This window comes from Aulostomus chinensis, chromosome 3 (assembly GCF_037954235.1).
Source record: "Aulostomus chinensis isolate RoL2024-O1b breed Wild chromosome 3, RoL_Achi_v1.0, whole genome shotgun sequence".
In the NCBI taxonomy this organism is placed as follows: domain Eukaryota; kingdom Metazoa; phylum Chordata; class Actinopteri; order Syngnathiformes; family Aulostomidae; genus Aulostomus; species Aulostomus chinensis.
The window spans coordinates 17,120,550-17,332,150 of record NC_141322.1 but is presented as its reverse complement, the minus strand read 5'-3'; the positions used below and the strand labels follow the sequence as shown (position 1 = coordinate 17,332,150).

Sequence of the window (211,601 nt, the reverse complement as noted above, 5' to 3'; positions counted from 1 at the left end):
CCAGTTTAGAGCTTCCTGCTTATTACGCTTAGAATTATAGGGCTAGAAGCATCTCAGTGAAATAGCTACCTTTTGCTCGCTTGTTACGGCAGTGTTTATATTGATAGTGGATTCCATTTGTGGTTAAGTCATTACAGGCTGTAGTCTGGTCTCAATTCATTACAATAAACAAAATAATATTCACCCCAATAGCAATCACAGATACAGGGAACACTGTGAGGAGATGTCATGAGAGTGAGTTGGGATACGGTAGTTTGAGCAGCACCTTTAGTTTGGCATGTTGAGTGGATAAACCCCAGATTTCAGTCTCGAACAACCAAGCCTCTCATTTGCTATTTCTCTTTCTATTGCTCTTCCGCATAACAAATACCAAATATCCAAAACAGAGCAGAGCCTAAGCACCACCAAAACAGAGCTTTCGCACTGTGCAGTGATGTCACTTCCTGTTTATGAAGAACTCCATCATGCGTTCTCAATTTCTGTGGTCCAGTTGCTGCATGAGATCTCCAAAAATCAGTGTGCGTGTTACCTTGAACCAAATAAAAACTCTGAATGATAAGCATAAAAGCTACTGCCGTCCATTTCCTCCGAGCTCAACGTGGATATAGAGATATGTGTCACAGAGAGAAAAGAAAACACACATACATCCATTCGAGAAAAAAAACAGTTCAGGCTATGTTCTCTTTGGCACAAAATGCAAAAGCTAAGAATGAACTTTTTAAGAACCTATAAATAATGTAATATATTGTTTTACTGTAACGGCATGTGTAGTTTTTTGTAAATAAAGGATTACCTTAAAAAACTACAGCTATTAACCTAACACTAAATATTAATAACCATAACTAGAATGGCTTCCAGCGGACACCACCCCCCCCCCCCCCCCCAACACCACCACCACTACTTTGTCACACTTGTTAGGCTGTGACATATTTGTTGGACTAAATTTTTTTTTTTTTTTTTTGGTCACTTCATACACACACACAACAAAAAGAGGGGAGTAAGCTAAAAGTATCTGTATAAGTATCGGTAAAAGCTGAAATTTTATTAAAAATTGTACAAATCAATACCTACATCTACAGAGCTTATATTAACATATATATATTATATATATATATATTCCTACACACACACACACACACACACACACACACACACACATATATATATGTATATATATATATATATTTTACAAAAATGTCTGTAACACGACTTTCCTGTCCACTCCTTGCACTGAAGTGAAACCAGAACCACAGAGTGTCACTCATCCTGCTTTTTTTCTTTTACGTGGTACGTTCAGAGCATAACCAAAACTCTGGCCTGCCCAGGACTCCTGCATACTGGGTACCAGCGTACAATGCATGGTGTTGTACTGGCTGCTTGCTGAGAATTGTGAAGCCTGCCTTGGTGAGAGGATTGCACTACCAGCATACCCTTTTGTACATGTGTGAAGATGTCTTGCCCCTAGTTTCCTATAATGTACACATGAAGATATACACTTACACACACTAACACAAACACACACCTTCACAGCCTTTTGCAGGCGACAGCTGGTTAACCAGTGTGCCCGACACTTCGTGTGACAATTTTTTTCTGCTCAAACCCTCCTTCATGCCCCCCCCCCCCCCCAGCACACACGTACACACACACACGTAACACACTGCTGCAGATTGGAGTTGATCTTTAAGTTCGCTGTCACCTTCAATATGATGTATCTAATGATTTAAGGGTTAGTTGTCCTAGTTGTCTGTGTGTTTGTTTATGGTGCAATATCTCTTAACGGCACGTGCCTTTTTAGCTTCCTATTTAGTCTGTCAATAAAGTCAGCAATGAGGATCTCAAAAACCCATAGGAGTGAATCAAAATGGAGCACGATAGAAACAATGTATTGAGTCAAATTTAACTTGTTAAACTCACCACCTAGACTAGACTGTCTGGACTAACATCATGTAGAGTCATGTAGTACAAGTGCTCTCTCTGTGTATTCTCTTTACCAGCTTCAGGGCTTGTAAGAGAACAGCTTGCCTTCTGTTTCACACTTCTGTTCATTTCCAAACGTTGGTTTACCTGTATATGAGGCCATTCTTTTGTAGCATGACTGAGAAACTTTTTTTTCTTTTTTTGTTATTTTGCTGAAAATAGGCTGAGTGAAAAAGCCCTTTTGACTGTCATTATCTCTTGCCACTAATACAGTCAGAGAGAGGACATGTGTTGCACAACCACATGAGACAATTCAATGAGAATCAGTGAAAGAATGTCTTCATTTGAGCACGAATCTATTTCCAAACAATAAAGCAGCCTTCCAGTTATACCTCTGGCTGGTGTCGTTTTTGGGGGACCTCTGGAGTATATTCTGCGTGGACAATATGCTGAGAACATTTGAATGAACATTTTTTTGTAGACCTCATCTTCAGAGAGGATTTGAAATTGCTGGTATAAGTTGCAAACGTTAATGCTTGACAAGTTACATCTGACAGCAGGATTAAAACAATTTTATTTACTTTTGGGGAAAAAAAACAACATACATGAGTTCTTGTTAAATAGTTGTTTTGGCTCATGTTTCAATAGTGTAATACTGTGCTTGCAGTGGAAAAAAAGCGAAACGGTATGGTACTATGTATCATGTATGTGTGTTTGTACTGCTGCCTGCCTTTTTAAGCATGTCTGCAGCTACATACGAAATGCAATGCTAAATAGCATTGATGCTAATAGTGTTGCTTGGCTCCAAAAGTCTACAAAGTGAATACGTAAATGGTCAAATGTCTGCACCCATAAAACACTTCCCTAGTTTACCGACCACTCCAAGTACTCTTCCATCACACTCCCAGTCAACTGTTCACGCACACATTTATAAAGTGTTGGCTCAGGGAGCCATACAAGATGGCTGACCAAGGACACTTTGACATGGGAGTTTAATATTTAGTGCAAACTAGGAGCAGCAAGCTAAACGTTAGCTACTTTTTAGCAGCAAGGAGCTAGTTGATGTAGCATCAGCAAACTGCTGTTTTTAATGCCAGTAAAGATGTGTGCCCTGAATTTGTTAACTTATGCTGCTATCACATGGTTTTATTGATGCTTGCCCCACCCCCGTGTATGGTATTCATAGTCTCATGAATAGAAATTTGCTGAAGGCTCTGAATTAAGAAGGGGTGAACATGACCCCCCATGTTGTAAGCACCAGTTCCATTTTGTGGCAGTAGCCTAAAGTCACATACCAGCCCGGGTTGAATCGTTCTTTTCAGCTCACGTCATCATCAGTGCCCCTGAATTATGCAGTTTAAAGATTACTGGCCGCCTGTGAGAAGTGCCTGTATGGTCCAGGTACAACTCATAATCAAATATAGAAGTGCCAGCTTTAGCACTGCTGGAACAGAGTGTATATGTGTGTGTGTGTGTGTGTGTGTGTGTGTGTGTGTGTGTGTGTGTGTGGGTTGGGGGTGGGGTGGGGGGGTAGATATAAAGCAAGAGGGAAATGTCAAAGAGTCCCCACTCATTATGTAAAATGTAAAACAAGGTGGTGTTCCAGTTCCTCTGGATGTTGTGAGGACAGAAGCTATGTCTGTTTTGAAAGGACATTGTTGGTTAAGCATGTGAAACTTGATAAAGTAGCAATGACTGAAATCTACAATACATTACATTGATTTTGTAAATCAAAGTAATGTCTTATAATGTGTGTGTGTGTGCGCGCGTGTGTGCGTGTGCGTGTGCGTGTGTAATAGGGTGGTGCACTCAATGAAGAAGTGGGAGGGAGGGGGTAAGCAGAGAGACAGCACTGCAGTGCAGATAGATGAATGCAGTGGCCTGGGCTGAGTCAGCAGCATGTTCCCAACAGGCTCAGACTGTACAGTGCACTGTGTAGCACCTCCTCTCCCACTGCAAGCCGAGGAGGGCGAGCTACAGCAAGATGATGGAAAGTAAATGTGACAAATGCACAGAAGCATGCAAAATAAAATTAAAACAAACAAACAAACAAACAGTGTCCTTCAGCTCCTTCCTGCAGGGCTGCGTGTGTTTACAATGCAGCACTAGCTTGACGCTGTACAGTAGTCATGCACAAAATGGTTGTACTACTCGGATTTGAAGATTTGTAGTTATCTAACTGTTGGACGGCACGAGTGGAAACTTCTTTTAGTTTTCTGTCCTCCTTGTGTCCATCTGACAAGTACAGTCTAGTTGCAGAAGTAGGATGTGGATTAAGTAGGACATTGCTGCGATCTGTTAGGGTGGGAGAAGCTTGTGTGAAGGCAGTGAGGGAGGCTGAGGGGAGGAAGTGTGGAAGGGGGAGATTGGATGTCTCTGAAACATCAATACTATGTCATCAACAATGTTGCCCTGCTCAAGAATCTGGTTGAGGTCATATGTTTTTTGTCCTGTTTTTGGAAAATGTTTGTTTCGCCATGCCGAATAAGGAGGGAGGTATATTTTATAGAGAAGCTAGACTGAACCATGCAGTGACAATAAGACATCAGACTACCAAATCCATAGTTTTCAGAAGACACTATCTCTATGTTTTCTGTTTCTGTAAAAAAAAAAAAAATTAAAAAAAATCATTGATTAATCATTGTAGACAAAATAAAAATAATCCCAATCTATCAAAGACAATAAGGCTCCAATTCTTGTCTCTCAGTGTGTGTCTGTAGAGATATGAGCTGTCAACTACTCTATTTACTAACCTCTTTAAAATATCCAAGGGTTACTCCTCAAATGAGGATAGGGCTCTAGCTCCCTCTAGTGGGACTTTGAAGTAAATAGAGGCAGCGGGGTTTTCACAGGTTGAACTGTTTTTGTTCTTTTTTTCCTGCACCACAAATATGTGGCTTGTTCTCACTGAGATATTTGCATAACATTGTTGAGTCAGTCACGTACCTTTAACATAAAGCTAATGATTGCCAGCTATTTACAACAGCAAAAATGCACAAAAATTTCCTTTACTATCACTCAAGCACACCATCCGGTAATATACACACCTTCTTTCTCCAGCTGTATGCACAATGATCTGCAAACATTTTGATGTAAACTAAAAGTAAACTAACCATAATCCTTCGATGAACAAGCAAGTTTTGCAAACTGCAGTCACATCTGGCCATACAGATATTCAACCGTTTTCCAGAAGTAACAATATTTGCTAATGCCAGATGAAATCAAATACTATTATTTGTAACAACAACAGTTTTCAAAGGAATATGAAAAGTACAGTGCTGAAGTAGCATGTAAGTGTCAGTGTTTGACTGGCAGCAGCTGGCAGTCTGAGCCCCAGCAGGGGAATAACCCTGCGTTCTGGATCCTATCCCAGCAGCCTTTGGGCAAGAGGCGGGGTTCACCCTGGACGGGTCACCAGTCCATCACAGGACCAACACATAGAGACAGACAACCATTCACACTCACAGTCACACCTACGGTCAATTTAGAGTATCAATCAGCCTCGTCCTCTCTTGATGTCTTTGGACTGTGGGAGGAAGCCGGAGTACCAGAGAGAACCCACACAGGAACAGGGAGAACATGCAGACTCCACACAGAAAGATCCTGTGCTGGAGCCGGGGCTTGAACCCAGAACCTTCTTGCTGTGAGGCGACAGTGCTGACCACTGCACCACTGTGCCGCCCTAGTCTGTTACTCATACATTTAATTTAAAATGAAGCACTTTGGCTGAATATATAAATTTTGTTTCATCATGAAACTCTAACATACAAATGTATCTCAATTTAAGGTACACTTTGGGTTCTTACAGAAAACGTTCTTAAGGGTTCAGTTCAATAGACATCAATTCAAGGAAGTGCTTTAAAGTCTGAGCAGCCTTCTGATCCCTTTAGACCTTATTTATGGGTTTTTTTTTTTCTAAAAGCACAATTCAATATAACTTAATGTATAATGCTGAATAATTGCCTGTAGAGGGCACTGTTATGTAAGAAATGCAATACGAATGCTGCTGCTGCTGCTGCTGCTGCGTGTGTGTATGTGTGTGTTGTTAATTGTTGGAGGGAAAATAAACACGATTTAGGTTATTATGATCAATTACTTTTTGATATGTTGCTGTTTCATATCCGTTATTCACCATTAGAGTTTAACCGTCTGGGTTTTATCAAATTTAAATGGAATTAAATCAACTGGCTGATGAGTCAGAGAACAGAACCTGGTTGTGAGCGGTTGCCGGTATGCAGGATGCTTGTTTATAGGGCTGAAACTGTTTGGTAACGTGTTTCTGCTATGAAGACTTGACTTTTCATAAATATCTGAATCACTGTGAATGACAGAACGACAAACAGTTTGGAGATCTGCTGTTTGCCCTCTCCCTAGACAATAGAGCTGTGGACAGGAGGACCACTTTCCTTATGAGTCTTCCTTGTCATCTTTACCTCACGTAAACTGTCCTGTGGTTCATCAATCACCATAGGGTAAGAAGACAACAGTAATAAATCATCTTTACAAGAAATGATTGCATGTACTAGCACATTGTTCTCTTATAATCTATAAAAGATTGCTTGTAATTTGAGGCAGACTTTTTAAAAACTTAAAATGTGCTCTGTCATCATCCAGTAATCAAGCCCTTACCAGTTACTAATGTAGGCCAGAGTGGCTCGGAAGGTGCAATCGCTGACTCGTAACAGAATGGTCGCAGCTTTGATTCCCACATCAACCTGGGGACCATGTCCAAGGGTCCTTGAGCAAGACGCTGAACCCCTAAACACTCCCGATGTCCTTGTGTGGCAGCCTCCGCCATCAGCACGGGTGAATGAGGCAACATTGAAAGCACTTCGAGTGCCATAGAAGTAGAAAAGTTATATATATTTAAATTTAATTTCCACACAACTCTTCTTATATCTAGGAATTGTTTGCATGCCTGTAAGCAAAACACGACTTGTAAAAAGACTTGCGATAAATAATCAAATTTAAATGTGCCATTGGAGCACACAAAGTGCCAAAATCACATGGTTCTTCTCAGGAAACTAAATCGATTTTTGGCATTTATGGTGTTCAGCACCATTAGATCAGTAGACTAGAAACAAAAATACATCCCCGTGGGTTGAATATTCAGAGTGTGCATGCAGAGAGTTTAGTCAGTGTCATATTGCTTGAGGAGAGAAAATGCCAGTAATGCATGTTAGATTCTCATCATTGTACATTTTAGTGAAAGATACGACACTCAAACGTCAAACAGTTTTGAATTCCATAGACAAAAAGACAAAGTTGTTTTTGGGTTTTTTTTTTGATTTTTTTTTTGGTATGATATCTTCATTTCAATTACACAACAGTCTTTCATGAGGTAGACTATAACAGGTCAAGAACTGGAAACGTTGCTCCTTAACTTTCATATGAAATGACATGAATTAAATATTTCCATGTTCAACATCTTTAAAATGAGGTAGAAATGGTTTCAGAAAATGCACAAGATACAACAAAAGTACAACTGAATGACAAAGATAACACTGAAATCCAATTTTCCATTTGCTGGGAAAATTCAGATCCAATTACTTCAAAGAATCAGAGCAAATACTGTTTGTGTGTTGCTAATTGGAGCACATTCTTTGTGTGACACTGAAGAGCATTCAATTATTATTATTTTTTTTTAGCTAAGCGCTTAAATACTTTTAGAATCTGGGGTTACAAATACATTATAATCATTTGATTTACAGTTGTTTTTGTTTAGGGCAAATCTCTATCCCATAGCAGAATTTGAAGCCAATTTTTTGTGTGAAACTGTTGTTATTTTAACAGTGCGAAGGTGTGTACTTTTTCATCACATTGAAACAGGGCTGTCACTTCTCATTCGAGTTTTCGTTCAAAGCCTGATTGAACAGTTCGCCTCGAACCACCGCCGTCTTGAAGGAGTTCCCTCCTAACTCAGTAGAGGGCGCTAAAACGTTCATTGGCTTGAGCTGTTCCATGTCCTTTGACCTGTTCGCAAACTACGCTAATATTTTGTTGTTGTCGTTGTTTTTTTTATTTTTATTTGTTATGGAACACATGTTTAGAAAAATAGGAAGCAGAGCCGGTACCAAAAACATCCAAGAACCTGCGTGTGGAGGTGAGTTGGGTTCTACACATCTGTGTCGAAGGAAGCGGGACTTCCCCTGTGGGTCCACTTGCTAACGTTTGCTCACACAGACGAGCGTCGCTGAGCAGAAGCTACGTCCTAGTTTGGCTGCACGCTATTCGAACCACCCCGCCGCCGTGAGCTCCAGAGGTGAGAGCGCGAGATTCGGCGACGGAGTCGCTGACGCACAACGACGACCACAGCGACCACAACACCCGGAACTCGGTGACGTCATCCTGCATTCTAATATATCCGAGTGCTTTATCGGTCAGTAGATTGTTTTTGTTTTTCTTCTTCTTCTTCTTCTTCTTCTTCTTCTTTTTTTTTTTTTATAAAAGTGACAGCCCCATACTGGCTAAATCTGAAACCCATTTCAATCCATTTGCTGGGAGTTTGTTGTTTTTACTCAATTGAAAAACTAATAAAATGGCACAAATCATTTTGTAGCGTCATAGTGGAGAACATCACTAAATCACAATGACAAATAAGGATCGATTTGTAACTGTACACACTTTCTGGCAGTACTTAATACTTCTTCTGGTGCCAATGAATGTTTGTAAAACCTTGGTGATTGACTGACAAGACTCTGTCAAACGTTCTTTAAAATACTGGTGCAGGAAATGGAAGTTGAACACTTAATTAAGACATTTAACACACATACTTATTTAAAAGAATATACTGCAGTATGTGTCTGTCTTGATATGTCACAAGTTGCTCATCAGGAGTGCTTGGTTTTGACAGTTGTTTCATAAAACGTTTTCCCCACTGCTAACTACATACACTAACACTTAACATGTCGTTCATTTCTCCACCAAAAACCTATAAGAGAATTACATCTATACATGAAGAAAATATGTTTCATATATCTAAAAACATCATTGATGTACATTATGGCATGTATTGTCCTTTTTAAAAAAAATATCTGAATTACATTCAACATTTCAGGCCTTGGTACAAAAACCTCAAGTTTAATTTCCCAGAGCTAAGAAGCAGTGTGTGTGTGTGTGTGTGTGTGTGTGTGTGTGTGTGTGTGTGTGTGTGTGTGTGTGCGTGCGTGCGTGCGTGCGTGCGTGCGTGTGTGCGCACGCGCCTGTGTGTTTGCATGCATGTGTCTTCACTGTTTGTATCAAAGGCCTTCTAAGTTCATTGTTTCCCTGAAGTGTTCAGAGTGTGTTTTGCTCTTCAAGAAAGCCAAAGCTCCGTTTTCATCTTGCTCCAAAAAAGCTCCCTATAAACACCCAAAGGTTATAACATACATTCTTATTTCATCAATCTGAGGTAACGATATTCTTCCTGAGTATTCAATAACACGACTATACGTCTTCCTTTTTAGAGGCAAAAGTAAAGAGGATGCATATCAGAAAAGTCAATCTCAGCAGAAAAGCAGGTACATCTTTGCAATGAATGTAATGTTGAGCAGAAATGTTTTGAGGCACTCACTCAGATGCATTTTGACCTGGATGCTCTTAAATCTTGCAACAAACAGGCTTACATTCCTTTGTTTGCTCAGAATTCATTGTATCAGTATACAGTATTGGTGTTTTTTGTCATTTTTTTTAGTAGGTTTGCATTTCCTTTAAGATATTAAACAGTTAATACAAGGCAGAAATTTAGACAAAATAGAATGTCATGATCAGAGTGTATTAACTGAATGATAATGGAGAAGCATCTTAATTTTGCGATTAGCCATTGGAAATCTGCACGTCAACAAATGATCTGCATATACTGTTAATGTGGATGCCAGATATATTTTGAAATGTACATAAAAATCTTTCCCCATTCAGATTCAAAGGGCGGCTTCATTTATACCGTGTAATAATTTGATAAGCAGCTAGCTGTATATAAACTTGAAACGCTTGAGAAGAGGAGACGAGGATCCGGGATAGAAATTAGATGAAGAGGGGAAAAATGATCTCATGGAAAAACAAAGTCAAGGATAAGCGAATCGAGGGGGAAGAGTGAGGGATGAAGAGGAAACATTCATTCTCAAAGCTGAGGGAATTACCGAGCCTCGGAATCAGCTGTGTTTAGTGATTGTGCTGAAGAATTATGGTAACCTTACCATTTTAATTATTGCTCTACTTATTTTTTTGGTCAGAAAGGATTTTTGTGGTGTGGTAGAAATATATTGCAGTCTAAGGCCTTCCACATATGTAATGGCCACATATAATTACACCACCTCCTAAAGCGGCAATATTGCAGTGCTGCTGCCACAGTAGCAGAAAGGAAATAAATAGAATCCTGAGAGAAACAGACACTCATACATTTCTGCCGTCTTAATGCTGTCCATGTAGAAAATGCCTTAACCTTACCCCTAAGACTTATTTCAACCTTACAGGACAAAATGCCACTGTGAATCTTTGGAAAAGCATGAACAATTAAAACATTGAAGGGGCGTAGGGAATTCCACTCTTGCCCTTGTGTGTTTGCTTGTGATATTAAACTTTTCACTGATAAATTCAATCTTATTCTCCAATGAAGAACAACAACTGGTGTCAAAGAGTAAACCAGGGCTATCAGCGCCCCCCAGCAGGTTCCTCAGGTCGTGTGTGCGATGCAGGTATCTTCATAGACATTCTCTGCTGCTGAGGAAAGTTGTGCTCCCCTGATAAACTTTCCACTGCTAGGCCTGATGGTGGGCTGTAGTCCTCTGCTCCACCATAAGGGGGTGACATCAGGGGCTTTCCAGGTTTGTAGGCCTGTGGATCTGGGCCTGAGCTGCTCATATCGTAACCATTGCCATGCCCGTTGCCTTTGCTATGACTGTTTCCATGGCCGTTGCCGTATTTTCTGTAGCGAGATCCCTCCACCTCAGCTGCCTCCTGTCCTTCCTCTGCCATCTCAAAGGCCTTGCGTTTCAGTGGTATTCCTGCCTCAGAGCTTCCTCCAAGGCTGTGAGATGGGTAGCTGTAACTGCCCCCCACCATAGTGGGCCTAGGGGCTAGAGGAGTAGGGGCACTAATCCCAGATGGTAGGTAGGAGGCACTGGGGTGGCTGTATCCAGATGACAGGCTGGTTTGTGGATAGCACCCTGGAGGGTAGTTGTAGACAGGGGTGCTGGCACTATAGCTGGGCATTAGGGTAGGTGTGGCTTGCAGAGAGTGAAGGGGGGTGGGGGGAAGTGCTGTGCCTGGCTGAGGGCAGTATCCTGAGGACAGGTAGGTGCTGTTGTAAGCAGGAGGATATTCCTGTGATGACGGAGCACTACAGGAGCCAGCACCACTGTAGCCGGGGTCAGAGGTTAAGTTACTGCTAACTACTGTCACACTTCCTGTGGCTGGGATGCCCACAGATGGAGCACCCACCTTGGTGCCAGTTAGTGCTTCCAGTCCAGGGTAGCACTCTATGCCCTGACTCAGAGCCCAGGGCTCAGATTCAGTTTTTAGGAAAGTTCCAGGCTCTGAGTAGGCCCCTGCAGCAGGGCGCTCATAGGACAGCTCTAGGCCGGAGTACTTCTCTGCATAACGTTTAAGCAGAGAAGAAGCAGTGAGGGCTGATATGTCATCACTGGCCCAAGGATATCCAGGGGTGTAATTACGGCGTGCAGCTGTAGCATAGGGTTCGTGTTTGTGGACAGTCGGGGGAGAGGTGGTAGAGGTGACATCTAGGTGCTGCTCAGGCCACTGAGATAGGGGGGCGGTGTGCTCCGAAGACCAGTGCATCTTCAACAAACCTGTCAGAAACAATCAAAACTGTTAGCTCAAATTGTCCAGATAAGATGAAAATACTTTGTCCTCTCTGCCTTCCCAAACTCAGTTGGAAGCTACTATCTGTCCTCATAATCTCCTTGGACAGCAAAACCTTCTGCAGAAGCATGTTAATGCTTAGCCTGTGCTCTTCTACAACGTCTCATCCAGGCAGGGGACAACTGTTCTAATCTTTATGTGAAGCCGCTAACATAGCCCCCAGCCTGGTCTCCACGGCGATAAGCCTCTATCAGCCTGCACTCTGTCCACTGCTTTTGCCTCTCTCACATTGGGGCTATTGTTGTCCCTCTGTGAGTCTCTTAGTGCACAAAGCCACCCCCACCAAGCGTGTGATCTAATTCGGCCCAAAACCTCAGGGGTGTGCTGGACAGGGGGAAAAGAGGGTGGGGCCACTCGGTATAGGGGATCTGAGTCGTTTCTCGTACTACATGATGACTGGACAGAGTTCAACCACAATTACAAATGTACAGATTGAGTCAGCAGTCAAAAAACCCCTCATTTTCATGTGCTGTGTGTGATTGCTCACACACATCTACCCGAACAGACTGATCCACTGGTTTAGTGGTAGTAGGCTTTGATTGGCTTTTGCAGGCCTTGTCTTTTGAACTGGTATTAGGCTGACATTCCAGGCATTGCAGAGTATTATTAAACTGTCCCAACCCCAGGCCTGGGCTGCAGGGTATTTCATACAACAGCACAGAAAGAAGCCAACACATAGGTTTCCCCCATAGCTCAGGACAAGTATTTGTATTGAAAAGGCAAACAACAGTTTTTTTAGGTCAAGTGTTGCATGACTTGATCAACATCAGTTTTTGATGAAATTGGGAAATAATAGTACCAGTTGTAAGTGTTAGAGTGTCTTCATTATTACACACACACACACACACACACACACACACACACACACATACACTCACGCATTAACACAGGGTCGCTCATTCACATGTCTGGTCTGACACTGCCTACTTTTGGATTATAGCAGGTTGTATCACATGCTCACGAGGACCACCAGATGGGTCTTTAAACGGTCCACATGTTGATCCCTAAATTAAATGATCCTTCAACCCAATAATCCCACTCATCCAATCCAGGGATCGCAACGCTCTCAACCAGCACAAGTTCCACTCTGGATCCTGAGAAATCCCTGTGCTCCTGGGAATTCTGTTTGATAATGGTGCCAACCCAAACACCAGCACAATATACGTGACAGGCACAGGGGTAGACATGTAGTCCCACTAACACATCCAGATCTGGTTACTCTTTCAAAGCTCCACACAAACTGAGAAATATTTATATTCCCGATAGAAACCGGGAGCTTAGGGGGGCCTTCAAGATGAAGCCACTGCTGTAAAACAACAGCGGAAGCCACCAAGATGTTGTTTGTCCGCTAACATCGTCATTAACATGTCAATCTGTATATTGACTAGTTCACTGTGGACGGTTGACTTTACTAGAAGACATTCGTCCACTGAGTGTCCATTCTCATGTGAGGGTTCGCAGATACAGTAGGGATACAAATGGGTATGCCCTTGTTTTGTTCTTTTGATTATTGAATACTGTAAAACTAATATTAATGATACGACAATGACCGCTAGCATCAAAGTAGTGAACATGTGAAGAATGGAGTGTACAGTATTGTAGTGGTCACAGGGGGAAGTAATTATGAACAGAACACGACTGGCCGCACTGATATAATTCCAATGACATGTATCATAGTTATAACACCTATTCTCATCATGTCTGTTTGGAAAAAAGTAGAGAGTGAAAAAGAAAATGTGTTTGCAGCAGTGTTCTATGTTCAAGCGACAAGCTGGACATCACCACTTACAAATGGAAGCATCCTGTCAGATCCCAGACAGTAGTAAAATACTTGAATTGATAAATTAGAATGTAATCATTTACTGTAACGAGGGGTGGGTGCTTTGGCTTTAAATCTGAATTATGAGGATTCATGGTTGTTTTTTTTTTTTGTGGTATTGCTATAAATGGTGATAAGAAAATAGAATCAATACCAACACTTTTTGACAATCTTGATAGTAGAGAACACCTGTCGTTCTCATCATAGATTAATTTATCAATTATTTACACGATGGACAAAATTTTTACTCTACAAAATGTTAAGAACCTTTGAGAAATGTTCCTTACAATTTCCCAGAGCCATAATGACCTGTTTCAATCCATAACACACATTCTTCATTTTCTGTCATGAAAGACAAAAAAAACAATGCTGAGTAAATTATTATGTTGAATTCAGGTTCTTAAACTGGCAAATGTTTGACATTATAGTTTGAAAAAAGACAATTGATCCTGAAAACCGTGGGCATTTTTTTTTTCCATTGACCTATCAATTCATTTTTTTTTGCAGCTGTTCCTAATACCTTACCCCAGGAAAAATACATTAAACTGATGTAAAAATAAATTTTGTCAATATACAAATACACGTAAAAGCACAAGGTTGACAGAATGTGAAATCAAGATAGAGGAATTTGAACATTTATCAATAAAAATACCATCAATTTTCACAGAAAAAAGTTAATTTCGCTGCTGCAGTGTTATGTAATTATTATAAATGCAAAGACACATAAACAATCAACCTTCTGATACTCACTGGTCATGCTGATTGCAGACGTGGGCCAAGTGTTTGCTTTCAGTCTACTCCTATCATCCCGTCTTCACCAGATGGTCTATAATCTATCCAAGTCATATTCAACCACAATAATCCACTGTGTCTGGAATCCTCATCAAAATTCAAGAGAAGAATTTTAAAACTGACCGAGTGGATCACTCTTGGTCTTCAGAAGACGGAAGTGTGAACCGGAGGGTCTGCATGGGTTAAGGACCAGACTAAGAAAACCAGACTAATGAAGGATTAAAGGACGCGGGGCTTATCGGAGTGTCAGTGCTGACGGACGCGCTCCGACAGTTTATTGAAAGTCGTTTCCAGTATTCCGTACCCTCGCGTGTACAGACCAAAATATTTAACACCACCATTGAAATATCACTAATGAACATGTAGTTGAATTAATATTCTCTGACGGTGTTGATTGAAACTGATCTTTTTAAGGACAGCCTTCAGGGCTGAGCTGTTGTTTTGAATGAGGGTGATTGAGTAGATTGGAGAAGTGGACCTAATGAAGCAGCAGATGAGTCTAATGCTGTTTATGTGCTGTAGCATCAGACATCTGTGTTGAAGTGAGGATATTTGGGGGGGGGGGGGGGGGGTTGTGGCATTAAGTAGGGATGAGTGAGGGAGGCCCAAACTCTAATCTAGCATCTAATGCTGGCTTGGAACTTGGAAACACCCCTCCATTCTTGGCCACGCTTGGCTTACCATGAGACAAAGATGAGAGCTAAGCTGGCTTGGTACTGTGACAGCTTTCCTTAATCATTGCGATGATCATACTGTCTTACAGCACCAGTGTTTCCGCCGGCTGAGTCCTGTAGCTGCTTGACTAGAGACAGCATGAACCTATCAGTTCTTTACCTGAATACAGAATGGCAGCTACACCTGTTGTTTAGGTCATTCCGAGACGTATCGATTTTAATGTTTGGTGCACCATAACTTTGAAGACTCTTGTTTTTTTCTCTAATTGTTATATAGCTTAATCTCAGATCTTACAAATACACAAGTAACAATCCTCACATCCTCCAATCATGAATGAACCCAGCTTGTGCCTTGGGTCCAGCATCACACCCCCAATTTCTTCTGCCTTGTCAGTCCGCTGCTGATTATTCACACTTCATGTAGGAACTTGAGTCATTTTCATGGTGTTGAACAATGACGAGTATGAGCGGATTGCTTCAAAAGTAGCCAGTTTAAAACATCTACAAAGGCTCTGTTAAATCACCGGACTGCAGACACTTTTTAGACCTTGCACAACAGCCAGTGTGTTCTGTCTTTGCACTCCACACAGACAGTTCACTTGGACGCAACCTAGGCACTCTCAAACGTGATTGGTCAGAGCTTCTCAAAACAAAAAACGGCTTCCCTGTCCTCACATTTTCTCCCTTGCCCACAGATTCTGTATTTATATGCTAAACCTGTTCATAAAGATTACATTTAACCAGTCTGCTGTTATTACTGACAGCCAATTTTGATATTTCACCACAGAAACACAAAACTGTTGTAACAACACTACATGGTTGAACTCAACAACTGAGTGTCCCAGCCTGAAGACATAAGCTAAATGTAATTCATCATCATAGCGCCACCTTGTGGTTGTAGAAAGCACACCTCACGTAACAAACACAATTAATTCACATCAGAATTACACTCTTGTCTTCACATGCCATTCAGAGACTTAATATTTAGTGTATTTTCTCCAGTGCCACCGTGAGGATGCAGGAAGTGATATTGGCACCAAAGTGCACGAAGTAGTCACAGGTATGTTTTATCTAAGTGTCCTCTAGTTTGTCGATGTTTTCAGACTTAAGGGCCATTAGTGAAATGAAATACATTTCTCAGAGATCCTACTTTTTTCTTGGATTTGAAATCAGAGCAACCCAAGGAGGGTCAGTCTCACTGACGTAGCTGTAGTGGGAGCATGTGATGATGAAGATGTGTGTAACTGTGTCTACAGTGTCGAGGTTCCTGCATATCTTTACTGACCGGTATGTGTTTGCACACCTTTGGAGGCAAACCTCCATGACCATGCATTACCTGAATAATCTGTTTATGGAAAATATTGAGTATAAAAGTCCATGTCAAAATGTACCACGTATTTAACATATATCCTTACATATACCACAACGTGCTAGTATTTGTGAAGCACATTTACATGACTTTTGTAGGGTTTTGACCAGGCCTGGAAATTGCTTGGTTCATTCGTGACCAGAAACCCTGCTAGGCTTGAGCTTTTGAACCTGTTCAAACTACTAAAGTATACTACCTGTTTTTTGCTGCTCTCAAATCAGACATAAAGTGATAGTCTAATCAAACACTTGAGTACAAAACAAGGGTCCCCTGATGGTTAAGAAAAACCTGTTCTTAAGAAGTTTGAAATGTCATCACTGAGCTTGATTCCTGACATTTAAAAATGGATGGAAAAAGCATAAAACCTCCATGGACGGTTCCCGACCATGATGCCTAACGCCTGTGTTTACCTCCATGATCCTAATCATCAGCATCATTTCCTTGAAATACAGTGTCCCTACGTTTTATTAGCTCAATATTCCAGTGGCAGGGCTGTTGTAATCATGCAGTAGGATACTACGGTACTAAAAAACTCTACAGATAACCTGAAAGAGCTAATCTGGAGGAGATTAGAGATGTTGTAGGGAATTATTCAGTCATTAGACACCACATGTGGTTAAAGACATTGAGGTGCATGTAAGTAACATCATCTGGGAAAACAAGAAACACCACATTACCGTATGGTGAACGATCACTTCTATGCATGGGTCAGACTCGTATGTGAGAATACAATTACAGCGCCTCCTGTCCTCATATATCCGTGTATCAACACATGGATGTTATGTGGCCTCATCATCCACAAACCTGAAAAATAATCCCCTATGTATGTGCGTGTGTGTGTGTTTGTGTGTGTGTGCACCCATGTGTAAAGCAAGGAGCTGCTTGTAAACAGCAGCTTGATCAATAAACAATAGACTGACCCTCTGAGCTCACTGCTCAGCCATCAACAATCTCCTCTAAAAGCAGCGGCAGTGTTTCTTTTCTTGATGAAAGTTCTCATCAGTTAGCTCGTTCTACATTTTGCAACCCACAAGATTTTTTTCCTTCATGAAAACCCAAATTTTGCAAGTGATGGATGTCTGCTGCCCGTCAGTGGGGGCTAGTTTGACTTGTGGTCCACTGAATGGTCAGTATGAGTAATTAGGGGTTAATTAGATGAAAGTAGATGTGGGGGAAGGGGCTAACTGGAATGGGATTTGGGGGTTGTGAAGCATCAGAAGTGGCTGGTCGGCCGGCTGGGTGGGTGAGGAGTGGAAGAAATCACTCTTCTGGAGTTGAAAGACCCTCTGTTAGTGCTTTTACTCCACTCACAATAAACAACGTCTTACATTTCCTGAGGACACAAAGATGCGTGAACACTAGCCGGAGTGCTTCTAGATTGTGGTTTGTAGTTTAGTTTCAGCTGGCCAACAGACAGAGAGACTCCTGGTCGTCTTTGAGATGAGTCAGGCAGTTGGAATGCCAGGAATTTAACCTGAGATCTATTTACAAAGCCCATATTCTCTCCATATACTCAACACATACTGTCCATGTTAAAGGAAAGCAGAGAGGCTATGCTTGCCAGCAGAACTGAGAAATGACCCCAGCAGCTTTTTGTTTCAGTTAAGAGTTCATTCAACTGACTGGTGAGATCAATACACAATACATCAGGAGTGGGATGTAAATGAATACATATCTAGCATGTCCAGATTTTTGTGGCCAACACAAAATGAACGCACACGCTATTGCCGTCATCCTTGCTCAAAGAGTAAATGAGGGTTAAATTGTTATGTAAGCAGCTGCCATAGTTGAAAATGAAGAGCATAAAGCTTGTGGGAAGGGGGGTCTTCTACTTTCCCCTTCCCCCTTTGCTCCAGGCCGGCACCGTGCACCAAGCCAGTCTACTGTTAGAAAATCAAACACTGTATCGTATCTGCTTTGAGATTGAAACATTCCTAATCTACATTTCACCTCTGCAATTACTCAAACCCGTTCACAAGCAGGGAGCAACTTTTAACTCTTTCTTTCTGGTGCCTGCCTCCTTCCTTCTCTCTGCTATAGCAAAGACCGGACTGTGTCCAAGCTTGTGTGGTCAGTTCTCCCCTCCCCCTCTCAGTTCAGCGCACACACACACACACACACACACATACACACACACACACACACACACACACACACACATGTGGCAGAGGCTGGCCTGGCCCCTCTCTGCTTATTGTGTCCACTCATATATCAGGCTGCAGCTGACCAGTGGCTTCTCATGTCCTCTCCATCTGCCCTTCACTTTGCTCGCGCTCTCTCTCTCTCTCGCTCTCTCTGTTAGGGCTTCACTACAACTCCTAATGAGGATCTAAGGTGTGATACAATTGGTGCTTAACAAGCTTTAATGATTACAATAAGAGGCCGTGTGCGTGTGTGTGTGTGCGCGTGTGTGTGTGTGTGTGGAGGCGGAGGGCGTTGTTTGTGCCTTCTATACACAACTAATGAGAAGCTATTGACACCAGGTTACTAACAATCAGGCTTCCATTCACAGATACAGTTAACCCTGGTAACTGACAGCTAAAAACAGCTGATCATTCTCTTCATGTCATAAAATGCAGCCCATAATGAGGAGGTAATGACTGTGATAGCACGCATGCACGATTGTCTGCATGCTTTCGTACCTCACCTGACAGGAAGCATGTGAGATTCAATTAAAATAGCTCTGGTGGTTGAAGACTCTGCGAGCTGAAATCTGACAAGATGCTGTGAGTGGTTTTGAGGGAGGAATGTGACAAATGTATGTTAGTAAAAGTTCATTCTGCTTGAAAATCTCCCCCCTACTCCCTGAGATACTCGAGGAAAACATTCAACATCCACTGTTGCTCTACGAAATTTAAAATGCATGAAGAGATAAATCCCTGTTGCATTATTCCAATCAGGTTAGCAGCATAATCCTGTTAAAGCTTGGCCTAATCAATAGCCCAGTGAATCAATATAAGCATATTCATCATCCTGGATAGCAACCTCCCATGATTAGTACAAATACAAGCCGGCAATAAGATGTGTCAATGAGATATATGTTATTTCATCTGTTTACATTCTTGCTGTTGCAAAAAATACATCCGTCAACTATGATAACAGTGCACAATCTTGTTCTCTTGATTGCAGCATTTATTTCTTTGGACTGATTGAAAAATTCAATAATGTTTTTCAGTAATTCTGTCAGTATAGATGCTGAAATTCAGGACTTCTCTTCATAGTTTGTGTAGAATTAGCTTTTGCATCAAAATGTCCACTCCAGTTCAGCTTAATAATTTTTGTCCGGGGTCTAAGATTTTTGGCTGTGACCCCAAAATAGAGGCAAATAAGTTAAAGTTGGGCCTAAAGTGAGCATTCTTCAAAACAAACTGTTACTATACCATATTGGGCCGGTTGGGTTGGGGGGGGGGGGGGGGAGAGAAGATGAACAGTTTCTGTGAAATTCCTCAATGCAAAGCCTGGAGACTCAGCTGTTAAAGCCATTAACATATCTGCCGTCTCAACATGACTTCCCAGAGACCCCTAGAGCCCCTCGCTTCCCTCTACAACCACAGGAGATACAGTCCTGGACAAAAGGGGACCCAAACACAGAACACAGTGGCTGGGCCACATTGTTGACTACAACTGAAGCGGTACAGACTTACTGTATGGGGTGACAGGACTGAGCATTCTGCAGCCCTGGCCCTGTGTGAGGAGGAGGGGACCAGCTCCACTTGGCGCTAGTAAGGGCCCAGATGCATGCTGTGGGGACTCCCCGGGCTTCGGCTTCCCCCTCTGCTGGTTTTGTTTCTGCTAGCTGGGCTAGTGATCGGTCTCCTGCAGCGGTCCATGGTTCATCTCACACCTCAACGCTGCTACGACACACTGCCACCTGAAGAGCACACATGCCAGTGTCAGAGCCTTCACACACCAGTGTCAGAGCCCTCACACACACACACACACACTCACACACACACACACACACACACACACACACACACACACACCACGAGTATGGCTGGGTTTTGTTTTCATTGATACTGTTACTAAAAGCTGGAGAAAAAAAAACATTTCTGCAAATTTTATCAATGTTTGATGCTCAGTTATTTTAAGATCTGATGATTTTATGAATTTCTTTATTTTTATTTTTGCTTTCATCAAATTGGTAGTTCAGCATTTTAAATGCTTACACTAACTTTTCGGAAATACATGTATTAACAAGTGTTACTATGAATTTGGCAAGCGCTCGCAATGCACTTCCTTTTGCATCTCTCAGTATTTCTGTCTTTATGTATGTGTGCACACAAATGTTCACGTGTGAGATCAAAAGTGCTCCAGTGCTAAATGTGCTAACACATAGGCAGCTTTTACCCCCTGACCATGAAGCTGCACAACCAGCAGATACAAGTTTCTAATTCTTTGAAGTAACAATACTTCAACATAAACTGTTTAGATGAGAGAACTTGCCACTTTCTCTAGTTTGAGTAGAACAATGCTGTTTACAAATAAATCTGCATTTTTTTTCCCCTCATGCATTTATTAATTTTAAAATAAGGCAGCGCATTGACTTGCAACAGCTCCCTGCCTCATGGTATAAGTGCAAACTAGTAGGAAATTCATACTTACAAGGGGTATAAACTGAAAATGAACTATGGCATGCAAACAGGAATAGAGAGATGGAAACACATGGAGAGGAGCATATCAGCCCAGACAGAGCACTGGAAAAAAGAGGAATGTGCAAGAGATAGCTACCAGAAACACTGTCACAAGTGCTGAAATAAAATAAAACACAATGTTTCCTACTGACCTGATCATGCCTGTGTCTGCTTGATGAGAAGCTCAGTTTGGTGAATAACCCGCTATCCTCAAAAGTACACCGATGTACGCGTGTGTGAATGTGTGTTTGAGGTTCACTGCTCTCTTCTGGGACCATATCTTTCTCTCCTACACTCCCTCGCTTGCCCTCCAGCCCCCCCCCCCCCCCCTCGCCTAGTGACAACAGAGCAGCACATACATCCCCTCCCCCAACTGCTCCACCCCTCCCCCTCCTTCTCCCTCTCTTTTGTTAAAACTATTTCAGCAGGAAGGGAGAGAGAGGGAAAAAGTGACCAATCATGCAGTATCAGAGAAGAGCCTGTTTCCCCCTGCCGTGGACATATGTGTGTGTGTGTTTGTATGTGTGTGTATTTGCTTGTTATCTGCATGTGTGTATGCTAGCGTTTCATATGATCCCCTCAGCGTGATGGATTGGCTTATGGGATACAAGCTACTGAAAAATAGTGAATTTTCTCCTTCACTGATCACATGAGAAGTTCAGTTATTGTCAATGACTTCTATTGATCTGGTGCATTGATCTTAGTATTGTTGTGAGGGTAGGGTTGAAACAGCCATGTCAATATTACCTAATTCCTAAGGTTGTACCCCCCACACACACACACACACACACACACACACCCCACCCCACATACACACATGGACACACACACTAGCCATGCTTGGGCTGGAGTAAATGACCTCCACTTTGGCCTCAAACCTTTGACTAAAACATGGGTTAACTTCTTCACCTGTAATTTATCAGGATCTGGATACATGCTCTCAGTTGTGTTTCCCAGGCTCATTCACATCTTTCTCCCTCAGTGTCTATTTTGTTTTAACCTCTTATACATGGAAACACAGCTGTGCTCCTGCTTTTAGAGTTATGGCGTAGGCGGGACAAACCAGTCCACTCCTCATGTTACTCTGCTGTAAACACTCAAGGCTCAGCAGGACACACTCCTACTGTGGTTATGCATTTGGGCCTCACAATGCACCTCATACTCCTAGTATACACACACACGCACACACACACATGCACACACACATGCACACACAGGAACATGTGTGACATGAAGGCAGTAATTTGTAGCACTTTTCCTTTCATCTCATTAGAATCCAGCTCCTGTGATTACGACCCTTTTCTTTTGGTTGTTTTTAGGGCCTGAGCCTGAAGGTACTTCAGGCGAAGACCCTTAATGTTTGTTTGTTTTTTTGTTTTTTTTTTGAAAAGACAGTGTTACACCAACCGAACCCTGTGCCATTGCACTCTGACTGATTTATGGTGTTAAAGCTGGTGTGAGCCAACAGTGAGCTATTATCTAAAAGCACCGTGACTTTAATTGTTGCCAACAGCAGTAGAGGTGAAGGCTTGTTACAAGACCTTTCATCAGGTGACTCAGAGGAGTAATGGCGAGTGCAACGCTCAGCTCTTTCTCCTTTACCTGCTTTGCTGACAGAAACTGAAAAAAAGGCCACTGTTGTTTTGCAGGAAAGGAAACAATACATCTAAACAATCACAAATGTGCTGCAGGGGCTGTTCTTTTCATCATAGATGAGGTAGGCTGTTTAAGGCGAGTCACTACAGGTGAATAAGCTTTAAAAAATTACTAATTCTGAATTTTTAATGTGTTGGTATGCAAATTAGATTTTCTATCTAATGAAATATGTGCACATTTGCCTATTTCCAGAGCACATTTCTTATCATTGGATAAAAAAGTTTCAAAATGGGTTTATACAGACGGAATTCATGTCCTAACTCAGCAAATTAGTAACAGATTGAAAAAAAATCCCAGTCATTATCAAACACAATATTAAAATGAATATGATAAAAAAGTTCATATTACAATATGAAGAGATATGCATTGCCATATTTAGACCAATTATGATATTAATCAGAAGAATAGACAACAGCAGTAAACTTATTCAATCATGACAAACGTCTGAAATAAAACACTTATTTGTTGCATAACTGAATTTGTATGATTAAATCCAAACATTAGGCATTGCTACCTTAACCAAACATTTTACACACATTCTTATGCATATAAATAGACCGATGTGTACAGTATACAGTATGTAAATAGCGTTAATAGTCATTTTTAATGTTTACTGGTCCAGCCTTGTTTCAGTTGTATGTCATTCTAATGGGTTGTAGAAGACATGTCTTGCATGGGTGCAAGTACTTTGCCAGCAAAGCAGATTCTGATTCAAATACGCACTAATTTGCATGTATGTCCTTTACAGAAACTTGAATCTGAATGAAAATGAACTTCTAACTTTGTGTTATAAGCATGTCCTGTCCACCAGTCTGAACAAGATATGTTATGGAGGTGAAAACAGACCAAAGGTTCAAAACTGACCAGTGCACGAAACAAACCTGTTTTTGCTTGTAGTGTCTTGCCTTAATACATTGTCAGGGTTGAGTTGAAGCTCCCAGATGTGGTGTCTTGTTACATCAGGAACACCTCCGCATGTAGCCATGCGGCCTAAAGGAGGTCACTGGGACAACCAGAAGGACAAAGGCCAGAGTGTGTGCTAATGACAGTGGAACAAAGGTGCAGCCGTCAGCAGGTTGGAGAACAAGCTTACAGGCATATAGGAGAGAAATTTCCTCGACAGATCAACTTGTAGTACAAATAAAACATGAATGCATAGAGGAAAAGAGTTTTACACACACACACACACACACACACACACACACACACACACACACACACACACACACACACACACACAGCAGATATGTTGGAAATTACACATGTAACTCTAACCTCAGGTCCTTGTGGCCCTGTGGGTGGGATAGGTCACATGATAGCACCCCAGAGAAGCTCAGCTGTTTGCCACTCTAATTCTGTCTCGAGCAGCTGAGCACTGGCCCACTGCTCCACTGAACTGTCCCAGTAATTAGAATAGAGAGAGAGAGAGAGTGTGTGTGTGTGTGTGTGTGTGTGTGTGTGTGTGTGTGTGTTTGTGTGAAATAGAGAGAGAGAGAGGGATATGAGAGAATGGGGTGAATAATGAAATTGAAACAGTGGCCCCACCTCTTAAAATTGTTATTGCAGCTACAAATGTAAATATGTACAATACAAATATTAAGCACACATTTAAATGTTGTGTAACATAAACTGATGTGAATGCTGAAATGTGTAACAGCAAGACAAATGTTGGGAGACTGGGCAAAACAGGAACAGGATACCCTTGGTAACAGAACAGGAAATGTGCGGGTATTGTCTCCCACAGGCAGTACAGTGTCACTGCTGGACTGTGCTCATATTCAAATCAAATCTAGGAATAATATTAGTTTTGTCTAATGTGAGATCCCATTAAACCATCCATCGAGCATACTGTTTGTGTCCAAAGTCTGACCTGAACTACTAAAGCAGTTAAGGAGCTTTGGAACAGCTGAAAACACCTCTGAATTCTCCTGTCTGAGGGGTATTTGCTAAAAAGGGCATTAAAGTATAAGGGAAAAGAAGGGAACATATGAGGAATACCTGAACACCTCTCCACCCCCACAGACTCCTTATATGTCCTTTTCCTCATCAAGTGCCAAATGTCAATTAGCCTGCCTGACTTTCACGAGTCTTTAACGTCACCACAAGGTTTAACAGCACCACTCCGTCCCAAAGGTTTCCAATTATAGACTCCAGCAGCTACTTCAGGTCTACTTTAGCGTCAGTGGAATAAAAAAGAATAATACTTAAAATAATGGGTCTGAGTAAAAGAAGGTTTAGATTCTCATTGAATAATCAACAAAACACTTAAATCACCGCGAGCAAGCCTGCTGCAAACGTGCACACATGCTTGCCTTTAACATGTAAACGCACACATAAATGCACCCACACACACGAACACACACTTGCAGTGTGGTGCTCCATGTAAGAGTGGCTTATTGTTCTCGGATATAGAGGACACAATATCCACGTCTGGTAATAGAGGTTAGATTAATTGCTGACAAATCTGTATTCAGCAGTTCCCTTTTCCCTGCTTGACAGATTTATGACAGAGATTGATGGAGGGGCGGGACCAGCGGAGGGCCGTCTCTGTTCACTGAAGGAAAAAAAAAAAGAGGACAACAGCTCAGTGAGTCACAGAAAAAAGACATTAAAAAAAGGGGGGGCAAACTGGATTGTAAGGGTTGGATTTTACACGTAACCTCGAATTTTGTCTTTGAGCTTGAGGTTTTTAACTTCGATTTTTGGCTGAGAATGAGAACTTTACAGAAAAAAATATTACACACCACATAAGTATACAAATATATATTTATTTGGTATAATATTACACAAATTATGAATAATGTATCTTGGGATGATAGCATTTGGACATGGTCTCAGCATGACAGGTGTTACTAATAACATTAATGGTGTGTTTCTTAAGTCTCCCAGCATGAGCATTTACAGAGTCTTTAGCCAGCTAGTTGTAACACAGTCATAATTCACTGTCTTATTCAAATGTATGTCTCCTGTGTTAAAATGCCCCTGACGAAAAATAGGAAAGGCCAGGCCATTTTGACAGCAGCCATTTTTACCTTTCATAGAAGGGTAAACACGGGTGTAATTAATCATATTAATTATGCTCCTGTTCCGTTTAGGTGGGCCATAGCTCTAGTATTTCATAAGCTTACACAATGGAATACCAGTGACCCTGAACAGTTAAGGATCATGATTAAGTTTATCAGTTACTCCTGTGTTGATGCTCCAGCACGTTAAAATTACTGCTGTGAAAAACGAGGATAGCATTTAGTTGTAGTTGAGATGTCCGACTAAAGGAAACTATAGGCAGAATGAAGTAGCGACTTTCTAGTGGCAGAAAGGTTTTTAACTTCAGCTGTAGATTAAAAAACAAACAAACATTCAAAACAACCACATTCCATTCAGGCGTGTCCCTTTCAACCACTGTTATTGTTCATAAGGCTCAACCTCAGGCTAGTGGTACCTCAAAATGAAACGTTTTGTTTTGTTTTGTTTTGAAAAATGAATCAAACATTATACAGAGGTTTCTTTTAATGACCCAACAGATAATTATCACCTGAATCTCAGCTCAACTTTAATAAGCTGGAAAATGTTTGTTGTGAGTGATTAACCTTGGGCAGTCCCAGCTTCGTGTTTCATCATTTTGTTCATAAGACCTACAGATTTACAGTTTTGATTCACTCTGGCCTCTGTCATCAATGTGACTTAAGGATACAGACAGTGCCTTAGAATGTCCTGATACACAAGCAGAGAAAGTTAGCAACTAGCTATAGAGTGGATGAGATTTCTTAGGTAATTAGCGTCGCCATGGGTTCCCTCAATGAAAAGCCTGTGGGGTTTTTTTTTCATTGCACTTGCCGAAAATAAGCTCTGTGTCATGCAAAAGTTTACGAGACTTAGAGGTTTTGTTCGGCAAATGAACGGAACGTTTATTATTTTTGAAGCGTAAATGCAACTGTTAGAGATACAAAGTTAATGTTAGGATGTGAGCCAAGTATCACCGACACATGACTTCAACATCACCGCGAATAGCTTCGCCCTTATTCTGTTTGTAGCGTGATGATGTTTAATATTACCCGAAAATCTCTGTGGTTTTGTTGAGCAATTTGCTAGCGATCGCCCTTTCAAGAACATCAAACACTTGACAAGTAACAGACGTATTTCATGGTCTAGAGCAAAAAAAAAAACTGAAACAGTTAGAATGAACAACAGACCTTTGAATTAAAGAACCCAGTGACTTGGAGACCACTGAATGAAAGCTAATGCTTCTCTGTAAATAGATAAATGGTAGCTAACAAGCTAACTTAAAAGTTGTTCATTTATGCTTACGTGAGCTCGCCCTGCTGTCTCTGCGCTGTCCTGCAGTGAAACAGTCCAACTATAATGGCTTATTCACACAACGCACCAATTGCATGCTTCTCAACAAATACAGGACATCAGACTATGAAAACATCATTAATGGCACCAATCTTTGCTCAACATTTAGCACATTTTGTGGCAGTCTCACTGCAAAACAAATGTGCATTCCAGGCTGCATTCCAGCTCCAGTTGGCTCATCGTCTCCTTTAGAAACTTCAACATGTGCACAAAGGGTTTCTTTGACTGGTGAAGTTAGAACGGAGACATTATGGCCAGCCCCCCCCTCAGCTGAGTGGTTGTATCTTAGCCTTGAGCCTCAATGACGCCAGAACAATCAATGCAAACAGTTAAGCCTAAATTACATCATGTCAATAATGGTGTTAAGTATTCAAAGCTCATATGGCGATCCAACACAATGTAATATAATTGTAATCCATGGGTAAAAACCCATGTATTATGTCCCTCTTTAAGGTTTACTAGCTTAAATTGACATTCGCTAATAATTATATATTGACAGTCCAGATCTCTCGTTATCTGTGACGACATTTCCACTGGTAAAATTGGAGCTCTGCTTTTGTCGTTCATGTGTTCAGGCCTTCGTGTCAGATAGGTCGTACCCATGATTCAGTTGTAGGTGTTAGCAAAGTGAACAGTGTATATCTGCAACCTATGACTCGTCCTAATTCTAGTTAAAACAAGTCAAAATGAAATTGTAGAGAAGTCCAGTTCAGTTTATGTCTGATTCCCCTTAAATCGTCTCCTTTTTAGATATCTAAAACACCTGAGGGAAGGAGTTTCGTTGCTCGCTTGACTTTCTTATTGTTGTTGTCGTTGTCTCCGTCTCAATTTTATTATTTTCTCATTTTGCTTGCTTGGTTAGGCGAACCCAAGACGCTCAGCTACCTCAGCGGCAGCTTTTCTGCAGATGGCTCGTTAGTGCCTGTTTATCAAGTGGCTACTGTGGGCAAAGACTCATTTACATGGATGAGAGCTGGCCTGGCAGGGATGTGAGTCCATTCACTGGAGAGTTGAGTGACACAGCTGGAGGTTTCTGTCAGAGTGAGTGTCATCGACTATTCTCTTGTCAAACGCTAGTTTCGAAGACATCGCCCAACCTTCTCTTCAATCAGTTTGTGACTAACGAATCAGTGTGTGAGGGCCGAAAGAATCAGACTTTGAACGTCACTGGAGGGGTAATTCCCTGAATCAGACTTTGGCCGATAGCTCTGCTGGCTACACTGAATGAGATTGCGTGATGAATTAACCCTTCGTCTGTACTAGGACATATACAGGAATGACATTTCTATACATCTGTCATACTGAGGTTACGTCGTGTATCTAAATACAAGTAGGTCGCTGTCATTGTTTGAGAATCATCTTCTTTTTTCACCATGTGAGAAACTGGCACTTTATTTTAGAAAAAGAATCAAAACTTCAGCTGAAAGGAATCGATTCTGTGAAGAGCTGGTCCACCTCCCTCCTTCCACCTGATGTCATAGCCCACAGCTTGTCTGATTGGTTGAGGCAACAACACGCCAGCTGTTTGTAATCAGCAGTATTGGGAGTCACATGATGCCCTCCAGGTCCACATGCACCTTTAGATATATACATGCAGAATGCTGCATCTTTAACCTCATAGCCCTTCCCACAGGCTATTCCTTTGCAGTCGGGATCACCTCCAGATGTGCACACAGTGTTCTCACCTCAGGATAAAACACGGGGGAGGGGTGTACGTGGAATGTGAACTGCTGCAGTCAGTTGGGACGGACACAAATGTGAGACGGAGATTTTGATACTTCATCAGAATCCTTCCTGGAGTCTAGTTAAGTCTTAAAATAATGTGTTTTGGATATAAACAGATAGGAAGGGGTTGAAGTCATTGCTCCTAGAAACCGCTTGAATGGATTGACTGTGCTGCCACCTTGTGGACCAAAATATTACTTACACCCAGAATCCAGAAAAGTTTTATTTTTATTTTGAAATTATTCATGTCACGAAAAAAAGACTCAAACCACATGACTTTCATTGCTTTGTTTATTTTTCATTTTTCCATAGTTAAAAATTAAGCTTACATATACATATAAAACATGTAGAACTTTAGTATTTAAGACTAATCATTCAGTGATTGAAGAGACAAGGCAGCATTTCTTCTATGGCTCCAAAACTATAGGTTTAGTTGCTCTTCTCCCTGAAATCCTCTCTCAAACATCTCTCTCTCTCTCTCTCTCTCTCCTCCCTCTCTCCTGTCACTTTGACCTTGCCCTTGAATGAGACACACCTCTTATATTCATTAGGAGGACGTCGCCGCACACACCGCACAGTTGCACTTCTATCTACACATTAAAAAATAAAAGACAAGAGGGGTCTTTTACTGTATTTTTAGACGTAAAAGAAACAACAGTACAATAGCTGGATAGGTGTTTGGACACCACTGGAATCATTGAACACGTCTGTTTTTGTCGTTTATGAGGTGGTCGTATGGTTAGAAATAAGACAGCACAGCGGGAGGTGGTTATGTATTCTATGACAGGCACTCATGTACAACATGTAATTTACAATTAAATCCATCGAAAGATGCGACCTCACGGGTATGTCATTCTACTGCATGTCAGCCATACATTCACATATAGTACATTAATGTGTTGAAATCAACTTTAAGACACGTGATGCTCATTAAAGATACTGTAGCTAAATAATTCAATTCATTATAGAGCACATCTACAGTCATCGAACGCTGTATGTTTCACATCGTTTTCACAATTTCATCTAGTCATTTATGGAAGGTTTTTTTTTTCTTTTTTTCCACATTTGTTTGCGCTCACCCGTGTGATTTTGACAATATTTATATACACAATGAATAATATTAAGTCATGCCATTCATTAGTTATGGGTCCTCAGACACACACGGAATATTCACATTCAAAAGTCTGACCGATTCCAAGTACGTGACAGTGAACACACCGGAGAAAACATTGCTTGGAGGAGGTATTACTGCATGTGACATTACACTGTTCGAGTACTGGACTTTACTTTGAAGTCACTGGTATCCAAGAGATAGGAACTATGGAGGAATTAACCTTGCAAATGGATATAAAAATCATAATTCAATCATTATTTAATTGGAGCAAAAAGCAGATTTTAAACACTAATATTGAACAGATAAACACAAAGATGAATTTTTGAGTCATTTATTTACAACATTATAAATTCTCCAATTAAATATTGATAAATTAATTGTTTTAGGGCCATTTTTTCATGAGTCCTCCATCAAAGTCCAAAGGATGTGACAACTGAGTTTATTTATCAAAGTATTGGCTTCGTGCATCCTTCAGCCTTTCTCTCTGCTTGTCACACATTATATACAGAAAGTAACGAAAAAGATCTGAACATTATATCTAAAATAAATTATTGTAAAATCATTTTTGTTAAGTAGACTTCTTGAAAATAAAAATATATCAGAAATTCTTTATCTACAGAAAGTGCTACTTCAAAGAAAGCATTATTGTAGATCACTCTTTCAGCTCTACAAGCTTTGAGGTGTTGTGTGGAAGTCAAAAAAAGGAGAATATTATTGTTCAATGACAAAGGACGATCACTGATAATGAAGGGGAGCATATCACAGTACAACCCTCTTTATCCAGTTAACCACAATGAATGGTATCCTGTCAAAATATCATCGTTTTTGAATTTGCGCATTTGGAACTGATGAATACAGCTGTACTGGCTCTGAAGATCCCTGATAAATGAAGGGTTGTGGTCAGATTCTTCCATTTGGGTTGGACTTTTGGTAAATTATTGCTGAAATGAACCCCCCCCCCCCCCCCCCCTACACAAAACTAACAATCACATCATCCTGTGGAACAACCTCCATCTTGGTTAAAAGACAAACCGTCCATGAAAAGAAATGAAATCACCTTTAAAAAAAAAAAAAAACAAGTTATGGTTGTCACGGCACTATCACCACATAAAACTGACTAAAAAAAAAAAAGTTTTCTGCCCCAAAACAAGATATCTATTTATTATTACGGAACCTGCAATGTGTTTCTATAATCTACCAAATAACTGACCATATTATCACCATTAGAAAAAGGACACACACTGGGCACGTCAAGTAAAAGAGACACGACTGGATTTCAGGAATGACGACTGATTAATGTGAATTAGAGGAACCTGGTTTGTGTAAAAGGAGTGTTAACACTCCGTTATGTGGCCCAGCTCGGTGAACAGTAGAGGCATTAAAGTTCTGGTTGGATGTGTGTGTTTATGTGCTTCTGTCTTTGTGAGGACTAGATCAAAAAGTTCATCACACTCCCTCCAGGAAAACTGCATTTTATTCAAAATCCTTTTCAATTATACCGTGCGGAATTTGCAAAAACTCAGAGGTTGTGCTGCCAACGTTGTTGATGCGGGAGCTGCCATTTTCGAGATGTGACGTGATTTAGCGATGCTACCAGACATGACATCACCTTGCATTCAAGTGAAAACAACCAACAAGAATGAAAGCTTGCTTTTTTTTTTTTCTCTAACATTCACATTTTTCCACACCAAATCAAAAATTTTGCCATTCGCCCAAATTTTTCAAATATTTGTGACTTGTGTTAAAAAGTCCTACATGGTGTATGCATTGTTCTCTTTTAGACCATTTTATGCTTAGGTTCCAATTTTTAAGACACGCTGGAGAAGTATGAACTACTTCAGTTTATGTAAATGAAATGAGTAGATTAAACACCTTTTGGTAAACTTAATATTCATTCGCAAGTTGAATCAACATGAAACTGACTTGAGGCTTGATGAGGCTGTGATTGCCTTCGTTGGTCAGACTTGCTTGTGTGCCTAATAAACGGCTCCTCCTGGCTCACATCCGTGGCAGTGTTCCTTTTCTTTGCTACGCGGAAACTACAAGAACATTCACAGAAGCCATTTCATCAGTGTTGGAGAGCTGATTTGTATTTAAGACAAACCCCAGGGGCCTCTCCATGTCGTTTTAGGAATGGTCCGGTGAGTTATCAACCGACTGACGGGGCTCTTTAAGATGTTACATTTAATTGAGTTTTTAATTCAAATGTGTGGCTGCTAGCTGTAACTCAGTAAATGTCCTCCTATCTCGGGTAAATCGCCACGGCTGCCGGCAGCTGTCACGATGTCCTCCCAGCTGCAGGATTGATCTTTAGATTACACTGTCAGAACCACTTCTCTCTGTAATTGAATTTAAATTGAACTGTGTAGAAATATCAAATTATAGCAAGTGATTATTGGTAAATTTAAAAAAAAAAAAAAAGGTCTGGAAGTTTCGAGTGAGAAATCTTAAACATCACAGTGAAGACGGAGAGAGAAGGCAGGGATCTTCCTTGTGTCTGGGTGACATGATTAAGGTTGTTGAGCCAAGTTGATGAGGATAGTTAAACTGAACAAGGTCTGGGTTAGTTTCATCGGGACCAAGTTTGGATTAGATTAGCATTTTTCTCACACAGTCCTCACAAAGAGAGAGGGAGTTGTCTGCGTGCACCTATTTGTGTCTTTCCTCTGTGTGTTGGCGGATCATAATATGTGTTACGGGTAGCTGGTAGTAGTGATTGAGACATGTTTCTCTGAACAGTGAAATGACTGTCGGTCCAGAGAGCCAAATCCTGACATCCTGTGGTCCAGAATGACAATCAAATGACACAGTGGAGTCTGCAAGGACCGGGGAAATCCTCTACTCATCGATGAAGGCGATTCCTTCAATCCTGCAAAGTAAAGCATACAAAGTTAAACCAGCACAAAGCCCAAGTTAGCTGCCGTCAGTGGATGGAACACCAAATTGGACAGCAGTATTTCCAGATGGCAAGGGTAGAGAGAGACAGAGAGAGAGAGGGTGTGGCCTTGCCTTCTTAGCAGCCACAGGACGAGAGTCTTTTTGATTGGAGTTGAGGGATTTCCACACGGTGGTTTTAGACATTTCATCAGAAATATTAATATCAGAGGGGTCACACCTGAGGAGCAGCGGGAGGAAAAGGAGGGTAAGCGCAGGGAAGGTGGTGAGTTGGAGCTTAGAGTGAGTGTAAGTACATAGAGGGTGCACCTGAAAACCACCAGCACCACATACCAAACAGGACAAACGTGCACATAAACCGACAGAAAGGTGAAACATTTTAAGAACTTGCCGTCTCTCTGAGTGTGCGTATTTGGGCTGACTCACTTTGGGTCATGTGCTTTTGATGTCTGAAGTGGCTTGCTGCTCTCCATGGGAATCTGAACCTCTGCCATATCTTCACTTTTTGCACCGAGCATAACCTGTGATTCCTACGATAAAGACATCCCACCGTAATTAATACTACAGTCAAGTCTTGCATTTTTTCTGCTCCTGAACTTTTAAAGGTTGCGTTTAGACTACCTCATCCAGCTTTTTGGAAGCATCATCAAGATTTTTCTTCTTCCATTCTGGCATTAAATCGTCCAGGTAACTTAATTCTCGCTTGGAGAAACACAAGTCAAGGAGTTTACGGACAAATACCAGAGCCAGCACCTGCAGGAACAAGAGAAATTATATTTAAGAGTAGAGATATAAGAGGGGGGAAAGATGGAGCTGTGGTCAACTGACCATCATGGGGAAGACGATCGCAGCCGGGGAGGTCTTGATGACCCAGAGAAGGACCAGACAGGTGAGCTGGGTGAGGGTGAACAAGTGCACCTTCCTCAGGGGGACGTGGCGAAGGTAGATGAAGTCTGGCTGGTGCTTCGCTGGCATCCCAAACAACTTCAGACGATCAAAGAACTGAGACAAGATATATGCACAGATGCCGTGGATGTTAGTGATTACAAGAGACCGCGGGAAGGCAAAGAGTCATTAAGATTATTATAAATGGCAAATTTAATTAGATCATTCTTAGAATTAACTGTCAGGCCTCATTGAATTATAACAGAGTTAATTAGATCAGCAGAGGGCTTAGAAGACAGGAAAGAATAAAGAGGCTGGGATGGAGAGGGCAGAGAACAACTTGGAACTCTTTGTACTGAAATTACTCTCAGCTGATGTGCAGCAGCATTGAACATAATATGGTTTGGCACAGGAAATGTGTGCATTGAATATTCAAACACTGGTATTATTAGCAGTAACTTGATGCTACTTACTAGGTGGAGCAGCAGATAAAGTTTTAACCTCTACATAATACTGATATAAGCCATCTTCAACTGGAAGAATATCTTGTGTCTGGTGTATACTGTGTGTATGTGAAAGTGAACAGTACCTGGATGCCCTTTAATGAAGAGGCTCCCATGTAAAGGAAAACACCATACAGCACTGGCATTGGAATGAACTGGAGAAAAGTAGACCAGTGAGCATCAATGCACATGATCATATTTCATGTTCTTGTTCCATTGTCTGAATGCGTCCGCCACAGGGAGGCAGCATTGCTCTGCTTGCTCAGCTCACCTGAAGTGCTCCTGTCATAAATACAGAGCAGCCCATGAGCAAGAAGATGACCAGGCCCGTCAGTCTTTGTTCTCTTATGCCCAAAAAGCGAGGCTGCTCTCCTGGAGCTGAGCTTTCGGACTCCAGCTTCAAGCTGTTGACGTGAGAGATAGATAAGACCGTGGCGGCCACAAACCAGGGCAATCCCATGATGGAGCACACCGCCAGCATCACGCCGACCATCAGCAGGTCAAGGTGGTACCCGCAGCCTTTCTGCAAGATGAAGACACGTATCACTGAGAGTGCAGAGAGAAAGGCTCATACGGGCACAAGAACTAAAAACCTACCAGCAGTTTGTGCTCTTTTCGATTGATGATGACAGCAGTTATCTGTTGGTCCATGAAGATCAGGATGGTGCAGAGAAGAGCAGGTATAGAGGCTGCTAGGACTGTCCACCAGGGGTTGGGTCCTATTGGATTAATCAGCCACCCTCGGTCATCTCTGGTGGGCTGGTGGAACACATTCAGGAGGTGTGGAGCTGTGATGCCTATGACATCTTATGGAGTTTTACACAAAGGTTTGCGAATAGCATATTTTCTCAGTACCTGGAATTTATTTGGCACCTTCAACTTCTGTGAGGGCACTCCGATGATGTAGTCAAGGAGAACCATGAGAACAATGGTCAGGAACACAGCAAAATCACTTATCATGGACCGCACCTGCACAAAGGAGATTTCTATGTCAAGTTTGCAAAAGTCAGACAATTGCAATTTTATATCTTTTTGTTCTTTACCTTGGTGGGGAAATAACGACTAGTTTTGAATTGTTTGAGGAATGCTGACATGAAGAAAGTGGAAAAGAACAAGATGGTGGACCAGAAGAGGACGTCTGGAGTGTAGGGGCCATGGTGACCACATGCCGTCCCGACAAATTGTCCCTGTAGACTGATGCACTCCTGCAGAGAGAAAGAGAGAACAAATGTGTCTCAGTTGACATTTCACTCATGAGTCAATTTTTTTTTTTTTTAAAGGAGAGAGAGTTGTGGCTCTGGCTCCTCTTATCCAAGGGGGTCCTTGTGCAAGACCCTGATGAACCCTGAGTTACTCTCCCATGGCACCTCTCCAGGTGAAAATTTGCAGATTTATGGTGCGACCTCTGTGTGCTCAGTAACACACATCAGTGAAAGGTTAATGAAGTCATTGTCCTTGTCAGTGTTTGCAATGGTCCTTCAGAGAGGTAAGCAGCTCAAGTGAAGGTGAAGGAGAAAATTGTACATCAACAAAAGCAAACACTCTTGTGCAAATGTATCCTGACATAGTTCTGTTACCTTGACTGTCAGGTTGGCCCAAGGTACGGCAGCAGCTGTGATGTTGCGCTCACCCCATATTTCAAAGGTTTTATTACTGGGATTATCAGGCTCCGCACATTTGCAGCTACAGAGAGAGGCAACACGACAAAGAACAAATCAGTGTGTGCTGGTTCAGAAATGATGGGTATCAGTTAAAGCCAGGTCTAAAGGGATGCAAGGAGGTGATTTAAAAACAAAAACAGACTCTAATCTCCAGAATCATCTCTTTATCTACATATCTGGGGTTGTGTCATGAGAGCACACAGGTCAAATCTACAGGAGACCCATGAACTCAAGTATGTGTTCCTTACTATGCCAGTGTGAGTTTGTCAAGATTGCTGTGTGTGTTGAAAGGGTACAGTTCTCCCAGATGAAACAGCTTCTCCAAAGCCTCGTAGATGAAGATGAGGCAGATGAGGGCGGCGAAGGCCTCCTCCGTGAACCGAGTGATGTAGCACACCAGAGAGCTGGCATCTGTGGCCACCAAGACCAAACACAGCAGGGCTGTCCACAGACCGATGCAAGTCCTCAGAGACAGATAAGACAGGCCGTAGTCTCTGAGAGAGGCACGAGAGGAATGATAACATCAGAAAATCTCACGGCAGTGATGATAAAAACTTAGCAAAACGGTTGTTGTGATACATACTTGCAAAATTTGAAGAGGATCTTCTCAAAAACCAGCACAGGACCCGTGCTACCCAGGATGGTTAGAGGTTGGCCAGCAAACACAGAGTAGGCCACTCCAGTCATAGATGCGCCAAGTAAGGACTCGATGGCACTCTGAAATACAGACATGTCATTTTTGCTGTGTAAATCTCTTGAGCTCCATCGCTACACACTACAGACACTGTGTGGCACTGTATTAGCCAGACGCATGGAGATGTGTGTGCTCTTACGATGCGTCCCTCTGTCGCCTCTCCCAGCAGTCCTCCGAATGTAATGACAGGAGACATGCAGGCGCAGTAGAGGAAGAGGAAGGAGGCAACGCATTGGAGGCTCAAACCATCCTTAAAGTCACTCAGATAGAATGGAGCCTTTCGTTTAATGTCCAGTATCAGACCACCAAACAACCTGAGCACAAAACGGAGACAGAGAGAGAAGGCGAGAACAGAGAGGGCAGTTATAGGTTTGATTTATTTCTCAACCATTTGATTTGACGTACCCTTATTTGCTTAGTTTTGTTGCATGTAGATAAAAACAACACAGCTTATTAATTTATTACGACTATTCTCTTAACAGATGATTGAAAAACAAAAGCATAATTGAGTGATAACCCCATGACTGAATATTAAAGGAAGATCATAGTTCCACTCAGCCCCGGTACAGCTGAGGAAACACCCGCGTACCTTCCGGTTCTCTGCAGCTCCGGCCCATGGTGCTCAGCGTGCTTCTCTTCATCTACCTGGCAGGCTGTGCCATTAGGGACTCCAGGCATTTTCCTCTTCACCTAGAGTAACCCAGCCAATCCCGGATCAGCCAAAATCAAACAAAACTATTAATAATATATTACTTTAATTTGCACAAAATCAAAGTAGAAAAAAAAATCATTGAAATCTGAAAAGCAAGTGTCATCAGTGTTGCATACCTGAGATGGTACATTCTTAGGAGGCTCGATACGAATGGAAGGGTCCCACTCCCCTGGAGGCAGGACCGTCACCTGGTCCAGGAACTCGTCTATCCCAGCCAACAGGTCTCCTCTGTCTTTCGCCTTGTAAGCTACATCATGGAAGATCTGGTCCAGACAGGACAGAGGAAGTTTAACTCTCTGCCTTGACAAGACAGATGTTGCTATTTGATTGGTTCTCTGATGAGTTCTGAAGCTGTAAATGAGTTTAAAAATGCACCTCATCAGTCATGATGGTTGCCATGGAACGTCCAATTTCATGGTATTGTTGAGCCTTTCCATCTGGACCGAGGAGAATGAAGAGGAACCTGATATTTTTTGGGGGAAGGTGATTTAGAGTGTGTAAATGAATATGTTTCAATAAATCCTTGCTCATGTGAGTGTGGACAGTTGTGAGTTTTCTACCTGGTGGGTATCGGGACTTCAGTGAGTCCAGAGAGCAGCACAGCAGGGGACAGACGGACGAAGGCCACAATGGGCCTTTCCAGGAAGTCTAGCTCCCCTACTAGAACATTAGAGGCCTCTGCACCCTCTGGGATCTTCTTCATGAAGTGAAGGTCCACCTGGCAAGATAGAACAGTACTTAAACCTGTCAAGGATACATGTGCACGAATGAGAAACTTGGAAATAACACACGTATCTGACAGCAAATAGGAATGTTGATCTATCGATGCTGTCAATCAAGGCACTGTACATATTGTGTCACTGCAGGTGCAGCTTGAATCCAGACCTCAATTTTATTACAATAGTGCCCCTTGGAAAGAGTCCAAACTCTCTGGCAAGGTAAAAGTCTAAATGGAAGCTTTTAGTAATGCTTTATGAGCCCACGCTCTATGGTCCAGGGATGGGCTGCTGCTGCTGCTGCTGCTGCTGCTGCTGCTGCTGCAGGATGGACTTTAGAAAAATGCAGTTCTCCTGTTATTCCTTCATGAGCACCTAGTTGATATTTACATTCTCAGCTCACCCAAGACCTGAACTGTGAGCCTGCTTGTTTACCTTGCTGAGGTCGACCTGAGGGCCCTCCTGTCCGGCACCGTTCTTAGCCGGCTCTGTAGCAAGAGGCTGGGGAGATGTGGCTGACCCTCCTAGATAGGAATTTGGGAGAAAGAGAGAATTATTGAAAATAAATCCATAAAGTCAGTGAAAGCAGTTCACTGGTGCCTGTCTCGTACTCCTGGCTGGTTGCTGTCAGTTCCTCCGTCCTGTATTTGCGCTGAATGATACATCTAGTTGTACTAAATGTTAGATTTCTATTCATGATACTGAAGAATTCCTCCATGACAGTTATTATAAAGTAACTCAGTGTTGACTACATGTGATTGTGAGTGTATGGTTGGAGTGTTTTTTTTCCGGTCACCTGCCAGATGAGGCTCTGACTGTTTGCGGGTTCCCTCTGCGATGGAGCGTACGATGGGCATCAGGTTCTTCTTCTTCTCGTTCTGGTGGTGGTGTCTCTTCAGCAGAGCCTCGCGCACCTTCACTCTCACACTGTCATCCAGCTCCTTAGATGCCTCCTGATGGTCCAGCACCATGTCTGCAGCACATGGACGCTTGTGTTACTTCAATCAAGCTGTCATGAGCAGTATAATATGTATGTGTACTACTTCAGTGCTCTAAAAATAGAGCCTTACTTCATTTGTCATAGTGGAATCATCTGTCTTGACACCTGTCAGTAGATAAAGGAACACTGAAGGTCTGGGGTCAATGTGTGCCCCAACAAATCTGGTCATGTGGGACTGCAGAGGATGATCAGCATCTCTCCGTCCTCCAGTCCCGTCTTTATTGCACAGACTTGCTGAGTCAGCGCTGGCTTTATCCTTCCCTCCCTCCTCTACAGTCACTGCCTGAATTTATTCTGAGCACACTTCAAGGCCAGTGCTAATGTGTTGAGCTCAGAGCCTGTCTTAACTGCCATGTTAATTGGGACACTGACAAGAGATCAGTAGTAGAGTGCCTGAAATGACACTAGAACTCACAAGTGGCGCATCTAATGCGACCTCCCCTCATCTCCACAGGATTGAGATGATCAAGTTCATTCAAGCATGAGATTCGAGTAAAAATGCGTGCTCCTCCAGAGTGTCCGTTGATAATCTGCAATTCATACATTCATTTGTGTGAGATATTGTTAATGTGAATTGCAGTTAGCGTCACTTAAGTTTGGTTATCATTTGAAATGTATCAGACCAACCTATCTATTCAGATTCTCATCGACTCATCGTTTTGATTCCAAAATGTTCAAAGGGGGGGGGGGGGGGGAGCACCCTCACTCTCATCGTAAAATCTTGGCTAGGACTGGGCATCATAAGAAATTGATTCCAATTATGGGATTCAGCTCATTGGTTCCCACTTGGAATTGAGTTTCTAGTAGCAAACATAGTAGTTTAATGTGGTTTTATTATCCAACCACTGACAGACGAGCATCCGGGCTTCAGGAATATCTGTTAAATCAGAATGGTGGAGCATTGAGTCTGGAGAACTGGCCTGTGTTTGTTTTCATGTTCTGTTTCTTTTCTTTAATTAATGAATTTCTTTTTGCAAATGTGTGTGATGTACAGATTTAATCATGAACTGAACATGAACTATACCATCACTCAGTTGTGCTACTGAGGTTCATTCTTCAGTCTGCTAGTTGGTCCCTAAGTGGATCCATACCTCATTTTACACATGTAAGAAAAGTTACAGTAATATTGTTTACTGACATTGCCATAAAGAATTAAATGTAAAAATGATATCATTTACATCGTAAACAAATCAAATAAATGAAATGAAGTCATTTTTATGTTGAATTACATAATATAATCAATTTTTCACTACTTCTTACATAAACAAGTGTAAATGTTTGGCTGTGTGATCTTAGCTGGGGTGTGGAGTCCAGGTGCTGCTGACAGGGGGAACATGGAGAAGATAGAGAGCTGCAGAAGAAGACCGATTACAGCCATCAAGGCTGTTCATGCTCTAGACTGACTTGAGCCACTCTTTGGGACACAAACCACTTGACAGTTATTTAGAGTGGACATATTTTATTCTGGACAAACCCCTCATCGATAAAAAGCTGATATTTTGGGTCAGTGATAAAGAATAGGAGTTAGGCAGGTAGTAGTGAGGTAAAGTATGTTTCCAGGTAATTAATGAAGATTATGTGAATATTTTTGTGTGTGTGTGTGTGTGTGTGCGCGCGTGCGTGCGTGTGTTTGTTTGTTTGTTTTTGTCTGTCACTGTACAGAAAGAAGTGTGAAATATCACTCCTCTCAATAGACACAGACGAGCAGGGCCTGGTGCACACCCCTTTCTTGAATCCAACCATCCATCCATTCATTTTCTATACCGCTTATCCATTAAGGGTTGCAGGGGGGTGGAGCCTATCCCAGCTGACATTGGGTGAGAGGCGGGGTTCATGTTGGATGGGTCACCAGTCCGTCACAGGGCCATCAGGAGCAATTAGGGGTTCAGTATCTTGCTCAAGAATACTTCAACATGGTCACCGGAGGAAGTGGGGATTGAACCAGTGACCCTTGATTGCTAGATGGCCACTCTACCTCCGAACCATGCCAGCCCTTTGGTGAGTTTGCATGCAAATTATAGGCACACAGCTAGTTGCATATCTCTATGCAAATGAGTCTGGCCTGTGGATGCAGCTTGTATTTCAGATTTTATGCAAACAAGGTTCAGCAGAAGTTGAACAAATTTTGGTTACATATATGATTTCTCCGTTCACTGACTGCGACTTCAAGACACAGAACTGGACGATTTACTCAGACTGATTGAGCCTGGACAGCCATCAGTGTTGGGTTTGCTTAAATCCACCACCAATATCCAGTTATTTCACACTTTCCTGTGACTGACAACTTCAGCCTGTGTGTGCATGTTTGTGTGTGTGTGTTGCTGCATTGTGTAAAGAACACGTTTCCCTCGGGCCTGTGTGTGTGTGTGTGTGTGTGTGTGTGTGTGTGTGTGTGTGTGTGTGTGTCCTCTTTGAGAGGACAAATTGAATTATACTGCACAGTGAGCATCTGGGAAGAGATATAAAGCCTTTTTAATATAAGTGAATGTAATACAGGGACCCTGGAAATAAGTGACTTTAGAGAAACAGGAGGCATAAATAAAAATCTCAATTTAAAAAAAACACCAATGGCACTTACACAAATGACAGTGTCTTTTGTGTGTTGCTTGGTCAAATTCTTTGTTGATCAAATGTTGCAGCACTCACCTGCGATCTCTTCGATGCTGTCAGCGTGCATGTCAAGAAGCACACTGCCATTTATGATGCAACTGCGGAGCTCAAACAGACTGTGAAGGGAGAGCGTAGCGACGTAGGGCTTACTCCACCTCTCCCCGCCATCCTCTACATCTTCCTCAAACTTCAGCCACCTGAAGGCAAGAAAGACCTCTCCTTTACTTCCCACCTTCTCTGATTTTTACAACGTTTCCTCCCGGGAAGGATCTATTGACGTAAATGTCAGCCACACAAAATGAGACGGGGGAGTTTGACATATGAAACATGGATGTGGCATTTGATCAGTGTAACAGCAGAGCTGCCAGCCTGCCAGAGGCTTTATTGCAGTGTATTGCTGCCAAAAGCTCCCAGAGGAAATACCAACCTGGCTGTTTCCTTCCACTCAGCATCCTTGCCATCCTTCACACAGATCTCATCCAGCTCAGTGAACAACTCGTGGGCCACGTGTTCAGCATCCTCCTCGGTGCCCAGAATGAACTGGACCCTCTGGGACGGGGTGTCTGATAAAGGGACAGAGGACATGCTTCTTTACATTATCAGTGAGTCCAGATCAAGACAACAACAAAATCTACAGTAACACATGGACACACACACACATGCTGAATAGCTCCTGCTCTTTGGTAACTAATTAGCGGGCTTGTCAATTCTGGCCTGGAGGGTTGTTTGTGAGTGTGTGTGTGTGTGTGTGTGTGTGTGTGTGTGTGTGTGTGTGTGTGTGTGTGTGTGTGTGTGTGTGCGTGCGTGCGTGCGTGTGTACCATGACTGGATGTTGTCTCATTTTCTGTTTCACTTTGTTGTGTCGCCACGCTTCCTGCCCGCCTGTCTCTCTTGCGGTGTCGAGAGCCATGAGCTTTGTGGTGTCGGTGGCTCTGCCGGGGCATCCGGACTCCCACAAATAGAGTCCTGTGACCTGAAGAAGACGTGACAGAAGTCTAACTTTAAGGCCGAGTAATACTTCACAAAAAAGTAGTGGTGCGCTCAGGGACTGAGCTTCTTAGGCACAAAAGTCAAGGAAACAAATGTAGAAAGCCAAAGCTTTACAGTGCAACAAAACACTAGGAAACCCATCTTACACCATCACTGTAGGGTAAATTATTCAGGGGAGTTCAGAAACAGCTTACTGAAGAGATACAGGGGAGGGCCAATTAAGAAGTAGTTCTTTTATTCTTTAATTGGATCCCCATTAGCGCTCAAAAGCAGTTAAATATTGAATACCAGTTGTCCTCAGAGGAGCTTAAAGTATTCAGAAGTTCATTTTAATTTGGGGAGAAAAGCACAGTTTTTACGATGGTCACTTCAGTGCTAAGAATATGTTTCTTGGCAACTGAAACCACAAAAATGTAATCCATCAATCAGTCCTTCCATTCTGAGGGTAATATGCTGTATTTAGGAAGGACTGCATAATTAAATATTGATAATGTAGCTCCCACTCCATGTTAAGAGTTTATTACACTGACAGTGGGTTCAACTCCTGCCTGCAGCCATTAGATGCGTGTCACTCCCTCCAATCTTTCCTGTCTCTGTCTCTCTCTCACTGCTAAAATCCAATAAAGGCACTGAATATACAGAGGGGGAAATATACTGCACCATCATGACAATGAGATGAACATACAACGGCTACTTTAGTCTTGGTTTCATATTTCATGAGGGACATTTTTCTGATACCTCGCTCTACAGTTGTTTCTATCATGAAATCTTTGCTAGAGACCTTTCCCGTCAGCCAATCACTGCATGCGTGGGTATGACTGTTGGTGAAACATGACATCATCCATAGCAACAGGGTCAACCCCGCCCCTTTCTATTGGCTCTAGACTTCTCAGCAGCTTTGCGGATGAATTTGAAGAGGAACCCCTCATGCTTGATGTTTTTGAAGAATTCTTAGTGGTACTATCAGATGCTGATTATGGATCCAGAGAAACTCCACCGTGACAAAAGGTTGTACAACAAACAACACAATTGCAGGGACATGTGAGGACTAAAGGGTGTGACGGTGTTTCACATACGTGCACATTGCTCACCTTCTAGTTCTTCCTTTTCATAGTGGATGTTGAGTATCGAGCTGGTCCCACCCTGGTCAACCACTACCTCCTCGTCAGGCCGCTGATGACACACAGACATACAAAAGTCGTGTGTGACTATAATGTTAATCGTCTTATCGTGGTGGATATCGTGTGTTTCTGCAGCGTCCTCTGTATGAACAGCCATACTGTGCAAGTGTGACAGTTCAACTTTGTAATTCAACCCTTCAAGGATGAGTCCCTGAAAGGAAACCTGAACAGTCACCACATCCGGAGACACCACAGAGCCACTAATTGGCCAAACTGGCAAAATCTTTTCGGATTAACATCACATTCAGACAGTCTATTTTCAGACGCACACACACACGCAGACACACACACACACACACACACACACACATGCAGACACACACACACACACACACACACACGCACAGTTGGAGAATGTGCGAGGTTTAAATCAAATTAAATTAACTTGATTGGCATATCCATCAGTGGGCCAGAACTGGTAGACTGCTGCAAGATATTAAGCCATTTCAAAAACAAGTCATTGATTCCTTTACTAACATAAAACCTTGGCTTTTTAAAAAAAAAATTTTTTATCTCTAGTCGCCTCCAATATGTTATTACAGAAAAAGTGTGCCAGTGCACCAGGATATAAATAGAAGTATGCATTCATATAGAAGAGTTGCCGTTGCTTCGGTTCTGTCAGGCATGCAACTCAATTAAAGTAGATGCTTCCTGTAGGTGAACATACAGTGACAATGTTGGCTGCAAAAAATCAATCAAATCTATAAATAAGTGCAGATGATGCACAGTTCCACAAATGCTTGCCAGCAGCACTGTATGGGTGTGTTTGACTGAGATCCAAACACTGGTGTATACTTGCAGCTCTCTACATAAAGATGCATCCACCCACTCTGAAAGCACATAGGATCTGCATGTACTGAATGTTTGGTGAATAGTGTGTGTGTGTGTGTGTGTGTGTGTGTGTGTGTGTGTGTGTGTGTGTGTGTGTGTGTGTGTGTGCGTGTGTGTGCGTGCGTGCGTGCGTGCGTGCGTGCGTGTGTGTGTGTGACGGCGGTGGATGCAGAATTGGCAGCAAATGAAGAGAAATTTAAAAATATTAACCATTCTCACACCCACATTTTAAAAAATGATTCATAGAGAGTTAAACTTCTGGGAAAATAAAGCCATCTTGAGATAGGACTGTTAAGTAAATGAATAAATCATAACTCTGACATTTAAACACAACAGAAGTGAAGAGGGAAAAAAGCACGAATGAGGATAAAGTGGATGATATTTATCTTGATTATTTTCTTTAGACTTGTATATTACAAAATAGGTACGTTCCTGAAACATGACATCTTCCACAGCGACAGGGTCCAATCCTGCACCGACTTCCTTAGCTTTAAGTTTTCCTCCAGTCCCACAAAAGAGCAAAAAAAGGGAACGCTGAAGATCTGCAGACTCTGTCATACTGTGTTTTACTGTAATTGTTCATTCCAATATTGGCTTAGCAACAAATGCAATATGCACTTTATTGTGACAATTGCTATTTGTCTTCCTGAAGCCAGGAGGAGAGAAGAGTGGAGGGTTTGTTTCTTATCGAGGACAAAATGTCCTGGTCTGCAACTTTTAAGAAAATGTCTCAACTATATTTTTTTATTAACGAGGGTGGTTGGCTCCTTCATTAAAGGTACAGTGTGTGTGTGTGTGTGTGTGTGTGTGTGTGTGTGTGTGTGTGTGTGTGTGTGCGTGTGTGTGCGTGTGTGTGTGTGTGTGCGTGTGTGTATTTTCTATCACTACTGAAATTTGGGCTGTAAAATAGCGAGTAGAGCTTACAGGCTAAAAACCCACTTTGGAATCCTCCTGGGTTCTACCTGCATTTATGAATTATAATAAATTGGTATCGTGTGTGTGTGTGTGTGTGGTGTGTGTATGTGTGTGTGTGTGACTATTTGAATGCACACTAAAGTCTCTAAGCCCTTCCCTTTATCCTCGCCACGCTTTCCTCTACCCACAACAACACATGAGCACAAAGGTGTAAATGTCTTACCTGATCATAAGGGAGAATTTAAATCCAAACTCTTTCTATTTTACATTTGAAGAGAAACACTGTGATATGGATGCAAACATCCACGTCATTGACAGGTGGGAGGGTCCTCCCCTGCTGCCCTCCTGCCTCTCTCCACACCCGCCGCTCTCCACCTTATCAGCGCTATGGGATTTCTTTCTCTTTCCATGACTGGGCAAATCTTTATCCCCCGACGATTCTCTGCTTTTAAAGAATATAAGACCACTTAATTAGAGAAGTCATGCTGAGGCCAACCGCTGACTCTGACTCATACTTTTATAATTATGCTTATGCAGGGGTGGAAGTATGCTGACAGAAATAAAAGGTTATAAAATCAGTTTGTGACCCAGAATGTATTTTTCCAAGTTTCACTGATCTAACAATCAGTTATGGTTGAGCTGCTCTACATGTTGCCATGAAATGGGATGATGTTTTTAAAACCACTCTTTTATACCTTCATGACTAATTATTGACCCCCCCCCCCCCCCCAAAAAAAAACCCCTGAACATTTATTTATTAAATGTAAAAGCTTCTTTTTTTGGCCCCTGCTATTCTAAGGTGTGTGGAAATCGTTCTGGATCCCATCCTCTTGCTGTGTGGTTCAAATATTCTACCTTGTACCATCATTTCTACTTTGATGACATTCCAAACCTGTAACATGTCAGCTGAGAAAATCACAGTACTTCCTCAGTACTCTCAAACACTCCTAGCATGCAATGCCTGGAGTTTTCAGCAGGGGAAAAACACACTGGTAGACACGATCATATCCCGTAGTATAGGTCAAAAAGTATTTTATTCCTCTACAAAGGAGGTAATGTCTCATTAGTTGTGAATTTAGGTGAAATTTGGTAGTACAATACAATAGCAACAGGTTTTTTAAATACATAAAAATATATTTTAAATTTGGACGTGTGTTTTCACTAAATCTCAAATAATGCAGACTGTATGAGCCCTACAGACACATTCGTGACATCATGATATGATAACGCAACATCTGCTTACTGTAACTGCACATTCTATCAGTGTAGACTTGTGTACCAGCATGGGTTTTTTTCAGCTGGAAAGTCCAGGCTGGCAGCACTCGAACACTTTGGAGACCATCACTTATATTTTTTTCAGCCTTTGGCAAGGTCGTGTTTTCTTAACTGTCCGAGAACACTTTGTAGATATAATTTTTTTTTTCCCAGCCTTGGTTGCTGTGATACAGAATATACACCAGAGTAAAAAAATGTTGGCCCAAGAAAGAGAACTTCCTCTGGTCCTTGCTCTGGATGAGATAAAGGTCACGTGATGTGCAGTTTGAGCTAGAACAAGGGAAGCAGTCGCTGGTCCTCTCTTTACTGCAGTGCTGGGAGCAGAGCTCGGATCATGCAGTGGTTCTGTACTCCTGCTGCAGACCTGAATATGGACCTGCGACGAGCTGGAGGGATGACATATCTTAGACTCCGGAGGGTGAAGCTTATAGAACATGTACTGTAGATACTCATGGAAGTGATCACAGCACGGTTTTCAAGACATTACTGCAGACTCGTCTTTCAGTAAGACAATGTGTGTACTCACGAAATAAATTTACTTTTTAATGCAGATTAAGACAACGCTGTGATGCATTCATGAATCTCTCCTTCCACTCGTGTAAAACCTTCTGACTGTTATCAGTCCGTGCAGCTGTGAGTTCGGGCTCGAGCTGGAGGCAGTCGGCTCCATTAGACCTGGAGCTTCACCAAACACAAAACAACAGAGCAGGGATAACAGAGAGAGCGACGGAGGGAGACTATAAAAGCTATTTGTCCCAGAAAGGACAATAGACCATAAGATCAATTAGTTTGGATCCATTTAGTGCTAACACACACACTCACACACACACACACACACACACACACACACACACACACACACACACACATGCACGCATGCACAGAAAGACCTCCTGGGGATCGTTGGATAACTAGTGAGTCAAAGTGTCATGTAAGACAGCTGGCATGAGAGGAACGCTTCTTTAGCATGACATGACGTGTTCTCCTACCAGCGATAACCACCAGTGAAGTGTGTGTGTTCCACGTGGAACCACCAGTGAAGTGTGTGTGTTCCATGTGGTCACACTTCACTGGTGGTCTCACGGACAACTGCCCTTAAAACACGAAATCATGCAGGTTAATGGTTCCTTGTCATTCGCGACTCACCTCTCGTATCACATTAAGAGCTTCAGCTAATCACATGACACTCCAGCTTTTGCTTGCTTTCTGTCCAGGTTAATGCAAACACACCCGTGAGCCTCAAAGCACACATGTACACATGTTGGTGCTTTTCCACTGACGTGTTGTGGGTTGATTTTTTTTTTTGTTTTTGTACCTACTTCTGTCTCCTGGCAACCCTCGTGTCCTCCAGCTTTGTATCCGTTACAGTGCTGGGGAGGGTTTATGACTCCTAAATAATTTTCCACACACATTACTGCCACACCACCATAGACACTAGCCACAGCTAGTTCCAAAATGGCTGCCTGTCCTTGAGCTTCTGTCCTTTACATGCATGTCAGCGCCGAGGGAATCTATAAGCTGCCTTGTGGCTTTAAAATGTAAACAATAGTTGCAGTGGTTAACATCTGCTTCAAGAAATGCACCTAGAATGAAGAACTAACCCTAACATATCAAATAAATATTTTTCTACGTTGTTTCACCCATTAATACACATTGAAATGACAAGCTCATTCTTGAGTCTCCTTGCATATACCAGCGTTTCTAAGCCTCACCACATCTGATAACTAAGCAAACACAAAATGTGTCCCTGAGATGTTAGATTGAAAGAAAAGACTAGAGTCCATCCTTCATGTCCTGCAGTCACTGTGACACACAGCGTTTTATTGCGGTAGATTTTATAATTACATACATTCATTTCCATGAGCCCGAGCCAAGTTTCCACTCCAAAAATGAATCTGACTGCAGATTTATAGCCTGTCCCCACTGACGTACACACATGCAGGATTTTAATGGCAATAAACATACATCCATCCATCCATTTTCTTCCACTTATTCTGTCAAGGGTTGCGGGGGGGGTGGAGTCTATCCCAACGGCCTTCGGGCAAGAGGCGGGGTTCACCCTGGACAGGTCACCAGTCCATCACAGGGCCAACACATAGAGACAGACAACCATTCACACTCACAGTCACACCTACAGTCAATTTAGAGTATCAATCAGCCTCGTCCTCTCTTGATGTCTTTGGACTGTGGGAGGAAGCTGGAGTACCAGAGAGAACCCACACAGGAACAGGGAGAACATGGAGACTCACACAGAAAGATCCTGTGATGGAGCTGGGACTCGAACCCAGACCCTTCTTGCTGTGAGGCGACAGTGCTGACCACTGCACCACCGTGCTGCCATAATGATTGTACTATTCTGTTTCATCTCAGATCATAGAACCTCACTCAGACCCCTCAGACGACCCAGATTTTAGACCCTCAGACCCCCCCGACGACAGATTTCCTCAGGTCACCAGCAATGAACACAGCAAGTTAAACATCAGTTCAAGATTTGACTAAAAGAGAAACTTGGAGAGATTGCTCACATTTGTATTCCGACGCATTAAAAGCTTTTTAACCATAATGACTTTACTGCCCTGGAAACCCACAAATTGTCTGTAAAGTTGGAGCAGCTAATTGGAGTGCTTTTTTAATTCAATTCACTTCTGCTGGATACATCATGTTTTATTTTGAAGGGTTTCAGGCGATATCAGAAGGTATTTTCAAAGTGCATTAAAGTGAAACCCGTTGAACTGGTCGTCGCTCCTGAACAAATAGAGCAGCAGTGATTTGCATCGCGGCCTCCTGACTGAGTAGGACGATCAATGTGCTACATCAGAATGCTGCTTTCACTCCACCAGGACCTTGAGGGTACACAGACCAGAACTAGAGGCTTGTTGGTTCCTGTGAGGAAGCTTCAGCTCCAGGAAGTCATAGATACGGACCACACAGCCAGCAAGCAGTCATTGTTCACGTCAGCTTTGGAACAGTCCTGCGAGACAGTGGTGTGGGCTCCTTCTCGGCAGATATCTGTCCGGCGTCTCTTTCCTCCTAATCAACCATCTTTTGAGACTACTCCCACTCTTTCCGGCCCCCTCACCAGCTCTTCCCTGCTGTTGCTAAGATGACCCCTCTCTCCCACCATCCCAGGAGCCCCCCTCAGTTGACAGCAGCAACGCAGATCCTGACTCAGACAACTGGGCCTGTCACTTCCAGACTGAGCTTTGTGTCTTGAGAGCCAGAGAGGACACAGCCGCAGGCCATGACACCCCTAACCTTGCTTCTTCCCAGCGCTGGCTGCACCGCTGCTACGCTGCCACACAGACACGCGTGACAGAGCTTCACTCAGAGGGGGGGCAAACATGAAGAGATGACAAAGTTTTTTTTATTTTTAAAAAAAGATGAGACTGGAAAGTAGAGAGCAGCAGGACACGGGAAGTGAGGGGTGGCTGTTTTGACTGCTTCAGCCCACCAGAAGCATGAGTCATACACACCTTCTTCAATACCACACACATAATTCTGCCTCTTCACCGCTCTAGCTTTCTAATTGCTTCCCTCCAGAAAGACTACCACAGCCTTGGCTGCTTTTGTGGGTGAACCAAAGAATACAGTGAATATGAACTGCAGGGGTGTACCGCAACCTTTCCCTCGCAAATGCTTTATCAACTTTAGACAATAAAAATGTGTTGCTTACTATCTGTTTGAGTGACAGGTACAATAAACCTTAGTAACTTCATTCAAGCGTGTGTGTGTGTGTGTGTGTGTGTGTGTGTGTGTGTATGTGTGTGTGCGCGCGCACAAGTGCTTGCATGTGCTTGCATGTGCTTGCATGTGCTTGCATGTGCTCACACTGTAACGAAGTGTTTAATATACAAGAAAGGGAAAAATGTTTTGAGACATCTTAAACCCATATTTCACCTATAAAGTTTTTTGTTTAGTAGCGAATGCTTGGGAGTTTTAGAAATGCTATGAAACAACTTCAGCTAGCAGGACACTTTGTACAGACGCACCAAGTTCCAGTGACAATCAACCTGGTAGTATGGGGGGGGGGGGGGGGGGTGATAGATGGTAGAACTACAGTGTTCTTTAAATACTCCGTTCTTCTCGAAGTTCTTCTATGAACTATAAGAACTCTTTGCCACCAAACAGATTAAAATGAAAGCTTTTTAGGAGGGAAGCCAACTACAGCGAGGAAGGAACAGAGTGAGCTGTGAGCCGTGTTGGACTGACTGATCTATCACATGAGAACCGGCAGCGCTCCTATTTTGCAGTCTAAGGCCTGACACTGATCAAAAGCTGCAATATCTTCAGTTTGTTTTTAAACGAAATAAATACGAAGAAAATCCAAACTTCTGGGTCACAATTTGGAAAATACAGCGTCTAAAGTACAACTCCTATACTGTAGAGTACGATATGATGCAGCTGTTTTTGTTTGTGTGCTCGTGTTACCAGGACACCTCAGAATTGGTTATTCTATCAATACACGTCTTCATCTCCTCATGTACGTGTGTGTAAGTACGCGCGAGACATCTGCATACAGGGAATGACATGCAGCAATTTCAAATAATAATCTATCAATGGCACAAAGAAACAAAACAAACATGGCTGGTTTTTAAGAGGATCTCATCGTTTACTTGTTCATGGACTGGCGAGTGATTGATGTGTTTTCTTTCATCCGCGTTCAGCTACACACACACACACACACACACACTCTCTCACTCCGTTTCACACAACTCAAGAATACACGTGCATCTCTACAGTGGCTCTCTACCCAGTGAGGGTCACACAGAGATAAAGTCTCATTAAATCATTTCCAGAACAACTTCAGTGTGGTTTTGAACCATGAACTCACTTGAATTTAGTTTTAAATTCTTGATTTTGATGAATCATTTACAAATGCACTATAAACAGATTTCTGTGTGATGGTGGCGAAATAAAACAAAGAAAACAACAGTGACAGTTCCCACAATTGATCATTTAGTCAAACGCGACTATTTTTACCTTGTTTCAAGCAAAAATATGGAGAGTTTTGCGACACGCGTGTGAGAATGTGTGTGTTTTTCTTTTCCATGTTTGAAGGTAAATTAAAAACCTTTAGTTTCAGACTGTTGGCCTGATAAAGAACTGACTTTCTTCTATTTCCTTATAAATCCAGACATATATGGAGTGAAGGTGCAGATATATTTTGTGCATATAAAGATTATCAACTATAGATGTCAAACACTTCTCATGGAATTAAAGGCGACTACACCAACCACATAAACATGACTACAGATTTGATGTGCTGTAACAGGCAGTTGATTATATGATTGATTGATCTTTTTTCGCCACAAAATAAAGCTTCTCAATTGTCAGGACTTAATTTTGCATTTCAATGTTTCATAAGCTGAATTATTGATGATTGATCAGGAAATACAACCTACTTGAGAACTTCATAAAGAGATTTGGGTTTTTTTTGTTTTTCAAGACATTTTATTGGTCGGATAAACACATGGTCAGTCCTGATAAAACACTTCAACAATAAAAACTATCATTAGTGTTGTATTAAATCAGCTGTAAATTAACAGCCCACATATTTTGCTTATATTAATTGAGGATTTTTTCATTTCTTTCTTTCCTGAATGTTCCTTTTGCGAATGTTGCAACAAGCTTCTCACGCAGAGAAGAACTCTTTTCGGGCAGGAAACAAAGCAACAGCTATTCCAGCCAAAGTAAAGTGTCCTGACCCTGCTGGAGGAGCGAGCGGGATGTCTGAGGGCGGTCTAATCATGTCACAGACTCCCCTGGTCCCCTCTGGTCTTTCTCCAGCGGTCTCCTGCTCTCAGACCGGATGTTGATTTTAATCATAAAGATAACACGACACTGCTCAGATACAGTAAAGCAATACCCCCCCCCCCCCCACACACACACACACACCTAGTCCTGATGTGCTCGATGATCCATTCGTCCTTACTGATTCTCCATTTACGTCTGTAATGGGTCACACATTAACTAAGGAGCATGAGGTTTCCCTTGAAACCCCTCCTCACCATGACATGCCCTCCCCCCCCCCGCTGCTGGACCGGCTAATAACCTCAGGCTCGGTAGGAGGATGGCGTCAAGGTCATTTGAGGGTAACTGAGAGAATAACACCCCGTTTTAGAGAGACATGATCCGACCAACTGTCCCGTTCCTGCTAGAGCCTATGATCAGAGTCTTGCATTTTAATACAGCGCCTTGTTACGGATCTATCGGAATCTATCAATAATCAATACTCTCCCACAATATTGTGGCTACCACTTTTCCAGCACACATTGATTTGAACTAGAAAAACCTTCATACATGCTCTAACAAAGATGTCTCGGTGCGCTGCACTGAGATGAGCTCCCCTCCAGTTCGACTGCACGTGCTGGCCCCTCAGAAAACAATATCAACAACATCCCCCGCATACAGCAGCATCCTGCAGGCAGGCGCGCGCACACACACACACACACACACACACACACACACACACACACACACACGCACACACACAATCTCGCACACACGCGCAACTCAACAGCCTGACATAATTGAGTACACTTTAACATGCAGCCCTTGTTTGGATGGGAATCGTTGTGGTGTCTGATTGTGAAAATGTGAATAGAGCGATGTTTTGTGTCATTAAATGGACAATCATCCCTTCAGGAGACAAGTTAGAGAAGACAAACTGAGGGTTGTAGTTGGTGGAGCTTGTGCAAGCTGCTCTGTGCCGCCCCGGAGTGTCAAAGCAACCCCCGCATGCATGCATGCATGCATCAGACATTTAAAGGGCTCTGTACCTGGTAGCTCAGTATGCTGTCGGGGTCGTTGACGGGCATGCTGGTGGCCTAGGTTCACCTGCTCGGTGCCAACGCAGGAGCGCAAAGATGAGACTTTGACCGGGGCTGATGAGGCTCCGAGGGCAGGCTGCTGAGGACGTTTGGAGGAAACAGTCACCAGTCAGAACCAGCAGCTACTTCTGTTTCCGCACACATGCTGGATCCAAACATTTCCTCCGGATGAAAACAATGGTAATTTGGGAAATTTGATGCCCCTGGTGTTGTGATGATGTTCTCCCGGTCGCGCTCGCAGATCCCCTCCCTCCTGTCCTGGCTGTGGAAGCAGGATACAGGGAATCAGTCCGCGCTCAGCCAATCACAGCGCGCAGGCGCAGCACGGGATGCGACGCACTGCTGCTACCCGACAGAGCTGAGGCTAGTAGATAAACTGCACAGCCACTTCACTTCTGTCTACGTCCAGTTTAGCAGCTGCGTGTTTGCTACAGCTTGATGGACTGCACTGGAACTTCGTCCAGTCCCGGAAACCGTCCTCCGAGGTGAACATGTCTTTGAGGAACCGATGTTGGGACTTGCCTTTTGTGTTGAAAAGTTAATGAGCTCCATTTGAAGTAAAATATTTGTTCACTCTTCATAATACCATGCAAGCGCAGCAGCACATACTCAAATATTCCAATGCGGGGTCACAAAACGGATCCATACACAATTCAGTGTACAACTTACATCTAGTGCATTTGTACGTATTTTTTGCTTTTAGTTTGAAGAGTGAGGTGGTTTGCTACAGTCTATGATGCAACCTTAAAAATGAAAAGCATAAAATAATGATGATTAAGTTCAAAGGAGGGTATTGGTATCATATTGAAAGCTGTATTTGGGGATCAAAAGTGAAGAAATACGGAGGGTGCATCTCTAGGACGAAGTAGCCTGCTTACAGGAATTGAAGAAGCAACAACGACGCATGAGTTTGAGAACAAGAGAAAGTATCGAAAGTAAAAGGTGGATATATTTAGATCTCTGACGGTGAATGATTTTAAAGTCGTATATTTATTATTTAGTTGATGATTTATTTGGGGAAAAATTTAATTGATCTCTGAAATTATTATGAGTTGAAGATATCAAACACCTACAGCATGACTGGATGAAGAAATATTGAGGGGAGATTTACATGCATTTGTAAGTGCAGGACATGAGTACTGATGATGATGATGATGATGATGATGATGATGATGATGATGATTTACTTTCCCTCCACTAAAGAAGAATTCTTGGGTCACGTTAGCTTTAGTTTAGCTTAGCCATTGTCTTCAGTTGGCTTTTCCTGTCCCCTCGTACCTGTGAAACAACACCTGCATCGTTTATTAGTAAAGCATGAAAACAAGAATGAGCTCATAAAAATTAAAGAGAGAAACACGAGACCTCCTGTGAGGTACAAGGAAAGCGTAGGCCGCCCCCTTGTGGGAAGCTGAGGTATTGAATTATTGAAGGCAAAGAATTATGTGATAACGATCGAATCCAAGGCGGCTCGTGCGTCCAGCTGTATATCTTTCCTCTGTTCACCTCGAGCTTCTTCCCTCAGAACAGACGCGGGTCCGTCCTCCGTCCTCCCCGCGCAGACGTGACTGGATCTACTCCGCAGGTCTGTCTACGTCACCTGCTTGCACGTGCGCCGCATCAGCTGATAGCGCCGCTTTCCTCAGGACGCAGTCAGAGGTGGCGGACTGTAGCTGGCGTCCTGTTTCTCCTGAGCGCGGTTGGTTGTTGTGGCAACGATAAACATGCTGCGAGAGCATGCACGGTTGTTATGGGAACGGTCTGCGGGAGCATGAAGGAATATGTGGACTGAGTGGTCGGGTCACTGGGGAAGTGAATGCACGAGGTTCGTAGGTGTTGATTTTAAAATGTGAATCCCCAGCAGTTCGTACTGTTTTAGCTTTCGCTTTAATAACCCTTGTCACAGGTTGAAGTCATCGCATGTGCACTCCTGGAGCGACCGTGCGCGCACTCGAGCGTCTTCTTGCGCATGGGTATGTCAGCAGGAGGCTATGACGAGCTCAGTCAGCTCTGTTCAGATTTAGATGCCTACTTGACCCAATTTACGTCTTCAGGAGACAAGGAGGGTTTGCACCTTGACGACAGAGGAGACAGTATCAGCGTGTGATATGTTTATTAAAAGTAAATAAGTCGGTTTGGGAAATGGGAAAAATAAAAATGACAAACCATTGAATGAAGCTCTAATCACACTACTTCTCTATTTTGTTATTTTTTTAGGAAGTCATAGGTCTTTTCCCATCCTGCTTTATATTTTTGATTATTGAAACAACTTTTTTCCCTTCCCTGACATCAGTATAATCATAACCACTGTACGGAAGAGGAGGACAAATGCCAGGTGAGAGTGAATGCGCTTCCTCATGAAATGAATTTACACACACCTGTAGATTTTTGAGAAACCTGACTGGGAGGTTTTGTTCCAGTCTTACACTCCTCAGTGGCTCCGGTGGAGGGGAGGTTACACCGCAGCGTGCCCAGCCTGCCAGCCATCAAGCCAGACAGGCTGAAGACTGCTAAAGCACTCGTGGAGAAGGCAGTCAAGGTGATCTAGTGCACGCACACGCACACACTCACACACACACACACACACACACACACGCACACACACACGCACACACACACCCATCCGACTTCACTTAATCATCTTGTTATCCTGGGAGAAAATGTGTGTATTCTCGGTGTTCCTTCCTTCCCAGATGAAGAGAGTGTTTTCGGTGCAGGGACCCTATCCCGTGATCCGCGCTGCCTTATGGGCCCGAGGATGGGTGGAACGCCGTTTGCCTCATCCTGCCCAGAGAGCATTTCGTTGCCATGGTGATGAGGAGCAGGATGGTGGTGATGTCACTGCTGATGTCACTGGTGAGACAGGGAGGGATTCAAGTAGTAGAGGAAAGCTTTAGTTCAGACAGGTCACAAAGTCAAGTTCTGCCCTGCTGTCCAGGTGGGGGGCGGCGGGGGGGGCGGGGGGGTTCAGTCCACCGTCTCCTCTTCCTTCATCCTCCTTTACATTCTGTATCTGGCTTCATCTGTGTCACACTTATTATTATTGCTGACTCTGTTCTGTACCCGCTGGGGGGTCTCGGCTGCTGCTGCTTGTTTTTCATGCTCATGGAAGGAATCAGAGGTGTGTCGTGACCCAACCAGTCTTCATGTCATTAACACAATCATAGTGTCTGAAATATACTAATTCCCATGTAAAGCACTTAAGATAATCTTAATACCATTTTCCAATCCGTGTTTCTAACCATGTGTCGGAAGTTTTAGTCCATCCGGTGTTTGTGTCTTTGAGAGCAGTAATTTTCTGTGGTCACAAATGTGCAGGAAGGTGAGAATATGTCACTGGACCATTTCGACCACATTGATTATCTGGAGGTTTATCCCAACCTCTGACACAAAATTCAGCTTTTTTAGAATCAGGGATACTTGGAATTGCTTAGCTTTGTTTCTCTAAAAGGTGTTTTAAGTTTCCCCCAACAACACACACATCTGGTCACTTCTCTCCTGTCAGAGCGAGCGGATGAAGGTGAGACACAGGAGAACCTTGATGACATCTATGACCTCATGGTGAGATCATGTTCAGGTGGACCAATCAGTCCACTTCACCGCCTCCCTTGTCCTGATTAACAGTCCCTCCACTCCAAATTTCTCATTTATTTTCGAAATACATTTTTTTCTTGCTCACTGTTTATTAGTATCATGTCGGTGTTTGCTTAATTCCTTTAAATCATTCTGTAAATCCCTTTTAATTGCAGTTAAATTGTTTAAGAGTTGCTATGTAGATCAAATCTGACTGATTCACACTTTCCCGTAGTCCCGTCTGGTTCGGAATGAAAGATCCCATTTCTACTGGACAACACGTCGGGACGACGTCGACTACCGCTCTCTACGGAACGACCAAATGACCAATCACTTTGCCAGTACTGGATCGTTTACCACCAAGGTCTCATTTCTATAGAGTTGTTAATGATTGACTTGACAACATCATTTGCTCCTCCGTTGTGGGCTGGGTGCGTATGCATTCATCTGTTCTTCTTTCAGGTGGGTCTTTGCGTGAACCTGCGTAACCTTCACTGGTTTGATACAGCAGATCCTGACTCCTTCTTCCCCCGATGTTACAGGCTCGGAGCTGAGGACGAGAGGCACGCCTTCATAGGTCTGCTCCACACCTGTGACAGCACAGCCACACTCGGTTCTAGGTGAAGATATCTTGTCTGATGGATTCTACATGGCGTGTTATATTAATATCTGACCTCTGTGAAAAACAAAGGGGACTTCAGGAGGACCGCCTGCTCCAGCCTGCTGCAGCATGTGGTCGAGACCAGCAGAGGGAAGACGGAGGGCGCAGAAACTGAGAGGCGAAGAGCTTCAAATAGCACCTCTGGAGGTAAAATACAAGATTGAGATCTAATTTTAAATCTATGTCACACTATGACAGCTGTACTGTACTATTTTTTTGTCCGTTTACAGAGGTAGAAAAGATGGAGCCCTTCTTTATCAGTCCAGGAGTGATCAACACAGCTTTACATGTGTGCCAGGAGTTTCTGAACGTATTAGCTCACAGTGACATTGATGTGAGTGTGGAAACTCCACCTGCTGTTCCGGAGCAGAGGTGGACAGAGTTTCTCCAAGACTACTACAAGGTTGTGCAGTGAGTATGTTTTGTGGAGGCCCTCCGGGGTTTGCCAATATGATCCAAACTTCCTACTTCCTTTAACCTGGGGATCATGTTTCTTACTACATGTAGTTTGAACTGTAAGTTTGGAGGTTTTAAATGAATAACAGGAAAACAGAGGCTTTGTTTAAATGAAAATTAATAATAATGATCCCAGCAAGAGCATTTTTGTTTCCCAGCTATTAAGAGGAAAATAAAAAAGTTACACCATGAAAACAGATCTCACAAGACCTGAAAACCAGGTACAAGTCCCAGCTATTAGTGTTTCCTCAGGGAGGGCCTTGTGCTTGTGAGTACCCAAGCAGCTGAAACCCTGGAATTAGACTACAATTTGATATATGAAAATAATTAATCACAAAATAAGTTTACCCCTTATTGTGCCATAGCAAGGCATTAAATGCACCATTAAATGGTAATAATGATATTAATTCCCTATCTTGAAATCCATACGTGCATTTTTGTCTACGACCACTAGGGGGGGGTTCAGTGAGGCTCCTGAACACCTGACAACTGTGTCTGGACTTAGCAGTCAGGTCAGGCTGGTACCAGAGAAAAGGTCCAGGATTGATCACATAGAATATGATATTATTTTGTCAGCTAACATACTATACAGCATACGTTTCTATCATGTATTGTATTTTGCCTTCAGAAGACTACTTAGTGTGTGTGTGTGTGTGTGTGTGTGTGTGTGTGTGTGTGTGTGTGTGTGTGTGTGTAGTGAAGGTGCAGTGATCAGGGGCAGCAGCGTGTTTGTGGAACGCTGCCAGTCCATGTTGGTCCGACTGCAGGAGGTTTGCCCTCAGCTGGACACAGACGGAGTTAACAACATCTGGATTATCAAACCAGGTGCCATGTCAAGAGGAAGAGGTGAGGATTTTTCACATCAGTGATGAAATATCTTAATTTATGTTCTCTGGATTAATGTGAGAAATATTGAGGAACCTAATTTTGAACCGTTTCAAAAATTGCACCTTTCCTCTGCTTTGAACATTATTGTAGCATGGTGTTGTGTACAGTTTGATATTGCTTCTCTTTTTTAATCTGTTTTGGAACAAATCAAATGCCAGCGAAGGGAGGAATAACCCCAGAGCTCTATGTGTATTTTACTTGCATCTCCTCAACGTCGCCCCCTAGGGATCATGTGTATGAACCGTCTGGATGAGATCTTAGCCCTGGTGGACACTGACAGATCCTTGTCAAAGGAGAGTAAATGGGTGGTGCAGAAATACCTAGAGCGTCCTCTGCTGGTTAACGGTACCAAGTTTGACCTCCGTCAGTGGTTCCTGGTCACCGACTGGAACCCTCTGACTGTTTGGTTTTACAGAGAGTGCTACCTGCGGTTCTCCACGCAGCCCTACTCGACAAAAACCCTTGACAGGTCAGACAAAACCAGTAAAATGCACAAGATCTTTCCTGGAGAATGAGGATCCGAGTATCGCATATTTCACTCTTACCTTCCATTATTGTGTTCAGCTCCGTCCACCTGTGCAACAACTCAATACAGAAGCACTTCCAGCCGTCCTGCCTTCGCCATCCAGGAGTACCTAATGACAACATGTGGTCCTGCTCTCAGTTTAGGGCTTTTCTGCAGCTGCAGGGCCGTGGGGCAGAGTGGGAGTCCGTGGTGGTTCCAGGCATGCAGCAGGCTATAATCCGTGCCCTGAAGACAGCCCAGGACTTGGTGGAGTCTCGCAGGGCCAGCTTTGAGCTCTACGGAGCTGATTTTATACTTGGCAGCGACCTCAGACCTTGGCTTCTCGAGGTCAACGTCAGTCCAACCATGGCCTGCTCCACGCCTGTGACTGCTCGCCTTTGTCCTGCGGTGCAGCTGGACACACTGAGGGTTGTTCTGGACAGACAGGCTGATCCCTACGTGTCCACTGGGGGCTTCCAACTCATCTACAAACAGGTTGGGTGCTTAAACATGTGACAGCGAAAGGTAAGCCAGAGTCTGCCGTATAACAAATGATATGTCATTTATTCGTGTTTCTATATCATCTGTCAGCCTGCAGTTGAGGTTCCGCAGTATGTCGGAGTGAACCTGTTAGTGGAAGGAGCACCCATACGGCGACCCAGACTCGTACTTCCTCGGCCAACACTTACTTCCACCGCACCTCTCACCATGCACCTCCCTTCAGACCTCTCATCTTCAGAGGAGCTTGAAACCACACATAAAAGACAAAAGTTCCCTCCAGTCAAGGCTTCTTGCCATTCAGCCAAGGAGAACCGAGCTCTTGGAGAGAAAAAGAGGCAACTGACATCAGCGTCTCCAAACAGGGAACAAGACGGGAGAACCGTAGTTCTTAACAACTCCAATGTCCGCAGGTCATGCCGCAGTCTGGTGTCTGACCAGCCAGTAGTGGCAGCAGTACACACAGAACCTCAAAGGAAAGCACGATGTTTGGGTCTGACTTTCGGTGGCAACCGAGCAGCTCTCATACCACGGAGCCTCTCCTTTTCCTTTCCTAAAACTCAAGACAAGCCAAGTAACAGGTCACACATCTCCAGATCTTTCCTTCCCCAGATGGCGTCTGAGCCACAGCACAGAACTTCAACCCGGGGTTTTTCTGTGCTCCCGGCTCAGCTCCCTACACTGGAGGTCTGCGGCTTGAGACCAAAGATCATGGGGGGAAACATGGGCCGTCATCATCCAACCTTTTCTACTCATTCCAGCCTCCACAGACACAAGTTACTCCACTGCCCATACAGGCAAACAGGGGCAGCATATAAGTAAGAAGAACCAGTGTCTGTGCACGTCCAGGAGGAGCCAAGCCAAAACATTTGGTCTTGGTCACATTTAATTTAATGTAAAGAACAAACTTAAACACATTAGAAGTTCCTATGCACAGAATTGATTATATAGCCTAACTGAGTATTTTCAAAATTATGGTGGTGGGAAAAAAATATTTTATGATGTTTGAATACAATTCCAATGTCCAATAACTGAATTTACATTAATGGCTATTTTAATCCTCTTTTGTGAAGTGTTACACATAGATTTGTTTGTTGGAAGTTTAAAAATGTCCTATTTTGATACATATGGAGATATATTTTATGATTATGATTTGAATAAAACTACATTTGCGGTTGTGCTGAACTTAATTTATATCAAAGCAAAGTAAAATTCAAATGTCCCTGATGTGGCAGATACACGAAGGTCTCGAGTCAGATGTAGGTATATTCGGCCTCCAGCAGGTGGCGGTATTGGTCAAGTCACCAGAGAGCAGGTTGATGCCGCAGCTGTTTTTGAGCATATTGGCCTTTATTTTTATTTTTGATGATGTTGTATCTTGAACAACATCTCGTCAGGTGTTTAGACCAAATAATAAACAAAAGACGATGTGAAAATAATGTGTTTAGGCTAAAAATGTAACATTTTGGAATTGAAATTTGCTCCCTGTTAAACATCCTAAACAGATGTTGAAGGGCCTTTTGTGAAGCGTTTGGACGTTGGTACATTTGTAATTTACGATGTAAAGGAAAGGTAGGGATGCATGGTAATGACATGCAAAGTACAATCCATCACACACACCTCAGTTACTTAAACAAGTCTTAAAAGCATGATTGAATTGCAAAATATCCAACCAGCCAAAATTTTATTTTTACAATCAGTGTTAAAATTGTGTCTCATGACAGCAGGTCATGACACGAATGCACTTCAAGAGAATGTGTTTGAAGGGAAATGATGAGCTCTAGATTAACAGTCAGTGTTTATAAATAAAATGTGGTTAAAGAGCCTCTGAAGTGGAGCATTGACGGCGTCTGCGTGTGTGCAAATGCAAACTTGATTTCTTGTGCATGAGATGAACAAACCATTGTACTATCACAAAGCTGGAAATGCTCTGAGGACATGGTTCTGAGTAGACTCATGATTTGAGTTTGCATGTTTTAATGGTATTAAGAGCGTAAATGAAAGATAATGTGGTGGCTTGTACTGCAGTGGAAATCTCTCTCTGTGGTGTCTGGGATGAGCTGCACATGGACCCTGATGATTGCATGAGATGAACCGATACTTGTTGTTCTAGTAGCGTGCACAGACGGTGTATCTGCAGGAGAGCCGGGCTCTCAATCCGTCATTACATAAGTGTTCCCGGCGACATGAATGTGCTAGCGCTGCAAAATCGAAACAGACTGCATTGCTACATGTGTTCAAACACACACACTGAGGCATTCACTGAAAGCAAGTTTCCACTGGAAAAAATACTTTATTAATACACTTATATAATGTATATCAACATTTATAGACAAAATATGTACATCAAACATCTTTCATGTAGGTCCCAAAATATAAAATCTCAAGTACCTCTTTCTATAGAAAACTAGTCTTCTGGTAAAACGTTTACATTCACTTCTCTTCCCCTCGCTTCTTTGACTCCAGTATTCATATGTAGTACAGAGAATAAACATCTGAGATTTATCAGCTTTTCACAAGTAAAAGGCAACAGCAAGAACAAACACCAGGTTTGACTTGAGCAGAAACAGATGCTGAGTATGCAGACCAGGTCCAGCACAGTGCTACAGTATGTACACAGTTTCTGAGTATACGACGTACAGTTGTCCACGCCTCCTTCTATCTCTCCGGACAGAGCAAGAACAGGTATCAAAAATAGAAATGTACAAGAGGTCTATGAACAATAATTACATTAAATCCATCTCAGCTGTCTGTGTTCGTCAATAAATGACAAGACTTCTCATTCAGTGTGGTCATGTGAAGGCCCAGTCTTTCATCCACTCTTGGGTGTACCTGTACTGGTTTCTGTACACGCTTGAGGAAACCCTTTCTGTTACGATGCCAGTCATCATCATGGTGCCTGGCTCAAGGGTTTTTCTTGCGGTGATGACATGACACAGGCGACAAACTTTGGGTGAATATTTACTGCTAACATTTGGTGCAACAATTTTCTAGAGGCATGTCTCTATCACAACAGCTACAGGTGAGATGCATCAGTGTCATCAGCGTTTAACAGCAGCATCTTAAACAGTTCTTTCTTTACATTCAACCGTGTGTGTGTGTGTGTGTGTGTGTGTGTGTGTGTGTGTGTGTGTGTGTGTGTGCAGGGCAGGTCCATTTCATTTGATATATTTGCATTTTTAACATTCAACCAGAGCTTTTGCATTCCTCCCAGTGTGGATGGATGCTACCCCTCCCCGTCTCTCTCTTTGATCATTTCTTCTTTCTCTCATTTGACATCTAGGATGAGGAACAGAGGAGGAAACGAGGATGGATTGCGGGGACGGCTCAGTCATTTTTCTCTCTTTTACCAGCTCATTTTAGCTCAATTTAATCAAACTCTGTTCTCTCAGTCTTTGGTTTCCAGGTTGAGGGGTGGTACCTGCTTTAGTGCCTGAAGGAGGGCAGGGGAGTCCATGGGCGTCTGAGATATGGCTGGCGCTGGAGAGCCTCCCCTGGGAGACAACACCAGCTGAGGTGGGGGTGGTCTTTCGCTGGTCATGGCAGGTGCAGAGCCTCCCATGCCAGGGTAGAGCATGGGCACGGCTCCTGGGTACCAGCATTTCTCCAGCATTGGCAGGTAGGCTGCAGCAGAGGGTGGAATGAGGTAGAAAGGCATGCAGAGGGGGTGTGGAGGAGCTGGGTGGTTGGGGGAAACGCTTATGTAACTACCGTAACCACTGGAGGACGATGATGTAGAGGACTCTCCACCTGAGAGCAGCTCGTCCTCAGATGACTCCACCCTGGGCCGTTTGTGACGCGGCTCATCCTCCTCCTGCTTGATACTGGAGCTCTGCCTCTCGCTCAACGCTCGCTTCATTTGGCTCTCCTGACCGTAGTAGTCTGGACGACCCTGTGACACGCCGGGTTCGTTCTTCTCCAGCTCACCCCCGTAGCCGCTGTCTGTATCCGTATCACTGCCACTCTGCTCCCCGCTCGCTGGAGCATACGCCCGCTGGATGACAGGCACGCAGTTCCTCCCGTAGCCCTCATTGGTTTTAGGCAGTAAGCTGGTGGGCATCTCCTTGTGTGTTTGGTGCTGGTGGTGGATGGGGATTTCATCAGGTTGAGGGCTGAGAGGGGTGTGGGGTCGGTTTGGACTTTGGAGCACCTCTGTAGCTAACTTGTGAAGGTGGTTGATCACATGTGATGGCGTGAAGTCCCCGTCAGTCTCGTGACTGGCTAAATACTGAAGAATCTCCTTGGCGCACATGTGAAAGCCAGAGCGGAACATCTCCTCTGACTTCTCCTGGCTGACAGGAGGCTGCTCTGTTAACACAAGCAGACACACAACAATGTCAGACACGACAACTTGAAATAAATTTGACACGTGGCTGATTTGTAATTTAATTATCAACAGCTTCACTTCTTTGCTTCCAAATTGGCTTTAGTGATGTGCAGTCTGTGCAACATTGTGTTTCTCTGTGCATGTGTGTGTGTGTGTGTGTGTGTATAGGCGTGTGTGTGTGTGTATAGGCGTGTGTGTGTGTGTATAGGCGTGTGTGAGTACACACTGAGCGATCTGCAGCTCACCAATTTGCAAGCCGCTCTGCAGAGAGAGAATCTTCTGTTGCTGCTGCTCCAGAAGAGACGTCAGGGCTTTCACATGTTTGAGCGTGAGCTCCAGGACCACAGCCTTCTCCAGATGGCCCAAAGTCTGCAGGAGACACACGGTCGTCAGCACGTGCTCACCTCTTAGGGACCGTTTCAATGTCATCAAGATGTGTTTCACATTATGTAAGTCAACTAATTATATTCACATTATATAAGGCGCAGCTTAAACACAGACACATGACACGGGGCACATCCTCTTAAGTCAACTACGTGCTTGTCCCCGCTGACGCACTCAGCACAGGAGATGTAATGCCATGGAACGACCACTTGATGTCGCTAAATCGCATTATTCCTCCCAGAGACTCACCGTGTGTTTCAGGTGTTCCGGTAGCAAATCTTTCAACTGGGCGATGCATTCGTTTATCCGGTCACGTCTTTTCTTCTCAATGAGTCTGTGAGGCAGCTTGTAGGTTTCCTGCGACAGTATAAGTCATTGTTAGTGCGAGTTCAGCTGATCTGGGAGCGCACAGTGAGCTCTTTATGATCAGAGGCGGCAGCGCCGAGGAGGACTCGGGGAGTTATGTCATAGCAGAAATTAGGTCAACCATTTATGGGAGTGCAGCGCTACTGCTATTTGCCTTGACGCACTTTAACACAATAAGAAGTTGGCAAAAACGAAGAGAAAAGAAAGACATTTATAACATACCCTGCTTTCCTCTCCTCTCTTCATGCCTCGTCTGGGCTTATAAACATACATGGGGAAATCCATCCTACAGGAACAGAGGAAGAAACGCGAGGTTGAGATACAGAGCAGATATAGACAGCCAGAGTAAAAGCTTACAGGTCGGTGGAGACATCTGTCCAACTTACCCCTGCGAGTCTGACAGGTCCGCCTGGTGTTTGGACAGAGGAGGTGGTTGCGCGCTTGGAATTCGCTCCATTTTCTCTTCACTTGAGTCTTTTTTTTTCTTTCCCCGATGCAGTCACAAATAAATACGCATTTATCTGCGCGTGTTTCTTTTAAGTGTAGTAAAGTAGTGGTTGAAGAAAATGAACACACAAAAAAAAATCAATGTGTCATTATTTTCTTTAGTGCCAAGTTAGTCCCGACTATTTCCACGCCGCAGAAGGAAGTGGGGGAGGACGGATCGACGAGTGAAATAAACCCTCTGACTGTCCGCTCAGCCTGACCTGCCTCTGTCACATGAGGCTCACGTGTTAAACGGCGCTGTGTTCTCGGCGGAGGGACCTCCCCCTCGCGCCACATAAGGAAGCCGAGTGGGCGGGCGGTATGCGGGCGTCAGAAGAGTGGGCGGGGCGTGTCGGATCCCGTGTACCCCCATGCTGAAGTGTATGGAAACAAGGCTGAGCGAGCCATGGCGGGAGGAACGTGCAGCCAGCACCGGGACAGATTAAATGAGCCTGGCTGGCGCACGAGTGGCTACGTGCAGCGTACGATAGGCACCCATGGGTGTTTCAGTGGCGCGGGAAACACGAGCTCAACATTTGTTCCGTTAAATAATGATCCAAACGCAGAAAAAAGCCTAATTCTTCTTCTTTGCTTGGATTTCTACAATAAACATATATTATTATTATTATCATTATTATTATTATTTTAAGATAAAACCACTACTACTACACACAGTAAGAATAATTAAACAATATGTAATGTTCATAATCTCAGTTTTAATATATTTTTCTCATGTACAAATAGTTCCTGCACTCAGGGCGGGAGAGCCACGTGCACCTGTGCGTGGAGGAGTCGTCCGTGTTTGTTGTCGTGAAGGTGCCGGCTGTCACGTTGACCTCCTCATGGTACCGGGAGGGAGCCTGCTGAGCGGAAGGCACATCCAGCACACAGCGGCTGCACCTGTCTGCTGGAGGACACACCACATAACAACTCCAGCACGTTTACGCGTCTCAGATGAACGACAAACACCACATAAATACAGCGACTGGTGGAATTTCTAGAAAACACGTGTTCTATTTCTTTGATAAGATTGACAAAACAAAATATGGGGTGATAAAAGGTGGGGTTTTAAAGAGAATAAAATACATTTCCCGTCTTAATAAACTATCAGTTTGATACAGGATATTCAGCCAAGTGAATCAGTAGATGCCACATGTAAACAGGATGTGTGGTTTACTTTCCGGTCCCGATGATTAACGTGCTGAAGATCAGATATTTGTCACGTGTCATGCTTAAAGCTACTTTGAATTGCCTCTTCTGTAGAGCCCCCCCCCCCCCCCCCCAAAAAAAAAGAACACCACAATTCTGTTCACAACTGCAGTTGGAAAAAAAAAGAAAGCTAACAAAAATTGATGAGATATTCAGTTGTGAACGGGATTAAAAATTTCAATCAAAAACACATTGTTAATAACAATCCAACATCCACAAGTACACCCATGATGGATGGGGGCAACATCATTTTGACAACATATTTGGTTAAAAATAAGTTCAAGGACATTAACTTTCACCACCTATCTGATAAAAATAATAGCCTGCCATGATAGATTTCATTAAGCCTTGGATGACTCCATCTTAAAATTTTGCATTTAAGAGTAAAATACTAAAATACGCCTGATTAAAGCCTAATCCTGAATAAATGTGTCCCCCTTCACAGTGTGAAAAACAGAGGGGCTGGAAACAGAGCTCAGCCTCACCTCACTTGAACTGGAAGGACTTTTAGATATTTACCTCACTGTGCTGAAGAAGTTGAGATGCAATCAAAACACAATCCCGATCAACGTGTTACAATCCAACACAGGATTCAGTTCTCAAACCTCCTGGCAATGCTTACCGTTGGTAAGGATCCATTTTGTCCTCTATACGTTTCAGCATAAAGCAAAAAAGGTTTATTCAAAATGTTTTTGATCAAATTTTGCACATTATGAGAAAAAAATATTGCATGAACTGATATTGGTATGTGATAATTAACCCAACAGACTGAGGGCAAAATGATTGAATGTTGTTCAAACAAGGCAATAAAATCCACATAAATGTCCGTTATTCAATTTCAAATTGATGAACCTGCGCAACCCTCGTACGAGTGCACACATTTCCTAATGCGATATCCTTCATAGATAAGCGCACTTCCTGAGAAGTTAAGGCTTCACAGTTCATTTGGTGGCTATGAGAGTTTTTCTCTTGTGTCTGCAGTGCTGTGGAGGAGAGGAACCACTCGTGTATTGAAATGAACTGCATGCTAATGGTCGACTTTGATAGGCTTACTTCTGTTTGTGTCTCAGCATTACATGCATAAATCCTCTAAACGCTCACCAGCACATTATTTTACACGCTTGTTTATTTAAATAGACTCCAAGAAAGGAATGTACAACTCAGACACAAACCATCTATTATCATAAAAAGTCGGATCGGTCAAGCAGCACTCTAAATGATGTTAGTTTTTTTTTTTTTGGAAGGGGGGGGGGGGTGTTTGGTCTCACATAGACTCACTCATTCTCTTCTGGATGTTTTACCAAGTAGCCAAACAAACAAAAACAAAAAAGTAACAAATAACTGTGTGCAAAAGGAAAAAAATCAGTGCTTAAACAAATTAAAGGAAGATTAAATAATTCAGTGCAGACATATCAAAATAGAATCAAAATGAACATTGCTCCACAATTAGTTTGGTTCTTCCTGGTATTCAGCACAGCCTTAAACATACTTAAGAGTGAAGCAATCACAGGATTTACTCTCTCTCCCAAGTTAGGTTCATCACTTGAAGGAATTGTTGCAACAAGCCCATGAAATTCAACCTTTTCTCATTTGTGTGATTCCAGTGTCCTGGAAGGAGTACAGTCCACATTTGAGATTACTCAGAATTCTGAAAATAATAAATGCTTATCTTCAAAATAAAAAAAAACAACCACTGTATTATTTATGACAGCATTCAGAAATCTAGAGAACTCTTCACAATAGTCATTTTCTCTGTATTTTAAATAACTAATTGAATAATTTCACATTTGAAAGCAAATACCAGTTCCCCAAAATAATTATCTCCTGTTCAGACATTGCATATGGTAAGGTATTCCTATATCTGTCAGACAAAAGCATTATATTAAATGTTAAAGAAAACCTTCAAATCCACATGTGACCTGAGTTAGCTGGTGCAACACTGAGGATTTAAACCTCAATGACAAGGCCACATGATAGGAATACTCCCTTAAGAACAATGGCTGAACTTTGGCAAGAAGGCAGAAGGCATTAAGGGTAGTACAGCTGAAGTCAGTGTTCTCCTCTCTTACACCCACAGGACTGGTTTCCCAGTCCCAGAGGCACTTGGTGCACACTCAACGCTCATACACACACACACACACACACACACACACACACACACACACACACACACACACACACGCTACAGACCATGAGTAACATACTCAGATAACTTTCACTTCACAAAGGCCCTCAAAAGCACTTATTGTAAGAGTGCCTGTAGTGGTGAAGTATACAATCATAGTAATTCTTCAACTGAAACAGGAGATGGACACATTTTGGAATTCTCCTCCTTTCTGACACATGGTCCGTCTTTAGGAGTGTTCAGGCACAAGTGATACTGGCCCCCGAGGTCCTCAGGCAGGCTGCTGGGGATTGATATTCATGTGAGGGGGATGACCGAGAAGACCAATTCGTTGCTTCTGCTTCCTCTGTTCTGTCATCTATGCACGGAAATAAGAAAAACAACAACACTTCAAACATAGCGTTTCACTCAGCATTACATCTGTATTCATTCTAGAGAAATAATCTGGCAGATAATTCTCAACCCAAGAAGAGAGAGAACAGAAACTAGATACGTTGCACTGATTGTGTATGCCTCATGTGTGCCTTGTTGCAATTAAAATGGACCACAATGTACAGTGTACATAGACTATAACCTTGTCAGTATGGTTTCTGATTTTAGGCGCACCAAACCCCAGGAATTCTTCCAGTGTTAACGCGGTCAGCTTGAGTATAGAGGACAATGAGTAGAGGCTGAATGCTAAAGGAAACCAAATCAAGGACAACACAAGGACCAAGTGCAGGATGATACATACCTGCTCCTTAAGCTCGGTCAGCTGTCCAGACAGGTTGGCCACCAGCCTCATGGTTGACTCCAACTTCTCCTGTAGATTCCTGATTTCATTCTGCTCGCCTTCCGCATCGCTGCTCACCAGTGACATAGCACGCATCCGTGGAAACCAGTCCAGATTGTGCTCCTAAGTACATTTAAAGAAATGGGAGATGTGTTTAGGATTTCACAAAGGTGGATTCATGTCAAAAAGTACTGGTGATATTTACTAGAAGATGATACTTTCTGGTACTGTGTAATTAAAATGACACTGATAAATAAGTATTCTTTATCATGCTGTCATTGCAGATGGGTTGGGTCACTGACTTCCTGTTTGACTGCATTTGTCTGTTTTTGTAATTAAATCCAGCATGTTTAACAGGTGAGTTTAGAAAAGAACAACACATTTTGTTTAGAGAGAGCAGCTACCCAAAAGTCATGCGACTTCCTACTGAGGAACAATCTGAGGATTTTCAGTAAGAATTAAGAGTGTATTGCAACACTGACAGCACTGATGAAAGTCACAGATTTCCTCCTTACTGCAACAGATACTTAGTTGTCCTGTTAGATCTAGAACTATTGACCATCTTACGGAGACCAGAACATTCAGTTGCTTCAAGCTGGTTCCTATTCATTGTCAGATTGATTTCTTCGTCTGTGCAAGTTAAAGTTAGTCCAGGAGTTCCACAAGGTTCTATGCTTGGACCTTTATTATTCCCCTCATAAATCCTTCCCCTAGACAATCTTATTCAGTTCTAACACTAATTCATAGCACAATAATGCAATAATGAAATGACATTAATTGCTGGCCTCCAGAACTGTTGAAAGGACTTAGCTTTGATCAGGTCAAGCCCTTACGACCAAGTCCATTATCTCACATAAAACACACCTCTAGGACTGACTGTTACCAACGACATGGCATCCAGATAGATGACAACCTCTTCATGTATATACTTAAAACTGTTCTTTTCAATAAATCCTATTGTCTGAACTGGCTCAGGTTTATTTTGAACCATCGCCTAGCTATACTTTTACAAGGGCCTGGGCTGCCAGGGATGGACCATGGCGCATTGATAAAAAGGGAAAATGTCACCACTGCGGGTCTCTGTGGTCTATATGACCTGTTATGAATGGGAACTGTATAAATAAAACTGAACTGGATTATTATCCTGAAGTTAGTTTGAGGGGTTAGGGCTAGTTCTATAAGTCTTCTATACAACACCCAAGTTACTGCTTCTTAATTCAGGATTGCTAAACCAGTATAATCCAGACAGAACTGGAATGGCTTACCACAGGAAGCAAACACCCCAGATTCAACCTTCAAGTCCCTTATACAGACAGGCCTTCCGTGTCCTCATCTATTTACTTGTAATTGGACATCAAGCAATTTTTAAAAGTTTTTTTGTTTTGTTTTTACCTTGTTTCTAATTGCACTTTTGAATTGTGCAATGCAAATAAAAGTTAATATCATTATCATGAAAGCAGCTGTGGAGCAGAGAAACTCTTGCCACATACAGTATATTATCAGCAGCTCTATGATGCGCGCTCATGGAGACTTGTTGGCTACAGATTCACTGAAGGAATGTGGTATAACACCTGCTGTACTTCTGAAGTGTCTTGACATAACTTTCGTTGTGATTTGGCACAATACAAATTAAACTGACTTGACTTGATGTGACTATGAGCTTATGACATGCAAGACTCATGTGGTTTACCACTGGCTCCCAGACAGGCTGAAATATGAAGTATTTGCATTCATGAACCTGAAATGGCACTGCTTGATCATTTCAGGAAGTATGTGCGTGGTTTATGGGAGTCAGGTGTTTGTGTTTACCTTGATCATCTCAGCCACATAGCTCTCAGGGCCTGTGTATTCAGTGGAATCTTTCACTTTTACCAGGACGATGAAGAACAGGTAATGCCACATGTTATGCTCCTCTTTGATGTGCTCCTCAAAAGTCACAGTCTTGTTGTCAAATTTGTCCCGCTCCAGGCCTGTTGAGGGGCAATAAAGTTAAGAGTGATTAATAGAAAAGAACAGGAAAAAAGAAGTCTCCTGGTGTAATCAGAAGGTGTAAGAGTTTCGAGTTAAAAATACACTGTAAGTGTGCAGGGGAAAAAAAATGAAACTGTGGTGGAAAATAAATAAGATCACAAATAAAAGAACAAAAAACTAAACACACTGTGAGGTATGTGTGTCACTCAGTTGGTTTTTAAGTTTTTCACAGTTTGCAACTTTGAAGGGAATAGTACAATCATTAGGGCAGCACGGCGGTGCAGTGGTCAGCACTGTTGCATCACAGCAAGAAGGTTCCAGGTTCAAGTCCCAGCTCCATCACAGGATCTTTCTGTGTGGAGTCTGCATGTTCTCCCTGTTCCTGTGTGGGTTCTCTCTGGTACTCCAGCTTCCTCCCACAGTCCAAAGACATCCAGAGGGGACGAGGCTGATTGATACTCTAAATTGACCGTAGGTGTGACTGTGAGTGTGAATGGTTGTCTGTCTCTATGTGTTGGCCCTGTGATGGACTGGTGACCTCTCCAGGGTGAACCCCGCCTCTTGAAGGCTGCTGGGATAGGCTCCACCCGCACCCGCACCCCCACAACCCTTTACAGCAGGGGTGGGCAATCATGTGCCATGGAGAGCCATGTGTATGCAGGCTTTCTTTCCAACCAAGCACTTTAACAGGTGATTCCACTGATTAACACTCTTCTGTGGCTGAAGGTGTGTTAATCAGTGGAATCACCTGTTAAAGTGTTTGGTTGGAAGGAAAGCCTGCATACACACGGCCCTCCATGGCACATGATTGCCCACCCCTGCTTTACAGGATAAGCAGTAGAAAATGGATGGATGGATCGAGTACAATCATGAAATCCAGATCTTTTTCTAAGGAGGCTGTTGCTCAAAATTTTTAAATCAATTTTATTCAACAACGGAATTGTCATCATATGACGCACCACACATTGCGCCTGGAAACTAACTCACATCTATGGTCCCTTTGCAGGTTGAATTGTCAACATCCACTAAAACCTGTATTTCTTTAACTCTTTAGCAGAAAGACACACAAGTTACAAACAAACAAAAAAGGCTTAGACCTTTGGCTTCTATTTAAAATGACTTTCTTTTTGCCCAACAGTTTATTTAACATTTAAAGAAATTATAACTCTTAAAATGACAAGAACATCTCATCAAGCATGTAATAGTCAACTCAGGTCTCAAAAAGTTAGAAGAATCCATTACATCAGGTCTTGTGGCGTTACACAGTGAACGCTCTACTTGGGTTTTTTGTTTTTTTTTTAACCAAAATGAGCTCAAAAGTCTGAGCACCTGTGAGAAAAACGGTTGGATATAAATAGTGCAAAAATGTCACTGATGTAAATGGAGGCAAAGCTGCATCACAAATAGAACACCAAGCTGGTTTGATTTAAACAAAGCTGGGCTGACACAGTATTAAGAACCATGTTTTAAAACACTAACAGCATGAAGTGACCCAACATAGCTTCATGTTTAATATGGGAAGGCTGGCATATTCAGTAATTCTTAAAGTGGTTTTTAAATATGTAGTGACACAACTGAGCATTTAGAATCAACCTACAGTATGATTGAGAGAACATTGATTAAAGTTCTTTTTTTCCCCCTGAGTATTAAGTTGAGTGACAGGTAAATATCAACGCCCCGCTCAGTTGGCTCATGCTGTGAATCAAACACTGTCCACTGACCCGACAACCTGAAAACTAATACCAGATTGAGAGAAAGATCGATGGTTTTATGAAACATAGCTAGAAGATTGAGAGCCGGTTGAGTTACTTCACTTGTAGTCCTGCTAGAAACCATGGAGACGGCAGCTCCCCCTGTGGCCTGGCCTTATTTAAAATGGGTGAGTCACACCTGAAGACCGGTTGGTGACATAATACTGTTCTCATTCCATATGCCTACCAGTTGCCCTGATCCAACATATGTGTACACACGCACATGCACAATCAACAGATACTCAAACATATCAGCTACATGGAAGAAAATACAGGGGGTGTGACACGGAGAGACAAATTATTGGTAGATGGAATAGAAATTTTAATAAGCATATGATATGAAAATGAAAATTGAGTGTGTGTGTGAGAGAGAGAGAGGGGGGGGGGGCAGAAAATGTGTGTGCATGTGAGACAGACATGAATTATGGAGGCGAGCAGAGCAGTGGCAGGAAGCCCTCATGAGTCAGCCTTCTCTGGAACCACAGCAGAGTGTAGAGGGGAGGAAGAGAGGAGGGGGGACTGCAACAAACTACAGACCTGAATCCACAAACACATACACAGAGGAACCAAACATTCTGAGAGTTTATGGTGGGGAGTGGGGAACTAACAATGTGAAGTCTTTGAAGCAGAGAGGCCTTCTACCTGATAGAATGTCAACAAAGGTTGTGATTCTAATGACCCCCCCACACACACAAAGTTTCGATGTGTTTCATCTTCCCATCACAAATCTAAACATGGGCTGTTGTTTTGTTTTGTTTTTTTACTTGTAATTAGTAAAATGATCTGTTAATGCAAAAAGGAAACGAACTGTTCATACTTCTCGAAGAGGACACGACAGTCTTCAAACTAGAAGTGTTACCTTCACAAGGTGCTACTCGTTCCATAGGAGTCCAATTAAATAATTTTGAATAGACATTCAACAAATATACTTGGCATGACTTTGTTTTTTACTTTTACACTGAATGTTACAACTTTATTAGCAGTTTTACATTGTCCTATAGTATTGGTTTTAACCGCGTTTAATTAGAAACAAGGGAACAATTCCTCAACCAATGGGAAGTGTGGTCTCACCGCAGATGAAGCAGGTGGTCTTCAGCACTTCTTCCTTCTTCTGCTTTTCACTCCTGAGATCAGCGAAGGTGTCGATGATGACACCAAAGATGAGGTTGAGGACGATGATAATGACCATGAAGAAGAAGAGCAGGTCATATATCACTCTGGCTGCGAACAGGGGCTCCTGTAGAGGGGACAGGCAAGCAGGGTTACATGTTGTTAAGTGACTTCAGTACAGTTCTGGCAGGTAGGGACAAGTAATTGTTGACTTTAATGTGAAAATAGAGAGCAAGAAGATTTTATATTGAAGAGGACTCATGCATGACCTCAAGGCTGAGTTATGAGTTGAAAACGTATTAACCTTGGTCATTATGAATGTTAATGGAAACACAAGAGCAAAGGTTGAGCCTGGCAGATGCCTCAGGCAGAGAGCCAGTCGACCGGATGCAGAGGACACAAGTACCCTCCAGTTTGAAACCCAGCGAACAATGTAAAACTGGATTTCACTGTCTGATAAGACTGTTTAGATATTTCTCTTAAAATGAAATGGGGTCAGCCTCAAGAGGAATCACGCAGTGGTCACCAGTCACTTGAATTTAGGACAAACTTACTTTAGAACTGTATGTGGTCAGTCATGTGAGTATTTCAAAGTTTGTCTTTACTACAGAAATTCACCCGATACTGTGGTGCAAACAAATGAAACACTTATTCACATCCTCCTTTCGCATCATCAGGGCTCGAGTCTGGATTCAGAGGAAATCTATTTCGAGGTTTAAGTCTGACACAAGGCGGAGGAATAACAGCTGTGAGGAAACATTACGAAACCTCCTTGCTTTTGAAATAAAAAACAAGTTCAGGGCGCGATGGGTTCAGGACCAGCTCACATGACCAAGCTGCAGCTGCGGGTGTCAGACACACACACAGACACACACACAGACACACAGGTTTGCACACCTAGCCTTATTAGGACATTCCACTGACTTCCATTCATGTGGAAAGCCTAACTCAAATCATAATCCTAATCCTAATCCTATCACTAACCAAAAGATGCCTAACCCTCACCTTATCCAAAATCTTAACTCTAACTTTAACCAGGAACTTGAATGTGCCGTATTAGGAATGTCTTTGGTGCCCATGAGGACAAGGGTTCATCATAAGGTTATTATTTATACCTGAAGAGGTCTCCAATAGGAAACTGAAATGAAACACAAACACGCACGCATGCAGGCACACACACAAACACACACGCAGGGGCTAATCAGAGTTCAGCACACCTCTTTGGAAGGCTTGCGCAGAACATCCCCAACTCCCCCTCCACTCCTCAAGCCGTGACTGAGTACAGTAACAATGCACATCAGCAGAGAGTCGCACGTCCGCTCCATGTCGCTGTCTTCCTCATCCTCACTCTCAACATCTGAGGAAGCAGAACAAAGCCACAAAATGAAGATTTATTTGGCATAAGAAGGCTGTTATCATATTGAAGCACGGAGTGGCCTGAATGCTGTATTTCAGGGTAAATTGGAGAAGAATTGTTCTGTGATTCAGTTTTAAAGGAACACTCCAACATTTTAAGAAATATGTTTATGAGCCATTCTCCCCACAGACACATAAGAATATAGATACTCTGTGTGTGTATGTGTGTGTGTGTGTGTGTGTGTGTGTGTGTGTGTGTGTGTGTGTGCATGCACGCAGTAGGGAGCTGAGTCCCACAAACAGCAACTGACTGCTTATTAGCTTAGCACAATGAATGGTGGTGAGGGGTAAGTGTTAGCATACCACTGTCAAAAACCATCCAATACACTTTTCTCTATAACTGGGGTTCTAGATCATATTTGAAATAAACCTCTGAGACAATTTTAGAATCAAATACATCATCAGAGCGACTGTTTGACAAATTTGCTGGACCTCCAAAGCCCTGTTACAACTTCAGCTAACAAAAGAAAACATGATGCCATGAAAACTTGTTGACTGAAAGAGCGTTTGCTACGAACTGTGGCTAAGAATAGGGATAATTACTTGTGGATAAACCAAGATTCTCAGCCTGATCCAGTTGATGACTTTTGACACAGGTATGCTAATACTTCCAACCCACTAACATTCAATGTGCTAAGCTCACTCATAGTCAGCTGGTCTACGTTGGCCTCTCATGCACACTCGGGGGAGAGAAGGGTATCTGTTTCCTCGTCTGACTCTGAGGAGGACAGCAAGTAAGCGAATTACCCAGAAAAAGCATTTCCTTAAAATCCACTTCTCTCTGTTTTGTTTTTCTAAAAAAAATTCTATGCAAAAAAAATACCACTTGTATGCTTCATTAAAACTTTATAAATCTATATTTTAAACACATTTAAGATGTAATAACCTTGTGCTTATAGAGTTCATATACTGTATTAAGACAACTGATGATAACAAGCAATACAAGTGAAAAATTCTCTTGTTTTTACATGCTGGCTTTGATTTTAAACTATCAGTCTCGGTAAGAGGAGGATATGATAGCATTGTAGCCACAGGACATGTATATATAAATAAGATAACAGGTTCAACATCCTCTTGACTCAGTTGCAGGCTTCTATTGAAAACCTGTTGATAGATTTAGGTTCATGGTGTGCAGGAAGTTAGTCAAAGCAAAAAAAAGGAACGTGACAGCAGCTATGGTTGAACATATTAAGAGTTGGAAAACAGTTTTAAAAGTTTTACCGTGTTTTTTTTTTTTTAAATATTGTTGAATATTGTAGAATACTTGCAATTTGAATTCGATGAATTCTCCCAGGTTTGTAGGATAGTGATAGAGGGCCAAAAAAAAGGGTTGTTGTTCTTGTCATGTTTTGTTTTTTTTGTTGTACAAAATTAAGGTCGCTTCTATTGCTGCCTTGTAACAAATAATGTTGAATTTTGTGTTAATATTGAGTTTTATCCTGTCACATGTGTAACAAATACACCAAAGACAGATTCTTCACGGTTCACTACCGAGTTCTTTTTTTCCATTTTTAAGGATGAACAGCAGATAAGAGCAGTAAAGTGAGTCAAAGGTAACGGTCTTGACATTTTAGCCTTGAGAAAGCGAAGCATCCAGCCAGACAGGAACTTGCATTAACGGTTTTGGGGACTTTCACGTTAATGTCGCATCAGGGTCAGTAAGGTCAATTGTGAGACGTTCAGGATAAACTGCAGTCATGTGGCTGTTAAAGACTCACATGAAAAGGGAATTAGCGTGAAACTAATTCACTCTGTTTTCGTATAACTCGTCTGACAAGGTCACAGGGTTCAAGAGAGTTCTGCAATGGTTGCTCTCAGTCAGCTAATGCGGCGGCTACTTTACACGCTTGAACATTTAGAAACGAGCCACCAAAAATTCAATTTAACAATAATAAGTACAGTCCCTCTGGTAATTTGGAGTATTGCAGGTACCAGACATGATTCTAGCCACAAAAAAAAAAAAAAAAAATCCAAAACATGACACATTCTTCTCAAGATTATATGACCTTTCAAATCCTCAAAATACAAAAAGAATCACATTTTTTTCCTCATTTGCCGCCATGTTTTACATGAAATGACCTCAATAAAACATTTAGTTTACAAATAAATTCAATCTACAGTCTTAACTCCTAGGTCAACCGGGGCAGAGCTTGATCCAAGGATGTGTGCTGGCCCTACTAGTGTACACAAAATGGCCTGCAATCTTGTTATTATTTTATTTTCAGACTTTTACTCACAACAAACCAACAAAACAACTGATGTCTAGTCCATAACAACATTCTGTGGTGCACAGGTCATGGTTACATGTGATTCATGTAAAAAATACAGGAAAATTACACAAACTATGATTCTATGCACATTCATTGGGAGAAAAAAAACAAATCAATGTATTTACGACTGTTTCTAAACTAAAATGAACCACATAATACACTGAGCAACAATGCAAAGTAGTTTTTCCTTCAAAGACCGGTGTCACAGTACCGTCATGCAGGATCCCGGTGGTGCAGTTCTCGTCGATCCCCGCCCGACACATTCCTGTAGACAGAAACTCATTGGCCAGACTGGCTCCATTTTCTGTCAAGCAAGAGGTAACAGTTAGCCAGCATTTGCAAAACCATCGTGTAATTTTTGAGATGATGCGTGTCCTCACTCAGGGTCGAGTTGGGGATACGGTCCACCTCAAGGATGAAGTCGTCTTTGAAAAAAATGTAGCCAACAATGGAGAACAAGTAGACCAGGATGAGAGCCAGGACAGCAGTCAGAACGATGGAACGTCCATTACGAGTCACGCTCTTGATCACGTTCAGCAATGTTTCTTCTCTGTACACCAGGTCGAACAGCTACAAAGGGAACGCACACATTGGAAAACACAATTTATGAAAACCAGATGAGTCCTTTACATCCGCATTCATATTTGTATTCATACTTGTACTCATGTTCATGTTCATATTCAAATGCTTCAAAGCGAAATGATGGAAGTCTTGCGTGATGTTCAGGAGAGAAATATCATCTATTATTGATGGATTTACTCAAAACTACGCTTGCAAAGATGCTGCATTCACGTGTCTTATCAATTTCACCCACTGTCTTTACCCTTCCTAAGGACGTGTCTATTTTTAAAGGTGTTAAAACAACAATTCCGTGTCTTACCAACAGGCTATAGAAGAAAACATGGACGAACACCCCCAGGCAGCAGATGATGAGGTAGATTAGGTGGTAGAGGAACTCAAAATCCATCACCATGGCTTTGTAGCCTCGCGTGAAGGTACCGCGGTTCCCCAAAAAACTTATCAGGAAGATGATTTTATTACACACCTGGAAGATGAAGAGTCAATTACTGATCATTTTAATATGGAACATTAATCGAGACCAGCGCATAACAAAGTTATTATTGTTGTTTTAAAAAATTTCTTTACCATAACATAGAAACACAATTTCCCTAATCAGGGTAAAAAGAAACAGATATCCAGTCAACATATCGTTAGATAGCAGCTGAAAAGACATCATTTCTTGATCAAAAACATACTTGACTAAGTTTTAAACATTGTGTTTACAAGAGTCCATGATAGTGACTTCAGACAGGGAAAATATCAGTATGACAGCTGTGGGAGGGATGAGACGGAAGGTCAGCTACAGTGTGCAATTATGACAAAATGACTAAGAATGAAACCAACACTCAAATGAACAAGTGAAAAGTCAGTCGCACACTTTACGGTCACTGCATTTGTCTAAAAACGTCTGCAGCTGCTTATAAATATAGGTTTTATTTTAATGATGTAACCTCGTGTCTGGACTGTAAACATAATGGTGGAGAAGAGAGATGAAAGAGGTGTGTTCAAGTTTTTTCATTTCTTGCGTGTGTGTGTGTGTGTGTGTGTGTGTGTGTGTGAGCGCGTGTGGTTAAGAACACAATTTGAAAATCTCTGGCAGGCGAAAGGGTGGTGTCACACTCTCTAGAGTCCAGTGACGCACTTCACACCCCATTACACAACCAAGTGATGCCAGGAAGAACTGTAGGACCAGGAGAGACACCACAGGCAGACGGGGCATCGCTCTGCCAAGAAGGCATGAGTGAGAGCTGAAAGAAGAACTGGAACTAATGTGGTGAGGGTTTCTCAGTATATGAAAATGCTCACAGAAGAACAGTGCAATAGAAGTGTTGGGGGTTGTTTTTGGTTTTTGTTTAGAACGAATTGAAGGAAAATTACAAACACGTATTGTCTCTCTGTGTCTGATTCATTTTTAATAAGCATTACAAACATCTAGTTCACCTGGATAAATAAAAACATGACTAAGCGCATGACAAATATCTGCATGGGAAAAAAATCTGTCTAAATATCTTTATTTATCTAGAGAAGGAGGTAAGAGACTCACATTGAAAGCACCCAGAAGGAAGAGGGTGGGCTCCAGCCCAACAGAGAAAATGAGACGGAGGATCGTGACAATGACGAGGGCGCGGATGCCCAGTGGTTGGGGCATGATGATTACAATGACCAGCGTTGCCAAGACTCCCATCCACAGTAGAGCAGACAAGTGTGGATCCAGCATACCTGCAGACACACACATGCACACACATGCACACGTGCCCACACACACAGGAACCAACTGTATTATTGCACAGGAAGTCGCCATGTGAATTAAATATGTGACTGCAAAAATGATGACAGTTTCCAGCTGTCAGCAGACCTCATCTGGATCAACAGAATTTTAGCTGGCCTCGGCTCGGTTCTGCCTCTCAGGAAAGCCTGGAGCCTTCATTAGTGAGACTTTGAACTCAAAGAGAGCTTGTTACATAACACCCCAAAGAGTATGACATACTTTTTGAATATGTCTGTGTGTGCAAACGAAGATTTAACCCAGGATGAGAGACCACCTGATGCCTCCCTTGCGTTAGTGTCAGGAGTTTCCTGTGGTTGCTGACTATAAGAAAGGCCACGCCCACCCTGTTCCCTCCGTGACAAATTCTTTTCTGTGTAAGGGACAAAATGTTAAGAATTCTGTCAGTGAGTAAGGAAATACTGAAGACTTGTGATGAAGTTAAAGCTACAGAATCATCTGATGAAAGGAGAAAAGAGGCAGAACTTCAAGAGACACAGTTCGACAGCAGAAGGGGGCCCCTTTCTTCTCTTATTTCCTTTCCTCCCACCTTACCTCTCGCTGTTGCCTTCTTCTCCTCTAGTTTTCCCTCCCTGTCTCCCTCCCTCCCAATCCCTGTGGAGATCATATGACAGGTGCCACTTACATAAGAGGCATCGCTAAAAATACCTCCGCTGAAAGATTCATGAGGAACGAACGAGGGAGCGACACACAAACGCAGCGATACGGCAGACGGAAAGAAGGCCACTTACATGCACTCAGTTTAACTTACATGCAGTTTAAGGTGCAAGCGGAGGAGTGGGTGCTAACTTTCAAAGAAAAAAAAAAACGTGTCCGAAAAATTGTCTATCGAGGCTGCAAGAGCGCGGTGTTTACGTGTAAGCATGTTACAAGAGCGTTGTGTCAACCAAGGCAATTCACCTAAATGCAGTCAGTCATGTATGCAGGCAGAACACACTGACCTAAATCTCCTGCTCTTATAACCCTCATTTAAAGCCCAAGTAAAAGAGGACATTTTGTGTGTGTGTGTGTGTGTGAGAGAGAGAGAGAGAGTGAGTAAGCATGTGTGCGTGTGTGTGAGGGCAGGGGCCCAAAGCCATAAAAGTGCCTGTTTAAGCAGGCCAAAGGTATGCTGGACTTTCACGTGATCCTGTCCTACACACAGGAAGTTACAGCGGGGAGGGGAGAGTAACTCGCGCGTTTAGCATTTGAACTGTGATCAATGTTCATTAAAAGATTTTACAAAAGAGTGAAAAAAAATGATAACACATATAGGTTTTAATTCAGTCTATAAAAGGTGCATTATTTTAAACGGTGCGCAGGATTTTAAAATAATTGAAAGAAGAGTTGTATTTGGCGGTAAATACATGGCCAGAAATCATTGAAAAAAACAAAAGTTACGTAACACAGCGTAACTTTCAATTCTTCCCGATAATTTCTCAAGCCGTTAAAAGAATGTATATATACTTTAAGTTGATATATGCGGTTGAATATGGATAAAAAAATGGTCAATGGTATTTAGAAAAAAAAGAGGTAAGCAAGCAGAATTTCCAGCTGAAACAGTGGTTGGGTTATTTCTTCGGTATAGGACATCATTTGTGGCTGTCATTTTTTGACCAGCTACTGTAACTAACACTGCTCCAGCTACTTTAAGCTTCGTTTTTAAAATGTTACACTAGCGCACACTCTACGGCGCTGCTGCTGCTGTGTGTGTGTGTTTTTTTTTTAATAGTTTCAATAAAACTGACAGTCAAATATGAGCTTGGAGGCCATGAGCTGAAGTTGTGTGAGGGTGTGTCTGTCACAAGGAGAGAGGTCGTCTCAGGTCCTGCCCCTAATCCTGCCCTGCTGATTGAAGTCAGCAGACCAGAACTTCACAGGAAAAGAAGATCAGTGGGTCAAGTGCTCTTCAGTCTCTCACTGAGGGTGGCTGCTGCAACATGTGACTCTTCTAAAACTTTTCTTGTTTCACGTATGAAAGTAAATGTAAAAGGCATTAAATTAAAAGGGTGACATCACAAGTCACTGGTTGTGATTTAAAAAAAAAAAAAAAAGTGCTACGCATTTAACATGGCTCATCGTTGCTACGTTGCCATCTTCTTTTAACCTGATGATAAACATTGCAAAATTGAAATTAAAAAAAAAAACCCTCGGCAGCAGGTCGCTGTCCTTCCTGTTTTGCATCGTTGAGTGAACAACCGTTGATTGACCTCGATTTTTGAAGAAGTGTGAATACTTAACAGAGCAGAAATAACCTTTCTGTAATGCTATATGATTATGCAGTGTTTAGATAAAGTATTTTATTTAGCTCTGTTTCTATTTGATACCTATCAATAGTGTAAGTGTGCACTTTTTGTCTGACAGGACCCAAAATTATATCCAAGATACTCTTCAAGGAGATTATTTGCGCCTCTGTCAGGAGGTTTGATTTATAGGTGCAGTACTATATTTTGCTACGTGGTAGCCTGGTCAAATGAATTATTTTGTCTCTTCTTTCTTTCTCTTTATCTTGTTGCTCTTGTTTTTTATGTATGTAGCGTCTTGTAAACCCATGCAGGCTGGGCACCTGTGGTACATAAATCCAATTAAAAAATAAGATAAATTTGCATATAAGAATCCACTGTAGAAACAATGCTGCAATCACCGATTATGCGAAAAAAAATGAAAATGTCTCAGTAACGTCAGTAGCAGGATGTGTGAGTAGCAGCAGCAGTGAGGGTGTGTAACAGAATTCCGTAGTAAAAGATCTACGCTGACACTCAGGTTCTCCTGGCATGTGACTGACCTCCATGTACCCCCTCCAGGGGGTAGAAGAAGCAGACTAGCAGGTTCATGAGCACAGCCAGATTGAAGGAAACGTTACTCCACACCGAGATGTTTCTGGAGCACCAGTACAAGACTGGCTGAGCTGGAGGTGAGACAAAGTGAGATGTCACACAAACTTGATCACTCACACTGTTTATTTATGTAATCCAGCAATAAAATGAAAGCTGATATATTCAGACTTCCTGTTCTGTCCAACCAACAGACCAACACTTCCAGATACTCAACTTCAGACACCATTAGAGAGAGAAACATCCAAGCCTCACTCTGGAGAAACAGGAAGTAGCTGTTAAAAAAATATTAAACCACTCATTGATAGTGTTTAACTACTTCTCTGCTTATCAATTAAATTCCTCTGCACTAATTGATTTAAAAGATAAGCCAACACAAACTGTAGGGTTCATTTAGGAATTAAATGTGTCATCTGCGAAATTATCATTAAGTCATAAGGAGAACAATTTAGCATGAAGTAACAGGAGCACCTGCTTTTAAAAAATGAATGAAAACCGCAGAAAGAATCTAAAATCTCCAATATTGTGACTAAAATCAATTAAAATGTTGATATGGAAGTTAAAAAAAGTTCAGCTTGCTACTTTGACCTTTACATCAGATGTTGAACGGACTACGTGTTGGTGATCTGACCTCTGCTGTTCGTGGAAAAGGATGAATAAATGCAGGGACTTTTCGCTGTCCATCCACTCGTCTGGGTGAGAGACTCACTGTGTGGGTATGCGGGCCAGAGCGTGGATCAGAAGTGTGACTTAGTGTGGGTCTGTGTTTGTATGTTTATTCGCTAGCAAGCTCTCAGTTGTGATTCATAAGGTTACTGTACAAATGTTTCATGGCTCAGAGAACCTGGAAAGTCCCTGCCTGCTTTTAGATGGTGGAAAGATGCGTGTGTGCATGCATGTGTGCGCACGCACACACACACACACACACACACACACACACACACACACAAACACACACGCGCGCGCGCACACACACACAAAGTATGACAGCATTAGCCCTCCTGTCAAGTTGGGAATCTATCAGTTTTCTGTATCCTGTTGTGTCCTGTTCAGGCTTGCTGAGACTGGAGGTGATACCAGCATGCACTGGGGCAAGAGGTGGGACAGGTCCGTCACAGTCAGGGCAACACCCACGGATACAAAACCACAATCAAATAGTGAGTGTGCCATTTGTTGTTTCTATTACACAATCAGTATCGTGTTGGAAAAAATACTTCTATAAAAAAGGATCAAAGATCATCTGTAGAGTCTCCTGGTTTTTATATATAATTTATTTAATATATTTATTTTATATGATCATTTATATAATAATTATAATATATGTCATTTAGAAAGGAAAATTCATTTGGTTCCACTTCAACAAAAGTGAGAATTTATTGTTTTATTTTATTCCTAACTGAACATGTTTGGTTTGTTACTTTCTAGCTGACATCGTATATTGACTTTGTAAGATTTTTGATTGATTCATAATTAAAATATCAGAATTTTGATTGTTTCTATCCCATGTTGGAGCAACTTTTATGTTGTGTTGATTAAAGGCTATCACAGCAAAATAGACACAGATGTGTGACACAATGACAACAGCGATGGAAAAAAAACAAACCCTTTTAATTAGCTTGAAGTCATTAGCTGCAATAGCTTCTGGAGCTCATGATGGATCACAAACTGGTTTTCAGGTTTCATCATGCACACTCACACTCTTACCATTAATAATTCATCCTGCTGCTTTTGGACAGGAATCTACATCAACCCAACTAAACCAACTATGTAGAATTAAGCACAGTGAAATCAAACAATAACTCAAGAGCTGCAAAACAATTCATCTCTGATTTGCACTATCAATTAAGGATGCATAGGAGAAGAAAAGCAAACATGGCTCCAACATCCCATTACCCAACTACACACCTGGGTAGGGTTTTCCCTCAGTAGCAGTGCAAATCAGCTGGGCGAGTCAATGCTCCCCTTACAAAACCAACAGGAAGTTGTAGTAAATTGAATCTTACCTCTAAGTTTCTTCTGCCAGTTCATCTCATTGAAGAGGTCCTCCGCTCGCAGGAAGAAGTCATTGATCTTGCTGCCCTGCTCATCTCTCTCTGTGGTGTAGTAGACTCGCAGCTTTGACTCAGAGGTCAGGAACTCACAGATGTTGGGCACGGGGAACACTATCTCCTCCATAGTGCGGTCCTGGCGTACAATCTGGTCAAAAAAGTCAAAAGTCAAAGTCACCTGAGAGGACCTCTACGGTCTAATACCTGAGCCTCTGCAAGTCCTCAGAATGCTACTTCCTTGCAAAATAAACATGAAGTTTAATCTTGTTTTTGCTGCTGTCTGTGAAATCCTGCTATTTTTATTTTGGTATTACATTCTGCGTTCCGATGGTTTTAGCTTTTATTAATGTTACTAATGTTCTCTTAATCATATCAGCATGAATTATTGATTTAGTCTTCTGGTTTTGCATTTTACTTCATCTCTCTGTGTGGTGAATTGGGGTTGTTTTTAACGTGCTGTGTTAATAAATGGGATTTGACCTGACATGAACTATTTCACATGCTGTGACAAGAGTTGTGTTTATGACCTCTATCTGAGCAGTGTGTTTGGCATAAAACTCCAAGGCCTCGTCTCCGTCTCCGCTGGCCCCTCCTGGCTTCAACATCATGCACAGCTCCTTATTATGGCGCGCCAACTGTATGAAGGACACACAGCCAAGAAGAGAGCTTGTAAAAAAGGAACTAAAAAAGAAAAAAAAAAAAGGACAACACCAGGATTTGTGTGTCTCCTCACATTCCTGCATGAACTGATATGGGATGCCAAAAGACAGGAAAGTTAACAAGACCTGGTGAGCTAAAATGTAGATGTTATGTCCAACATTCCTGGGGGAAGCAGCGTCGTGTTCCTCGTCCTCTCCGTTATCCTCTTCCTCCTTTGTGTCCTCAAATTCCACCTCTCCTTGCAGATATGCCTTTTTTATCACTTCCACCTAGACGGGGACACACACAAACACACACACGCACACTGTTGGTACTGACCAGAACCAAAGCTTTAGCTTATTGGCTGTTGTGTTAAAAGAACACACCAACTTTTTGGGAAATCATTTGCCATCCTCCCCAGAGCCTGACAAGCAGATAGACGGATAAACTTCTCTCCTCTATATGTGCAATAGGGATTTGTGACCCACAGAGACCACCTGAAGGCTAGTTAGCTTAGCTCAGTGAACGGTACCTCAGTAAAAAGTATCAAACTCATCATGTTCGGGATTTTGGTGTATCCAGAACTAATCCTGTCTTACTATATTGATTAGCAGTAGTCATCACTCTTCTCGCCGTCAACAAATATTTGAAGTACTGCATCAAATCCCTGCATCAACCAGTCTGATTATAAGATTACAATGTCCTGAGCACTGAAATTGTTATTCCATTGTCAATTTTATTCAAAATCCTAGTTACATTAATATAGGCAAAGACTGAAAGAACAGTGTATTTGATGACTTTTGATGGAGGTATGCCAACACTTCCTGGCCACTATTATTCAATGTGCTAAGCTAACCTAGGCTCTGTGGGTCTCAGGTCTCTAACACAGACACAGGAGAGAGAGGGGTATCTATCTTTATGTCTGTCTCTAACTGTAACTATATTTTCCAAAATGTTGTTATACTCTTTTACAGGAACTGAAATAAAGGTCAAGGCGCCGGTTCCTCACCAGCTCCTTCGGCCTCATGTTGTAAAGGATCCTCTCAGCATTCTCACTGTCGTGACGGCTCTCCATAATGGCGAGCAACAACTTGGATGCGTTGTTCTACAAGTGAGAAAAGAGATGACAGAACAAGATAAGAACTTAGCCGTGTTCACTTCTTCGTCCAAACACAGCCGACCAAATCCCTGGTGCTTTAGTAAAACACTCTCTGAGGCGGATTGTTTTGGCAGGCGTGCACTGAGGATAGCTAACTGGGATGAAGGTCCAGCTCTTACAGTTGGAGCCGGTTATCCTGCTAGGAAAAGAATCCGGTTTACAAACCAGAAGCTGCGATTTCAACTCAGTAAGTGGATCTTTCCTCCCATTTACATTCACCCACTCACCTTGAGCTCCAACACCAGGTCCATCCGCTTTTTCCCGAGAGGGTTGATGTCATTAAGGATCAGAGCGATGATGATATCAATACCGTTAGACTCATGTGTGGCGATGCAATTCTAGAGGACGCAGAACAGAAAAAATACTAAGAAAAGCTAACCTTAGCGTAATCCGAGACCTCAAACTCACATTTTCTCTTGTGTACCTGGTTTTCATGGCAGGGGCCTTGGCAGTACTCTGTTAGACTCTCTAGAGTCTGGTTGATGAGGGCCACGTTCTTCTCGTTGATGTACAGTCCTAGTAGACCCAGACCTCCTGTAGTGCTGCCACAGATGCAGTCCAAGAACTGCAGGGTCTCACATACAAGGTTGTAGTTGTTCTTGTGGTTTTGACAACGAAGAAAGTTCTGAGAAGATAAACACGGTAAAGACACCTTACTCGCACCTCGCCGCCATGCCAACACTCACCAGCCCGTAAACATCCTTCGAAAAGCAGCTGAATTGTTTATTTTCCACCCGGGCTAAGGAGGATTTGGGCTCTGCCAGGAACACAACTGATTTCTAAGAGAAGTAGAACTGTTTCTGCAAAACATAAATAACTCCATCTGTATATAAAGTTTGGATCCCAGTTACACAAAGGTAACTGTTAATAAATCTGAGTTATGTGAGAACTGCTTTCTAACGGAAAATACCTGAACAGAAGTCACCGAACAGTGTTTTTTCAGGACGGACTGGTACTAACAAAGCTAACTAACCCGAAATGCAGAGCGCATGAGATGACACATTAAAAAAAACCCATCTGAGATAAGATATTCTACGAATTTTAATTGCGATGCCTGCACAATGGTTTTAATCTTCAAGACAAATATCTACAAGCTACAAACACAACTGAAAGCTGATCTGTGAAGAATCTCTGTGCAAATAAAAGTAAGGTAACAGGACCTTTTCCTTTCATATCTCTATAAATAACAAGACTTCATCAACTATTTTTTAAGATGTCTAGTTTATAATAACCAACAATGATGCTTGGACTGCAGAGAAAAAAACGAACGCATGCACAGCCAGTGTACTGTAAGCTATTACAAGCCTTTAAAGACACGAGCCACTCAGTCTGTCCCACCTGCAGGTCGCGGTTGTGATTCTCACAAAGTAGCTGGAGGAAGCGAAGGATGGGCTGCATGATGATGATGACGAAACTCATCTCTCCGTCATCCTGATTCTTGTCCCCGCTGCTCGGCTGCCCATCTGCTGAGGTGAAGTGGTCCTCAGGGTCTGCCTCACGTCGGTAGGAGTTAAAGGCTTTCTTGGTGGCAGATGAGGCCTCAAGCAGCTGCTCTCGCACGTCTTCGGTCATGACGACTGCTGAGTCTCTTGCTAAATGAAGAAATACATGCGAATCCTACTTAACCATCATAGAATAAATTACTTTACGGTAAAAGGAAAAAGAAGGAATAGACATTTATGCAAACTCTGTATCACTTCTTCAGAATCTTTTGGCATTAATGACATGGCAGTGAATCCCAAAGAGCGACCTCTGACCTTTTTTGCGGACAGGTATGTCTTTGTCCTGGCTGTCATCATCTCTCTTTCGGTTTCCCAGGTCGCTGGTATTTACTGTCACTGTTGCTTTGATTTCCAGCTGGGCCAGCTTCATACGGTCGTAGAAGACCCGGAAGAACTTTTCCGATTTCTTATCTTCTGTAAGACGGCAAAAGAAGGAATGCTGGACACAAAACACAAGAAAAACATGAGTCACGATTTTGTCAGCAATGTAGTATAGAAGCACCTATAGTGAGGTGCTGTGTAGTGGCTATGGCTAGAATGTAAAGCTGAACTGAAATGATTTTATGAGTTGATAGGCAAGAAGCATCAACAGAAATGTTCATCGGGTCCATTCATAAATGATGATTCACAGATTATTCAGTGCTGCTCCTGTTTGAGCATCTCAAATGTTGCTTTCTTTATTACGTCACTGAAAATGGAATACCTCTGGGTTTGGGATTGTTCAGATGGTAAAAACAAGTCAAGCAAAAGTCCTTTCCCCAACATTATGGTAACCTGACTGTGTTTTATACTATTGCCTCATTCATACACTGATGGTGGAGGCTTCCATGCAAGGTGACAGTCTACTCAACAAGAGCAATTAGGGGTTCACTATCTTGCTCGAGGACACTGATACAAGTGGTTAAATACAGGTGCATCTGAAACTCCTAAATTGGGAATTGGCAGTGCCACACTTTTGTAGCACGATTGTACTGTAAGAGAAACCACTAACTGAGACAGGAAACAGAAACGTGTTTTCACGTGAAGTAAAAAGCCTCTGGTTCTACTGTGACCTATAAAGTTGAGTATGTGGTAATCCACAGTCGCTAACAGCTAACGTTGCACTGACTGAGTGACTAGCAACAGTTAAGGGTTCTGATCGTCTCTTTCTCTCGTCTTTACTTCGTCCATAAACATCCTGTAATGTTTCCAAGGAAGCGTCGGGCACCTGAAAATAGCACAAGCTAGCTCAAAAATTGGAAGAGACGAAGCTCTGAGGAGGAAGGAAAATGGAGCCTTATTCACAAATCAGCCTGCCATCAAATTGATCCAGAAGGGATAGTGGGAGTTCAATTTAAAATTACAACACAATATTGTTTATCATAAATTAACACACACAGAAAACACTTCATTTGTCTTACAAGATTGTATCATGTTTGGTCTTTTTTTTTTTTTTTTTTACTCAGACTTACGAAAAATAGATCGTCACTCAATGTGAACAAAATGTTTCTAACATGACATTCACAAACCATTATATAACTAAAGCGGATCAAGACCGGATTGACTTCGATATGAGGGTTTAAACGCAGCAGTTATTGGAGAAGAACAGGGTCATGTAGAATTGTGAGCGAGTGCAATGCATTCAACGTGCCCTGACCTACTGGGCTGTTGTTTTGCTTATGTAAGAGCTCTTTATCTGTTGCAGCTTATGGAAAGGCCTAACCACACTAAGGGAGTGAAAAACGACACGAGAGGGAGAAGCCTGGCCTACTTACACAGATCGAGAAACAAGGAAAATATCTAGAGGCAAAAGACAGACATGAAAATGGGAATAGGAGAGGAAAGACAGCAGATGATTGAAAGAGGGGAAACAAGAGCAGGTGACTGGAACGGAGAAATACTATAAGATTGTATCGAGCCCAGTTCTTAATGATTCTTACATAACCATTGGTCTTTAAGATGTAAAAGTGGGCTAAAGGAGGAAACCGATAAATGACAGTCACAAGGAAATTATTAGGGAAACTAGACAAAACGAGCCTTGTTTTACTTATGCCAACAACAATGTCTGAGGAACTTTGTTACATAACCATCAGTCTTTCCAGGTTAGATGCAAAACTGAACTACTGGCGAGAAACAAATAAGCCTCATCACTCTTCTGACATTGTGTGAATAAATGTTAAACATCTACACACATAGGAATTTCCTGTTAAAATAGTCCTATACTAAATTAAACTCAGTGACCGTCCCGGAGTGTGACTAAACCCAGTGACCGTCCTGGAGTATGAATCTTATTAAGGAAACACAGAGCAGAGCTAACACAGTTTTGCTGCCAAATCTCTTCTAAAGCCAGAGAAACAATGACATAACTGTGTGCTTGTGCCCCAAAGCAAATTCCAGAGCTTTGAGCCCCACCCCGGCCTGCCACCACTGAGCAGAAGCCCTCCTGCACGTACACACTCCCGACAGTCAGGGACGAGGAGATAGCAGAGTGGTGGGTGGGTGGGTGGGTGGGGCTACTGAGCGAGGTCATTACCTAATAAACAACTTGATGACAGAGTGGAGAAATGGACTGGCGGTACCACTGGCGACCCACTCACAGTTACGCTTGGTGGAGGGGGGGCAGTAATACATGCTCGTCTCTATTTGTGTAACTCTGGCCTGCGTCAGGCTGCACAGAGACCCCGAGGTGTGTAACACACATCGATTAGCCCAGTGCAAACAGAGAAAGAGGGGCGCGCTCACCATTACCTCCCCAACCCCACTCTTTACCGTTACACAACTCACACACTTGTACAGTACAAGCACACACAAGCTGGAGAGCACATACGCTTCTACGCCCACTGACTTTTACAAACAGACCCTCACAAAACTGGGTCAGCTGTCTCTCCGGCATAGGCACATGCCAATTCTGGAAAGACACACCCACAACTCACACACGCGCTGCGCTACAGAATTCCTTCCCAAAGTCTGCCACTTCATTCTTATGTAATCACGTTCATTTTTGGCTGTCTGTCAATGCACTGCTTTAATGTCTTCTCTAGGACAGTTTAAGGTACTGCAGTCAGGGTTGGCAGGACTAGTTTATTACCAGAAGGGGTATTATGTTCTATAGCTCAAGGTTAGCTGAGCTGTTAGCTTTCACTAGAATGTGCTAGCCGTGGAGGAGCTATAAATTATTTTGTCTAAGTTTTTACCTGCAGGCACAGACTGAAAATTATTTGTTTCACCTCGTTTCTGAGAAATGAGCTGAGTTAGTCGGTTTGGAGTCGAGTGAGTCACTAAAACAAAGGAATCCTTCGCAAAGAGAGAGGACGAAGACGAGGAGAAAAGCTCCAGGTTCACGTCGAACCATATTTCTGTGGGTACGGTTTCTACGCTGGCTCTTCCACACAAAAATCACGGCTGTCATATCAAGACAGCATCTGTGTTTTTCTATCGCTTGCAAGCAAGGACAAAAGTGGCATGATGGAGAGATGACGTTACGGATGAAGTAACACATGGTGGTCAAGGAGAGGATGGAGTAATGGCAACAGAGGAGAATGGAGGAGTGAGAGAGGTGATGGATGAGCATCTCAGGGCCCCCCTGTAGTGTTGGGTAAACACAGAGCCTGTCTGTATCCATGGAGACAAACCCTGAGTGGAATGAGACAGAGAGAGGAGTGAAGCGAGGAGGGGGTGGACAACACTGAAAAACAAGGTCATAGCGCTTTCCTTTCTCTCCTTCCGTTCCACGACTTGGCATCAACAAAGGGATGTTATGTAACAGCTATTTATACTCCCGCTCCCCTCCACTCCGTCTCTCTCTCATGTCGGCAGCACTGCATGCAAACCCAGTAAAACTGCAGCTCTACTCGCTTCAAAGTTCTTTTCCACTTCTCCTTGGCCTCCGTCTTCAAACCTGCCACCTCACCCAACATATTTCTACCTGAGCACAGGCACTCCCTCTTTGTCCGACACCATTAAAAACACGTCTGCGTGATGTTTTCCTGGAAGGAAACCAAACGGCATGCAGCTACAGACAGCCGACAAGTGTCACAAGCCACCATGTCATGACATAATTTACGGCCGGTTCTCATATAGCCATCGTGAGAGAGGGGGGAAAAAAAAACGCAGGAATGTGACTGAAATGCAGATGAGCAGTGAGGAGCCGAGCGGGTATTGAAAGCCATGAGAGTCGGGGACAGATGCATTAGCTGTGCATGACATCAGACTAGGAGTGTATGGATCTATACAGGAGACTGACTGTCCAAGTTATTTGGTGTGGTTTATTTCTGTGTGCTATGAAGGTCATGAGTAAATAGCTAAATGTGTTACAAGATATCCAAGAACTAACAGGTGCTCAGATGGACATGCTAAATTGGAGACAAGGGCTAAAGCTAACTTTTATTTTTACCTCTGCCAAGAAAGACAGTTATCAGTAGCACTTGTTAATTTGTTAGTCAGGAGAATTAAGAACAAACTAGGAAGATGATATCCACCAAAATTGGTAGAGCAGTGTAGAAGGCAAAGGAGGAGGCTATTGATTTTTGGGGCTGGTTTTTCATAGCGCCACCTGGTGTTAACAGCAAACGGCACGACCACAGTGACGCACTCCTTCGAGTGGGTTGATCAGATCCATTTCAAAATGAGGTACCCAAAATGTGTATTTTGCCTTTCATTTACTCACAAACAGGTGTCTTCACCTCGCAAGACATTTTTTTCACTGCTGAGTCACTACTTCGTCTTTGTCACTCCTTCTCTGACTCCAGAACGCAGAAAAAAGCCAGTTACATTTAGCTTGAAGCTAAGTACCAGTGGACAACCTGCTGTGGCACTCAGTTTAATCAACTCGCTCAGCCACATTAGCGCTGGACCGGAAGTGTTAAGAGTTTGTTCATTTTGAGCTCAAATCAAAGTTTTTGAGAATGGCTGAGCATATAGCTGGATTAAAAAAAAAAAAAAAGGCTTTACGGGACGATGTGTTTAAGAGTTTTTGGTCAGTTTAGCGGGTGTTGGTTGTAGGCTATGGGGCGCCGTCATCCTCAAACTAAATATATGTGGGTGGCTCTTTCTACAGTCATGAATCACAAAGAAGTGAAAACGACATCTGCATAAGGTTAACTAATAGTGAGTATTTGAAAGGAAAAATACACTTTTGGGGTTAAGTATCATTTTCAAGGAAAAAAAACTTACATTTTCTCTCATAGTGTTTGGGGCAAAAATACGTTGACTTAGTAAAACTACTTAACAATGTGTTCTGATATTCTATACACGTATAACAGGACAGAGTTCAGATGCGCTCAAATTACTGACATTTGTTCGGTGACAATCTCATGCCTCAAACAAAACAAATATTTGTACTGTTGGAAAGGCTTCAACTCTGCATACATGGTAGTCTTTTCCTGATACAAAAAAAAGAACTCCTTTTCAGGACCAACTTGAGAATGCCAGAGAGGAGCTCAAATTTCTCCTCAATCCCCTCTATGTTCCCCCATTCCTCCACCCTTTCTCCCCACTGCCCCAGTTCCGGAGGCCCAGCGTGACCCAGTTTGGGCCGGCAGGAAAACGCGAGGGAGCGGCAGAGAGGCTGGAATGTTTTGAAGGCAGAGACGTTTCTCATTGTTCATTCACTCAGGCTTTATGTAACAAGTCGATCACGTGACGGAGCTCTGCAGCAGCCGTGGGAAGCCAAAACATTATCTCCACCACAGTGGCTTCCTCGCTCTAATCTGATTATGTAAGCTCTGTGCTTACACAACAATACATGGACGGACAGACAGATGGAAAGACTGAGAGATCAACATTAAAAAGACAGAGACAGCTCAGAACAGAGGGGTTAGGGGTAGCTGAAGTTAAAAAGACTCAGGGATACGCTCATTAAAAATGTCCGACACACAAGCGAGAATTAGGAATATTTCAAATTGGCCCAGGCTTTGAGCCAGATGATAAAGCAGTAGAAAAGGGGGGAGAGCTGCCTTTGTAATGTACATGAGCAGCAGCTATGGTGGCACACTGACCCACATCCTGTAGAACAACTAGTAATATAACCCTCCAACCATGATGCAGCTTATTCTTTTCACACAGTGCGGTTTAGTACATTTGCAGCCTTTATGACAATTTTCAGGAATATTCCAGCTCAACAGGGCAAATGTAAGAATATCACATTCTGTTATCCATATTTTTTTATGATTGAAATGTGTTGACAACTGACCTGGATGGTGGTGTTTCCACCCTCCAGCAGGGCAATAGCCAGGAGGATGCTTTCTTGGAAGACTCGGTCACTTGTGGTGTTCATGATGAGGTCAATAACCAGGTCGGAAGCTCCTTCTTTGTCCAGGTGACACTGCACCTCGGCCAGGCTCATTTCCGCACGACTCAGGCCCCCGGGCCCCCCTAACGCTGCATGACAGGGGACGGGCCAGCAAATAAGACCACAACAACAGCAGGTATGTGAAACTCAGATTAGAAACAAATATGGTTTTTACCAGCCCTTCACTGTTGGATCAAAATGTACCAGAACATCTACATCAAACTATGGCAGTATAAAACATTCCTGTAATAAAGCCTCCCTTCACGAAGATTATCATGTCACATTTAGTTTGATGTCTCGTTTTCCTGATTTAAAGCGGTTTTGTTTTTGTTTTGTTTTTGCTGTGCTGTTGACCTGTGCTGGTTCATATTTATAATTTACAGTGAATGGGATAAACCAAATAAGAGGAACACCTCTCAGTACACCAACATGCAACCGAATGCAAAAATGCAGACTGTTAAAGTGAAAGGAAATTATTTGGGTGTAAATTGACATCATAATAATACAGAATAATACACACATTTCTTAAGCTGACGATGCAGAAAATATATTTGGACTTACTTTCATAAAATAATATCAGCTAGCACTTTGTTATTGTATTTATTGGTGCAGAAGCCTTTTGGAATGTATTGGATATTTTTGAGGAAAGTTACCTCTGGCCCACCCAATGAAGTTAGTACATTTATTTAGAATCTGATGTTGAATAGCAAGATAAATAATAATAGTAATAATGTTAAATTGTGAAAACAGAAATATCTCCAAATGATGTATTAGGTTCGGAAAAAACATTTACGTTGAGTTTTCCTACACCCAGCATGTGATATATTTCAAGCTTAATTTTGAGATTTTACTCAACATTTCAGACAACAACCTTCAATGCAAGATACATTGAAAGATGTGATTAACACAGACCTGAATGATTTAGTGAGGCAGGCGAAAATCTCCCTGAACTGACCAGCGACAGTGGTGCTTATCTCCTCTATCCAGTTGTGTAATTCATTGTATACGAGTTGACCTGCATTTTCAGGCTGAGGCCTTCAGGGCACGTACTGTATGCTAGGAATTCTCAGCCTGGCTCTTATATCTGCAACAGGTGGAAAGGCTGTTTTCTCACAGAGTGGCGATCTACCGCGCTCACACGGGGGGGGGGGGGGGGGGGGGGGGCAATGTAGTCCCTGTGGTTGAAGTTTACCAATATCATTGTTAAATGAGAAAGATGGTGGGATTTTTCTAGAAAAAAAAATGTTTAAAAACAATTTACAAATCAATTTATTAGACCACCACCCAATGTGAAGTTTATGCCACAGCTGCCCTGCATTCAGTACGAAGGTGACATTGTGGCAGCAGTGGACAACTCTGGTTACTAGGCAACCTCGGCAGCACTATGTGAAAACCAGACCACATACCAATGGCACCAGTATGTCCTACAAAATCTATATGCTGATAAAATCTTACATCAACTTTCAGCACCAGCAAGTCAAACAGAGGGAAAACCAGTGAGCAGAGATGGATTGTTCTACGATTTTGACTTAAGACAGTAACACAATGACTGTGTTATCAGGCGGCGATAAGCGTGGTGCTCAGCGTGCTCAAAGGCCAGCTCATGGCACAACTGTGGAGCTGATTACCAGCTCAGGGTCAGACAGATAGAGTCACACACTTGCTCAACACATGCAGAGAAACCAGCTTCACCACAACTCCAGAGGGGACAGAAAATATTTTGGCTAAACAAAAGGAAAAGGCCTATTTGTCCGCTGATAGTGGTTTGCAGTCGTAACTGGCACTCAAGTCTACTTGGCAGAGGTGCTTGGTGAAGGCTACACAGAAACACATCAGCCTGGTAAGAAATGTTGAAATCAGTGTTTAGCCTCCTAACAGAACATCCATCACTACCTGTTGTAAACATTTCACAGCAAACAGTCTGGGGGATGAGCGTCAACAGTTCGTGTCCCACCTGATTGGTTTTTGCCGGGTCCTACCGGACTGAGCGGGCCGTTGCTAAATGACGTCAGGCTTTCCCTTCGCCCACCACTACGATGGAAGTTGCCATAGTAACGGTTCACCAGAATCTGCCTCAGTGCCTCGCCCTATCAGAGGAAAAGGAAGGGAAGAGTGTAATAACACATGATGTCAGCCGTGAGCGGGGAGAGGTTGTATAACAGGGATGTAACGCATCATCAGTGATGTTCTGTGCAGTTCAATCTGCAAAAAGACCCAGAATACCCCCCCGACCTCAGAGAATGATGATGATGATGATCATAAAAAGCACGCTCTGTAATACTCAGTCATGCTGAAATGACATATCATACAAATATTTACACATTTGAGATGGTTAAAATATCCACGATAGATGCATTTAGAGCCGTTACCTAAACTTTATAATTTACCGCCCACCTGACCAGAAGTGTTATGGTTACCATCAGCTACAGTGACCCTGTGTAATGACAATGTGAAGTCCTGGTTTTCACTTCCACAGACCTAGGGTCAACCCTCCCACACTGTGACTCATCCACCATTGAGCAGTAAGCGGCACGACTTTGCTGTTGTTATGGCAACCACAACCACCTGACAGAACTCTCCCAGGATAAAGGGAAGGTGTCTTGGTGCATTTGTGTCCATTATTCACAAATCAACTGTGGGTGGTCCTCGGTAGACGACAGAGGTGTTATGTAAGGACCGCCGCGAGGGTCAGCCTAACTGATACGTGACGATGTCTACAGGGAAGCATCACGGTGGACAATGACACCCAAGGTGGCAGCCGTCATCCATACGTAGAGAGAAGAAGGAAGAGTTTGAATTTATGTTTTACTTCTGGAGTACAAATACACACTTGGTGCCTGATTTACGAAGGCAGGTTCAAACCAGGATTTCAAAAAATTCTTAAAAGCCTTATGTTCAAACTAGAATAACTTAAAAGTGGTTTTATGGGTCAGACAACTAGTCCAGTTGTGGTTTACATCCATATTTGTCAAAACTCCTAATAGAACGTCTTCTACACACAGTGTAAGAGCAAAATGGAACTCACCATTCCTCCAAAAAGATTTTACTGGGATGGAGCTGATTTATAGATGGAATTTTCTTTTTTTCCGAACATTATGACATCCCATTAAAGTTGACCTCCTCATTTCAAGTTATTAGGCATTTTAATTGCATTTGTAATTAGTTACTAACAAAAACGTGTTTTGTACACTCACAGTGGCCTTTGACCACTGGAAGCGATTCAGTTCATCCTCGATTCGAGCCAAATGTAAAGAGATTCAGTTGAGCTGTTACTGACAAATTGAATTCACAAGAATCATAACAGAAGCTGAACTAAATTATTAGCCGGGGCTTGAGTCAGAGCCATACCCAAAATATAATGCTTCACCTTTCCACCTGTCTCACCCAGGTTACGCCCCCAGTGCATAACTCTCCTTATAAACCAAGGTAGTCTGAATAAACCTGATGTTTTTAAAATCTCTAAAATATGCGGGAAAAAATATACTGTTTGAAATGATTGATTTACACTATGTGCATCAGGGTACACCAATAGTCAGTGCACAAAAAAAGGGGGCATCATTAATCTAGTTCCGTTTTGGAGCCTCATATGTGTTGGAATGATAACATTAATTACTTTTTAGACTAATACATACACAAGGGGAATTCAAATTCTATTATTTATCACTTAAGTAGACGCATGGCAGAAATACTCTCCTGATCAAAATCTGAAGACCAGTTAAAAAAATTGCAAGAATTTACATTTTGGACTGTTGGATCTTAAGAAGGTTCTAAGTAGAGCTTCAAAATGCTCTAACTGAAACAGGCTGTTCATCAGCTGATCAAAAGTTGAAGACCACAGCTCCAAAAACAAAACAAAACCCCAAAACCACCTAAAACAGAAATTAAAGTGTCAAAAACTGACTCAGTAATGAGTAGCTCCACCATTATAGTTGATCACTTCAAAAATTCCTTTTGGCATGCTTGATGCAAGTGTTTCCAAAAGGCTGGTGGGAATGTTGCTCCAAGTGGTGAAGATGGCTTCATAAAGGGCATCCACTGTCTGGAACTGATGTCCATTTTTGTAAACTTCCCTTGCCATCCATCCCCAAATGTTCTCAATTGGATTTAGATCAGGGGAACACGCAGGATGGTCCAAAAGTGACGTTATTCACCTGGAAAAATTCTGGGTCAGACGGGCATTGTGAATTGTAGCGTTGTCCTGCTGCCATTACCACACAGACGAGGGCCCTCAGTCATGAGGGATGCCTGCTGCAACACCTCCACATAGCCAGATGCTGTTTGACGCCCCTGCACAACCTGGAGCTCCGTTGTTCCACTGAAGGAAAAAGCACCCCAGATCATGATGGCGCCCCCTCCACTGTGCCGCCTAGAAAACATCTCAGCTGGCACCTCCTTGTCATGCCAGTAACATTGGAAGCCATCAGGACCATCAAAGTTAATTTTTTTATCAGAGAATAAAACTTTCTTCCACCTTTGAATGTCCCAAGTTTGTTGTCCCCTTGCAAAGTCCAAACGGGTAATTTTGTGGCGTTGGAGGAGACATGGCCTTCGAAGACGCTTTTTGTTTTTGAGGCCCTTCCTTTGCAGATGTCGTCTGATGGTTACTGGGCTGCAGTCAGCACCAGTAATGGCCTTAATTTGGGAAAAGGATCGTCTCGTGTCTTTACGGACAGACATTGGGATCCTCCGGCTCAGCGCCGATGAGATTTGGGGGGGGGGGGGGGGGGTCTACCACTTGATTTTTTTGTTCCATAACCCTCAGGATCTTCTAAGAAATGCAAAATGACTGTCTTACTGCGTCCAACCTCAGCAGCGATGGCACGATGTGAGAGGCCTCGTTTATGCAGCTCAACAATCCTACCACGTTCAAAGACAGTGAGCTTTATTGCCTTTGCCATCAAGAGATGAGAGATTTTGGCTTTTAAAGGCTGTGGTCTTGAACTTTTGATCAGCTGATGAACAGCCTATTTCAGTTAAATTGTTGTTTTCTACAAATTGCCTGCTCAAAACTTTTGGTTTCTTGTTCCCAATTCTTCTTTTAGCATTTTGAAGCTCTACTTGGAACCTTCCTAAGATCCAACAGTGCAAACTGTAAATTCATGCAATTTTTTTAACTGGTCTTCAGATTTACATCAGGATGCATATGGTAAATAATACATCAATGATGATGATTATGCTGGGGGTATTTAATTAACATCTGAAATGGTGTTGAACTATACAATTCTTCTCTTAGAAACCATAATGATATTTTAAACATCTATATTATTCTGGAATATCAATACCAGAGAGAACCTTTATACTGGGAACAAGTTAATGGCATAAATAAGCAAACGTTATGAACGTGCTCTTCCTCCAGTTACAGAACAATTAGCTGTGACTGAGTTGTTACATGGACCAGTGAGAAGAAACGCAAGAGGAAGGAATTCTATGATTGCTGCTGTACGTGTAGATCTTGAAATTTGGTGCTGAGTCTCAGTGGTGTCAGACGTGGTAGTGAAGCAGCCAAGCTGTTGGAAGTACCTACCCTCTTCTGGTCCGCCAACAGCTTCTCAGGCTGGTTCTGATCCAGCTGCTGGGTGCAGTGAGGAGCGTGAGCCAAACAGATACAAATACAGGGTTAATATTCATGCACTGCAGAAAAAAAAAGCACCAGATAAATAACCTGTTGAAGTGATGCAAGAGGCCATGCAAAGGTCTGCTGAGTGAGCTGCCATGCATTTGATTCCAGGGTCGAATCCAAGGAAACAATATGTCTGTGGAGAGTTAGAGAGCCAAGACAGGAGGTGTACATGGTGCTGACTGTGTGAAGGTCCAGCGTGATTAGAGCTTTATTGTATTTACTCTTCATTTAAGTTGATTTTTGATTTGTTGTTTCAAAGGAATCATTGAAAAATGATTCATCGTTCTGAAGAAAGAAAATGTGATGACTGATATGACTAAAAATGGAGGTGTAGCTTACAGCTTTTTAGCTTAGCTTAGTTAGCATAAACACTAGAAAAGGGAGGAACTGCTAGCTTTGCTCCTCCCAAACCCTCGAACTAAATAACAGTTAGAGATGTTTGGATATCATGAACAGCTCTAATTACAACTCAAGTATTTACTGTATATGTACAGAAATTGAACCACTGTAATTTGACAGAGGGTTGTTGTACGGGCACACAAATTTCTAAATTTCAAAGTCTCTGATGATTGCCTAGCAACAAGACTCTGTGGGCCATATTACAAAAACCTCCTGACTTGCAGATGCTGCCTCACCTGTTTGTTAACAATTTTCATCAAAGTGTGACTGTCATTTAAAGTTGAGGATGATGCTGCCTTCAAGCGGAACTTGTTTATGGGACATGGGGAAGTCGTGTTCACGTCTCTTGAATTCAGCGTTTCAACAGTTTTCCACGTTACGAGGTCGTGAACACATTAGACTTGTTGAGAGCAGGGTAAACACAAGCCCATCTGAAGACAGCACTTTAAGCACAAGTTAAGAGGTTCACACTTGACGTCATATTGCATGCAAAACGAAACACAAATATCGAATGTAGAGAAATGCTACATGTTCTCTCCTGTCTTTGCTTTCCGCTTTCCTTCATGCTTCTTATAAATAATGGGATTTCAGGTTAGGCACCTTTTGACAGGATCACAATTACAGTTAGTACCTGGACAGTATGTACAGTATGTGCCCGCCTATAGGGAGAAAGCAATGCTCCACATAACTTGTTATGTAAAAAGACACATGAGGAAGGGAGGGCAAGGGGATAGGGGAGGAGAGGGGCAACAGGGTTAGAGTTACATAATCAATCCTAAAGGAACCAGGTCAGTAAACCAGTGACACAGAGCTGCTAACAGTTGCCATCTGTCACCAAAGACACAGAGGAGAGAGAGAGAAAGAGAGAGAGAGAGAAACAAGAGAGAGAGAGAGAAAACAAGAGAGAGAGAAAACGTACAACACACTCTTGACAGCTGAACTCGCCTCCATCGGCCAAGATCAAGAGATAATAAAGTACCAACATCCAGGGGTGTGTTTATTTTGGTGTGTAGCCTTGCTGCTGCCTGTATTAACACCCATGCCATGTTACTAGGTATTACCTGCAGCTCATGATGTAATAACATCAAATATGCTGGTTCCAGCCAAATATCAGTTGGACTCCAGTAACACATCTGATACAGGAATTCTTAGAGATACCCTCCAAGTACATGTCGAAGCATGAAAATCTACCCTGATAAATCCTTTAATAATTTACTGACATAGGTGTTAGGCTACTAAACTCTTGTCTGCTCCTGCCCCCCTGCATGAAACTGCAGTGTATTGTATTGCCACTGTTGTGTACTCTACTGTGTCTCCCCTGAAGTCAAGTCATGTCAAGTCCAGTCAATTTTATTTGTATCGCGCCAAATCACAACAAAAGTTCTCTCATGACACTTAACAAGAAGACCAGGTCCAGTACCTCAATCCTTCAATGAATCTACACCCAACAATTCTCCTTCAGCGAGCACATCAGGCAACAGCGGCGACAAAAACCTTCCTTTTAACAGGCAGGAACGTCGAGCAGATCCAGGCTCAATGGGGACGGCCTTCTGCTTTGAGCGGTTGGGGGGAAAGAGAGCAGGTGAGCGGGGAAGAGACAAAGACAGATAATGGAGAAAGACAGAAGGAAAGAGAGGGACTGAGATAAAGAGAAAGGGAAGAGACTGATGGACAGATGGGGATGTGAGCAGGTGGTGCTAAGGGTGGCTGCTTGAGCCTCTTCAGGTCTGTTGCCTCCTCCAGCAGCATTCGGGATCTGGGATGTGGGGAGCCCCAAGGCTCCGGTCATGCGTCCATTTTACTTTGCCTGCCTCAGATATTGCCCCTCGGGGACACATACATTTTTTTTTAATCAAAATTTTAGAGAAAAACAATAATACCATGTATAAATACTTGAAATGCCACCTCTTACATCTCACCAATGAAAAAGTCCAAAATATAAAAAAACAAGTATTTTTCCAAGTTTTACTGCTAACTGCAAGACCTCTTCATCCCTTCTCAGGCTCCATGTTTCCACAGCCAGGGGCATTCGTATATCTGCACATTTTTTTCAAATATATGACTACAGCTTGAGATAATTAATCATTTTGTTTGATTGTATACAATTCATTGAATAATATCAAAGAGGTTATATGTCTGAAAGCTGTGGCTGCAAACAAGCGGATATATGAGCCTAGAGAGGTCGTCACAGACATCAACCACCATCCCGCCATGAAACATGAGGTTAGCTGTCGAGACGCTGATGTCACGCGGTGTCAGCTTTGTACTTCAAATGACTGTTTTTACGCTTCAAAAATCATAAAAGTTGTGTTTACTGAATATTATCATGCCGAAGAAAACATTCAAGACTCACAGCACTTATATTCAGCAATAATAAAATATCCAGTGTAAAAGGAAGGGAGGGACACCATGGCGATGCTAACTTTGGTGTTGGATTAAAAGAACAAATCATCCCTACAAAAAAAGACTTCAAATCATAGCATCAAAGCAGAAAATAGTTTTTGGAGGTTTTTTTGGGGGGGGGGGGGCAAAAGCTGAGAAAGTCACAGACAGTAAATAAAACACAGTCTACAGAGATACATGACTTAATCAACAATTGATCTAAGTACATTTACCCAGATTCTTGTTCTTTCAGCTTAGCGGGATGGTTCTAAATGATTATGAGCACATTATTAAGATTCCTAATAACGATATTTAAGGAATCTTAAATATCAGTCTGTCGTTGACTTCCGACTAACTTTTAACAAAATAGTGTTTTGTGGTCAAAAGCAGCAGGTCAGAGGGTGACGTGCTCAGCTTTCACACCCTACAAGTGCACCATCTTCCAAAAGTTTGTGGTACCACAACAAAGCAGGACGCTGATCAGATGAACACGTATTCATCTCATCGCCCCCAGTCTGACCACAAACACCACAGCGCAACCCCTCGCAGCTGCCACATCCGCCCTGACTACAGCGCATTCCCCCAAACTGGAAACTCCCCGGGACAAACCCCTGATTACTCTCAGTTCAGCAGCAAAGGAAAAACACACACACACACACACACACACACACACACACACACACACACACACACACACAAACACACACACATTGAATTCTACAAAACTGTTTCAGTGTTTTTCTGAAAGTACGTAAGTAAATATGTCTTTGTATGCGGGCTGAGTCATGTTTAAACCTGCGGCGAATTACATGAACTCTGGGGTTTAATGCTCCTTGCGGCTCGCCAGAAAAGCTGATTAAATTAAAAAGAGCGTGCTCTGACGTTTTCACAGCAGCTGACCCACTTCTTCTACCAGAGCTGGAAAATCAATGTCTTTCCACCAAAGTATGCAGTAACACTGATGTGAGTTGCTGGAGAAAATCTTTGAACTTGAAAGTTTGTCCAGATTTATTCCAGGATACATTTGCCATGGAAAGAAAAAAGGATGAAACATGATTTACTCTGAAGTTAGACGGCTTGCATAACTACTCTGACAAGACCACACACACGAGGCCAGGTGAAGAGGGGGCCTGAGAGTAAAAGCCCAACGCAGTGTGCACGCTGAACCACTTACATAATCCTTACAGCAAGAGAGCAGTAAATTTAGCAGATAATCGCCTGCCTGACATTTAGCAATGAGCTGGTATGCGCACAATGGAGAAGACAAAAATAAACCTCATGCCATCTCTGAATTAAAATGATGCTTCTTAACTTGTTAGAGCAGTGTGAACCGACTTGTCTTGTTCTGTAACCCATTCAATTAATATTTCCTGTTATGCGTCATATCTTGTGCTATTTAGCTTCTTTTGGAGGGCAACAATTGCTTACTGCACACGTACATGTCACACCAACACACAAACACTCACAGACAGCTTCATTAAGTTTGCAGAGTGAGTTTGTTTGCATGCATGTGTTGAGTGTGTGTGTGTGTGTGTGTGTGTGTGTGTGTGTGTGTGTGTGTGTGTGTAGAAGGGGGGTGCTTCTGGCATCACTGAAGAAGAATGATTTAACAGGGGAAAACAAGGGAGGGAAGAGCGGAGAAATATGGAGAGTGGCACCCAAACTTTTATATCAGACAGGTGTGTGTGTTTGTGCGTGCGCACAGTGAAAGAGAGAATTTGTGTGTTCCATCATGCATAGCTAGCTCTTTGTCAACTGCCTGATACTATTCTCACAACATGTTAATCGATATGATAGATACAGGTGTACACACACACACACACACACACACACACACACACACACACACACACACACACACAAACACATGCACGCACGCATGCAAGCAGTATGGGTAAATAGCTCCTCCACAATTCCTACTGAAGGTCACACATCAGCAGAGGGGCTGAGTTCCAGGAAAAAAAACCCTGGTTCTTACGTAACCTCAGCCCAGAGTTGGATGGGGCCCAGGAATCGTGCAGTTTGCAGGCAAGGAAAACTAGGACACAGCCTCAATGACTGCCACAGCCCCACACACACACACACACACACACACGCACACACACACACACACACACACACACACACACACACACACACAAAGCCACAGTGCCCCCTATTGGCTTCTAGAGGAGCTGGAGGGGAAACACCCTACAAAGACTTACAGTTAAACACCTCAACAAATACAAAAGTAAAGGAAGGGAAGGAAGGACTTTCATGGCTTTTTCACCGTCACCCTCCTTTTACCAAAACCAAACCGCAGCAAATTTCCGTGGGGGTGGACGTCTGCTGAAACTCAGATTTTAAGGGCTTTTATTTATCTTTACACAATGTTTCACAAACTTCTATAAAAGAGTAAAAGTTTGATAGAAATATAATGTGACATCTGTATTTTCAGGAGTCATTTTAGGGACTCTATTAGTAGGGCATGTAAACGTCCAGTGTGAGGACAGTGAGCAGACACGAGTGCAGCTCTGGCAGCCATCCCAGCCTGCAAGTGACTCACCTTGGAAGTTGGACTAAAACAAGAGTGCTGCTGAGCAACGTACAGTCAGACTCAGCACACACCTCCCTATCTCTCTTTCTGTTCGTCTGCACACCATTTATGACAAACACAGAGCTGGAGAGTAAGATAGTCTACATTATTTGTTACCAGCTGTGCCCGGAGCCCCTACGAACTACAAACTAACAGCAAAAGGAGCAAGCACATTATATATGCATGAAAAATACCACTACTACTACGACTAACATGTAGGCATGACAGACAGGGCATGAATTGAAGAAAAGGAGAAACAACCTTAGGCAAATCCATCTCATCATCAAAGGCCCTGAGCTGAAAGAGAACAGAAGGTTTAAGTGGTTACATAGCAACACAGGAAGGAGGAAGCTAAAGCAGATGTCAATGATACAGCGTGTCTGTTAGTTCGGTGAGTGAAACTGTGGATGAACTGATCAGCTTAGAAACAAATAACCTGGATTTTACCCACAGTGAGCAGAACTGGTGCAGTCACATGGAGCGCTGTCTGAGAGCTACACTGAACAAAAATATAAATGCAGCACTTTTATCTTTGCTATTTTGTAGCCATTTTTTTACGTAACTCCTGGAAGATTTGCGGCGTGTTTTCAAAGTTTATTAACACTCGAAGTCGAGCCACAAATGTTTTTACATCACTGTCGTTTTTGCTAAGATGTTGAATTTCTTGCACAGGTGCTGACTATCAAGAGTGTTCGTCATGATGGGGTAGCTAAAAGGTCGCGAATCCCTCAGATTTGTCACATTGTAAAGCCACAGACGTTACATGACAACAGGGAGAGGACGGCTCGTCATGCTGCAGCTGTAGATGTTCATTTCTCAACAATAAGCCACGTCAGAAGTCAGTTCCAATAATCTTACTCAACAGACCATCGACCACAGAGGATGTGTCACAATAACGGTTCAGTGTCAGAGCAATCACCTGCTCTATCTGCATGAACCTCTCAGACCAGATCATCATACAGTTGATTGTAGTTAAAACAAAACTGCACAGGCAGTTCACACAGAGACCAAACCGCTGTCCAGCGGGCAAACAGACTCCATATTTGATGGGATCTTGCTTGGTGGGGGAGTGTTTTCCTGAGCGATGAATCCTGTTTTCACCTCCATCGTGCAGGAGGCAGACAGCACGTATGCGTTGGTGAGCGCTTTGCTGATGTGAACGTTGCGTGCAGAGTGGGTCACGATGCTGGTGGAGTGGTCTGAGGGGTTCATAGGTCCAAATGATTTTGAAGATTAAATTGAGATTATCTGACATGGCGATTGCAGCATTATTCTGATGTAATTTCTGAAGGGATCCGTGCAAAACAACAAAAAAAAGTCTTGTAAGCCTGCAGACTGGGATGTCTGCTGCACCTCCTGCTATTTGGATAATGCAACACCCTCGGATATCAGACACATCTGTAAATCATTAAGGGTCCAAGCTTCACGTCACTAGGTTGTACAAGCCCTTTCTGGAAGCTGAAAACATCTCTGTTCTCCGCTGGTTCCCTGCTCACCAAATATGACCCCCACTGAGCATCTGCAGGACATTCTGGAGTACGTCAGCGTGTTCCTGTCCCTGGGAACATCTGTGAACTCTGCACAGCTCTTGTGGAGGAATGAGAAGACATTCCAACAAAACGCTACTGAAATGGAAAATGTGAACACTGACGCGATTGTTTGTGGTATAATCATGTTTTTGGTGAAAGTGTGACAATACCTTAACCTTAAGCACATGAAGATGTTTATTCACATTAAATGCAGTTGAACTTTTCTTTTTTCTATACGTGACCTGATATATACAAATTCTTCTTTTTGGCAAAGTCCCTGTGCAAGAAAATGAAAAATAAAATCTGAAGTGCTCCGTTTCTATTTTTGTTCAGTGTTTACTGTATATTGTTGTGTCAGGAGATTGGAGTGAGGAGTTTGCAAATTTGCATTGACACTTTTTGTTGAATGGAACAAGGAATTCCTCTTAAAGCGTAAGAAATCCTTTCAGAAATGACAGAAGAGTGAAAAGTACACCAAGGCTGATTAAAACTGGAGTAATTTCTAATTTGTGTACCAGGAAAAAAAAAAACTACCTCAGCTTCCAAATACATATCAAAAATACAAGCTCCATATATTCTCAAAAATTGCATTTGTACACTAACATAAGTGCACACACGTATGACAGCGGTGCTTATTCTAAGCCTTCACCTACCTTCTCTCCATAACCACGGTCTTTGGTCATCATCTCTCGAAGTGTCTGCAGAACTTTGATGCACAGTCTTTCCTCATTTTCCTCCAGCAGCTGTTTGGTGTGTTTGATCAACCTGCACAAATACATTCATTAATACCTCTTATTTCGAATAACTCAAAATAATAATAAAGATTTTTTTTGCTTACTTGCATATGAAACCTCCGCTCTCACATTTCTTACGCGAGTCTGTGTTTTCTGGGAAAAGCAGCTCAGGCCGATGAAGGACGTCCACCAGGACGGACAACTCAGCCTGGACTAGGGGACGCAGACGGTCCTCCAGAGCTGAAACAATGTCCTACAGCCCACACAACGCAACAATGTTACCACTGAAAACACACACTTGAATAAGTACAAACACACACGTACCTGCAGCCTCTCAATAATGTTCCTATAGTCCCGGGACGCTGTCACCACAGAGTCTCTTCGGGCGGCGTTTCGAGCAGAAAGTCTCCAGCTCATTGCCGTCTTCTGGACAAGATTGTTGGATTTCACAAACAGGTTGTTCACCTGGTTATCCAGGTCCACAGGGATCGCTATCGCTCTGCCTTTGGCTGGCAGACACACACACACACACACACACACACACACACACACACACACGAGGATACAGCAACAGTCGGAATTGTTACACAAACTATTAAACCTGCTGAATTGTGCACATTTCAAGTTAATCATTGTCATGCAAAATAAAAATCCTCCCCTATTTTCTTTTCTTATTCCTTTTCTTGGTCTTCTGCTGGTTTAGTCATGTTAAGTAAAGTAAGGATTAAGAACAGTGAACGTTAAGATGGGTGAAGATCTTACCAACATCAGAGAGGACTTTGATACAATTCTCCACAGAGCCTTTCTGGATAGGAATCAACCAGTTACAGTGGTAGACCCTGAACACTGCCTGTAACAGCTGCACAAAGACAGGCTGCCTGGTCTGAGGAGAGGATAGAAAAGAATGAAAGAAAGTCCTCTTAAACTTGAACAATACCAATCTATCGCACCACCAATCTGTGTCCGGTTTTGTGTGACCCACTCACACACCTCTCCCCGAGCTCCTGTGGAGGCACCAGCATGTGGTAGGTTGCTCTTTTTCTAGGTGACCCATCAATCAATCTATCCCAGTGCAAGATTATGCTAATGCACAGAATTTATAAATCACAGCCCACATGAACCTGTACCACCCAAATGAGTGCTCTCCCTGCTGGATGAAATCATTAGGGCCTGAGCCTGGAGGTACTCCGGGGCGAAGACCCTATTATGTTTGTTAATACCTGAAATTGCAAATACCTGAAATATTTTCCCCAACAGAGAAGCCTGCAGCAGTGGATGCGAGCAGTGAGGGAACAAAACAAGAAATGAACAAGATGTCATCCATATTTCTTAAGACTGAATGTGGTGTGTGATGGTAATCTGTCAAACAATGTCGTCGCATTTGTAGTGTTAGATGATAAAAGTTGATTTTATTTGCAAATTGGACTGCAGATGTGTAGATAAATGAAACTTTGCTGGACCTGAAAAGACAGTAAAACAGCAAAAGTGGACGGCAACTACCACAACCTCTACAGAACCACACAGACGACGACTGCCGTACATGAGGATTGAAAGATAATCTAATGAGCCCTGATTTTACCAGCTAAAAGGGTACTTAATCCACTGTTCTAACACTGAGGGAGGAGGTTAATTCGGTCATATTCACAGTTAATACACATTCTATGTGTTCTTACATTCTTTCTGATGGCCACCTAAAGAACACATTAGCAGGCTTGAGGTTAGCCAGTTTTTACATAATAGGTATGAAGAAAGAGAACCCGTGATCTCACCCTTCTGTCTCATGATAACAGTCTTTCATAGGAAACACATCACTGCCTCCTTCATCTCAGGCTCTAAGACTAATGGAGGGGTTACGGCAGTTTGAAGGGTGATTCTGAGAGAGATGGTTAATTTTAAAAGTACCCGGTCAAAGGTGGTAACAAGTAAAGAGTTGGTAAGACTCGATTTCTTTTAGTCCAAATCGACACAGTTCAGTATTTCAAATTTGCTCCGCTGATGCTGAGAATCTTTAAGAATGTTTCTTTGAAAGTATTATTGATACCGTTTAAAAAAAAAAAGAAAGTTATAATTCATTTAATTCATAGATAGAATGGAATTCAAAGTGAATTTGAAGACCTCTTAGAAAAGATGTGAATACCCCAAAATTCTCAGAAGCATCTGTTTGTACTTGAAAAATAAACAGAGAAATCCATTTGCAGATTTACCAGAAATTGTTTAACATAAAATATGCAAAGCTACTGCACCGGTGTGTACATGGTTTTATACAACATAATTATGCAATAAAAAAGACGTTTCACTCAATTTTAACTGTATCCAATATGACCTCATGTAGATTTTCATGACTTTTCCACAATTTCATGTATCAATATTTAATATGAACTTTTCCAGGTCTGTAAATTTTTCAGATTTAATGGCTTTTTTCCAGGATTTCATGACCACACTTGTGTATCCTGGTTCCTACTGCACGTGGCCTAGGGCATATACCTGCAGGCTGGTGCTCTGGTCTGAGAAAGGAGAGCTGAAGAAAGTGGTTACGATGCTCATCACGGTCTCCGTCACGTAGCGCTCCAGAATGGTGTCTGCGTGCTTGCGATCGCTCGTATTGTTGCATACCTGAAAAGGTTAACGTAAGAAATAGCTCGCTGTTTTCATATCTAAATCTGATTTCCAGAGAACAAATTTTATTAGAGCTGCCAGATGTTTCTTACCCTGCAAATGTCAACCAGGAAGTTCTCAAAGAGTTTCCACATATGGTTGGAGGTGTAGATCTCCTTCATTTCAACCTCCGTGTCCACATAACAGTGGTTCAGGAAGTTGATGTAGGCGATCTTTACCTGGAAGATTGTGAAATTACAGAAACGTTCACAGGAAAATAAGACAAATATTAGTTTGGTAAAGGACAGGGAAAAGTGTACAAGAATAGTTGGAGACTAAGGGAACAAAAACTGCTGAACAAACGAAGAAGTGAACATCTATGTGAACTGCTAGGCTGATTTGGCTGATCTCACCTCAGGGATACAGTCCTCGTGGGTCACCACTCGCACTATGTCATCCAGCGGTAACAAGGAGTTGCATTTGATCTCTGTGTAGACGTTCTTGCCCTCGGTGCACACAGCCAAGAGCTCCACCAGGTGGATGTGGTACATCAGAGGACTGTTCTCATCCATACGATCCCGCTCTGATCGCATCATCTGAACCAGCGACTGGAAGGAGGCGCGATCATTATAGAAAACCAAAACATCTTCGCCCGCATTCACCAGCTGTGGAAGGACATAAACGCACAAGTTTATTTATGCAGATTAAGCAGGGGGCAATGAACAGAGAGGAAAAGTGGAAGCGACCTCAGCCATGACGATGTCCTGACATTTTTTGATGAACTTATTCTCTGCTTTGACAATAGTTTGGAGGAATTTGAGGTACTGGACATTGCGGCCGTGTGTTTCGATGCAGTGGACAAAGTGCTGAACGACACGCTCGTTGATCTCGCTACACAGCTGGAAGTTGTTCATGAAGATGTGCTGCATGGTGATAGCCTCTAATATCTGAAAAAGAAAAGCACCAGAGATGAATGTTGCAGGTGTGTGAGCTCTAGAGCTGTGATTTCATACAGGGCAGAATGATGGATGGATGACTCGCCCCTGGGTTGAGGAACAGATTGATGTGCTTGTGAAGCAGAGCTTGGTTCTGCTGGTTTCCTGCACAGAAGTTTTGTAGGAACTGATGAGCTAACTTCATGATGTCCTGCATACGCAAATCTTCACCCTTTGAGCGAAAACAGCAGATGTGAAAGTTTGTCCACATATAAATCAACGGTAGGGCGACTTCTCATTGAGAGACACTGATACCTTCTCGTAGGGGATCTGTAGGAGCTCCAGGACCACAGCATGAGCCCCCATGTTCCGTAGAAGCCTCTGCTGCTGCTTCTTACTCTTCCTACCCGACAGACCCTCCTGGACACAAAGCCTGCTGAGCCGCAGCAGGATCTGATAGAAAGTGAGGGAAGAGAGAGGGGTCATGTGTATGGAACACGTCTCATAGCCTGCAGCGTGGTCAGTTCAGAGTATCAACAACACGTAGAAAGAAGACAGCCACCTCTTTCACCACCCTGTAGTTGTAACTGCTGGTGCTCTCTGCTTTCTTTGGTTTCTCTGTGCCATCAGAGTCGCCCTACGGACGACACCACAGACAGCGTTAGAGAACAAAACCTTTCACATACTTAGTCTCAGCTGAATGTGTGCACCATACTGAACCTTTTTATGGTCTGGCTCAGTGGAGAGCCCCTCTCCTGCATCCATGGCCTCATCTGGACCCTGCCTCTTATAGACCCAGAGCTCTGACTTCTCTACAATGGAGCGCAGCTGGTCCAGGTCTGACTTTATCTGCTTGTAATTTTCCACATCTTGGCTAGTGACAAGCAACTGGACCTGTTAACACATTCAGGTGCGTGATTCAATATGGAGGAGGGGGCAGAAAAACTGGAATGGAAATGTCACTGTTGGACTGCATAGGATGACAGAAGTCAGTTTGAGGAACAGGCCATTACATTTTGGGCTCGATGACATCATATCATTTTGACGGTGGTATGATCTCACTGTGTGTGCTCTGGTTTGTTTTTCATTTAAAAATGATAAGTACTAATTTGAGAGGAAGCATAACGAGATGAGGGGAGCATGGCCGGGAGGTAGAGCAGCCATCTAGCAACCAAAGGGTCGCTGGTACGATCCTCACTTCCCCCGGTGACCATGTCAAAGTATCCTTGAGCAAGATACTGAACCCCTAATTGCTCCTGATGGCCCTGCAATGGATGAACCCTGCCTCTCACCAAATGGCAGATGGGCCCTTAACGGATAAGCGGTATAGAAAATGGATGGTTGGATAACGAGATTATCTTGACTTACATGAATACAGAGAATCAACTGCACCATACGTGATATGTCATTTTGTATGGGATGTGTGGTTACCTGCTTAAAAGCCTGCAGGACCTCCTGCCTTTGACTGAAGTGTCTGAACAGCAGGTGGAGGGCTCGGGACACCAGAGGAGGATAATCATGCATGGTTAAATGGAGAAGGACCCTCAAGAAGGTTCGGCCACCATGATCATCCAAGTCCAGCGGGGTGTTCTCTTCACTAGACACACACAGAACGCTTAGTAAAATTTAAAATGCATCCCACTTCTCCTGTATTCCAAACCTGATTACCTTCCACCGAATATTCCCTCTGCCTGCTCCTCTATGTGCTCAAAATCCAACGCTCCTGAAATCACAAAGTCTTGTCACGTCATCGGTTACACCATCGGCTCTACAAGATGTCTTACTGTACTTAATCTGACCTGGCATACTGTTTGGACCCTCGACAGCTCCAGTTATTGATAATTCACTCTGGGAGTTACTCTCATCAAACTCCCTCTTAAAGATGGAGAGCAGACAGGAGATCCTGTAGTCCAGCCGCACATTAAGGATGAACTGTAGCACAGAGCAGAAAATGGGGGAGACTCAAACATAAAAAATGTATTTGAGATTTTTTGTGACTGTTTATTGCTTGTGTTTACCTGAAGGATCTCAATGATCTTCAGTTTGGTGTCCATGACCAGGATGTCCTGTTTCTCTGGTTCAGTCTGAGTCTTGACTGTATCTCCACTGGAGCTGCTGATTGCAGTCGTGGGAAGGAAGCCCCCTCCCCTCAGGACTACCTGGGACATGAGCTCGCCGACGCCATGAATCGACCTCATCACATTACTGCCTGGAAGCACAAGCAAACACGCATTCACCCACAGAAAGGTAACTCCATGAGATATCTGGGGCGCTCCACCGAGCACCAAGAACATTCATACCTTTGCTCTCGTCTCCTTTGTCCAGCTTGTTGAAAGGGAAAACTGTGTTAACATGGACACAGTCTAGAATAGCCAACAGGATCTTGGTTAGTCTCAGAAGGTCGCTGAAGTTGTAGAAGCCAAAATAAATCAGGTTCCTGGACAGATTCACCACCTCAACAGTGAAGAAGACATGCATTTGTATTAAACAGGTCTTGTGATTTCCCCGTGATGTGATAAATCCTGAGGGCATCTGCCTCACCTCAAATGTGAGCTTGTTCTTCTCCTTATCTGCGAAAGGGAAGCTCTGACACACCACGTCTCTGAGGTAGTTCTCAACAAACTCCATCGTCTGTGAGAATCGCTCTTTAATTTCATCTTTAGATGTTCCATCATTGTCATAACTAGAGGAAAAAGAAAAAAGAAAAGCTCAACTCATACAATTTTGAAGCACTGCAGACGGACAAAACATAAGAACTGAACTACATGTTGAAAGGAACACACCATTTGTTGGGGGGATATATGCTTATTTTTCATTCTCAATAGGGCCAAAAAACAAGATAGAAGACAGCAGACTGCTAGTTAGCTTAGCTCAATGTATAGTGAAGCGTGGGAAGTGTTAGCATACCTCTGTCAAAAGTCATCACACTGATACGGTTCATCATAACTTTGGCTTGTTGAAAAGAAATCATCTTCATCCTCTCTTGCATAGCTGGCTATGATAGTAGCAGCCATTGCTTGTCTAGCTGTTCAAACAATTTTTGTTTTATTGTCTGAAGTTACAATGGGGCTTTAAAGTGCTGTGTACAATCAACGCACCCCATCAGGAAAGTTGTACCGACTGTGAATGGGATGTGACTCAAAAATTCTATTTTAAAATTGTCATTTCTTAATGAATGTCATCCTTGTATTTATGCAGATAAAGGATGTTTGGGAGAAAAATATAGTTGATGACCTTCAAAGGAGGTATGTTAACCCTCTCATTCACTCCCATTCGTTGTGCTGAGCTAAGCTAACTAGCAGTCAGCTGGTCTCCCTTTGGGAGCACAGAGGCCAGAAGGGTATCTTTTTTCTTGTCTGGCGCAGATGAAGATGGCAAATAACCACACCTCCCAAAAAGTTGGTGTGTTTCTTTCACATGACACTGTTTAATCAACTATTGTCCATGAACTCACTCGTCAATGGCGATTTGTGAGGGGATCTCAGACCAGAGTCGTGCGTATTTCACGGGTGTAACCTGCTCCTGAGGGTCACGATCCACATGCATGTGCAGCATCATTCTGCAGAAAGAGGCTCTCAGATCATAGGGCAGGTCTTCATCAGACATGCATCGCAGGATCAAGTCCACGTCCAGCTGTCCAGAGATCTTGTTGATTGCCAGGTACTGACGGTCCAAACACATCCGGGCAAATAGGTTCAGCTGGTACCTACATGAACACACACACACGCACACACACGCACACACGTGCAGTCAAACTTATGGTGTATCTAACTTAATAAACGTCTCTGTTTATGCACACTGCAAACAGCTTTCACTGGATTATTTCAGTTCTGACAGTGCTAAAGCTCAATTTAAAGAAACAAACACACAAAGTAAAGTCAAATAAGTACCTATAGTAACTGATCACCTCCTGGTCCTCCTTCTGACCCTCCTTGGCATCCTGGGCGAGCTCCCTGATGCTTTTACTACGGATCTCTTTATTGCTGTCCTTCCAGAACAACCACACCTCCTCTTCATCTTCCTCTGACTCCACGGAGTTATCTCCGAGGGGGGCTCCCTCAATCTCAAATCTCGACAGCACCAGTCTGCGGTAGGAAAAGGGTGATGGAGAAATACAAACACAATTGCGGTGTGACATGTTTTGACGTACAAATCAGCCATTGTGAATCATAAGAGAAAAAAGCTGTTCCAAATAGAATGAGAGGATCCTATTATACACATCTGCACCGATACAGCAACTTTATCAAAATTAAATCCCACCAGGCCTGCAAATAATAATCATTTTCGTAATTGCTTTACTGCTTTAATTTCTGCTTTTAATTAAATAGTTATTGTAAAAATGTTCCCAGAAGTGTTGTGCGCATCTTATTGTGACAATAGTTTCTGATTTAAAGTACACGTCATCAAACTCATAATGGATTCAGTTATGATAGAAAAAATGTGACAAGAATGGAACTAGCAGATGTTCAGTCGTACTACTCAATAATAGATTTGGTTGTATCATCATAAAGTACTAAACTAATCCTTTCAACCCTTCACACCTTAGAACAGTGGCTCTCAACCCGGGGGTCAGGAATACTACATAATAATACTACGATTTTTTTTTTTTTTTGGTTGGGGGGGAGGGGTTGTTTAATAATGTATACCGGACACAGTTCTTTTATATTCTACCTCCCTGTAACAGAGATATAATTTGTCTGGGCGTAGATTCTGTTGAGTGTGCGAGAGTCAAAGAGCTCCTGCACTGTAAAAATAAACTACATAAAATAAAAAAATGCAATAAAAAAAATTGAAAACAGCTCTTATAGTAAATATCTGTAAGATAACAGAGGGGAACTCTTTTATATGACCTGAGTTATGAAAGAGACGCCTGGTTAGTCTGAGGAATTGTAGGCCAGTGACAAAGAGAAAAATACATTTAAATAGTGGTTGTTTTTTTTTTAACATCCTGTTTTATTGTTGGTACGTTGTTCTAATTGTTCGAATGGTGACAGAAGGAAGTGCAGGTAGAGGAAGGAGACTCTTACTTGGTTTCTATTAGGATGTCTGCGTTGGCTGGATCCAGCACTGCGTTACAGATGAGCTCCTGTGTCACAGGGATGGACTTATTCATTGACACACACAAGTCTGACAGGTAGTCCAAGAACCTGGACATACACAGACATACACACACACACACACATACACATACACAAGATATGCAAAATTCAATCACCCATGATGCTTTGTAACAAGCAGCTGGCAGATATCATCCTTTCAGAAAACAAAGGTACTATTTAGAATGAAATGTGACCAAACATTCCTCATCTGTCGGTCACTCAGACTCTCTTTCGCTACAAATCATGCAGAAATGTTGAGTAACCAGAAGTAAAGTGACATTTATTGAATGTATGTAAATGTCATTTAGGTTGTTCTGCATGTCCTGATGATGTTACAACCGTGTTTGTTTACATTAACATTTACAGGGGCTTCCGTATCATCAGGACACGCATCAATATGTGAAGAAAGCCATTAACATATCATCTGACAAACAGCTTTATCTTTGACTCGTCCTGTTATCAACACCTAGTTGGTGGCGTTCACAAACCTGGGCTCGCGGTTCTTGCGGACCAGGCTGACAAAGGTGTCAATCTCAGCAGCAGTGATGTGTTTCTCTAGCAGCTTGCGGTTGTTATGGAGCAGAGCTGTGATGGTGTCCTCCGCCAGCACATCGTAACCAATCTGTTTCTGCATGAAGCGAAACTGTTTGGCGATGTACTCCTGTGGGGGAGACAGAGAGTCTGAATGTACACAAAGTAAAACATATCATTAACATGGCTCCATTATCGCGGCATGTTTTTTCCCCTCATGCAGAGAGCTTCATCGTGTTTAATCTATATGCATTACCTATGGAGGCGGATGTATTTTGTTTTGTTGGAAAAAATCCAAGCCTCCATTTGTCTGATGAAAAACAGACATCTCATGTCATCCAAAGGAATGATTCCATCAAACTCTATGGGAAAGCCACTGTTCTTAGGAAAAGGGGATGATTGTTTTCACATTTCAAGGATTTGTTCTAGCATGAGACCATGACTGCAGCGCTGCATATTTGTACGAGCAGAAAATCTGATAAAAGGAGCTCGGCAGCTGAATGTTGCATAATGATCAAGACAATTGATATCAGATCTCTGATTCAAGGCAGCTTTTGTTCAGATAATCACATCAGAGCTGCTTCAGAGAAAAAGCCAGTATCAGTAATTTATTAGATTAAATTAAGAAGCAGAATTACCGCCTCACAGTTGTGTCTACGCCAACCAGTCCAGTAGTTCACTTCCACGGTTGTTCAGACTCACAGACTTACAGTGTTTGTAACTCAGACTCCTAATTAATTTCGCATGTATGGAAACGGTGAGCAACAGGCCTTCTCTTATTTCAGGGGAGTACTGAGGACTGATAGAGACTTTCTCACATGGTTCAGTAGAAATCACTTAACATCAGTGAAACAATGCGCTTGTTATAGGGCAGTAGTCTCCTTCTGGCCTGGTTGTTACACTCTCATTCGACCAGGATCTCAATTGCGGTGTTAATTATATGAGGACAAAAGCAGGGTTAATTCTGGCGGGGTGGAGATGGGCTAACAGGGCTGTGTAATGGAGGCTGGTGACTGAATCACGCCACAACCACCGAGCATCAAAACCTGTTCAAATCTTCGGTGACAACTTTGGGTACGAAGGAATAATTTCCTCAGGTTGTGCCGCAGTTTCTCTGCCTCTGCTGTTTCTCTAGGGGCGGGGCAACGCCTCCATACACACACGGAGCAGAGTGGCCATGGTGAGTTGACAAAACTGCACTCATCGCTTCAGTTTTTATTAAATTTTTTTTACAAGTTTGGTCAAGCAAGCTTGTCTTCGGTTGTTTGTTGTTGACCACCTGAGGAACAGTGGGACTCCTGTCCTGGTTGGCGTTACAGGGGAGGATGTGAGAAGAGTCAGCTACTACTCTACTCAAAAAAACAAAAATAAGAACCAGGCAATTTTTCCTGAGAAAACTTGGATTCTTCAGCATGTGCGTGTACTCTTTCCGATCTTCTAGCAGTCTGCAGTAGAATACATTCTTACATTTTTTTTTTACTTTGCTGAACAAAATTAAAATCCTGTTATGAGACATGTTCTCTGAATGTCATACTTACCATGAGAATTTGGGCATTATAGAGTGACCTTGACCTTTGACCACCAATATCACATGATCATCTTAGAGTCCAAGAGAATATTTGTACCAAATTTTAATAAATCTACGAAGCAACTTGGGTGGAGTAAAAATCCATTTTCCTCCCAAAAATTCTCTTCCCATGTGCCTACAAATTATTCCAATTGTGGGAAAAAAGTATCTCATCATCCCTTGGCCTCTGATTTATATCTTGCATCTTCAAATTAATAAAACATAGGGAACAACTTCACGACTTCAAAATATCTATATTTCTGTCCATGGCCACCCCAGGGCAACATAGAGATCCGTTCAGGTTCCTAGTGAGACATCACGTTCACAAGAATAGGACAGGTAACACAAAAGTGTCTCTGGCCACAACTGTCCCTGGAACAGAGGCGTAAGACATGGCAAGCTGCAGGTACACAAGTTACACAAGGTAACTCATCCTAAAGCAGACTTGACACGCTGTACCTGGTTCTTGCGGTAGTCCTGCTGAGAGTGACGCAAAACCCGGTAGCAAAGACGGCAGATGTGCCTGAAGGGCGCATGACGCTGGTCTGCCAGTTCCTCCAGTCTCAGCATGGGCCCGTCCCCGCTGTCTGTGAAGGGGGCCTGTAGTAGCTTGAAGATCTGAGCACAGGGATAACATTACGACTATAACGTCATCATAAACATTGTGTTTGGACATAAATGAATCCTGGCAACTGTGCAACAGCCTCCCATTCACACGTTTCTACTGCGGTCACACCTGCTTGAGAATATTCTGCTCTCTCATGAGTTTCTGCCTCTCTCTGTTCGGTTTGTTGACCATGATCTCCAGAACATCCTGTCCATTGTTGGGGATGTCAACAACAAAGAACACTAGATCTTCCAGAAGCTTCGTAACCGCTCTGGTTGTCCATGCATGAAAAAAGACACCAAGAAATAAGACAAGGATGTAGTTTCAATTCTGTCCTGCAATGTATTTGCATATTATCATGGACTGTATACCTCCTCTCATTCTGAGTGATTGTGCCTTTTTCCAGCTTTCCAGCGATAGAAGCCAGAACTTTACTGGCATCGTTGGCAAAGTCAAGGTCTCTGACTTCAGCCGGGGAGACGGGCACAATCGCAAAAGCCTCTTTGTCCTCTTTCAGAGCAGAGGTGCCAATCTGTGACGTGAAAAGAAATTAGATTTGACAGATTTCTATACTCGCTTACAATGATGCACTAGTTCCATACTAAGAACTGTCACTTACGCGCAGCATGACAGGTTTCTCCTCCTCCTTGTCAATCGGTTGGTTGGTGCTGTGAACCCATGTGTTGGTACACAAGTGTCTGAGGCGCACGTACGAGTTCCTGAAAACACAATTTAATATTTGGATTTGTTATTGCATTTTACTTTAGCAAACACAAATAATGGACAGAAGCATCTGGAACCTTTTTATGTTGGGTGTACTGACACAAACTTCAAGTCGCAAACTTGGCGTCCTCTACCAAAGTCACACTGTCCCCCAATCTATGGATGTTACAAAGTGATGTAATAGGCACTTTTTCTGAGACAGGACAAAGAAACGAGGTCAGATCTTCAGGCACGCACGAAGCATGGCAGCCTTTACTTTATAAAGCTCTAGAAAGTTCTACATGCTCCTTTAAATCAGTCCCATCCACATGGATTTACAAAAACGCACGCTGGAGTGACATTGACTAGCTTCTAGTCAAACACACACGATGTTGTATTGAACATGTTTCACTAGAAATTCATTTCAAACACATCCAAGTCTCAAACAGGCATCAAGCAGTTTCCCTCTCATGTCATCAAGCTTTTAAGACGTTGACAGGAGTCACACCCAGAGATGCAGGGTGTCATCACATGACTTGAGTTGCAAATCTGAGCACTTAAGACTTCCTGGTTGGACGCAGTAAAGATTTGACTTTGAATTCATGACATGAGACGACACACATTTGTGAGAGATGACACAAAATGCCTTTACCTTTAAATAAATATTTGAATTTTCGACATACTGCGAAGGTACACTTCATTTCTGAAACAGAATTGGTTGATTACTATTAAACTCTAAACCTGGCAAATTACCCATGATGCAGTTGACGAGTAACGAGACCAGTACAGGAAGAAGCTGGCATGGAAGAGGCTGCTCAAAAACCCTCCCAAAAAATGAAAAGAAAACTGTATTCATGAATTGTGTTGTCAATGAAGGTAGTATGACACACCATGACCACCACATCATCCAACCTGATGTGAAACTAAAAAACACCACAAAAAAAGTTGAGTAAGCAACTGTATTTTTTGTTAATTTATTTGTTGGTCAAACATAACAAAGGAAGTTGACGTTTTATTATTTTAGCTACAGAAAGCTGGAATTGATTATGAATTTTACTAAAAAGTAAAGTTGTGAAACAATGTGACTGGATCTGTTTGACTCATGGCAGTGAGCTCAGTCTGACTTGTACACGTCCGGCTTCCTCCCACCTCTGGTCCTATCTGCCATGTCTGAGACACATTCAGGCTGCCTACCTTGGTACGAGTGAGTCCCCCCCTCTTAATGTGGTGGGGTCCAGCTCAAATATGGACGAGATGTCATTTCCATCAGGGACGGACACAAGAGTGTACATGACTTTATCCTGTACGTTTCTCAAACGGGCCCGCAACACTTCTTGCTCCGAGTCCAGCTGCAGGGAAAGGTCAAAACACAGTCACTAAAAACACACACACAGATATCAGCAAATGACATTATCAAACATTTATGTGTGTGTGTGTGTGTGTGTGTGTGTGTGTGTGTTGTTGTGTGTGTGCGTACTTGATTTTTGCTATCTTTTACGTTTTCTGATATAAACCCTAACCTTATCAGGACCCCTAGTCCTCATGGGGATCAAAGACCGGTCCTACTGCAGCAAAACGGAATTTATGAGATCCTGGTCAAAGTTAGAGTTAAGGTGTTGATTGAAGTAAAGTTGAGGTTGGGGTTATGCATCAATTGGTTAGGATTAGGATTAGGGTTTGGGTTCGGATTGCCACATGAATGTAAATCAATGGAATGTCCTAATAAGGATAGCTACGCAAACCTGTGTGTGTGTGTGTGTGTGTGTGTGTGTGTGTGTGTGTGTCTGTGTGTGTGAATGGACAAACAAGAACCAGATATGTCAATGTAGGAGTTAACCATCACTGTTGGAAGATTTCTGGGAACTGAGTGCAGGCAGTGAAAAAAGAAATACAGAAGATAAAGGGATCTCTGTTCAAAGACCACCTTCCATCACAAAAATCCAATTTACAAAAGTAAATTGAATTTTCCCAGCAGAATGTCAATTCATTTAACTGATGCTATGTACCAGAAAAGACTAAAGCTAATTAAACTAATCAGTCCAAGCTTTGAAAACAATTCTACACCAGAAAGAGTTAAGTATGAATACTTAAATCATGTTTTTATTGCAACTTTATCTGATCATTACAATCAAATGGGGGCTAGTCTCTCTTACTAGACTTCAACTCCTTCAGCTCCGTTTTACAGTTGTTTTGTCGTTATTTTTATATGGTAACAATGAGTTTGCGATCATGGGCAGACACCAGTTGGGAGCCGCTTCACTAAATTCACCCTGACAGCCTTGTCCGGTTCACTTGTAGTGAAGCGCCATGACACGACGATGCATTAGCGGTGGGAGACTGCCATCTGCTGGTCACTTGTCTTATTGGAAATACCTGCTCACCCAGCAAAGTTTGTTAAATGGCAAGTTTAACCCAAAGTTAGGACAGTTCAGTCAGCTAGTTGACAGGTTACAGAGCTAAAACATAAATATTGCCATTATTAGCAGTTAATACATCTTGGCTTTAGAACTGGAGTTAAAATGTTGTTTAAATTTTTTACTGAAGTACTCTACTGAAATACAGTGAGGACATATCTGTACTGAGTGTTTATATTTAAGGAAACATTTTTCTTTCATTCCTCTACATTTCAAAGGAAATATCATACTTTTCACTCCACTACATTTATCTGAACTCATTTTATACTGGGAACTTGTAAGAGAGAGATTTTGGATTTAAAACCGGTGCAACCTGAGAAGATGGTGTACTTCCCAAGACCTGCCAGACCTGTGAGACAAGTGAAGTGACAAGTGGAACACACACGCCACTTTAACATGACCTTCAGAGGTCAGTGGTCCCGAGCCAAGAATACACAAAAATCATGTATTGTGTACTTTTGACTGTGATACTTAAGTTTGAATTGAGACTTTTAGTGGAGTACTATTTTATCTAGGTATGTCTACTTTTAATCACGTACAGGAATTGTGTACTTCTTCCAGCATTGCAGCTGCTATCGTGGCAGTAACACAGCATGAATATGTTGTATCCTCATGATAAATTAATAATTTCAAGATACCAGGATACCGAGATCCATTTCCTAGAAATCACACAGCAGCTGGATATCAGTAAGTGACATTTTACGATAGCCTTAATTCCCATTCTTATGAAGGCATCACGGAGCTGCAGAGTCAGCAAACACCTCTTCTAATTGCACTAAATATGTCAACCGAAGTGTTTTGAAAAATTGCAGATGTCGTTATCTTGACAGAAGTTGCAAGTTTCATCTCATTTACTGTTAATGTTTGCGGATACACCCCATGAAAAAAAAAAAAACCCTCCCTTTCAAGAATAGTTTTTGCTGTAAGCCTAATGTTCTCTGAACACCCAAGAGGAGCCCCACCTCCACACCCACCCACCCACACACACACACACACACACACACACAACATAACAGAGCAGTGTGTTGATCAGGGTGCACTTACTGAGGACCGTGACTCCAGACACTCTTCTTCATACTCTGGATTCACCTGAAAAAAAAAAAAGAAAGTGGTTCACACATGGGATAAAAGCTTAAAGTCCCACTAAATTAACACTGTTCCCCATTGTTTAATCGGATTATTTTGTCCAAGTTGTTTATGTCTTGGTTAAATCCACTTTGTAGAAAATAAAGGGTGAATAACTTCGCCTCTTTGTGTGAACATCTCTAACAAAAGTTAAGCAGAAACAGTAACTCTCTAATATTCCAATGCATTCTACTGATATAGAAGTCTTTAGTTACATCTATCGGGATGTAATCCTGCTCAGTACTGACCTCTGCAGCCAGGTAATGTCCAGTGGCCAGGTGTTTGAACCTGAAGAGACTGTTCCAGTATCCCGCTCCCCCTCGACACGGATCATGCTGCACAACCTGATACCAGTACATGTGTTTCGTTACATTTTTTTTTGATGGCATTCAGAAACCAACTCCTTTTTTAATTAAAAAAAAACAACAACAAAAAAACATTCCCACCTCGATCTCCCATAAGGCTTTGCTGCTGGTTGCTGAGGTAGCTGACTGCCGTCCAGTAGTGCGCAGAAAGACGTATTGTTTTTTTCTGTGATCATCACATGTGAGAAATTTCTCCTGCTCTGCATGAAATAACCGTACCACATCCCCCTGGAGACAGAGGAGAGACAATATTCATTACTGTTTGATATATTAAGCGTGGATCTGATTACTAAGGAAGAAAAAAAAAAAAGAAACATGGATTCTTGAGGACCTAGAACATGATAACCACAGAGATGCAGATGAAGCTGTTCCAGTTTATATAGTCAGCACATTTGGTGTCCGGAGACCCTGACAGCACCTTCTAGTGGCATCCGACACTGGTTCAGTGAGGTATAGTGGCACTTACTAAGTTTCTAATGTAAAGTTCAGCTGTTAAATAACAAACACGACATAATCGGACTCTTGCATGTACAGAAGGCCGATAACACTGATCTGAAAACAAACAAAACAACCCGCCCACTCAATTGTGATGAGGAACATTATGCAACAGTCAGAAAATAGACATTTTCATTCAGAGTGTGTAAACTAGTTTTATAAATTGTAGAAACCTCTAAATAACTGAGATGGAGCTCAGTTGAACTGACTTAAATACACTGAAGGAACCTGGAGACGGTAATACTCCCAGTCTTCCCAGACTTTTCAGTCCTTGTACAATGTGCTCATAGTTGTTTTTTTATTCTTTATAAAAATATAAAGATCTGCTTTTTTTTCTCCTTTGGTTGTTGCCGTAAAACAAACCCCTTTTAGGATGATCTCCTGATTGTCGCTCCATTTCATAAACAAGACGATCTTCCAGCTGGTGTTACAGTTGACCGAGTTCACCTGAAACACAAATAAACAATCAGGGTCGGGATGCTAAATCTGCTAGGATGAGAAAACTGCAACACAGCAAAGGTTACAAGGACATTTCAACATTTATCAAAATATTTTCCTTGCTGCCTGCAGGGAGACAAAAATAAAGGATACCTACATTAACATTAGCAACATTCAGAGCACTCTCTGTTTACATGCGCCACTGCCGAGGACAAGAAATAAACACTTAATGATGTCATTGTTAGGAGTGGTGAGAGGGAGGAACTGAAACTAAAAGAATATATACAAGACACTGAATCCATTAAAATGTATATTTCATGTCCTTCCTGGTAGAAGCAGCTACTACATGAACTGTGCTAAACTACTGTTGCCATTTTATTATTTTTTTTCAACATTTATGCAGAGTCATTGAAAAGGGGAAAAAGAAAAAGCATGAGATTGTGCAAAAGATGAAAAAGATTGCGTTGACTTAGTACATCTGTTTAACTGCTGCTGCTGCTGCTGGGCGTCCCTCGTGAAGCCCCTTTGATACAGTAAAACGACAGTTACAGAACAAGAGTTTTGTGGTGTTTTACATCAGCCAGCTAATAACTGAGCAGCAGTTATGGGAAGAAGAAGAAGAAGAAGGAAAAAAAAAAAAAGGAAGTTAAAATTAGCTCCTACAAAGCAAACACGCCCACATATACAAACAAAGGATGCAGCCCAGCCAGACCTCATTGCATCCTGGATTATCCACAAGCTGGTGTGTGCTGGCGTGGAGAGGCTGACCAGCATTCACAGGGTTCAGGACGACTTTGTCACCAATCACCACCTGCAGTCACACACATATCACGGGTCGAGTCAATTTCTATGCATTTGACGAGATGTAAACAAACAGATGTCATGCATTTTACTCCAGAAAAGAGAAAGCAGTGAGAAGGGATGGGACGTCGCATCAGCACATTTCAAGTGCTCACTAGAGATCATAGATTAAAAAGGACCTGCTCTGAATTCTTTTTTAGATTTATTCCAGTTTATTTATTATATCCTTACAATTGTCGGTACTGCTGCGAATCGGAAACGACTGACTGCATTTGCGTTGCAGTGTGCACATCTGTGTCCTCATTTCTTTTCATTGTCTTTATATTTTCATGCTGCACACCTGCACTGCTGTATTTATGTACCTATTTTTAACCTTTTTTGTACCTCTTAATACCTGAAGCGGTGAGAAAAAAATTTTAAATGACAAAATGTGCGATACATATGGTGTTTTGACAAAAATGAAGCTGAATTTGACTTTAATGTAGGAGACACATGAACCCTATTTCTCAAAGAGCTCATCCGTGTCCTGCTGCTCAGGCCTCGTTCCATACCTCAGCTGAGAGGAGCTTAGCAGGGTGGCCTGATCCCTGCCTTGGTTTATTTTGTCCTTGGGTACCAGCCCACAACTTCATGCTGCAGGGAAGAGGACTCGGTGCCAGTAAGAGCTTTGTGATCAGGTAAAATCCAACTGGGTGCTGGCTCAGGTCCATGTAGAGATCAGGTAGATGTCTACCGGGCCCTCACAGTCTGCACCTATGTTCTACACCCTCTAATACCAACCAACCATGAGCCTCTTTTACTAAGTTAGAAGAGTCAAACAGGTTTTGAGTTCTTGGCAATTTGTGGTTTTAATTATTGGCAGTGACAGGGTTCAGGAAACATGGGTAGGAGAAAAGGGGGTATGCCAGGTCCTCAGCCAGAACCAAACCACAGATATTGCTGTTAAGAGTTATGTTACCCTACCACCTCCAAAAGTACAGGTTTTAGCCAAGTTTTAGAACTTTGACCACTTCTTTAACATTCTACTTAGATTAGGTAAGTTAATGACTCACGTAGAGGAGTATTTTTCATCCTCTCATGCCACCATGTGCCCCTTCATCAAGGAACTACATTTAATAGGATTCACATATTCGTCGTAACTAAATGGAGACACACAACTGATTTTCTCTGACTCTGTTTGGTCGTTGCCATGCTCGCCGAATACCATGACTCACACTGTCACCGATGGAGCGTAGTTTGTAGAAGGGCTGGATGTAGAACCAGGAACCTTCATTTCCAGCTGTGTCTAACATCACCCTCATGGCGTTCTTCTCCAACAGCGCGGGAAGACGTTTGTTCACCGTCAGGTATTTGTTGCTCTTCAGATGGAGTAGCTGAGTAAAAATCACATGCAAGCATAAGACACGCAAGAACTAGAGCCGAATGGACAAACAGGGATTATTTCAACAGGTGTTGCAATAGGACCTGAATGGGAATAATCATTTTTCCAAGTTTTGCAATTTTGTTCACACCACACAAACATCTGCTACACCTTGAGAAAATGATTTGTAGGTCGCGGCGTCTGCAGCACCACAACGCTTCATTTATAATACATAATAGTACATTGTGACACAAAATTTGAAGCATCTGTTATTTGGCTGTTGCAATTTGCCAAATAGAGACTGACTGATTATGTAAAATGTGCAGCCTTATGAAGGACGTCGATGAATGAGATGAGAAGGAAGTTTGTATTTATAAACGCTTCAATTTCAGGCGCTGCTAGAAATTAAGAATTATACCCATACAGGTACACGGGGAGGTAACAAATAGACTTTTTTAATGCAGTCACACTTTCGGAAAGTACAACAAATGGATTTAACTTTTGTCGTAGCTCATGTAATGAATGTGCATGTGTTTTAGAGTTTAAATCACAAGTTTTCATCAGGCTCAAATGTCCTTTTAGCAAATAATCTGAGGATTTTTTTTGCGATATAAATTGCCACAGTACTTTTTGGTTAGATCCAGGAATCTGCAACCAATATCTAATAATGCCTCATCGCACAATCTGTACTACTGATATTAAAATGCACTTTTATCAGTAAATATCAAATAACACATGCACAGTATTCACATCAATCTGTTGCCACAGATTCAAATGCCAGATTTACTTAGCGTGGGCCATTTATGAAAACAACAGCCTGTTCCGAGTACTTGTATTCATGCAAGTACTGTCCCCATAACAACCGTCATGTACTAAATTAATGATGTATTTTCCCATTATGACATGTAGGACACATTGACATTCACACTATAAAACAGATATGAGGTCAGATGGGTGCTGTGATGGGCAAAGTGATGTGGTGATGATGTGATTGGATTATAATCTCGGTGTCAAGTCTCGTTCACACGTGCATTCAGCACTGATCTCTAGTGATCTCATTGTAAACAGGCATCGGTTGCACAAGGATTATTTTTTGGCCAATAAATTCATACAGACTGATAGTTCTTTACATCCTACAGTGTGTTTGAATGTTGTGAATTATACAAAATAGACGTGTACTGTATAACTGTGGTTTGATTTTTTTTCTGAAAAAAATAAAAACAAAACATCAATGACAACATAATTCTCATTGCTGCGACTGACACGTTGGCGAAACTTTAAGTCGAGGGCAATCTCAGGTTAATCAAAACCTGCTGCTACATAAATTACTTGGATAAATCCAAAGTGGAAGAGGACAAGTTCAGAAAAACAAACCTGAATAACATTCCCGTACTGAATCACCGTCCCGAGCAGCTTTTTGTTTTCAGAGTCATTCTGCTTCTTCTCCAAGTCTGCTGCATGCTGGGAGGTCAGAGAGAGAGAGAGAGACGAGCAGTTAATCTCCCAGCTGTGCTAGCAGCAATATTGTTCATTATACAATCTATACCCGGGAGCCAGGTTAGAGGTGTTTTAGCTGATTACGCAGCAGCAACAAATTTCTTATCCAGAAATGTACGCTTCATTACAGGGGGTTTAAGCAAAAACTCAGGCTCGCATCTCCATGGAAACATAGGAAAGATTTCGATCTTCTGTTTTATGACTGTGTGGTCAGATAGCAGATTGCTTTAAATGGTATTATTGAAGCAGAATGAGAGAAAGGAGAGTGTAGGGGGGAAAGGTAGGGCCAGCGGGAGTGGAAGGCTTTACTAATGTCTATAAAAGGAATTTAAATTTCTACCTCAGCAAATATACATAATCCCTTTAAAAAACTGGGGTCTAGTGCGCATAACATCTTCAGTAGTGTAAAATTCTTGCGTAGCTTTGCAGCCACTTTCATTTCAAACTAGTAGCCAAAAAAATGAAAATTAAGACTGAAAACATTTCTGCACCCAGCACAACAAACAGTGTACAGGTACATTCAGTTGTCCAAAAAAACCCAAACAAGGACAGCGCCCCCTGGTGGGATTTGAAAGCTCAAGAGGTAGGCGGCAACAAGTCACCAACCACTAAAAAATGACAGTTTAAAAAAAAAAAAAAAAAAGGTTTTTGAATTCTGAATTTTGAAATTCCTCATGACTTTTGGCTGAATATTGTGATTTTCACATAGAAGTGATTTATCATCAATTGCCTGTCAGGATCCGGGCCTGGCTGGCTGCTCACTATGTCCCCGAATTTTCTTACATATGTCGCTTTGCACACGTTTAAGTATCGCTGCACGTCCACATCGCTGTTAATGAAATAAATAATATGGAAGGAAATACTTCGTGTTCTGGGTTTAATAAGAGGTGTGGTTAAAGGTTAACGTTGGACAATCGCTGAAAAGCCAGAGCATCAATGAACCCTACAAACCCTGCACAACTAGGTTATTGTGTTGGTGTTGGGTGGACGGGTTACGGTGTGGCACGTCCACGTCTGAGGTGGTGACTGCTGGGAGGAGAACACGTCGTCACTTCACTTACGTGGAGCTTGTTGAGCAGCACCGTGTCCGTGTTCCCTCCAGGCTTCGCTGCCTTCCAGAACTGCTTCTGAGCTGAGTAGCGGTTCATAGGACACAGTCTGAAGAGGCAGTCTTGAGAGAGAGAGAGAGACGTATGAGAGAGATGTAGAGATGACCACAGAGAGATGAAGGAGGACAGGAGAGGAGCCCCACACACACACACACACACACACACACACACATTTCGATCCAACCCAACAAACAAACAACTTCATCTACTGCAGCTTTTCCCTGTGAAGGTCTTGTTTTATTAATGCTGACAAAATGTGCTATTTTGAGTAACTTAACACAAAATTTGAGCGTGCTGAATGATGTCATGTGCACAGATGGGGGGGGGGGGGGGACATCGATCAAAATTCATCACTTCTAGGCATAAATCAGACGGTGGCAATTCAACTATTATTTTTGCCATCCTTTATCCTGCAGGTAATTTTCATTAGATTAAATAATGAAAATGTCAACAAATCCTGAAAAATGCTCATGACATATTCACACAGACCACAGCGACGTTCAAATAGATTCTTATGGCCTGCCGACAATACAGTGCCCTCTTCCTTTTATCATGATGGACAACAACAACAACAACAACAACAAAAAGCATCAGATCCTGATATTTAAGAGTCTGGAACCTTGAAAAAAAAAAAAAAGACCAAAGGAAAAAAATATCCATCATTAAAATATATGACTTGGATTTTTTTACATTTTTTTATTATCTTTCCCAGCTCTAATGGACACACACACACACACACACACACACACACAAACACACCTAACAAGGCTAGAGTTGATATAATAATAGAAAACAAAAATGGAGCAGAAACGTGATCATTACGTTTCCTTCCGGACGTTGGGTGGACATGAAATAGTACATAAAATAAAACAGCCGGCTCAAATTAACTGATCACATCTGATACATTTAGCGATGCTTCCAAAGTGATGTATTTGGATTTAAACCGACATAAAACCATCTCTTTTTTGCTGACACTTTAACAACAATGCGCGTGTGCGTGTGCGAGTGTGCGTGTGCACGCTTTCACTTCAAATGCATCACACCTCTGAGATCAAAGGGCTTTTGTCTGTTTCAGGGAAGAGAAGGGATAAGCTAGCCAGCATTGCCCCGATAGATGAACATGACAGTGTGTGAGTGTGTGTGTGTGTGTGTTGTTGTGACAAAGCTGAGATGATGCTGTCATCAATAAACTCTGTGTGATTGATTTCCATAGATACGGTAGATAGAAACTGGCCGGAGGCGGCAGAGGGAGAGGAACTTCAATTTGCATGTGGACACAGTTCCTCTTCAGTCCCAGTCGAGTTCCTCTGTAGCGAACGGCGCTCACTGGTTAGGAGTTTCAAATCTAACCAGTTGAGAATCATTTGAATAGCAGACTAAATCCCCTCCCTCTGAGTCCTGGCTTTCCTCTGACTTTACCTCATCAAAATCAAAGAAATGAAATGAGGAGAGAAAAAAAGGAATCCGTCCATCCTTCCTCATTCTCTCTCCCTCACTCCTTCTCCTCCAGCTATAGCCCCTGTAACATGACCAAATAAGGCCAGCCTACAGAAGGGGAGTGGGATCACAGAGGGAGAAGAAGAGGGTGGGGATTCCCTATCTATCCCCCCCCCCCCACCCCATCCTCCATATTCTTTCATCCCTCTTTCTGGATTCCTCGAACCATTAGACAGAGAGTTAATGGCCTCTATCTCCCAAATCGTCCTCTCCTCGACTCCCTCTGCTCCATCAGATAAGGTTTACTTTAGTTTGACCCAGAATACTGTTAAAGAAAAACAAAAGAAAAAGGAAGTGACAGAGAAATGAGGAAAGCAGGAAGGGGAGAGTGAAAGAATGTGAGAGAGCACAGAAAGAGGGGAACTGAAGCTCGATAGACAGAATGTGTATTTAAGTGTTTGATTGATTCGGTGACGCTGATAATAAAGTTCTCATGGAAGGTGGGTTCAAACTGGGAGGCACAAGAAGCCCTCAAACTGGGAGCTGCCATGAAATGTTCCACAGATTATTCTCCTCAGTATCACTCCAAACTCGAAGCTTTCAACGTGAGCAAATCTAGTCATGACGACACCTGGGTTTAGAGTTCCCTGCAGGGTCGCGGTGGGGCAGGGGAACTGGTGGGACCAGTCCAGGAGGGCAGAAACCTCCAGGATTCAGTAACATTCTTTCAGTTCAAAATAGTTTTTCACCACTGAAACTACCACCCCGTCATTTTATTTAGCACTCCAGTTTCTATTACAGCAAAGCCTTACCTCACGTGCACTTACAAAAGTAGCTTAAGTAGGATAAACCTACCAAAACCGTATTGAAATTTCCCAAAATTTCTACATTCGTTCGGAATGAGAGCAAAAGCTAAATCCTTGACAGCATGTACAAGTCAAGCAAATTTTAAGGCAAAAAAAAAAAAAAAGAGTAAACATTGCATTGACACGTTGCGTTTGAGCCTTTTGTCTGTGGTTGTAGTTTTTCTGCAGGGAAGCCATCCGGCTAAAAAGTAAGCAGGCGTTCACATGAAGATCCCTTGACTTGCGATGAGCAGAACGGCTCAGCCCGTCAAAACTTTGAGGATGATGTCTGACAGCTTACCGAGCTGCATTACGGGAACTTGCAGTATATCTACTTATTTTAAGTATGTCTCATATTGTCCAACTTTTTTTTTTTTTTTAGAAAAGCCTCATAAATATTCAGGCTGTGTAGCCGAGGAAGATGTTTTATACCCCTAATAATTCCCAGACTGATACCTCTCCACACATTGAATGGACTGCCGTGAAATTGTGACGGGGAGACTGGCGGCGCGTGGAGTGAACGATTCTTGCTCCCGCTCATCGAAAACTGCCACCACGAAGGTCACGCCGCTCAACAACTCATGTCCCTCCATGACTTTAGTTTCCCACCCGCGTAATGATTGGGAAGGTGGCCGCTGCGGCCGCAGTACGGAGACGTGGTGACTGTATTGAGGTGACAAATGCGTTCTTCTCAAAGTGAGTTATTATTTGTATACCTTGCTAATTTAAAGCAAGTGCTGACTAATCTTGCACTCCGGCAACAGTTGAAAGCTCGTTTGATCTGTAAAAAGAAGCTAATCAAGTTGAAGGTTCCCCGTTAACTATAAAAATAAACAGGCTACAACTTATCCTATTACTTTACAACTGATTCAACTGACAGCCGATAATTGCAGATGCCGGTGTTACAATACCTGTTTATAGTTTATATTACTATTTTGGCCATTATGAAAAACACACAGGGTTCCCTCCAGGTACTCCTGCTTCCTCCCACAGTCCCAAGACATCAAGAGGGGACGAGGCTGATTGATACTCTAAATTGACTGTAGGTGTGACTGTGAGTGTGAATGGTTGTCTGTCTCTATGTGTTGGTCCTGAGATGGACTGGCGACCTGTCCAGGGTGAACCCCGCCTCTCACCGCTGAGATAGGCTCCAGCCCCCCGTGACCCTTACAGGATAAGCAGAAGAAAATTGATGGAAAAGCACACATTAAATAGGAAGAGTGCCATTTTTCTTTTATTTCCTAGAAATTTGGAGAGGCCCATTGCTGATTGTGTGCAATGAGCAAAAAGTAAGCAACTAATCCTGATTTGCTTGGCCAAATAAAATAGTAGCTGTATTAAACTTTTTTTTTAAAAAAGTCATTGAGAACACATTCTTACATACAAAGATGGCCAATGGGAATGGACAATATCTGCCGATATTATCATGCATCCTTTCAAACTTGTGCATCAGAGAGCAGAACTGCCAAATTAGTTTGATAAGACAAGAAAAGCAACAGGGTCACGTTGAGTGTGTGAGCTGGATGATGTAGACGGCACAAAACTGTGCTGCTCAACTTGTTAGGTGTAGAACTCACAAAAACCTTTCAATTCTAATTTCTTCCTCAGCTTCTAATCCTTGTCTCCTGTTACACAAAGCTGAAAAACACAGTAACATAGAAGATATCTTCAGTTCTGGAGAGCTGCAGTGGAACAGTGTGTCCGAGGACTTACAGAGACACACGCTGAATATCAAAACTTTTACTTTGGGGAATTTCCTCCATAATCTGGGTGATATAAACTCGGATTAGCTCTTAAAAACATGTCCTATTAGAGATAACGGAAGCAACCGGTCATTTGTTGTTCACCCAAGACAAAACTAACTTCCCTTTACTGACCTTTTCCAGCCTCTCCAAATAGAAAGAAACCAACACACTGTATGCGGTTATTGGAAAAGGAAAGTACTGAAGACAGAACTATTTCTGGTGATTTACTCCCCAACTAGTCTGCAGTGTGTCTCTGACGACAGTAACAGTGATTTGAGCTGGCAAGCACGCAAGTACCGGTATATTTTATCACAGAGAAAATGGCGGTTAATACTTGTACAGCGTGACCGCTGAGGTTTAAACACGTGTAAAACGTATTTAAGGAAGTCAGACATCAAATGCACTGTCTTGACCGGGGGGGGTCACCATCCCACCCCCGATCAACAACCATCAAACTACCTAATCCTGTACTGCACCTTAATTTGTTCTCTGCACTTTAAAATCTCCTTTTGCACCTCTCACTTTTTTCACTTGCATCTTGCACATTTCTATTTTTTTTCTATATTCTTACTGTTCTTACGTTGTTTATTGTTTATTTTATTCATTGTATCTTTTATTTGTATCTGCATTCTGTGGTGCATGGTGGCTCTGGAAGAGCGCTCTTTTTAACTATTTTCACTGTACCCCCCCTGCACAGCAACAATAAAAGATTCTGATTCTGATTCAAATTAGATGACAGACATGTAGATATAGAGTCAAAACGAGGAGACGCTGCTGCGGTGTTCACATGCAAAATGGAGACATACAACCAATGAAAAACAAGCACACACACACAAAAAAAAGAATTTTACTTATGTTTCGGACTAAAAGATTATCTTCCACTTCTCATTGCTACCTTCTGCCTGGCCTTAATACTCAAACATTAACATGCAACAGCTAATATCAGGAATCAGAAATTCTCCAGGGGGAATCGTTCACATTGCAGGTGCTCCCATTCAAGTGCAGAAATGCAAATTACACAGCGTTGCTACAGCGCGTACACACTGAATACGCCTTGTGCTGACTGCTGTTGATCCATGCAGCGGGTGCACTTGCACTCCTGATGTCCTAGCATATCCCTGCAGGCTGCTGGAGTGAAAGTGTGACTGCATGAAGGTTGCTTTTGTTTACATTTGGAGGAAATGTTAAGCATACCTCAGCAGTGACAGTAAAAGACCCAGTGGACAGGGTTAATCTGGCCCTGTGCCCTTTGGTGTCCTCTGAGGAGGAATACTGCTGCACAACCGTGTTCCTTTCCAACAGCTGTGAAGCTTTCCAAATGAGGAGGGACAGAGGAGAGTTGGTTCTGCCAGAGGACATGCAGAGGACTCAAATTAGAAGTTCCCAAAGATGTTGGGGGGGGGGGGGGGTATGCAGATAAGTGCACATAGCCAGACTGTGTTTATAGATGCTTCAGCTGAGAGAAGCCATCTTGTTTGGTTTAAGTGTGTAAACTGGAAAAGTATGAATACCAAAAAAAAGCTTCTTTTATTTCCCCTGTGTGGTTCAATTCATCATAAGACATCTTAACAAAAGACATTAGACAACAAGGTTAGAAAATCGTACCTTGAGACTCATGTTTGCTGTGAAAAAAGGTCGATTGACTTGTCAAGGGTTCCAAAAGGTGTCTCGTTACACAAATTGGAAAAAAAAACTACAAATACTACACAGCGGTTGTACGCCGCTGCAATTTTTGCCTGTCCCAGTGACCTTGACCTTTGACCTCCAAAGACTTTTCAGTTTGTCCTCAAGTCCCAGAGGACATTTGTGGCAAATTTAGAGAAATCTCCTCAGTGCATACATTGACGTGATATGATAGGTTCTAATATTTGCCTTTACCCAATCAGCCATTTTGTCCACATTACTGTCAATAGTATACTGTATGTTAATAATTTCTCATTCCTTCACTAATGTCACAATGTTTTTATTGAAATATTTGGTCAAAAGTACTGCGATGCTTGATTTCGTCCATCTTTGACTCAGCTTTACCTCCATCAGGCGTTGTTTCCTTTACGATCTTACAGTATTTGGACGCTTGTCTCTACCTTCTGGTCAACATCAGTCGTCTCACAGTGACATGAAGGCCTCTTCTGATCGGGACCAGCTGACATGGAGGTTACCAGAGCCATTTAACCCCACCTCTAATATATGTGCAGGTCAGTGTGTTGCAGAGACACAGAACCAGCCTCAGACTTGACCAGGATTTGTTTGATGAATTGAAAAGCAGTTCAGTTAAAAATAAAAAAATAATAAAAAAAATTCAGACAAATATCTGTATATCTGCGGGGTAACGAACACCTACAGTAAAAGTACAAACTGGCTTTCTAGGTTCTACAACAGGCCAGAGCAGGGCTTTTTCTGTACCTTGTGATGAGTTAATAGCCAGACAACGGAAAAGGAAGTGTGGGAGGATGGAAGATTAAAGGAGGATAAGTGATTAGTGGAAGCTTTCTGTATAAGTGAGCCGATAGAACAGCTCCGATCACGTGTTTGCTGCCAAAAATAATGATGCTAACAACTTTAATGACTGCATCAGGCAAAACCACACCAGTGGCGGGTGCAGCTGAACAGCGATGCTACAAGATCCAGCAGACACAGAGCAATGTGATGACCGCCCATCCAATCTGCAAGTATAAATGCTACAATTATGATCCCCATGAAGGTCAATGAGAGGCTATGAGTGGTTAGAACACACATAGCAACAGAGATCAAGAGAGACTCATCTTCCATGTTGCTGCAGCAGTGGAGATGTCAGTCGGCAGACTGTGTTTATCATGCTGACAGCGATGGTGTCCAGAGGCAGATAACCTGTCCTGGGACACCGGAGACCCACTGAACCCCTAAACGGACGGCCCACTGCTCACATTAAAGCTTTCTGCACCCCAAACACGATCGGACCTTCTGTCTTCTCTAGAGCCAGCAGAGCGCATTCCAGATGAGAGCGACTAAACGTCAAACAGCTTTGAGATGAAAACGAAAAGATGAAACTAACGTAACAAGAGTAGACGTTTTGCAGTGGTCCATAGATCATTGAAAGATGATTGGATTTATACACAGACAACTCTCGTTTCCAAGTCCAAATTTCTCTTAAAATATAGGCTACACTGTGTCAGGTGTAATAAAATAAAGTCTTGAATACATCTGAGTAGGGAATCTGCTTAAGATCATGCTTCACAGTCACAAGCTCAGTATAACCTCACCTTACTCCTGGCAAGACAGAGCTCATAGAAAGAGAATAAAACTCAAACATATCCATATTTTTATGCTAATCAGCTGATCACAATCATGCGGTATGATTGAATGCTTTAAGACAGTTTTATTCATTTCTGTTTCCAAGGTCACGACAGGGCCGATACGAAAACTGCTCTGACTTTAGGAGTAATCTAACACATTTGCACAACTCTCCATCTATCAATCAGGATCTTCCTTAAAGCCCAGACGTCAATCAGTTATTTATATAAAATGTGGCCATGACAAAATGAAAGTTGTACTACACAAGACATAAATACACGAATACACTCCACACAATGTTGGCCAGGCAATTCCCCAGAGAGAGCCTGAGAACCAAGGGTCACGAGTTCTACTTCCTGTATGGAAGCTAATAATAGCACGTTCCCCCAAAGAGCCATTTCAAAGATTCTGTTTGGAAAGCAGCATTTTTAAGTGTTTTCTATCACATCATCAGTGCTGAGTTTCTACATCTGCCACTGCAGACACGGATGAGGCGCGCCAGTAACAATGCACAAATGTAGGCACATACACGAGTGGATAAGCATGCAAGTTCACACAGACACACACACAACTTTAACAATGTCAAAGGCATCCGTATTTGAAGTTCAGGAGGCAGAGATATTGTGGCTGTCACCAAAGAAACACAGCATAACACATTCAGCAGCGTCTCTCACAGTATAAACAGACAGAGGTTAGTGGGATGATGTCAGGCCTCAGGGAGGGAGTCGCCTCTTACCTCTGAACTTCTTTGGAGGGTTGTTTAGGTCGCCCGCATCAGGCTGGACGACACAGCGATCATCCACCAAGCTGTGGTTATGAAAGGATATGAATATTACTCATCTGGAATCCAGACAAATGTACTTTGTATATCTTCATTCTTGAATAAGAACAGTCGTTGATGTGGCACTCATGTTTTCACAAAGAAATAGGAGAGAAACATTGATCATCTTCATTGTTTATTCTAAAGCTGAGAACAGTAACGGCAGTAAATTAAATAACAATCATACTAAATCAATTTTGAAATCGTGTTTTTCCGAGCATCAGCAGCCTCCGCTGATGTAACTTTTAAATAACAGGACGCTGATGCATTCAAATTTGCTGATCGGAAATTAGCAGAGTGCCACACCGTTAGTAACATGATTTGAAGTGAATCAACTGATCTGACAAGACTGGGACAGAGAGAAACTGGAACATGATACACAATGAGCTGAAAAGAAAGGGGATCAAGGATGATACCCTTCATGTCCATCTTCATCAGCAGCTGTGTGCGGTTAACTGCTAGTTCTACGCTGATCGGGAGACAAGCAGTACATGAGCAGTTTTTCTTTACTTAGCTTCTATACGTCCCTCTTTTTTACTGAATTAATACTGCAGTAACATTCTGTGTGCCCCCTCCCCCATCCTCCAAAAACATCATGTCAGGGGCTCAGCTGCTTGGCATCTTTCAACACCTTCACTGAATCCCAACAGGGCAACAAATCCATTTCAAGGTCCACATCATCATCCCCAAAGCCCTCAATAATTTAGCTCCAACCCCCCATATCTGACAAACCATCTGCACCCCCCACACCACCACCACCACACACAACCCACCCTCCATTTGAATGAGCTGATGCCAAATTCTTGAGCCCCATCACTAGGATCAAGCTCCAAGCCCTGGGGGACAAAGCAATGACCATTACTGTCCCAACCCTGTGGAACTCCATTCCCTCACCCATCACAAACTCACTCCCTGAATTCAAAACAAACTGTGACTCGCTCTGGCTTCCCTAACCTGACATAAACACTCCTCTCCTTCCTTTTTATATTCGTTTTTTGTTGTTTTTTGTTGGGTTTTTTGCAGCTGTTAGACATTTTAAGTCAACTTCTAATTCAACTAGCAGCTGAATGTTGACCATCGCTGTAATTGTACGATTCTTTTGCGTTCGTAAATGTAATCAATTTATATCTCAAAGCGTCCTTCAGTAAAACTAACAAAACATATTCATCATCACAAATGATTGCTGTACTGAGAATTCCATCCTTGCTTCTAGTACCTGAATGCATCACTAACAGGGCTTTATAGTATTTGATCACAAGTCTACATTCCATCAAATCAATACATTTTTTTCACTTCTCTTAAGATGCTGCTTTAAGCAAAAGATAAAAAAAATAGGGACAACAATAAACAGCAAGCTAAGCTTACCAAATGTGAAAGTTAAGAGCTTCAAAATACCACCAGCGCCATTTAGATATTGCTTATGACTAATACATCTTTATATATAATAAATATCTGGACACAATGAATGTCACACCTATAGTATGTCTCTGTGTGTGATACATGACAGCTTTGGTCTGTTTTAATAAACACACAATAAAGATATCTGTTTAATCCTATTCTCACTGACAGTTTTCACATAGTTGCAGAGCATTTAGTCCACACAATAATGAAATAATTGCAGAGAGGTTGACCTGTGGGCAAACTGGAATTTCTGGGGACAAATTTAGCTTTTACTGGCTTAGAATAACACTTGTCTGGAAACAGGCCAAATCCCACATCCATTTGAACGCCATTTGAGGCTTTTTGCAGGGAATGTCTACAGTTGTCCAAACAGACTCGTCCAGTCTGTGCACTTCAAGGGACAAAGCTGCACGCTGAAGATTAAAAAGTGTGACTTATTCATAGAGTGTGAAGAAAAGAATTACGGTTTCAACCTTCTATGCACCGCCACTGAACAGGAGCTAAAGACAATGTTGAAAGAGTTGCATCTCCTTTCAGTATGGTTTCTTTCTCCCGGGGCAGATGATCTGAAGAATGCGTCCGAGTTGGTGGTTAAGCGTGGAGAGGATCGCTTCAGGCCAAAACTGGCATGACAATGCCTGTTTGCATGTGTGTGTGAGTGTGTTTTTGTGTGTGTTTGTGTTGACGTGGGTAGTGCTGGAACTCTGGAAAGGCCACAATATCTCCATAGTGACTCAGTCTTTGGTATAGGTCATTCTGCTTTTCGAGAAGGGGCAGTGGGTACAAGGGGTGGAGTTAGCTCTACTAATGCATATCCTTAATAGCCCTTATTATGATTAGCTTGTATTTTTCTGCCTCTTCTTCTTCCTCCTCTTAAAATGTGTGGTATGCCTTTCACATGCTCACAAATAGCGGTCTTGAGCTAACAAAAGAGTTCTTTCACCACTGCATTTCTACTATTGGACTTGAGAATGCAGAAGGAGCCAGCCACGTATAGTTAGCTCAAAGCTAGTGGCAAACACTAGAGAACGGTCCAAAAATACCTGTTTACAAATGGTTCAGCCACAATAATGCATGGTTTCTTCATTAGCTATACGAGCTATATTAGCTCTATGAAAACCAATCCATAAACACATGGATTTGAGCTATGAGCAAACAAAATATAACCCCTCTCGTCCGCTACTTCGTCAAAGCAGTGCTATCAGCTGACGCATTGGTTTGAATCAACTCGCAGTTTGATGTTTGTTTGTTTAGCTGGATAAAGAAGATGTGGATTACACCTAATGCTGTCCTAAAGAGCTTGTAAAACAATATTTGTGAACGGTTTTGTTGTTGTTAGCCATCAGTCACCATTAGCTTCAAGCTAAATAGAGATAGCTGGCTCCTTCTGCATTCTGGAGTCACAAAGAAGGGGTGCAGCAGTAAAGAAAACACCTTTGTGAGCTGAAGACACCCATCTGTGAGTATTTAAAAGGGAAAACCTACTTTTTGGGTGAAGTATTGATTTCATGGCAGAGCATCAAATCACATAAAAAAAAAAAAAAAGAATTTTACTTCCTGATCATCAGCTCTGTTTATCTGGCATATCGTTTAACTGAAGGCAGAAAACAATGGAAAATTGTTGTTATTGTGTGGGCCACGTGGGCGATTTAGTAGCTTATAAAGACAGCTTTGCTACTGGAATTAGCAAACACCTCGATGTTTCCATTTCTGTCACTGCTCCCCATCGCCACATTCACAACATAAACACTCAATCATTAAGTGTGCATTTGCCTCCCTTCTATTTTCTTTTCTCCCTGCACTGTCAGCTGTGGGGTCGGTTGCAGCCATTTCAAAGTACTCCTACGCCTTTTACAGCTTTGTTGTGTAGGATAAATTGCAGAACAGCATCTGTTTATCTCTCTCTAACAACTACGTTCCATTCTGTCACTGATAGCGGGTACTGATGCCTCTCACACAAGCGTACAAAAAGCCAGAATGCCTGTGCGTGTCTCAAACTTTCTACTGTCCTCACCATTCCTGGTGTGATTTCCCTCGGCTCCCAGAGGAACAGGAGTGTGAAGTGCTCCCACACAACTAATGTTCAGCCAGTGAACAGACTTACCCTAAGGTGCTGATGAAACCGTTGGTGGAACCCTCTGCATACAGGGAGCAGATGTCCCCAATGTGGAGGAAGCTGGACATCTTATCCGACATGTTTGACACACACACTAAGGAACACTTACACACACACAAAAAAAGAGAGGAGTAAAAAAAAATGAGTGTTCACTTGACGTAGAAAGCTCTCAGGTTGCGTTCCCAGTATTTAACGTGTTATCATCTTGCCTTTTCAGTACGTGCACGGAAGAAATGGGCTGAATTTTATTAAGTTTTTTTTTTTTAATGAGGCAAAACCGATCATCGGGACATAGCATCATTTCTGCCTCCTCAGAGCTATCAGATTATCAAATATTATTTCTCTCACTCCATTTTTTTTAAATTTCTCTAATCACATTATAAGTATGACTGAGAGTACTAATCTCAATATTCAGTCTTGCTCCTGGAATCATTTCTCCCTAGATGTCATTATTAAAGCTAGTTTCTGGTAAAATCCTCCAAAGTGTGAAGCGCTGCTGTGATTTTAACTGATGTACTTCAAATCTGTCAGAGCTGAAAAAAAACATGTCCAAGCTGCGTAATAGTGATTATTTTTTACTGATATTTGAACTGCAGCGTGATTATTATGGAGGCTGGTGTCTCATTTTATTTTTCACATTTTAATTGAAACACATTCTGAAATAATAACAATGTGTTTGAAAAGGAACAATAACAAAGAAAGACGCTCTCTTAAGTCTGCACAAACCACTGGCAGAACCACGAGACTGGTAGTTTGACCTAAATCTGACCTTTAGGGAATATGGCATCAACTGAGATTTTGAATTCGCACAGTAGGCTCGTTTTTAATTGTCCATATCAAGTCCCGCTACTCTCACTGGTGTATTTTATATGAAAAATCCAAATCAATGGCTCAGAATGGATTAGACAGGTCAAATCAAGGTTTGTGAAGTCATAACTGGGCGCAATTTCCCTTCATCATCATCTATCAAATGCTATCAGTGGATTCCCATCATTATTGAGCATTCATCCCTTCATTTCATTTCAGATAAGATAAATACTGAATATACTGCCATTAAAGCAGGTGGGGGCCTTTTTTTTCTTTTTTTTTTACCTTGGTAGGCCAAAAGTGAAACTTGCTGGTTGTCTACAGGCCAAAAGGAAACATAGCGTTATTAAAAATTCTCATAAAAAAAAAAGAAAACAGATTCCCAGTATCATTGTCTGGTAGTATTATTTGATAAGATAGTATGTTACTTTCACAGTTTTTATTAAATCAACATTTTATTGAAAGGCTCGTATTCTGTTTTGTTTTGTACGACTAAGACCAAGTTGAACCTTCCTGCAGGTCAAGTCGGTGTAGCTGATGCGAGTGGACGTACAGGAGGGGTTTCCCCACTAACAGACATTCTTTACCTACATGCATTTGCATTGATGTTGCAGGAAAATGCCGTTTAGTGTTACTGCGAAGCTGCGGCTTGTGTTGGTGGCTGCTGAGGCGTGAATTGTTAATGATTTGGGGGCAGAAGCTAACAGGAAGCGGAGTGCACCTGCAACAGGTCGTTATACTGTAGGTTTTGTAACACCGCCTCTCACAAAAACACCGTTCGGTAAACAGTTAACGGTGGATCTGACTGAGTATGTAACACAGTAAAAGTGCTCATCTTCCTCTCAGCTCCCAGACAAACTAACTTGTGGAACTTAAACGCGTCTTTAGGTGGGAAGCTTGTCATCTTGATCCGCAATCACGTCGTGTCACTGAAGCAGTTTTTGGTCAGTGAGTAAACCACAAACAACCCTGGTCCGGCAGGCAGGGAGAAATCTGTTAGCCATGTAAGGACAACGAGTCTTTTTCTCTCCGCAGCGAAAAGAAAAGATGAGGAGGAACTGTACAAGTTGTGCGCCCAACTTTACCTCGGTTGCGGTAAACGCTCGGATGTTCAACCCAACATGACCGCGGCTCTCCTGTCGTCTCCTCCAGGCCGATGTGGGGATCCAGCCGTCAGCGGCAGTTATAATCCAGTGTTTCTGACAGCTCCGGCCGCTGCTCCGCTCCACTCCAGCGCTGTGTCGTCTGTGGCGGCGGGCGGTTCACTGAGCTGCTGCTGCTGCTGGCTCGCTGCCACCTCTGCTGGAGCGGTGGTGCTGTTGATATCTGGGAAATGATGTCCCCGTGGTCCCGTCGACCTCCACTGGAAGCCTAGTTATAGTATCGCTTCCACTCTCCTGACTTTTTCATTTTTGTTTTGCCTAAAATTCTTATTTATATCTTTAGAAAAAAACAGCACTACGCGTTTTTTAAACTTTGAGTAACACCGTTTAACATGTCATTATGTTTAAAAGCCCTCAAGCCCAGTGATACTGTCGCATTTCCGTGTTAATTAATCGAAAAAAATATTTTTAAAAAATCCACTTCAGGCTGGAAAGAGTTACGACCAGCTGACTGGACACGTGACTTTTGCGGAAGTAAAAGTGTCAACAACATGACAGCCTGAGCTCCTGCTTCCCGCGACAATGCTGCGCCGCGTTGTTTTCTTATTCATCGTCAGCTGCGTGAACAAGGCGTGTTTGTGCGGGACTGGGTCGGAACCCACTACCCCGCAGGTAGCGGCGAGCTGCGGCTGTGAGAGCCTGAGAAGAGAGGTGGGTGCCCCGGTGGACCGGACAGCACCCGAGGAGCCGGCTGGTAAATACTCCAGAGGAGTGAACGAGAGTCCGGCCGAGGCTCGGGGAGATGAGACCAAGGTGTTGGGTCAGGTAGGACAGCCAACTACCACCTCTGGCCGTTACAGTTCTCAGGATACAGAAGGATGCTCGAGAAACTGGGCCCTGGGCCCCCTGACTGGGATGTTTCCTTTTAAACCTGCAGCTCAAACGTACAGACTGCAGAACTTAGATTCTATTCGCTGACGGTACTTGTGTGGCAGCTGCTGGTGTGTGGGGACAGTTGCAAGTCACATTTTCTCGGTTGTTTGAGTTTAAGGGAAACATTAAGATAAAAGACATGTGACACAAAAACTGTATGTGCTTTCTTTTTCAACACAAGGTCTTGGCAACTATATTTAATGTGATAGTAACATTTTAACCAAAGCTAAGATCCGTCTGGTAAACTGGAAAGGTCATTTTGAATGCAACGGTTTGGACAGTTTGTCCTTTGATTGATCAGCGTGATGACTGTGATGTACTTCTTTTTTAACCTCAAATATACGCAGCAAGTTCAGTTCAGTCGTATTTTGACATTTTCAGTGATTTATGCAAACCCTCACAATATTCGTCCCATCCCATCAGTTTTCCTGTATGTTGACATGTGTCGTTTTGTGAGGCGCCTTATCCTGCTTTTTTTAAATTGCCAAATAAATTCTCGGGTCAGTATTTTTTTTTTTTTGTAAATTGTGTTCGTAATGATAGAATTTTATTTTTTTTTAAAATAGAGACATCCTTATTTCTCAAGTTCATTCAGCTGTTATATTAACAGACTAGCCTTTTGTTTTCTCAGGGTAAATTGACCTGTTAACCCAAGAAAACAGTCTTAGTTAACTGGAGATAATGTAATTATTGACTTGTGATCTGAACATTATGACCTGCTCAATTTACGCTGGGAATTTAGTGATGCTGGTGACAATTTATGAATCTTGACTACACTACTTTTTGTATCAGAAAGTATAAAGGTTGGAAACTGCTGGTTTCAACCTGATACATACCTGATATTTGTTTTATTGTCGTTCATAAAATCATATTTTGTAGATAAAAAAAACTTCATCTGTCAAAGACGCCGTAGTCATGAAGTGAAGTAGAAAGTTTGATATTTGCCTGTCAGATGTGGAGGTATAAAATAGCATAACATGGAAATACTTCAAGTACCTCAGGACTGTGCAGTACAGCAGTGGAGTAAAGGAACTTAGCGCTGCAGTGATGACGCATAAAACCTCACTGTCTCGTTTAAGTAGATTTCAAGCCCATTCCTTCCTGGGCCTGTGATGGCTTTGTGCTGGAAATCAGTCTAATGACCTTTTCACTGTAATTTCTTCAAAAACATTTTAAACTCAGCTGGAGGCGACTGCATGTTGTGGTTAATATGAGCAGGCTTTAATTGGAGCTCCGTTATCCATTAATAGATCCCAGTCTTGTTTGTCTGAGGCATTCACTGATCCCTAGAAGGGACCGCGTGCTTTATTCTTTGATCCCTTATTAAGCTCCGTCAAGCAGATGTTTTGTTGTTGCTGTTTTTTAAGGAAAGTTAATGTCATGGAGAGTTTTCCCAATTGTGAAGAGTTGATGTTCTGTTTAAGTGTCAAACCTGGAAACATCCGTGGAAATTGAGTTGATTCTTCATGTTCAATGTAAAATATCTTTGGGGAGCGCCTCCAGCAGGGAGGGTACTGAAAGAAGGAAATATTGAATATTCAAATGAGATTTAATTGCAGAGGATTTTCTGATGTTCCGTTGCACCTATATAATTGTTTTCTTCAGCATTCTACCATTCATTGTAATATATAAGAATCCAAATATTAGTTAGTGATGGTATAATCAGTATCTTAATTATCTTCCTTCTTAAGGTGCCTCCTAGTCTGATTAGTTTACTGACTGTATTTATTTTCAAATGTGTGTGTGCAGCATGCAAGTCTGGTTCGATATCTATCTTTGCACTTGGAGATCGAGATTAAGTCTCCAGCCTTTTTACGGATTCTTAATCCTTTTTAATTCTGTAACCTTCTTCAAGCTTCAAGTTTAAAGGAACACACCAACTTTTTGGGGAAATGTGCTTATCGTCCATCCTCTCCAGAGTCAGAAGAGAAGATAGACACGCTTCTATCCTCTGTGTGTGCAACAGGGGGTGAGGGAAACACAGCCCGCTGCTAGTTAGCTTAGCCAAATGACAGATAGTGGAAAATGTCTGCTCAGCTCTGTAGAAAGTCATCAAATAGATCAAGATCAGGCTTCTAAAATACAATATCTCGAAGTTTTAAAAGGATTTTTGATAGCAAATGTTAAACACAATCCTAGTTGTATCAATACAGGCAAAGACTGTTTTGAAGAAAATTTTGTACGGAATGCTGACACTTCCATCAACTAGCTTTCATTATGCTAAGCTAACAAGCAGTCAGCCGGTCTCTGTGGGTCCCTGGGTATTCCTGTCCGGCTCTAGGGAGGAGGGCAAATAAGCATATTTTGCCAAAAATGTTATATGTTCCTTTAAGAGATTCATAGGACTGTTTGCTTGTTGGTAATTAAAAGATTTAGATGATTTAAGTTTATTCTCTGTTTCTAGATGGTGCTGATTCCTGGGGGAGAGTTCCTGATGGGAACAGATGACCCAGGCATACCTGCTGATGGCGAGGGTCCTCAGAGGCTGGTCCATGTAGATGCATTCTATATGGACATCCAGGAGGTCACTAACAGACAGTTCCAGAGCTTTGTCAATGCCACAGGTTACGCGACCGAGGTATGTAATCTGTGTTGTGAAAATGTATTTGTTTCTTTATTGTTATTGAAATTGCGATTTTAATTACCTTGTCCCTGTGCTTTTAGGCTGAGAAATTTGGCGACTCGTTTGTTTTCGAGGGAATTTTGAGCGAGAGTGTCAAAAGGCAAATCACCCAAGCTGTAAGAACAGAAACAGCCACAGCCACACACACACACACACACACACACACAAAACCATGTAGTGGCCCACAGATGGACACTTGTGGTATGCCATGGAAACTTGAAGCATTCGGGGCCAAGGGGAGAAGTTCACACGCTCTGTTTTGCAAGTTGGACAGACTCACTGCTTCCTGCAAATAAATGTTTCCTGTGGTAGGTTTTTTTTTGGGGGGGGGGGGGGGGGGGGGATTGGTAACCTGCTGCTAGGTTCACTTTAGCGTGACAGTCGTGCAGTAAGCAAACCTCAGTGGGAGAAAAGGAAAAAATAGACACAAGCAGAGTATTTTGAGGGAGTTTTTTTAGGAAGTGTAGATTTTCCTGTGTTAACAGTGACATATGTGCCCTGCAGACTGTGAGATGGTCCTCTTGAAATTATTAAATGATGGACAGACGTGCCCACATATATTCATACATTTTTTTTAAACCGATTTTTATTTTTTATACGATAAATTTTAATATCTTTAGAGTCAAATATTTGCACCGACTTTCAGCTTGAAAGCCTTCTAAGTACCAGCCTTGAATTGCACGCATTTCTGGCTGTAGATAGACACAAAGAGGTATAGGACTGTTATTTTAAAGGCCTTGACAATGTTTACCCATCGTTTGCTAGAGGCCTGAGCACAGCACGCCTTCCATGGACGAAAACCAGACAGCAGCAAATTTACTGCCTCAGCTCAGCTGTCATGTGCAGCCTGATCATGAGGCTGAGAAGGTGCTGCGGACTCATTAGTAGAGAAATACTGGAAACCATGAGTGCCAATGGAATTCTTTTACATCTGAGTCATGAAGTGAAAGTATGTGCGCGTGCAAGGGAAAGGTTTTGTTTTTTTGTTTTTTTTTTACAGTTAGGTGCACGCATTCCTATGTTTTTGTCTTTTTTTCAGCTCTTCACAATAAGTAACGCACAGATCTGCAAGATTTGATCTCATCCAAAATGCAACAATGCAGCAAAAACTTGATTGGAATGTTTGGCTGTTTACTGAGAACACATTAACAAAAATAACAAAGATTTAGTGGCAGTACACTGTGTATTTCTATTGTCTTTGAAGATGATTTTATACTTTATTACATTTTCTATGTATATGTCCAGAAACCAAGAATTCAATCTGCAGGTTTCATTAACTTATTAAAAACCTGGAAAAGTCATGGAAAATTCAACATTGGAAAGTAATCACTTCCAGGCCTGTAAAAATATTGAAGCCAGAAAGGTCATCGGTATATGCTTCACAAATACTACCATATCAGTGTATATGAGGTTCAGTTAACATCGACGGAGAAAAGTTAATATTGAATAGTGCATGTTTATGTTGTATCAAACCACTTCTTTGTTATTAATATTAGCTGAATGTATGCCGGTATACAGTTGGATGGACGTTTCAGAGAATGTATGGATGGAAATTTATCAGTAAAAATATTTAACAACAAAAAAACCAATCGTTTCGGCATATTCCATTGGACAAATTGTACCAAAAACTTTAGAAATTCTGTGTGCTGCTGGAGCTGCTCGACTCTAGACTGTATCACAGAGGCGCTAATAAGAAATGCTACCCTTCAGTGGGTTTTTATTCTTCTGAAAATTAAAATAACTCCTGCAATCCTCATAAATTTGACACGTTTTCATGTTTCAGACTCAAAATTAATTCTTACTTAATAATAACAAGACCAAAAAACGTTTTTGGAATGTTTTATTCAGATGATCTTCCTGGATGTAGAGATATGACTGTGCAGCCACACTGATCCAGGACAAAGAGCCTTCATCAGACAGGTGCCCTCTAAAAGAACAACCATCTGTGCAGCGCCCCACTGATCAGACCCTTCTGGTAGAGTGGCCAGACAGAAACCATTCCTTTCTAAAAGGCCTCTGGGGGTTTAAAAAAATAACCAAAAAAAAAAAACGCCTCAATGACTCTTGACTGGCCAAGTGTAACCTCAGGTGGTGGCAGCAGCAAGTTGTGGGCATGTTTTTCTGCTGCAAGCGCCAGCAAGCTAGTCAGGGGGAGGGAGGCACACAGTTCTTTGTGAAAATAATATCTCAGGAGGAGCTGCAGGGTGTTCTTGAGACCTGAAATAGCAGTTTACTGGCACGCCTCATCCAGTCCACACCGAGTTAAGAATATTTAGAAACGTGAACTATCAGTTAACCGTCATTGTTACTCTGAAGGTGGCTGCTGCCCCCTGGTGGCTCCCAGTCAAAGGGGCCAACTGGAGACACCCTGAGGGTCCAGACACCAACATCAAAGACAGGTGGGAGATGATCTGCAGCAAAAGACACCCTGATAGTGAAGGAATCCTCACAAACCTTAACCTGCTCACTTGTGTGTATGTGTGTGTGTGCATGCACGTGTGTGTGTAGGCTGGACCATCCTGTTCTGCATGTGTCCTGGGCAGACGCTGTTGCCTACTGTGCCTGGGCCAACAAGAGGCTTCCTACAGAGGCAGAGTGGGAGTACGCATGCAGGGGCGGCCTGAAAGACAGGTACTCACCTCAAATCAAAGGTGTCACTTTGAAACAAACACCTCTCATGTGCTCTTCATCTTGGTATTCCTGACACGCTCTGCACCCTGCACATACAGACTGTACCCCTGGGGAAACCGGTTGAATCCAAAAGGGCAACACTATACCAATATCTGGCAGGGGGACTTCCCCAACCATAACTCTGGAGAGGATGGATACATCAAAACATCCCCGGTAAGAGATGGAGAGGGTGCAGTGTGGGTGTGTTGAGCTGTCATGTTTCAGGTTGGGAGGAGGAGACGGAAAGAGGACTGTGCTTATAAATCACATTATAATTGACTCACTTCTTTTAGAATCGACAGGAAATTAAAATTTCCATCGATAAGAACTCGCCGCTTCCAGAGATATAAGAATAACCACAAGATAATATTTATTTGCTCTCATTCTCTGGAGGGTAGAGGTTTAAAGCTCAGGTTTGAATCATCAATCAGGAATACAGTGTATGAAATCAAACCTTCTAAAGTTATGGAATGCTCCCTTCAATCCCGCAAGCTCTTACACTCGTATGTTTATCAGTGAATTATGAAAAAAAATCCCTTTTAATTGAACTTTAGTACAGTTTCAATGGATTATTTGGCAATAAAAATAATGAAACAGGAGTAATTACCTGTCAAACCAGAATAAATACAAAATTCTGTGTAACTTTTTTCAGTTAAAGTTCCATCAATCATATTTTAAATCTGGTGAACACACATATATCTGCAACCATGCATTTCTTCATGTTCCAAGTGTTTCTGGTGGTCAACCCTCTCAAGGCTGCATTACTCTCTTCCCCCTGCAGGTGATGTCCTTTCCTTCAAATGCTTTTGGTCTGTATGACATGGTGGGGAACGCGTGGGAATGGACCTCAGACTGGTGGACTGTGCATCACACCGCAGAGCAACAACACAACCCAGTAATAACACACTACTCCAATGCATTTGTCTCCTAAATATGGCTTTTAAAAAAATTTCTTATTGATATTTTTCAGAAAGGCCCTCCATCAGGCACTGACAAAGTGAAGAAGGGAGGGTCCTACATGTGTCACAAGGTAAAAAAAATAACCACAATTTTTATGTAAAATAATCTCTGTATATTGAATCAAAAGCTTTTATTCAATGTCTAGAGGGTTAAAGCAACAGTCTGATGGCTTAATGACGTTTGAAATGTTGAATTAGCCTACATGGGGTACATTGTTTCAGTGACAACAGAGATAGAAATGGATTTTTTTTCAGTAAGTATTGAATTTAGACAACAAAAGCACTTTTTTTTTAAGCGAGTTGGGTCTCTTGATTACTCACCACCTGTTGGGTTACAAAGGAGAAATACCATCTGTTTCCTATTTCCTCTTCTCTTCCTGCTACATGACACCAGAGAAGAGTTTTGTTGTTTTTTTGTTTTTTAAATATAACCAACTTCCCCTGCTGAGCTGATGAATCTGTCTATAGTTAATTTCCTTCTCTTTGCCTCCTCCAGTCGTACTGTTACAGGTACCGCTGTGCAGCTCGAAGTCAGAACACTCCGGACAGCTCGGCCTCGAATCTCGGCTTTCGCTGCATCTCTCCACAGCAACGATGACCGGACCAGTACTAGACTTGACCAGCATGTCTCGAAACCCCACAGCTCTTTACCCTCAGAGTTGGATGCAGAGTAAATCCATGAAAGGAATATTTACACGGTTGTATGCGCCATCTCAATCCTGACTGAGGGCCTTAAAACTTTTTCTACTGATGTTCTGCATTCCTGCTGGTATTCACTTGAATGATATGACTTCCTATTTTTTTATGAGCATATGAATAGATAACACTCCATATCTTGAGTGTTGAAGAGAACATTTAGTTCTCTATGTGCTCCGGGAGTTTTCATATGGGATCAGAGTGGTGCTGAATTGTAGATGTCAGAGTCAAAATAAAATGCATCTTTGATTGAAAAAAAGAGCTTGACTCTTAGCTTGTTGGGATCAACCAAAATGTCCTTCTTAACATATAATAAAACACTTTGAAATTGTAAAACAACTGAAATGTACGTTTGGCAAGTAACTATAGATCTTGACGATCTCATTTATTGCCCTTATGTTGTACCGTTTGTTTTTTTCTGATCAGATCTCTTGGTACGTCCCTTTTTTTCTGGATGAATATCTGTTTGTTCTGCCTGTCATGATTCAGTTTTGTTAAATAAATCCATTAAACCCCTAAAAAAAAATTTTTGTTAATATTTTCACGTATGGACTTTCTCAATTTCAAGAGAGCATAAATGTTTTTGAACGGCAATATTGAGAGGTTTTGTGTGTGGGGTGTGTGTGAGGGGGTGGTTTTCTGTGAGGGTACCTCAACTCGAAGGATATAACACTGGAAGAAAATAAAAATGTCTGCAAAATAACCCAAAAAATTATTTATTTTAACCTTGTCAATATACCATATTACATGTGAAAATAATCAACTAAGCAATCAGCAAAAAATTCTAGCAAAATAAGTACATTCCCTGTTACTTATGGGGAAAAGGGCGGAAACCTTCTAATAGAACAGAACCATAGAAAATACAACTCAAAACCAAGAAAATTAAAGTTTAACAAACATTTGTGTTTCTAGCATTTAACGTCACATTTAATAGCAAACTAAAATACTATTCTCTTGCCATTTTAAAGAGAAAGTTCAAAGGTATAGTTGATACAACATTACTGCACAATTGCTAACATTCAGTAGACAGTATAACAAGTCTAAACCCAGCTGTCAGCTTTTAGTTGAAGTTCATACAAACTCCATTATCTATCAGTGCACAAAAGATTACCTGTTTTACAAAACAGAGAAAGAAACACTGATTTCTACTATTGCTGCAAGTAGACCACTGGCCCCTGCAGCAGTATTATTAACCCCGAACAAAAGTGAGTTAAAAATGCACCACAGAAACAGCATGGCAACTAAGAGAACCTGGAGGCTAAATATGGCTGCCATCTTGAGTCCAAAAAAACAATCAGGAGATAGAAAGAATCAAACAAAGGCGATACGCTATACTAATAAAAAGAAAGCCTGTCCTTGATCACTCTGCCACTTATTAGCAAAGCTGACGATACAAAAAAAAACATTTGCTTTACTTGACTTTTGCACAAAAATGGCAAAAGTGTTTGTGTGTAAGAGTGTGTGTGTGTGTGTGTTTGTGTGTGTGTGTGTGTGTGTGTGTGTGTGTGTGTGTGTGTGCTGCTGGAGTGGCAGAAAGCCTCTGTATTAAATGCTCACCACATGTAGTAGCTGCGTGTGGTGTCCACGGGAGACGGTTTTCCCTCTGTGCTGCCATCTTTGTCCTTCTCACCGTCAGTCTCCCACAGGTTAATGAGCGGCGGGTAGAGCTCATTCAGGGGGATGGAGGAGGTCTTGAGCATGTACTTCTTCAGGGAATGGTGATAGTTTGTTCTCTTGCATCTACGAGACATATAGACGCCCACAGTAGCCAGACTGAGGAAGGCCAGCATGGTTGCCGTGACAGCGAGCACAGCAGCACTGGGGTGCTGGTCTGACAGGTTCAGGGCGAAGGTAGAACTACGTGTTGTCACATTTACGCAGGACTTGTGCGTCTGTAGGTGGATGTTGGAGACTGTGAGACATACCTCATACTCTGTAGCAGGTTGGAGATGTGTGAGGTTGTACTCATGTACATCAACAGGGACACGCGCTGTGTAGGTGATATGGGGGTTGTCGATCTTCATGGTGGCCGAAGCCCACTTCAAGTTGGAGGACATGACATTAGAGTTGACCTTCCAGGACACCAGGATGGAGTGGGACTCAGTCTGCTTGACGTAGATTTTCATCACCTGGGCGTTGTCAAGTAAGGTCCCGTTTACACGAACAGTGGCCACCCGTGTGTCGGCGCCCTCTGTGTTCTGGGCCACACAGGTGTAATGACCAGAATCCTCCACCTGCACGTGGGACAGCCACAGGGTCCCATCACTGCTGAAGTGGTAACGCTCTGACACCGTATCAGTAGTGATTTTGGTACCAAGAGGAGTCACCCAGTAGATCTCAGGCTCTGGCTCAGCCATGGCCCTGCAGTCCAGGCTGATACTCGTGCCCAGCTTGAGGTTTAGGTGGCTGGGGAATGTGTCGTGGCATATCAGGGGAATGCATTGCTCTGCGGACTCCAACAGCCTCAGCTCTCGAACTCGCTGGCCCCTGAGTTCAGGTGGAGAGCTGCACAGCATGGCCAAGGGTTCCATAAAGCGCACGGTGGTCCTGTTGGAACTCATCCACTGAATGACACAGTCACAGCGCAATGGGTTGCTATGCAGACTAATTTCCCGAAGATTAGGCAAGACCTCCACAGTGTGTTGGTAAAGGGCTGTGAGAGCATTATTGTTGAGCATCAGACTCTCCAGCGAGGCCATGTCCCTGAAGGCCAGCCTGTGGACATAAGACAGCTTAGGATTGTTGGTGGCCTCCAGCTTTGTCAGCTCTGGCAGGTTATCCAGAGCATAGCGATCAATAGACACTAACTCCATCATATTGTTGATACCCAGTTCTTTGAGACGCAGCATATTCCTGAAGTCTCCCTCCTGGATTTTGTGAACTGGATTTTTATTTAAATCCAAGAATTTCAGATTGGGAACTTTCTGAAGAGCCAGTTGAGGGATTCTGACCAGTTTGTTATCATAAAAAGAAATACTTTCCAGGTTATCCAAACCAACAAAGGCATTTCCAGGAACATCGGTGAGATCCATGCCAGCAAGAACCAGACTCCTCAGGCTCCCTAGAGGCTTAAAGTTCATGTCTAGAAGACCAATAACGGGGTTCTCGCCAATCATGAGGATCTCAAGGTTTGGTGTTTCTTCAAACCAGTGGCTGTCTATGACATGAAGCTTATTCGAATTGAGGTGAAGGCGCAGTAAACTGTGCAGGCCAGCAAAAGCCTGAGGAGAGATGGAGTTTATGAGGTTGTGGTTGATGTAGAGCTCCTGCAGGCTGGAAAGGTTTCCCAAACAGTTGTCTGGCAGCTGGCTGATCTGATTCTCTTCTAGATGCAGGGTGGTGAGGTGGTTCATGCTCGTAAGACCGACAGCTTCCACAGTACTGAAGTTATTCTGGGAAAGATCCAACTCCGTCAGGTTGAGCAATGCATCTAGTTCTCCGCTGGTGTGGGAGATGGCGTTACTTTGGAGGAGTAACACCTGCGTATCCATGGACAGGTTGGTAGGGATGTGTGTCAGCCTCAAGTCATTGCAATCCACTGTTGTTGCCTCCTTGTAGGTCGACTGGGGAGTGAACCAAGGGCGGATCTCGCATACGCACAAATGAGGACATTCTTTGCCGTGTACCACTGCTTTAGAGGATAGAAGCAAGCCCGTGCAAAGCCAGATTAGGAGAGGCCAAGGCAGACAGCCGAGCACCATTTTGTCTGCTCTCTCTGCTCAAACTAAGTTTAGATGAGAGGCAGAGTTCTGGGGAGAGGCCTGAAAGGACGGTTCATGGGCATTAGTCTCTTTTGTCGGTGATTGGATGGTGATTTCTAATCCAAAGAAAAATGTTTGCAGAGAGAATGCTCAAGGAACATCTGGTCTTCCTCCCTTCTGACGTTTGTCTCAGTTCTTAGGGCACACACCTAAAAAAGACAAAAAACAAGCGCATTTTAAATAATGCAAAATAAAAATAAAAATTCAAAATGGTCCATTATCTTTAGGTAGAGGATTTATTAGAGAGAAGATTAGGGCGACAAGAGTTTCGATAAGCTGAATAATGAATTTGTGAAAGTAAGCGGCTGGAGTTACACTTGATTTCCTTGCAGAGGGGAAGAAATGAGGCAAGTGGTTGTTTTCCACACATTTAGAGGACTGAAGTGACACATCTCCTTCCTTTCTAATTAGCTGCTACCAAATGCTGTTTGAAAAAGTTACCTCTGAATATTTCAAATAAAATTGGGAAGAGATTCATGTCAAATACTGGGTAGGCGTTATAGTCTGATGAGCGAAAATTACTCCCTTGTTTTCCAGCACATAGTGAAGCTCATAGATTCAATTACAAAGCTTTCGCAGAACAAATCAAAGTTTGCTAAAACTGGGTAAACATGTTGATGTTCCATTTATCTTAGCATCTGTTCAGGATCTAGGCGATAGATAGAATTTTATCAAACTTTTTCCAGCCTATGATGATATGGACAACTGTTGGGTAATTTTTAACAAATCTGAGCTTGTTTTTTCTGACTCGCACTGAATGAACCATGGAGGTACACAGTTTACATATGCCGGGTCTTTTTTGTGATAACGGGAGGTAGGTGTGTGCTCAGCAAGCAGGACAGAAGCCTCATAACTATTGAGCTTCTTGTGTACTAGCTGTTGTTGCCTGTTTGAGGAAAGGCTACATAATCACACAAGTACACTAAATTTTACTATTGCTTTGCATACTATATATATTTTTCTGTACTGCAACGAAAGAGTTCTGAAGGGTCAGGAGAGGGAGCATGAGTGAGCAATGGACTGTAAATGGCCTGCTCCATTCTCTAATGTGTAGTTACTCTGATATTCTGTCCTGCAGGTAGTGAGCGCACAGTTTTCTTGACCAGCAAGCCAGCAACATTTCAGGGCAGGGCTCCGTTTCCTAATGTTGGGCCACAACCTTGAAGTCATAAATAATCACTGTTGCTTTGCCTTGAACTCACTTTCTTTCTACAGCCTAGTGGTATTTTCAAGAAATGAACAGTAGTAATAGAAAAGAGACAGGACCACTAAGGAGAGCCACAGAGACAGGTTTGAGTGCCTCTTAGGTTAAACCTTTCATTGATTTATAATAATTAAATGGGAGCAAATCTTTTAACAAATCCCTCAAAAAAGAGATGTGAATAATCTGGAATGATGGCTATGGCTCAATCCCAGGCTTTGTATTCACCTCTGCTACTCTGATTTCTCCTCCTCTTGAGATTATCAACATGGTTCCTCTCTGGGCTGCGTTCTAGAGCCTGGTATCAGTGATCCACTTGAATGAGTGTGTGGGGTGCTCACAGTCAGCAGCTCTGGCTGAGCTCATTACACAACAGGCTTAATATACAGTATGTCTGCACGCGCGCGCGCGTGTGTGTGTGTGTGTGTGTGTGTGTGTGTGTGTGTGTGTGTGTATGTGTCACCGCTAATCACTTGCTGCTTATGATGCAGACTAGTGGGAAACAGTCAAATAAATGTGAAGTGTAAACATTTTTGAAGTGCACACCATCCTAATCCAGGTTTAGTCAAACGGATACACTCAGAGAGAGAAACGGGATTGGACTGGAAAAATGAACAGTCACATTTTAACATCTCTTAAAATGTCAGGAGCAGGCAGTATGCTTATGTTTGACTAATCTCAAATTCACACGTATCCTGTGATCAAAATGTTCTTCAGAAGATAAGAGCAGGTTTGTTTGTGTCCAAGTTTAACCATAACAGAATGATTCCACGTGATTCATATTTATCCGAGGTAATGAAATAATACGCTTCTATATTTGTTTACATCAACAGAATTACTTTATATTAGCGAGACAGAAAGAGATGCTTCCTGAATGCTACCGTGTCTCCACTTCTCTTTATCTCGATAAACTGACAGCACGCTGTCGTAAGCGTGTCACCGAGATGGCACAACAAAGAGAGGTGCACTTTGTTTCACATCAAAACCAACAAATTCCTACAATATTAAAATAAAACAGATACAGACTGTTTTCCTTTCCTATCAACTGCAGTCTTTTTATGCCCTGTTAAGCGTTGACAGCTTCTGACAGGTTTTCCACATTTCCTTGACTCAATAAATACAGAAAATAATAAGATACTATGCAGCAGATACGATGTCTTTATCCGGCCCACTACAAAGTCAAACCACTTTTCTCGTATTTCTGCAAAAGACAGGATTCTAGCACAAGTTTCATGCGGCAGAAAGTATAATTTTTTTGCCACTTGGGGGCACACATCTCTGACATAAAGTGTGTTATCATGAAACAGCTGCTCATTAACATTCAGCCCAATTTTTAATTCCCTTTAGCTCAGTGTTTGGTCAGTTCTTGAAGTGCTTGTTGTTATGGAGCAGCTGCCTGACAGCCATAAACATCATTATTAGACCTGTGAGAGTGAAACAGAATGGGAAAGATGCAGGTGGACGACTAAACAATAAGCTGAAACTCCTTGAAAGCTGAGCTGAGCTGCAGAGGCGATGTTCTTCTCTCCGACGGATGCCTCTTATATTGTCACTTGATGCATTGTTGTTGAGTATTTGGTAAAAGCACACATGGTGCCTGGTGTCAGGGGGCCTGTCTCTGCAATGACTCAGACACACTCACAGCGATCTAACTGATTCACTCAGTGTGACGGAAGTGTGGCAGCAGGGACCCGCATCTTCTCTTGACTTTTATTCGTAGATTCTGACTGACTGAAAGTAACTGGTGAATATGTGACACTTCCTTTTGCCTTTAATCACTCATTCGGTTTCTCAAACATTCTCTTCATATCTTTCAATCAAACTACATGCCGATGTGCCTCAGTGTATAGAGATTTACTTTGTGAATGCATTTGTCTGCTGTCTTTCTTCCTCCATGTGGTTAGGTATGAAATCAGAAGAGACAGGCGGAGTAATCGTTGCTTTCATGCTGAGGCCATAAAACTGAGACACCTGGCACCAGGCTCCTGGCAGCCTGGCAGCACTTTGGGGGTCTGCCTCCGTTCCTACGCGACTCTGGCTGTGTGTATGTGTTGACCTTATTGACCCAAGGAAGCTCTGCTGAGCACATATGTTCTTTTTCACTAATGGTCTGCTTCAAAAGCACTGCGGCACACAGATTCATACACACAAGCTGCCCAGTTCTCCCACTGTTACTTATTACTGGCCACGGACCAGCTTCACTAAAGTGACTGGAATTAAGCATCTTAAGCTGAACTTTTGACACAGATCCCTGAATGTCTTCCTTACTGGGAACAACACAAAGCTCTCACGGCCACTGTGGTGGATAAAGTACACAACGCCAGTACTTGAGTCCAAGTACAGCTACTCCTGGTCCAATGCTACTTCACTTTAAGTGTAATTTACTCATCCAATTTATTTGCTTGGGTAAAATGTACTGATAACTTGCTTTTAAAAATATCTAAATATTCAAAAGCACATTCTCTTTAAAACACAAGCGCATTGTTGCAGGCATGCTCAATATTGGATTTGTTGCTGATGTCCAATTTGCTGATATTTTGCGATGGCTTTGGTCAATAGACAATATTAACTGACAGTGATATTAAACAAGTGTGATATTTACATTGCTAAATATCAAAAAACAATTGTAAGCGAAATGAATTCGAAAAACCAAACCCAATACATTATATATTTATTGTTATTTTCTCATCATTGATGATGAGCAAAGGAGAGTCTTGGCTGATATGGAACGATACTGATACATTTAAAAAAAACTGTTAGTGCAGGCAGACTAATATTTACCGATGCGATTATGTTCTGCTCTCACATCCCTACGTTGAAGTTTTCTTTAACATTGCATTGTCGCTCGGTCAAACAGCCTATGAACATCTGTAAGAGCCACCGGTCAACACTCGACACACAAAATCTCAAACATTTTCATGATAAATGGCCATGGTTTGGTAATTGTTCTGATTATTAAATGGATGGTATATTTCCATGTTTAAATCAAACCCAGTTGAGTTTTTCTCCCCACCCCAAAAAAAGCTGCTCATTTCAAGCTTCATGCTGAACAAATAATGACAACCTTGATAGAAATCTAGTGGAGTTCACAGCACCATATTCGTACCAAAGAAGCAAATTCTCAAGTAACAAAAAAACTTTTAAAAATGTAGTAAATGTACGTTGTGACCATCCACCACGAATGCTGCCTGCTGCTCTTAGCTCCCTGCAACTGTCACCGTGCTACAGTTAACCTTATCAGACAGTATCGTAATTACTAGTGAAGGATACAAATGAAAAATGCTTGTTTGATTTGGTGAAAGTGCCCAAACCAGCTCCTATTCATCACAAACCGTCATTCTTGTCTCATTACATGATAAGAATAGCAATGGAGGAGATGTGCAGAGGATCATTTCCCTTGAGAGAGGGAGGTCTGATATAGCAAAATGTTGTACAGAAGCACATTGTTATAAGACAACACCTTTGTGAACTCCTGTTCTCTGGGATGGAACTGAGATTAGGTCGAAGATGAATTCTCTGACTGTCTCAGCAGAGCTGGGACACTTGTATCCCAGCACCTGCATCTTGGAAATCTAAACCTCGTGGCTGGTGCAGCACACAGAGAAGTCACCGTTCATGCAGCGTTGTCAACACGCAGGCATATGTAGTGTATCAACACAACACACACAAATCTCCGCACTTTCAAATGCTGTCTTTGACTCACACACTGCGTCATACACAGATCACTGGAAGGAGGCAGAAAAATCCCTCAACAGCTTGGCGTTATCCAGCTGACGGTCTGAGTTGAAGCCTTCAGCAGGAGGGATTTACTCTCTTTGCTCAGCCAATCCTTAGGTTTTAATCTAATATCTGATATTACCACTTCCCACAAACCTTCAGAGAATCACTGGGCCCGAGGACTGAAGCGAAGCAGTGAGATGTAATAGTGGGACTTTATGAGGATGGTCTGGTTCGTGCCCAGGCTGCATAAACGTATTTATAAGACAGGAGGATCTCTGGACAATACAGGGACCAGTGGAGCTAATCAGGGCCTCTACAGAATATCTCTTTAGATCTCTGCCGGTTGCTGGATACGTCAGAAAGGTTCTTAATTTTATGAACACACACAGAACCACTTCAGAATTTGGATGCAATGCTACCGTGTTCCACCAGCGCAGCCAAGAGGAACCCTAACTTGACAGCACACACCACGTCATTTTTCATAGCCGGCATCGCTTGCCTGTCTGGTTTGGAGCCTTTTCACTGGGTGCAAAATGTAAGCAGTGTTTCTGATCAACAGCTACACAACAAGCTCACAGACATGCCATCACCATAGCAACAGTTATGCCACTGGCATGTCTGTTTCATAACCAAACGAGAAGACTGTTATTAAAGCCTATCATGCAGCTAAATGAATATACCAGGGAGAGGATAAAAGTGATGGCATGTGCATGTCGGGTGGTTGTGAATATACTTCCTGGAAATCCACCCCCCCCCCCTCCCAGTTATTGCATTAACATAATTCCAAATGATAAAACTGATGGTTTGTATGCAGCCTTGGCCCAACGACTTCAATCCAGATCTATCACCTGGTCCTGGGAAGCTGAGCAGTGCTGCCTGATGTTTCCTCTCACTACACTGGCTGGCCTGAGAGACGGCCTATTCCTGCACCATTAGTATGCAAGAGTTTCACTTCACATCACACAGGGCTTTGGTGCAGCTGCTGATGGCAGAGGTGTAGAGGCGAGCAGGCGAAAGATGCATGTCCACTCAGTCAGAAAGAGGAGGGAAAGTATGCAAGAGAGGATGGAGAGCTCTGTTTTAGTGTGGAAGCCACAGGAGGAAACTGCTGAAGTGAGGAGGAGGAGGAGATGAGGAGGAGGACGAAGAGGAAGCAACAGGACTGCAAGTAAAAATGAGAAGATCCAGAAGAATTAGATGAAAGTTCATTGGTTGTTTAAATTTTCAAAGCAGCCATTTGACATGTAAACGCAGGGTAAACACAAGTGTAATTATGCTCGCATTCTATTTAGCGTTACAGCAATTTCAGTGTGCCAGCATACACTCAATAGCAGCACACCTAAAAGGAACAGGGCCATAATTAACGTAATTACACCTGCTATGTCATGTCAAAATGTGAAAAGAGCCTATTAACTGCAACTCTGTACAGTTGCTTTATTTCCCTACGGGACTGAAATAGATCTTAACACACTGGCTCTCCTTTTTTTCTCACCCTTTTGCCCTCATCCCCCCTCCCCTTACTTCATCTCTCCAACCAGTTGCAGTGAAAAACCAATATGTTGTCATTGGCGCATCAGTCAGTCGTACTGACAGTGCCAAAGTCCCCAGTCTCACGGGAATCTGGATTTGAAATAATGTAAAGGTCATAGAAGGTTAACGTGTTCAAATTCTCCACGCCAGTAAACATGATTTCAGATCTACTTGTTTTTGGTTTATTGAGGATTTTATACTCTGTGTTTACACTCTTATCTGGATTGTTGATTAAAACAAAAGAAGAAAATAACAGGTGACTCAGGTCATCTTGACAAATCTTTCAGGGACGCATCGTGTGTTCGGTCTCTCTCTCTCTCTCACACACACACACACACACACACACACACACACACACACACACCACCATTGTCTCCCCTCCACTACACACAACACACTTGCTCACAATAGCTTCTGGCCAAACACATCCAGACACACCGAAATGCGTCTTTGTTTTGCCAGACTTCTCATTACCAACTGAGGAGATACGTCACCATGCATTGTGAAGATTGGGGGGAAGGTGCCTCAGCCTCCCAAACTAGCGTTGGCCCACTGGGTGACATCTGGGTCTCCTTTTATTCTCAAGACAAAGTAAACTACAAAAAAAAGTTGCCTGCTTGTATCAGCCCCCAAAAAAAAAAAAAAAAAATCAAACTGATCAAATGAATGCTTCTCTTGTTTCGATAAAAAAACGAATAAAAAGACAGATGTCACGATTAGAAGAATGTTTCTGATCACACTGATCGCAGTAACAGGTGTCGCTGTAATGCAGCAAACAAAACAACACTTGATAAAGGTGACCTGAACAAAGCCCCACCACACTTCCTCACATTTCTGAACAGGAACTGGTTTGGATGGAGCTCCAGAGCCCAGAGCTACTCAGCTGTTTCAGCTGCACAGGCTGCTGGTACTGCAGTTAAATGTTGCACTACATTGTCCCTTTCAACCTGTGTCACCATGCACTGGAATCTCAGGGTTGCTGAGGAGACCACAAACGACTTCACATTTGTTGTTCTTACTTTTCTTATATACACACTGATATTTGCTTGATGAGGGATATTAAGTTGCTTTCTTTGTTTCTCTCCCTCTGGTTTCTCATCACCTCGCACACGTATTAATTAGCTGTATTTGAAAGAGCTTCATAATTATCTGAGACTGCAGTGCCCCTGCAAATCTAACACTGTAATAATTATAACAATAATAACTGCACACACCTGGCATTTCTGAGGATCTATTCTTGCATAAATGAGGGTAGAAAAACACTCCATTTCCTCTGTGGTAGTAACACGCGCCGCAGAAGGAGCCACTTATTGTTTCATCTTTCAGTGCATTTCTTAAAACCTAAAAATGATTAATTCGTCTGGTTTAACCCATTTGACCTGAACAGGTTACTGCCACCTTTCTACTAAGCGAAAACCGAGTAGATCAGAACACAAATACAATTGCAGAGCACAAATAAACACGTTGCACTCACCTATGAAGCGCTGCTGTCTCCTCCTGCAGGCAACTGGATCCGACCCATGCAGCAGCAGCAGCAGCAGCAGCGACGGCAACAGCATCCGCAGCTCCAGGATAGACGTGACGGCTGCAGATTAGAATGTTTGAAAAAAAAATAAATAAATAAAAGCTTTACAGAATCATATCAGGTCGGTCGTTCGAAGAAAAAAAAAAAGCGCCGTAAACCGTCGCAAACGCGGTGATACTTGAGGAGAGGAAGCCGCATGCAGCGCACAGCCTCCAGTGACGAGCAGCTGCCTGGTGCAGGTCAGCTGGACGGAGACGCGACTGACATGGAGAGTGAAGCCCGAACAAGCAGCCTCACCATCTGTTCAGTCATTGCTGCCATGGGAACACAGAGTCCCACCCCGCCGAGCGCGAGCTGCAAGTGCCAATTTATGTGGAGGTGATGGAGAACCAATGGACTGATGAGGTCTCGGTGTTAGAAGGTTTCTGCTCTTGATTTCATTCGTATGAAGTTTGTTCTGTTTATTTTTTCAATAATAATAACAATGATAATAATTGCTGAAGTTCATTAAAAGCCGTTCGGAGGAGCAGCAGGATGGGTCAGCTGATGAACGAGAGATTATAAACAGTACTTTCACGGAAGCCGTTGTCACTACTGTTTAGAAATCATCGCGTTATGTGAATAAACTCATTTTCACGTCATAAATGTTAAATTATTTTTGTCACCTCCAGACAACCGAGCTCGTTGTTTTTTTTTTTTATGAATTCTGCGAGTAAACAGCTTGACTTTCTCAAGACAACTTCACCCTTTTCTGTTCAACAAAGAGCTTTTGTTGTCTGGAGACACCGAGATGTTTTAATGGCTATCACGAGGACATCAGCTGAATTGTTTTTTTTTTAAATAACTAAATAATTCAAACCGTTATGGGGAGAAAATTAGTTCTCTTGGATAACTAAGACCGTGTCTTTATTTATCTCGAGATTGCCATAAACTCATTTTCTCGAGATAACAAAATACCTAGGGGGTAGGGAGTTTGATCGACGTATGGAGAGAAACTTTTCTCAAGGAAACAAGAGGCTGTTTCCTCGAAATAAATGGAAATGATCAAGTGGTCGTCCTGAGATAAGGCTTCAACTCGTTCTCTCAAAGAACAGCGTGAAAAAAGACACTCAGACGCTGCTCTTCTCACCTTTCGGACTTTCTCTCTCTCTCTCTCTCTCTCTCTCTCTCTCTCTCTCTCTCTCACACACACACACACACACACACACACACAGAGACACACACTTGAATATATTACAAGAGCGATAAGTCTTTTCTCTCGGTCCTGTCACTTGTTTCTCCCTCCTTCTCTCTTGGGAGCGATGCATTGACAGCCTTTCGTTTCATCACATGTTGTTGTTGCTGTTGTTGTTGTTGTTGTTGTTGGTGGTGGTGGTGGTTTATTTTCATCCCCACTGAAGCTGCAGAAAATGACCAGAATCATCTCTTTGTGTTGAGACTCGAAGTGTACCAGGCAGATATGATTCACGTTTCATTTACAGTTACAAATCCTCACCTTCTTAAAATAATTGCCTAAGTCACTTGTTGACCTTTTTTTTTTTGCCTAAATCAACTCCTTATGATGTCTCCTCTCCAGTTTTTTTGTGTTTTCTGAAAAACTTAAAAAAAAAGACGAGTATTTTAAGAAGGCGACGAAATGCAGCATTGTTAATTTATATGTATTTTTATTTTCTAATTCAAAAGCCGATGGATGCGCTTGCTGTGTTCAGTCTGAAGTGAAAAACTTCACCTGCTGCGAAAAGAACAAGAGGACGCCACTGAAGACTTTGCTGAACGTATACATGGTTTAACTCAAATGACCTTCACAGCCGCTATGCTGGACCTGAGGAGGATTTGAGGAACGTGGTGCAAGGCAGTCTGGACCACCAGCAAATTGAGGAAATGTCCTTGAGGTCTTCTCATCTGTTGAGACCATTAGAGGATGTCAAAGAGCAACTTTAACTTGTCACATCAGGGGGAAAAAAAATGTACGTCATTATAAAATGACAAGCTTTATTCAGCTCGTGTGCTCGGCTGCGAGGTGAGTGATACAATTCTATATTTAAAATCTACATTGCAGCAGATGTAATGCCCAACACTTCTCTGTTTGTTTTGTAAAAAAGAAAGTCTCACACAGACAGATTGTATTGTTTCCACTGTGCACTAAGCTAAAGCTACTCAGCTGTTGGCTTCAACTTCATATAATGTATATTGTTTAGATATGAGGGTGCTATTGATCCTCTCCTCAGACTCATGTCATCTGAATATTTCCTAAAATATTGAAACTTTTATCACAGAAGCGCAGTTTAGGAGCCCTTCAGGCTGTCGTCGGGCAAAACAGTAATCCATCCCTGACATTGTGATGACTCATGCTACAGTATTAAACCTCAAATACATATTTTCTTAAGGGGTTTTACCCCCCAAAAAATGTAATACTAGTTATATGCCACCATAAAGACGGCCAATTTTGAAGTTATGAGGCTTCTTTGTTTTTGGAACGTTAATAGGGTTGAATTCAGGATTTAGCGCAAGCTGGGCATATCTAGCACACATACAAAGTCAAAATATTTCATAAGAAATTCATTAACATTTAAAAATTTGCAGAGAGCCAACTGGTACTTTCCTCTCACGTCCACAGAAGCCCCAACCCTACCGCCACCCCCCTCCCCACCACTGCCACCAACCCATGGGACCTGCCTGTGTCGCTCTGCCACCAGACTGAGCTGAAAGTTGATTCAGCAGTCATCGTGTGTGTGTGTTAGTAGCAACCGGCAAATCATAATTTCCCACCATTAACCTGCAGTGCTTGTGGAGCGGTTGCCATGGCAACAACTCCCCTCCCAGCAAAGGCGATGCAGCACATCCAACCGGTTTATTAGATCTCTGATCACACAGCTCCCGCCACATGGCCATCTGGGGAGGGGGGGGGGGGGGCAACCCACAGTCACACAGAAACGCATGTCCCCTGTCTTACCTTTCTCCAGTCCTCTCATCTCTTTACTGCACTTCACTCAGCCGAGGTAAAGACAAGGTGTCATCTTTTTTTTTTTTTAGTCGAGGCTTGTTTGCACCCAGAGATGGTTGGAATGTTAAACGAGTGTGGAGTTGGGGAGTGAGGAGATGGATGTGGCAAAGAAAGTACTGAGAGGCAGGCGAAGACACAACACCAGGTGAACCTGTGAACCTGTGAACCAAGCTTACACGTTCGTTAGCCACCGTTGGAATATGATAAATGATATATTTTGATGCAGGATATTTATGTAAAACAAACCTGATCTTTTGGATCATTCGAGTTCCTGCTTGATAAGACGTTTAAATAAACAGCTTGATGCTGTACTCAGCTGTGACTGGAGCAGATGCAAGCCTCCCAACATTTAGCAGATTATTTTTGTAACATGATATCACCATCACACCCTTCCTGCTGCTGTCTTCACCTTCTGCCGGGATGGGGAGAAAAAAAAAACCCAACATAGATTGCAGATGTTGCTGCAGGGGGTCGACACAGAAGCAGCTTGCAATCCAACACAACAACACTGCAGCTGACAAAAAAAGGGAAATGGTGTTGAATCAGCACCTCCTTTCTTGAAGATTATAAACTTCACGGAGGTTGTATTTATTTTAGGGTTGATGTAGATGACAAGAACAGATTGTACTTATTGTATCATCTACAGTTTTCACCTGCCTTAAGTGATACATTGACATCATTTGACATAGTGAGAGTCATAATCATTTACACATTTAACCTCTTTAAAGTGATGCTTCATCTAAAAGCAGCCCCTCAAGTACGCACAGATAGATAGGTTGAGCTCTTGGTTTTAGGGAGAGCTGATTTGTATCATGTTTATTAACTGAAACAAACACGACAGACTATTATGTAACTGCATCCTGTTGTCTCCTTTGCCAAGAGGGAACTGTGTCAATCATTAAATCTGCTGTATAGAAAACTAGGACAGCGCCCTTTCACTGGTGTTTGCACCGGTTGTTTATATGCGGTTGTACCAAGGTGAGCGTGCAACGTCTCATTGGACCAGGTCTTAATAGCCGTAGAGGTGATGAGGTCCTGTCTCCTGCTACGCGTGTCAGTTTGTGTTAGTCTCTGCATTAGAGCCTGCCATCTCACGACCAATCAGAGCCACTTAACGACAAAATCAACAGATCCCTCTAAAATTGCTCCCGAGCGAAGCAATTTAGCCGGGTCTCTTGGGAGTTGACTTTCGTGTTGGTTTTTCAAACGCAGGCTCGTGGCTCAGTTGAAAATGGAATTTGTTTCTTAAGGATGTGTGTTTGGGACGTGACTTTTTCACAGGGCTTTGTGTTCATACAAAATGATACAATAAGTGAATGTTGTAGGGTGGCTTCAATAATCAATTTAAATCATCTATCATATCTGTGTTCCCTCCCAGAGAAATGGAACATTTACAAGCCTTTTTTTTTAAAATATTCCTTTTAGGTCACGCTCATAAAAACACAGACCATTAATATTTAATTGACGTGTGGCATCTGTAGCTTTTTACATCTCTGGTATTTTGCAAGCTTCGAGAGGAAAACTGCTTCCGCTGCGTCAGGTTGGTCCGTTTGTTTCTTTGAAAAATTAAAATGTCAGACACAGCTGTAGACACGTGAGAAAAAAGTGCAACCAAGACAGGGAATCCGAAAACCAACAATGATCATCCATGAATAAGCTTTAATACATAGATTTAGCATTTATTGCAGCATTGCATGGCACAGATTTAAAGCTGTGTTTACCATCTGTGTCTCATCATTAAATAATTTTCAACAGCATGTTGAGATCATACAGGCTGTGTTGCTCCTCCTGAGACCAAAACAGAGAACACGATGGGAAGCTCCGGAGTTAATAATGAAATATGTTTACTCTGCCTTTTTACATTTCCTGTGGGTCACGGCAAGATAGCAGGTCCTCCCCCCGGGATGCTGCATGTACAATACGTGACCTCTGAGTTACCCGTGTTCTAGCTGCTCAAACGCTAACTATCACCAATATGAGTTCGACCCTTTTCAAGTGTAAAAATTCATTGCATTGTAAAAGGAATAATGCGCTGTAGTACGCATTGTATCAGGCGTTACAGTGATACTTCATCCAAAAATTGCTGTTTTTTTCTCCCCCTGGCCTTTCAAGTGCTTACAAATGGCTATCAAGCTCATTATGGCATTTCTTCCCTTCTGTATTACTCCGCTGTGGCCACAGCCTGCAGAAAGAGCCAGCCACGAACAGAATATTTAGCTTCAAGCTAATGGATGACTAACAACAGCCACAGTAACAAGACAACAGGAAATCGGACCAAAAATGCCCATTTGCAAACTCTCAAGCACGTCGTCAGTATAATCAGCATCTTGTTTGTCCAGCTGCATGCTCAGTAATCCACTCACACTTTGATCTGAGCCAAAAACAAAGCTACAATGAATGAATGAACACAGACAAGCACAAACCCGCTGGTTCAGCTGAATGCATCAGCTGTTCGCGCTTGACGCTACCATGAATGGGTGACGAAGAAAAAGTGTTGTAGTTTATTTTTGGCTCAAATTGAAGTTTTTTTTTGACAAATGAGCATACAGCTGGATAAAGAAAATGTGGATAATACGAAGATGAGAGTTTGGAAACATTTGTTGTTAGCCCTCAGTGACTGTTAGCGGCAACCTCAATATGCGTGGCTGGCTTTTCTGCATTCTGGAGTCACAAAGAAGTGATGAAAGAGGGGAAAAAACATCCTTGTGAGCTCAAAACACCTATTTGTGAGTACTTCAAAATAAAAAAAAACTCCTTTTGGGTGAAGAATCACTGTAATGAGTTGACTTGAGTATGTATGTATGATTAGTGGGTGAAATTTTGCCTCTCAGCTCTTTTTGTGCTCAAACTAAAAAAGGATAGCCTCTCCCCATCCACCATCCTCCATCCTCCAACCTCATCCCTCTTTGTTCCCCCTCCCTCTCCCGAGCTCCTGAGCCAACTGAACAAAGACAACTGCTCTTTGTTAGCAACATGCTCAGCCTGAGACTTGGAGTCCGAATTGGTGGCAGAGATAGTTGTTTAGCCGCTAGTGTGTGCGCGCGTGTGTGTGTGTATGTGTGTGCGCGCGTGTGTGTACGTGTAGTAAAAGGGGGGGAGGAAATAATCCTGAAGATAATGTTGGGCCTTGCAGATCTCTGTTTAGAGCATCAGCATCTTTTTCAGACGTCTTCAATCAAGACAGAGAGCTGAAGCCGCTGTCTCTGTGAAAGCTCTTTACCCAGCACCTTCAAAAACACCTCGCCTCTTTTGTTCCGCTGCTCTGGCTGTTTCAACTTGAAAATATCTCACATTTTCAAAAGATGTCCTGCACTTTTTTTCTGTCAGGTGGGATGACATGTTGTCAAAGTACCAAAAAACAGCCCCCCTCCCAACACACTAAAGCACTTCATCCCTGTGGTCTGCCAGAGCTTTTCTACAGGGAAAAAAAAATTGCAGACAGAGCACAAATCTTTGGGATAAATGACAGGTTGGGTCGCTTCATTTGAGAAGCAAGGTGAATAAAAACATACCGGAGTGATTAAGACTGGAGGGAAAGAGGATTTGCATTAGGAGGAAAAGTGAGGAGAGTGATGGAATTCTCTATCCCAACTACCCCACCCAGCTTTGCCCATATAAGGCAGGAATGATGTGCTGGGAGCTGATGAAGTGGTTTACCAGTCGGATCTCAGCCGGGTATTATTTGGGTGAGGGGAGAAGGGGGTTGGGTGGCCTCCTTTACTTGCCTGTTCTGCTGTACTTGTCTGTTTTTGTTTTTTTTACCTTATCTCAGAGCTGCTGCTTATTTACAGAATTCTGTAAGAGAAGAAAAGCGTGATGACAAGATAATTAAATTCCTTTATCCATTTCTCAGTTGTAAAGGATCTTTTGGTGTCACCGTATCTCTTGAACTGGGTAAATTATTTGGACCGTTAAAGTCACTCTGTGAATGGGATCATTTAGCTCCATTTCCTTGCTTGCTAATATCAATAGATGGAGAGTTAAAGAGCACGAAGAGAGCGGGAGGCTATTAGTCTTTATAAATCATGAGTCAGAGAAAGAGCTGGGGATAAAGAGAAGGTAAAGCCGCTTGGCGGGGAAGGAAAACTACATTTGATCTCCATCTTTTACTGAGCTCTCGAGATCTGGAAACACTGCTGCTGACTCGTTTGTTTACACTGCCATGGTGGCACCCCGCGTTTTTAGAGTTTTGAAAGATATACTGCAAAACATGATAGATTAAATATTACTGACCCTTATAATGAGGTGTTAAACAGCTGGAGCACACACTATTCAAGACCTGCAGTATTCAGACATGATTTGATCGGCTTCTCCTTATCCTACCTCTGAGTGTCTGAAAACCTACAAAAGCTTGGATAGGTACAAATGGATGTGATCTGGTTTGTGGTAAGTTTTCCACTTGGACGTCCACTAGCTAAAAATAGCAAAGGTAAGTGACCCTTCAAAAGCAGTGTAATTAAAGATATTGAGGTTAGGAGGCATTTAATTCTGTACCTGATATGTAATTGCCGGTGCAGCGCTACCTTCTCTTCCACCGGCCTCTGGCACGTTTCATGGCAACAATCCAACTCTATCCTTTTTTTCTCTGCCTTTTGCATGTCATCGACTCTTCTCATGTCTTGGGGCATAAAAGCTCTCCACCACGGTCAGTCTTTACAAATGCTGCAGGCGATTAGACCAGATTGCTGCTACGATGAAAAGCCTGTAATTTTCACTGTTGCGTTCCGGGATTGTATGACATTCACTGTACTTACAGTTTTCATGCAGTCTCTCTTGGTTCCTCAAGATTTACTGATTTCAAGTCTGACAAAATTGCTTTAATCAAATAACTCACCGATGCTGCCTTGAAATATTCTGGAGATATTAACATCACCTCAGTGATAGGGCACTGAGGCAGGATCATGCATTATAAAGAACTCCACGCATGCTCCCCTCACGTACCACAACAGCCCTTCAGCGGCTTCAGGACTTAATTGCAGCTGCAGGATTCCGTGAAGTAATTGGAATGCTTTTGGGATTTTTTTTAAAAAGTGCTTCATCAGGTTTAATCAATAAACACGACTCTTCAAAGGGACACAGTGGAGCAGAATTACAACTCCCGTGAGCCTTATTATATTTGAATAATTAGTAAATATCATTGTAAGTAAACAAACATGACCCAGCTGTGCCGAACACACACACACACACGGCACATGTGCACATGCACGTGCACACACACACACACACACACGGCACATGTGCACATGCACACGCACACGCACACACACGGCACTTGTGCACATGCACACGCGCACATTCAAGCACGCACACGCACACACACACACACACACAAACACACTGTATATTCCATTTATTTCTGCTTATTCAAGTAAGCAACAATCTTCCACAACATCTCCAGCATCTTCAACAGTAAATCACTGCGGAGGGTAAAACCTCTGAGTTTGACCTCAGCGCACCTCCACTGGACCTCAACGCACCATTTCTCTTCTTTCTGGGGTTCAGTGTCAGATGGAGCTCTTTTCAGTAAGAGTGTGGTATCTTCTTTTTCAAATGATGTTATGATGATGCCCAAAGTGTTGTGAGGGTGTTTGTGAGTGTGTGTCTGTTAAGAGCATGTTTTGAAATTGGAAACAGACTGGTTTGTGGACAACAGTTTGTTTCCTCCCGTGCTCATCCTCATGCCCCCTTGATTAGATTTGCTCTCATGCCAACCCTGCTGCATATAGGAAGGGTAATTCTATTTCTGTCTTTTTGGAAACTCTTAGCTCGTTCCCCTGAAATCTAAACACGTTTTTTTTTTCTGTTACAGGTTTTATCTTTGAACTTGCTTGGCGTCATTATGCTTCACCTCAGTTCCCTCATCACAGATTCTACTTAAACAAATAACCAGAATACACACTGGGGAAACTAGGTGTCATGGTCAATACTGGGCTCCGTCCAACTGAGGTGTGATGTTGTCATGACAAACACTCCTCTGCTGTCTTTTACTGATAGAATGAAGCACAGACGGATATCAGTTAGTCCCCAGTTCATATCAGTGACCACCGTGCCTGACCGACCGTCTCTCTCCTTCCCAGCGCTGTGGTTCTTGTCACCGTCACACATCCACCGAAACAGGAAATTTAAATATTAACCAGCTGCCCCAGAAAAAAACACGACATCCACTCTGGGACAGTGGCAGAGATGGTGGTCGTGGTGATCAGTGTCATCCGCACACCCTTCATGATCAAATCACAGCCGCTGCATCGGTGTGTTTGGTGTCACATGATTTGAATAAGCCATCTAGGGAGGAAGCCTACTCATTTAACTGAAACATTCATGCTTTTTAATTGAAAGTACCCCACCTGATGTTGATTTGTTTAAATGCGGTTAAATAAATGAGTGATGTTGCCATTAGCCTGCTTGTTTCGCTGATGAGCAACTCCATGACCAATTAGAGAAGGAGCTGGAGGAAACATCTCCAGCGGCTGCGGCTGAGAAGTGCTGAGTTCACATCATAGCTGCAGTACCATTAGATAACTGTACTATCATCACACACCTAAGGCTACAGCCGGGGACGTTTCTGTTCCGTTGACCCACAGCCAACAGCAATGCAGTTGTGCCAGTAGTCTAAAGACCGCTGCATAACGTTATGACTGTCATTGCCCCACTGTCTGCAAGTGGCATCCTGCCTCCATCATGGAAATGAGGCAGCGTGTTCAAGCATGCCTGAAGTTCCCCTGTGGAGAGTATGGCTCCATTTGGTATTTAAATGGGTCAAACTGTGGTGATTTATTCATGCTCTGAGTCTTAAGTGCCACTCAGCCTGACAGGCGAGCTGCAGGCTCAGCCCCCTCCGAACATAAAATCTCCTTCCTTTCAACCTCCTGTGAAACACCGTCATGTACAGTAAATGTACAATATATGCTCCTCCGGGGCCTTTTTACTTCTCCCTTTGTGTCCCTTAATACATCAATACATTACCTGTAGAGGTGACGCATACTTTACAAGTAATTGTGTTTTGGAAGTCAATAAACACAAAACAAAAACAAAGTGAGGTTAAACTGTGGCCTTGATTCCAGTATAGGGTTAAGAAAAAGTTATTGGAATATGCAAAAGGTGAAGTCACCAGACTGCAGTTCGTTCCCTGAAGTTCCCAAAGAACAACAGAAAAATCTGCATGGGAAACACTGGTAACAACACCGGGTACATGTGTCTGGACGAGGACGTCACAGTGTTACTCAGTCAGTGGTCTTCAAGACGTATCTCTGTGTTTTTTGCAGGTAGATAATTGTAGATGGAAGATCATTAGTTTTCTTACTGGGTTTGCAACCTCTTCTTCTTCAACTGTGTTCATCACAGCTCTGGGTTCTCTAGACTGCCATCTTCTGATGAAAATAAGATACTTTACTTAAGTGGTTTTCTGCCAGAAACAGAATTTCAATTTAAGTCGGAGTGTTCTAAGAGCAAGCTGTAATGTTTCCCTCAGGTTTTCTGCCAGACAGCCATTCTGGAAGAAATCCTTTGAGGCAAGTTTTTTTTTCCCGTACACATCCCTGCAGCAGGGCGAGAAACCAAACAGCTCAGTCTCACATCGCTTTGATAACCACAATGTGTTAACCTAATATGTTATGTCATGTGTTCCAATTCTCAATGCTGAGGTAAATCAACTAGGATTCTATTTCATGGACATGTGCTTACTGTTTATTACACAATAAATCACAGGGGTCAGGTAATGTTCCCATGTATGACAGACACATAAGCCACAAGTGTTTTTCTTTTCCTGCCCTAAACCGAACTGTACAGCAGGCGACGGGTCTTTGAGTCCCATTTACAGCACCGTGTTACACAAACCACGATGTTTACTCACCTTAACCAGGTGCTTTTTGTGCCTCCACCTAAATAACCCTAACTGTGGACCGCATTTCATTTCCGGAAGCTGTTCTCAGTGTTTTCTGAAGCAAGAACATTAACCGCCGTCCAACATGTTGAATGATGGATGATTGTATTGCATTAAAAAAAAGAACCCGTGTTTCAACCATGACAGGATCCCGACTGACTTTCTGTTGGCGCTGCTTCCAAGTTGCTGACACTTTCACAGGTGTCGTGCCAACACAAGGTGTACAGAAGTCATGGTCCTTTCACACGTTTCTACCACCTGGAGGTCAGCAAAAACAAGATTTTCAAAGGAAGTTTCTCTGTAATTATTCTGTGAGTTTAGTCTCTCTAAAATAACATCTTCTAGTTTTAAAGACATGATTTTGGCCTCTGTGAGAGCGTGATGGGCATTTTTTTTTATTTCTTTATTGCAGGTTTTATTGACGTCACATTATTGGTGTCTTCATTGAATCAGTTTATCTTACTATCATTTTTCATTATGGAGCAACATCAGAGCAGATAGGCCAGAGACATAAAAACCCTAGAAAATGAGAATTAAGCTATTTTGATGCCACTTCAGTTCTGGTGGGCCTACATTTTTAGTTCCTTCCTCAAAAAGCTCTATAACAACAGTGTCAAGAGGAATAACCTTCAATCTCTGTTTGAAATCTGCACGCTGCCGCTTCTCTGCTTTCATTGACGCCAGGTCACCTGGATCAGTGCAGAAACACAAAAGAATAGCTGGATTGTCCTGCATTCAAATGTGAAAAAAATACACTCGACACAAACATGTACGCGCAAACACTGAGTCACACTGTGGCACTTCACCTGTGGGAGGTGAAAATGTTGGAAAGAGGTGGCGAGAGAGAGAGAGAGAGAGAGAGAGAGAGAGAGAGAGAGAGAGAGAGAGAGAGAGAGAGAGAAATGACACTGAGATGATATGTGATTCGCCTCCGGTGAGAGTCCTCACAAAGAACGAGTGACAAACACCACAAGATTTTTATCAAGGTCACCAGACAACTGGGCTTGATTCACTGTATTGGACAAATGGAGAGGTTATTGCTCTTTTATCAAGACTGAGTCTGAAGTCTCATGCAAACAGTGTCACAGAAGTCTGAACACCACTGATTATATTTTATATTCTCTTTATGAAGTGTAATGTGCTGCTTACACATAAAAGAGAAGCGCCTCCACGCTATCTTGTGTGTGATTTTTATTTTATGTTCTTTTTTTTAGACAGGCAATGCTGAGAGGTAACAGAAATGAGAGCCATCATGCAGCATAAGTACCTAGTTGGATTCAAACCAGAGCCACTGGAGTCACGTGGTAATTGTCTTAAATCCCAAGACACCACAGGGCCCTAAGACAAAGTGATTAAGTCTGTGTAAATCGACCATTATCACAAATCACCAATTTGTCCCAGTGGATTTGACAATCTGTACAGCATATGGAACCCACTGTCCTGGACCCTCAATTCAAAGAAGGAAAAACTCAGCAAAAAAACTTTGAACAGGGAGGAAATAAACTTGTAAGGTGGTCCAGCAAGGGAGGGAGACCTAATCCAGACTCGATGTTGCCTCATTTACACACACACACACACACGCACCCACACCCACACCCACACACACACACACACACACACACACACACACACACACACACACACACACACAAAAGGTGCCAATTTACTCATCAGGAGCAATTAGGGGTTCATAATCTTGCTCAAGGACACCCTGACATGGTTCTCCAGGGGTAGCAGGGATTGAACGAGTCAACTTCAATTTGATTTTGCATAGCGCTAAATCACGACAAAGTTATCTCATGACACTTTACAAATAGAGCAGGTCTAGAACCACATTCTTTCAATTAATTTAGTTCAAAGAGACCCATCAATTCTCCCATGAGCAAGCACTTGGCAAAGGTGCTGACAAAAAAAAATCGGACTTTTAACAGACAGAAATGTTAGAACAAACCCGGACTCTGGGTGAGCAGCCATCTGCCAGCAAGCCCTCGGTGACTAGATGGCCTCGGCGACCAAGACAAAAAAACACTCACAGAATACCCAGATAATGATTTGGGTCTGGTGTGTATAAATATACTCGTCCAGGGTGAACACCGCCTCTCATCCGATGTCAGCTGGGATGGGCTCCAGCCCCCCCACGACCCCAATGGATAAGCAGTATAGAAATGGATGGATGGATGGTGTGTGTGTGTGTGTGTGTGTGTGTGTGTGTATACAGTATATATGATACCCCCAACCAAACTATCAGTTTTCAAAAAGATCAACAGTACAATTTCACTTTGCGTGCTCCTGTTCAGTGTTTGCCCACAACAAGGCACTTCATATTGTTACCATGATCTTTTATTACATTGAATATCTTCGTCTTATTGACTTTATCAGTGCTATAAATCACTCTGACTATCGCATCTCAATGAAAATATAACCTTGGCTCCAACATCACGGAAATCCGTCTGGTAGTTTTTGCATAATCCTGCAGAGATAATGACAAACAAATAAACAGCTATAAAACATAACCTTTTCCTTGTTGGGGTAAACAAAGAACTCTCAAAGAATGCATGGGTGAAATATTCAGTTTTAATCCACCTGCCGATGCTGGCTGCAAAGGGGGGGCTACATTTCAGTCCTGGGAAATCCGCAGTAATTACACTAATACAGCTCCCTCTCAGCAGGCTCATTTGTTTCGTTTCCAATGGATCCGACCAGATGGTCCTCTGAGCCCGGTGCTTTTACATATTCATGAGCTAAAGTTTGACCCTGCCACCGCTGAAGGGCTGACCTCTAACCTGGACTCTTTAGGACATCAATAGGATATGGAAGAGGGCAGAGGGAAAAGCATCACACCAAGCACACCAACCCCCCACCCACAGTCCCACGGTTGAACGGTCGACCCCTCCGACTGAAGGCATTGCGTATGTGTGAACACCAGAGTGAGCCCAATCTGAGCCAGCCTTCACACGAGTTCCCAGGCTCCAATGGGGCAAGTGAACATCTGTCCCACTCACACTCTGAAAGGTGGGCGGGGGTTTGCAGCGCTAAGACAAAACTGAGGAATCAGACTAATGATGTCACACCATGTCAACAGTGTTCAAGAGCTTGGTAGTGAACTCTGATCTCTGCCGCATGTTGCAAGGTCACACTCAACCTATGGGAATGTTGACTGGGATTATCAGACAAAGACACAATGAATCAGATGGATACAGTATACAAACGTCTAGCATTTACTTCTCTCTTCTGCTTTGTTGTTAAGATCATTTCAGTCCTGTTTTTGACTGATTATTTAAAAAAGATTCACTAGATTGTGACAATGCCGAAGACATGTCGATACACTGAATGATGCAACATACTCTGCTTTGTTATGAAAGGTCAGTCATTTATTTTTCAATTACTGAGTAATGAAGCTGATAATCAGAAATGATTTTTTAAAAGAAATTGTGATTTACGTAACATTTTTCTATTCTAAATAAAAGATATATCAGAGAAATGGGTCCATTCATGCATGGACACATTTTTGTAATATAAAATCCTATCCTATCGCATCATATCGTAGCGTATCATATCGTATCGTAGCGTGGCGTGGCGTGGCGTGGCGTGGCATATCTTATCGTATCGTATCGTATCGTATCGTATCGTATCGTATCGTATCGTATCGAATCATAATGTAACGAACAATGGGATTTATCCATCTGCCTGATGCGATCTGGTTCTTTAACTCGGAGCCTAAAACAAACATCCTTGACACTCTCTCTTTCATAAGGATCAAGGGCTGCTCAGTTGATACAGTATGTGAATGATGGTGGTGGAACAAGTAGATGCACACAGCCATCAGACTCACTTTTCCATGCACAAATGAATAAAGCAGTGATGTCCAAAATGTCCATAATCCAAGATGAGGAGACAAACTGTGATGCAACTAACATTTGTCAACTTCAAATAGATTTTTGATTAATTGAAAGAAGTGAATATATTTATGAAGACACAAATCCCTCCGATCTTCAAACGTATTGCTGTTGGTGTATGAATCAGATGCAGCTTTTTGATTCTGAAAAACTTTGGCCAGCTCTAATGCGGATTTTGAACAAGTTAAGTCATTTCCAAAGAGGGTTCATCTTGGATGATTTTAAACTTTGCTTCTCCCTCAAATTCAAAAGATGCTAAATGGCTGGCAGTTTTTATGAACTGTGGTAATGCACAGAATGTAGTGTGAAATACTCTCAACTCTTTATATACACTCTTCCCTTCATTAGCTGCTGTGGCTGCAGAAATATCAACCAGGTAGATTCTTTATTGCTGATCTTATCGGGGTGTATTCCACCATACTTGTTTGAAAAAGGAATCTGTGTGCCTGCATGGTGAGATGAGCCAGAGAAGAGATGAAATCACACATCCATCCGACTAATTGGCTCTACAGTGCAGCCACAGGAAAGAAATGTTGATTTAGAGCACTTAAGAAGTAGTTTCTCCCTTTAAAATTTACCTTTTTGGAAAAAAAATCCATCATTGTATTTATGTCTGCAAATGCACAGTTAGCATATGATGGAAACTTGTATTGTTCCAACTCATTGTAGGCATTTGCTGCTTATTGAGGTGACCATACAAATGAGATTCATTCATATAAGCTGATTATATTTCCCCCAGAGATGATCTTGTGACATTTTATTTTGGGTGGTCACAAATTATCCGCTAATTATGCACACAATGGTATTCATTATTTTTAGCCTCTCGCTTTCATTCCTCACACCCAATAGGCTTTAACTGGGATATTAGTGGTTTTAGAGCCTCTTTAACACACACTGTACCTCTGAGGGAATGTCACACAGGCACGCGCACACACACACACACACACGCAGGCATGCACGCACAAACACGCGCACGCACATGCACGCACACACATTCACACACATACTGTTGACATGCAATCTATGACACAGAGTAGAGATTCTTGTCACAGTCTTTCTGCCGTGCCACCTTGGACACACGTCAGAGTTTCAAACCGTTACACATTTAACACAGCAGATAAATACATGTCACAGCAGATTCAGGACGTGAAGGGAATTCATGTCGTGAAAAATAATCTCATCATGATTAATACACCGAAGTGGCATCAAGGACAAAAAAACCCTTTTTAGGCTCTTGCTTTTACTTTTGAGTTCTCGTTACTTTTCTCTGAACATGCATGTCTGCCTTTTCCCCTGACCTTTCCTCTTAGGGTGAACTCTGCTACTTCTCCTCGGATTTGATATGTTTTTTCTCCTAGCGCCAGTCGGAGTCGAATTTTTCTTTCAAAATTGTTTTAAAAAATTATTTGTGCCTTTCTCTATCCATGTCCTACAAAATAAATCATAACTTGAGTCTTAGTCTTAATTACATCAAACAATTTGTTCTTTTAACCACATGGCAATATATTTGACATTATGATGCAGGATACTGCCATGTGGTTTCAAGCTGTGCAGGATGCTGTCTTCATGGTTTTTCAAGCTACTTTGATGCACATAGGATGAATCTTTACATTTTTATTTAAATTAAATATGGTAGTATTTCATGCAGCAAAGTGTATCCTATTGTATATTGTATATCCAATCACATTGTATCATCTTATGTGATGTCATATTACATCCCACCATATCTTATCGTGCTGTGCTGTATCGCACTGTTCCATATCACATCACATCGTGTTATCGGATGGTATCGCATGTCTCTTATCGTATCGTATTTTACTGTATCATATCAGAGTGTAAAACTCCACGTGTCCATCTGCCTGGTACATTCTGGTTCCTTCCCTCGCTGTCTCGAACACACACCCTTGGCACTTCTCTTTTGCAAGGATCAAGGGCTGCACGGTCGATATGCGATAGATAGAGAGGGAACAATGAGATCCACACAGCCATCAGACTCTCTTGACTCATTACTAGGAATGGAAGTCCTGGGGTAAATGGGGAGCAGCCCAAGGTAAAGAGATGCTAAATGGTCCCTCAGCTGTAGGAACAAGAAACGCCGCATTAACGCTGTAATGAAGCAATGAGGAGCTACAGCACAGTAAGCTTTCCCTTTCACACCCAGTTAAAGAAATGGGACTGAGAGCTGTGACAAGTGTCCACTCTTTCTGATGCAGGGCTTTAGGCTACTTCAATCATGAGAGGTCAATATGAAATTTTGACCCTTGCCCTAAACTCATAACTTCCATCAATTCATCTGCCATTTGACAGGCTCGCCCCATTAAACCCTGGAGTTGGATTAATCAGTTTAATGACAATGAAACCATCGAGGAAGAGGCATGTGCTGCTTTTGTTTGCCATTCATCATCCTAACAAACGCTGTGTAGTGATGCTGTTCGTTTTCTCAAGGTTGATGCATTCATCACATTTGTTTACCACAACTCCAAAAATAAAACATCAAGTAAATACTGTGTCAGTTTACCATTAAATGCAACACAAAGGGATGAAAGCCTTTTGCTTTTAGCTCGATTACTGTACAGCATATATTAAAACAGTACTGTAATTGCAAAGTTCAGCCGACCAGCAACTTATGATGTACTGTGCTTTTATCATCGTAACAGGGGTTCTTAAAATAAGGTCTAGTGGCCCAAGGGGGTCTTCCAGGACTTTCTCAGCAAACTGAGAAATATTTAATTTCACTTATATTTAAATAAATGAAATCTGACATACTATCACAGAGCTGACATTGAATCTATAATTTTACAATCAAAAACAGTGTTTTACACTCTTTAAAAAAATACTTTGTTTCTAATGTTTTAGGTGTTTTTCCTAGTTGTCTTCTTTTATGTATTTATTTATTTTTTTACCAATTTCTTACAAATATTCAGGTAAGTTATAACAATTTATTCATGACCTTCTCCAATGTTTATGTAAATCAAGAAATAAAATGAATTCAATGGGGAAAATTTGGTTAGCAGCAGCAACAACAAATCAAATCAGTATAAAGATTTGGCACCAGGAAAAAACAAAAACAAAATAAAGACACAAATATAAAGGATATTGAAATCAGAACATCAACCAAACATAAAAGAGCTCATATTCAAACATACATTACGTTCGTGATGGTTTTTCTGAGTGTCAGACCAGAGATGCTGGATCAGATGTGTAGAGCATCCCTGTTGAGCAGCGTCACCAGTGTTCATTGCTTCTTGGGAGTCAACTTGGAGGTCCAGAGCATCGTAAAGTATTACACACATTAGAAATTGGAAAACACACACATACACACACATTTGAGTTGGCACTACCCTGTTTTTAGTGAAAAGAGCTACAGACGTACCTGTCAATCATGTGATTTCTCTATGACAGTTGATTGGTTCCACTTCATGCCCCAACGCCATCGGTCAGAGGGAGGAGAAACTGCCTTCATCAATATTAATTATTTTCTCATCTATATTCATGCCCTCATTCATATTCATCATCAGTTACAGCAGATTAGGCGGCTTTATGAGAGTTTCTTCAGATCATCATCAGAGATGGCGAGGTGCTGGACAGACATCCTGAATATGGCAGTAAACTTTCTACTTAAGCGGTACAGCTGAACTTGCTGGAAGCGTCAATCTGTCAGTAAATTAGTTACCAAAGTTATTACAGATCTTTCACTTACAGTGATACTTTATCTAATAAGTGTCTTGAGCTCACAACTAAATTTTTCACAACTACTCTGTGACTCCAGAATGCAGAAAGTGCCAGCCATGTATATTAGCATGAGGCTATATAAACCACAAACAACAGCAAAACGGTTGAAAATTGTCTCCTTCATTGATGTAAACTCTGTACTCCAGAAACCCTTTGATATATATATATATATATATATATATATATATATATATATATATATATATGGCTGCACGGTGGTGCAGTGGTCAGCACTGTGGCCTCACAGCAAGAAGGTTCTGGGTTTGAGTCCCAGCTCGGGATCTTTCTGTGTGGAGTTTGCATGTTCTCCCCGTGTCTGCGTGGGTTCTCTCTGGTACTCCAGCTTCCTCCCACAGTCTCAAAGACATCAAGAGAGGACGAGGCTGACTGATACTCTAAATTGACCGTAGGTGTGACTGTGAGTGTGAATGGTTGTTCGTCTCTCTATGTTGGCCCTGCGATGGACTGGTGACCTGTCCAGGGTGAACCCCGCCTCTCGCCCGTTGACGCTGAGATAGGCTCCAGCCCCCCCGCGACCCTTAATGTGTAGGAATAAGCGGAAGATGACGATGGATATATATATATATATATTTAGCTTAAATATATATATATATATATATTTAGCTCATATATATATATATATATATATATATATATATATATATATATATATATATATATATATAACTGTTGAGAGTTTGCAAATTAATGTTTTTGGACGATTTTGCTGTTGTTTGTTGTTAGCTATAGGTCACCATTAGCTTCAAGCTAAGTATACGTGGCTGGCTCTGTCTGCATTTTGAGTCACAAAAGAAAACAAAAACGCAAAAAAAAAGAAGAAGCTTTTTAGAGTTTTAGAGTAGAGTTCTGGAAATAAGAACACTTAAAGGTGATTTTAAAATGAAGACTTTACTAATGTGGCGATAACGGCTGAGTATATGAGTTAGAACATATTGCCAACCATCAACGATCTTCTCTACCCTCCAGGTCTTTTTCTTTTTCATCTGTCTCTGTGTATCTGTAGGCAAAAAAAATGTAAAGGTAAGCTCATAGATGCAGCCATTAATAGTGGGAGCTGTGCTGGTGGATCTATTTGGCAGGGCAAGTGTGATTCACGTGGAAGTGGTGTTGCTGAGCAGTGGAAGGGTTAATTCCAGCATTGGGACAAGACTGGATTCTCCCCTCTCCTCCTTCAATATCACTCTCAGACAATAACTGTGCTTGAGAACTGTCGCCTGTGCTTGATTAATAATGCTGCAGCCATGAAGAAAAAAAAAAGATCTGGATTCTTTAAAGATTGTCCAATTAATTCCTCCCTTTCAGATTTATTTTCCAAGTTACAGTACATTCCAATCCTCTCTCCTTCCTCTTCCTCCTCTTCCTTCAACCTGCGCTCTTCATGTTCCCTAAGTAGTCTCTCATTAGCCACTTCAGAGCTGGTGCAGCCTGTTATATTCACATCTCAACAGATACATTACACGGTGGGGAGAAAATAACAGCATTGTTGATACAGCTTGTTAAAATTGTAGCTTCCTATTGTGCGACTCATCACTGCAAATGACCCAGTCATGCTCATATGTCATAGTTACAAGTAGCAATAGTTTTCCACATATTAGACCTAATAAGATAACTCTTTGGGTCTTGTGTCCTCTCTTTTTTAGCTGATGTACTGCTGTAGTAAGCAGTTGGTTGGGTTTTTTTGGTTTTTTTTTTCATGTTCAGGTGCAGTTACAAAGCCCTGTGTTCCTCCTCGGCTTAGCTGAGTGACACAGATAGAAGAATCATTGCTTCGGCAGCAGGGGAGGCGAGCAGCAGCAGGACAGGACAGGATCTTCCTCTCTGACTTGAGAACATTTCACTTCCTGCCTTGGCTACAGTGCAGAATATCCTGTTCTATAAAATACTGGCTCGACCTTTATATATAGAGTCAGTTTATTCAAAGTATCGCACCACATATATGTTTACGACATCTCTCCATATTTCAGCACATCGCGCTTTACTTTATGTTGCTCCTCGTGTGTACATAGTCTTGTTCTGCCATAGTTTAAAAAAAAGAGCTAAAAAGGCATCAGTGTATACACATGTTGGACAAAATTTACAGTAAGGGTTACTAAATGTGTAATTAATCATTAGTTAACTATTACATAATTTGCCTTTATCATTAACGACGGATGGAAAAACTTGGGTAGGCTGGGATGGGGTTAAATGAGAAGGGTCACAAAGAGCGTTAATAAATGATTCATTATGCTTAAGTAATGTTTATTCAGCACCGTTTCATATAACTAAGAATTAATTAACCATTATTAATCTTGCTCCCCCTTTTTTTTTGTGACCCAGCTGCTGTCAGGGAAGCTTTTTTAAATCCAAACCTTCAAATCTTGCTGTTTTAGCAGTGTGTAAACGTGATGTGGTAAACACTCTCAGGCAGGCTCAGTTTGCTGCAGCCTGAATGAATATTTCGAACAACAGTTTAGTGGTTGATCTGACACTGAATTGCATGGCATTGCGTGGCCTTATGTAAATTTTTTACTGAACAATCACGACATGTTGCAACAGTGTGGTAATGTTGACTGGTTACACTCTAATAGCAGCTGACATCCTTAAAACCTTTGTCACCACATTAATATTTCATTTCATTTATCCTCGCGGGGTCGTGATCATTTTAAAGATGAATTGACATAGAGGCTGACACTGATTCTATTAGATTCTCCCGGAATTCTCTGTGGCGACGCTTTCAGGGAATGTTTAGTGAAATGATGGTTATTTTATCGAAAGCTGCTGTAAAACATGTTATTCGTCTTCTACAACACATAATCATCTTAAATGACAATAAGATTGTATAGCATATCACTGCAAATTACAATTACGCTGAATTGTATTATTTTTTCTAGCTTATTGGGTAGAATGAGCTACTAGTTTGATAGAGAGCAGTAGTGACAAATTGATTCATGCTTCTGAATAAGGACCCACATGGGAGCTGGAACCATTCCGGAGGTGTAAAAAAAAAAAAAAAAAAATCCTTTTGGTAATATCTGAAAACACAAATACATGGAATTCTTCTGTCTGCACATTGGATCCTTAATTTCTGCAGTCATAGTAATAACACTGACAAACAATTTCATCCTAGTTGTGTTCTCATATACTTTCATTATGCTAAAAACAATATACAACAAGTTCACGGGTCCTTCGAAAGAGAGGAAAGTGCTACTGCTTGCTCAGCTTGTTTGTTTCCCTCAGTTTGCTCAGCAGCAGAAAAAATCTGATTAAAAATGCAATCAGCACGATGGAGAGTCCTGTGCCTCCAAATCAAACCATAATGGGAGTTTACCATGCATTATCTCTGAGTGGGATTCATGAAACCTTAGCATGCATTATCATTGGAGAGTTTACCAGCAGTGTCCAGCAGGTATCTGCAGTGTCTGGGTGCCAAACAGACAGAACAACAGGCGGAAAGGTGAGCTGATGCTTGTCTTGTGTTCCAGAGTGGGTTTGGACACATCCCTGTAACAGATGTTCGACCTCTGTTTGCTGCTGGGCCTGTGATGACTTTCCATCTGTCCTTGTGTATTTGTTTGGAACATCAAGGTGGCGTAGTGAGCAGCATCCGTCCTTCAAACTGGTATCCCTGCTTTGAGCCCGCTTTGGCAGTATGTATCACCCTACTGAGATGACCTTGAATAAAACTACGGCGCTCTAGGGGCACAGTCACGTAGCTGACAGGTAAAAATGTAACTCTGCTCTCTGGTTACCAATAAATCCTTTAGGAATCCTATAGTTCCTAATATTGGATCAAAATGAAGCATATTCAGAAAGTGAATTTGTTTATACATTTATTTGTTCCTGAACATTTTGTCAAGGTTTCAGGAACCCCTATCAGTACAGAAACCCATACAATGGCACCGCTAATTACATCCTCCAATGATTATCATCACAATAAATCAGCATAGCCATTTTCAAGATAATGATTTAATTAACCCGTTATGACGAGAAAATTAGATTAGTTCTCTCGAGATACCGGCGTTTAAGAAGTCGTCACAAGCGTGGCTGTTAGCCCATAGCAGAGTTTTCATTTTCTGTCAAGTAGAACAATCGACTCATCCTCCCGATATCAGAACTTTTAGTTCCAATCAGACGTGCAAATTTATAGATAAACACCTCTGAGAAGAAGTGACATGGAACAGATGATTCTTTACTGATTGTTTGATGATTGATATTTGATTGCTGCCATGTTGAAACGGACATACGAACACGCAGTGCTGCTGTGGCTACATGTGATCACGAGCAGCAGGATGTGATTTTGAGACCACATGTAGAAGACATGTGATTAAGTGACCTCTGGAGAACAGTGTGTGTGTGTGTGTGTGTGTGTGTGTGTGTGTGTGTGTGTGTGTGTGTGAGTGTGTGTGTGTGTGTGTGTGTGTGTGTGTGTGTGTGTGTTTGTGTGTGTGTGTGTGTGTGTGTGTGTGTGTGCGTGTGTTTGTTTGTTTCTGTTCTGCTACTTTGGTCAAAGCTGTGGTGGAAAAATTGATGAATAATTGATTTTACTCTAATGGGTACATTTGTAATTGTGTGTAAATGTGCACTCTAAATTGCGTACTATGTGACACGGTCTAGTACTGTTGCGTGATGTTGTGTTTCATTTCATGAAGGAAAGGAGAGGGAGACATGTTCTTCCTTTCATGTAATATTCTGAGAACACTGACAATGGCAAAGAAGTCATCACCGCAGCATGTCAACATGTCCAAACGGTCCGTGGCTGACATTATTCCCACAAACCTAATTACCAGTATCATACCATCATCCGCAGTGCTTTAGAAGCATGGCAAGCAGCCGTGGAGAGAATGTATAAATATTTATGGCTCCTTTCACTAGTGAACAGAAATATGGACTAAATTAGCAAGTCTAATGCTTTGCAATGGTGGAAAGAACATACAGAGCAATTCCTGTAAATATCAGTAACATTAGTCTGATACTGCACACCCAAAGTAAACTGGATACTTGGTTACCAGCTATTTTGTTGTAACAGCTGTAAAAATAGTGGATAATAGAAGGAATGTCACGTACAGTAACCCCTGCAAAGTGACTCATGTCACTGTCACGATCCCATGCATCTGGCATGGGACATTTGGAAAGTTATGAGGGCGCTTCAATTTGTCTCAAACATTTTTTTCCACCTGTTAAAAAGTTTGTAGGAAGTTTTACTTCACCCTGATCAAAGGGATGTTGTATTGTGTACAGACTGTAAAACCCTTTAAGACGCAAATCGTGATTTGTGGTTTTTGACATTCTAAATACAATTCAAATGATTGAATTTGATGTTGAAGTTAGCTCAGGGCTAACCAGCAGTAGCAGGTTCTACCACCTGGGTACGCTCAGTCTACATCCTCCCAGCAGCACGAGAGTGTTGCCTCATGCATCCAGTGTGAAACGCAAAGATATACTTGGATGACATGAGCTTGATGAACACAGTGTGAACTCATTTTAGCGAGGGCTTGAATGACCTGGACTTTCATTTATATGAAAATATGATGCAATTTAATTCCATAACATCAATGATTACGCTGCTATCATTGTCTTTCTGTAATAATGTGTTTCCCTATTTGAGTGTCAGCAACTCCAGCACTACCAAATAGCCCCTCTAGGGTCAATAAAGTATTTCTAAGTCTGATTTTTTTTCTGCCTGATGCTTCCAGATGGCTGATGCATGGACTTATTTGTTTGGGGGGGGGGGGGGGGGGGGCGACAATGGAAATACCCACACCAGTGGTGCTGACATAGGTGTTGGTTTGCATCTGTGCCACTTAAACACAGCACAGCCTGTGGGCCTTCTAAAGTGTAACAAGTCTCCGCTAGCCAATAAGAGTTGCTCGTAGGGCTAAGAGATTTAACGCTGAAGTACTTGGCTGTGATGAACACTCAGGATGGGATGTGCCTGATGAAACTGTATAAACCCCAGATGGTTCGGGCATCTGCATTATGGCATTGCGCTCGTTCTCTCCCTCTCCTCTCGTCTCCATCTTCATCCTACAAACTTTTAATGAGTCATAATCTGTGTATGGCAGTGATTAGATTTAATGAGGTGCCAACAACCTTGGTTTGACACAACTCCGCTGCAACACGCTCACTAATTTGTGATAGAGCAGAGACAGAGTCTTGGTCCTTGTGACAGAAGCACCATGCAAGTGAATAGAAGATTAAAGCTCTCAAAGTTTATTTTTCCCTATTTTTAATTTCAAACCCCTGTGTAATTGGCAGGGATGTCAAGTCTCAATTGGAAAGTTGAGGAAGGGGAGACTTTCATATTTAAATTCTGTAGTCAAATTTTGTTCTTGCGACTTCCCCGGAGCTAGAGCTGAGATATCAAAGCTGCCTGTGAAGATTGAGAAGAGCAATGAAGGGTGAATCTGGGTAGGAGTCAGGAAATCACATACTGTAGTTGTATTAAGAAAATGAACAGATTACTTATCAGTATTTGATGTTCATAAGTCAGCAATCAAAATAGAGCTGCGTCCTTTATATTCTGAAGCCAGATGTTACACTTCATGTACTTTAAATGGAAGAAATATGAGTGTGACACCAGCATACAGGCAGATTTTCAATAAATCAGTAAATACTAATCTGCCCTCACACAACAAGCCTCAATAAAACATCTCGTTTGAAAGATAGCCCTTTTACAATGTGCGTGCACTATCAATTAAGCACCAACTCCTGAGTAAACACTGATTAAAAAACTACTAATCAAGTACGGCTTGTGCCCATAGTTTTTCCTGGTGTGGGAGAACGTCGTAGCCATTAAACTGGTGGAGTGTTGCCTCACTGATGAGTCACGAGGCTTTGTCACATTCACAGGAGCCGTTTCCCTTCACTTTGCGCTTGACAAACAGATCTTTGTCAGCGCTGCCTTACACTCTTGTGAATTTTTTCACATTTGCCAAGATCTCATCCCATCCTTGATCTGGGTCATGCCCTCAGAAGTTGAGAAGGGCTCTCATTAGAGTGGGTGTGTCAGTGTGCGCCCACTGCGTGTGTGTGTGTTACTACATTTCCTGCAGCAGAAGAATGAAAGTGCCAGCAATGCGAATCTCCTGTTGTGAAACTCATCTGGCAGTGACAAGCAGCAGGGAGCACATTATAAAGAAAAATATACAGAAACTGTCAAAAAATTATAGGGTTTTGTCTATTTGTAGCACAACTTGCCAGTATGGTGCCTTTTTTGTTGTTATCACATCATTAACACATCTAAGAGACTGATAGAAGCTTTCAGATAAAGGAAAAGTAAAACAAGAGAATCATTAAAACGCTCCATAAACTTTTTACATTTAACTTTTACTGCGCCTCATTAAAGCTAATAAAGCACAAAAATGAAGTGTAAAACCTACGTGGTGAAATTGTTGTATTTAACGACCAATAAATGCACGTTCTATAAAGAGAGGGAACATCATTTTGTTGCTACCATGACGACAACATAAAATGAAGTGTCAGAATGGCAGGAATTACAGTGACTGCTTTCCTGACAAACTGGCAGATAAACGCAAGCAAAGGTACAACGGCAGAATGTGAAATCTGCTGAGGTACAGTTACAGAAGACAAAGCAGGTTCCTGCCACCTTCGCTTCATGTTACACCATTTTATTAAGGTCAAGCAAATAGTATTAGAATATGTCTCTGACTATGATGGTGCATCCTCTGAATGCCTGAAAGGCATGAAACCAGAACAGAGGTATGATCCATAAATTCATCAGATTGTATTTATATGGGCGGCAGACCTTCCATCTCTGAAGAAGATCAAATATATTTTGCTCTAATAGATGCAAATATTGTCCTGTTTTGAATTTGTGTCTTGTGTCTTGGGGCTGTGTGTTTACATCCTTGCATGTTGTGCATTTGTATATGGTGCCTGTGTATTTTTGCTGTATAGAGAGGCCTGTGTATATGCACAATATATGTTTTTGGATCTCATTTAATGCGCGATGATGAAAATTAACATGCCGGAATGTTGCTTTTTTTCAATGATGTGATCCCTGGTGTTTCTCTTTATTATGTGTCCACTATTAAGTAAAACCCTGATTGGAGACTCGGGCGTAGGTGTAGCTTTTATTACCTTAATATCACCTGACAGCCCTTAGTAATCGAACACAGAAAGACTTGCCAAGTCATTAGCAATAGATCTCAGGTCAGATGACAAATTAACCACACATGACACTACAACCAGTGTGAATTAAGCGGGATATCTCCCAAACAAATCAACGGATGTTGATGAAATTTGATGGAAAGATCAGCGCTATTACAAGGAACAGTTGATTAAAATTGGGTGGATCAGATTGTAAATCCTGCAGACTGTTCAACGTCATTGGCAGGACATAGTTGTTCACAGTTGGACAAGGACAAAAATCATCCATCCATCCATTTTCTACCGCTTATCCTGTTAAGGGTTGTAGGGGGCTGGAGCCTATCGCAGAGGCTTTCGGGCGAGAGGCAGGTTCACCCTGGACAGGTCGCCTGTTGCCATATCCTCAAAGTCTCCTTGACAAAAGTATACTTTCAAGTTTTTAATGCATTAGAATCCATGAAGGAAACATGTAAATGACCAGACATGAAATAAAATATTAATTTATTCGTTAGCACTCACTGCAGTCCTGAAAACCTTTATATTACTGTATTAATAGTTGACAGGCTGAAGGCTGCAAATGCAGAAATACCCATAAAAGAATAATGGCAAAAAATAACTGGTTATCATTGTGAGCACAGACGTGACTCCCCTGGCTAATTCCTCCGCTCCGGCTACAGTGTGAAACGTGCTATTTACAGTCGAGCGTTTGGGCGGGATTGAAAACTTGGCGCTCTGTAGGATGATTGCCCTTTATCGACTCCTTCATTGTCAAACGAGCAAAGCCTCCTCTCTCCACCCTCCGTTCTTATGAGACCAGCCATCTATCTCTCTCACTAACTCATTCCCTCAAATGGAAACCACTCCTCCTTACTCACCCAAAGGAGAGATTACAGGCCGGAACAGATGAGATGAAACACACAAGCAGTTCTGAGATATGGACCCAGAGTCCACGGCAGACTGAGAAGGAGAGGATGACATTGTGCTTGTGTGAGGAAATGTTAGCCAAGTGTGCCAAAGTTGGAAATATAAGGAGGGGTGGAACGAGATGGAATTTAAAAAAAAACTGTAAAGGAGATCATTGGCAGATATTCACAAAGGCAGAATAGTTTTCAGAAAAGCCAGACAAAAATAGAGCAAGAGCTTGTCCTTGCTGCCACGTCCTTGCAGGAGCACTCAAACCAGCTGATTAATGATCCAAGAGGAAGAAACACACACAAAGGCAAGCAGGTACTTTGGGAATCAATTCATCACACTTTATTTTGTGTGACCCTGGGTGATGTAGTGGCTAGAGAGCAGCACAAAACACTCTCAGCAGGAATGTAGGAGTGTATATACACAGTCTCACACACACAAGTCAACTGCTAAAGTATAAACAACACATTTCAACAGAGGCAGACACAGGAAAGTAGAAGTGTGTGTGTGTGTGTGTGTGTGTGTGTGTGTGTGTGTGTGTGTGTGTGTGTGTGTGATTATATTTGTGTGGAAAGATTTGCACTTCTTGTAAAAATTTCTCAATTTACACTGAATGTCACTCGTAATTGAAGGCAGTCAAGCGAGAGGCTACAGCACAGAGGGTGAAGGACACGTTCAGGGTATTATCTCATGGTTCATTAAGAGGGTGGGTGTGAGGTCACTAAGCCATCCCCCTGAAGGCTTGTAGGTGCTGGTTGAACTGGTCAGCGCTCTCTCTGGCTGTATGAAGCTGCTTCTCACACCACTGAACCAGAGCCTGCTGCAGCATCACTAAACGTGCGGCCTGGAATTCTGCGATCTGCAAGAAATATTTAAAACATTTGAACAAAAAGGGGAAAAAGATGATACTGACACTTCCAAGATCCAGTTTTTTTTTTTTTTTTTTTTTTTTAAAGGGATGCTGTTTTACCTCCTTTTTTGCCACTCGGCAGATGTCAGTAAACTCTGTCTCAGCTGATTTCCTCACCTCCTCCAACTGATGAATATAGAGAGTGTCATCATTATAACATGCTTGGTCTTCATTACAGCAGATAGAATATGCCCTCTCATCAGTTTTCACCCCTTGTGCTGCCATTAATTCATATAAGCAGACTTTTACTGACACCTGCTGGTCCAAAGAATGCAACTGCAGTGCATCTGTACTCACAGCAGCCTTCTTTACAGGTTTGGCCTTCTCTGCATTCCTTCTGGCTGTTTCCAACTCCACTAGTTTACAGGTTCTTCTGAAGAACATTTCCTGTTGCAGACGTACGGATGAGACATTTCAACATGACATGTGGCAGCACATCAGTGGTAAACGATGTGAGTTTAAAAATCCACCACCTTTTCTGCCTCCTGATAGCGTGACTCCAGATCCAGGCCCAGCCCGAGCGTACTGATGTCATTCTCAGCAACACTCGCCATGTTTTTCTGCCCACAAACACACAGTTTGTGTGCATAATAAGGAACTATGATAATTGTGCATTTAGATGTAATTCATGCCTGGAAACCAAATTACCTTCATGGTCTCAAAGACTTCTGATAACTTCACACAAATCCTGTAGGAATCAAGTGGGTCAACACGTTATTTTGTGGTGTTCTCTATAAAGTGTTCAACCTCAAGATCATCTGATATTGGCCTGGCATCAATACTATAATTGTCTCACTTAGTGAAAGCCTGTTTGTCTGGATCGTCTCCTGGTTCCACGCAGAGATGAAGAGCTGTTGCGAAGTGCCCACAGGCCGTTGCTATTTCTGGAACCGCACAGAACACACCGACAGTAATGGGGCAAATAGTCTTTGAGTCATGCACATGTGAGCCTATACAGAATGTCCTGAAATTAGATGGGTTTCCCCTCACTTTAATTGATTTTGGGCACAAAACATGAACACAGTGACATAAGCACACGCACAGCAAATTCCCACTTGTGGTCATGTGCCCCTCTTTTGTGTGTTCTAAGGTATATAAGATGGTGGGGAATCCCTACTCTCTAGTCTTGTTTGCCACAGGTGCTCTCTTAGGTCTGCATCAGCAGACGCTTTGCTGAGGGCAATTACACAGTTTCCTCTATCATTATTATTATTATTATTATTGTTTCATACAGCTAACCCCACGTTATTCAGAATATTTTCCCCCACGTTATGTGGTTACCGATGTTTTTCAGTAGAAGTTAATCAAAGTAACGTTTGTGACCCCGTAACGATTCTGCTCTCATTACTCTGATCCAAGAGTAGCTGTTTTCTTACTTTGCTCCGTTAGCACCACATCCAGGAACCTCTGCAGAAAAAAATGAAAGTTCAAAGGTCAAACTGGAGTGTGTGCGCGAGTGTGTGTGTGTGTGTGTGTCTGTGTGTGTGTCTATGTTTGTGTGTTTGCGCGCGCGTAAGTGCACTCGCCACACAACTCCCCCATCAGTCTTCTCACTCTCTCAGAGGACTCACCTCTGCTGCGTTCTTAGTACAGCCAGTTAGAACAAAGTTGTAATCCCGTTTGGTTTGAAAGAACTCATCGACGTCCTGCGGACAAAGTCACTGCAGCGTTGAAACCACACAACATAAAGGTTAAGAGGTTGTAAATTGTGTACGAGTCCCGGTCGAGTACCTTATGGCCTTCTTTTCTCATCTCCTCCACAGCTTGACTCAACCGATTGAAAATGTTTCTCCTTGTTCTCTGTCTGCCTGGAGGCTACACACCAAGATAAAACATTTATATTGTTCTACTATTTCTCTCCAAGCCAGGTTTATGCTGTATCATTTTTTTTCTCTCTTCCTATGGTGGATTGGGGACACAATTGACTGCTTGAATGACACAATTAGAAAGCTGTTGACTTGTCAAATGCCTGGTTGAATTTAGAATTTATGCATGCGAACCCACAAACACACCTGGAGCACATTTGTAGCTCGGTAAAGAACGTTCCACACTGAGTGAGGCTGCCTATCCACATCCAGACTGGGAACACATTCATCACCGACACACATGCGGCTTTACACACGGTAAAGAGGCAACGCTCATTTCCTTCCGTTTATTTTGTTCAGTTTCACCTGCATGTTCAACGCTTCTTTTTTTTTTAAGCCTTCACTGAATTTATCTGGGAATAAAACCTCCTCAAGTTGAGTCCCAGCTCAGAAACTGTCTTCTTTAAAGAACAGTGAAAACAGGTTTGAAAAACCAAAAGTGGCTGTAATTGTACCTGAATTTTGAACACACCCAGTCTGTTTGTTTGCAGCTCTAAGAATAGTGGGATCCACCGCATGTCACTTGGGAAGCTTTACTCAACTACGTTTTAAAGTATCTTCAAAGTGGAATCAAACGGAATATCACCATCAAAAACGTAGCTTTGAGACCAATTCATAAAAATAAAAAGGACTTAAAGCCAAACTCATTTGTGCTTTATCTGTATGGACGTGAATCCAACAGTCATGGAAGATGTCAGACGTGTCTCCACCCAAGCTGTTGCTCTGTCTGAGACTGGCCAATAGAGACATGTCGGACATCTTTTAGAGCGAGTTCCAACAGTTTTGGATTCGCATGAGTGCCTTTTTTACTCTAAAGTTTAATACATTGCAGTAACACTGTTCTTTGATTGCAGTACTAATAGTTCTACACCCCAAATCAGTGTTTTGATTGCAAACCTCATCTGTTTGATACTAGGTATAAAGGTAAGCTCAAGTCTGGACGGAAATATAATCACAGTGATTCTAACAGATTTGTATAGACTGCTCATCTTGTCTCATTATTTTGAGTTTCAAAACCTCCGCAGGTCCAATTTTTTTTTTTCCTGACATAATTAAGTTTATCCTTTTTCTGGTGGGGTATTGCATTACAACCTCTGTAACTGGGGACAATACTAAAGAATATCACTGCATAGAAATGAAGCTATTCCTCTATATCCACTTACGTCTGGGCTGGTGAGGAAGATCTCAACAGCTTTATTTTTGCTGAGTATGCTGTGTGCAGCCACCAGGTGGAGGAAAGTTTCTAGAGCCATGCAGTACAGTTTCCACTCTCCTAAACCAAGGAAACCTGCAGAAAAACCATCACAGCACCTTTTTAAAAAAAAAAAAATCACACCAAACACTGAACAATAGAGCAGACACAGAGGACACAATGTGTGCTTCGTTTTACATCTTAAATCAAAGTTCAGATTCTTTGCGATCCTTTTTTATGAAGCTGGACGTCAGATGTACTCACCAAGTTGTTTCATAACCTTTGTAGATGCATTCACCTGAGCCTTAGCAGGAAGAGGAGGAAACTGTGGGGAGGTAACATATTTGTATTATTTCAAAACAACACGAAGACAAGACAAAACCATTGTTATTAAGTACGTGGCTTGATAAGAATAAGAATAAGAATACTTTCTTTATCCCACGCTGGGCAAATTTAGATTCACAGAGAGAAGAGGAAAGGATTATATAAATCAAAAAGAGGCAATTACAAACAAAATGACAAAAAATATTTACATGAAGTATGAAAAACTAAGAACAGATATGCACGATAAGATATGTACGCCAAAACAACTGCACATCTTGCACTGCCTCAAAATTATGCTGGATTTTTGTTTTTTTAAATGTAGTGTACTTAGCTTCGTGAGAATGTAGCACATCGTAGCGCGCGCGCACACACACATACACACACATAGACACACACACACACACTGTTAAGGAAGTGTAGCACAAAAATATTTCCTGGTAAGATTTCTATCGTATTGTTTTGTAAAACACGCTACCAGACCAAAACTTTAGTATCGAGCCGGATGACTGCACCATAATCTGTTCCTTGATTCCATTAGAAAAGAGGATGTGAGGAGGGGAAGGGGAAGCCATTTTTTTAAAAGGTACAAAATGCTCGTCATAAGAGAACTTGGAGAGAAACAGAGCATTTCAGACCAGTTAGCATGTATAATTGCAAGTTAAACTTTAGAGTTTAAAGTCCACATTTTGCTCCTGAGATCAAATTCTGCGCTTATTGTGGAGAAGAAAGGGAAAATAAACAGACGACGGCATATAAATCTTCCAGGGAACCCACAAATTATGAACTGCACCCTCGACAGCTGAGCGATAAAGACGTCTCAGAGCCATTTCTGTCGATCAAACAAGACAAAAAAACAGAGGTTGAGAAGAGATACAACAAAGTACTGACTATGACTCCCTGTGTCCCAGGTACATCCTCTTGAGAGAACAGGTGCTGCTGCAGCCATTCAAAGTCATCATAGGTCCGGTGCACATGGTACTCCCCCGTCCCAGACAGCTGGCACAGGGGGGAGAGACGAGACAGACCCATCATATGACACCTAAGGAATCTGAGTTTACAATGTCGGAACAGTAGGAAATCACATGACCTCTCCTGCGTGTGTGCAGCAGCCCATTTCTTCTGTTACCAGTGCTTCAAACACAAACGGCTTGCCTATGTTTTACATGCTGGTGTTTTCTTGTTGTTTACTTGTGGAAGGGACGTAGCAAAGGAGAAGACCAATTGTCACTTATATTGTACATCAAAATCCATACTTCATCACATCCTCACCTTCTGAGATACGATCAGGAAGGTAAGTGTGTCCCCGTCTTTCAACACTTCTGTCACCTTGGAGCTGTGACCGTGGACGCTCAGAGACGGTGTCACTTCTTTGACCTCTTCCTGTAATTAAAAATAAATGAGATTAGCAACAATATCGTTCAGCTTCAATAATTTCAATCAGCATGCAAATGTACTTTGAAAAGGGAAGCATCATAGCCATCTAAGGATGCATGTCCAAAACAAATTATCACGCGATGATCCTCAAAATTTGACAAAAAGATTTTTTCCCAGCTGCACTTACCATCATCGTGAGGGTTGTCAGCTTCTTCTTTTTCCTGCTTTGTCAAATGCTTAACTCTCCGTTTATCTTGATATGAATGCACAAAGCTGGAAAGAGGCTTTTTCATACGTTGGCTGTAATGTGCTCAAGTGCCAAATGCTGAGAAGGCACAGGATATCCTCTGGGTCAAAGTGCACACTGGTCCAATGAGAAATGGAATAAACAGAGCCAAATCTAAACTGCTGGCGAAGGGGGAAAAAAAGGAGAGTGAATGGTGTGTTAGTCAGTAACTCAGGACCTTCAACACACCCACACAGGAAAAGGGACATAACGGTCCAATCAGTTCTCCTCGCTGTCAACCTTACAAACCTGTAAAAAGGCACTGAATTTACAAGTTATCCAATAAAAGAGGCAGAATACAAGTGTCCCAACAAGCATACTGAACACATTACACGTACACTGAGTTAATGGTTTACACGGAGACTTTATTTTCAGTTCTGAACAGTTCACTAAAGCACAACAGCCCGACTGCATACGAGACAAGATATCTCACACACCAAGACAAAGCTATTCATCTAGAAACAGCGTTCCTCTTCGTTTTCACCCCCGAAATGAAAGCTAAAGGTGGGTGACTCAAAACTGTAATATTCATATGGACCCTCCTCATCCTCCCAGCCAGCAGGAAAGCTCCAGAGGAAGTGTGTATCCTCAACAAAGGCACTATCGTCAAATTCCCCAAACAAGTCTGAAAAACTGAACTGGGAGCCGGCGTCGTCTGCATCGTCGGGCTGTAAAGAGGCTGCATCTTTTAGGAAGGCCTCATGGCCCAGAGTGTCGTACAGCCTCCTGCTGTCCTTGTTGGAGAGCACCTTGTAGGCTGGGGGAGGAGAGGGAAGAGTTCAGCTGAGGAAATAGAGAGTACTCTCAGTTGTTGGTATTTATACATCTAATGATAAAAAAACAAGAACGCAGTCTTATTAAATAGACCCAAATATTGTTCTAGACCTGTAAAGAGGCTGTAGAGTATCCAACTTTAGAGACAAAATATTAGTGACATTCTAATATTCTGTCTGTGGGGATCAAAACAGAGAAGAAGGATGAAAGCGAAGGATGACAAGGAATGACAAAGTCAGAGGAAAGGGATGTGATGTTGCATCACCTCGACTCATTCCTCGCACACAGCGGGCAGTGCCGCAGAAATATCTGACACTTCAAATGTTGATCATGTTCTCAAGCGTGAATGTTTACCCTCAGCAATCTCCCTGAAGGTTTGCTCAGCATCGGCGCTTCTGTTTTTATCGGGGTGGTGCTTCATGGCCAGTTTTCGGAACGCCTTCTTTATCTGGCTGTCAGTTACAGTTGGCTCCACTCTGAGGATGTCGTAGTAACTTCTACTCGTCTCTGAGAATGAATGCTGGGCTTCTGATAAACAGACGAGCAGGGCCACGCAGGCTTGTATCCAAGTGGGAGCACCTCGCACTGCCATGAAGGACACCTGAGCACACATGCTCAAAAATCAAAAACGACCAATTTAACCTTGAAATGTAGCTATTTTGCGATTTAACCTCATTTTATGTTGTTACTCACGATGCAGGTTGGCTGCAACGGCACCAATTAAGTTTAAAATGCTTCTTTTCCTAAATCCAAGCATAAAATTCGGTCCACTCACCTCAGTGGCTTTTTAGCCAAACTAAGTCACGCAGAAAACGTACAGGGACGCGTGGCAACGGCACGCAAATTACATGCGTAACCGTCTTATCTGTTCTCACAGTAGTCGCTTATCTTGGCAGCGGTGATGTAAACGTGCAGATACACTTTTAACCAGAAGACATTTGCCAGTTGAAACCAAAAAAAAAGGGGGAACTAAAAGTTATTGTTTGCCATTATCGCCAATAGATGGCAGGAAATCTCTTTCAACAAGCGGTGAATAAGAGACACGTCTTCTTCGATGGTAGTGAAAAAAAGATGCATCAAGCAATGTGGTAAACATCACCGGGGCCTTGAGGCATTACCAGACACACTAAGCCCTGATATTTGCTGTTAACGAAACCAACTGGATCCATTTATATATGTCGGGCAGTACGTTTCTGTGTTCGAGTCACCTCGTCTGTCACCGGATCCTACCGCTGGTTTCTATTTGGTGAGACAACGTTAGCATTTACCAGCTAGCCAGATCGTGTAAGCTTCTTAGCTAACGTTAGCCAAAGAGTACGACGGCTTTAGCCTGAGTTACTCGATAATATGAACCGAAAATCACGTCATATGTCACAGCATCTGAATAAATGTATTCATCTTAGTTTCGGCATGAATCGAATGTTTATTTTGGAGCATTATTCTAAAGCGACAGCAGCTGTTCCCTCCCCAGTGAGAACAACAACAGTAGAGCTGCTCCATTTCACAGCCTTTGTCATGTTCATGTTTCATTCCTGCCTCTTTTTTTAGCTTAACTGCACATTGTTCTTGTGATTCTTTATGTTTTCTCTCCATACTGATGTCTTATTTTGTGATATTTTATTTTCCTCTTGTAGAACCTTGGAAAGGAATTTGGACAATCCGAACGAGTCACTCCAACCTATGATTCCCTCTATGCGAATGTTCACCAGGTCACATCAGCCCCCCCTCTTACACATGAGTGCCGTTTTCTCTTTGAGCCGGGCCAAGCGCCATGCCTGACCGGGACGGGTCCTACCTGTCAGGTGGTGGTGGGAGTGGTGGGAATCTGAGTGAAGAAGGAGGGCCAGGGTCTGGTTTGGCAGGGTGCTCGGCAGAGGGCAGAGGGAGTTCAGGTGGAGGTGTTGGTGGCAACGTATCTAATTCAGGGGCTATGGGGGGAGGAGGGGCACTTGGAAACGGCCACAGTTGTGGGAATGGGGCAAATGGCGGGCAAGGCACAGGACTGGCATTGGATGGAGTCTGCAGGGATTTTATACGCAATGTGTGCAAGCGAGGGAAGCGCTGCCGCTTTAGACACCCAGACTTTAATGAGGTGCCAGACCTGGGGGTGCAGAAGAATGAATTCATCTTCTGTCATGATCATCAAAACAAAGAATGTTTGCGCTCCAACTGCAGATTTGTGCATGGCTCTAAGGAGGATGAGGACTATTACAAGAAGACAGGAGAGCTGCCCCTCAGACTAAGAGGGAAAGTTGCAGCACGACTGGGCCTGTCCCCCATGGATCTCCCCCACAGTCGAGGGGAAGTCCCCATCTGCAGAGACTTCCTGAAAGGGGAATGCCAGAGAGGCAATAAATGTAAATTTCGCCACGTCAAAAAAGACTATGAGTATGAACCCTCCAGGGTTGGAGTGGGGGGTGTTATTGGACCAAGTGCCAGTGGAATGGTGAATGCAGGGAGTGGGATAGGCGGTGGAGTAGGAGGTACCTGTGGTGGAATGCCAGGACTTGTTGGAGGTGGAGGTGGAAACAATATGATGGGGATGGGCTGCCCCAACCTGGGTGGCTGCAGAGATCCAAGTATCTCAGGAGTTGGGGGGGTGGGTACTGGAGGGATGAGTGGTTGTCTCTCTATAGGTCCCTCGGGTCAAAGACGCTATGACAGGAGCTCGTGCTCAGTGTATGACCCTTTGCTTGAGAGTGGACTGTTTGACGCTGGGTCCCTGGAGGCCTCGATGGACCACACTGCTCTACAGCTCAAGAGGAGGCGGTTAGAGGGGCTGCGACTGGCAGATGGGAGCGGAGGTGGGCACTATGAGCTTGGAGTCCAGGCCACCTTACCCCCCCGTCCCCTGGAATACAGGTTCCTGGAGGAAGAAAACTCCCTGCTGAGGAAAAGAGTGGAAGAGTTGAAGAAGCAGGTTAGGATCAGAGATCAGAGTGGTGGGGGTGTTTGATCCGTGAAAAATCTTAATATGACACTAGAAACTGAACTGTTAAAGTTTCTGGATGTGTTGTTTCCTTTGTTTATAATATTTTTGGGAATGTTGAGCCTCGCTCACTAATATATTCCTAAATGTGCTCTTAAGATGGATTCTAGACAAGTGTGTCAGATTCTTGATGTTTTCTTGCGGTGCCTGTGTTCTTATAATTTCAATCCCATTGTCCTGGTGAGGTGGAAGCAACGATTGTTCCTAATCAGCGGCAATCTCCATAAAAGGGCACAAGATGGCAGCAACGTGAAAAAAAAAAACACAAAACAAACATTGAGCAGTGGGTCAGGAATGCCCAAATAAAACTCCCCAGACAGAGGAGCACGGACTTCTAACGATAAAATCTTTAGATTGAAGGAATTTTCTGGTGCAGGAAGTGAATCAGCTGTCACGGTTTGTCACATCCATCGTGGATAAGAAATATATATGCTTACGATTATTCAGTGAAGGCCCTGTCAGATAAATTCTTAGACCTCAAATGAGAAAATAAGAGACCAAAAATGTTCCCAAACCCGATGAGTGTGGGTCAGTCTTTACTGCTTGACCCCCAGATGTATTAATACCTGCGGTTTGACCTGTGCATCTTCACCAGGGAGACTGGATTGGGGGGGGGGCTGGACCACCCCAGGAGGGCCATGATATTATGTGGCCACAGCATGGGTCTTCAACAGGGGGTCCTTAGTGGAACTGCAAGGGGGCTGCCCCTTACTTGATAACATCAGATTTTTAATATGTCTGAAAATACATAAATCTATGATCTTTAAAATGCGAACAAATATTTGAATTGGTTGCCTTTTTAATAGCTTAGTATTGTATGCACAAAGTATAATCGTCTGCTCTGTCATCAAAGTTAGAATCTGGCAACTGCGTAGCTTTCCTCTTAATGGTGGATGAATGAAGCCCTATGTTTTTATATTGAGGGGCAGGAAACCGGCAGATAGGGGAGTGTGTAATACAACCCAGGTGTGGCTGACACTATATCCACTAGTATCTGTCAACTCTCAGGCCCTTGGTTTTATCAACCATAATTCTAATCTGTGACCTCAGACATGCAGAAGTACTTGAAGCTCATCAAGCAGCTGAATTTATCCTGTCATGGTCACCTGACCAACATTTGTCATTGGTAAGGAGGGTTGATTTGTAATCACATCCTCAATCATAAAACAGTGACCAAATACTGAATTAATCCCACTTGGCAAAAACGGAAAGAATCAGTCACAGCAACAATTAGGAGTTAAACTCGTATATTTAGAAAATCCTTTAAGAATTATTTTATTAAGCTTGGCTGATTTTGTGCTTTTCAGGTTTCAAATCTCATTGCCACAAACGAGGTTCTCCTGGAGCAGAACGCCCAGTTCAGGAGCCAGGCCAAGGTGATGACCCTGTCCTCCACTCCTGCCCCTACTGAGCAGACCCTAGCAGCCCCCGTGGGTGCCGTCAGCTCCTACAACCACAGCATCGCTCAGACTCACACCACCCTGAGCAGTGCTGGACTGCAGCCTCGGCCTGTCACCCAGCAAGACCTGGTGGCTCCCACCGGTGCTCCTGCAGCACCCCCGACCAATGCCGCCCCACCCACAGCCCCTCCGCCCCACCTCAACCCTGAGATCACCCCTCTCTCAGCTGCCCTCGCTCAGACCATCGCTCAAGGGATGGCACCTCCTGTTTCCATGGCGCCGGTGGCTGTGTCTGTGGCTCCGGTAGCAGTGTCAATGACGCAGCCTCTGCCTGGTATCACTATGAGTCACGCCACCTCGCCAATGGTGTCGTACCCCATCGCCAGTCAGAGCATGAGGATCACGACTCTGCCTCATTAGCTGATATCAGAACTATTAATATTGAGCCTCGATGGCCTGCTCTTATTTGTGTGGTCGTCTCTCCACCGACCAGAAAGCTCCATCAAAAGTCCCGTGTTCAGCCTTGCCAATGTCACAAATACATTTGATTTTCTGCAGACTTTTATGACCTGTGATATGCTAATGAGCCGTGTACCCAGAGGTCTTTTCACACATGGGTACAAAAAATGACAACAAACTGAAACTGTGACGTCATTCAGAGGACGTTACCAGAAGACTGCTGTGCTGTTCTTATGGGCAAATAAAGACTTTTTGTATTTGTGTTGCTATTAACTTTGCACATGCTTAAATGACTAATTCAGCCATGAATTTCTGAGTTTGTCCCAGCTGTCCTTCAGCGTTCAAGCAAAGCTCATCCTGTTGCTTATTTGACTTGGTGGAGTCACGTTATGTCAACTGGAATTTAATACCTTCTCCTTCAACAGCGGTCTGACATCCGTGAGGCTCTTTAAACAAATGGAGGTGTCGGTGGAACTATTTTGTACCCGGGATTGTGGATGGATGCATCGGTCTGCTGTTTAAAAATAAACGGACGAACCAGAAAATTATCATCCAGAAGTTTCTTTTGACGGCTGCGTTTAAACTGGTAAATTCATTTCTAATAGGACTTACGTAGACTAAAATCCCTCAGGTTTATGGCGCAGTGCAGTGATAAAGAGACATTACGACAAACAATTGTCAGGCTGCAGCACCGAAAGAGTCAAAGATGCATATTTAGTTCCAGAGTAGGCGTGTCTTGGTCCAGATAACGGGACTGGAGCCTGACGAGCCCAGCTCAGAGTCGTCCTCTTCTCGTGCGTACTCCATAATTACAACGCTCCACCTAGAAAAAGTCTGTTAATTAAAAACAAAAATGCGCTTTGGACGTAGCTGGAGTTAGAAAACCTTTGTTCCAGCTTTCCATGATTTGAACCAATGCAATAATAGGTCTTTTATTCTGTTAAATTCCATTTGTTGGCATTTGTTAGAACACACCGCCATGCAAAGCGAAAAGTCGGAGTCGAGTGAGCCGAAAAGCGCCGAGGGTCCGGGAGCCGACGACACCGAGATGAGCCCACCGAGCCACGTCGAAGTACAACAAGTTGCAAAACCGAAGGGGATAAATGCGGTGGCGGTGCTCTGGACCTTCGGGAAATGCCTGGGTGCTTTGTTACCCGTCTACCTGGCCGGGTACTACCGTGTTAGCACCAGCCTGCTGGTGTGCGGGATGATGGTCTACACGGGATGGAAACATGCCCGAGAAGCCAAGGAGGAGCGGCTGAGGTCAGCCATGCAGCTGATGAGCGACGAGACCGAGTACGCATCCATGTCTAAAATCAAACGGGACCTTCCTGCATGGGTAAGATGTGACCCCACCAAACTGCAAACACCTTCAGTGAGGACTGGCCGGGTAGTTCCCCCACCAGCAGCATGGCAAAACATCATTCTACCCTCTGAAAATGATGAAATGATGTCTCTTAATCCACCAAACTACAAATGTAGTCTGAATGCAGTCCTTTCATTTGATTATTTCTGCATCACTTCCTGTCAGGCAGTTCCTAAACTAACTGTCTGTGTTTGCATAAGTTCTGAAATTCTAAACACTCTGCCAACACCTTTTAACTCTCTTGACATGTTCTTAATTTGAAAACAAAGAGTGTGAAAGTGCATCCCTCCTGAGAGCTTATGTACCCTAAATTAGAAAGCCACATGTTGTAAATCTGAACATCTGGCCACACCCAAATGAGGTTCCTGTGGGTGCCTTTTTTTGTTTTTTTATCATTCAGAGATTTCCACTGACTGCTTGTGTAACCAAACAAAGATGCACACTCTCTGTAGAGAAATAAGAGGCCTTTGCTTGTCCAAGATGCTCTCCAGCATGTATGTGAATGAGTGAGTGAGTGTTTTCTCTGACAGCTTACATGGTGTAATATGAGGAAGACAGTCATATTGTCCAAAAGCTATCTTTTCATAGGTCATGATTATTTATCGGCTTTTCCTTTTACTCATGGAAACATGTGATCGTGTGCTTGAGAGCTCAGTGGTGTTATTGATTACATTCGCAGGCCTGCAGCAGCTTTCTTATCCCAGTATGTGGTGTAATAAGCAGACTCGATACACAATGTGATATCCTTGTATTTTTTTTTTCCTTAACAGATCAACTTTCCAGACGTTGAGAAAGTTGAATGGCTAAATAAGGTAAAACTTCACAGGTTTTTCCAGTTTCTCTTCACTCTGTTTATTCCACCTTTACTAAGCATACATCAGAGACCGTTCAGCGGCGCAGCAGCTGTCCTGCTGACTGATACAGTCATGCATGCTGCACTCATATGTGCTGCAAGCTGATGGTCGCTGCCATCTTCCAGACAAGGCCACACCCCCCCCTCCGTGTAGCCTCACTGTCTGTGCTGCAGAGAGCAGGCGCAGTGCCAAGCAACTCTCTCAACATTTCCATTTCATTGCAGGCGAGCTCACAGGAAGGGGGAGGAGCCATTCAGTCCCCCCAACCAAAGAAAACCTCAGCCATTGTCCCCCACCCCCTTTTGCTACTAGACCAAAGAACACTAATAAATACATGCAGAAATAAGATCATTCATGCTAACAGGATCATAAGATTGTTCAGCCTGACAAACAGAGCTTTGAGCTATGTTACTGTAGGGGAGATCAGCAGATTCGATTGTTGTTCAGCCTCTGTTATTCACAAGAGCAGGCAGCTGATGACTCATTCTTTACTTATGCCCAACTGCGACCAACTCTGTGGTTTTTTACAGAAAGCAAAAAACCCAGCACTGCTTCTGCTTTTGATTCTTTTCCTGTAAGAATAGAGACCGAACATATTATATAAAAAGCGAGAGACTGTAGAGCAGAGGATCAGTATTTTGTATGGAGGGAATAAAAAAGCTAACAGCTGAGGAGACTAAAATGGACACAGCTGTCACTGTCACTCCTAATGTAGCGCTCATGGAACTCAAGGCATGTGGCCGGTAGATTTGAAACAGTTTGCACAGCTTAAAAAACCCTTTTTTAAGCGTAAATCTCCGGTTATAAGCATAGACGTGTACTGGACATTGCAGCTTATTGTTCACTGTCTGACATTAATAAAAGCAGCAGGAAGATTAGATACTCTTGTCTCCTCTTAGAGTGCAGGAAGGAGCTGAGACCCACAGATGACAGCTAGTTAGCTTAGCACAATGAATAGAAGTGGAAAGGAAGTGTTAGCATCAAAAATCATCAGTTTGATTTTCTCCAAGTGCGTGTTGCATTTATGGAGTTTGGGTTACCATTCACTGTGCTTAGCTAACTAGTTGTTAGTTTCTGTGTGCATTTCCTCAAAACTTGGCGTGTCCCTCAAAATCAATGTGCTTTCTTGCTAGGTGCTACAGCAGGTGTGGCCCTTTGTAGGCCAGTACCTGGAGAAGCTGCTGGTGGAGACCATCGCGCCATCTATCCGAGCATCGAGCGCCCACCTTCAGACCCTAAGCTTCACGAAAGTTGACATGGGAGACAAGGTGATGTCAATGATCACATGACACCGCATATTCCCACCAATGATGCATGTCGTTAATATTGTGCAAACAAAAGTGTTTCCTCTTCGCTGCAGGCCATGAAGGTCGTGGGGATCAAGGCACACACAGAGAACGACAAGGGCCAAGTCCTGTTAGATCTCTATATCAGGTGAACGTCACTTATTGCTATACTGAGTCACTTGTGCAGCAGAGATTTAAAAAAGCATTGTTGTAGATGACTTTTGTCTTTTTTTCCTCGCAGTTATGTTGGCAATGTGGAGATAAATGTTGAGGTGAAGAGATACTTCTGCAAAGCTGGAGTTAAAGGAATACAGGTGTGTGTTGATGTAACACTCAAATGCATTATTGGATCAGAGTCCAAAACAACATCCTGTCATTAAAATAATCAATACAAAGAAGTCGTCTTGGCTAACAGACAACAACATCTGCTATTTGAGAACGTATCCATGGGTGCCACCCTCATCTCCTCTCTTGTTTCTAGTTACATGGGATGATGCGAGTGATTCTGGAGCCTCTGATAGGAGATGTGCCCATCGTGGGCGCCGTCACCATGTTTTTCATCCGCAGGCCTGTAGGTTCTTCTGTGGACATCCACCTAGATTTACTCTTTTCTTGTTGCCCTTAAACCTTCACTCCCTGGAATATCTCAGATGTGTCTCGTGTGCTCTTCATATCATTGATTTCACATTAGTCCTGATTGATTTGTAGCATATGGTACATTCCTCTGTTTTATCTCTTCCCAGAAACTAGATATCAACTGGACTGGGCTGACTAATTTGTTGGATGTCCCTGGATTGAAGTGAGTCATACTGAAGTAACCTCACTTCGGTTCACACAGGAGTGAAACTTAAGCCTCATAAGAGCTCTAAACTTGATTATTATTAAGAAAATCTCATCTGGGAACAGTGAAACTGTAACATTGTTATGAATGTCTCCTTTGTTTCAGTGTCATGTCTGACAGCATGATTATGGACGCCATCGCCTCCTTCTTGGTGCTGCCAAACCGCCTGGTTGTACCCCTGGTTCCAGGCCTGCATGTGGCCCAACTTCGCTGTCCTCTGCCCAGGGTAAAGCCTGAATTCACACCTGCTGAAAAAGATCTTTTCCACATCAGTCAACGCCAGTATATTACACACACACCATCTTGGTCTTCATCAGGGTGTGGTACGCATCCACCTTCTGGAGGCTCAGAACCTAGCAGCCAAGGACAACTATGTGAAGGGGGTTATGGCAGGCTTGTCTGACCCCTATGCCATATTGAGGGTGGGTCCTCAGACCTTTACCTCCCAACATGTGGACAACACAGCCTCACCTAAGTGGGGAGAGATGTACGAGGTGAGGAAAGCGGAGGGTTGTAGTGCGATATCTGTGTTTTCATTACTCTGCATGTCGGAGACTCACATTTCTGTATCATTTCACTTTGTTGTGTATTTGGGGGTTCAAACTGTTTCTTGACATTCATGGTGGCGTTAGACCACAACTTCCATACGAATCCCCCTGTCACTGTGTGTGTGTGTGTGTGTGTGTGTGTGTGTGTGTGTGTGTGTGTGTGTGTGTGTGTGTGTGTGTGTGTGTGTTTGTCTGGTACATCAGGTTTTAGTCCATGAAGTGCCTGGTCAGGAACTGGAGGTGGAGGTTTATGACAAAGACCCAGATAAGGATGATTTCCTGGGCAGGTACAGATGAAGAATTCATGTCTCTTTGTGCGTGTGTGTGTGTGTGTGTGTGTCTGTCTGTCTGTTTTCACTCTCACAAGTCACCTTTCATTGACTGTTAAAAAACACATAGTGCCTTCTTTTGGACTGTAGGGACCTGTGTCCACATGGCTCTAGTTCGGCTTCTAGACAAAAATATTGTAGAATTTGACAGATGGACTCTCCAGTACACTGCCATCACTGCCGTTCTGCTAGAAAAACAAGCTATGTGGACACAGGTCCTGAGATAGTACTGATACAGCATTTGATTTCAATAATTATTTTATTTCTCAAGTGCATATGCTATCTTTCTTTTAACAAACTGTCTTTCATTTGTCCTCAATGTAGAACCAAACTGGATTTGGGCATTGTGAAGAAATCCATCGCTGTTGATGACGTAAGCTCCTCTTAGATAATTCATAATTTGTAAAATAACTCTTATAAATTTTGGATTTGTAATCTTTTATTTATGACTGGTTCCCAGTGGTTCACCTTGAAAGATACTCCATCAGGACGTGTTCATTTCAGACTGGAGTGGCTGGCCTTGCTGCCTACCACTGATCGACTAGAGCAGGTGAGATACACCGACTCATCACCCTCAGATATTTCTGCATCCTCCAGCCATTTATCTTTGTGCAGACAAATTATTGTCAGAGTAAAAAGAAAATAATAATCTGAATGTCAGATCCTGAAGAGGAACGAGAGTGTGACCAGTAAAGCTGCTGATCCACCTTCTTCCGCCATCTTGGTTGTATATCTGGACAAGGCTGAGGCGCTTCCTGTGAGTCAAATATTTCTACACACACCCCCACCCACATTCATGCTCAGCTCAGAAGTACGTGTGGTTAAACTGAGCCACAGCTGTAACTGCCATCTGTCTGACATTCCACCAATGTGTTGTCTTGGCCTCCAACCCTTTTCCCTCTGCTACAGTCTGGATGAAGCTTGCTAATTTTATCAAACACACATTTCCAGTGTTGCTATTTTCAGTTTACACACAAAAAGGAACAACTCTGATAGTTACAGTTGGATAGTTTGTCATTGTGGTTTTGATTCATACTCGTGCTTCCTGATCATGCCATGCAGTGTGGTGCTTCCTTTCAGTTATTTATGCTGTTGCTATGGTGCGTTTAACATGCTGTTGTTCATGTCAACCACGTGTTGTCAGAGAGTCTGAAACTTTGCTGTTAGTTCCAGAATGTCTTTTGCTTTACTGTGTAATGACATTTGTTTATAATTGTATGTCTTCTAGATGAAGAAGGGAAATAAAGAGCCCAATCCCATGGTGCAGCTGTCTGTGCAGGACATCACCAGAGAGAGCAAGGTATATGTCCGCTGGGAAAGATGAGGGGCGGGGCTGAGTAAATGCACTTGTTGTCCATCCTCCCAAGAAGCAGACAAGAAGATAGATACCCTTCTCTCCTCTGCGTGTGGATCAGCTCAGACCCCCAGAAACCAGATGACAGCTATTTAGCTTAGCAAAGTGAATGGTAGCGAATGGGAAGTGTTAGCACGCCACAGTTCAAAGTCAGCAAATTAATGAGATTTAAGTTCTTATTTTTTTCAAGAAGTAATCATCATCATCCTCTATTACTAAGTCAGCCATGATGAATAGTAGCAGTCGTTTGTTTTGTTGCTGCTGGATAAAATCACTGCAACCGGTCAGGAGTTCCTGATGTGTCATAGTTCTAAAATTAAAATATCGAGCAGTTTTATATCATTTCATAATAAATTTGATCCACAATGTTAGTTATAATAATGCAGGTTGGTTCTCAAGCTAGGCTGCACGGTGGTGCAGTGGTTAGAACTGTGGCCTCACAGCAAGAAGGTTCCTGGTTTGAGTCCCGGCTCGGGCGCGGGATCTTTCTGTGTGGAGTCTCCATGTTCTCCCTGTGCCTGTGTGGGTTCTCTCTGGTACTCCGGCTTCCTCCCACAGTCCAAAGACGTGCAATTTGGGGACGAGGCTGATTGATTCTCTAAATTGACTGTAGGTGTGACTCTGAGTGTGAATGGTTGTCTGTCTCTGTATGTTGGCCCTTCGATGGACTGGCGACCTGTCCAGGGTGAACCCCGCCTCTCGCCCGTAGATGCTGGGATAGGCTCCAGCCCCCCCGAACCTTACTAGTAAGGAATAAGCGGAAGACGACGATGGATGGTTCTCAAGCTAAGAGAGTCCACTGACCAGCCAGTGAGGAACACAAACGCCAAGGTTCCTAAGTGGAACACTCAAGCTCAGGTCAACCAAGCCGTTGGTTGGCTGCAACACCAAGAGATGGTGGGCAGAGTCCAGGCAAGAGGAGCAGGACTAGGATGAGAAGAGGCACCATGCTTCTGGTCCAAGGTCAACCACGAGGAGAGGAAGGAGATGGTGGTGGCAGAGGTGACGAGGATGGACGAAGAGTTCTACAAGGTCAAGGCCAACAAGGAAGCTGAAGCAAAGAATTTTTTGAGAAATGTATCTTCAATGGCTTTTGACATAGTTATAATAACACTTACCATTGATTACGCTAATCTAACTAGCAGTTAGCAGTTTCTGTGGGTCTCAGCTCTCTGCTGCTTCTTCTTGTCTGACTCTGGGGAGGATGGCAAACATGCGTGTTTTCTAAAAAAGGTGGTACATTCCTTTGAGGGATGGCGCTTATTGTGTAACTTAAAAAAAAAAATACCACCACATTAAAGTCTCCTACATTCTTTGGGTTGACAGGGATTCAGCTTCATCCTGATAGGTTTGCAAAATACTGAGTGGAAAACCTTTATCCGTATCTGCTCACTGCTGACTTTTAATATTTTAATCTCCCTGTCTGTATATTATTGTCTTTAGACTTGTTACACAACGGTCAATCCAATGTGGGAAGAAGCTTTTACCTTCTTCATCCAGGATCCACGCAAACAGGACATAGACATTCAGGTAACCATTAATGTAATCAGCTCGTGTTTGTCACTCTCACATTTGGTCTTTTATCCTTTAACCTTGGTCTTTCTTCATGTTATAATAACCAGGTGAAGGATGCTGACCGCGTGGAGACGTTGGGCAGTCTGACAATCCCTCTGTCCCGTCTGCTGTCCAATTCTAACCTTTCTCTGGACCAGTGGTTCCAGTTGGACAACTCTGGATCTGCCAGTCGCATATATATCAACTCAGTCCTCAGGGTAATCCAGTACCACAGTCGTAGGGTATGATTAAATATCATCAAACCCATTTCTCTTGTTTACCTTCTGCATTTCTTCGTTCTCCCTTCCGCTCAAACATAGGTTCTCTGGTTAGATGAGGAAAATATAAAAGCTGAAGTGTCCTCTAATCTGGAGGCTGGACTGTCCAAAGCTCTACCTAAGCAGACCTCCCCTCATCCTAGCTTTGCCACGGAGGTAAGGAATGATGACTCAGTGATGAATAACTTCAAACTGGGTGTATGTGTCCTCACTAACTTGCTGGTGTTTGCAGGGACTGCTCCGAATCCATTTACTGGGAGGACAGAATCTTGTTCCTAAAGACAACCTGATGGGAGGCATGGTGAAAGGCAAGAGTGACCCCTATGTCAAAATCAACATCGGGGGTGAGACATTCACAAGTCAGGTTATCAAGGGGAATCTGAACCCTTCCTGGAATGAGATGTACGAGGTAAACACCAGAAGGATATTCACACAGAGAAACAGAAACCAGGGGATGTTTTGTTAAAGAAAATATGTTGAAATGTGGAACTTGTCTCAACTCCTCTCAGGTGGTTCTAACCCAGCTGCCTGGTCAGGAGCTACAAATGGAGGTGTTTGATAAAGACATGGACATGAAGGATGATTTCATGGGCAGGTAACTATATGAATATATTATATGTAAAAGATATCATTTAGGGTGTATTCTAATATCACTGTTTACAATTCACAGGCTGAAGATCAGTCTGAAGGACATCGTTGAATCTCAGTACACTGATCAGGTAAGAGTACATTTATCTACAAGTGGCTCTCAGAAACACTTCCACTGAAATGCTCCTGTGTGTGTTCTCCATGTATCAGTGGTACAGCCTCAGCGATGTGAAGTCTGGTCGAGTCCACCTGGTACTGGAGTGGGTTCCAACAGCCTCAGATGCTGACAGGTTGGACCAGGTCTGTA

At 42.5% G+C, this 211,601-nt stretch overlaps 11 protein-coding genes across 31 annotated transcripts in view; 4 read left to right on the top strand and 7 right to left on the bottom strand.

Annotated features, from left to right (window-relative positions):
- Positions 1-7,195: 7,195 nt before the first annotated feature.
- Positions 7,196-21,348, bottom strand: LOC147267948 (fidgetin-like protein 2). 2 transcript variants are annotated; one of them, XM_086199145.1, is made up of 3 exons: positions 21,216-21,348; positions 20,074-20,300; positions 7,196-11,702 (listed from the first exon to the last, which is right to left on the bottom strand). In XM_086199145.1, the coding sequence occupies exons 2-3, from the start codon at positions 20,096-20,098 to the stop codon at positions 10,546-10,548; spliced, it is 1,182 nt and encodes a 393-aa protein (XP_086055271.1). In that variant the 5' UTR covers positions 20,099-20,300; positions 21,216-21,348; the 3' UTR covers positions 7,196-10,545. The 2 variants fall into 2 exon arrangements, with proteins under 2 accessions (XP_086055271.1, XP_086055272.1); XM_086199146.1 differs by lacking the exons at positions 20,074-20,300; positions 21,216-21,348 and adding an exon at positions 14,345-14,525.
- On the top strand, positions 7,890-62,219 carry ttll3 (tubulin tyrosine ligase-like family, member 3). 8 transcript variants are annotated; one of them, XM_086199137.1, is made up of 14 exons: positions 7,890-8,020; positions 8,101-8,296; positions 55,900-55,941; positions 56,027-56,145; positions 56,300-56,462; positions 57,112-57,167; positions 57,415-57,543; positions 57,642-57,756; positions 57,871-57,987; positions 58,071-58,251; positions 58,994-59,142; positions 59,410-59,653; positions 59,749-60,184; positions 60,281-62,218. In XM_086199137.1, exons 3-14 carry the CDS (start codon positions 55,935-55,937, stop codon positions 61,007-61,009), a joined length of 2,445 nt encoding a protein of 814 aa, XP_086055263.1. In that variant the 5' UTR covers positions 7,890-8,020; positions 8,101-8,296; positions 55,900-55,934; the 3' UTR covers positions 61,010-62,218. The 8 variants fall into 8 exon arrangements, with proteins under 8 accessions (XP_086055263.1, XP_086055265.1, XP_086055264.1 ...); XM_086199133.1 differs by lacking the exons at positions 7,890-8,020; positions 8,101-8,296 and adding exons at positions 55,255-55,431; positions 55,513-55,579; XM_086199139.1 differs by lacking the exons at positions 7,890-8,020; positions 8,101-8,296 and adding an exon at positions 42,083-42,189.
- On the bottom strand, positions 30,885-53,956 carry slc4a8 (solute carrier family 4 member 8). The gene is made up of 25 exons (XM_086199131.1): positions 53,559-53,956; positions 43,669-43,750; positions 42,408-42,560; positions 42,015-42,150; positions 41,624-41,784; positions 38,774-38,950; positions 38,413-38,501; positions 37,822-37,979; positions 37,637-37,724; positions 37,378-37,524; positions 37,139-37,239; positions 36,689-36,863; positions 36,439-36,572; positions 36,104-36,349; positions 35,772-35,877; positions 35,238-35,399; positions 35,050-35,163; positions 34,792-34,953; positions 34,466-34,717; positions 34,281-34,349; positions 33,635-33,808; positions 33,428-33,559; positions 33,233-33,336; positions 32,921-33,026; positions 30,885-32,780 (listed from the first exon to the last, which is right to left on the bottom strand). Exons 1-25 carry the CDS (start codon positions 53,595-53,597, stop codon positions 32,775-32,777), a joined length of 3,273 nt encoding a protein of 1,090 aa, XP_086055257.1. The 5' UTR covers positions 53,598-53,956; the 3' UTR covers positions 30,885-32,774.
- Positions 62,220-63,277: 1,058 nt separating the features above from the next.
- On the bottom strand, positions 63,278-65,992 carry LOC147267945 (class E basic helix-loop-helix protein 40-like). The gene is made up of 5 exons (XM_086199143.1): positions 65,651-65,992; positions 65,487-65,550; positions 65,148-65,255; positions 64,760-64,883; positions 63,278-64,495 (listed from the first exon to the last, which is right to left on the bottom strand). Exons 1-5 carry the CDS (start codon positions 65,719-65,721, stop codon positions 63,576-63,578), a joined length of 1,287 nt encoding a protein of 428 aa, XP_086055269.1. The 5' UTR covers positions 65,722-65,992; the 3' UTR covers positions 63,278-63,575.
- Positions 65,993-67,029: 1,037 nt separating this feature from the next.
- LOC147267944 (inositol 1,4,5-trisphosphate-gated calcium channel ITPR1) lies at positions 67,030-143,753 on the bottom strand. Of its 8 annotated transcripts, none has more exons than XM_086199122.1 (61): positions 143,556-143,753; positions 141,652-141,767; positions 138,063-138,133; positions 129,982-130,091; positions 128,798-128,884; positions 127,278-127,436; positions 125,975-126,073; positions 125,188-125,271; positions 124,411-124,557; positions 124,213-124,308; positions 123,884-123,928; positions 121,620-121,774; positions 120,343-120,442; positions 120,095-120,255; positions 119,853-119,994; positions 119,576-119,734; positions 117,507-117,679; positions 116,947-117,066; positions 115,810-116,004; positions 115,374-115,625; positions 114,461-114,602; positions 114,220-114,373; positions 113,938-114,128; positions 113,719-113,851; positions 113,588-113,642; positions 113,351-113,516; positions 112,640-112,813; positions 112,482-112,556; positions 112,235-112,372; positions 112,026-112,151; positions 111,731-111,931; positions 111,398-111,649; positions 111,098-111,223; positions 110,874-111,002; positions 109,626-109,652; positions 109,152-109,272; positions 108,714-108,898; positions 108,494-108,642; positions 108,309-108,420; positions 106,388-106,423; positions 100,675-100,722; positions 97,105-97,237; positions 95,052-95,239; positions 89,138-89,321; positions 88,719-88,972; positions 87,805-88,005; positions 87,608-87,718; positions 87,231-87,326; positions 86,368-86,511; positions 86,110-86,217; positions 85,538-85,730; positions 83,486-83,608; positions 80,479-80,654; positions 79,255-79,419; positions 78,755-78,944; positions 78,586-78,678; positions 75,906-76,045; positions 74,650-74,815; positions 71,666-71,826; positions 69,818-69,979; positions 67,030-69,442 (listed from the first exon to the last, which is right to left on the bottom strand). In XM_086199122.1, exons 2-61 carry the CDS (start codon positions 141,741-141,743, stop codon positions 69,356-69,358), a joined length of 8,262 nt encoding a protein of 2,753 aa, XP_086055248.1. In that variant the 5' UTR covers positions 141,744-141,767; positions 143,556-143,753; the 3' UTR covers positions 67,030-69,355. The 8 variants fall into 8 exon arrangements, with proteins under 8 accessions (XP_086055248.1, XP_086055249.1, XP_086055253.1 ...); XM_086199123.1 differs by having other exon boundaries at positions 100,675-100,719; XM_086199127.1 differs by lacking the exon at positions 106,388-106,423 and having other exon boundaries at positions 100,675-100,719.
- Positions 143,618-152,059, top strand: sumf1 (sulfatase modifying factor 1). The gene is made up of 9 exons (XM_086199147.1): positions 143,618-144,398; positions 146,911-147,084; positions 147,171-147,245; positions 149,446-149,528; positions 149,638-149,760; positions 149,859-149,973; positions 150,581-150,694; positions 150,770-150,829; positions 151,255-152,059. The coding sequence occupies exons 1-9, from the start codon at positions 144,156-144,158 to the stop codon at positions 151,354-151,356; spliced, it is 1,089 nt and encodes a 362-aa protein (XP_086055273.1). The 5' UTR covers positions 143,618-144,155; the 3' UTR covers positions 151,357-152,059.
- Positions 152,060-152,106: 47 nt separating this feature from the next.
- Positions 152,107-163,570, bottom strand: lrrn1 (leucine rich repeat neuronal 1). 2 transcript variants are annotated; one of them, XM_086199142.1, is made up of 3 exons: positions 163,489-163,570; positions 163,141-163,251; positions 152,107-155,364 (listed from the first exon to the last, which is right to left on the bottom strand). In XM_086199142.1, the coding sequence occupies exon 3, from the start codon at positions 155,153-155,155 to the stop codon at positions 153,008-153,010; it is 2,148 nt and encodes a 715-aa protein (XP_086055268.1). In that variant the 5' UTR covers positions 155,156-155,364; positions 163,141-163,251; positions 163,489-163,570; the 3' UTR covers positions 152,107-153,007. The 2 variants fall into 2 exon arrangements, with proteins under 2 accessions (XP_086055268.1, XP_086055267.1); XM_086199141.1 differs by having other exon boundaries at positions 163,141-163,541.
- A 27,652-nt stretch (positions 163,571-191,222) lies between these two features.
- LOC147267941 (sorting nexin-5) lies at positions 191,223-196,804 on the bottom strand. Of its 2 annotated transcripts, XM_086200718.1 has the most exons (14): positions 196,576-196,804; positions 196,284-196,394; positions 195,903-196,010; positions 194,955-195,015; positions 194,662-194,786; positions 193,365-193,448; positions 193,205-193,279; positions 193,010-193,040; positions 192,430-192,517; positions 192,282-192,321; positions 192,107-192,193; positions 191,931-192,020; positions 191,694-191,759; positions 191,223-191,582 (listed from the first exon to the last, which is right to left on the bottom strand). In XM_086200718.1, the coding sequence occupies exons 1-14, from the start codon at positions 196,579-196,581 to the stop codon at positions 191,445-191,447; spliced, it is 1,110 nt and encodes a 369-aa protein (XP_086056844.1). In that variant the 5' UTR covers positions 196,582-196,804; the 3' UTR covers positions 191,223-191,444. The 2 variants fall into 2 exon arrangements, with proteins under 2 accessions (XP_086056844.1, XP_086056845.1); XM_086200719.1 differs by lacking the exon at positions 195,903-196,010.
- A 224-nt stretch (positions 196,805-197,028) lies between these two features.
- LOC147267940 (dnaJ homolog subfamily B member 9-like) lies at positions 197,029-198,681 on the bottom strand. Of its 3 annotated transcripts, none has more exons than XM_086199121.1 (3): positions 198,142-198,681; positions 197,803-198,049; positions 197,029-197,431 (listed from the first exon to the last, which is right to left on the bottom strand). In XM_086199121.1, exons 2-3 carry the CDS (start codon positions 198,038-198,040, stop codon positions 197,130-197,132), a joined length of 540 nt encoding a protein of 179 aa, XP_086055247.1. In that variant the 5' UTR covers positions 198,041-198,049; positions 198,142-198,681; the 3' UTR covers positions 197,029-197,129. The 3 variants fall into 3 exon arrangements, with proteins under 3 accessions (XP_086055247.1, XP_086055246.1, XP_086055245.1); XM_086199120.1 differs by having other exon boundaries at positions 198,224-198,677; XM_086199119.1 differs by lacking the exon at positions 198,142-198,681 and having other exon boundaries at positions 197,803-198,062.
- On the top strand, positions 197,916-202,776 carry zc3h10 (zinc finger CCCH-type containing 10). The gene is made up of 3 exons (XM_086199107.1): positions 197,916-198,694; positions 199,083-200,368; positions 201,745-202,776. The coding sequence occupies exons 2-3, from the start codon at positions 199,220-199,222 to the stop codon at positions 202,255-202,257; spliced, it is 1,662 nt and encodes a 553-aa protein (XP_086055233.1). The 5' UTR covers positions 197,916-198,694; positions 199,083-199,219; the 3' UTR covers positions 202,258-202,776.
- The window catches only part of LOC147267938 (extended synaptotagmin-1-like), a 20,607-nt gene continuing 11,776 nt past the window's right edge, over positions 202,771-211,601 (top strand). Inside the window, exons 1-22 of one of the 2 annotated variants that reach the window (XM_086199100.1) lie at positions 202,771-202,882; positions 203,265-203,635; positions 204,433-204,474; positions 205,650-205,784; positions 205,877-205,950; positions 206,044-206,116; positions 206,284-206,373; positions 206,546-206,601; positions 206,749-206,869; positions 206,961-207,137; positions 207,396-207,478; positions 207,845-207,893; positions 207,981-208,070; positions 208,182-208,277; positions 208,749-208,820; positions 210,318-210,404; positions 210,497-210,646; positions 210,749-210,862; positions 210,939-211,115; positions 211,216-211,301; positions 211,377-211,425; positions 211,505-211,594. In XM_086199100.1, coding sequence (XP_086055226.1) covers positions 203,276-203,635; positions 204,433-204,474; positions 205,650-205,784; positions 205,877-205,950; positions 206,044-206,116; positions 206,284-206,373; positions 206,546-206,601; positions 206,749-206,869; positions 206,961-207,137; positions 207,396-207,478; positions 207,845-207,893; positions 207,981-208,070; positions 208,182-208,277; positions 208,749-208,820; positions 210,318-210,404; positions 210,497-210,646; positions 210,749-210,862; positions 210,939-211,115; positions 211,216-211,301; positions 211,377-211,425; positions 211,505-211,594 — 2,271 coding nt within the window. In that variant the 5' untranslated portion in view covers positions 202,771-202,882; positions 203,265-203,275. Of the gene's footprint in view, positions 202,883-203,069; positions 203,091-203,264; positions 203,636-204,432; positions 204,475-205,649; positions 205,785-205,876; positions 205,951-206,043; positions 206,117-206,283; positions 206,374-206,545; positions 206,602-206,748; positions 206,870-206,960; positions 207,138-207,395; positions 207,479-207,844; positions 207,894-207,980; positions 208,071-208,181; positions 208,278-208,748; positions 208,821-210,317; positions 210,405-210,496; positions 210,647-210,748; positions 210,863-210,938; positions 211,116-211,215; positions 211,302-211,376; positions 211,426-211,504; positions 211,595-211,601 lie in introns of those variants that run through there. The other variant, XM_086199101.1, reaches the window with a different exon arrangement.

What these genes read in the sequence shown, in the direction of transcription:
- slc4a8 (XM_086199131.1), bottom strand. Translation starts at nt 53,597, where the DNA reads ATGCCCGTCAACGACCCCGACAGCATACTGAGCTACCAG. An exon ending in GAGTGGAAGGAAACAGCCAG is followed by an intron (nt 41,785 to 42,014) that starts GTTGGTATTTCC and finishes TCTTGCCTTCAG; the next exon opens with GTGGCTGAAGTTTGAGGAAG. An exon ending in AGGTGCCAAATAAATTCCAG is followed by an intron (nt 34,954 to 35,049) that starts GTACTGAGAAAA and finishes GTGTTCCACCAG; the next exon opens with CCCACCAGAGATGACCGAGG.
- ttll3 (XM_086199137.1), top strand. An exon ending in TGCCATGTCAAGAGGAAGAG is followed by an intron (nt 59,143 to 59,409) that starts GTGAGGATTTTT and finishes GTCGCCCCCTAG; the next exon opens with GGATCATGTGTATGAACCGT. An exon ending in TCCAACTCATCTACAAACAG is followed by an intron (nt 60,185 to 60,280) that starts GTTGGGTGCTTA and finishes ATCATCTGTCAG; the next exon opens with CCTGCAGTTGAGGTTCCGCA.
- LOC147267940 (XM_086199119.1), bottom strand. Translation starts at nt 198,061, where the DNA reads ATGTGTGCTCAGGTGTCCTTCATGGCAGTGCGAGGTGCTCCCACTTGG. An exon ending in CTTCAGGGAGATTGCTGAGG is followed by an intron (nt 197,432 to 197,802) that starts GTAAACATTCAC and finishes CTCCTCCCCCAG; the next exon opens with CCTACAAGGTGCTCTCCAAC.
- LOC147267948 (XM_086199145.1), bottom strand. Translation starts at nt 20,098, where the DNA reads ATGCTCAGTCCTGTCACCCCATACA. An exon ending in CAGTCCTGTCACCCCATACA is followed by an intron (nt 11,703 to 20,073) that starts GTAAGTCTGTAC and finishes TGTTTCTGACAG; the next exon opens with GTTTGTTGAAGATGCACTGG.
- LOC147267941 (XM_086200718.1), bottom strand. An exon ending in AAGTCTTTGAGACCATGAAG is followed by an intron (nt 192,194 to 192,281) that starts GTAATTTGGTTT and finishes GTTTGTGGGCAG; the next exon opens with AAAAACATGGCGAGTGTTGC. An exon ending in GCCGAGTGGCAAAAAAGGAG is followed by an intron (nt 191,583 to 191,693) that starts GTAAAACAGCAT and finishes TATTTCTTGCAG; the next exon opens with ATCGCAGAATTCCAGGCCGC.
- LOC147267944 (XM_086199122.1), bottom strand. Translation starts at nt 141,743, where the DNA reads ATGTCGGATAAGATGTCCAGCTTCCTCCACATTGGGGACATCTGCTCC. An exon ending in AGCAGAATATTCTCAAGCAG is followed by an intron (nt 119,735 to 119,852) that starts GTGTGACCGCAG and finishes CCCTGTGCTCAG; the next exon opens with ATCTTCAAGCTACTACAGGC. An exon ending in ACCGTGGTTATGGAGAGAAG is followed by an intron (nt 106,424 to 108,308) that starts GTAGGTGAAGGC and finishes GTTCTCTTTCAG; the next exon opens with CTCAGGGCCTTTGATGATGA.
- lrrn1 (XM_086199142.1), bottom strand. Translation starts at nt 155,155, where the DNA reads ATGGTGCTCGGCTGTCTGCCTTGGCCTCTCCTAATCTGGCTTTGCACG.
- LOC147267945 (XM_086199143.1), bottom strand. Translation starts at nt 65,721, where the DNA reads ATGGAGCGAATTCCAAGCGCGCAACCACCTCCTCTGTCCAAACACCAG. An exon ending in AGAGAGGAGAGGAAAGCAGG is followed by an intron (nt 65,256 to 65,486) that starts GTATGTTATAAA and finishes ATACTGTCGCAG; the next exon opens with GAAACCTACAAGCTGCCTCA. An exon ending in CGGAACACCTGAAACACACG is followed by an intron (nt 64,884 to 65,147) that starts GTGAGTCTCTGG and finishes TGTCTCCTGCAG; the next exon opens with ACTTTGGGCCATCTGGAGAA.
- sumf1 (XM_086199147.1), top strand. Translation starts at nt 144,156, where the DNA reads ATGCTGCGCCGCGTTGTTTTCTTATTCATCGTCAGCTGCGTGAACAAG. An exon ending in AGACCAAGGTGTTGGGTCAG is followed by an intron (nt 144,399 to 146,910) that starts GTAGGACAGCCA and finishes CTCTGTTTCTAG; the next exon opens with ATGGTGCTGATTCCTGGGGG. An exon ending in GACACCAACATCAAAGACAG is followed by an intron (nt 149,529 to 149,637) that starts GTGGGAGATGAT and finishes GTGTGTGTGTAG; the next exon opens with GCTGGACCATCCTGTTCTGC.
- zc3h10 (XM_086199107.1), top strand. Translation starts at nt 199,220, where the DNA reads ATGCCTGACCGGGACGGGTCCTACCTGTCAGGTGGTGGTGGGAGTGGT. An exon ending in TGGAAGAGTTGAAGAAGCAG is followed by an intron (nt 200,369 to 201,744) that starts GTTAGGATCAGA and finishes TGTGCTTTTCAG; the next exon opens with GTTTCAAATCTCATTGCCAC.